The sequence below is a fragment of the Vulpes lagopus genome, chromosome 8, assembly GCF_018345385.1.
Source record: "Vulpes lagopus strain Blue_001 chromosome 8, ASM1834538v1, whole genome shotgun sequence".
Taxonomy (NCBI): Eukaryota; Metazoa; Chordata; class Mammalia; order Carnivora; family Canidae; genus Vulpes; species Vulpes lagopus.
Genome location: NC_054831.1, coordinates 70,607,233 through 70,895,590, shown reverse-complemented (window position 1 = coordinate 70,895,590; position 288,358 = coordinate 70,607,233). Strand labels below are relative to the sequence as shown.

The following is a 288,358-nucleotide window of genomic DNA, read 5'->3' as shown; positions in this document are numbered from 1 at the left end:
CTTTCAGGGAACCTGTGTGTAGCAAGAAAGAGGCCAATGTGATATTCCAGACTCTGCATTTTCACTCTGATAAAACTCAATATAAGAGGCACAGTAGTTGTACATTTTATTATCACTGGACACTATATTTAATTTTGAGGTCTTATTTTTTTTAATTATTTTATTTATTTATGATAGTCACAGAGAGAGAGAGAGGGAGAGAGAGAGAGAGAGGCAGAGACACAGGCAGAGGGAGAAGTGGACTCCATGCACCGGGAGCCCGATGTGGGATTCGATCCCGGGTCTCCAGGATCACGCCCTGGGCCAAAGGCAGGTGCCAAACTGCTGCGCCACCCAGGGATCCCCAATTTTGAGGTCTTAAATAGAAAAATCCAAAGAAAAATAATTGATAGATGGCTTTTTTCTCTCTCTGAATAGTCACTGACTTGTAAGTTTATTTTTTTTTAAATGAAGCTTATTCGTTGTTAGGTTTTATATAATGTGTGCTTTAAATTGAAGGTAGGATAATTAGAGTTACCTCAATGATCAATTCTCAATTATCTCAAGAATCATTCAATTCTTACAACCCTGTGAGACTGATTTTTCCCCCAACTCTAGATGGGGCTTAGCAAGGTTAAATAATTTGTCTGAGGTCACCTAGTAAAGAATTACAGAGTATGGACTGGAACCAGTATGATGATGATTACCAAGTCCCCACATCAGTGAGAATCCCAAAGCTACACCGTGCAACAAAGGAAGAGCCTTGTTATTGGTTCTTAATAAACTGTTTTGATTACATACCAATAATACTAACTCACTGTAGAAAAATAGATAAGCCCCCCAAAATTATTAATGTTTTTGTGGCATTCTACCAGAAGAATACTTTTTTTTTTATTTCTTTTTTTTCAGAAGAATACTTTTTAAATTGTTTTATTTTTAATTTTTTAAAAACATTTTATTTATTTATTTGAGAGAGAGAGAGAGAGAGAGAGAGAGAGAGAGAGAATATGAGCAAGGGTGAGGAACAGATGGAAAGGGAGAAGCAGACTCCCCGCTGAGCAGGGTGCCCCATGCAGGACTTAATCCCAGGACCCTGGGTTCACGACCTGAGCCAAAGGCAGACACTTAACTGACTGAGCCACCCAGGTGCTCTATCAATGTTTTTTTTTTTTTTTTAAAGAACTTTTAAAATTACCTGATTTTAGCAAGTAAAATTCCATTAAATTTATAGTTTCAGCATACCTCTAATTAAGGACTACAATTCATGTTAACAGCAAACATATTCATGATGTGTAAAGAGTTAATGGTGCATTTCTTCCCTAGGTAGGTCATGATACCATTATGAAGGCTTCAAAAGGAAAACTTTCTCATAGCTGAATTTTAAATTCCATATTTTTCTATCAGCTCTTTTGCTTTAGAAATATAGGCACTCATGGCATCTTCCTTCGACAGCCCTAGAAAGACACAAACAGATGATCTCACTGACTGATGTACTGGGAAATTAAGAAAGTTTATTTCACTTATTTAAGAATTAACAACCTTTTTGGAGGTTCCATGCTTCCCATTTAGCTTTGCCTTTTAAATCTAACATTCCTGGACACTCTGCCAAAAGAAGGATAGATATATTTTCAAGTTTACTTTTTACTCAATGCTTCTATAAATGTTGTTCAGATGAAATGTATTATTTTTTAAATATATTATTTTAAAAATAATATTAACATATATTATATAAAATACCAATATTAATGTCTCCAACCACGGATTGTTTGTAGAGCCCATAGAGTTCTTTCAGTTCTTCATCATCTGGTCTTGCTTTCAGCTTCCTCACATCTTCTGCAATTTTGTTAAAATCAGCCTACAACAAAAGGGCAAAAAGGCACATAGTGCATTCACTAACTTTCAGCAGGCCATCTATTTTGAGGGTATTTACCATCAAACAGTGGGAACCCAAAAAAATAATAATAATAAGGTTTCACACAGAACTATTATTGGTCTGATTCCATCATAATTATCCTAATTTATTTAATTTATGGATACTTGTCCTGGTACTTACCTGATATTCAGACAAGATATGGAGAACTACATACAATTGTTATTAGTGACAATTCCTTTTTTTTAAGTAGGCTCCATGCCCAGCATGGAACCTGGTATAGGGCTTGAACCTACAACTCTAAGATCAAGACCTGAAGTTGAAGATCAAGAGTTGGGCGATTAAACAACTGAGCCACCCAGGCTCAGGTGCCCCAATACTGAAGATTCTTGGGCCAGGTGCCCCAATACTGAAGATTCTTAATACTGAAAAATTTTAAAAACTGAAGATACAAATAAATGGAAAGGTAGTCTATGCTAATTGAAAGAAGTAATATTGTTTAAATGTCCATACTACCTAAAGCAATCTACAGATTCATTGCAATCAATCCCTAACAACATTCCAATGGCATATTTTACAGAAATAGAAGAAACAACCTTAAATTTTGTATAGAACCACAAAAGACCCCACAGCCAAAGTGATCTTGGGAAAGAATAACAAAGTTGGAGTCATCATGCAGCCTGATTTCCAACTGTATTACAAATAAAGCTATAGTAATCAAAACAGCATGGTACTGGCCTAAAAACAAACGCATTAATGAAATAGAATAGAGAGCCCAGAAATAAAAGCATGCATATAAACAGAGAGGGTAAACTCCTTGGACACGGGTCTTGCATGTATAAGTTAAAAGCATATAAATTCCAAAAATTAGTATTTTACATATATGCATGCTTTTTATTTCCTTATTACAAAGGAGCCGAGAACGTAGAATGGGGAAAGGTGAGTCTCTTCAACAAATGGTGCTGGGACAACCTGACAGCCATATACAAAAGGCTGAAACTGGACCCTATCTTACACTATGCACAAAAATCAACTCAAAGTGGATTTAATGTAAGGTCAAGTAAGATTTTTTGTTTAGATCTTACATGAATGTAAGACCTAAGACCACAAAGCTCCTCAATAGAAAACAGAGGGGGTAAGCTCCTTGGACACTGGTCTTGGCAATGATTGTTTGGATCTGACACCAAGAGCAAAGGCAACAATGGGGTGCCTGAGTGGCTCAGTCCCTTAAGCCTCTGCCTTCAGCTCAGGTCATGATGATCCTGGGATCCGAGGACTGAGCCCCACAGGCTCCTTGCTCAGACGGAGAGCCTGCTTCTCCCTCTCTCTCTTCCTCTGCTCGTCCTTGCTCTCTCTCTTTCTCTCAAATAAATAAATAAAATCTTGCAAAAGAATAAAGGCAACAAAAACAAAAATAAAAATGTGAGACTCCATGAAACCAGAAAGCTTCTGCACTGTAAAGAAAACCAACAACAAAATGAAAAGGCAACCTATGGAATGGGAGAAAATATTTACAAATCATGTATCTTTAAAAAATGACTAATATCCAAAATATATAAAGAACTTATACCACTCAATAGCAAAAAATCAATTAAAAAATGGGCAAATGAACGTCATTTTCCAACGACATACAAATGGAGATGATCTGATGCTGCATGGGCCATGTGCAGCTCCAGCCTTGTACCTCCCATACTCCTGCATCAGTGATGGTGGAAGAGGGCCAGCATGCCTGTGGGGGTGAAGGGGAGGAGGAGGAGGAGGAGGAGGAGGAGGATGCAGAGCTTGGCCTAGGGAAGGGAGGAGGTGCACCACCTGTGGTGGCAGGAGGTGCAGGAAGCCAGGGGAGGAAGAGGGGAGTGGAGTAGGGGGGTGGGGTGGGGAGGAGGCCTTGCCTGGTGGGGGGCATGTGGGGTTGTGGGGGCAGAGGTTTGTATGGAGAAGCTGGAACACCACCCATTGGTCAAGCAGCCCAACAATGCCTGGCAGGAAGGAGCTGACTGGCCAGCACCCAAGGAGAAGCACAAAGGGGAACAGTAGGTGGGGGATAAAGTGCTACTGAAGAAGATGAGCTGTTCATCCAAAAAAAGAAAACTCCTTCCAGATTACATTCTGGAGAAGTTAACTACAGCTGGACAGACTATAACATAAAGACATCATCAGAAAAGTTGAAAGAAACTGATTTGCAGAAAAAAACCGAAGAATGTGAAAAAGGAAGTGATTCCAAAAAAGCTGAAAAAGAAGTACAGAAAGTACAGTCTATGGGCCAGAATAGAAGCCACTTGGCTCCAAGGCTAGAAGCTCAAAATCTGAGAGATTCGAGGCAATAAACAGAGAAAGGCTTTGGACAGAATTCTTTATATGGTCCTAGAACCACAGAGCTACTGTAAATAAGTTCCTGTGTCTTGAAAATACCCAGAGATCATGACCTGAGCAGAAACTAAGAGTCAGACACTCAAATGACTGAGTCCCCTCAGCACCTCTACACATTTCTTTGTATAAGTTAAAAGCATATAAATTCCACAAATTAGTATTTTATTTTGTTTTATTTTTTATTTCTTTCATTATCTCTCCCTCCAATGTGGGGTTTGAACTCAGGACCCTGAGATCAAGAGTTGTATGCTCCACTGACTAAGCCAGCCAGGTGCCCCCTATGTTCTCCCAGCTTTCTCTGTCCCCTTTTAGCCTCTTTGTTCATCTAAAAAGGGTTTTGGTGATTATTTTCCTTAATAGGATTTTTCTTTTTTAAAAAAAAAAATCCACTGTATTTTACCTTGTGTTATTTAAATCAAGGATAAGCAGGCAATGTCACCAGCCTGGGTATCAAGTAAGAGAGGCTCAAGGAGGCATTCCACCCTCATCCCCATTTTCTCTCTCCAGTGCATAGCTCCCTTTGATCCAAAGATCCCAAGTCCTAGTAGAGAAAGTGGATAGCCCCACTGTAATGTCAGAAACCCGGTGACCTCAGCAGAGTTGCTAGATCAAGTTTCCATCCAGCGCCAAAGGCAAGACGAAGGCAAGACGACAGCACACCGAGGGCAGTTGTTTTGTGATGAACAAAAAGCACTTGTAAATCAGAGACTGGGTTCTGCAATGTAAATAATCTTGAAAATGGCCCAGCCTCCTCATCAATCCCTGCAGGGGTCTTAGAAGCACGGGTACATGTGACAAGGGTCCTTTGCCTCATCTTTTTTTTTTTTTTTTTTTTTTTAAATAGGAGACTTTTCTGAGTTTTTTTTTTTTTTAAGATTTTATTATTTATTCACGAGAGACACACAGAGAGAGAGGCAGAGACATAGGCAGAGGGAGAAGCAGGTTCCCTGCGGGGAGCCCAAGGTGGGACTTGACCTGGGACCTCAGGATCATACCTGAGCTGAGGGTAGATGCTCAACTACTGAGCCATCCAGGTGTGCCTCATCTTTCTGAGTGTCTTTCTAGGAAGTTGTCAACTGCTTTAAACAATGTCAGGGTTAAGAACATAGATTCTGGGGGGGAGGGGGGAGGTGCTCAGTCAGTTAAGCATCCCATTATTAATTTTGGCTCAGGTCACGATCCAGGGGCCATGAGATCAAGGCCTGCACTGGGCTCCAAGTCAGCTTGAGATTCTCTCTCTCTCTCTCCCTCTCCCTCTGCCCCTCCCCTCTCTCTGCACGCACATTCTTTCTAAAAAAAAAAAAAATTTTTTTTTAATTTATGATAGTCACACAGAGAGAGAGAGAGAGGCAGAGACACAGACAGAGAGAGAAGCAGGCTCCATGCACCGGGAGCCCGACGTGGGATTCCGTCCTGGGTCTCCAGGATGGGGCCCTGGGCCAAAGGCAGGCGCTAAACCACTGCACCACCCAGGGATCTCTATGCACATTCTTTCTAGATAAGTATGTAAGTACACAGGCTCTAGAGCCAAACTGCATCACTTAAGAACTGTGTATCCTTGGGCAAGTTATTTAACTTGTACTGTTTTCTGGGCCAGAATATGGGACAAGAATACCACCTATCTGCAAGGTTGTTAGGAAGATTAAATAGGTAAACACATGTAAAATATTTAAAATAGTGCCTGGGACACAGTGTTTAATAAGGTTACCATTATTATTTTAAGTCTCTTTGGGAAAAAAAATAATCCTAGAAAAAACTGGAAAAAAACAGTACTCCTAATAATAAGGACAAAATGAAAATGCTTGGTAAGTGCTCAGGGCTTGCTCAGGGCAGGGCTGTTCAGAGAGGCGTAGGGATCTCCCCCTTCAGATTTACTAGCGTCTCGGGTGTTCCACTTGCTGTGAGGTCTTGGGGCCTTTTCCAGTGACAGCAACTGCATTCCTCTTGGCAAGCCATGCCTTGAGGAGAATTGTAAGGCTTCTCAACAACCATATCAGGTCCTTGCCTTCCAGAACGAACTTCTGGCAAATTGATCCTCATATACAGGGGAACATAGAACCACATGACAACCTAAGGGAAGTCGTGTACCCTCTCCACAAGAGGTCAGGCCTTCACGATGTGGTTCCAACACACCCTCCTCTTTGCGGCTTCTCCCAGTTCAAGCACGATGAGCTTTAGGTAAAAGAACATAGGCCTCACATCAGGATCTTGGATATTTTTTTTTAAGGTTTTATTTATTTATTCATGAGAGGCAGAGAGAGAGAGAGACAGAGAGAGAGAGAGGCAGAGACATAGGCAGAGGGAGAAGCAGGCTCCATGCAGGGAGCTGGATGTGGGACCCGATCCCAGGACTCCAGGATCACACCCTGGGCCGAAGGCAGCGCTAAACCACGGAGCTACCCAGGGATCTCCAGGATCTTGGATTTTAATTCTAGTTTTGAGGGCAGCCCGGGTGGCTCCGCAGTTTAGCGCTGCCTTCAGTCCAGGGTGTGATCCTGGAGACCTGAGATCAAGTCCCACGTCAGGGCTCCCTGCATGGAGCCTACTTCTCCCTCTGCCTGTGTCTCTGCCTCTCTCTCATGGATAAATAAAATCTTAAAAAAAATATAATAATAATTCTAGCCTTGAGACAAAAATGCCATGGGATTTTACGCAAACAACAAAGCTCCTCTGAGACTCAGTTTCAGCCAAAAAAAAAAAAAGATACTATCAATCTCAGTGGGAAGGTGTTAAGATTAAACACCAGGGCACCTGGGTGGCCCAGTGGTTGAGTGTTTGCCTTTGGCTTGGGTCATGATCCCGGGGTCCTGGGATCGAGTCCCACATCAGGTTCCCCACAGGGAGCCTGCTTCTTCTTCTGCCTACATCTCTGCCCCTCTCTCTGTCTCTCTCATGAATAAATAAAAAATACAATCTTTAAAAAAAAAAAAGATGAAATACCAGTAAGAATGGGTATATTCTCCACTTCATTCTGTTGACTCTGCCCACCCAGAGCTCATCGCTTGCATCATACTACTGAACAGATGTACTGAACCCCCACAATGCACCAGGCCTTTGCTAGGCCAACAGGGAGGTACAGGGCATCTGGCGCTCAGGGAGCTCAGGCTCCAGTGGGAGCTGAGCAGGTCAACAATGATCATGTGACTCTCACTCCAGTGGAGGAGCTGTGGGTGCTCTGGGGATGCAGAGGAGGGAGTGTCAGCAGGTGTGGAGGAAGCCCTCGGGAGGAGATGGGAGGAGATGGTGCTTGGCTAAGCCTGAGGGATCCGCTGGCACCTGCTGGATGGACAGGGGCACACAAGGCTGTTCCAGGTGGCCTGGACAGCATGTATCAGGGCTCAGCAGGAAAGCCGCCTGCGACTGGATTTGTTCCCCACATGTGCCTAACAGAGGCCAGGCAGGATTCGTGGTGGTAGCAAGAGGTGCGCCTTGCAGAGAGCACGGGTCGGCAGTCCCAGCCCCTCTGAGCCCTTGGGGAATAAATGAAGGAGGGTCTGAAAACTATCACAGATGAGAAATGGCTTTAAATGTACAGTTTACATTTAATTCCAAAGCATTCTGGGCCAAAGGGCTCACTGCTTTTGGTGAAGAGTTTCAGCATCTGTTGAGCTCATCGTTCTAGCGCCGGGTCCTCGGTGTCCTGCTTGAATGCATGTGTCCATCACTCCCCTCTAACTGTGCTTGAGTCTTCAACACAACCTGCCTGGAGACCTCTTCCCAGACTCTCTCCTGTTCATGTCTTCACACGGCCCTCTGACCACACCCCGGTGGTGCAGCAATGACCCCAGTGTCACTACGAAGACTCAGGGAGAAGGGGGGATGGAGGGGGTGGGGGAGTGCATCCTGCTTTCCTGGGGCTGGAACCCTCTCACCACCTAGCAGCACTGACCACCCCAGCCTCTGTGTAAACTTCCCTTCCAATCACCACAGCTGAAAACAGCCTGTTAGGGTGACTCTCACCTAATCTAGCTTTAGTTTCTGAAGCCCAAGGACACAGTCATCCCACGACACAAGGTTGACAAAGTCTCTCCTTTTTTTTTTTTTTTTTTAGATTTATTCATTTGAGACAGAGAGCATGAGTGGGGTGGAGGAGAGGAGAGGGAATCTATCTCAAGCAGATTCCGTGGTGAGCATGAGATCATGGCTGGAGCCAAACCAAGAGTCAGACATTCAACCGACACGGCCACCCAGGCGCCCCAACAAAGCCATTTTGAGCAATCATCTCCCACTGAGGGGCTGAATTAGGAAGATCATAAATTCTCACACCGCGTGGTTCCTACAAACATGTATGGAGGGAAAGCGGTTAGTTACTTGCCCGTTGGAAAAACCACGAACCCCAAGACTCAAAAAGATGCATCTTCTTGAAGCAGCAGTCTGCCCTCGAGCATCATTTTGACGAGCATCCTCAAAACCTCGAGTTTTGAGATTGACAGATGTGATTACTTTAAGGGAAGCCTGATATGAATTAGGAGTCATACACAAGGGGAAAACCGCTACATGTTCAAGGATGCCCTTATCTTTTCTGGTCGTTTCCCACCTGCCTGGTCCTCCGGGGGCTGCCGGGTGTGCGCCCTCGGGGGCCGGCGCCTGCTCCGCGTGCAAGCGATCCCCGGGCTCGCGGCCGGCAGGCGGCCCCCGGCGGTCCCCACGGCGGCGCGGGCGCTCGCGACCGGGGGCGGCGGGAGCGTCGGCGGGGTCCCCCGGGGAACTCGCGGGGGGCCTGGGGCGCGAGGACTGCGGGCAGCAGCCGTCCCAAGCTCCAGGTCCGAGTCGCCCGCCCCCGGGGGCCTCGCGCAGGCCTCCGCGGCCGCCGACTCACCTGCAGGGACATGGCGACGAGACCATCCGCCGCCGCTCCCCGGACGCGCCCTCCTCCGGCGCCCGCGCCCCGGGGCTTCTTAAAAGGCAGCGCACCTCCGCCCGCCGGCTCCCATTGGCAGCGCTGTGGGCCCGGCCGGCTTCCCATTGGCCGCCGGCACTAGGGGGCGTGGCCAGCGGTGAGTGGCACCTGCCCTGACCCCCCCGCGCCCGCCCGCGTCCCCAGCAGCGCGCCAGGTTAGCAACCCGCGCCGCTGCGACTGGAAAGGCGAGGAGCAGAGAATTTAAATGAGCTCCTCTCCGCTCTTGGCTCGCTCCCCAAATTCTTTCTCAGGAGGTTGTTTGCAGGAAATCCTGAGAGGTCTCCTTAGGGCACGGACGTCAATGGGGATTCCTTTTTGTATATATACCTCCCTCTGCCCTCTCCTAATCCCGAGAAACCTGGATGGCAGTTTTTCGAGACCTCTCACGTCGCCTCTCCCATCTCTAGGACAGACAGTTCACTAGCAATGAGACAGGCGTCTTCTCTTTAAAAAGCAAAAACATTCTGAACACGTGCTGCAACCACCCTAACCGGTTGTTATTGTAAAGGCACAGACGCCGGCGCCTATTCAAGTTGACCCCATTCTCCAGGGGAAACCAACCCAAGGTCACGGCAAGTCTGCAGACACACACAATGGGGTTCTGATTCAGATTTAATTAAGTTTCCAAAGAACTAGAACAGCAGTTCCTGGTCATATGAGGAGTTCATGTCTGACTCTTAAGAAGAAACGTTGGTGGAGTGAAGTGACTGGCAAGAAGGGACAAATTAGGGTTTAGAAAGTTACTCCTCCCAAACGTCTAACAATTCAACAGCCTATAACAATGCAACTGATGGAGAAGAAAAGCCTCAAACTTTTTTTGGCTTGTTTTGGCATAAAATTACATTTAAAAATATTTTTGCTTTACCTTTTCAAGTTTTTAAGTTTTCTCCTCGCAAATATTTTCATGGTGCAATCAATGAATTTCCAAGTAAAAGATAAAAAGTAAACGTTAGCAAAACGTATTGGCCAGAATTTTTTTTTTTTTTTTTTGGTTTTTAGTTTTTAAGTTTGCAGGCGACAGCAAATACATTGCTGGTTGTCAAGGCAAATCGCAGCTTCAGAATGGTGAGTGCTTTCTCCGCTGAGGAAGCCCTAACAGTGCTTCAGTCGGGGAACACTGGGGATGAGCTCCAGGATCGGTGTGTATCTGGAGCTGGGACATTTGGGCATTATAGTCATTGTAAGAAATCAGGAAATGGGGAGAAGGAAGATTCACTGTGCTCTGTCATATTCTCAAAGTCTAGAATGTTCTTCTAAGAACTCTTTTCAAAGCACGTTCTCCTCTTGAGTTGCCCTCCCCTGAACAGAGGCTAGAGCCATGGTGTCTTGTTCCACGGAACAAAAAGAAAGAAAAGACAATGGAAATACTGATGTCTTCTGTCCAGTGATAATAATATACTAGGTATAGTGAAAACTCAGCTTTCTGGAGCGCTTAGGGAGTGAGACAATTTGGACAATCAAGTTCCTTTGTTTTCCTTTTACTATTTTATTAAATACTGACTGCAAACCAACATACATATATCCATTTTTATGTAAAAATTTAAAAATAAAGGGCACATTTATTAACTTACCACCAGTTTAAGGAACAGAAAATTACCTTTGCCTTTATTACACTCCTGATTCCATTCCATCCTATCTTCCTCATTCATTCTTTCATTCATTCAAACAGTTATTGAGTGCCTAATATGAGCAAGGCACTGTTCTAGGTTCTTGAAAAACATTATTCAACAGAACAAACAAGATTCCCATCCTTGCATTACATTCTGGTAGAAGATTATGGACAATAACACATATAATAAGCAAATTATGTAGTCTTTAAAAAAGTGTTACATAGGGGCACCTCGGTGGCTTAGTGGTTGAATGTCTGCCTTTGGCTCAGGGCATGATCCCGGAGTCCTGGGATCAAGTCCCGCATCTGGCTCCCCAAAGGGAGCCTGCGTCTCCCTCTGCCTATGTTATGTCTTTGCCTCTCTCCGTGTCTCTCATGAATAAATAAATAAAATATTTTTATAAAGGTGTTAGGTAATAAGTACTATTTTTAGAAAGGAGCAAAGCAAAAGAGATGGGAAGTCTTGGGTATGTGAGATGGAAGAGGTGACTGGCAGTGGTAAACAGGGTAATCAGGGTAGGTCTCTGAGAAGATGACATTTGAGTAAAAGCTTGAAGGATTGTGAAAGAGCTAATGAGGAAGACCCTTAAGAGATTCCTTTCCACAGGCAGCATCCTCTACAAAGGCCCTAAGGAATGAACTTCCCCAGCAGAAGTGAGGAACATCAAGGAGCCAGCGTGACCAAAGCAGAATAGGAATAAGAGGTCAGAGAATAGAAGGTGGATATCAGATTGTATAGGGTCTTACACAAAGACATTTGGGGTTAAGTGGGAGTGAAACAGAACCATTGAAGAGTTTTGAGCGAGATCTGACTTGATAGGGCTTACTTTTTAAAAAGATCACTCTTGGGGGCCCTGGGTGGCATATTCAGTTAAGTGTCCAACTCTTGGTTTCAGCTCAGGTCGTGGGATTGAGCCCACACCTGTGCTCAGTGTAGAGTCTGTTTAAAACTTTCTCCTTGTCTTGCTCTGCCACATGCTCGCTCACTTGTTTGCTTGCTATCTCTCAAATAAATAAATCTTTTTTTAAAGGTTTTATTTATTTATTCATGAAAGACACACAGAACCCTAGAAACTTAATGTATAAAGAAGAAGAAAGAGAAGAGGGCTGAAGACTAAGCCATGGAAAATTGCAATGTTAAAGAGCTAGGAAAGAAGAGGAAGAATGAGTGAAGACAGAGAAGAAAGAAGTCATTGAGTAAGAGAAAAACCAAGAGAATGTGGGGTCCAGAAAGCATACCAAGTGAGAAAACAGGTCAGGTTAAATGAAGGCTAAGAATTACCGATTGGATCTTGGTCATCCTCAAGATCACCAATGACCTTGGGAGAAGTTTATGTGCAATGGGTGTGTTGGGGAGGGGGGCTGCTGATTAGAATGGGTTTCAGAAAACACGAGGTGCAATTATATAAGTTTTTTTGGGATCTCCCTTTGTTTATCCTTGCACCTATGTCATATTGTCTTAATCGTTAAATCCTATCTATTTTGTTCATCCTCATTAAGGGTTGTTTTGGCACTATGCTCTTCCCTATAAATTTTAACATCCATGAGTCAAGTTCCACACAAAAGAAAATTCTTGAATTTTTCTTGGAATTGCATTGAAAAGCTCTATCAGTCAAGTGAGGGTGGAGAGGGTGATATCTTTGTTTTTCTTTTTTTTTGAGGGTGATATCTTTGTAACGCAGTTTCACTATTCATAACTCATTCTTTTCCAATTAGTTTCCTTATTTAGTGTTTTCAGATAGTTTTCTAATTTTCTCCATTGAAGATCTTGTACATCTTATGTGGATTTCTTTCCTTTTTTTTTTTAAGATTTACTTATCTGAGAGAGTGTGTGCCTGTGGTGGGGGTTCAGGAGAGAGAGAATCTTGAGCAGACACCCCGCTGAGCATGGAGCCAACATGGGGTTCCATCTCATGACCTTGAGATCATGACCTGAACTGAAATCAAAAGAGTTGGATGCTTAACTGGCTGAGCCACCTATGAACCACCTATGTGGATTTATTTCTAAGTAAATTTATAAGTTTTGATTATGTTATAGTTGAAATGTTTTTAAAAATTTCATTGTTGATCCTTTTGTAACTGGTACAGAGAAAGGGAATTGATTTTTGTACATTGACTCTTTATCCAGCAGCTTTGATAAACCTTTTTAAGTTTTAATTATTTTTCAGTAGATTATTTTGGGTTTCTTATTTAGCAAACAATAGTCTGTGAATAATGATAGTTTCATTTTGTCCTTTCCAACCCTCAGATCTTTCTTTTTCTTGCCTTTCTGCACTATCAGGGACCTGAGTATAATAATGAATGAGTAGTAACATATGATTCCTTAAAAGTATTTACTTTCAGAGTTTCCCCGTAAAATGTGACATGTTCACTGCAGCTGGCTTATTTCAGTGGATATATATGATGTTTAGTATGTTAACGAGGTTTCTTCCTATTTGTAGCATGGCAAAATCTGTTTTCATGAATGGATGTAGAATTTCATCAAAAACTTTTTTTTAGGGACGCCTGGGTGGCTCAGTGGTTTAGCGCCTGCTGTCAGCCCAGGGCATGATCCTGGCATCCCAGGATCCCTGCATGGAGCCTGCTTCTCCCTCTGCCTGTGTCTCTGCCTCTCTCTCTCTCTCTCTCTCTCTCTCTCATTCTCTCTCTCTCTGTCTGTCTCTCAAGAACAAATAAAATCTTTTTTTAAAAAAGCTTTTTTAAAAACATATTTATTGGGATGATTGTATGTTTCTCCTTTGATCATTTTTTTAAAAAGGTTTTATACATTTGAGAGAGAGACAGAGATGGTGAGAGAGAACATAAGCAGGGAGGAGTGGAAGAAGCAGACTCCCCAGTGAGCAGGGAGCCTGAGGTGGGACTTGATCTCAGGACGCTGGGATCATAACTTGAGCCAAAGCCAGATGCTTAACCAACTGAGCCACCCAGGGGCCCCTCTCTGGTAATCTTTTAACATTTTTAAAAATTTTTAAAATTTATTTATGATAGTCACACAGAGAGAGAGAGAGAGAGGCAGAGACACAGGCAGAGGGAGAAGCAGGCTCCATGCACCGGGAGCCCGATGTGGGACTCGATCCTGGGTCTCCAGGATCGCGCCCTGGGCCAAAGGCAGGCGCCAACCGCTGTGCCACCCAGGGATCCCTCTGGTAGTCTTTTAAAGAAATGGCTTACATTTATTGATTTTCAATTGTTAAGCCAACCTTGCATTCCTTATTAAGCTCAACCTGACCTTGATAAAATGTTTCTCTCTTTTTAAATGTATGACTGGATTGTGGGCTATATTTTGAGAGGCTTTTCTTTTTTTTTTTTAACCTCTGTTTATTTTGTAACTTTCCTTCCTCAGACTTTTTTTTTTTCTTCTGTATCAGCATCATGGCAGTATGTAAAACAAGCTGGGAAAGCATCCTGCTGTGTCTGTATTCCAGAATAAGTTGTGTAGAATGGAGAAAATCACAAATGAGAGGAGGCCCTGCACAGCAGCCAGTGACACTCAAGCTGATCTTCCTCTTGCTGCCTCCTTCACTTCCAACCCCTGAGTCTTCCAAGGGAAGCCTAACTGCTTACCCCACCCATTCTCCAGCGTGTAGTCAGGATGAGTGGCCTACAACTCAAGCCACACTGAGCGTGCACACATCAGTGGCACCCCGCTTTCTTACCATAAACTCCAAACTATCTTTGGCATTAGAGGTAGCTCCAATGCTAGGGAAGCCCTCAGTGAAAGTCACTCATGAGATTTCCCCCCAAAACCTGTTAAGGGCTCTGATATGCCGCAAAACTGCCTCTGGAAACATCATCTACCCTCCCGCGCGAACATGCCAGAACCTGGGCCAGGTGCTGCAGAACCTTGGTGGCCACAGCACACACCGGGCCGTGGAGCTTCTGCAGTCTTGCCCAGGTTAGGGGGACGGTGGCCTCTTGTCCTCTTGTCTCCCTGGAGGCTCCTGGCAGCCTTTCAGAGGTTAAGCTGCCATGATTTTGGAGGCAATGTTTTTGAATGCCGCAGAGGAATTCATTTCCACTTAAATGGAACTCGGTTGGGAGATGGCTGTGACCATTTGGACCCCTCCATCTGAGGCGCAAAATCCTCTTGGCTCACATGCCCTTGCACACACAGCAGTGCAAATTCCTTGCTCAGCCCGTACTGGCCACTGTTTCCTTGCAGCCCCCGGCAGGTCTCCTGCATCTTCTCACTGGCTCCCTGAAGTTCATGCTTTTAATACTCCTTGTCAAGTGTAAGGACCAGGCTTGGCCTCCCCACATTTTTTCTTTATCGCTGTTTCTGCTCCTCTCTGTGAGGTTTGAGTGTGTCCTATCTGCATCTGCTCTGGAGTTCCTGTGGTGAACCTGAAACACAGATGTTTCAGTATAAACTTGAACCTGAACCTGCTGAGGAAGTTCCCAGTGGGCCCCTGGAGGCCCTGGCTGCTTGTCAGAGGGAGGAGCTGGGGTGGCTTATCTGTGGAACGTTGCCCAGGAAGATGGGAGTTTCCTTTGGGCACAAGCCAAGGTGGTGGAGGGAGGAATTGGTTCCTTCTGTGGCTTTGTCACTGTTCCTGATGTGTGGGTGGAAGAAGCAGCCAGAGGGACATAGTACATAGGAGTCTGTGCTGGGCTAGGGCACCTCACAGGCCCCCTCTAGGGGGCGCAGCCCTGAGGCCTGGTTGGGCAGTGGCACTCAGATCCCTTGTGCAGGTGAGGCCTTGTTAGGGTATTGGGGTGCAGTGGGGGGGTGTGGAAGACAGCACCGGACCCTGGCAGGGTCAGGCTGTCTTTGCCCTTCTGCGTGGAGGCCTGGCCAAGCCTGGGTTACTCCAAGAGCAGGGAATTCATGAGTTGATTTGTGCTGGTGGAGAGGCCACTGCTTCTGAAGGTGAGGTGGTCTCTTCCTCTCCAGGTGGGGTCGAGGACTGGGGGACCTTCTACCCTGACAGCTGGTCATCCTCAGGTGGCGTCTGTTCTGTGTTGCTTCGTAGAGTGCTCTTCCAATAGGAGTTAGAGGTGGGAACAGCCAGCTCCCTGATACTCCCCGCTGTGTTAGCAGAGACTCCACACAGTACCTGGTAAGGTGAGGACAGTGTGCTGCTGTTGGCTACATCAGCTGAAGCCTGGGGTTTCAGGGCCATGATGGCCCTCCAGCCCAGCTCTCTTGTAACTCAGGAGCAGGTAGGTGGCTACGACTCTGCACCTATGCCCCATCGGCGAGTCCTGGATCATTTCCCTGTGTGACACACAGACACTGTCAACTCAGCCAGCCTTCCTTGTAGTCAACGAGTGGTTCCACATAAGGCGTTAGTCACATTCCCTGGACATGTAAGAGAGGACATGGTGTATTTCACAGAGTACCCACCCCTGCAGCTCCTTGAAGGCAGGGGTCCACTGACCAGTGACTGCAGGATGACCCTCAGATTCCACATCTCCACTTTGGGTCCATCTTGGCCTTGGAGGAGTTTCAGGGCAGCATAAGTTGAGGGAAGGGGGGGAGCTGCCAAAGGAGGTACCCAGCTGTTGCCAAAGGTGAATGTTACTGAAGCCAAAGTCTTAAACTTGATTATCATGTCAGTATCTGAGAGCAGGTGTCCTGCCTTTAACTCTATGAACAATGTACTTCTAGGGACTGTACCCACAGATTTTCTGTGACAGAATTTGTCTGCGGCCTTTTTTCTTGCAGAGCTCCATGAGCCACTAGGAATGCAAACACCTCTCTTTCACTAGAGTACTCCATGAAAAGGCAGAGTGTTTGCTCAGTCTGGATCACTTCAAGTGATTGTTTTGGGATGATTGAGGCCTTCCTGATTCTTACTTTACAGGACAGTCTCTGGAGTTTGGAGGAGTTCTGTCTACTAACTTGGTCAACTTACCCTTGGTGACAGTCTTGAGAGCTGGTGGCTTCCCATACAGATCTCCTTAGCAGAGATGGCTGAGAGGCCCAGCAGTATGTTGGACTTACTGCTGACCTTAGAGTCAAGGTAACCCAAGATCAACTTAAAATTGGGAGAAGCTGATGAGAAGGTTGGCTCACATCACCTCAAGAGAAAAATCAATTCCAGAGTTCACCTATGAACTTATTAAAAAAAATTTTTTTTCAAAACACAAGGCCAAACAAGCATACTTATAAAAGCAAAGACTAAGAAACTAAATTTAAAAAGTGAGAAGTTTTGAAAGGAAAATGAGAAAAAAAAAATGAAAATGAGAAGAAAAAAAGGAATAAAGAAAAATGAGTGAAAAATAGTATTTTGAGTGGCATTAAGTACATTCATAATGCTGTGTAACCATCACCACTATTTCCAAAAGTTTTTCATCCTCCTAAATAGAAACCTGGTACCCATTAAAGATCTTCTCTTCTCCCTTCAGCCTTGGTAACCTCTCTTCTACCTTCTGCCTCTATGAATTTACCTAGTCTATGTACTTAATAAAATGTAATTGCATAATATTTGTACTTTTGTGATTGGCTTGTCTCACTTAGCATAATGTTTTTCAAGTTCACCTATGTTGTAGCAGATGTCAGTACTTTATTCCTTTATATGGCTGAATAATATTCCATTGTATGTAAATATGACATCTACTTATTCATTGATGGACACCTAAATTGTTTCTACTTTTTGGCTGTTGTGGATAATGCAGCTAAGAATATTAGCGAATGAGTATCTGTTGAGTCCTTCCATTCAATTCTTTTGGGTAGGAGTGGAATTGCTGGGTTATATCAAACATAATTCTGTTTTAACTTTTACTTTTTTTGTTTTTTATTTAAAAAGAATTTTTTTTTATTATTTATTTATGATAGTCACAGAGAGAGAGAGAGAGGCAGAGACATAGGCAGAGGGAGAAGCAGGCTCCATGCACTGGGAGCCCGATGTGGGATTCAATCCCGGGTCTCCAGGATCACGCCCTGGGCCAAAGGCAGGCGCCAAACCACTGCGCCACCCAGGGATCCCCTGTTTTAACTTTTAGAAGAATTGATAAACTGTTTTCCACAGCAGCTGCACCATTCCACATTCTAACCATCAATGTAGGAGGGTTCTGATTTCTCAGTATCTCTCACTGATACTTGTTATTGTTTTATTTTTTTAAAAGATTTAAAAATTTTGAGAGAGAGAGAGAGCATGTCCACGAGCATGGGGGCTGTGGGAGAGGAAGTGGGAGAGAAGCAAACTCCCTGCTGAGCACACAGCCTGACCTGGGGCTCAATCTCACACCACCTAGGATCACCACATGAGCCAGAATCAAGAGTCGGACACTCAATCAACTGAACCATCTGTTGCTTTCAAAACAACAATCCTCATGGATGTGAAGTGGTATCTCATCATGGTTTTGATTTGCGTTTCCCTAATGATTAAGGATGTGGAGCATCTTTTCATGTGCTTATTGGACATTTGTGTATCTTCTTTGGAGAAATGTCTTTTTGAGTCCTTTGCCCATTTTTGAATTGGTTTTTTGGAGGACTCAAACTCACAATCCTGAGATCAAGAGTTGCATGCTCTATGGACTGATCCAGCTAGGCGCCCATGGTTGTTTTTTTGTTTTTGTATTTTTCAGTTTTTGCTTTTTGTTGTTGAGTTGTAGTTTTTACCCATTCTGAATCTCTTATCAGATATGATTTGCAATCTTCTCCCATTCAGTGGGTTTTCTTTTCACCCTCTTGATAGTGTCCTTCGATGGACAAATAATTTTATTTTATTAATTTTTAAAAGTAGGCTCCATGCCCAACCTGGAGCCCCAACATGAGGCTTGAACTCACCACCCTGAAATCGATCAAGATTTGGGCTGAGATCAAGAGCCAGATGCTTAACTGAGCCATCCAGGCACCCCTAAAAGTTTTAATTTTGATGAAGATCCTATTTATCTATTTTTTCTTTTGCTACCTATGCTTTTGTTGTCATATTCAGGTTATCATTGCCAAATGCAATGTGATGAAGATTTTCCCCTGTTTTAAGAGTTTCATAGTTTTACCTCTTAAGTTTAGATCTTTGATCCACTTTGAGTTAATTTTGTAAAGATTTATTTATTTTGGAGAGAGAGAGCATAAATGGGAGGGGCAGAGGGAGAGGGAGAGAGACTCTCAAGCAGATTCTGCACTGAGCATGGAGCCCAATCTGGGGCTCAATCTCACAATCCTGAGATCATGACTTGAGCTGAAACTAAGAGTTGGACGCTTCACTGACTGCCACCCAGGTGCCCCACTTTGTGTTAATTTTTGTATGGGGCATAGGTAAGCATCCAACTTCACTCACATGCATGTAGATATCCAGTTTTCCCTGCACCATTTGTTGAGAAAAACAGCTCCTTCTCCATTAAATTGTCTTGGCCCCCTTGTCAAAAATTAATTGACTGTTATATATTTGAGAGTTTAATTCCGGACTGTCTATTCCATGGTCTGTCTTTATGCCAATATCACACTGTTTTGATTACTGTAGCTTTGTAGTATGTTTTGAATATCAGAAAGTAGGAGTCCAAAAAAAAATGTGTGAGTCCTCCAATTTTGTTCATTTCCCAGATTGCTTTAGCTATTCAGGGGTTCCCTGAAATCCAATATGAATTTTAGGATAGGTTTTCTAATTCAACAAAAACACCCATTGAGATTTTGATAGGGATTGCACTGAATCTTTTTTTTTTCCACAATGCTTTTTATCAACTAATATATATTTTACTTTCTTTTATTGTCTGTCTCCTCTATTAGAACTTCAGTTCATTGCTTTATCCCTAACACTTAGAATTCAATAAATACTGTTATTTGTTGAAAAAAGGAAGGAAGGAAACATTCTTATGTATTTAGCATCTGGCATATTGCTTGACACATACAAGATGCTCAATAAGAACTAGTAAACAAAGTAAACAAACTGGTAAACAAAGTAAAACGCTATTTATATTTTTCACCTAATACATACTTAGACATATGTACACATTTCTACACTATCTACAAGTGTAGAAGCACTTTCTACAAGTGCTTCTCAATCACTTGTTCTCATATTGCTTCAGAAAGAATTCTGTGATAATTTAGTTGATGTAAATTTCTGTACTTGAAATAATTCTAAAATTGTAGGTTTATGTTTATCTATAGCATGTTTTGAATAGTTACCTGCAGCTGATTTTATATCCTATAAGACACTTCATTTCCAAAATTACTGTTGCTCTTTATGACCTATGGAAAATCTAAAGCCTAGCATCACACTAGGCTTCTGCCTGTAAAAATAAAACAAAACTCTAATAGTCTACCTAAAAAAAAGAAAACATCTCAGACAGCTTTGAGAGCATTTGATGTCAGGAGTTTCAAATATTTTTTAATAGAAGGACAGCTCTCTGTCAAGGCCCCTGACAGCCTTGCTTGTCTCTACCTAGCCATGTAGGCAAGGCTTGACTGCAGTCTGAGTCTTGGCGGAATGCCTGGGAGCAAGGTCTCTATCATTTTTTCTTTTCTTTTTTCTCCTTCCTTCCTTCCTTCCTTCCTTCCTTCCTTCCTTCCTTCCTTCCTTCCTTCCCTCTTTCTTTTCTTCTCTATTTCTTTTTTTGGTGGGAGAGAGAGAATCTGAGAATCTTAAGTAGCCGGGCTCAATCTCACAATCTTGAGATCATGACCTGAGCTGAAATCAAGAGTTGGGTACCTAACCAACTGAGCCACCTAGGTGCCCCTAGGTCCCTATCTTGTGGAAGACACCCCCCCAAAGGTGTTTCTCTTCCATTTCTCTAGTTTTATTTTTATTTTTTTTTAAGATTTCATTTATTTATTTATTTATTTATTTATTTATTTATTTATTTATTTATTTATTTATGGTAGACAGAGAGAGAGAGAGGCAGAGACACAGGAGGAGGGAGAGGCAGGCTCCATGCCAGGAGCCCGACATGGGACTCGATCCCGGGACTCCAGGATCGCGCCCTGGGCCAAAGGCAGGCGCCAAACCGCTGAGCCACCCAGGGATCCCCCCATTTCTCTAGTTTTAGCAGGACTAATGATTTCCATCTTTTCCTCCCCTTCCTGCCGCATCCCTCGCCACCAGAGGCTACAGCTGCAGGCTTCTGTGTAAGTCTATGAAACTACTCAGCTGAAGTATAAAGTTGGTTTGTCAATGCAGAGTGACCCATCACTCATGACACCTATGGCTATTGATCTCTGGGAGTAGGGATGTTATCCTATGGGCCTAGGGATGCAGGGGACTGACATCCTGCTGGTCTTGCTTTTACTGTCTTATAAGTATGATAAGTGGTCTAAATCCAATTAGATTCTTTTTCTCCTTACAGGTTTTATCTACAGACGCGTGGCACTGCCACCATGCTGTTTGCTTAGAGGTCGCTTCACTGCTTGAAAAGCCTCACACGTACATTGCCTCTAATGACGTGACTTATCACCAAGTCCTTTAAACCACTCTTACATCATGACAGGCATATAAACCTAACAGTAGTCCAATTCTAGAATTAATATAAAAAGAATGCTTCATTACTCAAAACCCAAAGTGAGGTTTACAGTAAAATAACTAACAGCTGTCATTAAAAACTATACTTATATGCACATATGTACATACACCACATATATGAGTTATATGTATAACTCTTATATGAGTTATATATATATATATATGAGTTATATATATCTCTTATATATGAGATAACTTGAAGACTATATGAGAAAAATACAAAAATGCTACATGAGAAGGAAATCAGAACACAAAATTTAACTGGTGGTATTATTTCACAATATAAACACATGCATAAATGTGAAACAAATTAGAAGGGAACACTGAAAGAGAATATTTTTGAGTCACTGGGTCATGGGAGGAGTCTTCACATTTTTCTTGTAATGTCTGTGTGATCTAAATGGGAGAAATCACCTTTGACATGTAGTTACTCATTTTAGCAAAATTCTTGTGTAAATTGTATTAGTATTCTCAAAATAAAACACAAGCACTAAAATCACAGAGGCTACTGTTAACTTTTATTAATTTTTTAAAAACGATTTTATTTATTTATTTATGAGAGACACACAGAGAGAGGCAGAGACACAGGCAGAGGGAGAAGCAGGCTTCCTGCAGGGAGCTGGTGGTGGGACTCCATCCCAGGACCTCGGGGTCACGACCTGAGCCCAAGGCAGATGCTCAATCACTGAGCCACCCAGGTGTCCCTAATTTTTATTAACTCTAATTCAGGTTGGAGTTACTAAGCGCTTTCTGCATGCCAGGGACTGCGCTAATCTTCTTAGATAGATGATCTTTCCTAAGAAGCACAACAGGTACTATTTTTATCACTTCACTACACAGTTAATTAGCTTGCTTTAGGGGTGACACCCTAGTCAGGGCTGAAGTTAGGATTTTTTTAAAATTTTTATTTATTTATGATAGTCACACAGAGAGAGAGAGAGAGGCAGAGACATAGGCAGAGGGAGAAGCAGGCTCCATGCACCTGGAGCCCGACGCGGGACACGATCCCAGGTCTCCAGGATCGCGCCCTGGGCCAAAGGCAGGCGCCAAACCGCTGCGCCACCCAGGGATCCCTGAAGTTAGGATTTCAAGTAGGCAAACTGGCTCCACAGCCTGTGGGATGTAGCAGTCATCATAGAGCTACTGTAAGCTGAGGGGATGCTCTACATCTAACTTGGCACTCTGGAACCTTAGGGGAATGAAAACTTAGGCACAGTTCCTTCCCATTCCTCTAGCATTTCAACTAGATATGTGTGTCCCCACTTCCCTGACAGCTTAGATGTTAGACGGAAGACTTTTAAAATTGATGTTTGCAGTTCATCATAAGGAACCAGTAAGGTTCATTTTACAAAACAAAAGCCTGTTGTTACACTCAAATTATAACTTCATTCTTTTTAGTCTTTTTGCTTGTGATTTAAAAAAATTTTTATTTATTTATTTTTACTATTATTTTTTTTATTGGAGTTCAATTTGCCAACATATAGCATAACACCCAGTGGATTTTTTTTTTTTAAAGGTCACACTGGGGGCTCCAGGGTGGCTCAGCTGGTTAAGCATCTGCTTTTGGCTCAGGTCACGATCTCAGGGTCCTGGCATGAAGCCCCATTCAGCTTCGTGGCAGCAGCCGGGGAGTCTACTTCTCCCTCTGCCCTCACCCCCTACCCCCGCTCCTGCTCTCCCTATCTCTCAAATAAATAAATATATTTTTAAAAATCACATGGGTAACCTGCAACAATCTCGGAACCAAAAGGAACACGGGCCTTTTGTTTTGCTTACTTTACGGCCAGTTAGGTGCTACGTCGGTGCTAAAAACCCAGAATGTTAGGAAACAGATTAAGAAATGTAAAATCAAAGGCAGCCTGGGTGGCTCAGCGGTCTAGCACCTGCCTTCAGCTCAGGGCGTGATCCTGGGGACCCAGGATAGAGTCCCACGTAGGGCTCCCTGCATGGGGCCTGCTTCTCCCTCTGTGTGTGTGTCTCATGAATAACTAAATAAAAATAATTTTTAAAAAAGAAATGGAAAATCAAAACGAGCCGAGAAGAGGTTGAGAAAGGACAAGTTTTGAGAAAGACAGGGAGAGGAAAAGTAAGTGGGGGTGGGGGTGGGGAGCTAAGTTAGGCTGGAAAGGGAAAGGAAGGGGTTGGCGAGGGAGGGAGGAGGCTCTTCAGGTCAGAAGCAACCTACTTTCTTCCAAGCGCCCTCCCGGCCCCGGGTGGATCGACACGCTCCGATGCCTGACCTTGCAAACGTCCTCCAGGCGGTCCGCAGTCGTCCAGGACCTCCCAGCGACCCCGTTCCTACCGTCAGTTTTCACTGGCCGGAGCAGCTACAGCAGATACTTGGGGGAGTTTTCGGAGCTGCTGTCGCACACTCCAAAGCCGCCTTCCCGTTCCTGTTTCGGGGGGTGAGGGGGGCAAGATCGCCTACACGGTTGCCTGTAAGCACGTTTTTCTCCCACACCACCCCTCCTCCCCGCTGCATCTTGACTTCCCTGGTGCCGGGGAGTCGACCGAGGCCGGGGACGCTGGGGCACGGCCCGGGGCTTTGCGTTCCCCTTAGGCAAGCCAAATACCGAAAAGCGAGAAGAGGGCGAGCGAGCCAAGGCTACCGGGAGCTGAGAGGTACAGACTGGATTAGAAGCGAGAGGGCGGCAGATGTGACAAACAGCTGCGGGCGACGACCGACGAGCCCTCAGACCCAGCAGACCCAGCGACCGAGACTAAGAGCGACGCGTTACCACGACAACCGTGAAGTCTCGCGAGACTCGCAGTGAAGTCTCCCTGCTTCTGCGCCTGCGCGCTGCCGCGGTAGGGCGCAGCCCTGAGGCTCCCGGCCCGCGATCCCGGACTCTGGGTTTTTGTGGCTCGGACCTTGGGCGCTGTGGGCCGACTCTCCGCATCGTGAGTGACATGGGGGACGATGAGATGCGAAGCGGTCTGAGCATGGGGGGGCGGGGCCAGAGAGGCGGGGGCTCTGCGCACGCGCGGCGCACGTGCAGGCGGCTGGGGTGTGGTCGTGAGCGGGAGCGGGGCGCGCCCCCCGCGGTGGGGTCCGGCTCGGGACGCGGGGTGGGCACGCGAGGTCCCCAGGTCTTCTCCGGGAGACCAGTCCGTCCGGCCAGGCCGCCCCAGCGCGACGGGGCTACGTTCCGCCTCCGGGCCTGGGTTTCCTCTCCTCTCCCTGCCTGGGGTTGAGCATCTTAGGGCACGGGAAACGGCGAGATAAAGCCCCCCTCGCCCCCCGGCCCCTCAGTGCTCCAGGCCTACAGGTGCGGGCGGATCCCTGTAGCACTGCGGTGTGCGGGCTAAATAGTGAAGGATGCGGCGGGACAGGCGGGCGGCAGGCCCGGGGAGGAGCTCGGGGACCGGAACGCAGCCTGCGGGCCCTGGGGCTGCCGCCCGACTCCCTCCGGAAGGCATTTCTTTCTTTTTTTCTTTTTTTTAATTTTGTTTATTTATTCATGACAGACACAGAGAGAAAGAGAGCGGCAGAGACACAGGCAGAGGGAGAAGCAGGCTCCATGCAGGGAGCCCGACGTGGGACTCGATCCCGGGACCCGAGGATCACGCGGTGCTAAACCGCTGAGCCACCCGGGGATCCCCCGGAAGGCATTTCTGAGTCCTTTACTTCCTATTGATAGCTCCAAGCCGGGTAGGTTCCACCAGTTAACTCTTCCAACTGCATGTAATTTTGTCCCGTCCCCTCTGCGGCCACTCTCGTGCAAGCCACCTTCGAGCCTACCCTGGGAACCTCTTTGCTCCTCCTTCCACTTCTGGCAAAGGAGTGGCTCCTGGGAATCCGCAAGGATCGTTTTGCTGGGTCTTTCAAATCACGTTGCAGTTGCTTTCCATTATTATGCAGTTTGCGGGACCTTCACCCTCTGGTCCTCGCCTCCCTTTCCTGATACCTCAGCATCTCTAGCATCTCTGCCCCAGCGGCTTGAACTTCCTTCATTCCGTTAATGTTGTTCCCTGGGGTACTCTTTCTGCTTCATGCTCCCTTTGGCGGGCACCCTTCAGATGCAGGGTTGAAAGGTCGCTTTCTCCAGGACCTCTTTTCTCACCCCTTCAGCTAATTCATGCTTCTGCTGTTTCCTTAGTATCCTTAGAATTGCCAGACTTGAATGTGCACATCTTATACTATTACCTGCTCATTTGTTGTTTTCATGGATTCTAAGCTCTGTTGAGGCCAGTAACTGTTTTTACGCTAACACTTTATGGTTTGGTACATTGTGGATAATCCAGAAATACTTGCTGAAGAAGAAAGGTAGTTGTGGGGCCGAAGGTGGGAACAGTATTCCAGGCAGAGGGAATAATATGTACAAAGATGGGGAGGGGGGCAGCCCTGGTGGCTCAGTGGTTTAGTGCCTGCCTTTAGCCCAGGGCCCGATCCTGGAGACCCGGGATCGAGCCCCACGTCGGGCTTCCTGCATGGGGCCTGCTTCTCCCTCTGCCTGTGTCTCTGCCTCTCTCTCTCCGTCTCTCATGAATATATAAATAAAAATTAAAAAGATGGGGAGGGTAGAAATTGGTGGCCTCAATAAGCAGTAAGTGGGTATAATGGTGGAAGAGGCTAGTGGGAGGTGAAAGCCAGTGCAACGGGGGTTTGTAGGTCACTTTAAAGGGTTTGCACTTGATCCCATAGGTGGTGAGTGCCTCCAATACATAGCCCAAAAGGCACCTCAGCAAGGCCTTCATGTTTTTCTGCTCTAAAACCATCCTTTCTCATCAATCAGTATTTTGCTCTTGGATTATCTGGTGGAAGTTTCAGCTCTATCTGAACTACTTGGCTCACGTCTCTCCCGCTAGATTCTGAGGACAGGAGTTCATGCCTCACTTGCTGTCTCTCCAGAGCACACAAGTATTAAGTATTACTTAAGGATTTCAGCATCATGCTCCTTGGATGCTGAGGCACATGAGCTGACTTGCAGTTTGGCAAGAGCTCTGTTCAGTCGTATTTGTCTTGCTCGTCTTCCTGACCTTCAACCTGATGCCAGCCTCTACCAATCCTGACTGGATTAGCTGGGCTGCTTCCTGACTCCCTCTGTGCTTGGGGGGAACGTGGAGAAAATGAGGGGGCGGGGTGTCAGTGAGGATGGCTGTGCAGAGGGGCTGGTATGAAGGAAGCAGCTTGCACAGCAGGTACTGAGGCTCTGGCATCAAGGTCCTGAACAAGGTCCGACCCTCCCTGGAGGAGCTGAAGTTTGGATTTCTGTTACAAGAGGACTTAGGACGAGCCATGGAGACCAGTGGCAGTCAGGAGGCCATTTTTCATTTCTCAGGAGGCCTGTCCGGTGTCAAGGGGCAGCCTGTCCTTTCCCAGCTATTCTAACCCTGTTCTGGATCAGAGTCATCTGGGCAGCTTTGACAAATACAGGTACCCTGGTCCTATTCCCAGGGATTCCAGTTCAGTACGTCCAGGATAAGGACCAACCACCTGTATGTTTTAAAAGGCAACAGGTTACTTTTGAGGTGCAGCCAGGATGGAAAGAGCATAAACTTTTTTTGTTTGGAAAATCAGTTGTGACTTTGGGCAAAGCATTTAACCCGAGGCTGTTCCTTCACCCACAGGTTGGCTAATTCTATAGGAATTTTGTGAGAATCACAATCATACATGGAAAAAATGCCTTCTAAATTCTTACACACTCCCCCCAAATTCTGACACATTCCCCAAAGACAGCTGCTCTCCACCATCACTAGCCAGCCTGGTGAGTCGAAGTTTAATTGGAGACCTTAATCCTTGATTGTGCATGTGGCATTTTGGGGAAGGTGGGCCCCAGTAGGATAAATGACCCGGGATGAGGGTCAGACCTCCTCCCTGCAGGGAGAAAAGCTGGTTATCTGAAAATAGGCACAGCCCTAGACTTCTAGGGGCCTGGCTTGTGTAACTTCCTTCTCTTTTGCCACAGAGGTGACTGTGGTTCTTAGCTGAGCACCAGGAAGAAGGGAAGAATAAAACTGAGGGAAGAGAAGTGCACTTGCCCTAGGAAGAACAGCCAGGATACGGTCCCTTGATCAGTGGTTTTTACCATTTTCCCAAGATGGATCCTTCTTAGTTTTAATTTTTTTTTTTTAATTTTATTTATTTATGATAGGCACACAGTGAGAGAGAGAGAAGCAGAGACATAGGCAGAGGGAGAAGCAGGCTCCATGCACCGGGAGCCCGACGTGGGATTCGATCCCGGGTCTCCAGGATCGCGCCCCGGGCCAAAGGCAGGCGCCAAACCGCTGCGCCACCCAGGGATCCCTCCTTCTTAGTTTTAACGGACTAATATTAACTTTCATTACAAAGTTTCCCTACTTTTCATCAAGTTGCCAGCTGGAGAAGCAGTCAGCTTGGAGTAACTGTTAAGAAGAGGGAATCTGTGGGGCACCTGAGTGGCTCAGTGGTTGAACATCTATCTGCTTTCAGCTCAGGTGGTGATCCTGGGGTCCTGGGATTGAGTCCTGCATTGGGCTCCTTGCAGGAAGCCTGCTTCTACTTCTGCCTCTGTCTCTGCTTCTCTCTTTGTGTCTCATGAATAAAATGACTAAAATATTTTTAAAAAGGGGGGGGTGGGGATCTACACCTGTGTATGTATGAGATGCTTAAGGAAGAAGCTTAGGGCTCAGGGAGGGAGGGAGACTTGCAAAAAGGCATAGAATTAAAGTATCATTTGGATTTTTAATCATAATGTGATCACTATTTGTTTCTTAAAAGCCACACCTGGTTAATTATGAATGGTAGAGGTTTCCGGGCCCTGGGCCCTTAGATCGTGAGCTCTGTGCAGGTGGACTTGTTCACTGCCAAACCCCAGTGACTAGAATACTGCATGCACACTGGAGGCGCTTGGGGAGTGTTTGTAGGGTGGAAGCCTAACTGGAGAATAACTTAGCAAATGGTAACAAATTTGTAAGATTAATACCACACAGTCATTAAAAACAGAATTGTGAACAAGTAGAAACATGGAACATTTTTAATAAATGAAATAGAATTTCACGGTGACTGCAGTAATGCAAAACACTTATATATTGCCTGTATATGAATAAAGACCAAGTCGTGAAAAAATGGGGAAAATAAATTCCTTAATCTTAAGAGGTTCAGTGTGGTCACATAATTGGTTCTATATAATCAGGCTTGCTATTGTCTACCAAGAATCAGAGAAAGTACAAACAAGATATTCTGACATGCATTGTTAGTAACACAAATTTCACTTTGTCGTTTGCTTCTCTGTGAAAGATTTTCCAAATGGCTGCAGCTCCTCAAGCACCGGGGCGGGGTTCCATCCGGAAGACAAGACCTTTAACTGTAAAGACATCGTTAAACAACCCATATACTATCTGCTGGACTACTCTAGAGAGAGAAGACATGCACTTCATATTACAGACACTTCAAGACAGATTTAAATCTCTTGGGCTTCAGAAGATTGAGGATAAGAAGAGAAAGAAAAAGCAGTTTTTAAAAAAACAAAGCCCAGACAAATGTAGCACAGAAGTTGATATGAGCGAGGATCTGAAAGAGAAACAACCAGAAGATAATGAGCAAGGGTCAGGGTGGACTCCTGTGCTTGTCAGGAGGCAGCTTGCCATCGGTGTTAATGAAGTGACCAGAGCTCTGGAAAAGAATGGGCTGCTGCTGGTCCTCGTGTGTAAGTCAGCCAAGCCTGCCATCATCACCTCCCACCTGATTCAGTTGAGCTCCAGCAGATCAGTGCCTGCTTGTCAGGTTCCCCGTCTCAGTGAGACACTCGCACCTGTCATTGGCTTAAAATGTGTCCTGGCCTTGGGGTTCAGAAAGGACACCACAGCTTTTGTTGAGGAGGTAAAAGCCATAATTCCCCGAGTACCCAGTTTACATGTACCATGGCTGCATGGGCAGCCTAAAGAGGCCTGGGAAAATGTAGACACTGAATCTCCAGAAAGCCAGGACAAGGAGATTTTAGAAACTTCCTTTGAAGACCTCTCTAAACGTAAAAAGAAGCTTGTGGAAGGTCAGCAGGCTGTAGTGTTACAACCCCTGAAAATAAAGAAAGTGATTCCAAACCCCAATAAGATAAGGAAACCACCCAAAAGTAAAAAACCGACTTCAAAGTAATCTCCTATAAACTTGTAGTTTCCTACAGCTGTAAAAAGACACTCTGTAAAGAAGCCTTAAAACGAATAAAATGTGTTATTTTTATATATGTTCTTGGGATACTTTTTGTAATGTTCCTTCCTTAGGTGTAAGACTTTGTATAAATAGGCTGACACTTAAAAACACTAAGTGCAGAAAATATTCAAAAATATGAATATCAAAACAAAAGTTTATTGAAGCTAATGTCCATGCTTGTATAAATTCACTTTTTAAAAGGCTGGTACAGTGCTTGTGAGCAAGAAATTCTGTGTCTTACAACACTTGACATCTATCAAACTTGGAAAATGTGCCACAGTAAACAGGTTCTAGTGAGTAATGCAGATGAAACTGGATTGCAGATTGACCAGTTTTAAAAGAAAGATACTAAACAAGCAATACATTTAGAATTTTTTTTACTGTTGATTTGATTTTCTTTGTTGGTAAGCATATGCATGAGCTTGGGAGAAAAGTGTTTATAGGAAAAACCCTGATACGTTATTGTGAATAGTTGAAATTCACCCCTTTGCATGGTTAACTCATCTCCTTGGAAATCCAGCATGGGTGAAAAGAATGCTGATAATTAGGTCAAATGAGGCAGGAAGAGAATGAAAAAACCGAGGAGCTTGAGGCCTCAGAGATGGGTTTGTGCAATGGCTGGGGTTCTTTATGTTAGGAAATGGAGCATAATCAATGCTCTATGTCTGTTAAAGCATCTGCTATTTACAGTATGTGTTCGGAGAAGTCCTTTAGTAATTTAGAGGGGGAGGTACTGGATTGCTAAAATATATTTTCAGCCTAAATTCTGGCTGACTCTTGGGAATAGGCCACCTCTGTTCATTTAAATGTTACTGAATGCCATCTTGGCTAAAAAAAAAAAAGGTCAGGGAGGGAAAGCCACCTTCTGAAATAGAGCATTTCCACTGTTGACAAGGCAGGACAGTGTTTTTTTTTGAATCTGTAAGACAGTGTATATTGCAGTGGAATTTAGTTCTAATAACTATTTTATAAACACAAGCAATTTTACCAGTCTTCAGTTTTGAAATGTTCATCAGTAATCTGCCTAAATTACAAAGAGGGAAATATGCTATTACTGTATTTAAAAGTGACTGTGGAAAGAATCTGAATTCTCTTACAACTAGAATTATGTAAACAAATGAAAAGTGCCCACAGTCTCATCACAAGGTGAGCTTGTGATAAAACTTCTGACTGGCAATTCGGCAATGATCTAAAAACCCACATCATCTAAGACTGCCGTAAAAATGAATGCAACAGAATTCTCAACTAGACCCCTGACTCCAGATTAAGTTAAAATCCCATTTATTTAATTCTTGGTGTTTTGGTGAATTGGTTCAGTTTTGCTTCCGAGGCCACTCTCCTCCTGTTAAGAAAGAAGGGCACACGGTGGAGTCTGAATGGTCTTATATGAGAAGTCCTCTCTGGGTCCTCAGAAAGGTCAACTGTCCTAATCATGCACTACGGTGGGGTCCCCGCATGCCCTCTAGTGGTGGTCACAGCTGTGGGTTTGTCTTTAGGATGAGGGTAAGGAGGGTGCAGAGTGGCTTTCAGCTCTTTAGTGTAAGTCAGGGTCAACAATTTGTTGTTTTTTTTTCTGTAAAGGGCCAGACAGTAAATATTTGAGGCCTTCTGGGCCACACAGTTCTGTCAGAGTAACTCCGCTCTACCTCTTCCAGTGAAGCAGCCACAGGCAATATGTAAGCAAGTGTGGCTGTGTTCCAATCAAACTATGGATACTGGGCAGCCCGGGGGGGCTCAGTGGTTTAGCGTTGCCTTCAGCCCAGGGCCTGATCCTGGAGACCCAGGATCGAGTCCCACGTCGGGCTCCCTGCATGGAGCCTGCTTCTCCCTCTGCCTGTATCTCTGCCTCTCTCTCTCTCATGAATAAAAAAAAAAAACAAAAACAAAACAAAAAAAAAACCCAAACAAACAAAACTACAGATACTGAGGGATGCCTGGGTGGCTCAGTGGTTGAGCATCTGCCTTCGGCTCAGGGTGTGATCCCCGGATCTGGGGATTGAGTCCTGCATCGGGTTCCCCGCAGGGAGCCTGCTTCTCCTTCTGCTTGTGTCTCTGCCTCTGTGTGTCTGTGACGAAGAAATAAATAAAATCTTAAAAAAACAAAACAAGTTTATGCATACTGAAATCTGAATGTCCTATAATTTTCACATGTCACAAAATGTCATTACTTTGATTCCCCCCCCCACACACACACCCAACAACCATTCAAAAATGTAAAAACTAAGCTTGTGGGCTGTACAAAAACAGGTGACAGGCTGGACTGAGCTCATGGGCCATAGTTTGCTAGCTGCTGCCTGATAGGAGATCTGACTGGTTTCATTTGACCACTTAGAACGTAAAGGAAAGGCCATCATGTTGTCTGAAATTAAGTTTTTCTGGACTGAAGAGCCTAGGCACTGGTATTATAAAGGCAGGGAGAAGTGTCTACTCTGGTTTTTGAGTCAAAGCCAGTTTCATGTGGCCTCGTTCAGCATGTTCTCCCCATTCCTTTGACTACTGGCAATATATACATATATATGTACACTGGGAAACCTGGGTTTTCAAGTTCTAGATAAAAACACCATCAGTAACAAAATTAGGAATACTTATTTACAAATAAGACATTTTCCATTAGCATGACAGCTTTCATGATAACTTAAAGTCAGCATAAAGGAATATGTGCAATTTTGCATAAGTAATAAAAACATTCAAACTATCAATGTCCTGATAGCACTAATAATTCCACTGAGCATTTCTTTTGACCTTAGAGCTTTTATTGTCTTTGCCTCACATCTCTTGCTGCTGCTGAGAAGACACGAATGTGTGCGGCAGCTGCAAAGTTGAGTCGGTCACGGGTGTGGACTCTCTGTACATATCTGCACACAAAATTTGAGTTTTGAACCAATCTACGGACCTGCTGAAGATCAAAGTACAAATCTGTGTGTTTATTTATTTGGCAATTCTGCTTCTGGAGAAAGAAATGTACTTACCAGTCAGCAGTACATTTTTTTTTTTTTTCCAGCAGTACATTTTTATCTCCCCCTAAACTTAAACATCCACCTACTTGTCACTGAGCTACGGAAGTGCTGATTCCGTAAATGCTCCCAGTGACAGCGCGTAAGGTGACGGAAGCACCAATTTTCCAAATGGATCCTTCATTCTGTTACATGGACGAACAGACCAACACTTAATACATAGAAATGCAGCAGTTTATCTCCACACAAAAGCAAAGACTTTCTTACACAATTCTGTGACTTCCGTCCAGTCCGTAGAAAAACAGTCCCTTTTCTATAGAGTGGAAAAATACCTTCTCTTCAGTGAGAGACAGCCAAAAGTCTGGAAATTAGAGGAATGTGTTCTCTCTACCTTTTCATCCCTTCTACAAATGGGTAAACAGTGAAAAAAAAAGACTGTTAACATTCTAGCTAGAAATATGTACTATTGGTCACGTATGGGTGGTTTTTTTTTTTTCATCTTTTCTGATTGTTACCGACTACGCCGATTTCATTAAGTTGTGCTTTTATTCTTCTTTGGAATGGCAGTTCCAGGAATCATTAAATAGAGTATTAACAAGTGATGATGTCCGAGTTCTAGAAATAGAAATAATCCATCTATTGTAACACTAGTCCAACCTAAAGGGAGGGGAGAAACAGAATGGTAAGAACAGGTAAGCAAGAAAAAATAAGTTGTACCACAATGGCTCAGTATTTTTTAAAAGCTACTTAAAAACACCTTAATAGTCCTAAGGGCAGCAAGCATGGGATTTCCTAGGTCTGCTTATTACGTTTATAAAGGGTGTGTATCCACAGCACTTACCTTTTCAGAATCTGTTCCTGGACACCTCCAGTTGTACAGGTAATACTGCAAGTTGCCATCTCCTATACCAAACTTGAGTTTTTCCAAGAAGGTTTTATTTTCCATTAAATCTAGTGCATTGAAAACATCAAATCCTTTCTGCCAGTGGAAAAAGAATTTCAAATTTTAAATGTCAAAGGACTGGAGTGTTTTCTACATTATATATTTCAGTATAGCAATTCCTCTACTAATAGCTTGACTACACGTTAATAAGGTTTAATGTCTACAGTCTATGTACAGGCTAAGAACTCAGTTTAAAACTGTCTTACAGGGGCATCTGGGGCTCAGTTGGTTAAGCATCTGCCTTCAGCTCAGGTCACGATTCCAGGGTCCTGAGATCAAGCCCCACACTGGGCTCCTTGCTTAGAGGGGAGTCTGCTTCTCCCTCTGTCTCTGCCACTCCCATTCTTGTGCTCTTTCTCTCTCTGTCAAATAAATAAGTAAAATCTTTAAAAAAACAAAACTGTCTTATAAAAACAGTGAGTCTGACAGAGTCAGGAAGATCACCCAAAAATTTCAAATCAAAATCTGTACTATGTTGGCTAACACTAATACAAAGTAATCTATTAGGATCTCAGAGAATATTTTATCCCTGTTTTAGAAAGAACATTTGGCCAGAAGTCTCCATCTCCAGAACTGTTCGTTATTGGCTTTTCAAAGTTCTGACTGAGCCACAGCTTTAAAGACTTTAAATGTGTCCTTGTCTTGGGCTGATGCTGGGAAATAAATTAAGGAAATTTTAATAGTAAAAATTGAATTTCTTGAAAATGTCAAGTAAAAATATTATATAAAATGGGGTAATAGATTTCTATTTCTCAGGCGTTTTACCTTAAATAATTTATTACTGGCCTTTTTTGGAGGAAGTAGTTGAAGAAGAGCAATAGGATCAAAGAATCAGAGGATAATGTTGATTTGGAGATCCAAGAATACTATGTTAAAAATTTTTCTTTTCAGTTTTCAAAGAAGATACTTTTGATGTGTTGTTCACAATTTCTCATGAATAATATTTCCTCATGTTCAATAATTACATTGAAATAACAGCTACAACTTCTTAAAGTTTATTTGTAGCAAGAATTTAACAACTACTACACCAAGAGAAAGATATTGCAAATATAGTATGACCCATTTTTTAATTTAATTCCTTTTATTTTAAATATCTTTGTTTTTTTTTTAAAGGAAAATCCACTTTATTTTTTTTTAAATTTTTATTTATTTATGATAGTCACAGAGAGAGAGAGAGGCAGAGACACAGGCGGTGCACCCGGAGCCTGATATGGGATTTGATCCCGGGTCTCCAGGATCGCGCCTTGGGCCAAAGGCAGGCGCCAAACCGCTGCGCCACCCAGGGATCCCAAATAGCTTTGTTTTTAATACTAAACTCTTTAATTTTAAAAATAAAATTCAGAGACTATTTATATTTAGTTGAGTTCAAAAAGGGTTATTGTTGCTGATTATTCACTGCCACCCAAACACGTATGTTCCTTATATCAAGGTACCATGTATTTTCCCTATATTCCTTGTATCACAGGTTTCATGCATTCTTCTATTAGAGCTAAAAGTTTCTACTTTGCACAAAATGTCTTTTTGGTTAAGTTGGAATAGAATCAATGATGTCAACAGTCTCTGAAGTTTTATTTTTTTTTTTATTTTTTTTTTAGTCTCTGAAGTTTTAAAAGAAACTCTTATAATTCTTCCTTTGACTGATGGTCAACAATAAAACATATCTCAAATGAATTGCACCTATGCGGGAGAAGATACAGTAAGAGGTTTTACATACTTTGGCACACATATGTGGAGAAACACACAGGACAAAAAGGATGAGTCGCTTACCAACTTGGCTATGATGAGTGCATCACTCATGAGGTCCAGCAGGGGAGTCTCCGTGTGAATGTTGTAGAAGGAGTAGGCGGCTTTGAGGCTCTTGTGAGCAGGGTGGTGAATGACCGTGGAGGGGAGCGTGTAGAAGCTCAGGAAGTCAGTTAGTTTACCACTGGAGTTCTAAAGGACAAAGGTCAGGTCAGGTCAATACCTTCCGAAACAAACTGCATCCATGCATTTCAGCTCGCTTCTTAATTTTTGACTTGTACCGTAACTTTCTGTTAGAACAAAAAGCAACAGCTCCTACCTCTCTCTTGGCAGTCTGGAGTGGGGGCCCTTGGGATGCATTGGGTAGAGCCTGAGAAGAGCATGGAGTTGTATTTTTCTTAGCCTAGCGCTAGCTGGCAGTTTGCATAACGTTCTTAAGAAGCAGAATGTTCTGAAAGGAAAGTTCTCCCTTAGCCTGACTAATGAGTCTCTCTAGACCTATAGAACAGGGATGAAAGTGGAGTCACTGTTTTTGCAGAAACAAGAGCTCCAGGGATTAGAATGCTGCCATCTCCAACTAAAAGATACTATATCACAATAATATCTTAGCACAAAACCAGAATTCTATCAGCATAAAGTGAAGTTGGATAAAATCTGGAAGCCGTTTCAAGAAACTTGTGAAAGGCATCAGTACTGCCAACATGCACCTGTGAGTCTGAAGCTACCAAAAATCAAAAGAGATGCAAACGAGGTCTTGGTTTCATCATTGCTGGGACACCTTTCAATACAAGAAGTGAGTCAGTATTGTTTGGGTTGCTTCAATTAGCTGTGGTGGCCTATGCAGTCGGCCTACAACTCAAACTATGATCTGCCTGAATTATACAGCTGAAGAGACTATACCCCAAGTATGCTCTTGCTAATATTTCTTTCAGCAGAAGAGAAAATTTTATATGGATGCATTATCCAGTTTTTGAATGCTCCTGATTTACAAAACCTTTTTTCCCCCCCCAGACACTGAGGAATTCACATTTCACTAAAGTGATTTTCTACTGCTCTGTATTAGCAGCTTTAGTATTTGAGATGAATTAAAGACCTAAACATTCAGTATCAATAAGGATGTTCAACTCAAAAAAATTGAAACTGAAAAATAAAACTCACTGGATGGACTCAGGAGTGGAGTGGAGAGGACAGATGACAGAAATCATTGCACTTGAAGAATTCAGTAGAATTTACCCAGTCTGAACAAAAGAGAGAAAAGAAACTGGAAAAAAAAATGAATTAAGTCTCAGGGATCTGTGGGACAGTAACAAAAGATGCAGACACTCCTATCACTGGAGTCCCAGAAGATAAAGAGAAATGTGGGGACTGTGAAAGCAGACGAAATAATGAGTGAAAGACAGATCTGGCAAAACATACACAAGAGAATCAAGAAGCTGAGCGAACCTTAACAGGAAAAACCCAAAGATGTCTACTCCAAGATGCATCCTAATTAAAGTTCTGAAAACTAAAGATGAAAGCCTTCAAAGTAGTCACAGAGAAACAAGGCGCTACCAATAGTAGAATACCAATTCAAATGACAGCGTATTTCTCACCTGAAACCACAGAGGCCAGAAGGAAGTGGCACATTTTTTTTTCAGAAGGAAGTGGCACATTTTTTTTTCTTTTATTTTTATTTTTATTTTTTTAAAATTTTTATTTATTTATTAGTCACACACACACACACACAGAGAGAGAGAGAGAGAGGCAGAGACACAGGCAGAGGGAGAAGCAGGCTCCATGCACTGGGAGCCCGATGTGGGATTCGATCCCGGGTCTCCAGGATCGCGCCCTGGGCCAAAGGCAGGCGCTAAACCGCTGCGCCACCCAGGGATCCCTTTTTTTCTTTTAAAGTAGGCTGCATGCCCAGTGCGGAACCCAATGTGGGGCCTGAACTAAGGATCCAGAGATCAAGACCTCAGCTGAGATCAAGAGTTGGATGGTTAAACTGTCTGACCACTCAGGTGCCCCAGTGGCACATTTTTTAAAATTAATAATTTATTTGAGAGAGAGAGAGAGAGAGCGAGCACAAGCAGACACTCATAAGTGGGGGGAGGAACAGACGGAGAGAATATCAAGCAGACTCTGTGCTGAGTGCAAAGCCCCACATGGGGCTCCATCTCATGACCTGAGAACATGACCTGAACTGAACCTTAACCAATTGTGCCCCCCAGGTGCTGCAGAGAGGCACAATATTTTAAGTGCTGAAGGAAGAGAACAATCAGCCATGAATTCTGCATCTGGTGAAATGGTCCTTCAGGAATGAAGGAGAAATGAGAAATAAGGACATTCTCAAACAAATGGGAACTAAAAGAATCTGTGGCTAGCAAACATACCTTTAAGACTGGCCAAAGGACATTCTCCAAATAGAAATGCAATAATAATACAACGAATCTTAGAGTGTCAGGAAGAAGGAACAATAGAGCAGGAATCTTGATACATGCTCTAAACTATCCTCATAAGTTTTACAAATCTACTTAATGACTGAAACACAAGGTCTAACAGCATCTGATACTCAAGACAATTTTTAAAAGTCAAGAAGATAAAGGGATCTGATGGAAGTAAGGTCACCTGAAGTGGTAAAATGTTGATACTAGTTGGCTGTGATAAGTCACATATTCCTATATATAGGAATACTCGGTGCAACCATCATGCAAACTATACAAATACACTCAAATGCACCATAAATACATCAAGACAGAGAATCCTAAAGAAATAGTCAAGTAGCCCCCAGGAAGGCAAGGAAAAAGAAACAAGAGGACTAAGAACCAGAGGAAACAAAGAGAAAACCAATAATAAAATGGCAGATTTAAGCTCTAGCCTATCAGTAATTATCAAATTAATGGCCTAAATATACACCAATCAAAAGAAAGACTGGTGGAGTGGATAAAGAAACATGGTTCATCTGCAAGCTGTTTATAAGAAACTTTTGGGTTCAATGATGTAGATAAGCTGAAAGTAAAAGGGCTGTGAAAGTAAAATTAATGCAAACATTAATTTTAAAGTAGTAGGAGTGACAGGGCACCTGGGTGGCACAGCTGGTCAAGCATCTCTGACTCTTGGTTTAGGCTCAGGTAGTGATATTGAGCCCCACATGGGGCTCAAGGCACAGTCTGCCTAAGTTTCTCTCTCTTTCTCCCCTACTACATGCACACATGTATTCTTTCTCTCTCTCTCTAAAATAAATAAATAAATCTTTAAAATAGTAGGAGTGACTATATTTATATCCAATAAAGTAGACTTCATAGCAAAGAAATTACTAGAGACAAAGTGGAGTATTACATGCTGGTACAAAGATGGATCCCCTGAGAAGATACAAAGGTCCTAAATGTATAAGTACCAAACAAGACCCTCCAAGTACATCAAAAAAAACCTTAGAGAGGTGGAAGGAGAAATAGACAAGTCCAAAGTCATAGTTGGGGACTCTCATCAACTGACAGAGCTGCTAGAAAGAAAATTATCAAGGAGGCAGAAAATCTGAGTACAATAAGACGTAAATGACATATATTGAATGCTTCACCTGAAAAGAGATTATACATTTCACACACCTTCTCCAAAACAGACCATATGGGCTTAAAATAAATCTCAAGAAGCTTAATAGAGCTGAAATCATACAGTGTCTTCTCCAACCATCATGGAATGAAACTAGAAGTCAACAGGAAATCTCTGGGCAGGTCAAAGTTGACAACAGAATTCTAAGGAATCCAAGGCTCAAAGGAGAAGTTTCAAAACAAATTAAAAAACAAAACAAAACAGGGGCGCCTGGGTGGCTCAGTTAGTTAAACATCCACCTTTGGGTCAGGTCATGATCTCAGGGTCCTGGAATCGAGTCCTACATTAGGCTCTTTGCTCTGCGGGGAGTCTTTCTCCTTCTCCCTCTGCCCCTCTCCTCTGCTCATGTGCACTCTGTCTCTCAAATAAATAAAATCTTTAAAAATAAATAAACACATGCATATATACATACATACATAGAACCAAATGAAAATACGACATACCAAAATCTGTAGGATGAAGCTAGAGCAGTGCAGGGAAGGACCTTTACAGAACTATATGCTTATACCGTAACAGGAAAGTGGGGAGTCTGCTTCTCCCTCTGCTCCTCCCCCTGGCTTATGCTCATTTTCTCTCTCCCAAAAATAAATAAATAAAATCTTAAAAAAAAAAAAGGACTTAGAACTACAGTAACCAAGACAGAGTGGTATTGGTGGAGGAACAGACACCAGAGATCCAGTGGAACAGAAGAGAGAACCCAGAAATAGCGCACAATATAAATATCAGTATTCAACATATGGAAGAACCAATAGAAATCAAGAAGATTACAGTTAAAAAGAAAAAGAGGCAAATATATGATTGGTATAAAATGGCTAACAGATTTATGAGATGATGTTCAAATTCATTACTAATAAGAACATACAAATGAAAAACAATATTATCATTTGATACCCATTAGAGTGGCCTAAATTTAAAGTCTGATGATAACCAAATGTTAGTGAGGACACACTCTGCTAAGAGATACTTTGGTGAGCTCTATGGCCAGCTCTAAGTAACATCAGCGATGCGTCTGATCCTCAGCCTCAGCAGTTCACCCTGAGTATAGACACTAGGGCAGCAGTTCTCAAAATGTGGTCTGTGAACCCCGGGGGGTATCTGAGACCCCTCCAGAAGTCTGAGAAATCAAAATGATTTTCATACCAGCACTACCAAGTTATTTGCCTTGTTCACCACGTGGACATCTGCATGAAGATGGCAGAAGCAATGGTGGTACACCTGGTGGTCTTTTTATTCTTTACCACCACACCCTCATGGATTAAAAAAAAAAAGTTCCACTTAAGCATGTCCTTGATTAAGAATTATTTTTTTCTATTAAGAATTATTAACTGTACTAACTCGACACTCCAGAGCTCATCCTTTTCACATCTTGTGTGATGCCATGGAAGGACACACGCACAGAGCACTTCTTTGCGTACTGAATCATAAAGGTTGTCTCAGAGAAGCCCATCGGTGATGGAGCTGGGAGCTGAACTAGTCACTTTTTTCACAGAACACCACTTCAAAGTAGGACTAGCATACTACGGTCATTCAGACTTGGGTATCTGGCACATCTTGAAAATCAGTGATGTGAGTCTATCACTTCAAGGAAAATATTGGTGGGATTTGTTGCCACTGATAAAATTTGAGCTTTCAGGGTGCAATTTAAAGTATCCTCCACCATGAACTATATTATATACTTTTTTGAGGACAATGGTTGGAATATCAATGAATGAGACTTTTTGATCTTATATATGAACTGTTAATATCTGGAAGATCTTTCTAGCTCAATGAGCCATTATTTTCCAAATGACCGATATATGTTACAGACTCATTCACTGGTAAAGGAATGATGAAAGGACCAGACACACAATGGATTTTAATCTAACAGGGTACGGAAAATTAATTAAATATGCTTTCAGATTGGGAATACTCAAAATGATCTGAATAGCTACTAATATACTTGTTCTTTTCCGTATCTTCAAGACTTCATGTGAAGGATTTTTTTTTTCACATGCTTCAACCAAAATAATATATCACAACAGACAGAATGCAGAGGTAGATATGTGAGCCCAGCTGTCTTCTAGTAAGTCAGACATTAAAGAGATTTGCAAAAATGTAAAACATGCCATACTTAATTTTGTTGCTTTGGAAAAGTTATTTTTCATAAAAAATGTTATTTAGGTAATCTGTTTATTATTGTTATATTGTTATTAAAGGAAATAATACATATATTTTCAATTATTTATTCTTTTTTAAAACTAAAATACAATTGACATATAACATTATATTACTTTCACATGTATAAGTTAATGATTCAATATTTGTATATATTGCAAAATGATCATAATAAGCTTAGTTAAAATCCATTACTGCATGTAGTAACAATTTTTTTCTTGTGTTAAGAACTTTTAAGGTCTGCACTCTTAGCAACTTTCAAATATGCGACAGTCTTAACTATAGTCACCATCTGTACATTGCATCCCCATGACTTTCTTATAACTTGAAACTTATACCTTGTGATTCTCCCTCTTCAATCATTTCTCCCACCCCTACAGCAAAACTGTCAATCTGTTTTCTGTATCTGTTATTTTTGGTTTCTTCTGATTCTACATATAAGTGAGATCATACAGTATTTGGCTTTCCCTACCTGATTTATAAAATAGTAATATTAAAAATTTTTGTTTCAGTTTTCAATGTAATAAGTATCTGTAAATATAATCCAAATAATAAAAGCTCTTTGGGGTCCTTAATAATTCTTAAGAAGGTGAAGGAGTCCTGAGATGAAAAACTGCTGCCCTGGAGAAACTTACCACAAGTGCATAAAGATTTGTGCTTTAAGATGTGCACTCTAGCGCTGTTCTAGTAATAAGAGCTTGAAAACAAAGACTTCCCAGGAACATCCTTGGAATTCACTGTGTCTGTTCTACCATTTCTGCCCTAACTTGGCTGTCATCCTATATCCAGACTGATGCCTGACAATGTTGAAAAGACACTTACAGCTTAGTGCTCACAATGAATGGTGAATGGACTCCTATCGGAACTCCCACACGGCCTCCTCACTCTCTCTCTCCCCAGGTACTTACCAGGTTTAATCTCAACTTTTGAACCCAATCCCACTTCAGTCTAAAGAGCTTCTATGTGTAATACCATTTGAACAACAAATGTCAAGCTTTTTTTCTTTTAAAGGCTTAAGAAGCACTATGCTAAATTCATCCAATCAATAATCAGAAAATCTAGACTGTTATTTCTCCTTCCTTTCCCTGAACTAGGGTTGAGTGGCTGAGTTGTGCCATCTCAACTGAAAGCCGTTCTGTTCAAACCAGCTTCACAAAATACCCAAGGATATTAAGCTCTGGAAAGCATCTGCCTCAGATAAGGCCATCCCAATCCAGCCTTCTCAAAACCGAACCAAGCAATTAATCACCTCGGTACCAACACAAAAGTATCCTGATTTCCCACGAATAACTAGCAAAAACTGTTCTTCTCTGGGGATGGGAACCATAAGAAGAAATTCTGGTTCTATCGGGGCGAGCAGAGAGATCTGGTTTGGAAGTAGCATCCCAGAGACAGAAGAAAAGGCTGGGCCCTCTCTGATTCTTCCAGAAAACAGACTCAACCTCAGGGCAGTCTTGTACTTCTGTGGGGTGTCTTAGCACCTCCTCTTTACCTCCACGACAAACGTGTCAATAATGTGCTCCTGGGGGAGGAACCAGTGAGCTACTTCCTCTTCATCCATCACCGGGGCGAGGTGAAACTGCTTCAGGTAAGTGTTGGTCAGGTCTCGAACTGCTCTGACGTCCCTGGGTTCCATAGGTCTCAGGCCCGACGTCTTGGTAGCCTTGTTGTGGTGAAAACAAAATAAAGTGGGAAGGTGACCTTTGTCATAAGAGGGAAAGGCAGGCCAGCGGTGTGGCCGTCCCCTGGGGGGCGTAGGGGGCTTGTGAGCCCTGCCAAATCCTGGCTTCCCCTCCTCTTCTCCAACCTCCCAGGTCAGGATCTGCAATGTCACAAGAGTCCCCAGGGAGCTGTTGACACATTAAGATGAAAAGCACTGAGGCAGAGTATATTAGACAACGTGTGGAACCTTCTATCTGTGTGCTGGGTCAGTGGTCAGCACTGCCCACAGCGCTGCTGCTCTGACCGAGTCAGGGCGCACACCTATCTATGTACTGAAGCCAAGAATGTTCACAGCCTCCACTGCAGGGCCAAACGATCTTAGCGTGTGTTCTGGAATGATGTGCATTACAAGTGCCCTGACATGTTGAAGATGCAGGTGAAAACGGCTGAGAAGCTTATTTTATTCAATGGCTCATGAAGAGTCTGTGGCTAGGGACGCCTGGGTGGCTCAGTGGTTGAGCATCTGCTTTCAGCTCAGGTTGTGATCCTGGGATCCAGGATCGGGTCCCACACTGGGCTCCTCGCAGGGAGCCTGCTTCTCCCTCTGCCTATGTCTCTGCCTCTTTCTCTCTGTGTCCCTCATGAATAAATAAATAAAATCCTTAAGGAAAAAAAAAGAGGCTATAGCTATGTTGGTCTTGTGAGCAACAAAAATGACATAAAAGTAAATCATGTTGTTCTGAGTGGGGAGGACAAGCATTGTAACAGCCAAGTATTTTCTAAAGGGTAATGGCTAGCTTGCCGAGTACTGGCCCCTGGCTTCTCATGCTATCTTTTGATTTAAAAAGGTGATTGAAACAGACATTCAAATCCGTCATTTCAGAGCATAACAATTTCTATGGTATTCTACGAGGACCAGAATAACCTAAAGGTCAGGACAGGTCCCCATGAGGATTTGTTCAACTGTGTCCTCAAAAGAGTTCCAGATATCACTCAGCTACACAAGAACTGCCCAAAAACCAGGACACTTGAGCCAAGAAGTGAGAAAACCCACCAGAAGTGCTTGTTTGTACAAAATATTAAAAACTTAGCAATACAGTTCCATTTTTTCTAGTTAGCTTGATTTTTTCCATAGAAATAGTGGATACATTTTAAGTGTTAAGTAACTTGTATATAAATACTTCTCCTTTACCTTTTATAAGTTATTTTTAAATACTTTAAAATTAAATACTGCCTCTAAACATAGATCATTACAGTTCCTGCATGCCCCTAGACTAGTAGCATTCCAAGGTGGAAAACAGGTCTCATCCTGAGTGCTGGCTCTGGTCCATCTTAGTGGCTGTGCTGAGGTCCCTAGGGATCCGTGACCAAGAATGCTGATCATTGAGTGGTGGGGGTACTAAGGGAGAGATTTGTTCTTTGTATTTACAGACCCAAATGTCCTTACTATGTGCCTTTCTGTTATGACTTATGTAAGCTATAAAGATGTGGTAATGCAGCTAAAATACAGTTTAGTAGACCACATTGAGAGAAGGTAAGCCCTTAACACACATTTATTTATTTATTAAAGATTTTACTTATTTATTCATGAGACACAAAGAGAGAGAGAAGCACAGATATAGGCAGAGGGAGAAGCAAGCTCCTTGCAGGGAGCCCGATGTGGAACTCGACTCCAGGACCCCAGGATCATGACCTGAACTGAAGGCAGATGCTCAGTCACCCAGGTATCCCAGCTCTTAACATTTAATAGAGAACTTGTACTTTTAGCCTTTATGTGGATCACAAAGCCAAAGGACAAGAAATGTCGAGGTCCTTGCTTCCACCCAAGGCTTAACCTCTCAAGCAAGCATGGCAATAACAGCCCAAATGTGCTAAATGAATGAATGAATGAATGAATGAATGAATGAATGAATTCCTATGTTTTGAGCCACAGTCATTTACTCAGTAAGGATGGTGAAGGCTACAGACAGGAAAAAAGGTCACTGTCAGCTATGCAAAGATGATACTGCTTGGGCCTGGCACTTAGGTGTAAGCCAGGTATAAAATTCTTTTTTTCCATTTCCCCTGAGCCAATTTTAGTATTTGGTAGCATTTCTATACTGCAAATTCATGGCAAGATGGAACCTATGTGATTTCCAAATACAATGTAATAAACATACATCTCCAAATGCTAACAGGAAAACCAGACTATATATACACAAAGAATGTATTGAAAAAGTCATTTACAAAAATGATTTTCTGCCATGAGGATGACCTCAATAAAGTTTTAAGTAGCCATGCCCCAATATTAAACTGCTTTTTCTTTTACTAGCTCAGTAATGACAATATCAAGCAATTAGATTCATTAATGAAAGCTACAGGACATGTGCAACTGTTAAACAGATGTTCAGATATAAAGAACACGCTTGCCAACTTCCTAGACACAGTCCTCTGCAGTACAATTCTCCTTCACTATTTATGCCACAGAATCACTAAAATCAACATCTTTTGTCTGGCAGACACCCTTAATGCAGCAGTTCCCAATAATTTTTGTCTGAGACCCCTTTACCCTCTTTTTTCTTTTTTTAAGATTTTATTTATTTTTGAGAGAGGCAGAGACATAGGCAGAGGGAGAAGCAGGCTCCCTGTGGGGAGCCCGATGTGGGACTTGATCTCAGGACCCGAGGATTATGCCCTGAGCCAGAGGCAGATGCTCAACCACTGAGCTACTCAGGTGCCTCCTTTACCCACTTAAACACTGAGTATTCCAAGAAAGTTTTGCTTATGAGGGTTATATCCACCCACTTCTATTGTATTAGAAATTAAAACTGGGGATCCCTGGGTGGCTCAGTGGTTTAGCACCTGCCTTTGGCCCAGGGCATGATCCTGGAGACCTGGGATCGAGTCCCATGTCGGGCTCCCTGCATGGATCCTGCTTCTCCCTCTGCCTGTGTCTCTGCCTCTCTCTCTCTCTCTCTCTCTGTGTCTCTCATGAATAAATAAATGAAATCTTAAAAAAAAAAAAAAGAAATTAAAACTAACAAAATTTTAAAACAAAAAAAATACAGAAGCACACATTCCGTAAGGCCTCTCTGGTAATCTTCACAGTACATTTGTAGGGTAATTAAAGCAAAAAAATGCATTTTCTGTTTCGCTATTATCATAAAAATCGTGTTGATGTCACAACATCTTGATGCCCCCTGGAGTGGACCTGAGGACCTCCAGGGGTCCCAGGCCCGACTCTGAGATCTGCTGTGCCAGGTCTCCAAAGGTCAGAAGAACGGGTCATAGAAGTGGAATACAAAAAACTCTGAAACAGTATGTTTAGGCCAACAGGCAAAGACAAAGTAAGTGCACCAGGCAATTTATAAGCACTTCAAGTACCTTTTTTTTTTTTTTTTAAAGAGAACATCAGAGTGTATCAGCTATTAAAAAAAAAGAGAGAGAAAAAATAAAAGCAAGATCGCAGAAAACTGGGAGAATATTGAATATTAACTTTTGCTGACTCACAATGGCCATGTGTCTCAGGGCCTTCAACTTGCTACTTTCTAACATCACAAAGTCACACATTCTCCAAGAACATTGATAAGGATGAAATAAAAGTTAAGATGTAAAATAAACCTTCAAATATAAGTTGGGGTCTTCAGAAAGAGGTGGGGAGAAGGTTAAGCCCAGAATTTAAAAAAAAGGGATGTTCTGGCAAAACCCAAATAAGAAAGGTGGTTTCCAGAGAATTCAATAAAAACAAAAAGACATTTCCAGCGATTGAGGCAATCTTACATTTCAGAAGCAAACTCTATCATCTCAGCCAGGCACACTTTCCCAGGGCCCAGCCGGCATGTATTACTCGCTGGACTCTGTACATTGAATTATGTGTAAAATCTGCTTGCGGGGGAAAAAAGGCTCAGAGCTGTATTAAAAAACAGAAGCGGTGTTGTTCTCTGTCAAACTATGTGGTGTAAACTATCCTAGAGCCAAGATTCCAAAGTGGAGATGTAAGCAATGATTATGGGTATTTGATTTAAAAAGGAGTTGACAAAAAAAAATAAATAAATAAATAAAAATAAAAAAAAATAAAAAGGAGTTGACTAAGACGCTAAACACTAAAAAAAGCATCTACTGCAACTAAATGTAGAAAGAACACCATGTGTCTTCACAAGTGTGTCCTTCCTGCAAAGCCGTGGAAAAATAGCAGATTAACCTGAGTCGGGTTTTTTGCCTACTTTAAATTCCTGCACCTTTAAGCCCACTGAGAAAAATAATAAATAAAATAAATAAAAATAAATTTAAAAAAATAATCCAACTTTGTTTGAAAATGCTCAATAGCAAATGAAAAACAAATCGATGCTTACAAGGTAGGGAAAGGCATTACTCTCAGGAAGACCTCCGCACTGCAGGTGGCAGAGGCCAGGGGCCTAGGCCCTGGGTGGTTCTCTCCTAACTAGAAGACGACCTGCCCTCCCGTGACAGTCCTGCCCTCCCTGCATCATAGTTGAGACTGCAGGTGTTCAGTGTTTAGGCCATCATAACGTCAGCTCTTATATTCAGAAGTCCACAAACAAGACATAAAGCAGAAACAGTGAAAAAAAGAAAGAAAGAAAAAAAAAGAAACCGTGATGATAAGAAGAGACTGACCCAAAGAGCAAAAGTTGTGTTCAATAAGGTTCTTCTTACACTTAATGGGACAAAAATGTTCCTAAATCACACAACTGCCAGCAGCGATATCACCCACCTAGGTCCCTATCAGGGAAGCCATGGTCTAGTATATGCTGCATTGTCCAGCTTCTTTTTTTTTTAAGATTTTATTTGTAAGGGGCGCCTGGGTGGCTCAGTCGGTTAAGCATTTGCCTTCGGCTCAGGTCATGATCTCAGGGTCCTGGGATCGAGTCCCGCATCAGGATCCCTGCTCAGCCAGGAGTCTGCTTCTCCCTCTCCTTCTACCCCTCCCTTCTCCACCGTCCCTGCCCCACCCCCTCATGCTCTCTCTCAAATAAATAAAAAATATATTTTTTAAAAAAGGGATTTTATTTCTAAGTAATCTCTACACCTCCATAGAGTCCAAACTCACAACCCCGGTATCAGGAGTCGCATGCCATACCGACTGCGCCAGCCAGGCGCCCCTGCACTGTCTGTCCGGTTTCTAACTCAAGGGGCAGACTCCCAGGTGCCTTCTGATTTTCTAATATCTGTACTCACATCTCTTCTACCCTTTTTCTTCATTATCTTGCTCTTTATTTTTCTCTCCTTCCCCAGGACTTAAAAGCAGGGAGGAAGACTGGAACATACCAGCGAGCACTATTCGGACCCTGATGATCTGCTTTCCTGTGTTCACCTATGCTCTAGTGACCCATGGTGAGACACCCGGGGGGACGAGGCCACACTGCCCCCCCCCCCAACCCAGGGGTGTGTGAGAGGTCATGGCAGGAGCAAAGGGATATAACGGGTAAAACATAGATGTCTGGGGCATGCATCCCAAGTACCCTCTGATTAGTGACAGACCCATGTCTAAGTGTCAACCTGCATGAGTCTTGATCTTTTCATCTGCAAAATGCAGCAAAGGACACACCAGCTTCGAACGGTTGTTGTGGGAATAACATGAATACATATATATATATATATATATATATATATATATATATATAAGCACTTTGTGAACTTCACTTTATTAGGGGAAAAAATCTGGATGCTGGACCAGTGGTTTAGGATCGATTTGTTAATAACACTCTCTTACCTGAGTTGATTTTTTGTATAAAAACATAAAAGATGAGGGACAAAGTCAAAAAATACTCCTAACAGCTTAAATTCTGATCACCCTGACTAAACCAATGACAGGTATTAAAACTCCTCCTTCATCCCATTTTAGGCAATCTACATGGAAGTGGGTGCTTTCCTTACATGCATGCTGCATGGCTTTATAGGCTCGATGAACTGAAATTTGGGGAGACCACAGGAGAACAGCATTAGCCCCTAGTGAAAAAAGTCTGCACGCCTGAAGTTTTTAATTTCCACTCCTGGGTGTGCCTGGGTGGCTCAGTTGGTTGGGCCTCTGCCTCCGACTCAGGTCATGATCTCAGGGTCCAGGGATCGAGTCCCGCATCGGGCTCCCTGTTCAGCGGGGAATCTGCTTCTCCCTCTCCCTCTGCCCTTCCCCTGCTCATGCTCACTTGCTCTCTTTCTCTCAAATAAGTAAAATTTTGAAAAAAAAAAAAAAAAACCCAGTACCCCTCATGCACGTCAAAGTCTTTAACAGTTGGGCCTATTCCGGAGCCTGCAGAGGGGCTGTCTCACTGTCGCTGTGTCTCATGCCCCCTTCTGCTCACTACTGCATATCCCTCTATATGACTGTCCTCCTCAGGTCACTCTGGGTCTTGGCCCCGAGCCTCAGAAGAATCCTGGCCAGTCACTATTAACTCATGTTGACAGTGTGACTCCTCTACACATCTTCCAAGCCTCCCTTTAAGAGCACCCATCTCCACCCGCCTATGTTCACTCCTGTCGCTCCAGCACAACAGGCCGGCTCCCCACCCCCAGGTCGTGTGGACCCTCCTCTGTCATGCTGCCTGCGGTTTGCATTTCCCTCTCTTCTGGTCTCTGTTCCCCTCCCTCCTTGGCCTCAGAGGCAGTGAGTTCATTATTCTGAGCCCCACAGTCTGCAACAACAGTTAAGACCAAAGGGAAGAACAGGCCTCCACCTAGTGATCCTTCCACAAGGTTGCAAAGCTGGTATGATGATGATGCTGGTATCTCATGTCTGGTTTCCTTCGCCTTCACTTTTTTCCTTATGAAATTTTGCCTAAGGTCAGAAATTAGTTGATTCCCGTCTGTCATCAGAAAAAAATACATTGATTCATGTCGCCACCACTGAATTACACGTACCCAGTAAACACACAGCCAGAACTGTGTCTACTACACCTAGAAAGGCCACTACAGGTGAAGCTCACCCCATGTTAGAAAGGAACACGGGCGTCATTCCACTTGAAGCCCTCAATCAAGTTAAAATAGTCACTTCTTTCTGACAACCCAAAAGAAAGAATAGCTCTGGTGAAACAAAAACTTCGAATGAAAGATCCCATCTGTGGCAGACAGATTCTAAGACAGTCCCCAGTGATGCTGCCTCCTGGTTATTAGCCCACCCTCGTGCTCCTCCTGAGTGTGGGTGGAACTTGTGACTTGCTTCTAACCGGTGAAGCTAACACAGCAAGAGTGACTGGATGTCCCTTCAAGCACTGATTACAAGGTTTTAACTTCCACTTTGCTAGCAGATTCTGTCTATAGACTCACTCCCTCACTGGCTTTGATGAAGTAAGCTTCTGCACTGTCAGCTGCTGCCCTGTGGGGAATCTCACCTGGCGAAGAACAGACGGAGGCATCAGGCTGACAGCCAGCAAAGAATGAAAGCTCTCAATGCAACTGTCAGCAAACAAGCCTGCTAATAGCCCTGTGAGTTGGAGAGGACCCATCCCCAGTCAAGTGTTCAGATGAGACCTAGCCCCTGTGGATACTTTGATGGCAACGTCATGAGAGACCCCTGGGGCAGAGGCCCCAGGCAAGCTAGGCTTCGATTCCTGACCCATAGAACTTGAGAGATAACAAACGTGTGTTTTAAACCACTAAATTTGCCGTAATCTGTCACACAGCAATAGATTAACTAATACACCATCTAAGCCTCAAATAAAAGCAACACTGGTAAACACCTTTAGCTATTCCCCTTTAAGAGACAACTTATCATGTTGGGAATCTGCCAGTTTAAAAAGGTAATTTTTTGTAGGGTGCGCCTGGGTGGCTTAGTTGGATAAGCATCTGCCTTTGGCTCAGGTTCTGGGATCCAGCCCTGCATCAGGCTCCCTGCAGAGGGGAGTCTGTTTCTCCCTCTCCCTTTCCCTCTGCCTCTCCCCCTGGCTCATGCTGTCTCTCTAATAAATAAATAAAAACTTTAATGAAAAGATATAGCAGCACCTGGGTGGATCAGCTGACTAAGCATCTGCCTTCAGCCTAGGTCATAATCTCAAGGTCCTGGGATCAAACCCTAGTTCAGGCTCCCTGCTCAGCAGGGAGTCTGCTTCTCCCTTTCCTTCTGCCCCTTCCCTCCATTCATGTTCTCTCTCAAATAAATAAAATCTTTTAAAAAGACATATATTTTAAAAGATTTCTTTATTTACTTAAGAGAGGAGGTAGGAGAGGCAGAAGGAGAATCTTTCAAGCGGACTTCCCACTGAGCATAGCCTGATGCAGAGCTTGATCCCATGACCCTGATATCACGACCTGAGATGAAACCACGGGTTGGATGCTTAACCAACTGAGCCTCTCAGGTCCCTCTGAAAAGATGACAATTTAATGAGACCTTATTTCCCCTCCTGGGTCTCTCCTCTAAGCCTATTCCTTAGTTCCTCTGCGTTAAGATAGCATGTGAAGCCTCAATTCTTTTTCCTTTTTATATAACAAATGGTAAATACTCAAAATTTTAAAACTTCCATGTCTTGAGCTCAATCCCATCCAACCATAAACTGAAGACTTAAAAAACTCTTAAAAAAAAAACAAACAAAACCCAACACCTGGTTGTTAAATGAGCTCCCCTATTTTTCCCAGCCCAGAGCTCTAAAAAGCTACATATTCACCTTCTCAAAATACATGAGCCAGTTTTTAAGACTCTTGCCAATAATTCTTTTCTACATTAAAAGCTTCAGTTAAGGTTATAGCTTCGAAAAGCTGCAGAACATTCTTACTTACATCTGGAAGTCTATAGAGCTTCATGGTTCTCTGTAAAGTCATATTTCTACTCAAGTGAGAAAATTTCACTTCTACCAATTTTCTGGGGTTTAGTGATCGATGCCAGTATCTGGAATACAAAAAAGGTATTAAAATCTGATTGGCTTCTAATCCTATCAGTTTTTAGTCTTTGTCTCAGCTCAGCCGTATAGAGGATTTAATGTACACTCAAGCCACCCCTGGTACTGGACGCTGGCCCACTTCTTGTATAATTATTTTATCAGCTGTTTTTTACATCTAAAATATGTCCTTCTTTCCTGGTTATGTTCCTTTGTAGTCTGTGACCTTTCATCTCTTTCAGTAAAGAGCAATCATAAAATTGCAAAATAAAGTTAAAAATGCCCAGTATGCAAGTATTTAATGACCACTGCTGATTCTATAGAAAGCAAACCAAAAAGTTTAAAAACATGAAACCATCCCCTCCCCACCCCCCAAAATTAGGAGCCATCGGTTTTATATAACGCATACCAGAGAAAACAACTTTTTGAGAAACTACCTTGAATTTCTTAAGCGATTCCAGCTTGGATACTAGGATGATTTGTATTAAAACCCACCTGCAAAGTCTTATTCAAGTTATTTATGAATAATTTAATAGGAGATAGTTGTTTTACAGTTTTACCTCTTATAACTATGTTGGGCGAAAGTTTCATCTTATTTGAGTCCAAAGAATCAAGAGAGACAAACTCTGAGGCTTTACAAACAGGTTAGTCCTGGGACAAATCCGATAAACCATTTTCTCCCTGGATTAACCTTTGAAAGCTTGATAAGAACAGATGAAATCATAAAAACAGAGCTTAAGCCTTTTCTTACACTTAGCAAACAAGCTTGTTTGGGCTTTTCAGCCAGTGTTTATCAAGCATTTGGAATAGCTCCCTGACAGCCCTGCAGAGTGCGGGATATATCCAAGTGCTTGGGAGCAAAGAAAATGCGAGCATGCTGGACGTTTCAAGACCATAGTTCCCTGGGCTCCCCAAGGTACAGGCAACGCTGGTCTTTCCAAGGAAAGAGACACAGAAACACAGAATCAGCATCATTAGCAGGAAGATGTTAGAACACGGGTTGCAGTGGTTCTTGGGTCTGGCCTCCACCTCTGCTACCACACCAACGACATAATAAGGTAAGCCCAAATCCCCGAGTTACACATGAGAATAACACTGGTAGCAACACAGCAGGGAGATAAGATCTGAGGCAAGCATGTGGTGGTGTTACCTGCACGTGGCCACCGGCTTAGGAAGAACCACACCGGCTGTATAAACAGCCTGAAAAATCCCTTCCAGGTTCACTCTTCTGGTTATTTCTCGAATTAACACTGGGGCTACCCGTTTTGACCTCAATTTCTTGTGAACACAAAGAAAGTTGATTTCTACCATCTTCTTTACACTAAGAAAGATGACAAAAATCGGAGTGAATGCAGGATGAAACCATTTTAAAAAATAAGACAACACCCATAAAATTTCAAAGAATAAGAAACTGAGGGACTCCTTTCAACACAATATTTAACAAAAACAGCCCATCATTTAGACATTTCACAAGTTCAGGTAGATATGCTAGTCCCCAAATCCCCTGCCAAAATGATTACAACTCTAGGCCATGGAGACCCAAACCCCTTGTTCTAAAAACATTTAAGACTTTGTTTTGGTACGTTTTCACTTTAGAAAATGGGTAAGATGTGCCTCAAAGTTTCTACATCTGTTTTTTTTCCCTGTAATGTATGCAATTAGAACAATAACTGGGTCAGCCATCTGCACAATCTGGTTAGATGTTTCTTTTGGACTATGATGCAATCTCTAGGATCCCTGAGAGGTGCTTTGACCACAGGAAAGCAGGTGTTTCTCTGAGCTGCGGTAAATGTTCCAGAGCTTCAAAGTCTGTTCCCTGCTCTGGTCTCAGATATGCAAGCATTCCATGTGGCACAGAGATCCCTTGACATCAAATGTTTTTTAGCAGCAAAGAAACTCACTCAATATACAGAAAGGTAAACAGCCCTACTATGCATTAGATCTCTGACTTTCTGGGAGCAAAAATGCAAGAAAGCTGTCCTATGGATCAAAAGATTTTTTTAAAAAAATCTCTCCTAAAATCTTTTAAGGTAATTTTTTTCTATATAAATACATCTGAAATACCTACTACGGCTTTCTTTATCTTGATACATATGTACACACAAGTATGTAAAATTCATCTTGTGTGGGACACCTGGGTGGCTCAATAGGTTAAGCATCTGCCTTCCGTTGGGGTCATGATCCTGCAGTGGGCTCCCTGCTCAGCAGGGAGTCTTTTTCTCCCTCTGCCTCTCCCCTAGCTTACCTGCTTTCTCTCTCAAATAAATAGGTAAAATCTTAAAAAAAAAAACAAGCGTCTGTGTGTGTGTGCATTTATGAGCTACAGCTATCCTCTTTTGTTGTTCACAGTCCAATTTTTAAAAATTAAATCAACCTTATTTTTTAGAGCAATTTTAGATTTAGTAAAACAAAGCAGAAAGGAGAGTTCCCTTAGACCCCTCCCCCCCATACAACCTCCCTCACTATGAACAATCTGAGTAAGTCACTTTAAAAGCCCACTGTAACTGCAATTCTTGGAAAAGCAACACATCGAAACTGACACGGACAAGCTTTAATAGGCACCTGTCATAAATCCGAATGTTGGCGGGGATGGCACTTATGAACCCTACTAGCTTCTTGTTCGAAGACACTCTGACCCCACAGTGCCACTGAAGGAGCCAGCCTGGGGGACGCAGCGCCCTGAGGTCAACGCAGGCAAGGAAGACAGGTGCAGGTTAGTGTCCAGGAACCCAGGGAGAGCCCAAGGCACGCCACCCTGCCACTGCCCGCACCCAGGGCACCCCCTGCCCCCCACTCCCCCCGGCGTCCGGCCAGACTCACCACAGCAGGAACTCGGGTGAGTAGTCAAACCGGAACACGCTCTCCTCGTCTTCCACGTAATTCTCATTTAACAGCGTGTACAACTCCTTGAGCTACAAGACCAAGCAAGTGTCCTGTCTACAGTGCTCGCCACCCACTTGGAAGCAATTTGTGCCATGGCAGGTGTCGAACCGAGGAGCGTTACTCACCACGTCGGCGTTGCCCAAGTCTAGGGTGTCCCACATAAAACCCTGGGGCAGGGAATAGGGCTCCTGGCGCACGTGGTCTTTATCTGCTTCGATCGCCCCGTGGGACGTGATGACTTCGTCTGCGGCGGGGCAGAGGAGAGAACGAACGAACATTCAACTATAGTGTATTCCGATGGCCAAAGTGGTCCGATACAGAGAACGACATCATTTCTAGGGCCCTGGGGTTTCACCACTGTTTCAGCTCCTTCCGGAGTGAGACCGGTAGTGGAGAGGAGCTGCCATCTCACCAATTAGAGGGAGAAATCCTTTCTCCTGCAATGACAGGGTGTGTACTACTACGACATGCCAGGGATAGTCTCAACCCCTAAGTGACAGATCCATGGCGCTGCACCACAGCGGACAGCGTGGGTCTGATGACCGCCTGGAGATGGGCTCTCTTCTTACTCTGCATTTCAAACACCTGGGGGTGGGGGGTGACAAGGTGACCTCTGACCCCACCCTGCAAAACCTAGAACTTATTTCAGGACTGTTGACTTCTCTCCACAGGGGCTGCTGGCAGTCCAGCTGAAAACATCAGCGTCTCGTGGTTTCCACGAGGGTGCCCTTTCCAGATCCTTCCCCACTGCCTCCCAGTGTGACTGGGATAGAACCCAGGCCCTGCCTGGCCTTGTTCTCTGGGTTCATCCACACTGGCCCCAGCTCATGGCATCTGGGGGTTCCCTCTGCTCTTAGAGCGGGGGGCTCCCCCGCTCTCCACGTGGTGGGCCGCTTGAGGGTTTGCAGACAGAAGCTTACACATCACTTTCCCACAGCATCCTTCCCTGACTCAAGCTTTTTCCTACCTGGAGGAGGCCCTCCCTCCATCCCCGCCTGGCCACTGTCTTCATCCTACTTTCCTACTTTCCCATCACTGTTCCCCTGGCACGCTCCCCAGCGCCTGGCATTTAACAACAGATACTCAACACTGATCTGCTATTACTCAGCCATAAAAAAGAATGAAGTCTTGCCATTGGCGACCACATGGATGGACTTTGAAGACAGTACAGGAAGTGAAATAAGTCAGAGAGAGAAAGATAAATACTGTATGAGTTCACTTACATGTGGAATCTAAAAAAACAAAAATTCTGAATTTCTAGACACAGAGAACAGACTGGCAGTTGGCAGGGGGCAGGGGTGGGAGCGTGAAATAAGTCAAGAGGATCAAAAGGCAGAAACTTTCAGTTATAAAGCAAGTAAGTTCAGGGGATGTAAACACAGCATGATGATTATAGTTAATAATACTGCATTGCATATTTGAAAGCTGCTAAGACAGGAGATCTTAAAAGTCCTTATTACAAGAAAAAAAAATCTGTAACTAGGTGTGGTGAGGGATGGTTAGTAGACCTCCCGTGGGGGTCATTTGACAATGTACACAAATGTGGTATCATTCTGTTTGACCCCTGAAGCTAATATGTTGCTAAATGACAATGACACCCCAAAGGATAAATAAACAGAACCAGGAGGAAAAAAGGAACAGGGATCTGCTGAATAAATGACCTTCAGGTACAGGTTCTTGGTGGAAGCCACAAGGTCTGCAACAGCTCCGAGGGGTTTCGTTTTCTCTTTCTTTCTTCCCCCTGACTTTGTCACTTCCACTGAAGCAGAAGTTCACTGCCCCTCCACCAGCTCGCTGGTGAGCCAGATTCTCAGCTGTTCCCTTGGAGTTCCTTTCAGGAGATCCCCTCAGAGCCTGGCTACCCACCGGACACTGGGGACAACAGTGGGGGTGGGGTGGGGGGTGAGGGTGGTGGTGGTGGGGGATGCTGCCTCTGCTGCCACCAACCTTGATGCTGCCTTAACTGAGATGCAAACCAGGTGTTCCCCCTGGAACTAGGGGAATCCCACAGGTATTTAGGGAGGGGGCGCCAAAATGTGACGCATGCCCCCTATCTTCCCAAAGACATGTGCTGGTGCCAGCTGGGCTTTCCTGCCCCTGGGGCAGTGACCTAAAAGCCACCAGCAGCTTGCCAAGCATGTGCAGCTAAACCTAATACATTGGATCAATCAACCCTACATCCCTTTAGCTCACTCAATTCAACAGCATTTTAAACCCTGTAAATTCATACTGGAGTCTCCCTCCACTACCGAACACACGTATTTCTAGAGCCTGAAAGAAGAGACAAGTGAGGATAACTGTTTTCCTCTATCTTTCACATTCCCAAGCCCGTGTTTTTTGAAGTTGCATGGGGTGGACATGGCTGGGAGAGGCCTGGTAACTTCAAAAAGTTTGAAAACCATCATTTGAGGGCGCAGACAAGGATCGTTTCCTGATTTTTATGTGATAAAACTGATAATTTGTACATGGCTGGACTATTATTACAAGATCTGGATGACAATCCTTCATCTTACACGTTCTGGAACCCAAACAATCAAGGAGGAAGAACAGCCAGACAGAGAAATAATTATCATCTATCTTCATATGAGGATAACAGAAAGCAGTAGGTTTTAGCTTTTAATACAGTCATAAACATTTTAGTGCATTTATGGCATCATTTTTTATTGCAACAAGGGAAGAGTTAAATGATGTTTACGGAAACTTATGAGGCAAGAGTCTGAGTGGAAGGTGAGGGACCAGGCCGAGTGCGGAGGGGAGAGGGGAGAGGCCTGATGCCCAGACATCCCTGCACAGAGGAGTCCCCAGGGTGCCCCCAAGGGGCCCCCAAGGTCCCTACTGAACCACAGCTGTTGAGCTGCTAGGAATTAACACCAGCAGTGAGCCTGCAGAATCCTATTGTTAAGCTGCGCCAAAATTTTCCATTTCAATAAGATTTAACAGGGCAAATTTCCTGTATCTTTGAAATAAATCAGATGTGAGACTGCTATAAATTTATGCACAGGAAAAACAATTCTATGAAGCTCAGGACCAAGAGAGGTTCTGAGACTCTGTCTTTTATATATATTTTTAATACAATAATGTTTCAAGAGGGAGAAACTGGATTTTTTTAATAGAAAGAGGAATGAAACTCTAAAGTTGTTTCTACTGAAAGCCAATGTCACTACCCAATATTTATATTTTAAGAAGAAAAACAGGACTTTTGTGTACATTGCTAATCTGCGGTATAAAACAAATTATGTAAGTTAAGTTTCTTTTGTGTTTTTTGTTTGTTTGTTGCTAACCCAGCTGTTTTTGTTGGAGGAGGGGGGAGGCAGAAAAGCTTACTTAATTTGGGTACCGGCTGTGTGTCCCAAAACTGGTATCTGTGTTTGGCAGCCTCATCAATGTTCCTGGCAGGGCCCTGGCATGCGGACAACAGCTCCATTGCTCTCTGGATATCCTGTAACTTCTGCATTGGAATGGTGGGATTCTACAACAGCAAAGACACACAGACACAAAAATGAGGAAGCTGCCACCACTCCCAAACCTGGGGCAGATACACGTGCATCCACCTTGGAGACTACAACACTGAAACACCAACAATCTTCCTCTAAGCCTGGTCAGGACCTCGGGCTCAAGGATGCTAACATAGTAAAACAGAAGCAAACACAGTATGTTAAAGGTAACAACGACTCAGTGGTTTTAATGAGGCTTTGATATAGGTTTTGAGCAATCTGAAGCAAAGCCAACCACCCGGGGCTGCAGGGTCCCACCCATCTGCAGAGGGTCCTCTCCCGCACTAGCCGAGCAACAGAGAGGACTGACATGCATGCATGCATTACTACCAGGTGGCAGCCAGTCAGGCACACCTTTGGTTTCATTGTTGAGATTAATGCCCTGTAGTAGCAATGTGAGGACAGAGGAAAGAACGAGCTAGAATGGAAATAAGGCAGACGAAGGAAATTTTAGTTCATTAAAAAGAAGAAAGAAAAGAAAAGAAAAAAGAAAAGAAAAGGAAAGGAAAAAAGAAAGAAATGTGAATGAGTGCTGAGCTGGGAAGGAAGTTAATCAAGAAAGAAAATCTCTAAGTATGCCTTCCTCCTGGACCACACCCTGCCTCTCCCAGCCCAGATGCTTCTCCAGAGACAAATCTTCCAACTAGAACAAGCAGTTTCTTCCGTTGAGTTTAGATTTTTTGGCAACCACAGCCTGTTTTCCCCACCCTGAGTGTTGGAAACTAACGTTTTTAAGTAAAACATATTCTCAGTCTGGAAAACTGATGATACCTTTCGATTCTCAAGTTCCTTCCTCCAAGCCAATATCCCTCTTATCTCTGCAGATTCTTCAGCTCTTTTTCTTTTCTTTTTTTTTTTGGAAAGTCCCTCAAATGGAAAGTGGGACTACGATACTTGAACCGAGAGAGTAGCACTCAGGGCCGGATTGGAAAATCACAGAGTGTTTTCAGTACACGAAATTATTATTTTAGTATTTTGATGCCACGCAAAGAATGCTCTCCACTGAAGTTCAGAGGTGGTTAACAAGAACTTCAGAGCCCCCCCGTTTTCCTGCATGTCAACATCCCACAGCTACCAAGGAAAGGTATCACTGACCCTGCTGGTTTATTGACAGTAGTTCTGGACTTCTGTTCAACCTTGAATCTGATGTCTGTGGTCTGGAGTCTATCCTTTAACTTGGGAAACTTTACCCATTTGACACAGTACAAAACAGGGCTTATTTCATACAGACCGCCCTGTGTTTGCTCTATTGTTGGGTTTGCTTAGGATCCTTGCCACTAAAATGATTCAAGGATACAAAATGCTGGAGTCTAATCAGAGATGTGTTCATTGTCTTACTGTCTCCATTTATGAGTCTAACAGCATCACCCAGGAGGGTCACAATTTTCTAAGACATTTCTCTTGTATTTCCATAGAGGTCTAAGTCATAGAGGTATGGTTTCAGCTACATATACTGACATAACAAAATACTTTCGCTGTTCCCATTTATTGTATTTTTAGATTTCTCTTGCTCTGGTCTCCTCTGAACCTCCAACATAAGAGTTACTGAATACCAGCAAAATAAAATTTTTTTTTAAATTTTTTTTTTCAAAATAAAATTTATATCCATCTGAACTCTTAACAAGGCAATGCATTAGAAGACCTACAATGTAAAAGGGAACTCTGAATATAGTGTATTTCAGTTAGTAACACTTGAACATGCACCCATTTATCTTTAAAAAGACAAATCTGAACCTACAATGCTTGCACTGAATTTGTTATGGGACAAACAGCATGTTTTCCTTCCTAATGCTGGAGTTAAATTCTTGATCACAAATATACTAAACTCAAGCTATTCTGCGACTACCATGAATCGGCATCTTTATTCCAAAGGAGCCAACTTTATTCCAAAGGATATCCCAACTCCATGAGTGGTATCAGAGTGGTTTCAACTCCACCTAATTAGCCTCACCAGACTGACAAGCAGTCTTTACATAAAATGACCATTCATGATAGATTTGTATCTGAACGCTCACTATTTTAAGTGCTTTCTTGAAGTGGATACAAGTAAGCACAGTTTTCAAATCCATGGTGACAAAGCAGCAAAGGAAAATTCAGCTACGATACGTTCTCAAACCTATCCATTCACCTTCCACAGCAGCACCGCCTGGGGAGAAATGAATTAGTGTTAGGGAAGGTGAGAAGTGTATCAACCCCATGTTAGCTTCCCGCCACTGAATCCCTATATCAGGCACACCTCTTTCCCTCAGTGGAATACTAAACTCCAATTGTACTCTTTACCCTTTATTAACTTTTACATTTAATATCTTGGAAAATGTCCAAGTCCTCCGCCACTAAGAAGTCTAAAAAATCCAGACAAGTATTATCGGACTCCGGTAGTTGAGTGCAGAACAGAGTGTCTTCTAAACACAAACCACTGTGATCTACAGTGTTATCTAGAGCAAGCATCTAGGGAAGGGAAAGAAGCTCCAGTTTTAAAAAATGCAACGGAGGGGCGCCGGGGAGGCTCAGTCGGTTAAGTGTCTGCCTTTGGCTCAGGTCACGATCCTGGGGTCCTGGGATCGAGTCCTGCATTGGGCTCCCTGCTCAGTGGATAGCCTGCTTCTCCCTCTGCCTCCTCCCCTTTGTGATTTTCATGCTGTCTCTCTCCCTCTCTCAAATAAATAAATGAATAAATAAATAATGCACCAGAGAAAGGCCTACGTTAAAACAATTCTGATTTACTGTCAATTAAAAAAGAAAATTTCTCTACCATAGAACGCTAGCAGTTCCTCCTGCCTTGGCTGGCTCTAGTTTCTTGTAAGTACCCAGAAGTAAGGGAAGGGCTCAAAAATCACTAGGGGTGCAGAGTGGGGTACAAGCTGATGGTGATGGTGGAAGCAATAAGGAGGGTCAGAACTACAGAGAAGTGACCCTGCACTTCCCTGATGAAGCGATGCTGAGAAATGGGAAAAATGTCTTGCAAGGTGATGGGTTGCCTTATATGGGTGACCTTGGGAAACAGGTCTGGTGGATAGAGTATTTGTTACCTGAGAGATGAGCTGAAAACCGAGAGGGGAATACCCCGTTTTCTTCTCACTCCCACACAGGTAGTCAGGGAAAATTGGGCAAAGTTAAGTCTCCTCTCAGTGACTCCTGGTCCTTACGTGTAAAACAGTAACAACAGCAAAAACCGCCTGCAAGACTCGCTTCGCGCGAGGCGGTGTACGCTGAGCGTAAGAAACAAATATTTCAACCCCAGGAAACTTGCATAATGGTAACCGCTGCCATAGGTACAAGGGCTTTAGAATAGAAAGATCGTTCAACAGAAAGGATCTAAGTGTCACCTCCCCGTCGCGGATGAGGGCGGCACCCACACAGCTCAGGAGCTGCGGGGCCGTGATGGAGCCCCCGCTCCCCGGGCCACTCTCTGGCCCTCCGGCCACACCACCACCTCCAGGACAAGGGCCGTGGGACTGCAACCAGCAAAATCATCTGTGCTTCCTTTCAACACACTTCTGATTCTGCCCTTTCACCCTCTGAGTTTCCTGCCTCCAGAGGGCTCAAGTGGCCTCCTGCGGCTGGCACTCAAGGCCTGTGTTCCCAGCCAGGGTGGCCGGGGCACCTGCCATCAGCCCCCCGGAGCCCCTGCAGGTTCGGTCCTGGCTGGGGATGTCTCCGGGGGAGGGGGGGGCTGTCGGGAGCCACTTCCCACCCTGGGCAATGGAATTTAAGAATGGCCACTGAGGATTCAAAGTCGGAAGACTTACCCGTGGCTGCTCCCGCTGAAATCTGCTGCCAGATGGTGTTGTGCTATTCAGATAATTAGACAGACACCCAGAAAAATTAAAATGTGAATATCTTCTGAACTAAAAGTAATTACATATTAAGTGTAACTTCAAAAAAAAAAAAAACAACAAAACAAAACACGACAAGACACACCTAACAAACTCACGCTGAGACTTAACTTCTAGCACTACAATCTACATGCTAATTTGCTCTGAGCAAAAGGAAAACTGCAGCCCGCAGCCACACACACACACACACACACACACACACACACACACACACACTAACACAGTCTGTACCTCTTGGTCATTTAGGTACCCACACCAGCGCCAGGAAGGCTGTGAAGCCTCCGGTGACGACTGTCATCTAGCGCGCACTCAGGGCACAACCCTAACGCCCCTCTGGTCCCGCAGGGCGCGGGGTGGCACAGTCCGCCTCTCATGTGCCTGAAACACCGCAGGGGGTAAAATAAAACTGGGGTCTCACTTTTGAAGGCTGCTGGATTTTGATCTCCTGGGAATCAGAAGCCGAGTCGGACTTGGTGCCTCCGGAGTTTGGTTTCTCCTTTTTTCTCTTCTGTTTCTTCTTTTTCTTCTTGGCACCCAAATCCCCTCCAGGACTTCTGTTAGGAGAGTTACAGAGGATCAAACAAGAACGAAAAATCATTATATAAAATTAGTCATTGAGAAGAATGTGAATTATACCCAGGAGGGGGGGAAAAACAAAACAAAACTGTGTTAGGATGCCTGATATTGTGATTTCTAAGAAGCATACATATTTGATCATTCAGATGACCCTCATACATATTTCCTAAGCGACAAGAGCTTAAAAATGTCTTATGTTAATGATGTGACTTTTGGAAAGTGCCTATGGATGGGAGCTGGTTGCTTGTGGTGCCAGCCTTGTGATCAGAGGGTTGGAAATTCCAGTCCCGGCCCCCAACATCCAGGGAGGAGAGGGGAGCAGCAGGATGTCTGATGGTTTAATGAGTCCTGCCTACAGAACGCAGCCTCTATAAAACCCCAAAAAAGACAGGGTTCAGGGAGCTTATGGGTTAGTGAAGCCGTAGAGATTCGGGGGGAGTGGTGCGCCCAGAGAGCATGGAGACTCTGCGTCCTTTCCCCACACCTGGGCCTGAGCATCTCTTCCACTTGGCCGGTCCTGAGACCTCTCCTTTTAGGATAAACCTGTCATCTAGTAAATAAAATGTTTCTATCCCTTCTGTGAGCTGTTCCAGCAAATTAGTGGAATCTGAGCAAGGGGTCTTGGGAACCTCTGATTTATAGCCAGTCGGTCAGAAGTGCAGGGGACTGATTGGGTTTGAGGCTGGCATCTGAAGTGGGGGGCAGTGTGGGGTGTGTACAATCCTGTAGGACTGAACCCCTACCTCAAGGAATCTGATGCTACCTCCAGGATGGAGTTAAATGAGAATTCTGCTAGTGTCATGTAGGAAGCCCCCCCCGCTCCACATGCACATGATGGGATCAGATCCAGAAACTCAAAACAGGATGTAAGGTGGGAAATGAAAGTTAGTCAGATGAGAGTTACCAGGACAAGGAAGTAGGAAGAATTATTAGTCTCCACTCAGCCATACTGCAGCTGCTTACATATCATCCGAGCAGGGAAACTGTAGCTAGAAACCATATTTTATAATGGAAGTCAAAGAGCTTTCACACTTAACCACAGTGCCGCTAACCTACTTTCCAGTCAGCCTTCTAAGGGAGAGCTACGTGTTGTGAAAAACTCCATTATAAACATCTCTTGGGTGCAACAAACCACTCATCTCAACATCACAGAACCGAAGAAACCGCTTCTCCGTAGAAGGGGAAATTTTCCTTGGTAAAGAATTTAGCAAGAGGAATTAATAGTAAGAAATTCCACATGAAGAAAATGTCCACTGGTAAAACATTTCTGTCTGGAACTCTTGTCCTCTTATGACTGTCACCTCCTGAAACAGCGGAAGAGACACAAGGAGATGTACCATTTTCAGTTACTTGGGTCTAGGCTACCACAGGGCTCCCAGCAGGTAAGGTGAGGTTCCGAGCTGGTTACGGCACTACGGCCTGTCTGGAGGGTGAAGTGATGGAAACGATCAGTTCCATTCTGTTGTCCTCAAATGGCTGTATCTGCTGCTACCTACTTTCCCTCTTGACTTTTTTACCTAATTTTCAAATATATCTGCATCATACAAGACACACAAGATATGTATTAATAGCCTTGTGACATTTGTCCCTCAAAGGCAACCAATGGGTTTTCTGGTACATATTCTTCCAAAACTGTCTTTCTTCTCTTAGCACGCCTTCATTTTCACTGTAAGTTTTAAACAAAAACGGAATCTTAAACATACCATTCGCCAACTTGCTTTTTTTTTCACCTTCCACTTAACAAGGCGTCTTAAGACTTCTTCCCATGTCAGGATATATTGAGCTACCTCATTTCTTCTTAGCAGCTAGAGTGCATTCCACTGTGTAAATATAACGTATTTAACCATTCCTATATTAAAAACTGCTGCGGCAGGGGCGCCCAGGTGGCTTAGTTGGTGAAGCATCTGTCTTTGGCTCCGGTCATGATCCCGGGGCTCTGGGATCGAGCCCCACATCAGGCTCCCTGCTCAGCTGGGAGTCTGCTTCTCCCTCTCCCTCTGCAGCTCCCCCACTTGTGCTCGCTCTCATGCTCTCTCCCTCTCAAATAAAGAAATGAAACCTTTTTTTTTTAATGCTGAAAAAAAAAAAGTACAGTACTTATATCTTTAAGCATTCATGCCAGTATGTCCAAAGGTGGAAATGCTAGGTCAAAGGGCACCCATGTTTTTACTTTTAGTAGATAATTAAGATTGTTTTACTAAATACTGTGCCAGTATCCACTCTAGCAACAGTATGTCAGTTTCTGGTTCTGCATGTAAGCAGCTTAGAAATCACCACTCCATCTTAACTGAAAAATCAACAATTCCTCTTGGATCCATGAGAAAGGCAAGGACACAGGACAAACTAAGATTGGACAGATAGGTGAATACAGGGCATTGCTGCTTCCCGGAGCAAAGTCTCAGGAATGCAGAGTGGAACTCAGGTAAGAAAACCAGAGGTGGGGGCGCCTGGGTGGCTCAGTCGCTTAAGCATCTGCCTTTGGCTCAGGTCATGGTCTCAGGGTCCTGGGGTTGAGTCCTGCGTCGTTCGTTGGGCTCACTGCTCTGCGGGGGCGTGTGTGTGTGGGGTGTCTTGCCTCTCCCTCTCTCTCAAATAAATAAAATGTTAAACAAACAAAATCAGATGTGTAACTGCCCAACTGCTGGGGCCTGCATGTGGACCAGAGACCCAGTCACAGGGATCTCCCACACTTTCATGAGTTTTACCTCTAGGAGCTCTCAGGTTCTGAGAACAAACATCAGACAACAATCCCCCCCATGCTTCTGGCAGTGGGAGGGAAAGAGGGGAAGACAGTGGGCTGGGTTTGATATTTTCCCATGTCACTTAGTCTCTGGTTGACTAGTTTCTTCTGGGGGCCAGGCCTTGTTGAGAACACAGTGCTCCCACTGTAGCGTCCTGTGTCACACAAGAGGGTAGGAGAAGATTCAGGAAAACACAAACGAGTTCACAGCCCAGAGGCACAGACTCACTAGGAGCTGGGAGGGGCCCAAAGGCAGGACTGTGGAATCCCCTGGCCCTCACCTCACCTCCATGCTACTGCAGGCCCCCCAGAGCAGTTCTGCTCACCTGGTAGCTGACATCTGGCTACCCAGAAAAAATTACAAGGCATACTGAGAGGCCAAAAACACACTTGGGAAAAAAAAAAAAAAAAAAGACCAAGCACAGGAGTCAGACAGGGCAGGGATACTGGAATTCTCAGACCAGGAATTCAAAACAGCTATGATTAATATGTGGAAGTGTCAAAGGAACAAAGGAGACAGCATGCAAGGGTCAACAACATTAACAAAGAGATAAAAACCTGAGAAAGAACCAGAAAGAAATGATAGAAATAAAAGGCACAGTAAGAGAAATGAAGAGTGCCTCTGATGGGCTTATTAGGGGACTGGGCATGACTGAGGAAAGAATCTCTGAACTCGAAGATACAGCAATAGAAACCTTAACAGGGGGTGCCTGGGTGGCTCAGTGGTTGAGCATCCACCCACGGCTCAGGGTGTGACCCTGGGGTCCTGGGATTGGAGTCCCACATCAGGCTCCCTGCAGGGAGCCTGCTTTTCCCCCTCTGCCTGTGTCTCTGCCTCTCTCTGTGTGTCTTTCATGAATGAATAAATACAATCTTCAAAAAAAAAACCCAAAACAAAACAATACAGAAAAAAAGCTCAACGGAAATTTCCAAAAGCAGGGCACCGGGGGGCTCGGTTGGTGAAGCGCCCATCTCTTGATTTTGGCTCAGGTGACGATCTCAGGGTCATAGGATAGCACCCCATGCTGGGCTTCCCCTACCCCCACTCTCACAGGCAAGTATGCACTCTATCTAAAAAACAAACAAAAACAGGAACAAAAAAAAGGAACCTCAAGAAGTGAAAAGCCATGAGAACAAAGCCTGATGAAGTAGAAAAGAATATCCAAAGGCTGTGGGATAACTAACTACAAAAGGTGTGACACATGCGTGATGGGAATACCAGAAACAGAAGGAAGAAAGAAGGAACATAAAAAAAATATCTGGAAGAGTCACGACTGAGAATTTCCCCCAATTAATGTCAGACACCAAACCACAGATCCAGGAAGCTCAGAAGACACTGGACAGGATATGTGCCAAAACACACTAGCTTCGGCATTGGCACATCCTTTTCAAACTACAGAAAATCAGAGATTTGAAAAAGAAAAAAATCCTGAAAGCCAGAGGCAAAATACACCTTTTTTCCTATCAAGGAACAAAGAACAGTAAATAAATGGGAATGTAATTTCCCAACTTCTCTGCCAATACTGAAATATTAACACTCTTATTCACCTTTGACAGTCTTAAAAAAAAAAAGATTTTATTTGAGAAAGAGAGAAAGAGCAGGAGCAGAGGGAGGGTCGAGGGAGAGTGAGAAGCACACTCCCCTCTGAGCAGGGAGCCTGACCCAGGGCTCCATCCCAGGACCCTGAGATCATGACCTAAGCCTAAGGCAGATGCTTAACTGACTGAGCTCTTTGACAGTCTTGTAAGTAGAAAAGTCTCGTTGCAGATTTAACTTTTCGTTTTTGTTTTTTTTTTTTAATTTTTATTTATTTATGATAGTCACACAGAGAGAGAGAGAGGCAGAGACAAGGCAGAGAGAGAAGCAGGCTCCATGCACCGGGAGCCCGACGTGGGATTCGATCCCGGGACTCCAGGATCGCGCCCTGGGCCAAAGGCAGGTGCCAAACCGCTGCGCCACCCAGGGATCCCCTGATTTAACTTTTCTTTATTTAATCAGGAGTGAGGCTATAAATCTTCCCATATGTTTACTAACTACTTATATTTTTCCATGGATTGCTCATTCATATCCTTTTTCTATTACTCATCTCTTAAAAAAATTGATTTGTCAGTGGCCTTTATAAAAGCATGGATGGAACCTACCAGTTGTGAAGTATTTTTACTTTGTGTGCTTTCATTCAATCCTTGCAACAGCCCTATGAGATACAACTTTATGTCTGTACCACATTGCCTAGACTGCTGTGTATTATTTAGATTGCAAATACTTACCTGGTTTATTTTTGTTTGTTTTTTAAATGTTTTATTTATTTATTCATGAGAGACAGAAAGAGACAGAGACACAGACAGAGGGAGAAGCAGGCTCCCTGCGGGGAGCCCAATGTGAGACTCAATCCCAGGATCACCTCCTGAGCCGAAGACAGATGCACAACCAGTGAGCCACCCAGGCATCCCTACCTGGTTTATTTTTTTATGGTATCTTTTCCTATATAAACATTTAAAATTTTGGTGGAGTCTAATATTTTAAAAAACTTTCCCTTGTAGTTTCTGAGCTTTTAACTATTGCTTAGAAAGACCTTCCCTATTATTGCAAAACTACATAAATATCCTTCTATGTTTCTCCTCTACTAACTTTGTGACTACTGGAAAATCATATTTAGCTTTTAATTCATTTGGGGTAAAAGGTATACAATGCCAAGTGCCATATCTCTACTTTTCAAAAATACATAGTAAATACAAGAAGTAACATAACTTGTTATAACTGATGGGGTCACACTGCACTGCGCAGAGACTGCTAAGCAAATATTGTAAGAGAGGCAGATCTGCCTACTTACTGGATGCCATCACATAGTGAGGTTCTCTTTTTACCAGATGCCGTTCCAGGTGCAAGCAGTTTCGAAACATGTCCGAAAATTCACTGATCCTTCTCTCAGCAAGAGGTGGGGTCTATTCCTCTCCCCTTCAATCTGCGCAGGCTTGTCACCTGTTCTTTATGCAGCAGAAGCGATGCCATGTGATTCTGGAGGCTGGGTCACAAAAGGCCATGCAGTGTCCACCCGGCTCCCTCAGGATGCTCATTCTAGGGGCAGCCTGGAGCCATGGAAGAGGTCTGAGTACTGAGACCACCGGGCCAGCAGACAGTGCACAGAACTCCAGGCAGCAGCGGCACCAACCAGGGCTGCGGGAGGGAGCCTGGTTGGACAATCAGCTCTGAGGATCCATGCCTGCACCAGCGTGAGAGGTGCCAAGGGAGAAATTGCCTTTCCACCTTGGAGAATCTCAAGCATGACAGACTGACCGCTGTTTTATGTCACCAGCTCTGTGGTGACTGTGTCACAGAGCAATACTAACAGGATCAGAAATTTGGTGCCTGAAAGTGGAGGACCACTCTAATAAAACCCTAAAACACAAGGCAACAGCTCCAAGGAGGCCAGGTGAAAAGGAAGGAGAGGAGACTTACTGGTGAGGACTCTAAAAAAATAAACACAGTGTTTTGTGTAATGGTTACTTCAGTGAGTGCTTCATTTTCAAACAGAAACCTGAATCAGGAAAGGAGACCCTCATTACGTACTAGAGGAGCAACATTTAGAAAGCTGCTGCCAGTGATAATGGAGAAAACCAGAAAATGTACCTAATGAGCTGACGATGACCTAACTAGATTTCTGGCCAGAGATTGAAGGTGCCAGCTCTGCTTGGCTGTCTATAATGAGACCAGAGGGGGATCAACTCAAGAATAAACTAGTTAGTTTCTGAGTGGAAGTCAGAGAACATATACACTCAGCCAGTACTTTGCAGGATAAAAAATAAGTGCTTCTCATACCCAGCATCTCCAGAAGGGAAAGGAGATATTTGCCTCCTTGACATATTGACCTATTAAGAAATGGCCTCAAGGGCACCTGGGTGGCTCAGTGGGTTGAGAGTCTAACTCTTGACGTCAGCTTGGGCTCAGGTCATGATCCTGTGGGTTGTGGGATCGAGCCCTCATTGGGCTCCATGCTCAGTGGGGTTGGGGAGTCTGCTTGAGATTCTCTCTCTCCCTCTCCAACTCCCCCTTGCTTACTCATTCTTTCTAAATTATTAAATAAATAAATCTTTTAAAAAATGGCTTCAGAACAGAAAATCGATGAGAGGGTGGAGCCATAGGACCCTCTGTTAGGACCTTAGAAGATTGAAGGTGGTGCCTCTGGACCATTCCAAATGGACAAAAGGCTTGATGGGCCTTGTCTATCCTCTGTAAATATTAGAGCTTCCAAGAATCTTTGAAACACAACATTCTCACCAGGTGCCCCTTAGAAAGAAAGGTTTATCTGAAAGGGATTTTAGGGTAGTTTTGTTTACCAGAGCAGATTGTAAATGGAAATGCAGGAAAGCATTTCTAACAGCATTACACCAGCTTGAAAGAGAGTTGAACAAAGTCAACAGAAGCCTTTGGACCTTCAGTCTTTTCCAGGCAAGAAACAGAAGAAGGTTACTCCCGGAGATGCTAAGTCAGTTTTCTTTTGGAAGGATGCCTGGAAGGCCAGGGCCCAGAGCCCAGAGCCCAAAGGACAGAGCCCAGAGTCACGGAGGACAGCTCCCAGAGAGTAGGGCTGAACCCGAATCCAGGAGCAGCCAACAGGTTCTTGCTTGGATTTCAGAACTGCTATGGGCCAGTGGCTGTGGTTTGCTTTCTATCCCCCCACCCCACGCCCAGGTTCTCCTACATCTGTCCACCATTTCACAAAGGGTGTGTGGGAAGCGGACAAGGTACCTGCTCCATGTATGGTATTCAGATCAACCCCCAGAGCCCTCAGCCATACTTAGACTTAGTTTACATGAGATTGCAGACTTCAAGACTGAGCCTAATATATAAACCAAAACACGACATGACTTTGGGAGAGAGTCTTAGGGACAAGGAGAGCAATTCTGTATGCAGGGAAAGTAAGATGCATTTTGTTTGTTTGTTTTAAGAGAGAGAATGAGAGCCCGTGTCAGAGTGGCAGAGGGAGAGGGAGAAAGAGAGTCTTAAGTAGGCTCTATGCTCAGTGCAGGGCTTGATCCCAGGACCCTGAGATCACAACCTGAGCTGAAATCAAGAGTTGGATGCCTAACTGGCTGAGCCACCCAGGGGCCCCAAGATGTGTTTTTGATAAGACAGATATGAGGAATGGGAATACATTTTTGTTGAAGGAAGAGCTAATAATTTTGTCCTAAAATGAGACTGATTATTTAAAGAAGGAAAACTTAAGACAAAATGTGAATGTAAAAACAAAGTGGTAGAGGTTTATGAAGGGAGTTTTTGAAAAAGAATTTTACGTGTGGTCAGGACTCAGACTGGAATGAATTAATTTTTTAAATTTTTCTTTTTTTAAGGATATTTATTTATTTATTTATTTATTTATTTATTTATTTATTCATGAGAGACACAGAGAGAGGCAGAGACAGGGAGACACAGGAGGCAAAGCCATAGGCAGAGGGAGAAGCAGGCTCCCTGTGGGAAACCTGATGTGGGACTCGATCCCAGAACTCCAGGATCATGCCCTGAGCTGAAGGCAGATGCGCTCAACCACTGAGCCACCCAAGCATCCCTGGAATGAATGAATTTTAGAAGTACACCTATATAAGATTGAAATTTGGCTCATCTTTCTGGTAAAAACACAAAGTCTTCCTGAATTGTTGGTTTGCTCTTGATAAGAAACTGTAAATGAAGCTTGTTTTCCTTTATCTGCCCAGAAAACTAAAGTCTCTATGCTTTGTCTTTAGCAGGTCTTTGGTTAGTTAAGAAAACTGAAACTTCTCAATATTAAAGAACCTAAGTTTTGCCAACAACTACGTACTCTTCTGTAGAATCTACTACTGCCACTTTGGTTAAGTAGATAATTAAATATTAAGTTTTATAATGATCTACAATCCCATTTGTATATGTGCTTTAAAACCTTCTGAGGTTTTTTTTTTTTTAAGATTTTATTTATTAATTCATGAGACACACACACACACACACACACACACACAGAGGCAGAGACACAGGCAGAGGGAGAAGCAGGCTCCATGCTGGGAGCCTGAGTGGGACTTAATCCCGGGTCTCCAGGATCAGGCCCTGGGCCAAAGGTGGCCAAAGGCGGTGCTAAACTGCTGAGACACCCGGGCTGCCCTGAGGGTTTTTTTAAAATCAGAGTTCCCACATATTCAAATCTAGATGAAGTCTTCTTGACTAATTAGGCTTGTTTATTTGGTATGATCAGTTACTTGGGGAACACCGTCAAACAAATAATGATAAACTTCTTGTATTATGTTGTATGGCAAAATGCTATCACTGTTCTAGTAAATAGATGAAATCTCTCAAGTTTTAGTATGTCTTGGTATAAGGTCATCACTTGACATTCTGATTACTGAAATGTGTGTCACAAAATAATTGGATTTCCTTGTTAACTGCATTATAATAAACTCTCACCAGATCTTTAAACATGGCCATTTTTGAGTCATTGATGATTACCCATGCTGGTGATCTTACATAATGTGTTTCATCTTAAGGAGAGTCACTGAATAGACTTTTGACAAATACAGGTTTCCAACATCTTTAAAATCATAAAATTAAACTGGGTAAGAATTTCTGGAACTAGGGATGCCAGGGTGGCTCAGTGGTTGAACATCTGCCTTTGGCTCAGGGCATGATCCTGGGGTCCTAGGAATGAGTCCCACACTGGGCTCCTTGTAGGAAGCCTGCTTCTCCCTCTGCCTGTGTCTCTGCCTCTTTGTGTGTCTCTCATGAATAAATAAATAAAATCTTAAAAAAAAAAAAAAGAATTTCTGGAACTAAAAGAAAAGCTGCATTCAAACAGAACAGGAATTAGTAACATGAGATTGAATGAATTGAGGAAGACAATTATAGTTCTTGTGCCTCTTGTTTGAAGCACTGCTGGTTCTCTAATGTTTGCTCTTCCAGATTTAAGGATATAGTTTCTCTTAGGAAACTATGACTTACATAAATATGATAAAATATTCCTTTGTGAACAAATTGAAACCTGTATCTTTTCTCCCTTTCCAAACCTTCTAGAAATCAAAAACTCTCAGTAAGTTCTCTTTCTTTTGTGGCAATTATAATCATTTGCAGAGGTTCAATAGCAATCTGTTCTTGTAACAGGACACCACTGGAAACACAAGGTATGTTACCAAGGTGTTGACAGAAGTGTCATACTAGAGAGAGACAGGCACAGACTCCGAGGTGACTAGACAGCTTTAAGGGACCTTTAGTGAGGTTGACTTGATGGAGCCAATGAGCCCCTTGGAAATGCTGGCCTGTTACCCTGCTGACAGGTCCCAGCAGCCTCACCAGGTGAGTAAAGAATGTCACTTCCTGGCAGGTACAGGAAATTTCAGGATATTTTGGGGACCTGAAGAAGAGGAATTCGCCCAAACCCATAGGCACTCTGGGCAACTCTGACAGCAAGTATGTGGCTTGGTTTCTGGCCTTAAGAGGATATTAAAAGTTCAATCTGAAACACCTTATAAAAAGTTCCAGCAAAGCAGATTTTTAAGAACTTGTACAGCCAGTGAATATTCTTACTGTGCGTATATAAATAATGAGGCCAAGTTTGTTAAAACTCAACTTGTCTTACAAATTAGTCTTTCATTTGGCTACCTCTGATGGAAATGAGGGTGATTTGAGGGAGAAAAATTATAGTTCAATAACAGACCTTTGGAGATGTTAAATTCTACCTCTGATTGTCTTTAAATGTTTGTTGTTTGCCTAAGCTGGACAGCTTAAAGTATAAACTTCAGAGAAACCACCACAACAGCTCATGTGTGGACTTTCTTCTTGCCTGTTACCCTATGGGAATAATAACAGGACCCATGGGCATATGATTATTTTAATAGCTGGACAATAGGATGGACTCCCCAACAGTTGTATAACTCAGCTGACACCCTGGCTGATTCTATGTGGCTGGGACGGCAAAATTGCTCCTCAACAGCCAGAGCAGACCACAGTCCATGGGTTAACTATGGACAGTGGAGACTGTGGACAGCCCACGTTCCTCATGATTGAACTGGACGATGCACTTGGGGATGCCCACATCTCCCAGGAGGAGCTGTCTCCCACTTGCCAGTGCTTCCTTGTAATTAGGACATTGTTAAAGCTAGACATCAGGCAAAGTGGTTTCCTGATAGATTTCTCCCTTAATCATATTTGTCGCAGGAGCTGCCCCTTATCAATGCAAAATGACAAATAGAGGCCTTAGCTAAGCACGCGGTGGCCATCTTTAATTAAACCTGGCATGGAGTCACCCTCCTACATAAGGAAACCACATGCATTTGAAAAGTAGTCCTTCAAAACTGGATGGCCCTTGATATTTTGACTGCAGCCCAAAGTGGAACCCATGCTCTCATTAAAACAGAATGTTGTGTCTATATTCCAAATTACTCAAAAAATGTAACCAGAGCCACAGAAGATTTAAACAAACACATCACTGCTATAAATGCTCTAGCTCTAGATCCTTTTAGCAGGATCTAAATTTGACTCCTTCCAAATGGAAATACGCCCTGCTAAGCATTGCTCCATTTCTTGTTCTTTTTGGTGGTTGTTTGACTTTTTGTGTTTGTCAGATGGGAGCCTGTGCTATTCACACAAGCCTGGAGAGGCCTTTACTGTGTAGATTTCGGGAGGAACCAGAGACACGAAGACCTGCTGCCCTGTCCGTCTTCCCTGCGTCATCCCTGGTCAGCAGGAAGTAGCTACAGAAGAAATGGCCGCTGTCCCTTCTCCTTCCATAGAAGTGGAATGACATTTTCACGTGGGGACAGGACGCCAATCACCTCCATTTTGACTTCAGTATATAGTTTCTAACTGATCAGGTTCTTCTTTCCAGCTTATCTCTTAACTTGGGCAAAAGACATCCTCAAGCACTAGGGACCACCCAGACCCCCAGGGCAATGACCGACTTGACCTTCACTGCCCCCCTGCAGGTACCACCAACCTTTGTCCCACATCTTCGTTACATAAACCTGCGAGTGTTTTCAGCCCTTAAGAGACAGTCTTTTTGAGACACTAGCCCACTGGGGGCTCCTGGTAAAGTCCTTTCTTGTTTACCACCATTCATCTCTCTACCTTTGGTTTTTTGTCAGCGGTGAGTGGCTGACCCTGGTCTGTTTGGGTCAACCAGAGCAAGGTGCTCCTGCACCCCCGCACCCTAGTTATAATTCCCTTCCCCTGAACATATGGACTTACAGTCTTGTGATTCACTTATAACCCATAATTACAACAAATGTGTCCATATGTGACTTCCAAGTCTAGTAAGAAAAGCAAGCAGCCCCCATCCACTTCTTGTGGAACATTCTCTCCATCAGATGACCCTGAGCCCCGCCCTGCTGGTGAGGTCCCAGGGAGGCACACTGAAGGAGAAACAAGCTGACTCCTACTAACAGCTGGCCACATGAGTGAGCCACCTTGGGTGTCTGTTCAGTCTAGGGGAGCCTTTGGCTTCCTGCAGTCCCAGCTGCAATCTGAATGGGAACCCCATGAGACACACATCCCCCACCCCCCTCACCGGGAGAACCTCTCTAACTGGGCCCTTTCCAAATTACTAACCCACAGATTCTGTGAGCCTAATAAAATGGTTGTCGTTTGTTACAGAGTAACAGTTACTCGAACATAAAGATATAACAAAGTCTTGCTTTATGAGGCATATACTCCTAATGCAATTTAGATAATACACAAATGGAAGACTCATGGGAAATTAAATGAGACAGGTCTGTAAGTGTGTAGCCTGGCGGCTTGTACAAAGAAAGCCAGTCAATAAACACTAGGCACTGTTATTATATAGTTAAGCATGCTGTTCCCCTGCCCAGACACCCTTCCCTCCTTCAATGCCCAGCAAATTGCTTGTCATTCAAGATTCAGGCCAAGAATCACCTCTTCTGAGGTGCTCCTCCCCTAATCTGGATCAGGTGCCCCTAACTCAGAGACAGCCCCCCCCCCCCTGTCATCTGAGCGTTGTTCTATTCAGCACACTCTAACCTGGGGTTCTTATCTGCTGTTCCCCTACGGTGTAAGCTTGAGTAACAGAACGTCTCTCATTTCATTATAAAATGTATGAAATAGAAAAAAATATATCATTCTCTGTTCATCAGAAAGACCAAACCTTGATTAGAAGTTTGGAATTGTCAGCCCCAACCCCTCATTTTCGAGAGTGGGGAGGAGGCTGGAGATGGAGTTAACCACCGACCATGGGTACTCATGAAGCCTTCATAAAAAGCCCAAACGTCCAGGGTTCAGAGAGCTTCCAGGTGGGGGGTACACAGAGGTGCTGGGGGGCCCACCTGGAGAGGGCGGGCATGGAGTTTCCATGCCTCTTCCCATATACCTTGCTCTAGGCCTCTCTTCCATCTGAATGTGCATCCGTAGTCTTCACCACATTTTTAAAAAATAATAAACTGGTAAACACTAAGCCATCTGTTTTCCTGAGCTTTGGGAATTCAAATTAATTGAACCTGAGGAGGCGGTCATGGTAACCTCCCAACTTCTAGCCAGGTGGTCAGACACAGGGGTGACCACATGGGCCTGGGACTGGCATCCCAGGCAGCGGGAGGGCAGCCACGTGGGACTACCTCCAGGAAGACAGTACGGGAGCTGCATCAATGTGCAGGGCACCCAGCTGGTATGGCAACACTGCCTGGTGGGGAAGCCCCCACACCTGTGTCATGGTGACGTGGCAGCAATGTGAAGGTCAAGGAGAAACACAGTGGGAAAGCTGGCTTTTTCCTACTCAGATGTGTGCTAAACAGTATTCCTGCTCACCAATATTTCTGAATCTCCTCTCCTGTGGGCACTAGAAAGTATGATGCATATACATCCCCACCTGCTTGGAAGTGAGGCGCGGGCAGGCAGTTTGCTTAGCTGGTGGGAAATGACAGGTAACAGGTGCCACTCCCAGGTGAAAATTGGGAGCGCCATTATACTTTCTTCTCCGCTGACCAGCCAAGCCCTGCAGCTCTGAATCAAGAAGATGGCCATTACATGGGGATGGAGCCTCCTGCCTCGCTAGGTCCCCAAGTACCTCTGGAGGCCCTTGCCTGCACACACACATACACACACACAGAATGCACGGGAGACAAATCTTTGGTGACTTACACAACAGAATTGCAAGGCTTGGGCACCTGGGTGGCTCAGTGGTTGAGCATCTATCTGCCTTTGCCTCAGGTCATGATCCTGGGGTTCTGGGATCGAGTCCTGTATCAGGCTTCCTGTAGGGAGCCTGCTTCTCCCTCTGCCTGTGTGTCTCTGCCTCTGTCTCTCATGAATAAATAAATAAAATCTTAAAAAAATAAAAGAATTGCGAGGTTTTTTGTTTTAAGCACAGGATGACTTAAAGTCTACTAACTGATACGAAGCATTAGCCTATCACCTAGCAGGTAGGTCATAAAGGGACTCCTCTTTCCATCAGTTACTATGTACTAAAATCATAAACTTTTCTATTTTAAAATGGATAATTCATTCCTCTGTGAAGTCAGAATATGAAAGGTATCTTCCATAGTGAGAAAAACTGTTGAAGAACAGCCCTCGAGATACAGATTCATAGTTCCCTATTCCTAAAGTAGAAAGTAGTGTGTACATTTTTGGAGATGCATGAAGACCCTGCCAAATGGTACCCTAGTGCTCTAAAAACAGTAATGCATTTCCACCCCAAAATGAGTGGTTTATTTTCATCAAATCTGAGTAGGATCAAATTTGTACTATTGTGATGTTTACATTTAAAATCATCTGGTGGCTAAAGGCAACCATAAATATCTGACTAGCAACTGGGCTTAAACAAACACATCAGAACCACATAGCGGAGCTGGAAATCTGCCGTGGATAAGTATGGTGTTGTGAATTCTCTGATTTGGGAGTCTGGGTATTTCAGGCTTTCCGCCCTCAATGCTCCCATGGCTGGCGCCTGGTACAGTATTGAACTTGCTGAACTGTGGCTGTGTGGTTTATGTCTGTGCTGTATCAGTGACGGGGGTGGGCTGGGGGCGGAGTACAGATGAAAGCTATTCACATTTGCATCCCCCAACATCTGTAATGCTTTAATGACTGACACTAGTAAATTTTTATGACAAATGCTTGTTGAATGAATGAGTGAATTCTGGCTCTTGAGAGGACTCCAATCGCCTACTACCAGGTGGTAAAATACCTCTGAAAGCTACAATTCTCCCTACCTGCAGGGTAAACTTACTATATATTACATCTTTTTTATGTATCTACTATGTGCCCAATAGTGTGCTGGGTGCAGGGTAGGGGAATGGGACAGAGTAACTAAAGTTACCACTAAAGCCATCAAGGACATACTGTTGGCTTCATAATCCAGGGAATTATCTCTGTCCTGCTCAATTCTTTTACTGCTGCTGGTTATGGCTTTTCTAGAAACCACTGGGAACCCAGGACCTCACAGCTCTTCCGTCCAATACACCTAGTGTAAAATATCTCCAAATTTCCTAAACAATACACCTAGTGCAAAATATCTCCAAATTTCCAAAATGCTTTCATTCAGAGGGATACAAATTGAGAAGTTATGACTGGCATGGATGCCTACCCAAAGAAAAGAAATGAAGAATCAGGACCAATGAAGAATCCAGAAATTTTGGTCCTATGTATATCAATCAATTTTTTTTTTTCCAAAAAAAGAGAAACAGGGATCCCTGGGTGGCGCAGTGGTTTGGCGCCTGCCTTTGGCCCAGGGCGCGATCTTGGAGATCCGGGATCGAATCCCACGTCGGGCTCCCAGTGCATGGAGCCTGCTTCTCCCTCTGCCTGTGTTTCTTTTTTTTTTTTTTTTTTAAATTTTAATTCATATAAATGTGAATTCTTTTTTTTTTTTTTTTTAATTTTTTTTTTTTAATTTTTTTTTTTATTTATTTATGATAGTCACAGAGAGAGAGAGAGGCAGAGACACAGGCTGAGGGAGAAGCAGGCTCCATGCACCGGGAGCCTGATGTGGGATTCGATCCCGGGTCTCCAGGATCGCGCCCTGAGCCAAAGGCAGGCGCTAAACCGCTGCGCCACCCAGGGATCCCCTCTGCCTGTGTTTCTGCCTCTCTCTCTCTCTCTGTGACTATCATAAATAAAAAAAAAATAAAAAATAAATTTATAAAAGAAAAAAAGATGAATGAAACCAACTCATGGAAACTGGAATTGATACAGAGACAATAAATAAATTAAAAAATCCCAGATCATTTCACCAAAATTTCCTTAAATATGTTTAGCACCGATTCTGTAACTTCTAGGACGCTGGTACAATGGAAGTTTTCTGTTAAGTTGTATTTGGGGTCTGGTATTACACACCACAACTCCCCTCCCCCACCCCAACACTATCTTGTTAAAATGATACTATCTTATATTGGTATAATGGAGAAACTGCACTCATTTTTGTTAACTCTAGTGCACCAAGGTTTTTCTGGGTTTTTCCCCCCTTTCTCTCATGGGCACTAAATGAGCCATTCCCTCCTCCACACTGCCAGACATGTCTGATAGTAGTAACGCAGTGAAAAGAAGCAGAAATCCCCCACCCTTTGAATGAAGGTGAACCACTACTCCATTTTCGAGAAGCATCCAGCAGACTCCAACTTGGAAATGAGAACTGACAGGCAGACCACTTCACACTTGCTGGAATAACTGTAATAACAAAAGGTAATACCAAGCGTTGGCGAGCATGTAGAGAAATCAGACCCCTCACACAGTGTTGGCAGAAATGAAAAATGGTGCAGGTGCTTTGGAAGACAGGCTAACCACAGAGTTATCACATCACTAGCAATTCCACTCTGAGGTATGTGCCCAAGAGAAGCGAACACATCCATCCACCTAGAAACCTGTACACAAAAGTTCACAGAAGCATCATTTACAACAGCCAAAAAGCAAAAGCTACCCAAATGCCCACCAACTGATAAACGAATCAAGAAGATGTGTTATATCCATACAACAGAATAAGACTGGAACAAAAGACGAAGTCCTGACACACGTGACAACATGGATGAACCCTGAAACCATCAGACTAAGTAAAGGGATCCAATCACTAAAGACCACATATTACAGGATTCCATTTACACAAAATGTCCAGAGCAGGCAAATCTATGGAGATAGAAAACAGACTAGTGGTTGTCAGGAGCTGAAGGATGAAGAGTGGGGAGTGACAACTAAGGGACACAGGGTTTCTTTTGGGGGGTGATGAAAATGTCCTGAAATTAATGGTGGGGATGCTTGTACAACTCTGTGAAAATACTAAACACCACTGAACTCTATACTTTAAATGGGTGAACTGTAGGGTATGTGAACTGTATTGTCAACAAAGCTGTTAAAACATTGGCAGATGAGGGACACCTGGGTGGCTCAGCGGTAGAGCATCTGCCTTTGGCTCAGGGCATGATCCTGGAGTCCCAGGATCGAGTCCCGCATAGAACTCCTTGCATGGATCCTGCTTCTCCCTCTGCCTGGGTCTCTGCCTCTCTCTCTGTGTGTCTCTCGTGAATAAACAAATAAAATCTTAAAAAAGACCCTGGCAAGTGAAACTCCTGTTCCTGTAGGTGGTAGGATGATGCCAAAGCCTACGCAGACCAAGAGCTGGCTATGGCGGCCCATCGATGCCTGCCTCCTGCAGACCAGTAGGAGCATGTGACATACAGAGATGTCACGGCCCCAGGGCAGGAGAGAGCTGCTGGGGCCTCGAGATAATAAAGAAAAAAATCCCTGCTCAAGAAGACTCTTCTTGGAAATCCAATGAAGAAAAACTGACTCAGACTCTCAGGGCTCAAAACTGATGGCTAACCACAGTTTAGCCATGGAAATCACTCAGCCCTTTTACAAAGATCTGTTCTTTGAGAACAGAAGTTGTACCTCCCGCTTCCCCAAGAATTCACATGAAAGATTCATAGCATAAAGTCTCTCAGTTTTCTTACCCCAGGGAGGACAGGTCCTTCTGCCTGTGCCAACAAGAGAATCTTTGGCATATTCAGACCACATTTACCACTAAGGGGTAAACCAATAAACTCCCACTCAGCCATGGAAATGGGAAAATATTTAATATGCAAACTGAGCAAATCTCTTCAAAGAAATATTCAAGGATTCCATAGACAGGACTTAATGGAATGGGATGGAATACAGCCACGCAAATATTGTGCAGATGCTCCAGGATAAATAAATGGTGCAGAGATTGCGAGAGGACTCCAAAATCCATCTTCCCCTTCTTCCTGGGCTCACAACTAGACTCCACTTTCCAGCTCGCTCAAGGTCAGGTATGGTCATGTGACTAAGTTCTTGGGAGTGGGAGTGAGGTCTGCTACTTCCTGCTGACTCAGAGACACTCTGGGGTGTTCTCTCCCTTCCCACATGCTGATGGGAGGGACACTGGCGTAGGATGGGACCACAGAGGATGGGAGAGCCACATGATGGGAGAGTGGTAGGCTCTGATTGACAGAATAAAGGAGAGTCTTCTTGCCACCCATCTGAACACCCTGCCTGCAGCTATCATGTGAATAAGAAGGAAACTTTCACTGCAGTGAGCAAATTACACATTAGAGTCTACTCGCCATAGCAGTTTAGCCTATCATAACTAATACATTAATCTTAAGAGTGACATCAAAGGAATTCGATTTAAAGTATGTGAATTCCCAATATAATAATTTTAGATTTCACAGGATTCCACCAGAGATCACTTGTTCCTCCTCACAAAAACGATTAGCCATTTGATATTTTAATTTCCTAATTTTTCCCCACTTCTGCATAGAAAACAATGGAATTATAGATAAGTTTTGTTGTATTTTCATGCATTTTCTGAATTACCTATAATAATTACGATGCCTAAAATGGCCAAGAACAAAGACTGTGGAAGAGGGTTGAAGACGGCAGCATAAAAAGATACTGAGCTCACCTCCTCCTACAGACGCAACACATCTACACCTATATATAGAAGTTTCATCCTAGAAACTGGATGAACAGAGCCACAGCGAAAGGGATGGCACCAAGATGGGGAGAAGAGGTAGAGATAAGGTCTTGCTGAAGAAAGAAAATATCACCCCCCAACCATGGAGTTCCACAGTCAGGAGTGGCCTAAGCTAGAAAAAAATTTTCCCCGAAGAAGCAAGAGATTTGAGCTCCAAACCAGGTGCCAATGCTTAAATCGCGCATAGGACAGATGAGTCCCTAAAATACTTGGCTTTGAAAACCAATGGGGAGTACATTCAGGAAAACTAAAGAGCTGTAGGGAAAGGAAAACCTACTCTGAAAGGGCCAGTGCCCTGACTCACTAGATCTGGAAATGAGTGCAAAAGCTCCAGATAGAAAAGTCATAGACTCCAGGTCAAGAAGACCCATTTACTAATCTTGAGTGCCCTCCAGATAGGCAGGAGGCAGCTGGGCCTCTTCCCAAGGACCGAGACACTGGTGTTAGCCATTTCTGCTGTTTCATTGAGCCATGATGATCCTGGCACTAGCAGGTGCTATTTTGGGACTGTTCCTCTCTAGACTGCTAGAGGCAAGAGGCATGTTCTGCTAAGAGCCCTGCACAACCCTGTGCCTCCCTGAGCCCCGCAGCAGACAGGCTGATAACCCTGCCCACCAGTGCACCCACAGCAGTCCAGGCAGCATCTCAAAGTCAGCCAGGCCGGGGGCCAGGCCTGCCAAGCAGCAAACCCCCATCACTGGAAGCCCAGCCACAACAGAGCAGCACATGCAGCCCACACAGAGGGCACCTGTGGAGCACCTGGCTCTGGTGGCGAGGGGGTTGGAGCTTCTGTGCTCCATAGGACATCTCCTACATAAGGACACCTCTTCAAGACCAGGAGACACAGCTGAACTAACCTCGTACCTAGAAACACACACAGAGAGCTAGGCAAAATTCATACACAAAGGAATATGTTCCAAACAGAAAAACAAGACAAAACCTCAGAAAAAGAACTAAATGAAATGGAGATAAGCATTGTCACTGAAGAGTTCAAAGTAATGGTTATAAAGATGCCCAATGCACTTGAGAGAACAATGGGTGAACACGGTGAGAACTTGAACAAAAAGACAGATAATATCAAAAAACCAGAGCTGAAGAATACAGTTAACTAAATGAAAAATAACCCTAGGGAGAACCAACTGCAGGCGAGAATATGCAGAACAGATCAGAGGACCGGAAGACCGGGTAGTGGAGATCACCCAAACTGAACAGCAAAACGAAAAAAGAATTTTGAAAAATGAAGATAGTTTAAGGGACCTCTAGAACAATATAAAACATACTAATATTTGCATTACAGAGGCCCTAGAAGGAGAAGACAGAAATGGTCAGAATACTTACTTAAAAAGTAACAGCTGAAAGCCTCCCTAACCTGGCAATGGAAACAGATATCCAGGTCCAGGGAACATGGAGAGTTCCAAAAAAGATAATCCCAAGGAGATCCACAATAAGACACATTATAAGTAACATGTCAAAATTACAGAGAGAACCTTAAACGCAGCAGGAGCAAATCAACTAGCTGCATAGAAGGGAGACTCCATAAGACCATAAGCTGATTTTCTGACATAAACTTTGCAGGCCAGAGGGAGTGGCATGATATATCCAAAGTACTGAATGGAAAAAACTTACAACCAAGAATATCTAGAAAGATTATCATTCAGAATTGAAGGGGAGATAAAAGGGTTTCCCAGAGCACAAAAAGCAAAAAGAGTTCATCACCACTGAATAGCTTTATAAGAAAATTAAAGGGATTTCTTTTTTTTTTTAAGATTGATTGATTGATTGATTGATTTATGATAGACACAGAGATTGAGAGAGAGGCAGAGACACAGGAGGAGGGAGAAGCGGGCTCCATGCCGGGAGCCTGACGTGGGACTCGATCCCGGGACTCCAGGATCATGCCCTGGGCCAAAGGCAGGTGCCAAACCGCTGAGCCACCCAGGGATCCCCATTAAAGGGATTTCTTAAAGAAAGAAAAAGCTGTAACTAGAAATAGAAAAATATATGAAAGAAAAAAAATCTCACTGGTAAAGGCACACATATAGTTGTATATACAAAAGGTAGTGGATCAATCACTTACAAATCTAGTCTGAAGATAAAAAGACAAAAGTAGTAAAATCAATTATATCTACAATGGTTAGTTAAGAAATACACAAAAGACGCAAAATATGACATCAAATACATAAAATGTGGGTGACAAAGGAGTTAAACTGTAGAATGCACCTGAACTTAAACACCAACTTAAAACAGACTGCTATGGGGGCCCCTGCAGGGCTCAGTCTGTTAAGCATCTGCCTACAGCTCAGGTCATGATCCCAGGGTCTCAGGATAGAGCTCCACATTGGGCTCCCGGCTCAGTAGGGAGCCTGCTTCTCCCTCTGACCCTCCCCACTCTTTATGCTCTCCGTCACTCAAGTAAATAAATGAAATCTTAAAAAAAAAAAAATCACAACAGGTTACTACGTACATAGGTTATGAACCTTACAGTAACCACAAACCAATCTAATAAAAATGCAAAAAATGCAAGAGTCAAACACTGTAATCAACCAGAAACACCCAGGCGCCCCACAACATCAATTTACTGTAAAAAAATAAAGTGGGAATAGAGAGAATGTACCTTAACATAATAAAGACCATATATGACAAACCCACAGCTAACATCCTACTGAACAGTGAAAAAAGTTGGGAGAAACTTTTCCTTTAAGATCAAGAAAAAGAGAAGGATGCTCACTCTTACCACTTTTATTCAACATAGTATTGGAAGTCCTCGCCACAGCAATTAGATGAGGGAAAAAAGTTAAAAGGCATCCAAATTGGAAAGGAAGAGATAGAATCATCATTATTCACAGATAACATGAAACTATATACAGAAAACCTTAAAGTCTCCAACCCAAAACTATTAGAATAAATGAATTCAGTGAAGTTTCAGGATACAAAATTAACATACAGAAATCCGTTGCATTTCTATATATGAATAACTATAAAAAAAGAAATTAAGGGGAAAATATTTCACTTGGAATTGCACCAGAAAGAATAAAATAGTAATAAATTTAACCAAGGAGGTGAAAGACCTATATTCTGAAAACTGTAAGACATTTAATGAAAAAGATGGAAGAGGACACAAATAGATACATCATGCTGGTGGATTAGAACAATTAATACAGTTAAAATGTCTATACTGCCCAAAGCAATCTACAGATTCAATGTAATCCCTATCAAAACACCAATGGCATTTTTACCCTCTGGTGGCATTTTTCACAGAACTAACAAATAATCCTAAAATTCATAGGGGACTCCAAAAGACCCCAAATATTCAAAGCAATCTCAAACAAGAACAAAGCTGGAAGTTTCATACCCTTGGATTTCAAATTATACTACAAAGCTATAGTAACCAATACAGTGTGGTTCTGGCACAGAAACAGACACACAGATCAAAAGAACAGAACAAAGAGCCCAGAAATAGGCCCAGACTTATATGGGTCCATTAATCCACCACAAAGGAGGCAAAAATATACAATAAGGAAAAGACAGTCTCTTCAATAAATGGTGCCAAAAAGTGGGCAGCTACATGTAAAAGAATGAAACTGGACCACCTTAAACCATATACAAAAATAAACTAAAAATGAATTCAAGACTTCAATATAAGACCAGAAACCATAAAACTCTTAGAAGAAAACATAGGCAGTGAGCTCTTTGACATTGGTCTTAGCAATATTATTTTTTGATCTCTCTCCTCAGGCAAGGGCAACAGAAGCAATGATAAATACATCAAACTAAAAACCTTTTGCCCAGCAAAGGAAGCCAACAACAAAACAAAAAGGCAAGCTACTGAGTGAGAGAAGATATTTACAAATGATATATCTGGGATAAGGGCTTAACACATACAAATATGTTAAATAAAGAACCTCTACAACTCAATAGCAAAAAATTAAATAATCTAATTTAAAAATGGGCAGAAGACCTGAATAGACATTTCTCTAAAGAAGACATTCAAATGGCCAACAGACATAAAAAGATGCTCAACATCACTCATAAAGGAAATGTAAATCAGAAGCACAATGAGGTTATTACCTCACACCTGTCAGAAAGGCTATTATTAAACAGACAAGAAATAACAAGTGCTGGTGAGGATGTGGAGGAAAAGGAACCCTGGCACACTGTTGGTGGGAGTGTAAACTGGTGTAGCCACTGTGGAAAACAGTATGGAGCTTCCTCCAAAGATGAAAAATAGAACTATCATATGATCCACTAACTCCACTTGTAGGTATTTATCCAAAAAAAAACAAAAACACTAATTCAGAAGGACATATGCACCCCTATGTTTACTGCAGCATTACATATCATACATATCATAATACGGAAGCAACCTACATGTTCTCTCTCTCTCTCTCTCTCTCTCTTTCAATGGAGTATTACTCAGCCATAAAAAATAATGCAATCTTGCCATTGGTGACAACACGGATAAACCTAGAGGGTCTTCTGTTAAGTGAAATTAGACAGAGAGAGACAAATACTGTATGCTTTATATGTGGAACCTAAAAACCAAAACAAACGAACAAAACAAAACAGAAACAGGCTCATAGGTACGGAGAACAAACTGACGGCTGCCCGAGAGGAAGTGAGTAGGGAGATGGATAATCTTCCAGTTATAAATAAGGCACAAGGATATAACGTACAGCACAGGGAACACAGTCAATTATATCAAACAATGTTGTGTGATGACCGATGGTAACGATTTATCGTAGTGACCATTTTGTCATGCGTTTAAACATCACATCAGGGTGGCTCAGCGGTTTAGCGCTGCCTTCAGCCCAGGGCCTGATCCTGGAGACCCAGGATCAAGTCCTGCATCGGGCTCCCTGCATGGAGCCTGCTTCTCCCTCTACCTGTGTCTCTACCTCTCTCTCTCTCTCTCTGTCATGAATAAAAAATAAATAAAATCTTTTTTAAAAAAACAAACATCACATCATTATGTATATGAATTATTCTTCAATTAAAAAAGGAATTAATATGAAGACAACCACTGGAAAAAAAATCACAATGCCTTTTCAACGTAAACATTTAAAAAACACAACAGAGTTCACTAATGGACAAATCAATGAAGTAGCATATGCACACCCAGCAACGACGCATGGGGTACAGGAACTTGCTATGCAATAATGATTACATCACAAATGGTGGTGAAAAAATGAACTTTTTAGTAAATAGGAAATAGGTCAGGAAAAGTGACCTCCTATACAGAGAAAAACAAAATTAGTTTGCTGCTTCCCATATTATGAAAATAAATTTTAAATGAGTTAAAGATCCAAACTTAAAAAATATAACTTTGGGATGCTTGGGTGGTTCAGCAGTTGAGCATGTCTGCCTTTGGCTCAGGGTGTGATCCCGAGGTCCTGGGATGGAGTCCTGCATCGGGCTCCCCGCAGGGGGCCTGCTTCTCCCTCTGCCTGTGTCTAGGCCTCCCTCTCGGTGTCTCTCATGAATAAAATAAAATAAAATCTTTAATATATATATACATATATAATATAAATATATATAATATATTTATATATATTTATAAATATATATAAAATATATATTTAAGATTTTATATATATATATATATAAAACCATAAATTTAAGGCAATGAGGGGCACCTGGCTGGCTCAGCAGGTAGAGCATGCAACTCCTGATCTTGGGGTTGTCAAGATGGGGCCCCACATGGGTCCTAGAGATTACTTAAAAAAATAAAATAAAATCTTATGGGCGCCTAAGTGGCTCAGCTGGTTAAGTGTCCAACTCTTCGTCTTAGCTCAGGTCTTAATCTCAGGGTTGTGAGTTCAAGCCCCACATTGGGCTCCACATGTGGAACCTCCTTGAAAAAAATATAAAAATAATCAACAAGTAAATAAATAAAATCTAAAAAGCAAATAAAACAAAACAAAAATACAAACTTAAGGCAGTGATTGTTGTCAGCATAGTTACCATCTATCCAGTGCCTAGAACAGTGCCTGGCACGTAGTAGGTGATCGAGTGCCTATCTGCTGAAAGAATAAGGTAACAGCTTCACGATGTCACTGAAGGAGATTATTCCTTAAATGAGCCCTGAAAAGCACAAACCACAGATAAAAAGCATAACCTGACTATATCTGAGTTAAATATTTTGTGGCAAACTGATCCTAGTAATTTTAAGCTTACAAGGATGAGGCCAGATACTCACAAAACACACCACACAGTGCTGTTAATGGCCAGAATACACCAAAGGCTCTTTCCCCTTCACATCTTCTCTCCAGCACAGGGGGAGGAGGGGCCGCGGGCCAGGGGTGCAGGCACCAGCCAGGGTCACGCCCTCTGGCTTTACTCTGACTCCGCCACTTCTGAGCTGTGTGACGTGGGGCATCTTACTTAACCTCTCTGTGCTTCCGTTTCCACAGCTGTACAAGGACACGCTTTCGGTGGACACCGTGAGGCCGACTGCGAGGACAAAGCCGGCTGGCACAGGGCAGCAGGCCGGCGGCTCACTCAGCGTCACCTAAGAGCATGGCCCCCGCGGCCGTGCAGCTAGGGCTGCGGTAGGCATGTTTCTCCTCCTGCCGCTCGGGCCGCCACCCATAAGACAGCACCTTCCTTTGTAGTCCCGGCTTTTAAAACGGCGCCCGATCCACAAAAGGGCCTCCACAAATATTTGCTGGATGAATGCGAAATCGATGAGACAAAGACCGAAGGCTGACAGGACAGGCCGTGGGCAGGCGCTTCCCGAAAGGAGGATGTGGAACAGCCAAGAGTCTGGGCGGGACGCCCCGCCTCACGGGCAGGAAGGATCCTGGCAGCAACCCCCTCGGCGTCCACGCGGGGCCGCTGACCCTGGGGCGCCTGCGAGTCCGACGGGCCGCAGAACGCGAGGGAAGGGGGCGGCCGCGGCCACGGAGCCGGGCGAAGGTGCAGAGGCGCCCCCGGCCCCGGCCGCGGCCCGCGAGGCACGTGCTGTCGCGAGGAAGCCCGAGAGGCAGGCGGCGGCGGCGGGCGCGGCGGGCTGCAGGCGGCTCCTCCACGCGGCTCCCCCCTCGGCCCGTCCTCACCTACGCGGGCCTCCTGCCTTGCTTGTGGTCTCTAAACACTTTCTATCCGCCTATTTGTTTTTGTTGTTGTTGTTGTTGTTTTTGGTGTTTTTAGATTTTATTTCTTCCTGAGAGACACAGAGAGAGGCAGAGACGCCGGCGGAGGCCCGACGCGGGACTGGATCCCGGGCCGGGGTCATGACCTGAGCGGAAGGCAGGCGCTCAACCGCGGAGCCCCCGGGCGCCCCTCGGCCTGTCTTTCAGCCAATTGTACTGGACGTTCAGGGCGGGCGTGCCCTGGGTAGGGTGCCACATCCTGTCCCCACACGGAAAGGCACTACCAGGATCAAGCAACAGGACGCGGTTGTGATCAGTTGAAGAAAAACAGGGTGACCCAAAGGTGCTTCAGGTGCCCTGTGGACAGAGGACAATTTGCACCCGCAGCTGTGGGCAGGGGCCCGTCGGCCGGCCTGGAGGCCGCAGGCTCTCCTCCTGCCGGTCCGGGCACCCAGAGCGCACAAGCTGATCACGTGCTGGCGGGTCCCTAATGGATCTGACCTACAGCTCCGGTTCTCCAGGCAGCCTGGGCCCAGCAGCTCCTCTGTGCAGTTCCAGGGAGGGCCTCTCCTGACCTCTCCACCCTCTTTCTCCAACCCCAAGTGGGACCCACAGGCCAGAGCAAGAAGCCGCCGTTCCAGGTGTCATCATCTGGCGCGCGATGGCCTGAGCCCATCGGTTGGGTGGCTCCATCCCTCCGCCAGCACCCGGCTCTCCTCTGGGGGCTGACGTGCGGGAAGTCTAGGTCAGAGGTTCCCAAAGCCACGTTATCTCTGATCGCTCCATAAGTGAGCCTTTGAAAGGCTCAGAGCTCAAAGATGCCCACAAGCTCATGGCCAGTGGAGGTCAGAGATCATGATAAAGGTCAGGCCAGTGGCGGCAGCGACTGAGGCAGTGATGTTGGGTGGCGGTCACGGGGAACCAGCCAACAATTTCAATATTTACACAGCTGTTAGAAGCAGAGGGTGGCTAGTTGTGGGCAGTAGCTCCAGCAAGCCCCAGATTCAAGCCAGGCCGAGCTGGAGTAGAAGAACCTGGATGACTCCCGTTGCTACCTTCTGATCGACCAATCGATCGGTTTGCTAACCAATCCTGCTTTTTTAGATATTTGGTTGCTTGCAAGCTTTCAGTTGTTTCAACTCTCACCATAAAGTAAATGTGAGAAAATGTGTCCTACCTCATTAGCCTTCTCTTTCCACGATCATTTCATTATTATCAAACAATTTTGGTGCCTACTTCCCATAAAACCCAATTCTGATAAGAGTTGATGTTAGTTATAATAAAATTGTGTCAATATGCATTGGCTAGAAACTGACCTAGTGTGAATTACAGTTTGGGAAGCTAAGACTTGTCTTTGCAGATAGTCCAAGGTCAGAATAAAGGAGAAAATACATAAATGTAAATAAAAAATTGAGTGTATCTTTAAGTTCATTATATATAATTAAAAGACAAAGTACAAATTGTTCAGCTATTCAACCAACACACTTCTTAAAGGCTTATTTCTTTGCCTCTTAGGCAAAACTGTTTCTGAAGATGAAATGATGAACACAGCAGGTGGAAATATTTTTTTTAAAGGCTTGCGGGAGTTGGCAAAGAATACTCTTCAAGATAGTTCAAATTAGTGAAAAACCATCTATTTGCTATAACCTCTCACCCACACTCACGATGTTTTTCTAATAGAATAACTGATATACACTAGCTCCTCCTTACACAACTTTTCTCATTTCTGGACCTTTCAGAGGCAAATAGTTATTAACAAGTCAAAAATATATCTCTTCCCTGGCTAGGATTCATTTCAATAATGGATTAGCATTGTTATATTTAATAATCATACATCAGCAAAGTTAATACATCAACATGCTTTTCAAATGATATTCCTGTTTCTAAATTCCCTTACACATCAAAGTTTCATTCTCTTTTTTGTAGATCCCAATGCTGATCACCGACCGGGTCAAATCTCTCATTACAGGAACATTCCATACGCATATGAAATCCTTGCGGTTACAGAGTGTGGCAAAATATTATGCTTTCCCTCCCTCAGAAAATTCCCATGAAGAAGTGAGGAACAACATCTGTAACGGGGAGAAGCATTGCCATATAGGAGGAGTGATGAGGCTGCCGTAGCAACAAGGTAATCAATCATCACCTGGAATCACAAAAGTGAACTTAGGAGTTCTCAAACACAGAAGGATGTGACTTCCACAACCCAGAAGGCAGCTAAACACAATCCACTTTGGGGATGGTAGGAGAAATAATTTTTTTTTTTAAGAAATAAATTTTTGGGATCCCTGGGTGGCGCAGCGGTTTGGCGCCTGCCTTTGGCCCAGGGCGCGATCCTGGAGACCCGGGATCGAATCCCACGTCGGGCTCCCGGTGCATGGAGCCTGCTTCTCCCTCTGCCTGTGTCTCTGCCTCTCTCTCTCTTTCTGTGTGACTATCATAAATAAATAAAAATTTAAAAAAAAAGAAAAATTTTTAAAAAGCACAGAGATACTCCCACGCTCAGAGAAATTAAACTGAGGGTTAATGATGGAAGCTTCTTGATCCCTGGTTTAATACTAATTTCAGCATGCCGCACAGCTTCCCTAAAACTTGTTAGCTGAAAAAAATTCAAAGGTATTTGTTAAGAAATATTTTGAAGAGAGACGACTGCCTTTAGCTCAGGTCGTAATCCTGGGGTCCGGAATCAAGTCCTGCATCGGGCCCCTGCAAAAAGCCTGCTTGCTTCTCCCTCTATGTCTCTGCCTCTCTCTCTGTGTGTCCCTCATGAATAAATAAAAAAATCTTAAAAAAAAAGATATTTTGAAGAAATGATATACATACAAGGATATTAATTTCAGCACTGTTTACTAGCACAAAAGATAGGAAACCACCTCACAATCTATTCACAGGAACAAGTTAAAGAAATAACGATATAGCCAGTCAATAATATAATATACAGCCTTTTCAAAAACGAGGTTTGCGGGACACCTGGGTGGCTCAGTGGTTAAGCGCCTGCCTTTGGCTTAGGGCATGGTCCCAGAGTCCCGGGTTCAATTCCCACATCCCTGCATGGAGCCTGCTTCTCCCTCTGCCTGTGTCTCTGCCTCTCTCTCCCTGTATCTCTCATGAATAAATAAATAAAGTCTTTTAAAAAATGTTAATAAATAAGTAAAATAAGAAATAAGGTTGGGGACATCTGGGTGGCTCAGCAGTTGAGCATCTATCTCCCTTTGGCTCAGGGCGTGATCCCGGGGTCCTGGGATCGAGTCCTGCATCAGGCTCCCCATAGGGAGCCTGTTTCTCCCTCTGCCTATGTCTCCTCCTCTCTCTGTATAAATAAATAAATAATAAATAAATAAATAATGAGGTTGGTCTATATGGTCTGATACACCTAATGATTTCAGAGATACACATGTTAAGTGAAACACCAAGGTGCAGCAGTGGTACAGCATGCTGCCCTTTGCACTGAATGCATGTACAAGCACACGCACATGCAAGCACACATGCATGCACACACATGCACACCATACCTTTGTATACGTAGAAGGACGGACACGAACTGGCAATGGCAGCTGCTCCTGAGGAGGGATACTTAGTACTGGGAGAGTAAGATTCCTTTTGCACTGGATACCCTTTTGTGCCTTTCGATTTTGTACTTTGTAACCATGTGCTCATACTGCCTATTCAAAATATTTTTAAAATTCAAAACACGAAGGTACAAAGCCAAAGCGAATACACAGATGTTGTATTAGTTAGCATACAGGTTGGGCTGCCTGGGGTAAGGTCCCACACAACAGAGCATCTGACACAGGAGTTCACTTCTCTGTCATGAATCTCCACGTGCCTAAGTTCTAGAAGATGGGCCAGGCTCCCTCCACTTTGTTTGCTGCTATCCCCAGGATGTCTGCTGGGTTCACCTGGTCCAACGCAATTTCATCCCACATGCACACCCGGGCCAGTGGGAGGCTCCAGGGAAACGCTCCATGTGGCAGGTAAAGACAGTGTTGCCTTGGAAGAAGGGGTCCACTTGTGGCCTTGGCGCATAAGCCCAACAGCATTTACTGAATAAATGGTGAGTATCCCCAGGGCCAGAGGAGGGACTCAGAGAGGGCTATGATGTTCACGGCATGTCAAATGACAGGAATCTCCAGGATGACAGGAAATGTTTGCATTTTTATAAAAAATACGAACAGGAAAATGTATATATGAATACACCAAGGCATGGTCTTTTTGCTTCTTGATACATTCTGACGTTCTACGTGCTTCTGAAAAAATTTTAAAAAAAACTTCATTTGGAAAAACAAAAAACTCTGCCTTTACTAGTTCTTTTTTAAAAGATTTGATTTATTTGAGAGAGAATGAGAGAGAGAGACAGAGAGAATACAAGTGGGGAGGGGGGGAGGGAGAGGAGAAGTAGGGAGCCCGATGTGGGGCTCGATCTCAGTATCCTGGGATCCTGACCTGAGCTGAAGGAGGATGCTTAACTGACTGAGCCACCCAGGTGCCCCTCAACGGTTCTTTCTTCAGTTTCTTTTCTTCTTCTTTTTTAAATTTTTAAAAAGATTTTATTTATTTATTCTTGAGAGACGGGGGGCGGGGGGAGTGGGGGGCAGAGACACAGGCAGAGGGAGAAGCAGGCTCCACGCAGGGAGCCCAACATGGGACTCAATCCCAGGTCTCCCGGATCACACCCTGGGCTGAAGGCGGCGCTAAACCTCTGAGCCACCTGGGCTGCCCTCTTTCTTCAGTTTCTATAAAATGTTAACAAACACCCAAAGGATAGTAAAAAGCAAGTATCCCTCTACCCTCCCCCCCGCCAAAAAAAACAAATGAAAAGACTATGGAAAATGATCATGGTAACTGAATCACTATCTTTCTTAGGAACATACTATATGAACTTGAACACGAAGTGAACACAGCCGCGGGAATGAAGGAGCCCACATTTCCCTCGTGCATACGCAAATGTGTGTGTATGTTTAAGCCAGTAACAGACATGCAACGTGCTAACAAAAGCAAAACTGTAAAGTTAAAATCCCAACTCCCTTTGGGACCCTCACCGGGTGACTTGTGCACTGCCTTGCCTCCTAGCATGGGGAGCCTGAGGGGCCCTAAGTCACTCACAGGAACTCAAAACACCCACAAAAGCACGACGAGCTCAAGTGCCACACAAGCCGGGCCTTGGAGCTGGGGAACCAGTGTGCTCCAGTGGATTCCTCCAGCAGCTCTATCCTTCTGGAACACTCGACACTGGATTCAGAGCCCTGTCGGCTCCCTGCAGGAAAGCTGCCCGCAGGCCTGCTGGGTGGCCGCACTGGCAGGCGGAGGGCACGGAAGGATGCTGGTGTGCAGGAGGCCACGGCGGGGCGGCCACAGAGCCTGCTCTAGAAGGGAGACGAGACAGCCACGAAGCAGGCACAGAAGAAGAAAGATCTCACTGCAAAATGCGGATGCTATAATTAGAATTAGTCCTTGAGCAGACCTGAAGAGAAATTTAAGAGGGCTCTCTGTAATCAAGTTGCAATATTTTTTCTTACACAAGGAAATGGACTCATTTATTTTTAAATTCGTTGACATTTCCTGTACTCATTACGCCGGTGGATTCTGGCTCTCGAGGTGCTCACGTTGGTCATTTCTGACTGAAAGGGAGATAAGCTTGAAACACTATCAAACAAATGACTCCACTGATTTATGGCTCATGCAGGTTAGTGCAGGGGCCGAGAGTTTACATCAGATGGCAAGAGGCCCAAGACCGGAGTCTGCATGTGAGGTGTGGCCTGGATGAGTTCTTCCCATTTGGAAAAGCCCCCGTCTCCCCATCGGTTGTTGCAAAGGTTCAACAAGAAAAATGTATACACAGAGTATGAAGAGCGTTACCAAAAGTTCAAAAAATTTGCAATTATTTTACCATGCTGGGGTCGACGCAGCATAGAACCCCCCTGCAAATCCAGAGTCCACGTCCTTTCAGTTAGAATTAGGGGGAAAAAAATCCTTCACGTCACAAAATTCCTCATGCGTCTGGGGGAAAGTTTCAGATCAGAAATTAACTTGTCAGTGGAGATAAAGAACCACTGGCATCCGGTCAGCAAATCTTTGTTAAGCCACCAAGGTGCTCAATGACCAGAGGTGGCAAGGATCAGAGGCCACAGGCACGGTCCCCGCGCTCCGGGCACCTGGAGGAAGGCAGGTGGCCCCTCATTTGTGCTGGACAGGCCTGTACTGCGGTGCCAGCCTTGTTCGCCACCCCGTCCCCGCAAGCCCTATGGGGCCTCGGACAGGGGTTACCACCTTGGGTGGCGACACCAGCCTTGGTGACAGAAAGGGCACGGGAGCCAGATCTGGGATTTGGAGAAGGGGCAGAGGTGGGAAGATTCAGAGAACACCCCGGGGTGGGGGGGCGGGGAGGACTCCCCAGAACAGGTGGGAAGCGGCGGCTGGTGGACAGGCAAGGCCACTAAGTCAATCCCTCGGGTGAGCAGTGATGTGGGGCGCAGCAGCCTTCGTGAGCAGTGCCTGGGGGGGACCCGGGGTGACAGATGCCTAACCGCCCCCGAGTCCCATGTCAGCAGAGGAGCCAAAAGCATTAGAGCTAGTGACTGGGTAGCTGGAGGGAACCTGGCATGGGGGGGGGGGGGGTGGCCAGGAAGGCCTCCATCCTCAAGAAATCGCCATCAAGGTGGAAAACCCTCGGGTTATAGAACAACAGGGAGAAAAATCCTAGAAACTTCCAGACTCAAAACAAAGAAAGAGTATGGTTTCCTATATAAGAAAGAGAAGCAGATTGGCAGAGAGACAGCATCTGTGCCACTAAATGCTAGATGATAATAAAGCGTTTGTGGAGTTTGGAGGAAAAAAAAAAGATTATTCTAGAATTACACGCATGCCCAGACTATGGTTTATTCATGAAGACAAAAGAAAGGCATCCTCAGACATACAAGAATTCAGAAAATATGTCATCTGCCTATGTTAATAAAAAAATTAAATAAGAAAGTACTCAAAAAAGAAGGAATGGTTTACAAGGAATAGTGACAAGCAACAGAAACAGGGGAGTCTGAGAAGATTTTGACAATATGGCTGTGAATATAATGTAATAGTTAAGAAGAAAGTTTTAACGGGGTATGAGGGCAAAAATAAAAAAAGCCACATGGGATTAAAATTCCAGATTATTCCAACAAAACCCAGGACATGTAAAGGAAGGAAAAGTTAAAACATCCTACACATTTTGTTTTGCTCAATGGTAGACTATTTTGGATCGTGGTTAATTTTAATCACCAATAGAAATACAGATAGAAACATGCTTGTTCAAAATTTAAAGATCACTCCCAGAAGAAAAAAATAATAATAATAGGGTAAAGAATTTCCAAACCGTTAGAGGGGGAAAAAATGAAATCTATCCTCTAAAGACAAGAATAAAGAAGTATTTTGAGCACCACAAAAGCTTATAAAAGTCAAAAGCAGGATATGATCTGAGCTGTCCAATCTCATACACACTACTCAGGAAGGGCTAAATTTAAATTAATTAGGGAATCCCTGGGTGGCGCAGTGGTTTGGCGCCTGCCTTTGGCCCAGGGCTTGATCCTGGAGACCCGGGATCGAATCCCATGTCGGGCTCCCGGTGCATGGAGCCTGCTTCTCTCTCTGCCTTTATCTCTGCCTTGTCTCTGCCTCTCTATATATATATGACTATCATAAATAAATAGTAAAAAAAAAAAATTAAAAAAAATTTAAATTAATTAAAATTAAATAAAATTTAAAATTCAGTTCCTTAGTCACACTAACCACATTTCAAGTGGCTAGTGACCTCTGTATTGGGATATTCCCATCACTGCAGAAAGTTCTAGCAGACAACACTAACAGAGGAAAAGACAAGAAATGAGTCCTTGTAAAGTTTGATCCTCTTAATGTTAAATGTGCACTTTCATGTATATATTAAAATATTAGTTGATTAAACTGTCAATAGTGGTTTCTCTAGCAAATAAGATGACCAGGGGTCTTCTACTCCCTATACACTTTATTGTTTGAATTTGTTTTTTTAAAGATTTTATTTATTTGACAGAGAGAGAGAGAGAGAGAGACAGCACAAGCATGGGGAGAAGCAGAAGGGGAGGCAGAGAGAAAAGCAGACTCCACCGAGCAGAGTGCCCGAAGTGGGGCTTGATCCCAATACCCTGAGATCATGATCTGAGTCAAAGGCAGAAGCTTGCCCTTTTGTCTGAATTTTTAATAAAGCTTATTTTATTCTTAAAATGAGTAAAAGTCAAAATATATTTTCCAATATGGTAAAAAAAAAAACAACAACAACCAGTCAACCAACGTTTTTCTTGAGCTTGATACAGAATTTGGTTCTAATCCCTGAGTTAACTAAGCAACTGACTCTAACTCCTATAAAATTACAGTGACACTCGTGTTAATAAACCATTTCAACACAACAAAGAGTGTGCCCCACACCTAGAAATTTTCCAGAGTTTAGCTCAGTTTCTGGAAAAAGTTCCTTTAGGGCCCATGGGTGATATCACATTTCAGATGCAAGCTGGAACAGGCACTGGACGATTGCAAACTGTATTTCTTGAATTGAGGGGGTTCCTTGGGTGTAGGCTGTTAAGACACCTTTCCATTTAGATTTACACAGTTGATAACAGGTCAAATTTCAGAAAGGGCGGCTCTGAATTATCCTCCCGAGAAATTCCCACAGCCGGTCTCAACAATACACAGATAGAGTCAGAAAGAAGAACATACTGCATGTAGAATAAGGTCAATTCCCGCCCCCCCCCCCCCCCCGGAGCTGGGTGTGGGAGAAGAGAGGTTATATGCTCTTTGTTAAAAGAATTCCAAAATTTTAGTCTTTATCAAATACCAGATCTTTAATTTTTCTAAGAAAAAAAAATTCTCAAAAATGTCTCAGAATAACCCTCCAATACTAAAACTATTTCACATCTACCCTAGGGAATAATTTGATCATTTGTGTGCCAACAACAGCATATTCATATATGCTTATTTTACTCCCTAAGTAAATATTCTTGGTAACTGCCTCCTATTCCACCGCCGTGAATACTGAGGAGAAAGCTCTTAGTGGGAAGGAGATGAAAAACATCAATCTGTCTAGGAAAAAGAATTTTTTCTTTTGTTTTGTTTTGCATTCTGAAAATCAGTGTGGGTAAAGCCAGAAAAGAGATTTGGTTTTGTGCCAGCCTCAACACTCATTTTATTTGGGGCCAATTGTGACAATAACTATGCTTCATCTGCGTGGGAGGAGGGTAGGCCGAATGAGGGGTATTTACCACTACCCCATATACTTTACGAATGGAGAAAAGATATATGAAATGGGGGCAGAATGAGAAGATAGTGAGCTTGGCAGATTCTTGAACAACGTCCTCGATGTTTTCCCAAATCCTTTCCAAAGAAAGGCACAGAAGCCACCTATACATCAAACTGAGATAAGTACTAAAGCTCCTTGAGTATTTACCTAACGTCGAACCCACCTGGGCAAGCCCCACAGAGGTCACCCGATAGGTAACCTCTTCAGTGCATGGCTACCTGCTCCCTCGCACAACAGAAATCTTCAGTAATCTGGACTATTTCTAATAATTCACATAGAAAGCTGGATTGAAGTTCATTTTTATCTACGCAGAAAGTCTTTGCTAAGAAAATAAGAGTATAAATGTGATTACCTCAGAACTTCGAATTTGCGTGAAAGTTTGCAAGTTCCCTCAGAACTCTTTAGGACTCAGTTACTTCCCCTAATTGTAAATCACACGTTAAGGGGAGTTATTTAAACAGTCTTTCTAGGAGAACATCTATTAGTCCTTTCACTGAGCATAGCATATTTCATTCGTGGATTTGAAGTACTATCCACAAAAATGAAGTAGTCTTTCTAGTCCATAAAGAAAATTCTATAAAAACAAGAGAAAAGCATACTATGTAATATGTTTACATTTTGGTGTGAAAGAATCTAATTTGGTATCTTCCTTTTATCTGAGGTTCAGGTTGCAACTTGGGATGTCTAAAATGAGTAGTAAATACATGAGAGTGCACCCTTGAACAGCATGGGTGTTAGGGGCTCTGACAGCCCACGGAGTCTGAAATCTTTGTATAACTTTTGACTTCCCCAAAGCTTAACTCCTGATAGCGCAGTGTTGGCCAGGAGCCTTACCAAAAACAAAAACGGTCGGTTAACACATATTGCGTATGTTATACATATTATATACTATATTCTTACAGTAACGTAAGCTAGAGAAAAGAAAATGTTATTAAGAAAATAATAAGGAAAGTACATTTAAGTACTGCATTCAAAAAAAAAAGTACTGCACCCTATTATTTATGGGAAAAAAAATCACATACAATTGGACCCATGTAGTTCAAACCAGTGTTGTTCAAGGGTCATCTGCATACTCAATTGTGGGGGTAAATTAATTCCTTCAGGCCACAAGGGTTCTACACAGTAATTATTGCTTTGTGCGCTGACCCGTACCTAGTGGCCTCAAAGCGATAATTCATCATTAAAAGGAAAACTGTTTACCTACGTATTCCTCCAAATGCTCTTTATTGGTCACTTAACTTAAACCAGTAAAGAATGAAGAGGCCGACCATAGAAAAGAGGAGTCTTTCAAATGAAGACATTTACAAACCTGAGCTACGCAAGGAAAAAAAAATCCAGGTTTCTCCTGAGCCATGGCATCAGTACACAAGCCAAATGAAACACAATTACCCCCAAACTTGGCACATACCATCTAAATTCAAATCTGAAAAAGCAGTCCAAGTGCAGCAACTCGACTTTTTACCGATCTCCTCCCATGTAACTGCCTATAAAGAAATCCATTCTATCAATCTCTTCCCACTAGAACCTGTTAGATTATCTGCTCTTGGTTGAAACACTTCAGTCCACTGGGCATCTCTAAATTTTGAGTAACCGTGCTAGCCTACAAAATGTGCATGTACAAAACTGAAAATCTCTGAAGAGGACATAGCGATGCCTCTGGGTGCTGATCTGGGAACTTCACGCAGCCTCTACATGGCAAGGCATCTTGGGCCAGGTCCAGATCAATGGGCACACAGATGAGCCCTTCTCCATAGCATGAATGCTCTGCACTGTGTAGGCAAGGAGGTACAAATCAAACCTTCCAAAGTATGAATAATAAATAGAAATCACAGTGGAGAAGACAAAAGTCCAGGGTCTCTCCAGAAAGATAACAGACAGGTGCAGAAGTTACTTGGGTAACCCATATTTCCCCTGGACCATCCTAGCACATTTCACCCTAGCACTAATACTATTGTCTCAAAAGTGTATTTATATTTAGCGAGCTATCACAGGCAAATTTCTATCCCCACATACACAGAACTCAAGCTCAGATTTCTGTTGAATTTCCTTTCCTTTAAAAAAAAAAAAAATTCCAGACTTGAATTGTAACATTCGGTACTTGCAGCTGCCACCGAAGTATTATTCACTGCAAAAAATATAAAAAGCAACTTGCAAATGGGAGAAACATTTAGTCAGCTTTTCCTTTTCTTGATCTCTTTTAATATTTTATAACACATGAAAGCTCAGTAAAAGTTCCTTTCTTAAACAAATCTTCAAGCAGACGTTAAAGAGAATGCAAATGCTTTACACTTTATATCATCAATCATTTAAAGGATCCTCTCCATGAACTGAATAAATAAGCCATCTGTGACGAAGGCCTCCCTATCATGTTTGCAAGCTGACCCACTTCATCAGTCACCATGGTTTGCAAAATCTCACATCTAAGGGGCAGCAGCAGTCAGTGCTCTGTGCCAGCGCACAGTTTGAATCCCAACGGGGTAAAGGGGGGTAACGCAAACACCACCTTCAAGGACCCCAGTCTGGTTTAAAATGACCGCACCCCTCCCAGACTCTAAAAACAGAACTTCAATACCCTTAACCGGAAGCAATCTTTTCTCCAAAGGGAGAGTAAAATCGAGTCTGCGGGGGAGAAAAGGGAGCCAGCGAAGAGGAAGAAGAAATCTGATCAGGTGCTAAAACGTGGGGTGCAGCTGGCTTTGCAGATCAAACACCCGCTTTGCAAGCAGGATCAGCTCAGATCCCCCCGCCCCGCCCCCCGCCAAGCCTGAGCCCGAATCAGCCGGCCGGTCCCGCTTGAGAGAGGGCTCTGCGGGCGCGGGGCGGGGGCGGGGACCGGGACGGGGACGGGGGCGGGGGCAGGTCCGCGCCCCCGCGCCCCCGCGCCCCCGCCCCGCCCCGCGCAGGCCGTGCGGGGCGCACAACTTTCCGCAGTTCCCCGCCGCCGCCCGCGCGCGGACCACCCCGCGCAATCCCAGCACCGCTCCCCACCGGGTCCTCTCCTCCTCCCGAGGCGGCGGCGGCGGCGGCGGCGGCGGCGGCTGGGGGAGGGGCGCGAGGCCCCGGCAGGACCTGGACAGGATGACAAGCAGCGGAGGAGGACGACTCCCCACAAAGGGCCGGGGGCCGCGCCTCCCCCGGTCCCGCCGAGCCGCACGCCGGCCAGGACAGGCGCGTCGCACCCGCGGGCCGGGGCCCGGCCGGGCGCAGGCGGAGGCGGGGACGGGGACCGGGACGGGGCCGAGCCGGGCCGGCGGCCGCGCGGCAGGTGACAGCAGAGGGCCCGCCCCGGGGACCCCCGCGCCCCGCGCCCCCGCGCCCCCGCGGCCTCGCCCCCGGAGTCCGAGCGCAGCCCGCGCCGCCCCGCGCCTACCCTTTGGCGTGCTCCGTCTCCTCCTCATTGTCCCCGTCGATCCCGCACGTGTCCTGGTCGTCCAGCTCCAGGCTCTGCTGGCTGGCCGCAGACTCGCTGTCCTCCGCCATCGCGGCGGCGCGGGCTGGGAGGCGGCGCTCGGGGCCGCGGGCGTGGGGGACCGGCGGCGGCGGCGGCGGCGGCGGCGGCGCGAGCAGCTCCCCCTAGTGCCGCCCGCCGTCCCCTCCGCGCCGGGAGCCCCGGCGCCGCGCCCGCCGGCCCGCCCCGCCCCCGCCCCCGCCCGGCCTGGGCCCGCCCACCGCGGCGGGGGCGACGGGGGCGGAGGGGGCGGGGCCATGCAGGGGAGGGGGCGGGGCGCGAGCCGGCGGACGGAGGGGGCGGGTGGGGGCGGGGCCATGCAGGGGAGGGGGGGCGGTGCCGGGGGGGGGCGCGAGCCGGCGGGTGGAGCGGGGTGGGGGTGGGGGTGGGGGCGTGGGCCCCCGCGCGCTCCCTGCCGCCCGCCGGGGGCTCGGCTCGGAATAGGTCCGCACGCTGCTCCGGATCCCGGAGTCTCCCCGGTGGAGCCCCCGCCGCGACGCTCCCCCTCTACGGGTTAGGGAGCGCTTTTAACCATTGCAGGCATCTTCCACTCAAGAGTAGGCGTGCCAGGGCCATGATTTCTAGAAGCCTCCCGCACAAACACAGACGCTCTTTAGAAATTCCACTTCTTGTGTCTCGGCCCACACCCTGTCAACCCAAAGTCCAAGGCCAAGCAGTGCCTCCCCCCCCCTCCCCCTCCCCTCCCCCTCCCCATGCCGACGGCCTGGCAGCCCCACAACCCTTCACAGAGGAAAACCCTGAGCTGCCCCTGTTTTCCGTGGACATCGCCGCAGCCAGGCCAGAGCACAACCACCGCCCTAGGGGTCCTGGGGCAGTGCTGTCCGTGTCGCTGCGGGATCGGACACTTGGCCTTCGCCACGTGCAGGTGTGAACCCACACGGCCGAGCGAACGGAGGCGGTCCCCGGTGAAACCCTCGGTGGCCCCGTGGACCCGGAGGGAAGGACGTGGGTGGCCAAGGACAGGGCAGGTGAGGTGCAGGCTCGTCTGCGGCCGCGTTCCGTACACAGCAGCCCTTCCTTTGCTTCCCTGGAACGGCTGGTGTTCAACAGTCCTGCCAGACAAAGTCAGTGGAAAGAGAGTTCTCAGAAACTGCTCAGCGAGCAAAATGGAACTTTAAAAAGCCACCTGAGGGGCTCCTGGGTGGCTCAGCCGCTGAGCGTCTGCCTTCGGCTCAGGGCGTGATCCCGGGGTCTTGGGATCCAGTCCTGCGTTGGGCTCCCCGCAGGGAGTCTCCTTCTCCCTCTGCCTGTGTCTCTGCCTCTCTCTCTCTGTGTCTCCCGTGAATAAACAAAATCTTTTAAAAATAATAATAAAATAAAAAGCCACTGAAAGTTTTGGCGTGGGTCCCTTTTTTGCAGAAGCTATTGGGAGCATTGCGTGCCTCTTTTATCCCCCCACGAGGGAGACCATGCCCTTAAAATGTATTGAGGCGGAGAATATCAAGACAAAAATTGCAGAGCGATTTCAAAGCCCATCAGCCTTTTATGATTGACAGTATTGAGCTTGCTAAAGTTCAGGAAGAAGTGCAAAATCGGGCCAAAAACATGAAGGAAATACAATACTATCTTTCACAATTGCACTATTTCTGAGGCAGACAGTCACTTGTGGCCTGTGCCTCCAAACTTGAGAATAAAGGCAAACACAGATCAGAGCGCTTCCCGCGGCTCTTGCCTGGGAACATGAACAGTCGGATAACTGTAACCTGGTTGGGTAACCAGCAGGCTCATGTCCAGGAGCCCGTTTATCTGATCAGTCACTAACCTACTGGAAGGGCTCTTGAAAAGATTTTAAAAATACAAAGCAAAGGAAATTCAGCAGACGTATCTGTTTGAATTTGCAAGAAGCTTCGACTCCACACCTCTCAAAAAAAGGATCAGAACACAAATAATCCTAGAGACATTAGAACGAGGGCATCAAAAATCAGTTTAACGCTGGAAAACAATGACACACAGGGAACATCTGTTCCCCAGAATGGAAAGAAGTTGGCCCGGACGTCTGTTCAGTACAGGATTGAGGTATTATATAATACAGCGTTTGTCATTGTTAATCAGCTGAAGGAGGGCAAAGTTTGCAGATGACCCTGGAGAATCCTAAATCCTATTGCCGTGTATGGAAACTCGCTGTTTCTAACAAGGTTTGCCACTTTGCCTGATTTAATTCTAGAGTTTGGGGGAATTGCAGCCAAGTGGCATCTTCTAGAATCTCAGATCCAAGATTGATGTGGGGAGAGTACTATAAAGTAGCTACCAGTATGTTAGAGAGACCCGGGAGAGAGGTGGCTGGGTGGTACACGGTCTGACTCTTGGTTCTGCTCAGGTCATGGTCTCAGGGTTGTGAGATCGAGCCCCACATCGGCTCCCCTCTCAGCTCAGAGTCTGCTTGGGATTCTCTCTCCTTCTCCCTCTGCCCTTCCTGCTTGTGCTTGCACACTCTCTCTCACTCTCTTTAAAATAAATTTAAAAAAAGAAAAAAAAAAAAGAGGCCCTAGACAGTTTTCCATCCTGCTAACTCATCTCCTATTATAGGTGTAAGACCATAATTGTTATAATTGGTCTCATTTTTATCAAAACTATGATAACTTCTTGGTTTTTAAGAATTGTGGTAAAATACACATAATAAAAAATATACCGTCTTAGCCATTTTCGAAGTGTATAGTTCCATAGTGTTAAGTATAATCATGTTGTTGTGCAGCCAATCTCCAAAACCTGCAAAACTGAAACCGTATCCATTAGATGACTCCCCATTTCTGGGGCGTCTGGGTGGCTCAGTTGGTGGAGCGTCTGAGTCTAGATTTCAGCTCAGGTCATGATCTCAGGGTCATGGGATGGAGCTTCAGTTGGGCTCCACGCTCAGCGGGGACTCTGCTTGAGATTTTCTTCCTCTCACCCTGACCCTTCCCTCCTGTTCTTGCTTGCGTGCTTGTGCACCTGACCTCTCTGTCTCAAATAAATAAATCTTTAGAAAACAAAAAACAAAAAATTCCCCATTTTCCCTTTGGATAGCCAGTATTCAGCTTTGTGTCCCTATGGATTTGACTACTCTAGGTACTTCATACAAATGGAATCATGCTGTATTTGTCTTTTGGGGAGTGGCTTCACTTAGCATAATGTCCTCAGGGTTCACCCATGCTGTAGCATGGGTCAGAATTTCCTTCTTTTTCGGGCTAAGTAATATCCCATTGTATGGATATAAACATTTTGTTTATCCATTTATCCTTCCATAGACACTTGGGTTGGTTCCACTTCTTGCTCTTGTGAATAACGCTGCTATGATGTGGATGAGAAACATCATTTGGAATCCGTGCCTTCAATTCTTTTGGATACATACTCCACTGTAGAATTACTGAATCATATGGTAATTCCATTTTTAATTTTTTTTTGAGGAACTGTCATAGTGTTTTGCACAGAGGCTGTGCCATTTTACACTCCTATCAACAGTGCACAAGGGGTGCGATTTTTCTACGTTCTCATCAACACGCCAACACTTGCTATCTTCTGGTTCTTGTTTTTTTAAAGATTTTACTTATTTATTTGACAGAGAGAGAATGAGAGCAAGAGCGGGGGGAACAGCAGAGGAAGAGGGAGAAGCAGGTGCCCTGCTCAGCAGGGAGCTTGATACCAGGACATTGGGATCATGACCTGAGCTGAAGGCGGACGCTTAACTGACTGAGCCACCCAGGTGTTTGACGCAAGACATCCTATGGGTGTGAGGTGCTATAACTTCTTGATATAACCAGAGATTTATATATAATCCTTGTTTCTGCTTACAAAGTATGTTTTTTAAGAACAGTAATAAAACATTTTAGAACCACATCTAATGGCTCTAATGGACCCAAGGGTGCCTGGGTGGCTCAGTCAGTTAAGCATCTGATTCTTGGTTTGGGCTCAGGTTATGATCTCAGGGTCATGGGATTGAGCCCCGAGGTGGGTTCCATGCTCGGCAGAGTCTGCATGGATTTCTCTCTCCCTCTCCCTCTGACCCTCTCCCTGTGCACTCTTTCGCTCTCTGTCTCTCCCTTTCAAATAAATAAGTCTTAAAAAAAAAAGAAAATGGACCCAACTCTTAACCTCTCCCCGTATTCATGTCCTTTGCAGTATGGCTTTGCATCTCTTTCCAGGAAAGCCCTTGAGTGTAGATTGGCTTGTTGACCTGCTTTGGCCATTTGAATGTGATGGAAGCGATGCGTGTCAGATCCAACCCTAGCCTCAAAAGACTTTGTGTGATTCCTCTCTCTCTCCATCTTTCCCCCAGAATCCTGCCACTGCAACAAATACAAGCCTAGAGAGCCTCCTAGAAGGAGGAGAGACTCCACCAATTAGGGGGTCTTCCAGACAAGGCCATCCTAGGGACCAGTCAGCCTTCAGCTCACCTGCCCTCTGACTGTAGATACACTCATGATCCCAGCAAAATCACCCAGCAGACCTGTAGATTTGTGTGAAATAAGTGACATTGACTCAAGATGCTGAATTTTGTGGTATTTTATTATGTGACCATTGGTAACTGATACAGAAATTGGAATGTAACATGGGATGGTGCCACACTAAACATGCGCTATTATTGGCTTTGCAATTAGCAGGCGGAGATTGGAAAAGTGGTAATGAAACCATAAAAGGCTAAAAAAAAATATATGGTGTCCCATGTTATGTAGCGTCACAACATTTGGGTAGGGGTGCCTGGGTGGCCCAGTGGGTTAAGCGTCTGCCTTCGGCTCAGGTCCTGATCCCGGGATCCTGGGATCAAGCCCCGCGTCGGGCTCCCTGCTCAGCACAAGGACCTGCTTCTCCCTCTGCCTGCTGCTCTGCCTACTTGTGCTCTCTCTCTCTCTCTCTCATAAATAAAAATAAATAAATAAATAAATAAATAAATAAATAAATAAATAAATAAAAATTTGGGTAAAATTCTTGTTGTTAACAACTCACAAGAGAAAATATATCTAATATAACTTAGATTCAAGAAAGGTCATTTCAATGCTGACTATTTAAACTGTCAGTTGAGGGATCCCTGGGTGGCGCAGCGGTTTGGCGCCTGCCTTTGGCCCAGGGCGCGATCCTGGAGACCCGGGATCGAATCCCACGTCGGGCTCCCGGTGCATGGAGCCTGCTTCTCCCTCTGCCTGTGCTTCTGCCTTTCTCTCTCTCTCTCTCTCTCTCTCTCTCTCTCTCTGTGCGACTATCATAAATAAATAAATTAATTAATTAATTAAAAAAAAAAATAAACTGTCAGTTGATTACTCCCAACTGCACGTGATGGGGATCCGCAAGAAAGAGATGAGCTAAGGAAAGAAGTGGCCCGTTTGCAAGCAGAATTGGAAGGAATACACAACGATCAGAACTTGCGATCTTAAAGACGGACTCCTTCCTCCTCATCAGTGTGGTTACTGTCTGTACGTCAGGGTCTGTTTGAGGGACTCTTGCCAGATCAGTAGCTTACACGTTCCACTCTATGCACCCCAAGCCCTGCCCATTGGACTCTGTTCCTCAGAGCTAGTCAGCTTCAGACTCCTGTTCATGATTTGTTTTTTGTTTTGTTTTGTTTTGTTTTTTTCAAATGACTCCATTTCTAACTGTGTAGGAACCTAGGAATATGCTGTACCTTTGGAAATTGCATTTGAGAAGCGCTTCTGAGGGGCACTCTGAGTGTGAAAATCGCACACTCCAGCTGCTTGGTGTCCTGCTGAAAAGTTTTCACACGCAATCAAACCAGTAGTGTGGGACCACAGAGAACACTGCAGACTGTGGAATATTGTGGAACCTTAGGTGGGGGAGTCCTTCCTACCCCTGGAGGACGGGATGGGACTTGAGGGCAACGAGCGTGCTGGAGGATGCCAAGATGATACCATAGCCTGAGCTACAGGGTGCCTTCACTCTCTTGAAACCATACTGCTCCCAAATTCCTTGAATATATCCCAGATTTTGTCCACCAGGGCTTTGCTGGATAGCGTATGGCCAAAGTTCATTTTCCTTTTATGAATAAAGATGACACATTTTTGTGTTCATGTTTTAGCAATCATATGTCAAAATAAACAATACCTTTCTCAGGGAACTTCCATATGGTAATAATTGAGAGCGTGAGTCTGCCTTTGATGCTGGCCCAGAGCTGTCACTCTCTACCCTGCTGCCTCTGGACGTGGTATACGTGGTGATCAATCACACTTTATTATTGTCCCGAGTCTGCATCTCCCCTGGACAATGGGCTCCGTGAGAATGAGGTCCATTGTCAGTCATCTTTAGGGTCTTATAGGGGGCCTGGGAGACCCTTATAATGAAATTTTGTTGAGTTGAATTTAACTTTAGCTTCTTTCCACCACTGTGGTCTTCCCCAGGAATCATGGGCACAATTTTCTGAGTGCTGTATGCAAGGACTAGGGAGCAGAATGTTCTAGGGCTGGAGCATGGGCTCTGGCTCAGCACACACCGTGGTTATACGTCCACCTGATGACAGTGTGTGTCTAGAATTGTGAGCAATCTGAGATGTTACCTGGCTTGCAAGCTAACACGTATGCTTGTTACAGCTTTACTGCTACTAGAAGACATGAGCTTCCTGGTTCACAGACAAATGATTTTGTCTCATGGCACAGTAAGAAACAGGAGAGGAGTGTATTTGTGTCAGTCCCCCTTGAGCCCAAGTCCCACAGGGGTGATGCAAGTGAACGGCTATACTCTCAGGAGTATACTTCTCAGGAGAAGAAGCTCGACCTTGGGGAACCGGTCGTTTTTCTCTTTTTTTAATTAAGAAATTGTAATTGCAGTAAACTATACGTAACATAAAATTTACCCCTGAACTGTGACTGTACCCTTATTTGAGAAAAAGGGTCTTTGCAGATGTAATTAACTGAGGGATCTCAAGATGAGATCATCCTGGATTACCCAGGTGGACCTTAAGTCCAGTGACAAGTCCTCCTGAGGGTGAAGCAGCGGGAGATTACACAGAAGAGGAGGAGACAGGCACACAGGAGGGAAGGCCATGGGAAGCCGAAGGCAGACACTGGAGTTATAGGGTCCCCTGCCTGCAGATGCCATGGCATGGAAACACCAGAAGCTGAAAGAGGCTACGAAGTATACCCCTTGAGCCTTCAGGAGTGTGGCTCTGATGACACCTTGATTTCAGATTTCTGCCCCCTAGAACCATGAGAGAATAAACCTGTGTTTTAAGCCACCAAGTAAGTCTGTAGTCATTTATTTGTATGGCACCCCTAGGACACAAATACAGCATCACACTTAGCAAGTATCAGTTTCCTGGAGGTGATGGGGTTTAAGATGATTTGGGGGGCGGGGAGGGACCGAGGGAGTGGGGAGGGGAAGCAGACTCCCCACTGAGGGTGAGGGCCAAGGGGCTCCACCCCAAGATCCTGAAACCATGACCTGAGCGGGAATCAAGAGTCAGACACTTAACCTGCTGTGCCACCCAGGTGCCCCCGGGGATGAATTTTGAATAAAAGGAAGAATGCTTGAATCTTGGGCAGACAGCAGGAGCCTCTGATGACATGTTGAAAGGGAAAGAAGGAAACCACATGCCTTTTGCATAATTGGCAGGGGAAGGATCTGGGAAGTGATATAATTAGGATAATTTGATAAGAGTCTTGAAATCAAATGTGAATAAATTGAATCCACTGCAGAAGCATCCACCGGTTATGTTGTCCAAGATACAGGTGGGAGAAATGGATTTAAACATAGTGTCTGGAACCTCTTGTAAGGAAGAGCATCTAGAGGCAAGACTGCCAGTTACTCTGACTTATTTCTTTTTTTTAAATAAATTTATTTTTTATTGGTGTTCAATTTGCCAACATATAGAATAACACCCAGTGCTCATCCCATCAAGTGTCCCCCTCAATGCCCGTCACCCAGTCACCCCCACCCCCTGCCCACCTCCCCTTCCACCATCCCTGGTTCGTTTCCCAGAGTTAGGAGTCTGACTTATTTCAGATGAGAAACAACCCCAGTCTGTCCCAGAGACTCTACAGTAGATTAAAAAAAAACAAAAAACAAAAAACACACACAACCCCCCCCCCCAAACCACACTAAACATACACCACGTTTTAAAACAACAACAAAAATCCCCAACACCTCAGCCACAAGCCTGGGGAGGAAGGAATGGAAGATTATTCAGAGGTTCCGTGCCTGAGGGAGGGTGACAATGGATAATCAGATGATCTAGGGGAAATGTGTTAGATGCTTAAATGTAGTTATGAGCTTTCTGGTAAATACAATGAGGCGTGATTGCATTTTAAATTAATTCCTAGCTTGCCAACCTTTGCCTTTTTTTATAATGTTTACTTTTACTGTGCATGTCAAATTGATTTTTTTTTTTTTTTTTTTTACTACAAACATCCAACAAACTTCAGGTGGATAATGTTCCAGGTAAGTGGTGTTTCATCTGGTTAGCAAGTGTTTCCGGGGTCTTTCCACTGTAGGTGATGGGGAAGGTGAAGCAAGTGTGGATTTGCTGCATGCCCGCGAGAGAAGCAGGGGCTCTCTCACACACGACGGTGATGTGAACGGCTTCCCATTAATCTCCACAACAGCTCTGTACTGTAGATATTATTCTTGTTCTCCATTTGGGAATGTGAGCCTCAAAGAGGTTATGTAACTTATCCAAAATAGTGTCTTAGCAAAGTCTTCTAGCACTTACAGCGCTGTGGCAGTCGCGTGTTTCCTGGGGAGAGCAGACACCTGCCTAAGCAACGTGCCACCCTCTGAGACCTGTCACCAGCACCCACTGGCCCCTGTCCGGGCAGCAACTGACAGCTGCTCTCTCTCACTGCTCTCACTGCCTCTCTCGAAGCTAGAGGTGATCCTGTGTCTCCTGTGCTCAGTGAGACATAAAGATGTCCCTTGGGGGCCCCAGGGGATCTTGTATTTTAAGATTTTATTAATTTATTCATGAGAGAGAGGCAGAGACACAGACAGAGGGAGAAGCAGGCTCCCTGCGGAGAGCCCAGTGCGGAACTCGATCCCGGGACCCTGGGATCATGACCTGAACCCAAGGCAGACGCTCAACTACTCAGCCACCCAGGCGGCCCAACCCCTGGGAGATCCTAACGTGTCATGTATTCCTTGAACTGATTCAACTGCAGTCCAGCCACTTGACAGAGGGGACAGACGTGAAGAGCCTGGTTCTCCATGGGGTCACCAAGCCTCTGAGCTCCAGCTCCTGCAGGCTTCCTGCTAGGGGAGCAAAATAATCTCTTAGTGTTTAGGTTCCCTTGTACCCTTGTACTTGGAGATTCTGGAACTGGCAGCTGAGAGCATTCCACTCCCAATGGGCAGCGCAGGCTGGCCCCCCATAGGCCTGGATGCTCACCCCTCACTTCGAGGGAGAGGGTCCTGCCCACAGGTCTTGGCCAGGGGGACGAGGGCAGCCTGCCTACGGATGGACGGAGGGACATCAGGACACCCTGCATGAGCGTGGCCTTCCAAAGGGAGTCTGAAAATCAAATGGGAATTTGAACTGGAGGTTGAGGAAGACGGTTTTTCATTTAGCAGGGGGTGGAAAATTGAAAAGACAAGACAAGACAAGTCCAAACCCCTGGAGGCTAAGAGGAAAGCTGAGTCACGTCAAGGCAGGGGGTGTGCTCCGGTGAACCCCCCCATGAATTCCCGGTGCCCAGAGGAGGGTAGGATGACCAGAGGCAGGGGGTCATGGCAGGCCCATTGCTTCTGGTTTGCTCCACGTTCTACAGAATAAGCTTGAGGCCTCAGGCCTGCCGCAGCTGAATGCTACTGTTTAATCATCCCCTGTTCTCAATTTCATTTTTAGTTTCTGGGGAAAAGTGTTGAGGGGGGAGGAGGCTAAGTGAGCCTCTGCTGAGAGTGTTGTCTACGCAGGTTAGCTCTGCTGTTTGCTCCCGAAGCATTGGAGAGCTTAGGAAGACAGATGCGGGGGTTCTAGGAAAACCCCTGAGATGTGCTTGATGCTGAGATCCCTACATCCCATGCCAGGGGCTCTGGGAACTCAGAGCAGCCTTGGCCTTCCTCTCTAGCAACAGGACCACTCCCTTGCCTTGGCCCAACCTTAAGACTGCACGTAACCTTGATTACCTCCCTAGGGCCCCCATCTCCATCTGCAACCCTATGGGACATTAAGGCTTCAGTGTATGTATCTGGTGGTGGGGGATGGAGAGGATGCACCTCGGTCCAGAGCACCTAGAAAGTGGTCCCCGTGCCTGATTCAGCCTTAATTCCCCCACGGAACACAGGCTGACATAGCACAGTGGCGTAATTGCTAGTTCAGGGGAGTCATGAAGGAGATGACGGGGAGGGCTGGGATTTTAATGCAGGACTTCTAAGCACCAAATCGAATTCTGGGCTTCCTAGCTGGACACCTGGGGGGCGTTGAAGGAAAAATAAGACTTGGCTGGCCCTCTAGGAGCTTCATCCTAGAAACGCAACCGAAATAAATGATACCGTGAGGCTGCACACCGTGGTGGGTGGGCTGGTTGGGAGGTACAGGAGGGGTTCCAGAAGGGGAAGTGCATGAGTTGTCTGAGAGGCTGGTTTGCTTCGGGACTTTAGGGAGTAGAGGGCAGGGAAAAGAAGGGATCTCCAGCCAGAAAATCTTGGTGTCTGAGACCTGAGATTGGGGTCTGGGAGTCGGCTTGATGGTCTGGGATGCAGTCAGGAGACCAGTTGGGCTTGAAGAGAAGTGTGGGAGAGACTGGACAGCTGGATGAAACCTGGAGAGCTCTGGAACATTCTTAATGAGAAGATGACATCTCAAAGTCTAAAGTAAACTCTCCACTTAGAGCATTAGTTCTGACATTTTAACCAATCATTTGAAAGTTACTAGAAAGGGGTGCCTGACTGACGCCATTGGTAGAGCATGTGACTCTTGATTTTGGGGTTGTGAGTTTGAGTCCCACGTGAGGTGTAGAGATTACTTAAAAATGAAATCTTTAGGGATCCCTGGGTGGCGCAGCGGTTTAGCACCTGCCTTTGGCCCAGGGCGCGATCCTGGAGACCCAGGATCGAATCCCACGTCGGGCTCCCGGTGCATGGAGCCTGCTTCTCCCTCTGCCTATGTCTCTGCCTCTCTCTCTCTCTCTCTCTCTGTGTGTGTGTGTGTGTGTGTGTGACTATCATAAATAAAAAAATTTTAAAAAATGAAATCTTTAAAAAAAAAGTTACTAGAAAGTGTAATCGTTTCCTCAGTAAAAGGAATTATCTCATGGCCATGATAATTAATGGTGAACAGTTTAGGAAATAACATTTTTTTTGCTATGGATTATTGATGTGGTTGTGCAGAAGCTACCATTTTACAGTCATCTAATATTCATGATGAAATTTTAAGTGAATTCTTTATACGACTAAGTATGGCATTTCATATATTTTTTCAACCAGTATATCAGATCGTATAATACCCACAGTCATGCTTCATGCTTTAACTTCTACTTTGTTTTTCAAAAATTATTTATTGTCTGGTACAAGCGAACTCACGGAAATCTTTTGGAAAGAAGCCCAACTTGAGAATTTTCTTATATTTATTTTTCAGAGTTTTGGGGAGAAAATGCTAAAAATACCGTATTTTTCAAAACAGAATAACACACCAGGTTGCACGATCAACCACGTGCAATTCCATAGCAATTGAAAACCAGGCCAACTCTTGGGAAAATATTCAGATAGTGTGATAAAATGAACTGCTCTCTAAATGTTAAGAAATTCAAAGCTTGAAGGCCACTACACTCCCATCCTCCACTATCTACAATGTGTCGTCCTATCTGTCCCCAGACAGCCCTCCTAGGGTTGGCCTATGAAGACAGTGAAGGTTTGAAAATTATTGTGGAGACATTTAGAGTCTTCCATACAAATTTCAGTAAGCTGGAAGCTTTGGGGGAAGTGTGGTCATTTGAGAAAGCTCCTTCCTATATGGGTGTGTGTGTGTGTGTGACTCTTTTCAGTAGTATGACATTAAGAGAAGTCAGCGTTTTAATTCTACATTGCTTTAAGATCATCCCTCTAAATGATGTCACACAATTTTCCATATTTAGTGGATTGGTTGGTACATTTGTTCTTCTATATATTTTCTCAATGGTTAAATGGTCACCATCACCTCAACTTTGTTAGAGTATATTTGGGGCTTAGGAGAATAACTATTGAGACCGTGAGAGTCAAGCTACATCCCTCTCAAGTTTAAGTTTAACAGTCAATTTTGGATCGAATGTTCCATATCCCACTATTTCACATTACACTCTCTCTGGCTTTCACTCTTCTGCAAATCAGCCCATAGATGCTCTGCCAGTCTCTGCTCTTAGCTTCCTCCTTGGGTTATGTAAAAAAGAAATGATGACAGGTGTCATTCTACGTTTTGGAGATTTTTCAGGAATCAGATGTCCCTGAAGAGCAAACATAGTATAACAGAAAGTGAAGGTCAAGTTGACTATGGTGACGCTCAGCCTTTTGTTTGGCTCTCCTGTGGGTTCTTCAATTGTGGCCTAGAAGGACTTTGATTGCTCTGGCTTTGAGCAGAGGAAGAACAGGCTGGTGCTTCCAAGTCCTGCTACTGCTGTTGGCACAGACTAGCCCGATGGCAGGGACGAAGAAGGGCACGTGTGGGTTTCAGGAAAGCTTGAGTTTCTAGCTCCCTTTCAAACTTCTGGTTAAGCCATCTTTCATTCTTGGAAGGAAAGAGTAAAGATCCTGAGCAGATGAGGGGAGATGAAAGTACTGGCTCCCATTGACCGTCCCCCTCCCCCCCCACCACCTGCTGCCTCTTGCCTCTTGCCTGAGCACTCACACTTCCTCACCAGGGCCTGCCTCTGACCTGACACCTTGAATCTGGACTGTGAAGTCAGGTCCATTTAATTCCTGGCTCTGAACAGCTGGCTTCTTGCATCTGGTTTCGCTCCAGGATTTCAGAACCTGACACTGCTTCCTTGCTTCTGCTCTTCTAGCCTAGATTTGTCCCCCGCTGCTGTCCTGTGTTTTCTGCCTTGGTTTCTGACAGGCTGGGGATGGGGAACATTGCTGGGCCTCAGCTTGTTGTGCAACCAGCTATAGGACACACCCAAGCAAATGCAGTTAGGCTCTTAGATGCCAGTCTCCTTGGGGGAATCACCCCAAGAGTGGCTGGACTTGGTCACAGGCTGGATGTATAAGGTCTCAAACGAGCCCTTGGTGGAGACTGATTTTATTTTATTTATTTTTACATTTTAAAGATTTTAAGTAATCTCTACGTGCAATGGGGGGCTGGAACTTACAACCCTGAGATCAAGAGACGCATGCTCCACTGACTGGGCCAGCCAGGTGCCCCACTTTGGTGGGGACTTAAAGGTCCAGCACAATATGCAGAAGCCTGGGCAGAGAGCAAGTGTCAAGGGCGTGATTAATGTCCACAGCCTGCCTAGTGGCATCTGCTGTGAAGGTCACCTTCCTGCTTCCGGGTTGGCATCAAGCATTGTAAACGATTGGCTCTCCTTCTTGTGCCCCCTGGGCTTACACTCATGTACAGGGACCCACTTGAGCCTGCCTTGACCTCTTCCCTTGGCATCCTACATTTCCATCTTTGTGTTCCATCAGAGACAGTATACCACTGCCCCTCAAATCTCAAGAGTCCCAGAATCTGTTTATTTCAGCTCAGATTTACAAAATAGTGGCCTCCACCTGCTTGGGGTCCCCACGGTCCGTATCTACCCCCACATGACATGATAAGCAAGACAAGGTCTAACCCGGCCTGCCCTCCAAGGCCTCGTATGACTCACTGTAGCTGGGGATGTCAGGGCCTGACTTTGGCTGCCCCACCCCTCACGCCCTAAGGGATGTTCAAACAGGGAGCTGGACAATGTTTCAAGCCTCCCAGAAGCTGGATCCCTTGGATCGCTCCTCCCTGCTCCCACAGCTCCCTGAGGGGATTCTGTTCCCCAGGTCTGTGTGGACAGGAATGGTCTACACCTGGGATTCTCTCGGTCAACCCCTCCCCTGGGATGTCAGCCTGCCCCCAGAAGAGGCTCTGCTTCCTCATGGACAGAACCACTCCTACCTTGATTTCTCCCTCCTGACTCAGAGCAGTGTCCTATTCACTGGTCTTGTTTCTTTCAGTCTTTATGGTCATTTTATTTCAAGGATCTTCTAGACCTTTATCGCTCTGTGTGTGTGTGTGTGTGTGTGTGTGTGTGTGTGTGTGTGTGTTTTCCTTAGCTAACAGACCCCTCTGCCGGTTTCCCTAACTTCAGATACTGCAGAGAAGGGATTGAGGTGCGAGTCTTCACTCTCAAATGGCCTTAGTACGTGAAGAAGATGGGGCCATTCCCCAGGGAGACAATGTTGCCAAGCCAGAGATGCAAGGTCCTACTAGACCTTATCCCAAGTCAGTGGATGCTGCTTACCTTCCCTTGATGCAAATTAAATGATTCTTCTAAGAATTAAAAACATCTAGCGGGGTCTCTACCTTTACTCCCTATAAGCAGGGCATGTAAATGGCAGGTTCAGCCTCCAGAACATTTGGCCATGATGCCTTTGGTTGTGTCGATGACCAGGCCAGGGCTGTCCATCTCCTCTCCAGCACCCACGAGCTTTATATTCCTACCTCTTCTTTTCAATGCCTCTCCCTTTTACGAGCTAGAGAGTCATCTTCATGTCTGCCTGTGAGAATAAATCCTTTGTGCAGTGGGTAGAGATGAGGGAAGGAGATTTACTTTCATCACAATTTTCTGAATGACCTATTGGGCTGATAGCTTTAATCACAGCTCAGCTTCTTGTTCAGCACAGCACATTCTGCACGCCTCTCTGGTGGCGCCTCTCAGCCTTGCAATGCACCGGGGGTGTCTTCTGGGGGCTCACGTGTGAAAACAGCCGATCTCAGTTCTCCCTCATACACCAGGCCCCTGAATCAAAAGAAATGTCCTGCAGCACCGGGCTTTAGAAGCCGAGAAACCCTATTTATGCACACATGAACAAAAGGACAAGATAAAAATTGCAAATGAAAACATCGGTCCCATTCTAATGTTATAACCCTTGGTCCCACAGTAGGATCTCTTCAAAGGCTGGACAGTTTTCCTCAGGAGAGATTTGGCGAGAAGGGGAAGCAAATGCACCAATGATTCTTAAGCCAGGACTTGGCTGGCCCTGGGCCCCCACGCAGTGACATTTTTTGTTCTTATGGAAGGTCAAGATTTCATGTGAGTAAGCCAGTCATTGCTGCGGCAAACCCTGCGTGGGCTCAGCCCTTTTACAGGACTCTTCTCTCAGCCCAGATCCCTCAGAGCATCTCTTTGGTCCTCTATCCCCAAGGCTTGTCCAACCCCAGCCCCAGAACTGGCTTGTCTTTTATTGCCACGATGATTTTTACATAGGAGCACAATACCGATGGATACCAGACCCCAATCCATTTCTCTGTATGTCTTGGGCGGATCAATCTGTGCCATGGAATGCCTTGAAACGTCTCTCTGAGCCCTGAACAGCCATGTCACATGTACAACAGGGAAAGCCCCAACCCACGGGAAAACCGCTCACCTCTTATGGTTCTAACAAGGTGAGATGATCACCAACAGAACTTAAAAACAACCCTTTAGGCTTTGACAACTATGATTGAGCAAGCTTTGTGGACAGAACCCACTGCGACCATTCTGTTCCCATAGGATTTTGTTTAGTGCTCATTGCATAGTTGGTACTTGAGAAACGACGCTAAACATTGAGGGATATTGTGTAAACTAAAGCACAATACACAATTATTAGAGAATCTCTCCCCCATTGCTCCAGCCTTCAGGGATGTAGACATATGCGAGAAGAATCATTAGAAAAACTGGAAAGATATAGATGGGCTCTATCTAACTCTCACTCAACAGGAAAGTATTGCTTAATGGAATTCACCCACATTCTCCAATGAAGAAGGGAACGTGGAATAGTTAATGCAAATTCACTTTAAAAATAGCAATGGGTAATGTATGCATAGGTATTTTTCAGCCATCACTCCCTCAAATAACTTTGCTGCTGGATGCTTCAGCGAGGTGGCCCAGGGAACCCACATAGTGCAGAGAGCATGGGAAGAAATTCACCAGTTATATCAGGTTCCCTATGTGCTATCTTTGAAGGTCCTCAAATAATTTTCTATCTTTAGAGTAGGACAGCCATTTGTAAAGGGCTGACTGGCACCACAGCCTTTTTTTTTTTTTAATAAAGATTTTATTTATTTATTCATGAGAGACACAGAGAGAGGCAAAGGCACAGGCAGAGGGAGAAGCAGGCTCCTTGATGGGAGCCCGATGTGGGACTCGATCCCAGGACCCCAGGATCACGCCCTGAGCCAAAGGCAGATACTCAACCACTGAGCCACCCAGGTGCCCCTCACCTTTTATAGCTGCAGGTCGCCTACGCATGGACATTGAAACCTCCCTCAGTCCAGCCTTTCATTAAATCTGCAAATGAGGAGACTGGACCAGGTGACCACTGAGGGAATTTTGCAACTTGTTCTGTGATGACATCAAACCATCCAATGAGCTCTGGAAGCAGCGACCCTCTCTGCATGTTTTTCTGCTCTTCCTCTGACTTACAGCGTTGAGGTCAGTTGTGGGGTTAATTTTTTAAATCCCTTAAATGGCTCAGTTTTAGCATGATGTGGAGTCCATGAGGGCTAATTTTCTTCTGGGTGTGAGCCCCTCCTGCAGGGATACAGCCTTCTCTGTTTTGATGCCCCCACTTCTTCCTTCCACCCATTTCTTTCCCTGTTTACTTATATATTTACTTATTTTATTTATTTTAAAGCATAACAACACAACAACTAGCAAAGACCAGACCCTTGTGGCCAGTGCCCAGGACAATAGTCCTCATATATTACTATTGTTTTTGTTTTTAAGAAATCACCTTAGAAAATTACATCAGTTCTTGGCCTTTTGGCTAAGATCAAGTGTAGAAAAAGTAATTACACTAGACCCATAATATATAAATTAACTAAGATTGAAAGAGCCTCTCTTGGCTTCCTACTGCATGGATCCCCAGTACACTTGAGAATAATCTAAAAACCAGGGATGTAGATACATGCTTGGGATACTGAAGAGCCTGAGATTATGGGGGGAAAAAAATAAGCCTCAGTGAAAACACTCTACTTGCTTCCTTCGCTGTTACAAATGTACGGCAAAAAGAAAGAATACCAAATTAGGCCAACTTTTAAGAGAATCTTTTTTGGGGGATCTTTCATTTTTCCATTTGTATTAGTTGGCATTATGACCCGGGTCAACCAAATAAAGAAAAAATATATTGGGAGCAAGAAGTCAAAGACTGTGAGTCACACAGAACTCTCTTTAGCAGAAGTAGATCCAATTAAAAGAACGGTGAACAGGAAATGTTCAACATCATAGCATGAGGTTGCGTTTAGAGAAACTCTATTTAAGTATAAGAAGAACATAGTCAATGTCATGGTCTTGTACCCAAAGCCAGATAGCCTTTAGATCTGGAACTGTCTTTCTGCTAGCCCTACTTCACCCATTCTTAGCCTTTGGTTAATGACCATTCTCTGTTTAGGCTTCTTTCTGCCCCCAGGAAAATTCAGAATAACGAGTTAGGATGGGAGGGACACTTACTCTGTCCCCTGCTGCTCTGCTGCAACCCATCTGTGCAACTAGAGTCACTGTCTCTGTGTTTGGCAGAGAGAATCATGCCTCCCTTGGTTCCTGCTCATCTCTCCTGCAAGATTTTCCTTTGCTGACTTGGAGTAAAGAGTTTGGCTGTTTTAAACCATATCAGACTCCAGATTTTGACAGAGATGGCTGGTGGTACCTGGAAGGATGCTGGGCCCAGGCACCAAGTAGCCAGTCTTGCCCAAGATGCTCCTACCCTAACAAGATTTAAGGGTTAGAGTGGAGCCGCTGGATGGAGAGGAGCCATATAGACCTGGTTCACAATTGTCCAGCAGAAGCCCCAAGGAAAGACACTCTCAAGTGCACTTTAAGGGCCATTTAAGACCAGTGGGCATCTTCGTACAATTTTGAGGGAGGGGAAGTGGTCCAACTATGCCTCAGATTGAATTTCCTAATAATCCATGTGCCTCAGATTCAGATCTCAAAAATAAGGAAATGGATGTTCCTCTTTTAGTCTCTAAATATATAATCCTTCTTCCTCACAACTGACAAAAGCACTTTTTTTTTATTTTTTAAATTAAAAAAAATTTTTATTGGAGTTCAGTTTGCCAACATATAGCAGCATAACACCCAGTGCTCATCCCACCAAGTGCCCCCCTCAGTGCCCATCACCCAGTCACCCCAACCCCCCACCCACTTCCCCCTTCACTACTCCTTGTTCATTTCCTAGAGTTAGGGGTCTCATGTTTTGTCACCCTCACTGATATTTTCACTCATCTTCTCTCCTTTCCCTTTATTCCCTTTCACTCATTTTTATATTCCCCAAATGAATGAGACCACATAATGTTTGTCCTTTTCCGACTGACTTACTTCACTCAGCATAATACCCTCCAGTTCCATCCACGTTGAAGCAAATGGTGGGTATTTGTTATTTCTAATGGCTGAGGAATATTCCATTGTACACACAGACCACATCTTCTTTATCCATTCATCTTTCGATGGACACCGAGGCTCCTTCCGCAGTTTGGCTATTGTGGACATTGTTGCTATAAACATTGGGGTGCAGGTATCTCAGTCTTTCACTGCATCTGTATCTTTGAGGTAAATCCCCAGTAGTTCAATTTCTGGGTTAGGATAGCTCTATTTTTAACTCTTTGAGGAACCTCCACAGTTTTCCAGAGGGGCTGCACCAGTTCACATTCCCACCAACAGTGCAAGAGGGTCCCCCTTTCTCCGCATCCTTTCCAACATTTGTGGTTTCCTGCCTTGTTAATTTTCCCCATTCTCACTGGTTTGAGGTGGTATCTCATTGTGGTTTTGATTTGTATTTCCCTGATGGCAAGTGAGGCGGAGCATTTTCTCATGTGCATGTTGGCCATGTCTATGTCTTCCTCTGTGAGATTTCTGTTCATGTCTTTTGCCCATTTCATGATTGGATTGTTTGTTTCTTTGGTGTTGAGCTTAATAAGTTCTTTATAGATCTTGGAAACTAGCCCTTTATCTGATACGTCGTTTGCAAATATCTTCTCCCATTCTGTAGGTTGTCTTTTAGTTTTGTTGACTGTTTCTTTTGCTGTGCAGAAGTTTTTTATCTTGATGAAGTCCCAATAATTTATTTGCCAAAAGCACTCTTAACACAATCTCCTTAAATATTTATTTATTTATTTTATGGGGTAGAGGACAGAGGAAGAGGGGGAGAAAAGGAGAGAGAGAGAGAGAGAGAGAGAACCCTCAAGTGGACTCAGTTCTGAGTATAGAACCCAATGCAGGGCTTGATCCCACGACCCTGAGAACACGATCTGAACTGAAATCAAGGGTCGGCTGCCCAACTGACTGAGCCACCCAGGAGCCCCTTAACACAATTTCTTTAAATTACCTGAATCTTTTACACGAGCTGTGAAGCCGGGTGCTCTAAAGAAATGGAACAGCTTCTGCTACATGCTTGGAAGAGAATGGAGGAGAAAATAGAGAACACCAGGCTTAAGTTACTTAAACTTGTTACATAACTGAACACAACTTAAACCTGGTTTTCTCTCCGACTGGCCTTTGCTGGGGGCAGGGGGACGTTTCCTCTGTCCATCCACTAAAAACTGTCAAGTTGGGTGTCATTTCTGGTCACTCTCTAGAGGAACAACAGTCTTACAGACCACTGGATGCCAAAGTGTGCCTCAATCTATTAATCAGAATGCACAGTCCTGTAAATAAGCAGAACCTCTGCTTGTTTTGGCATTCAGTCTTTTCTTCCCCATGGGGCTGGCCATACCGCAGAGCACGTGGCCAGGGAGCCAGAGGAGGCTGTGGTCAGCGCCCCTCCTGTGACCCTAGCCTCTCTGCCCAGAGGTTTCGGCTCCCTCTCCAGGGTCTGGCCCTGTGCCTGGAGTTCACAGCATTGTTTATCTGAAGGCATCTTCCCAAATGCTCCCACTCTCTCTCTGACCCTTTTGGAAATGGGCTAAGTGTTGTGGGACCAGTTTCTGGACATTTCCTTTGAAAGTTCGGCACATGATGCTCTGCACCCCCAGCATCAACTTGGGGTGAAGTCCCTCTTCTTACTGATTCACTCAACGGGTCCTTCGCAAGAGGAATTCATTCTTGAGAGTGAAGGCAGGCCACCTGGGTGGCTCAGTGGTTGAGCAGCTGCCTTTGGCTCAGGTCGTGATCCCGGGGTCTTGGGACCTAGTTCCACATCGGGCTCCCTGCATGGAGCCTGCTTCTCCCTCTGCCTGTGTCTCTGCCTCTCTCTCCGTGTGTCTCTCATGAATAAATAAATAAGATATTTAAAAAAAAAAAAAGCGAAGGTTGAACTTTGTGGAGTAATTGTGCCTGGCCTTCCTGAAGTCTCCTCCCTCTGCCATGTGTGGCTGTGACACCATTTAGCAAAAGGGGGTCCCTACTCTGTGCTGTGTGGTCACTTCCACATAGAGGCAGTTGATGTTCACCTTCAGGTAATTCCACGGCCTCTCTCTGGCCTCCTTTTCTCTGTCAGAGTTTGTCTTTCAAAGATGCTGGCTCTGATCACGACTTTAAGATCCTGACGGTTTTCAGAAAGAGACACCTGACTGGTGACTATACCTATTAATCTACAAACTATTCCCACAGTCTTCTGGGGCTCCTGGGCCTCAGTCCTGCCTGGAAACTGTGCGACTCTTTCCCTTCATTTTTCTGGGTGAATTAGCCTGTCTCAGCCATTCTCCAGGTGGGAGAGTTAATAGTGAAAGGGAATATAAGGGAAGGGAGAAGTGTGTGGGAAATCTCAGAAAGGGAGACAGAACATAAAGACTCCTAACTCTGGGAAACGAACTAGGGGTGGTGGAAGGGGAGGAGGGCGGGGGGTGGGGGTGGCTGGGTGGTGGGCACTGAGGGGGGCACTTGACGGGATGAGCACTGGGTGTTATTCTGTATGTTGGCAAATTGAACACCGATACAAAATAAATTTATTATTAAAAAAAGTCTTAAATCCTGTCTATTCACACTGTTAATTTCTCCAGCATGTGTATTTGTTTCCTCAGCAAAATTGCAAGTTTATTATTAGGAGAAGCAAGGGGGACAGCCCCGCATTCCACAGGGAAGGAGCCTTCTCCTTGTGGGTCACAGCAGTGTCACAGATAAAAGGGTTTGGAGCACCTTCCATGGAAGCAAACATTGAGGCTCCAGGGCTTGGAGTCCTTGGATTGCTCAAGAGTTCCACAACCTGAAGCAAAAATGTGAACTTCCTGTTCATACCCATTTTAAACAATTTAAGAACGTTTATCCTCGGGCTGCTTACTCTTAGGAGTGAGTCAGATAGAGCCGCCACTCTTGTCATCCCAGTGAGCAGCAGACTAGGGTATGAATATAGATGACAGAGTGTAATGGCTTTATTTATTTTTTTTTTTTAATTTTTATTTATTTATGATAGTCACAGAGAGATAGAGAGAGAGGCAGAGACACAGGCAGAGGGAGAAGCAGGCTCCATGCACCGGGAGCCCGATGTGGGATTCGATCCCGGGTCTCCAGGATCGCGCCCTGAGCCAAAGGCAGGCGCCAAACCGCTGCGCCACCCAGGGATCCCCTGTAATGGCTTTATCAGTAGATCCACACTCTGCAACAATTGGGAGTGACTTTCTTAAAGGAAACAGATAACAGATAATCACACTGGTGAGTAATCTCATCGACAATGTGTTGACTTCACCCACCGAGGGTTTCTGGAATCCAGAATTCCTAGGGCAGGTCAATGTTACAGGCCTCAGAGGACAGAGGGAGAAAAAATATTGAGTCATACGAAGGCAATTTTCTCATTATTCCAAAGGTTATTCTCCGATGGCAAAAAAAAAAATTGTTACTATGGTATTCCAGAAAACCAAGAGATTTTGACTCATAATAGATGCCATCATCTGACAGCTAACGTCCCCAAGGATAAAGTTAAAGAAATCTTTTTGTGAAAGGATTCCTACCATTTACTTAATTAACACATCCATCACCTCACATGTTTATCTCTTTGTGTGTGGATGAGAACATTTAGGCTCTACTCTGTTAGCAAATTTCAATTATGTAACACAGTGATATCAATTATAGTCGCCCTGCGTTACATAAGATCCTCAGACCTTATTCATCTTGTAGCTGACGGCTTGTACCCTTTTACCACCATTTCCCTATATCCCTCCAGGCCTCTAACCCCGGGGTTCCAACCACTTTTTTACTGTCTGTTTTTATTAGACTTTATTTTTTTAATTTGAATTTTATTTTAGTTAAATTCAATTAGCATAGAGTGTAGATGAGTTTCAGAGGTGGAGTTCAGTGATTCATCCGTTGCATGGAACACCCAGTTGCTCATTCTATCACGTGCCCTCCTTAATGCCCATCACCCAGTTACCTTATTCACCCACTTTCTCCCCTCCAGCAATCCTGTTTGTTTTCTAGAATTAGAGTGTTTTATGGTTTGTCTCCCTCTCTGATTTCGAGTATGACTTTTTAAAAAACTAGATTCACATATAAGTGATGCCATTCGGCATTTGTCTTGGGAACTTCACTTAGCATAATGCCCTCAAAGTCGGCCTGTATGGCTGCAAATGGCAGGATTAAAAACTTTTTTTATTCAATTAAAATAAATAATTGAGCTACAGTTGAAAAATTCAAGATGTTACGGGGGTAGTCTGTTCAGTTCTACATCTTCTGGGTACCTCGATTCAGCACAAAGAATAAACATGCAGAGAAATGCAACTTGGGAGCTGGATAGCTCAGTCCTGGTAAATAGGATTGCAAGCCGACCTCAGCCTTCCTTTGGTTCTTGTTGCCTCCTCTCCTCCTTTCTTCGAAAACTCTCTTGACTCTCTAAACTCAGTACAAGCTTCATCTCCGTCTTGGACCTTGCCAGCCTAGCCCTCCAGACTCTCTGTATCATCTTAATCCTTACCTATTTTATCTATGATTTTTGGTTGTCATTCTGGGCTTGTCTCAGCAGAAGAGGCGTCTATTTCTAAATCGACATTTGACATAGGGGCCTCAGTCACGTGAGTTGGTCATATGTTTGTTTTATGTGCTCTGGGCTTATAGTATGGATGTATGTTATGGCAACGTGCAATCATAAAGTCAATCACAAGTGGATTTGTCCTTATCTGCCAAGGTTGGAAGGTTTGATGCTGAGTTAGTCAAGAAAAAAAAGGAAGTAGAGAAGATTTTTTAAATGAATTAAAAGGTTGTATCAACACAAAAAGGGGATATAAAAGACAAGTAGGTTAACTTAAAAATCCATTCTGCCAATTTCTGAGTCTCAGCTCTGATGACAATCTTTGTTCTCACTCTCTCCTTAATATCAAAGGCAGAGATCGTGTCAACAGAAGGGTTTTGATTCTCATTCACAAAATTCAGGATTCTTAGGTACCTTCATATCTCTAATGGGAAAATTCTATGACACAGAGGCAGGAAGAGTTAAGAATGTTGTAGTTCTCATCGAAAGAATGAAGAGCACCTAAAATGCACCAAAATGAGAATTTGTTTTGTCATGGTGACTTATTATTGCTATTATGGTGACTTATGAGTCTAATAATTGGGTAGTATGAGTTGTCTAGGAGTTTCTGATGAGAATTTCCATATACAGTTGCCTCTTGGGCAACATGGTCTGAATGGCAGGGGTCCACTTATATGTGGATTTTTTTTTTAATAAATCCAGGACTTTATATTTATTTTCTCTTCATTATTATTTTTTCTCTAGCTTACTTTATTGTAAGAATATAGTATATAACATATGTGACCTATGAAATATGTGATAATCAAATGTTTATGTTATTGGTAAGGCTTTCGGTCAATGGTAGGCTATTTTTTAAAAATTTATTTATTCATGAGAGACACATAGAGAGAGGTAGAGACACAGACAGAGGGAGAAGCAGGCTCTCTGTGGGGAGCCTGATTCAGGACTCAATCCCAGGACCCTGGGATCACAACCTGAGCTAAAAGCAGATGCTCAACCACTGAGCCACCCAGGTGCCCAACGATAGGCTACTAGTAGCCAAGTTGCTGGGAAGTCAAAAGTTATATGTGGATTTTCCACTGTCTGGGGGTGGGTGTCCGTAACCCATGTTGTTCAAGGGTCAGCTGTACTTTCATAAAAGTCAGGTTAAAAAATTCCAGAAGTATGTATTCTAGCTTATTGATCTTTTCAAGCACAAGCATGTTTTCTAATATCTAAGTTGCAATGTGTTTACATAACTTAATGCAAACAGATACCCCATTTTCCCTGACTGGTTTATCTCAAAGGCTGAGAGCCAGGTGTGGAGGTGCTCAATTAAGACAAGATGTCAAAGTGAAAGACAGGAAAAAGTGGCTCACCCAGTGTTCCTCTCCCCAAGGCAGAGTGCCAGCTGAGGGTCAGGGGATCAGCAGGAGAGGGGGTCATCTCACTGCTGAGGAGGCCTGAACAATAGGTTCCTGCCATTTCATGGGACCAGGGGCAGGTGGCGCCCGAGTCCTTGGCTCAAGGCCCCTCAGAGATTGTCTTGTGCCCTGGGCCCACAGCAAGTCTTTTGTGGGAAGGCAGCTTCCCCGCAAACCCCCGTCAGGCAAAACATTGTAAATGCCTTCTGTTGGACCTGAAAAAAAATCACACATAGGACTCCTCAGTTTATTCGACTAGGTCTGGCCAGTAGGATGTTTTATTTCTGGGCTCTGTTAGGTACAAGTGACAAACAAACTTGAGCTAGCTGAAAACAAAGGGGAATTGATCTCAAGGGTATTGGAATATTTTACTTTTTATTATTTTTATTTTTCTTCTTTAAAGATTTTATTTATTTATTCATGAGTGACACACACAGAGAGAGAGAGGCAGAGACACAGGCAGAGGGAGAAGCAGGTTTCATGCAGGGACCCCGACGTGGGTGGGACTTTATCCTGGATCCTGGGACTCCAGGAACACACCCTGAGCCAAAGGCAGACGCTCAACCACTGAGCCACCCAGGCGTCCCTATACTTTACTTTTTTAAAAAAAGATTTTACTGGGCAGCCCCGGTGGTGCAGTGGTTTAGCGTCGCTTGCAGCCTGGGGTGCGATCCTGGAGACCCGGGATCAAGTCCCACCCACGGGATCCCTGCATGGAGCCTGCTTCTCCCTCTGCCTGTGTCTCTGCCTCTCTCTCTCTCTCTCTCTGAATAAATAAATAAAATCTTTAAAAAAGTCAAAAAAGATTTTACTTATTTGAGAGAGAGAGATAGGGAGAGATAGAGTGGGGGAGGAGACAGAGAAGCAGACTCCCCGCTGAGCAGGGAGCCCCACGTGAGACTTGATCCCAGGACCCCAGGATCATGACCTGAGCCAAAGGCAGATGCTCAACCCACTGAGCCACCCAGGCACCCCTGGAATATTTTAAATAACGGAAAGCAGGGAATGAATAATAAAATTAAAGGAATGGAAGTGATTCCCGTTGAGTCTTGGAAGCAACTAGAACTGGAGTCTTGAAAGTTGCCACGACTCTTCTCTCAGCCTTTCCCTCTGTGTCCAGTTCCTGTGATCTTACTGTGGCCTGATTGCCTTGGGCCAAACGAGGACTTTAATGGAAAGTTAGTGAGGTGGCTCAAATAGTTAAAGGAACATGACTATAAACAACTTCAGGGATTCACATATGTAGCTCTACCACTAGCCCCACCTCTCCTAGCTCTGGTTGAAAAGGGGCAGAGAAGAATTCTGATTGCCCCTATCTGGACCAATCACTGTGGATGTGGACGATTCACTATATTTCCACAGTAGAGGAAGAGCATTCAGTTCCAGGCTGTCCACAGGGCATCATGTCCAGAGAAGAAGGAATCATTAGTCAGAAAGAGGCATAGAAAATATCTCTCAACACATGAGAAGAAATGCCCTTTTGGTACTCTAAGAACATAGAGGAAAAAGGATATTGTGAAAACTTGGCAAATAGCTTTCCATCCACCAAATAACCTTTTTAAAAAATATTTTATTTATTTATTCATGAGAGACAGAGAGAGAGGCAGAGACACAGGCAGAGGGAGAAGCAGACTCCCCACTGAGCAGGGAGCACAATGTGGGACTCGATCCTAGGACCCTGGGATCATGCCCTGAGCTGAAGGCAGACGCTCAACTGCTGAGCCACCCAGATGCCCCAAATAACTTGTTTTATAAAGAGAGGAAACACCAAAAGTCACTATAGGGTTCAGAAACATTGTTTTTATAATTTTTAAATAAATTCATCTGTTGGCTAGTGTTTCTTTTCAGCTCTTACATACACTCTCTTTTCCTTTACACACACACACACACACTCTCTCTCTCTCTCTTAACACACCATTGTGCAAGTCTCAGGATACAAAATAAAAGATGAGGTTCCTGTTCTGAGCAGCAATTATGTGTCCTCTTTCCCTCTTGATGTTCACCTCTGCTGCACGAAAATTCTAGTTGAATAGCTCATCATGTTAATGTGATACATGTGTCGCTGCAAGTACACTTGCTTTTTCCAACCATAAGGTCTTCCTGAAGGTCCAAGTGTTATTCCTTCGGCCCAGTGTGTTGTATTCTTAATAGAGCGGAAGGAACCACAATATCTTGCCACATTAAGGAATAGTAGATACAGAAAACATTTCACTGCAGGGGCGCCAGAGTGGCTCAGATGGTTAAGTATCCGGCTCTTGCTTGTAGCTCAGGTCATGATTTCAGAGTCATGAGATCGAGGCCCACGTGCTGGGCTCAATGCTGGGTGTGGAGACTGTTTGGGATTCTCTCTCTCTCTCTGCCTCTGCCCCTCCACTGCATGTTCTCTCTCCCCGCCTCTTTCTCTTGCTCTTAAAAACAACAAAAAATGTTTTGTTGTAGTTCATGATGACACCCTTACCTATTTATTGGTTGATACCAATGCTGATTGGAAAGGAGCTAGCTTCAAAATTATAGACTAACAACCTCTTAAAGGACAACCATCTTTCACATGACGCTCTGCAAGTCTTGCAAGTCTTTGCAAGACTCTGGCCAACAATCCTCTCTGCTCTGTGCTGCTTCTCTGAAGATGCCCCTCTCTGGCTTTCTTTCACCCTCCAACCCAGAAAAAGGCCAACCTCCTCCTCTAGAAACAGCTTACATTCCTCCTCTCTCACTCAAGAAAAGGAAAATCTATCTTTCTGGCCTTTTTAAGGAAAAATGTAGCTGAAGCCCAGTGCAATTTGACCCATTATCTAATTCCAAGTGGTTTCTTTTTTTTTTTTTTTTTAAACACTTGTCATCCTTCCGCCCCTTTTATGTGTCTCCCAATATCAAATGTGAAATTTTTCACCGCAGGGCACTTGATCTCGCCTACCCGACTTTCCTACCTTGTGTGGCTGTTAAGGAGTGACTCAGGTCACAGGACTCCAAAAGTTCTCACCTCGGCGTGTAAGGATCAAGTTGTCTTTGTAAGGCGTTCGTGGGATCACTTAGGACCTCAGTAACCACCACCACACTCCCGAGAGAATTGATAGCTGTTTTAACTCTTTATCAGAGTGTTAGCGTGCTGGGAAACATCATGTTTAGCTTTCTGTAAGAAAGGAACATTTTTTCAGGAGCACTGCAGAACGGCAGCGAGCACGGGTCCATAAGGCCAGTCACTTTGCTTCTCTAGTCTCCTTGTCTGTGAAATAACAGAAGAACTGATCTCACAGGCTATGCTGGTGAGGATCCAGTGAGCTGATCCACGGAAGGGGCGTGGAACCTGTTGGAAACGTAGGAAGTGCTCGGTGTTAGTGCTGTGACTATGCCTAGAGTTCATCTCTGTGGAGTAGCTGGGTGCCCCCAGGAGAATACTGAGCCTCTGGGCAAAGCATCTGGGCTTCCATTCAAATCTTGGGGCTTTACCACTGTTTGGGCAACACACTTAATTTCAGTGTCTTTGGATATAAACGTGGCAATAACATCACCTGCTCTAGCAATAGGACAGGGGAGTTGTGAGAGTCAAAAAAAAGATAATGGCCTATGAAAGTAGTCTATAAACACGAAACCCTTATTATTACTCCTTGTCATCTGTGATTTGGTTTCCTCGTACAACTCTGACACCAATTCTGGCTTTTCCAATGCCACCAAGAAATTCTCCGACACCAGCTGGGTGTCCCACAGTTTAACTCAATTCTACACTCTCTGAAGGCAGCATCAGATCCCACGAGTGAAGGGCTCATGAGTGCCCGCCCCCTATCCCCACTTCAGATGCCAATCACAACTCCAGGTTCTCACCTGCTCTTCTGACCAAGTAACCTAGAAATCAGAGGTTCCTATGACCACCCCCACCCCCAACATTCCATTAATTTGCTAGTGTGGCTCTTGGATCCCAGAGAAACGTTTTACTTACTGGTTGCTTATAAAAGAATAGAATTCAGAAGAGCCAGATGGAAGAGATGCGTAGGGCAAGGAACGGGGGAGGCAGAGGGTGTGGAGCTTCCATGCTCTCTGAGTGTGCCATTCTCCCCAAATCTCCACGTTCGCCTACCCAGAAGTTCTCTGAACCCCATCTTTTGGGTTTTTATGGAGGCTTCATTACATAGGCATGATTGATTAAATCACTGACTACTGGCAAATGAATTAACTTCCAGCCCCTTTTCCTTCTCCCCAGGTCACATGGTTGGTTTTCCTGGCAACCAGGTCCTGTGCTTTTTTTTTTTTTTTTAATTTGACAGAGAGAGAGAGAGAGAGAGAGAGAGAGAGAGTGCATGCACAAGCAGGGAAGATAGACAGGCAGAGGGAGAGGGAGAAGCAGGCTCCCTGATGAGCAAGATGCTCCATCCCAGGACTCCAGGATCACAACCTTAGCTGAAGGTAGGCCCATAACCGACTGAGCCACCCAGGTGCCCCTACCAGGCCCCATCCTTAGATACAGCCTAAAAGTCACCTCATGAACACGCTCAGGAGTGGTCGAAAGGATTTGTTATGAATAACAAGATGTCCTTATTGCTCTTATCACTTAAGAAATAATAAGGGTTTCAGGAGCTCTGCCAGGAAGAAGGACAAAGACCAAATATTTATTTCTTGCTTTAAATCATAATATTATACCTTGTCATTGGCTCCCAAATCTCCCTTAATGATGAAGTCCCTCATTTAACTTATGCTAGTTTGAGTTTGGTTTCTATCATTTGCAACCCCAAGAACAGGTCTGGGAGATACTCAGCATCTGTTAAGTCTTTATCATATTTATTTTATCCTGACAGCAGAAACAGGGTTTCTGGATCAGAGGCAGACTGACTATTTACTTAAAAAAAAAAAGAAAACAAAAAAACATCTTTACCCTCTGTCCCATTTTACCCCAATGCAGTAAGGTGAGTGTCACATTGCAAACATAAAGGGGACCTGGGGGTGTCTGGGTGGCTCAGTGGGTTGGGAGTCTGACTCTTGATTTCAGCTCAGGTCATGATCTTAGGGTTATGAGATCGAGCCCCGCTTCAGGCTCCACACTCAGTGGGGAGTTTGCTTGAGATTCTCTCTCTCCCTCTCCCTCGGCTCCTCCCCCCACTCGTGCACGCAATCTTTTTCTCTCTCTCAAAATAAATAAATCTTTAAAGGGGATCTACACTATAGGAGAGGAATCCCCAAATTATAAATTTTGGTGCTTTATAGGATCTACTGCATACCTACCCCTTCCTCTTCAGGGAGGGAGAGAAACTAACTTAACAGAAACAAATCTTCTCTGGGGAGAGAAGGGGCAGATGGTCCCTATGTATTACAACAGACATACATGAAAATAAATGAATGGCAAACAAATGGCTTGAGGGAAGATGAGCCTGTATCTCTCTCTGAAATAATTCACTATCTCTGTCTTCCAAGGAATGGTGACACTCCTTAAACCTAGGATACCAGTAAAGTTTGCTCAGAAAGCCCTGGCCAGTCAGAAACATGAAGTATTCACATTGTTTCCTGATAGCAGGTGGAATTTTTAAAAAAGATTTTATTTATTTATTCATGAGAGACACAGAGAGAGGCAGAGACATAGGGAAAGAGAGAAGCAGGCTCCTCATGGGGAGCCGGATATGAGACTTGATCCCAGGAACCCCCTCCCTTCATGCCATGAGCTGAAGGCAGATGCTTAACCCTGAGCCACCCAGGCATCCCAAGCAGGTGGAACTGATAGAACTTGGTGCCTGAATTTGGGTGGTGAGGTTGACCCTAAGATTTCTGGCTAGGGAGTTTCTATATGGTGAAGCTCTCTACTGGGGTAATAGATACGGAGGAAAGCTAGGAGAAGAGGGCTGTTTTGAGGGGGTAAGCAGGGAGGTTCACGGAGTGGTGTATGATGACTTCATCATGGGACAAGTTGAGTCTGAGATGTTAGAGGGTCATCCAGATGGAGATGCCTGGCCAGCAGTTGGGCTGAATTTCAACAGCAGATCTGGGCTGTGGATATGGCAGTGGGAGTCCTTCATAGGCACTGCTGTGAGACGGCCATGGGTATGACTGCAAGGGCAATGTGTAGTATGCATAAAGGACAGAGGACAGAACCCAGAGTTGGTCGACATCCGGGTTTCAACAAGCAGTGTGCACAGTGCAGAGCAGGGACCTTCAAGTGCTGGGCACATGCCACTCAGCATGCGGACTGTTATCGAACAGGTCTGCCCACCCAGCTGTGAATCTAGGGCGAGAAATGAAGCAGAAATCCATTATTCCCTGAGGCTGATGGAAACTGCTAGCAAACTGTTATATATCTTCAGAATTCCCCAAAGCAGGGCTACCTGGGTGGCTCAGTCGGTGAAGCATCTGCCTTCAGCTCAGGTCATGATCCCGGGGTACAGGGGGCCCCATGTCAGGCCCCCTGCTGGGTGAGTCTGCTTTTCCCTCTGCCCCTCCTCTGCTCATGCTCACTCTCTCTAATTAAAAAAATTTTTTTTTCCAAAGCAGTGGTTTACAAGCCTATGTTTTCAGCAACAGCGGGGGAAGTGAGTTTAAAGAAACACCAGCACTAGGTTTTATTTACCTGGAGAGGTTCTGAGTCTGATTTTGCTCTATGGTGGGGCCTGAATGCGTCAGCTTTTCCTGCCTGTAGGTGATACTGATGCGCGTCGGGATTCGAGTTCTGAAGTTACAAGCACAGGATCTTCCTACAAGAGCCACTTAATTATGGTATGGAGAGGGTGCTGCCATGTATTACAAAGGAATTAGTCTTTGTAGCCAGTAGCAAATAAATTATGAGTACTGGGCATCTGTCTCAAACTTACTGCCGTGGAAGCAGTGCGCTCATACGTATTTCTAGACTGATTTGTAAGGAGTTAGCACCTTTGCTGAGCCCCCTGGTTAACAACAAACACTGAGAAAATCATTGTACTTGCACAAAGGGAGAGGTTGCTCAGCTGAAGCATGCAGAGAGTGAAGCATGGGAAAGGAGAGAGATCTTGCTGTTTGGTCTACCATTTTTCTAAAAAGCAGCTGGGAAGCAGCTGGTATAACCAAAAAATGATCATTGTTACATGGTAGCAACAGGATTAGGGAACTAGAAGATTCAAAGAATGATTAAGAGGAATAAGAACTTCTGGGGCACCTGGGGACTCAGTCAATTAAGTGGCCAATGCTTGATCTCAGCTCAGGTCTTGGTCTCAGGGTTGTGAGTTCAAGCCCCCATTCTACTTAAAAAAAAAAGTGGGACGCGTGGGTAGCTCAGTGGTTGAGCGTCTGCCTTCACCCCAGGGCATGATCCTGGAGACCCGGAATTGAGTCCCACGTCGGGCTCCCTGCATGGAGCCTGTTTTCCCTCTGCTTGCGTCTCTGCCTGTGTCTCTGCCTCTCTCTCTGTGTCTCTTATGCAAAAATAAATAAAATCTTAAAAAAAAAGGAAGAGTAACAACTTCCATTTTACTGCAATTTTCAGTTTACAAGGAACTTTAATATTTATCGTCTCACTTGAACACAACTCACTCAGCTCTGCTGCTTACGTAACAGGTACACTGTCCCCCTTCTACAGCCGCAGAGGTCAGTCACTTGTCTGATCCCAGAGCCAGGTTTGATGCCCATATGCCCTGAGTCCAAGTCAGGGTTTTTCCCACAGCCTTAAAATATTAATTGGCACGGCTTACAATGCCTTCTGCTCCGATAATGAAATAATGTATTGTAACAGGATGGCCAGAGAGGGCAGGGGATGGAGAAGTGGCCCGAGGAGGTGGATGCACACAGGGCCCGGTATCAGGATGGGACCCTGTCCTGTGCTTGGGCCTGAATGTCTGTATCCTCCTCAAATTGCTACGTTGGAATCCTAATGCCCAAGGTAGTGGCGTCAGGAGGTGGAGCCTTGGGAGGTGCTTAGGTCATGACAGTAGAGTCCTCATGAATGGGGTTCGTGCCTTTATAAGAGAGGCCCCACAGAGCTCCCTACCCCTCCTGCCATGTGAGCACCAGAGAAGATGCCAGCTGTGAGCCAGGAAAAGGGTGTCCAGATTGGTGTCCTGATCTCAGGCCTTTTGGCCTCCACACTGAGAGAAATAAATGTTTGCTGTTCATAAGCCACCTAGTCAATGTGTGTTTCTTATAGGGACCCCGGAATGGACCGAGACGCCCCGTGTGGTCACTCACTGCGTGGAGCGGTCATCTCAACGCTTTCGGCTTCAAATCCTCCCACGTGAGATCATCCAGGCTCTTGCATGGTCCACAGCCTCCGGTGCTCTCACTTCTGTTCATCGTGCTCTCACTTCTGTTCATCGTGCTGAAGTGTTAAAGGTCTTACGGGAATTCTTAGCCAGCTAGCAGGTACGAGAACACTTACACCAAACAAGTCACAATCACTGTACAGAATGACAAAAATATTAACCAGGGATTTGGGTATTTATGTCAACAGTTTTGAAAATACAGTTTTCGGGGAGAGGGGGAGGCTTGTGATGTCTACTTCACCTAAAGAGCTTCGCTGGATCTCTCCCACAGCTGTTACGTCAACTGCTCCTCCACTGCCCACCTTCCTATTCCCTGGATCCTGAAAACCAACCTGCTTCAACAGGTTCTCCATGATGTCAAGGGTTGTCATAAAAGTCCTCAAACATACTTGCAACTTGCTTTAATTATTATGTCAAAATAGTCAACAAGAAGTCACGGCAAAGGCACAAACTTCCAGTTAAAAATTAAGTCAGTCCTGGGGATGTAAGGTATAGCCCAGTGACTACAGTTAATACTGAATAGTGTTTCTGAAAGTTGCCAAGAGAGTAGATCTTAAAAGTTCTCTGCCACAAGAAAAAGTACTCAGTAACTATGTGCGGTGATGGGTGTTAACGAGATTAACGTCCTTATTACTTCACAATAGGCACAAATACGGAAATCATGCTGTGCAACTAATATAATGTTCTAAGTCAGTTACACCTCAAAAAAAAAAAAAATCTAAAGACAAAAGAAATTATGCAATTGCAAAATAGTTGAAAACTCATCAGGGATCCCTGGGTGGCTCAGTTGGTTTAGTGCCGCCTTCAGCCCAGGGCCTGATCCTGGAGTCCCAGGATCGAGTCCCACATCAGCTTCCCTGCATGGGGCCTGCTTCTCCCTCTGCCTGTGTCTCTGCCTCTCTCTCTGTGTCTCTCAGGAATAAATAAATCAAAGTCTTAAAAAAAAAAAAAGAAAACTCATCACACATTTCTATTTGTAGCTATACTCATTTTTAATCCGCTCATCCTCCAAATACAGAAGTCAGGAAGAACAAAATTTAAAAGAGGATGGGGCACCTGGGTGGCTCAGTCGGTTAAGTGTCTGACTCTTGATTTCAGCTCAGGTCATGATCTCAGGGTCCTGGGATCAAGCCCCACATTGGGTTTTGCACTGATCATGGTGCCTGCTTAAGATTCTTTTTCCCCCTCCCCCTACTTTCCCTCTCTTCCCAAATATATAAATAAATCTTAAAAAAAAATAAGAGGATAAACACATCACATAAAGTTTATCAGACTTGTTGGCCTGTTTATTTTTAGGTTTGTGGGCTATTTCCTTTCTGGTTCTGGTCTATTTTCTGGGTGCTTTGCTTCACTATTTTAGCATTTATCTGTGCTAGTTTATACTAAATAAGGTTCGAAAGGCACAGGGTCTCTGTTATTTAAATAGTGTTGTGTATCTCCTAGTGTGGTTTAGGACACACTCTTTCATTAAGTCTTCCCAAGTCCTGCAGTGACCTGCACCAGGACAAGGAATGTGGTTTTTTTTTTTCTAGTGAACACTACCAACTCACACTAAAGTCAGACTAGAGCCTGGAAAGCAATTGCACCTAGTTTTTTATTTTTTATTTTTTGTCCCAAGTAGAGGCTTTCATGTGAGCTTTGAAAAGCAAGAGACCAGGTGATGGAGTCAGGCAGACCTTTGCTCATAGGCTGCCACCTTCTAGCTAGTGGCATGCTAGGGCACATTTTCTTTCTTTTCCTTTTTAAAAAAGGTTTTATTTATTTATTTTTAAATTTTTATTTATTTATGATAGTCACACAGACAGAGAGAGAGAGAGGCAGAGACATAGGCAGAGGGAGAAGCAGGCCCCATGCACCGGGAGCCCGACGTGGGATTCGATCCCAGGTCTCCAGGATCGCGCCCTGGGCCAAAGGCAGGTGCCAAACCGCTGTGCCACCCAGGGATCCCGGTTTTATTTATTTATTTGAGAAGCAGAGAGACAGAGAAAAAAAGCAGTGGGGAGAGGCAGAGGGAGTGAGCAAGAAGCAGACTCCCTGCTGAGCAAGGAGTCCGACGTGGGGCTTGATGCCAGGACCCAGAGATCATAACCCGAGCCAAAGACAAAGGTTGACTGAGCCGCCCAGGCAACCCTGGGGCACACTTTCGAGAGAGGACTCGAAATGTCAGGAATTTTGCAAGTCAGTGTTAGATAAAACCATTCTTAAAAATTATATTCAGGTTTACAAATAATTTAATTTAAAAATATAATACACGAATAATTTAATTAAACATGACATAAAAAACAAAGGTACTAATTACTTAAAGCACATCCTGTCCTAACTATTTACAGTCCATTCCTGTTATCAGTGGTAGTCATGTTCTGTAAAACTGCCCTGAACACTGAATTTGAGTACAATATTAGAACCACTGTAATCAGGGGAATTACAGGGTTAGGATCCTGGGAGTCTCTGGTCACATTTTCACTAATGATCAAAACACCACCTTGCTTGTGGTGTTTCTGTTCAAAGACGTCTTATTTAATAAATATTGTTGATACATTAACGTTGAACTCACAGCCAACGTCCCTATGACTCATGCGTGAACAACGCTAATCTCAAATTTCTCGTATTCTCAAATTTCTCATCACTCTGCGTGTCTGCGAATGACTGTGAGAGCACAGTGAGGATTGATTTCGGGGTTACAAGTAAGTTTTAGCAAGTGGGCAGATTTGCAACTATGGAATCCCCAGATGAGGCTCCACTGTACATCTGACCATGCTCTTGGGGTTGTTTCCCTTTACTGTGTCTTTTTGGTGGAAATATAACCCTGGCTACTGTGCATCTCTTTCCACCTCTTGTGTGCGGTGATATCACCCTATTGTTTGAAATTGGCCACATGGGAGCATTTACACCATGGAAACTGGTAAATGCTCCAAGTAGAAGCTTCACCTGCTGATTGTCTAAATTTAAGAAAGAGATGGAGAAAATGTTAATAATGCAGATTAAACTTGTAATGTACCATGTCTGGAACCATTACATTGAGAATAGCCCAAAAACAGGAAATACTATTCCAGCGGTCACTTTTGGCTGCTTCAGCAAAGAAGTCACTCAGTGATCGATGAACAAGTGAAGTTCTGACATGTTTCTCTTCCTTGTTTCAGTTCCATATTAATCATTAATATAAAAACACACATAAATAGATGTTCATGTCAGAAGTACATCCTCCTAACAACTGCAACAGGTTGGCTGTGACAAAAATCAATGAAAGCATACTGTGGGAATCACGTGTGAGATGCAACTTACAGTTATGTATTTGATTATGATTTGCAAGTCGTGTCCCTTACATCCTTTATGAGGAACATTTATGACTTTAAATGCATTTATTCCCAGAGGGCTGGTTGCTTAAGCAACGTCCCACTGCTTCTAGCCAAGTGGCCTCAACTACTTAACTCCCAAGCCCCAATCTATTGGGTAGTGGGGGTAAAACAGAGGACGAACATAAATTCCTCACAAAGTTTTGAGAAATGATTGCATGGTTGTCTCTGACATACGGTTTCTAGTGTGGGGACTCCACACACGTCCGCCCCACCTCCTGGCTCACCTTGTCGGGAGAACAGAGCCAGTGTCCGAGCCATCGCTGTGCACACCTGCACCACGTTCCGGGGCTGCCCTGGACAGCCAGCTGTCTGTCTGTGTCTGTACCAAGGAGGTGAAAGCTCACCACTAGGTGGCATAGCAAGACATCCTTGAGGGCTTTTCGTTCTTCTGGCATTATAATTGATTCGTAATAATGAGACGTATTTTACCCTTACCAGGCTAGAAAGAAAATAAGTGAAATGTTTAAAGTGCACAGCCCCAGTGCTCTGTCTAGACAGCTCTAGTCTGCCGATCGGTGTTGGCACCCCGAGCAAAAACGTTATTCCCTGAGCCTGTTTTGGACAAGCATAAAATGAATTAAGCTTCACTTTTGGCATAGCCAATTTTCTTTCAACGAACGCACTGCCTCGTCTTCCTAGGCACACAGTGTCTCGTGACCACGGCTGGCGGGACCAGGTATGTCCAGCCTAATGAGGAGGAGTCAGAAAAGCCCTCTCCCTCCAACCTTCCCACCGAAGCTCCCATACTCTGTTCTGGCGGTAACCTGTTACCTGCTTTTCACAGGTAACATTCATTGTAAATCAGGCCTTTCTGGAAACTGATGCTTTAATAAGGAGGTGACTGCATTGGCAGCAACGTTTAGCAGGGTTGGAAAGGGCTCAGAGTCTTCCAGTATTTTCTCCATCATCTATGTCTGGCCCTGGGTATTCTTGGAGAGGCCACTTCTTTGGAAAGCAATTGACAAATGGCTTTTAGGAGTGAAGTCTGCATGGGCTCACCTGCCACCTACTGGTGAGAATGTTCACCCCCAAACAGTTCCTCACATGTTAAACCACAGACTCCCATCTCTTTAGATGCCCCAGCACTTTCAGGAAATCTCAAATGTTCCCCCCGCCCTGACCCCTACGAAAAGCAAAATACATCAACCTTTGAGAATTAAAGTGATAAAAATCAGCTTGATTAGTTTTCTGTCCATGCGGATTCAGGAATAAAGATTTTGTAATGAAGCTGTTACTGTAAACATAGCTAGCTTAATGTGTTCTATGCTCTGATGTCTCCATTAATGGTTTTTACCAATAGTTCCACCCATCTGGGATGGTTGTGGTCATTTTAATGAAACCTTTCGAAGCTATTCCAAGTGGATCAATATTGAACATGATAGAAAACGCCAGTTTGTTTGTTTTTGTAGAGTGTAGACATTTCTCCCTGACTGAAACACAACAAAATGTTACCTTGTGTTCTTGAATAAAACTAAATAAACACAAGGTGGATTTTAACCGCAGTGTAAATTCCTAGGTGTCTACTCTGGAGTCTTTGATTAGAAGTTCAACAACCAGCATTTCAGACTACCAGGGAATGAAGAGCAAATTCTTCATAGCAATTCTGAAACAACAAATAATGGCTCAGAATGAATGAAAAGGACCACAAGATAGTTTTTTTTTCTTCAGCATTTATTTTGAATTTTCATTTTTTGGATAACCAAGCAGCTCTGTAAGGAGAATGCACAGAAGAGTCATTCTGGCACTTTTGGATAGTACATACGATTTCTGTAATAGTCACATTCACTTGCTCAGTCCATACTCCACGTCTGGTGAGCAAGATCAGCCCATAGGATTCCCGAGTTAATACATAACCGTATATACAAACAGCCAATGAAACCATAATGGTGGCTAGTGGCCGAAGGGATGGAGGAAGGAAGGGGGAATCTCTAAAGTGTCCTCTAGTCTATCTTAGCTCAACAGAATCCACACCACACATGGGAACTAGAGAGAACACTGCGGTGAAATGAGAATTCGGAGCACAAACGGGCACTTGGCAGCATGCAGAAAAGAAAAGGGGTATCATTTAATAACTTTATAAAATCCAGGCAGTTCAATTAAAGGAGTTGAGAAAGAAAAAGAAGAAGAAGAAGAAGAAGAAGAAGAAGAAGAAGAAGAGGAGGAGGAGGAGGAGGAGGAGGAGGAGGAGGAGGAGGAGGAGGAGAAGAAAGGTGAGGGACTGTTGTTGTCACTGTAAAAAAGGCACTTGGAGTTAATGGGACCAGAATTTGAAGGACTCTCAGCTGATAAAAACTTCAGTACGATTTCATTTAAAAGGCTTGGATGTTAAGAGATGACACTCAGGAGTTCCCGAAAGGAGACGCCGAAATAAACCACCGAGAAGCAGAACAGATGAAAACGAATAAAATCTTTACAACCAAGTCGTGTGGTTTTTTTTTTTTTGTTGTTGTTGTTGTTAAAAAAAAAAAAAAGCAAACCCGAAACAAAACCTAACCAACGCAAGACACCTAAGCAAAATAAGAGCACGAAGCAGCGATGCATAGCTTTCCTTTGAGATAATGCATACCTCGAGACACTAAGTGCTAAGCTAATTTCTCAATAATAACTTCACAGGAGCCTTATCGTGATAAAATGGGATTCAAGCAATGTGAAGAGTTTCATCTGCTCCCAGGATCTGAGGGAGAGCCGAGGTTATCAGCAGAACCTAGCAACATCACCTGTGGTTTCTCCGCGGGGGTGGACGCGTCCGAGACGCCGAGCAACACTCGGCCGCCGCGGTCAGCCATCTCCCTGGAGGCGAGGCGCCCGTTAGCATCATCCCTTATTCTGAGTAACAACTTGAATTCCTTTCTCTCGTGGGCACGGTGGACCGTGATGCAGTGAAAGTCCACGTCCCCGGATGCCGCCGTCTGACGCCTTCCACAATCAGGTCAACGCTTGGGTAAGAAAGAATTTTTTGGCAACTGTATCCTATTCCGCCGTCGGGTGGCTCTGCGGTGGCTCATTTAATGTTGAACGCCATCAGGGGCCTCTCCTCCCGTTTCTGCCACGGGCTCTTCTTGTCTTCTCCTTGGTCCTCCTCGTCCTCCTCTTCGTCGTCCTCCTGAGCAGATCTCCTCTGTTCGGGACTGGCTAGTGGCTCCGGGGGTACGTCCGAAGTTCGTTTTGTCGTCTCCTCCTGCAGGCTGGGCAGCTGGCCGCCGCTCCGCCGGCCAGAGCCTTCCAGCAAGCAGCGCAGGGCACTGTCCTCCGGGGTACAGACGGTGGTGCCACACTCACTGCCGCTTTGGTCCATGTCGTCTAGGTACACGAGCTGAGTGTAGGAGGCGCTGTCCGCAGCCCTCGGCTCCTTCTGCGGGTGCTCCTGGACAGCTGGGTGGTTCTGCGCAAGAGACAAGGGGTCTCCTCTTCCCTTCCGGGCAGATTTTGGTTCATTCATATCCACGCCAGAATCCAAGCTGGCATCATTGCTTCCATTCCTCCCAGCTCTTTGGAGATCAATGTACGAATGTCTGACGTGCGCGTTGGACCTGCCGTCCAGGGAGACGAACCAGGCCCGGGGGTGTGGGAGTGGCTTCCCGCCCCCAAGTTCCATCAGAGCCTTCTCGGTCAGGAGCTGGACCTCGCTGTTCATCTGAGCCAAGGCCGCATCGTTCAGGGATGCTGGGATGGAGAGAGACTCTGACATGGACGCACCTTGCGGCGTCCACTCCCGGGCGCCTGCGTCCTGCAAGTGCTGCTGGGAGATCGCCTGGCAGGACAGGGGCTGCGCCTGGATCTGAGAGGAGGGGTGCGGGAAGATCCCTGCGTGGGGACTGGAGAGCTCAGCCTGCAGTCTTTCAATCTCCAGCTGCTGGTCAGCCGGAACGACCAGGGGCTGGCCCACATAGGAATGGTCCCCCGGGAGTTTCATGTAGTGAGCGGGGATGACCAAGGCAGGTAATACCTTTCTGTAAACGCTGTCATTGACCTGGTCAACCGAACTACAGCAGATTAACTGGCCGGGCCTGGGGAAGGACGTGGGTCTCTCCAGGTGGTCTACTGATCGCGACATCATGCACTCTGTGGGCCTGCGGTCCAGCAGCTGCTCCTTTTCGGGAGATGAAGGCGCAGGGTACATATGTTCCTGAATGGTGAGCTTGCTGCCGGTTGGAATATGGTTCACAGAGGCCTGAGCGTCTCTGTCCTGCTTTTCAAACAAAGGCTGGGAAAGCATGGCGTTGTAGCTCCTCCTGTATTCGCTGTTGCCGGGGGACTCACAGCCCTCTCTTTCCATAGATTTCCTGGGCTTCAAGGGGAAAATCTCCACAGACTTATGGTACTCTTTTCCCAACGTCCCACTTGGTGTCAGGTTATCAAAGGAGATTTGGCTTTTGTCCTCTTCCTTGTGAGAGAGAAGCTCCTCCCGAGAGCTGAATTCTTGCGAGGTGCTGTAGGAAAGCTTCAGCATGGGGGTGTGCATGTCCACTTCTCCGTTGGAAGACATCATCTCTAAGTGGACCCCGCTCATCAGCTCCTTGGGCCCTGGGGCATCCGGGCGGCCGTGGCTGGTGACCGCCAGCGGGCCAGGGAACTCGGACTCCCGACGAGAAAACAGCAAGTTGATGTGAGACATGGAAGTCGACTGATCCCTTTTGGAACTCTCCAGGGCTGCCGGAAGCTGTAGTTTTCTGTGGTGCTGACGAGGTTTCAAGCACTTCCGCCTGCGACCAGAGATAAAATCCAAATGCAAAGATTAAAGCATCTCATAGCAGTAGAGTTCCATGCAAAATCCCAATTCTCAGCTCCCACAGGAAGAAACAAAACAACTAACCAGCAGCCAGAGGCCTTCTCCCCCCACACCCTCTGCCTTATTTTGATTCAGAACAGCATCACCTGCAGGCTGTTATACATTCAACCAAGTTACGCATTCACAAGCAGTCACCCAACAGTCGACAACAAACATGCTCAGAAATGGAACAGCCAGAAGCATCAAAATAAGATTTTTAGCTCTACTTTGTCCTTGAGAATATCATCTCTTAATCAGGGTTCAGGAATATTCTGAATGAATCGTGACACTGTCAAACTTAAAAAAAAAAGTAAAAAAACAAACAAAACCACCCTTCTGAGTAACCTTATAAAACAGCATGCCCCCCACATCATGTTCACTTGTTCACACTTTAAGGACAAATGTTCAGTTCTTAGGTATTTTTTCCATGAGGAAAAAAAGGACCTTGATTCAGAGAGAGAAAGGAAAAAAAAAAAAAAAGGCCTTCATATCAATGCTTGCCCAAGAAATTCCAAATTAAAAAAGATATTGCCCAAAAGGTAAAACTTTACCTGCAATAATATAAAAGGAGACACAGCAAAACCAAAAGTATGAAAGCCATTCCTCCTAAAATGGCCAAAAGAAACACCGTGTGATACGTGGTAATGTCCTGTGTGACAACGGGACCTAGAAGGTCAGAAAAGGGTATTTTAGATTGGAGAACACCTTTTTAGGATAAGAGGGACACTAATCTGAGAGCATGTTTTCCCTACTCTTCCTGGGTGGGGCGGGGAGTGGGGACCAGATGCAAACACCCTTTAGATGACGTGCTTACAGATCACCATAATTTCACTCGATGAAAAGGGATTACCAGGATGATCCCTGGAGCAGCTGTGGCCAGGAGAGCCGGAATACTCAAATCCTAAATGCAGTGTCAAGGGTCTCCCCTTACCCCGGAAGAGAGCTGCATTCGGTAGCATGCTCAGCATTCTAAAGACGTGATCTTTTAATAAAAGTAAAAGGATGCATGATAAGATAATGAGTGGGACGCTTAGAGAGACGGCCTGAATATCTGGGGATTTTGTACTGCAGGAGAAAAAAAAAAATCACAAGATTTTATTCTCATTCTCCTTGGATAATTATTCCTGCGTAGAGGGCCCTTTGCCTAAAGGAATCAGTTGAAATGTATGAAACAAATCGGCTGTGACTTAAAAAAAAAGAAAATCTACAGCTTATTATGGGTTGTCAAGTGTTTCTTTTTTTTTTTTTTTTTTTTTTTTTTCAAGTGTTTCTAAAATGCCTTCCATTTTTAAAAATAAAATTTTCCCCTACAGTGCCTTTTCAAAATGGCTAACCTGACGTGGCCACTGAGCTCTTCGGAATTTACAGACGAGGAACCAGAGATAACATATTTTCTTCTTAACTGACGTTGTAAAGAATCCCAAAAGGGAGTTTAACTTACTCTTTATGTTCAATAAATAACAGTAAGAATCTATCTTAATGGCACTGACAACAGATCGACAGCAACAATGAAAACCTTCCCAAGTTCTAATATTTGAGAGACATATTGGTGTCCAGGCACTCAGGCAGTTCACCCATAGATGGGAAGGAAGGAATGTGGTTTTTTATTATGTGGTTTTTCAATATATTTTTCATTATATTTTCCAGATCAGTATGGTTATGCTCACTGTGCACCATAAACACCCATTTACTTACTGATTCTTGATATCTTAAGTGATAGATTCCTTCAAAAATCTTTGGAAGGAGACCACTGCAGAGCTAGATAAACCCAAGGAGGTGTACAAGTTTTTGAAAATAGTGACATTACTTAAGTTCAAAAGGTACCACTATTCTCTCCCAAACATAATTCACTTCAATGGGGTGAGTGGAGTTAATATGATGAACACAAGTCGGAAAAATAATTTACAACTATATACTGTCTTAATCGTTCAGAGAAACATTTTTTCCTCCTGGAGATGACCCCCAGAGACACGGCAATGCCCTGGCAGAAGCCACCAAGAAATCCAAGGTACACATAAAAATCATTCCCAAAGAACTCAAGCTCAATCCTTTAAGTATTTAAAACATGTTATTATCTTAACTTCTGCCAATGGAAGTCTCTAGAAAATTCACAGCCGTACTTAATTTCCTTCTTAACTGGAGAATGAAAGAAAAAGCCCTAATTATTTTCCTGTTGGTTTTGGGCTCATGAAGGCACAGCCTCACTGTAATTTGTTTTAATAAGAGGGATGGCTGTGAGGTTACTAATATATGTGTTTTTACATTAAATGCCACCAGGGGCTGTGTTATGTATGCTTTTTATAGACTTTTGTCTCTTCCTTCATTTCTAGGAAGCGTTGGTGGACCTACAGCAAGCAGTTCTTTCTCCCCTCTTTCCAAAGTATCTATTAATCGGTGGTGTGATGGACAAACTGAACACCACAGTTGTCTGAAATAGATCTCAAATGAAAGTTAACTGTAATGTATGGGCTTTGTGGCCTCTTCTTGGGTAATTTAGGAATTTATTTTCTTTCCTTCCTTCCTCTTAGTCATATCCTAGATATTTCATATTTGGAGACTGGAGCATTTCTGTGCCTGGTTCACACCTCTCCTGCTACAAGAATACTATCACAAAGGGAAATGCAGATGCTTAAAACACAGAAATGAAATGGACATTTTCTCAGTACAGGAACATAAAGTAAATGGGACAGATTTTTCAACACCTCCAACAAATCAGTTACTTTGGGAGTCTGAGTGTTCATTCCAGCAATAATTCCACGGCTAAGATATTTTGGACTGCTTCATCATGGGAGACACTTCATCATTGCACATTTTGACCTAGCCCGATTACCTACTTTATTCACCAGTCTTGGCTGTGCATGACTTTTAGATATGTCTAAAGAAAAATCAAAGGGACCCTCTGAGCATAAAGATTTGCCACCAATGAAATGTTTCACTAGGGAAGGCAGTCCAAGTGATACAGACTCTAAAGTCATTCTGAGCAACAGAAGCCATCACTGGAAAGAATTCTCCAAAGATGACTATTTTAAGAAACAATTCTAGAATATTCATTGGGATAACTGTGGGCATATAGGTCAAAAAATTGTTTTTTTTTTTTAGTCACACTTTAAAAAATATGAGTTAATGCACATACCCTAAATGGAAATGAATACTATTCTAGGACACAAAGCAACTGGATTATTTTCAACTGGATTGTTTCTAGGCCTTTAGGAAATGCCAAATCAAGCTTTTTGCCCCAAGAAGGCTCCAACGGTGACTGTCCGCTGGCCATTCTGAGGAGTGCCCTTCCCCACATGTTCTTACAACAGGCCACAGCTGTTTCTGGAATTAGGGAGGAGGTCTAAACCGCCTCTGTGGGCTTCAGATGAGGAATTCCCTATGGCAGCTGTCTGAGCAAAACAGAGACTAGACAGGAGTATGTTCTGTGCATTATGCTTATTCTAGATGGGAGAGTTGCAACCAGAAGTCCCCCACCCCCACAAAATACCTTAGTTCTGTCATTTGATTTTCAGACTTTCAACTTTTTAAAAAGTAATCGCTCTGCCCAATGTGTGGGGCTTGAATTCGTGATCCAGAGATCAAGGGTCACATGCTCCACCGACTGGGACAGCCAAGTGCCTTTTTCAACCATTTCTGAGTAAGATGTGATCTCCCTCCTGATGTAATTTTCAAAAGCATACTTAGCTGGAACCCTCAAAAAACAAAACAAAACAAAACACAACAAAAAAAAAACCCAATGCCCACCACCACGGGTATTGGCTTCATGTTACCTGGGTTGGGAGGAGACATGGCTGCCACCCAGTACCCCAACTGGGGGGCAATGTATGTCCACGTCCGCTGACTACCTTCCTGGTGCACAAGGCCTAGACCGCTCTTCAGCCACGTTCCTGTGGGATGCAGAGAAAACTTCAGCTGTACACACACTAAACTCCTATTTTAGGCTTACACATATTGTACCAACAACCTTAGACGTCATGTTTGTAACCCATCAGGTAGCCAAAACAGTCCAAATGTCATCAAGGGATGGCATAAGCTTTCTGTAGATTCTTATCAAACTTTTTAAGATTTTATTTATTTACTTGAGACAGACGGGGAGAGCAAAGTGGGGGGAGGGACAGAGGGAGAGGCAGACTCCTTGCTGAGCTGGGAGGCCATGCGGGACTCGATCCCAGAATCCTGGGATCATGACCTGAGCTGAAGGCAGATGCCTAACAGACTGAGCCACCCAGGTGCCCTTCTTTTCAACTATTTTCAGGGAAGATGGAAACTTTAGTTTTTCCTTCGCCATTCTGATTAAATTACTTTCAACCACTTTCTCAGACATCCCTGCTTCCAAACACAGATAATTCTAACAGAAAGCTTTGGAGTTTAGAAGTAGAATGAAGGTGGCAAGACAAGGGCTGGTGGGAGTAGAAAAAAGGAGGAGGGGGGAATCTAGCACTGTTTATATTCTTCAATCTCAAGAAAATAAGCAAATTTCCTATCCAAAATTACACACTGGTTACATCAGAATTACTTAGGGAAGTTTAAAAAAATACATATAGATTTCTTGGTCTCATTTTTGCAAATTCTAACCCAGTAAACCTGGTTTAGGTGAGTATTTTATTTTTTGAAAGATCTTATTTATTTTGAGAGAGACAGAGCGAGCATGTGCGGGGGGAGGGGTGGGGAGCAGGTCAGAATCCCAGCAGACTTCCTGCTGCGTGCAGAGCCCGACCTGGGGCTTGATCTCACCACCCTGAGATCATGACCTGAGCCAAAATGAAGAGTTGGACACTCAACTGACCAAGCCACCCTGGCGCCCCTTAGGCTTTTTTTTTTTTTTAAGATTTTATTTATTTATTCATGAGAGAGAGAGAAAGAGAGACAGAGACAGACACAGGCAGAGGGAGAAGCAGGCTCCATGCAGGGAGCCTGATGTGGGACTTGATTCTGGACCCCAGGATCATGCCCTGAGCTAAAAGCAGACGCTCAACCGCTGAGCCACCCAGGTGTTCCCTCTTAGATGAGCATTTTAAAAAGCTTCCAGTTGATTCCAGTGCTGGGAAACACCGGTATGTCCTGTGCTGTGCTGTAATGCTGTGCTTTCAATTATTAATAAGTATTTAACATTAATGTGCACCTACTACATACAGGCCGATCATAACAGATGTGTTTTATATGCATTGTCTATAACCCCACAGCAACTCTATACAGAATAGGACTTATTTTCTCCTTTCGGATGAGGACACTGGAGACTGGGGTGGCATGGAACTCTTCTAAGGCCCCTCCGGGGTACAGAACAGACTGTCTGTCTGTCCTCAGGGCCAGTGCTATTTCTTCTCATCTACCCTGCTGAATCTCCTATAAACCTTCCCAACGTTTGGTGACTTTCTCCCTTCTTAAGTTTTCTAGACACAGACCCGATGTCCAAGGTCGTTTGGCTGATACCTGTCTCACCGGCAGAGAATGTTGCTTGGAAGCCCGTGATGGTGGCTAGCGGCACCAGGGAAGGGAGAGGGCTGGTAGGGCCCTGCAGCAGGGCCCCCCACCCCAGCCCACCAGGCTCCCACCTCAATGCCCAGGCAGCCTGCTCCGATAATCTCCCACTACCTGAAATGGCCACAGGTGCAACCGTGTCCCTTCCAGGCCTAAATGCACCAAACCTGCCCCAACCACTTCTCCTCTCTGGTCTCCAGATCCTTGCCTTTCCTAGGAGATGGCAACACTGGACTCTTCTCCCCACCCAAGAGACAGTACTTGGTGCTGTGGCTAGGGCCTATCAGTTGCCATAGCAACATTCAAATGCGGTGGGTGGGTGGAAAGGTGCCTGTGGCAAAGCCTCCAATCTCGCTCACCACCTCCTCAGTTCAGAACGCAGTCAAACAAAGGAGGAAGGCGGGAGAGGCTAGGTGTCAGCCGGCACCTTGCAGGGTCAGACCTTCCCGTGCAACAGGCTGAATCGTGGCTGGAGAGGATTGCCATTCACATTAGGCGAGAACACAAACTAGGAAGTCTCTCAAATGAGTATGAGAACAAGGAGGCCTGATTCAGATTAATTTGCTGAAAAACACCAACCCGGAGATGATTGAGCTACTCGGAGCATCACTCAGTCCTGTGGAGCGTTAGAAACACAACGCAGGCCGACAATGGCTTCACTTAAGATAGGGCCCCAAGCCCATAAACCAAGGCTTCATACCTAACCTAACTGTATTGCAACTCTGCAGGTATGTAACCTTGAATCAGTCAACCCAGAATTTCCTGGTCAATATCAGGGAAGCTCCTGATAGACCCCTGCTGCTCCCCTTAGGGGGGCAACCTTGCCTCAACAGTGCATTTCTTGCTAATAAAGTCCTTCTTCTTTTTTTAAGTCCTTCCTTCGATTGATGCCCTCTCTCTGTCTTTAAAAGCCTTTCTCCTGTTCAGCTCAGCAGGGCTCCTCCCCTCTCCTTGCTAGATGGGATGCTGCCCAATTCATGAATCATTTAATAAAGCCAATTAGATCTTCAAGTTTGCGCCACTGAATTTGGTTTTTTAACGAGAGCTCCCCGAGGAAATGGAAACACGGGACCTTTGGCGTTGGCTAAGGCTTTCCAGGCTTGGGAAGAAAGCTTCCCTGAAGGTAGAGGGCTGAGTGTTGGCGGCCGTTTCTGGTTTTCTGCTTGGGGATCCCATGCTGGAGGTCCCCGACTTCCACACCCCACCCCACGCCCCCTGGAGCTCTCCCCCAACGCAGCCCTGCCAGGGTCTCTACCTCGGCCAGGAGGGTGGTGTGCTCTCTTTGGTTTGCAGTTTTTTCCAGGGTGGATTCTTGAGTCAACGCTCTGCAAACTGAGTGGATACAAGGTTAGGCTGAAGGGACCCAGACTGAAAGACCTGGAGCTCATGGGTCCTAATTGCTGTTCATTCAAACCTAACTTGCTAAGTTGCCTCTGCCTTCTACAACACAAGCACATCGACTGGAAAAACACTTACTTTTTTGTTTTGTTTTGTTTTTTAAGATTTTATTTATTTATTCACAAGAGACACACAGAGAGAGGCAGAGACACAGGCAGAGGGAGAAGCAGGCTCCATGCAGGGAGCCCGATGCGGGACTCGATCCTGGGACTCCAGGATCATGCCCTGAGCCAAAGGCAGATGTTCAACTGCTGAGCCACCCAGGTGTCCCTAGAAAAACACTTCTAAAATATCTCCCAGCCAAACAGTGGGGGCCTGGTGAATGGAGCCCCCCACTCTCACTCCCCAGCTAATACGTCCTCCCCAGCCAGCCTGGAGGGTCCCAGCTCGGCAGCGGTGGCAGTGGTGCCAGCAGGAGCCAGAAAGGCCAGTGGCTGGCGAATGGGCCCCTGCTTTGCACGCCTGCTTTGGGAGGACAGGGAGGGTGGAGGAGGCTTCTGGATGAGTCAGGTTTTGAAGAACCAGCAGCACTGTCAGCTGGGGCCGGGGGAGGAGAGGACACCAGGAGGAAGAGGAGGAGGAAGAGGTGTGCAGGAAGGCAAGGGAAGCACAGCTTGTAAGATGCCTGGGGATGCGATGGAGGCGGGGTGGGGCCGGAGGGACCGGAAGGACAGGCTGGAAAGGAGTCTACTGTCTGCCTGGGAAGGGCTGGGAAGGGCTTTGGATGCCATTACAAATGGTATGAAGGTTCCTTAAAAAGTCAAAAATAGAACTACTCTGTGATCCAGTAATTGCACTACTGGGTATTTACCCCCTAAAAAACACTAATTCAAAGGGATACATTCACCCCCATGTTTATTGCAGCATTATTTACAGTGGCCAAATCATGGAAACAGCCCAAGTGTTTATTGATAGATGAGTGGATAAAGCAGATGGTGTAAATCTATCTACAATGGAATATTAATCACAAAAAGAATGAAACCTTGCCATTTGCACTGACATGGATGGAGCTAGAGCGTATAATGGGAAGTGAAATAAACCAGAGAAAGACAAATACCATATGATTTCACTCATACGTGGAATTTAAGAAACCAAACAAATGAGCAAAGGAAAAAAAGAAGAAAGAGAGACACAAATCAAGAAACAGACTCTTAATTATAGTGAACAAACTGCCGGTCACCAGAGGGGTGGTGGGTGGGGGCGATGGGTAAAACAGATAAAGGGGATTAAAAGTACACTTATCAGGATGACCACTGGGTAACATAGAGAATTGTTGAGTCACTACGTTGCATACTTGAAACTAAGATAACACTGGATGTTAACCAGCTGGAATTAAAATAATAAGCTTAATTTAAAAAAAGAAAAAAAAATGGGCCCTGGAAGCGGAGGCACGGTGCTGTCAGAGCTCCTGTGCCCACCTGCGCCCTCTAGCACCTCCCTCAGACCCTCAGCTTCTCGAACATCAGCTCACACAGTGTACATTTGACCTAAGTCTGTGGCTTTGCAGGGCCACTGGTGCTCTCGTCTCCCATGCTGCTTCTCTCTTCCAGAAACCTACTTCTTTTAAGAATCTTTCAAGATTCAAGTCCCGTCATGTGCTCATCTTGATGCCTCCAGAACTCCAGGATCTCCCCATGCTTCAGCACTCCTAGGGCATGTGTCACTGTGTTACTTTTCCAGAAAAGACATTGCTTCAGTGGCTAACGTGTTGGCGGACCTCTTGCCTTCTCTCCTTTCTCTCCTGCCTGTAGGCTCCAGGAGTTGGGGCCCGGGTCCTATCTTCCTTTTGTCTTCTTCCCAGCACCAAGAAATATCCTTGGCATAGGAGCTCAATAGTATTTGAGAATGACTGAAGGTTCGACATGCAACCCCAAAACTAGCAGATGACCTTCTGTGAAAAGCTGGGTGTGGTTGTCAGGAAAGAGCTCCTTACAGAAGTGTGGGTAAAATTCAGACTGAAGGGAACAAAGCCAGCTGGGAAAGAGGCATTTATTTTGGCCTAAGTTTTCTGCAAAATGCACACATCTTCAGTGAATCAAGGGTGACACTATCTCAGGATTCAAACAGTCATGCTGTTATTGGCAAAAGCCATTTCCAAGCTTTCCGCGTTCTGTGGGAGGAAAGAGGCTACGGGGAATAGGAGAATTAATGAATTGTGTGCGAGGACATATGCTTCTCATTAGGGAGAGCCTGGTGCGGCGGGATGAGGGCGACTTCCCCACCTGAGGAGCCAGCGCACACCAAGAGAATCAATCCTGTGCTCCCCATTAGGGAGCCGGAGCTGGGGGGCATCACTGGGGGGGCCGGCCCGCAGGACAAACACACCTCTGTGAAGTCTCTTCTGCTGGGTAAGGCTCCCTGGGCACAGCACGCAGCCAGGGGGCCAGGGCTGGGGGTCCCTCTCCTCTAGGCCGGGCTCGCACCTGCCCGTGGACAGATGCAAGCTCCGGCCCGTTACCTCCACGCTGCCTGGGTAGGCTGGGTCTCTTCTGTGGCCCAGACGTGGCGAAGGCCCCAGCGTCCTCCGGGCAGCCCGGCGCGGCTACATCCTTAGGCCCGCTGCAGGCCTGCGATTCTCCTTCTCCTTGGCCCAGCCGACTCCTTCTATCCTCCTCCCATCCCTTCCCGTGGAGGCCTTGCCAGACTCTCTCGGGGTCCTCCTCACCAGTGGGTGGTCGAGGCAGCTGCTGGGATGCACGGAGTGTCACGGTGGGTCACCTAGCGGAGGGGTGCAGGCAGGCCCCATGTCCTTCCAGCCCAGCGGCTACTGTGCCCAGCAGCTGGCCAGCTGCTGAGGGGTCTGCAGGGGGCAGGCCGGTGGCTCCTGTGCTCTGACCAAGGTCTGTGGCACGCCTGTTACCTGGCACTGTGTGTGTGTGAAGGTCATGCAGGACCCCTCTGGCATCACCAAGGAAAGAAATTCTGCATTACTGAAATTTCTAGATCAGGACTTTTCAAATCATTTTCTTTTTTATTTCTTTTTTCCTTTTTAAAAGATTTTATTTATTTATTTATTCATGAGAGACATACAGAGAGAGAGGCAGAGGGAGAAGTAGGCTCCCTGCAAGGAGCCCGATGCAGGACTTGATCCCGGGACCCCGGGATCATGCCCTGAGCCAAAGGCAGATGCTCAACTAATGCCCCCCCAATGCCCCAAGATTTAAAGTTTCTGATGTGGGGCTTCCCCAAGGAAACCTCCCAGCCAGATCTCCTTAGATGTGCTCAGCTTCTAACACCCTGTAATCCTGCTAAACCTGATCAAACAGCCAAGACTGCCAGACATTTAAGGAAAATCTTAATATGAAACAGAGAAAAGTAACTGTCCTATTGGGACAGGGTGGTAATGTAAACTTTGTCAGCTGCATATGTGTGTTTTTCTTCTTTTTTAAATTTATCCATGAGAAAAAAAAAATAAATTTATCCATGAGAGACACAGAGAGAGAGGCAGAGACATAAGGCAGGAGAAGCAGGCTCCCTGCAGGGAGCCTGATGTGGGACACGATTCCAGGACCCCAGGTTCACGACCTGAGCCAAAGGCAGATGCTCGACCACTGAGGCCCCTCAAATCATTTCCTAAAGCATTTGAACGCTCTCCCTTTAATGAAATCTTAAGCAGAAATTAATATATAAAAAAGATGAAAGATCAGCTTCTCTGCATGAAGTTGAAGAGAACACCTCCCCATGCCCAAACCTGGCCGCCACAGCGACCCCAAGGACATCTCCGGAACATGATTTGGAAGCTCTTCTATACAGCTCGGGTTTTCTTCGCCAAAACTCGAAATGGAAGATTTAACAAATATCCTAAAAAGTATCATTTACTCCTGCCTTATGAAATTGAATATAATTTTGATTTTTCAGGATAACTCGGGGCCATGATCATGATCCACTACAATGCTGGCTTCAAAAATATAGATGCCCTTAGGTCCCTACTGAGGAAAGTAGTTGTTTCCTCCTCCATTAGACACTGCTTCCCACACCATGCTTGTTCCCCCTCCTTCCCTCCCCCTCCCTCCCTCTCTCCCCTGCTTCCTCCTTCCCTTCCTTCCTCCCTCCTTCCTTTCCTATATGCTGTCATCAATGTTGCTGTTATCAACTCTGCTCCCTCCCTACCAACACCCCCTACTCTCATGCCCAGGGCAGCCTGCCACTGGCAACTAGATGACCCACCTTCTTAAAATCGTGTCAGTGTCGTGTCCTCAGGCAGTGTGAGGGAATGGGTAACAAAACCAGTTATCTAACCGTGATGTTCTGAATCCAAGCTCAGTGTTTCTTTCCTTCCACACTACACCCTCACATCAGTTTTTGTCTGGATTATCATTTTCTGGAGTTAAACCTTATCCAACAGAAAGATTTAGGGCTTTTTTTTCAAGAATACATACTTTGTTGAGAAGTCGTCCTAATCTTTGGAAAATGAATCAGTTCTGTATTCAGCTGGCAAGGTTCGTGGTGCATAAAGCACCAGGAGTTCTCAATTTGGAAGCTACGCTTAACCACAAAGATTATTATACACAGTAATTGACAGGCAGAAAAAGACATGCCTTCTGCTTGCCTGTAAGATCTGATGGACTCTCCTAGCAATCTCCAAGAGTGCCACCTTCTTGCTGTGTCACCAAGCAGTAATGAAACCAGCCTTTATTTGCAAAATATAAAGAAAAGTGCATTAAATAAAAACCTAACAAATGGCTATCAAAACTTTCAAATACAAAAAATCCTCATAACACAAGTCTAACTTGAATACGCCCTGTAGGGCACCTTGCTGGTTCTTGGCTGCCACATTTATTCTGCCGGTTAAGTCCCTATTCTAGCGGCCCTGCTAACTCATCTCGGCATTTGATAACAAGCAGAAAACCCCAGTATCAGGAGCACTACTGATTTTGAAAAGGAAACTGTAAGTGACAACCCACACTTTAATTACAAGCTGAAGCTGACACCTTGGGTCTTAGGCAATGCACAGAGGCACAAGCCACTGCACTGCAGTGAGAGATGTCACCACATCAGGCATCGCAACTCGGCCCAGCATTATAAAGGGCCAACTGACTGCATGGACGGCTTCCCCCAGCATAAGATAAGCCTGAATGTGAATTCCAGCTCTGTCACTTTCTAGCTGTGTGAACGCTGGGGACCCTGAGGATGGCACAGGAGAGGACCTCTGGGCCGATGTCCCGGACCCCTGGGAGCAATCTTGGAGCTGGTTCATGTGGCTTTTGTCATGTAACCAATAAATACCTCAGCAGTTAGGTATTTGCAGTTGGGTGTCCTACTTCGTGCAGCTAACATATTCGAATTGATGCATTTCTCTTGTGAGAGAAGTGGAGTGAATTCTACTAGGTCTAGACGCTGGGACTCATGAAGAAATTCCACGGCCACTCAGAAAACCCACCTCCAAGAAGTTCTATCAGTTAAAGGGTGAGTACTGAAGAGCCACACTGTGAAATATAGCTATTTCTACTCCTACACCTACATTTTTACTGCGAGATACTTGGGAACATGGATTGTGAGAGGTGGGACACACACATGTGTGATCTAGACATGAACTTGCTGGTAGGAACACACGGCTGGCTTGCCTCTCAGCTCTGGCCACAGCCAGTAACCATCTCCTCACTCTAGCTCTAGCAACTCTTGCTCAGTAATTAGCACAGTGTGGGCACTGGCTCTTCTGAGAACAATCTTTTTTTTTTTTTCTTGAGAACCAATTTCTTAAGAAGTAGACAAGTGTTGCTACTGCTTATCACTATTTTTTTTTTTAGATTTTATTTATTTATTTTAGAAAGAGAGAGAGAGAGAGTCCATGCACGAGTAGAGGGAAGGGCAGAGGGAGAGGAAGAAGCAGATTCCCCGCTGAACACAGAGCCTGAAGTGATGCACAATGTGGGGCTCCATCCTAGGACCATAAGATAACGACCCGAGTCATGCAGATGCTTAACCTACTGAGGCACCCAGGCGCCCCTCTCATCGCTAGTTTTAATCACAGAGTCTCTCTTACTTCCTGAATATGCTGGATTTCTCTAGAATCTAGATGACTTACTTTTCAGGGCTTTCATTTGCATTATCAAAGGGTATAACTTCTTCTATACTTTTCTGTCAGCTGTGCATACACAAGTATCAAGGCCAAAGTCTATTTTACTGCGTTCTCTAACAAATCTGTGCCAGGATCCCTCACTAAAATCAGAACATAGGACTCCATCAGCCCTAAGTCACATTTATCACCCTAAGCCCTAGCAGAAACAGTGACAATTTCTACTTTGATGCCATTGTGGGGTAGCCTTCATGTTTTCCCCCAAATTCAAGTCCATGCCTTTGAGTAGCTGTGTTTCCTTCTTTGGAATTATTTTTCCATGAAATCTGTGAGGGGGAAACATTTCTTGTTAATTACATAGCAAAGTATTTACCTGATGTCAATTATTCAACCATTCTTGTTGAAAGCAATTCAACGGAAGAGCAAAAGTTTAGTACAGATGGTTGGATTCTTATGGCTTCGGGCAAGTACAATTCAGGGATGGTTTAAATAATAAAATTAAGGGCAACTCATTACAACCAATGACCTTTTGTTTGAAGCATAAAATCAGAGATATGCTGAATTATTAGAAATTGAAACAAGAAATGAATCTGTATGCAGCTACAACATGTTCCCTGGGTATTTTTAGGCAAATTTTTGAGAAGTAGGTTCTTAAAAATAACTTTAATCTAAGTAAGTGACTCTTCTTTTTTTTTTTTTCCTTTAAGCTGTAGATGAGCCATCAGAAACCTTATTGTACCAAGGTTTAGAAAGAGTAATGGGAAACCATAAAGATTCTGGCAAAGTCAGAGAAAGCATAGGACTTAAATAGGTAGTCAGAAGTATTAGGATACATCATAGCATTAATAAAATTTAATGAGAGAATTTTGGATTTATAATAGGTATATAAAATTTCTAGAAAGTCGCTATTTCTATTCTGATACTGTATGTCAATAGAGTACAGGCTAATTAGGCCCATATGGAGAGAAATTTTGTTCATTACCCACGAAGTCCAATATCCCTCTTGCAATTATAAGTCCGAAGGGACTGGGTGGAGAGAGCTGACCAGGACTGTGGGAGGCACAGCCACTAATTCTCAGCATTAGAAAACTTCTGCACAGTGAGGGGAGCACAACAGAGAAGTTGACAACATCTGTACGGAATACGGAAAGATGTTCCAAACCAGTGCTTGCTGAAGAGCCTATTACAATGGAGATCTTGTCAAAATGCAGATTCTGATTTAGTGGGTCTGAGGTTCCAAGAAGCTCCCCATCTCTGGACCACATTTTGAGTAGCAAAGCTCTAACTTACTGGCACCTTTGTGGGGATGGCGATTCTTTCACAAAATCCTGATGCCATTTCCCACCATGTTGCCAGGGCTCATCACCTGGGAAGCCAGTGCTTGAAACAACTTTAGAAATATTTCAACTAATACTTAAAAAATAACCCAGTCACTTGTCAGACTACCAGGCAGGAGTTGGCAAACTCAAATGCCTACAGATGCTGTCGTGCCCTTGCTTGAAGGGGCAGTGCTGCTCATGCAACTGGCTGCTGCAAATGTGGCCAAATCGATCCCAACCTTAAGACCTCTGCATTGACTATTGAGTGTTTTCTGTCTGGAATGTTCAGTCCCCAAGATATTCCCATGAGGCTCTTAGGGGTCTAGAGGGTCTCAGCTCTAATGTCACTTCTCCAAAGGCTCTGGTCAGCCAATCATTCTCTCTGACATCACTCTACCCAACAGTCTTACGGTACTTAGGCTTTATGAAGCAAACTGGCTCACTTTCTGTCTCCTTCATTTAGAACAAAAGCTTCATAACCATAGGGTCCTTCCTGGACTTGTTTTGTCATTGCTTTATCCCAAGAGCCAACAGCAGAGTAAGAAGTATGGCGCAAAGAAGCTGTTCGATAAATATATGCTGGAATGAATGAACTGTTTAATTCTAAGAAAAGAGAAGCCAAGAAAAGAACTCCAATGGCAATCTTTCATTTTTAAATGTTGGCAGTAAATTAAAACAGTAAACAAACAACTGCCCCCAAACCAACTGTATGGGCCAAATCAAACACACCTGGGACTGGGCTGTTTTGCATTCCCAGATTTAGCCCATTATACTATTAAGCCACATCAAGTCTTGGCATAGGGGCAGGAATGCGCAAAAATCTGATGCACTAAAAAAGGAAGGGACCTGAAGTCTGAGGGAAAGCATGTTTTTGTGTGTCTCCTGCATTCCCTGGGATGCTGTGCATGTACCAAGTTTTGCCGTCTTTCTAAGAAAGATGGTAGCTCTCAATCTCCACGGCTGCTTTGAGAACAGTGATGAAAAATGTTGGTTTATAGCAATGCCTGCTTTGCGAATGGATAAGCTCAGCTGAGAATGAGTAGGGGGAAGAGAGTGTTCCCCACATGATCCTATTTTTTCTTTCCCTACAATTTAGGCACAACTTCGAATTGCACATTGGAGATGCCTGGGCTGCCAGGTACGACTGCGTCCACTTGTCATGCTGCAGAACAAGCAAGGGTGCTTCTGTGGATACCTTGAATGGAGTGCATTCTGCGTAGGCTGGGTTTGCTGTGTGTGTGTGTTCCATATAGGCATGTGTACGTGTGTAAACAAAGAATCTGAATGGAGTGACTCCAGACACGGGCCAAAAAGAATCAACATAGGAAGATGTCCTACCCTCTCAGCCATCATTTTATAGAACTTAAAGTCTAGGATTCAACGTGGAATTCTTACATGCTTCAGAGTACATGCTGGGACAAATGGGAGGAGGAGAGTTGGTCTAAGACCTATATCCCTTCTCAACTCACTCCCCCACCCTCGTGCACATGGATGTGGATCCCTACTCCATGTCCAAGTTCATGACCCAAACAGCAGTCACTCCTTGGCCACCCTTCTGGCCTAAGGGTATGCACATGGCACATGTATATGGGTGGAGAGGTCTGCCCTTGGGAAAAGGCCTTGGGGGTAGAGCACCTGGAAACCACTTTAGGCCTGTGTGGGCAGGGGACCCTGGAGTCTAGAGTATCAGGAGGGTGTTCTAGAAAGGAGTCTCAGATTCTAGTTGGCCACATCTCTTTGGGTCAGTGGATGCTTATCCCATGAGGAGAGGGCACAGCTGGATGAGGATCAGAGTGAGGTCCTCTAAAGTGGGGTGGGGGCGGTTAGAGCAGCCGTCATTCTTGCTCAGTTTAAGGTTGGTACTGCTCGAAGGGCAGAGTGACTAAGAGGTAGGATTTCATTCCAAAACATAAAATGGGGGGCGCCTGAGTGGCACAGTAGGTGAAGTGTCTGACTCTCAGTTTCAGCTCAGGGCCACGGGATCGAGCCCTGAGTTGGGCTCTGCACTCAGCTCGGTGTCTGTTTGGGATTCTCTCTGCCTCTCTCTCTCTCTGCCCCTCCTGCTCGTGCTCTCTCCCTCTCTCTCAAATAAAAAATCTTAAAAAAAATGTCAAGAGATAAAATGACCTATTTAAAAGGTTTTCTCAGTAATGCACATATTTCCAAGATTAAATCTGGAGTGTTGATGAAGCTTTGCCTAAAATAGACACCAGGCCAGGACTATCTTTCCTTCTGATGATTTCCAGACCTGATTAATGCACAAAATTAATTTAGAATGGAAACAAAATCCTTGTGCAATGTGTTCAACTTATTTAAAAAGTCATTATGTGTTAAAAATATCTTAATATAAAAGAGTGTAGCTCGTACAAAAGTTTGAAACCAAAACAATTTTAAAGAAGAAACAGAAAAAAGACTATCCAATTTCAAAATAAAATTAAAATAAAACCCAGCAACGTAATGTAGTATCTGATGACTCTAGGGCACTCATCACTTGCAACATAAACATGATAGAGACATAGGGTGAGGCTTCTTTTGAGCCTGGTGTGCCTAAGATTTGGTTCTCTTGTTACCTTCTTTCTGGCTGAACTTGCCAAGAAATTTTCCTCTTTAAATACACTTTGATCATACTTTTGCTTAACACAGTGGGGATCCTTGACAAACGACAGCGACCCACCCCAGTTCAGTTCTCTCTCTGAGATTCTATTCTATCCAATAATAGTCTATTCCTAAGTGTATATTCAGGCAATGAGAGTATCTGATGACTTTAAATTCTGTATCAAATCTTGATGCTGCTGAATATTTTCATGTTAAGTTTTCTAAGATTTTTTAAAAAGATTTTATTTATTTACTTGAGAAAGGGAGGGAGAGAGAGAGAGAGAGAGAGAGAGCACAAGTCGCGGGAGGTGCACAAGGCAGAGGGAGAAGCAGACTCCCCCCGACTAAGCAGGGAGCCCGATGTGGGGCTTGATCCCAGGACCCCGAGATCATGACCTGAGCCGAAGGCAGATGCTTAACTGACTGAGCCACTCAGGCATCCCAAGTTTTATAAGATTATTATCAAACCCCAAACCTCAGATTTTAAAATCCTTCTGGATAATTCCCATACACCAAAGAAGCTCTTTGGGCCAACAGGTTCCAGTTTGAAAAACTTGCAGTCTGACTCTGGAAAGCCTGGACATTGGGATCTTCATCCACCCCAAGTTCTCCTCCTCAGCATTGTGAGGACAACATGGGATGCTGTAAAGATCAAGGGTGTGGAGTTGTGGGAAGGCAGAGCAGGGCTGGTCTGGAGTTCAGACACCGGGCAAACACTTGCTCAGCCCACCAGGGGACTTATGTGCCTGCTTTGCTCAGATTAAAACCTACTCCGAACTTTAACAGCTATTTGAAAAGGGAAACAGCAATGACAGTCAAAACATGGAGCAACCAGTACAAATATGAAACAAGGGAACCAACCAATCAAACCGGATACCTGGGGCCTAAGAGCCACTCAGCAGCCTTGGCTGAGAATGGATATTAAATTTAAAGATGCCAGGACTTCACCATACCTGTCCTTTTTTACATCATGCTTCACCAAAAATTCACAAACTAAATATGGGCTGCATCCTAGCAGTGATGATTATAATAATGATAGCTAACATGCACAGAGCTCTCTACCGAGTGCCAGGTGCTGTTCCCATTTTATGGCCCAGGGAGGTTAAGGGATTTGCTCAAAATACAAAACTAAATAGCCTAGTTGGTTACTAGGATGAGCCAGTATCCAAGTCTAAGCTGTCTCAATTTCTGGGCTTCATGCTGCCTATATTCTAGGGACTCCTGCTATAATGGTACTACCAGGGCAATATTCTATCAAAAATACTTTTCCCTTTAATTGTCCATTTCAGTGGAGAGAACTGAAAACAGAATACATTTTAAGATTATTTGGTTTTAAAGAAAATTATGGCAGCTTCAACCTTCTTATTTATCACCCAGGCTGCTATTAGAACGAGCAATGTTAGACACATTGCTTAAAATGCAGGCCAAGGGGCAGCAGCAAAGCAAGGGGCTTGGAGGCGCCCAGGTGATGGGGAGGCCGGCTGGGGGATACATATTTGCCATGGAAAGTTCACAATGTGAATATTCCATCAGTGGGAATTAAGAGTTGTCAGTAAAATACATTTCCTTTCACGAGAATCATACTGATCTCTACACACTCTAAGACCACAAAGTGGGCAACAGTCATTTGCAAAGCTTGCCAAAAACTGTTTAGGTCATACTCAAGCATGGGGAGTTCTAGTTCTGTATAAAATGACACTTTAGGAAAGATTAAGTCTGTAACAATAAGGTCTCAAAACAAAACTGGCCTTGAACCACAACTACAATGTGGCTAATGTGATGGCATTCATTATTCTCTGAAAATTCTCATTTTAGGGTTAGGGGGTGGCTACAAACACAAACGGCTTAATGACTCCTAGGAATGGACTGATAGCACAAGAATGTTTTTTTTTTTTTTGAGTTGCTAGGCAACAACTGAAAAACAAATGTCCATGTTCTGAGATCACTGTGCCTCCGTTCTCCCCGTGGGCAGCCTGAGCGCACTCCCCTCGGACCATGCAGCTGTGATGCTCATGGTGGGTAGTGGCCAAAAGATGGCAATCTGTGTCTCAAAACCACACCAGTTTGTTGGCCATGTGGCAGCCAAGATTTCTGGTCAACTAAAGTTCTACGGGATTGCCACCATTTTACCTAAATGAAGTCCTGTATCTCCCTCCAAGTGTTCCTTTCTGTCCTTTAATACATCATTTCAATCGACTTCCTTTACCTTGGCTTCTTCTACGTACCTAGCAGAAGCCTGAATTCACTTTTATGGGCAATTTTAAAATCTGGGAAAGTGGAGACTCCTTTCCTGAGAGTTATTTCTTTGTTTCTGAGAAACAGCCTGCACTGGGAGAAGGCCTACTTCATGTCACCTTTCTTAAGGACAAAGTGGCATCACACTTAAATAGTAAGTCAGCTTTCTTTGCAATACTCTTAACTATGGAGTCTGTTCTTTTTGAAAAAATAAACGACGGCATGTATGGTTCTAAAATTAACATCACACATGTAAGTACACACTTACTTGCTAGAAACCTGAACTCCCTTCTTTTGTTCTTTTTGCCCACCCCATCCTTAATTCCATCTCTGCATCTCAGTATTCCATCTGTCACCTTCCCTTCTGACGTGTGCTCAGGGCATAGAGAGAAAAACGATAAGGCAGTGATATTATGTTCATTTCTGGAAAGTTCCAAGCATAATTTAGTGCTTTAAGAACTCCCATCCCTTCCTCCCCTCCAGAAAACAATGAAATGGAAAAAACATCCAGATCTATAATTTGAATCAGGCCCCACCTTCATGGGCAGGCTGGCCAAGACTTACCTAAATGCACTAGTTCAAAGAGCACGGCCTGAGCAGTACTGTTCACCATCTGAAGCGGAGACCAATCCACTCCAGGCCAGTTGAGAGTGGGGATCCCGAGTGCCTGGTACATATGCACCATACGTGCATGACAAGAGGTGGTTTAGTAACTGCCATTTCTATAGCAACCCACACACACTCCGCAGGCTGTGTTTTGGGAATGCAGTTAAAACTGGATTCTACAATGTAGCTTCACTTAGAAGATGCTTTTATTTCTGTCATCTCGTTAGGATGAGAGTATTCAAATCCAGTAATAACCCAAGTCATCTTCAAACAGCAGAAACTTATCACGTCCAGGAACCGAAATGTTGATTTCTTTGCCAGTTAGTTGGTCACTTTAAATCCAAACCACTGACCTGGTTTGCATGCTCAGAAGTGACCATTCCCCAGGGCAACGAGTCAGATCACAGTCTGACAACCCAAAACATTGGACAACCATCTGCTGCCCCAGTTCTAGGCGAGAGGGCAAATGCCTGTAAAAGCAAGCTGACATAATCATCTCCTACTGCCCAGAAAGCCTCATCTAAGATGCATTCACCATGACCAGTGAAACTTCGTGTGCCAGAGGGGGGAAGGAAAACTGCTTCCTTCAAACTGCACCCCTGCACATGAGTGATGAGAACGTGTCTGTCCACATTAGCCTATCCCCTGCCCCCGGCCTCCACCCATGATCCAGGCACTGGCATGCTTCTACTTTACAAAAGAGCACAGTTGGAAGACTGCAAGTTCAAGAAATCTGCTCATTCCTCAAAAGTAAAGACTTGTGGCTCACTAAACAGAGTCCTCCCTTGCAAATCAAGGGCACAAATCAAGTGGCACTTTAACATGGTACTGACATGCAGCAGAGGTTTGAATTCTAGGATATGCAAGCTGCACTTCTTAAAAAAAATTCTTTTTATGGAGAGTGCACATAACAATGAGTCAGTTCAAACTGCTGTAACACACTAAACGAAATCCAACTTTCTTTACTTATGTTCTAAGGGAGTGCTAATCTATTAGGTCATCATCTGACGAACATGTGGGTTGAAGTATAGAGATGCTAATTTTCATAATGGAAAATTTTTGGCTTGTTCCAAAAGGAAAGAAAAAAAAAAAGATAACTGTAGCCATTAAAAAAAGAATAAGAAAAAGGAAAAGAAGACAATGGTGATAAATGGCAGCATCAAATATTGATTCCATTCTGATGGTGTTTAAAAGGGAGCATCTCTAGGTCCCTCTCATCAGAATAAACTTTCAGTCATCTGGCAGTCATGGATTGAAGTATTTGAGATAGTGTTAAAATGTGGATTTATTTTTCAAATAAAAGTCTCATGGAACTAAAAGCAATTTCATCTTTCTTTACAGAGTTTGAAGTCTTGCCCTATAACAAAGGTGTTACCCGTCTGAGCATCAATACTCACTCCTAGCAAAATGCTGAGGGCTACCCAGGTGGCAGGAAGTAGCACACTGTGGCTGTGCCAGGCACCCCCCCTTCAGCCTTGCAGAGCATGAGCGCAGAATCTACGTTCTAGTACTAGAATGGCAAGACCTTCCCTGTTGAATGTCTTCTAGATCAAGGATCACAGAATTCTTCTGTATGAGGTGAGACAGCAAGTATTTTCAGTTTGTGGGGACACCCGGTCTCTGTCTCAGCCACTCAACCTCGCCAATGTAATGAGATAGCACTCATGGAGACCATACACAAATGGGTATGGTTGTGTTCGTGTCTTAGTCTCTTTGGGTTGCTATAAAAATAGTAACGTACTAGGTGGTTTATGAATTACAGATATTCATTGCTCACAGCTCCGGAGGCTGGAAGTGCCATCAGAATCAATGTCTCATGAAATCCCACTTTTTGGTTCTCAGATGGCATCTTCTCTCTGTCCTCACATGGGTGGGAGCTCTCTGGGGTCTCTTTTACATGGGTGCTAATCCCATTCATAAGGGCTCCACCTTCGTCACCTAAACATCCCCCAAAGGCCCTACCTCCAAACACAATGGGGTTAGGATTTCAAACATATGAATTTTGAAGGGGGGGGAGGATGTAAACATTCAGTCCATAGCACCCAATACAATTTTATTTGGGGGTGTTTACATTTGAATTTCATTTAATTTTCATTTCCCATGAGATATTCTTCTTTTGATTCTTTCTTCAATCATTTAAAAATGTAAACACCATTCTTAGCTTTGCTGTAGTTTGCCAACCCCGATTTAGGTGAACAATTCTTAATGGATTCACACAGATTGCTGTATCTGGCTGTTAAACAGTTTGGAACTACCATTACTTTGATTTGCCTCAAAAGCAGATAATTTAAAGTGTTAAAATGGTTTGAAGTGATTATTGTGTTTGAGTTAATCATAAAGAGCTGCTAATTAGTAAGCAGTGTTTTAAGCTTAAGATGTGTTCCTACTCTTCTCCTGATCTGATAATACTGCCTTGGGAACTTTTTATTTAACCAAGATAACTTAGTTTCTACTGAAATAATGGTATTATATTGATTAACTATAACAAAATAAGAACCTTAGTAATAAAAAAAATAGTAAAAAAACCCCTTATGAAATATGTAGGCTTCTATTGAGTTTAGGAAGTTCAAGAACATACAGTTTCTTTGACATATCCATCAATCTTAAAGTTCTCACAAAACATACTTTAAGTCATTTGATTATTTTTGAATGACTATCCAAATGTTGGCTTTTCTGTGTTCACATACAAGTTGTTATAGCCAGGAGTTTGGCAGCTACATTTCTCACAGTTGATGCTAGGTTAAAGAGACCATTTAAGTGAAAATAGATCATGGACAAGGTTCCTGATGACAAAAGGCTCGATGCCGTGGGGATTATTTCCAGGGAAGAGATGGAGAATCGGATAACTTACATTTCAGAGGCTTCACCGCAATGCACATTTCTTTGTTTTCACGGACTTCTGTATCCTTTTAATTTCTTGTTGCTTCTGTCATAAATGACCATGGACTTAGAAGGCTTAAATCAATCCACCTGTATTCTCTTATAGTTCTGGAAGTCAGAGTTCTGAAGTCAGTTCCACCGAGCTGAAGTCAAGGTGTCAGCAGGATTGGTTCCTTCTGGAGGCTCCGGGGAGCCTCTGTTGCTTTGCCTTTTTCAGCTTCTCGTGGCTGCCTCTTTTCCTTGGTTGTGGCTCCTTCCTCCATATATTCAAAGTACACGGCTCTAGTCTCTGCCTCCACCTCCCTGTTGCATCTCCTCTGGTTCTGATTCCTCCCGTCTCCTTCACAAGGGCCCTCGTGATCACAGTTTGTGCCCCTCTCTCTGTACGTATGTATATGATTGTCTTCTGCATATATAATCATTTTTTTTTCTTTTTTTTTAATTTTTTTTTTAATTTATTTATGATAGTCACAGAGAGAGAGAGAGAGAGAGGCAGAGACACAGGCTGAGGAAGAAGCAGGCTCCATGCACCGGGAGCCTGATGTGGGATTCGATCCCGGGTCTCCAGGATCGCGCCCTGGGCCAAAGGCAGGCGCCAAACCGTTGCGCCACCCAGGGATCCCAATCATTTTTAAGTACAAATGTTACTTCACAATAAACTGTCCAGGTAACTAAGAAACTGCAAGGTCCATTTATATTTCTGGTATCACTGCAATATGTACAATGTAAGTGAGAGGGGTTACATTATGGTTTCGTGGATGGAGAAAGGGATTTGAAAAGAGAGATCCTACTCACATAATGGGACAAGCTTCAGGGACACCTTAGCATAGACGGGGAAAGGGATGGGTAGGCAGTTTGGTGTGGGAGCAATGGTGGTGGTGCAGAAGACAAGTGGCTGGATATGAGGCAGAGTGACAGGCAGTGGCTGGCTCTGAAGACATCTGTGTGCCTGAGGAGTGTGGACTGCTGGAACTGGCCAGAAAAGAGGGAAGCGTCTGAACCAAGGCAAGAGGTAACATAGAGAAGGAGGGGAGAGGGGACATCTGAGAAATCCTGCTCTGACAGCAACATGTCTTTGCAGGGAACCAGATGTGGCTGCAGGCAGGAAGGTGAAGCAAAAGAATAAAGTGGGGAGAACTCTGAGGTTTCTACTTGGATGGTCTGATAGGGGACACCCCTTAACTTTTCTGAAGAGTGGGTGGCAGGAAGCAAGATCGTAGCAGGCTAAGAAATGGAAGCAGCACATGGAGAACAATCTTTCAAGAGATCTGGCTGAGGGGAATCTGGGAAGTGGTTTGGAGGGCACGGTCTGTGAAAGCCTTCTACAGGACGGGGAGACTTCTGTTTACTTTTTTTTTCTCTGTTTATATACTCTTAGGGTGTACTTGCTCTGTGCTAGGTGCTACACTTAGCCTCTTATAAGCACTAACTCATTTTCCCTTGGCATGGTTCATTTTTTGTCTCAATTGAGCTAGGTCATGGTTCCCAGATATTTGGTCAAACACGTGCAGATGTTGCTGTGAAGGTATTTTTAAAATGAGATTAACATATAAATCAGTAGGCTGAGTAAAGTAGATTTCTCTTCATAATGTGGGTGGGCCTCATCTAGTCAGTTGAAGGCACCAAGAAAAAGACTGCCTGCCCCCAAGGAAGAGAAAATTCTGCTAACAGCCTACCTTTGAGCCCAAGCTGAAACATCAACTCCTCTTTGGGTCTCCAGGCTGCTGGCTGACCTTGCAGATTTTGGATTTGCCAGCTTCCACACATGTATAAGCCAATTCCTTAAAATAAAATACACCCCCGCCTCCCCCAAAACACACACCCTATTGGTTCTGTGGTTCTGTTTCTCTGGAGAACTTCGTTTAGTATCTTCTTTGTAACAATATTACATATTATTATTATTATCACCCCCATTTCATAGTTGAGAAAACTGGCACAAATTTGCCCAGGGCCACATAGCCAGTGTGTAGCAGAGCTGGAATTCCAATCCAGTGTGCCCCCAGACCCCTTGCTCTTAACCACATGCCATGCTGCTGCTCCAGAGCACAGACCTGGGCACATTTGGGGCCAACTGGGAGGGTGAAGGGAGAGAAGCAGAATATAAAAGGAATAAGAGCCTCAACAAATGCACGTCTTATATGAATGAGAAAACAGGCACGGTGATTTGCCCAAGGTGGGACTTACAGCTTTACAAGGAGCAGACCCAGGTTTTCAAGATACAGAATGCAAGCTGTCTCCCTTCTTCCTACTTTCTCCCGTGTTCTTCTGCGATTCTCCCAGTCACGCCCCTCTCAATCTATCTTCTCCTGGGAAGTGTAGGGCTCCTCATGTCCTGACTAGGTTGTAGAGGGCACACGTCAGTGATAGCCTGTCTATCTTAGTGCGGGGTATGTTAATACAGTGACACTGTCCATCCATCAATATCAAGTTTAGTACGTCTAGTAAAATCAGTGAATTCCACACAAAGAATTATGGCTTCTACTAGTAATTATTTGAAAAGCAAAATGAACCAAAGCAAAACAAAAGAAAATCCCACCAAACCCCAGACACCCAACAACAGTCATTTATTTTCAAATATAAATTCCCAGAACTATGATTTGACTACTCAAGGAATATAGGTATCTTTGAAAATACATTTGACACTACACATCTCCCAATAATCTTTATGCACGGTCTAATACTTTAAAATTCTGGGCTAGGGGATCTGAAAGCCAGTATATTCTTTTTTTTTTCTCTTTTAAGTTTTTATTTATTTATTGAGAGAGAAAGATATATATAGAGAGAGCACGAGCAGGGCAGAGAGGGAGAAGCAAGCTCTTCACTGAGCCAGGAGCCCAGCGTGGGCTTGACGTGGGGCTCGATCCCAGGACCCTAAGATCATGACCTGAGCTGAAGGCAGATGCTTAACCAATTGGGCCACCCTGAACCCTTGAAAACAGAATTTTTAAGCTTGACTTTCAAGGTTATGGAATACGGAAGGGGGAATGAAGGTGGTATGAAAATCTAAGCACACAAGCATGTGCGCCATATTGTTGTGATGAACATCAACAATAAAACTTCCTAGAGAATAATTTAGAAAGATGTATTAAAAGCTTCAGAATTTCATATTTTTTAATCCAGCAGGTCCACTTCATATAAAATTTTATCCTAAGTAAATAAGTATGGCTGCACCTAAAGATTTAGCTGCAAAGATATTTATCACAGCACTGGTAAGAAGAGTAATGTTTTGCTCTAATTATAGGGAACAGAGCAACCAAATTATGACACTTCCACATAATGAAATACTATGCAATCATTAATTTTGATATTGCAGACTCACAGTTGATGCTATGTAAGGACGTTTATGATATGCAAGTGATTTTTAAAACAAGGAACAGCACATGGCATATAATCCCATTCCTGTTAAAAATATATTTTTTGGAAGGCAGCCTTTCTAAGAGGGCCCCAGGGATCCCCATGTGCTGGTGGTCACACTTGTGTGCAGTCCACCCCACCCTGTACCTGTGTTGGGCCCTGTGACCAAGAGCATATGGAAAGAAGCGATGGTCTGTCACTCTGACATTAGATTATAAAGGACTGTGACTTCCATTTTGCCCACTTGTGCTTCTGTATTTTATTTTATTTTATTATTTTTCTCTTTGCTTCGGTGAAAGCTGCCATGATGTGAGCAGCCCCATGGAGAGACCCCTAATGGCAAGGAAGGGAAACCTCCCACCAACAGCTAGTAAGGAGCTGAGGCCTGCAATAGCTTTGTAGGATTGGAAGTGTGGTCACCAACCCCCTTTGGACCTTAAGATGAACACAGCCCTGGCTGGCAGCCCAACTGCAACCTTGCTGGAGGACCTGACCCAGAAATCACCCAGGTAGATGGTGTCCTGACCTTCCAGAAAATATTAGATAAGAGATGCTCACTGTTGTTTAAAGCTGCTGAGTTTCGGGGAAATTTGTTACGCAGAAATAGATAACTAATGCATATGTGCATAGCGAAATGACTGGAAGGATATAGTACAAAATACTATAAACGGTTTCCTCTAGTCGGGGGGGATTATGGGTAATTTTTGTTTCTCTTTTGGCTCCTAGGGGAGCCGATTGTAGCTCTCATAACCTTTAAAGATTCAAGTAAATGAGTTTAAAGGTACAACAAAACAAAACAAAACAAAAACAAAAACCAAAACAAAAACAAAAACAAAACCCTCCAGAGAGCCTGCCTGCTTGGCACAGTGGCCTGAGCTTCACCTGCCAGAAACCATGCAATGTGCTGTGTGCAGCAGCATTCAGGATCTTTCCAGGAAGGGAGACTTGCATGGGCTTCTTCAAAGGAAAATCAAACAGTAATGAAGTCTTCTGCTAGCCAATCACAGGAGTCTTGCTTACCCAGCTTCTGGTCAAATCGCCACGCCGCGACATAGGCATTGTGCCTCAGACTGCTCTGTGTGGCCAGGGGCACGGTGACATAAATGGGACCATCCACCAGCACTGGCGTTCCATCGCTGCTGAGCAAGTGGACGCTGACAGCTGTGACTGGGGTCAGGTCATACCTGGTGCCGTTTCCTGGAAGCAAGAGGGATTCTCCATCACACGCGCAAAAGGGACCCGCGTGGGGCTCCTGCCACCGTCTGCAGCTACCATCCACTGAGTACGGTACCTCCATGCTGGGCACTGTAGTCAGCACTTTACATATATAAAATCCTCACCATGCCCTTTGTAAGGTAGGTAAAATCCACATCTTACACGTAAAAGAAAAAGGCTCAGAGAGGGTGGTAATGGGAGCTGGCCCCAAGGGCATGGTGGTCTGTCTGGGATCCAAGCTCAGGTTTGCCAACTCCAGCTACACAACGGTGCTTTGCTTTCATAAAGGGGCTCAAAAGGAAAAGACTCATCTATAACGTGAGAGGAGGGTATGTGTAGAAATCCCTGCAATCAACTCCGAGACACAGTGAACCCCATGCACATATTAATAACTTGGTAGATCCCCATCATGAAACCAAATGTTTTATATTAGAGGCTGCTTTAAAAGAAAAAGAATTTTTTTCAAGGAGTGCTTCACAATCCTAGCTTACTTCTACTAAAAGTACACTACTGAAAATTTGGACTTGAAATATTTATGAGTTATTTTAGTTGCCATTGTTATTTTGATCTGTTTAAAAGGAATTTAATACATCAATTATTCTACATTAGAGGCCTTTTATCCAAGTTGATGCTTTAATGACTGCCTACTTTATAGATAGATGAGGGAATGCTTATGACAGCGATATTATATTTATATACTTAAGTAATCCATTTTAGAACAATTTTTCTCCAGTGAAATATAATATCACACAAAATGTCATCTGTTATAATTTTAAAACTTGAGCACAACGACAAAAGCAGAGTGATAAAAAAATTTAAGCTCCATTAGAACATAATCTATAGGATTTCTTATTAAGCTACTTATATACTTACCTACCCATCAACTACCTGAGCTAACAGTGAACCTCCACTTAGGGCTAGATGTAAACATTTAAAGAAAATCCAGGGAATTTTAGAGTTTCAACACGAGTTATAGCTAAACCCTTCGTAGAGCAATTTACACATAGGTCATGACAACACTACCTTTTACAATTCATACTCATCTTTGAATACTCATCATCTGTCATTGCAGGAAAACACATGGTAATGGGAATTCCACCAAAAGGTCCACGTCAGAATCACAGGCTCAAGTTCTGAAATCTTTTAGTCTGGTCATTTCACTTTAGGATAAAGAAAACCCAAACCCAGTATTTACCATATTTCTGGCCAAACCATCTTCTGGATTGAGAGCTGAACCTGCCAACTACCCAAAGGGCACACAGAAGTAAAGCCAGGTCTATCATCTACCTCTCTAGGTTCTTCCGTCAGACTCTCTGGATGATACAGAACTGAAAACCAAGAGAAATTAAGCAACTCACTAGACTTTGTATAAAGAACTCAGAGATAACATTCTCAGCCGCGGAGGGTGCTGCAGATTTCAGCAAACCCAGGACAGGATGTCTGCAGAGGGAAGCAGCAGGTAGACTAGGAAAGCATTCCAGACTCATCATCCATCCTTGCCTCCCACTTAGCTCTGTCTCCAGATTTCCACTCATCAATTGTCCCTTGCTATTTTTTTTCTTTTTTCTTGCACATTCCTGGCCCTGGCAGCCCGGGTTCCAGTACCAGCTAGATGCACCGCTAGCTGCATACATGGCCTCAGGCAAGTTACTTTGCCCCTCCGGGATTTGTTTTTCTTATCTGCATTATCTGGACTAGATGCTTTCCTATGAGCCTATGGAAAGAAACAGACTCAGCTATAAACATTCAGAAGTAAGTCACAGCCTTGCAGAAAAGGACTTATTAATTTAACACAATATACATTAGTTTCACCTGGTTTAATGTTCTTTGAAAAGCTCTCCGTTGGAAGACACAGCAGGCAGTGATACCTCCTTTCTTGAGGCTTCTTTTCTCTTTCTCAGGGCCCACTCCTACTCTATGCCTTCCAAAACACTCTCGCTCTACCCTCCCACTTTCATTATTCTGCAACGAGTCATACTTTGAAGGGCTCAATTGTTTCCCCTCCAGCCCTGGTTAGAAGACTGCAACTCTACACAAAGCACTGAGTTCTGTATATAATGAGGTCTTTTCCTCCGTTCCCTCTCGATGTTACCAGGCTCCTGTCATGACCGGATGAAGACAGGTGTCAAGGCAAAGGTAGCTGGGTGAGGGGGGAGCGCCCCTGGACCAAGCTTAGGAGGCCTCTGAGTGCCCTTGTAACATGAGGGGTTTTGCTCACGTAGCATCTAGGCTTCCACTTGGCTTTGCATTCTGTTACCGACGTCGCTGGACGTTACTCATTTTGCAGACTCATCTCTGTCTTCCTGGAGTTACCAGCAGAAGTCCTTTCTTGTAAACCCCTTGGGAATGCCAGAGGATGGTTGTATGCTTTCTGAGCAACTAGAGTGGGGAGTGTGATGCTGTGATGTCTGTGTGTGTATGAGGAGGTGGACCCGTGTGACACCAGGAAACTATGGAGCAGGTTGGACGCAGGTGAACAAATGAGAAAGTGGCCCAAATCTCCAGCTGGCTGAATTGCTCTATTTACAACTCTGGAAACTCCTCTGAACTGGACATAACCAAGAACACTCCAAGGAAACCGGCCTTCACAGCCCTTTCCAATTCCATCTGTGGTCTCCATTCATTTTCGCTGGGCTCTAGTTACGGCCTGCCATCTCACACTGGTATGTGTGGGCCAGGCCATCATGCAAAGCTGAAATCTCTTAGATGCATTTTATAAAATGAGAGGCAAGCAAGTGGGTGTGGGGCAGGAGGGAGGTTGTGCACCGTGTGAAACTGGGTGAGATGTCGGGGTGTAAGTGGAGCCCATGGTCCCAGAGCCCTCATGGGTGTGAGCCAACACGCCGCAGGGTGGCCACCTCTCCTGGCAGCACTCAAGGAGAGGCCTGAGTCTTCTTCCCACATCAGCTGTCAGTTATTTCAGTGGGCAAGAAGCTGCATGTAACCTTCTAAAGACCTTCCTTCTTCCCTCTGAAATAACAGAGTGATTTTAAAATAAAACAAACTCCTCTAAAATCAATAGTTCTAGGTCTTTGGTTCTCTCTTCTCCATCATCTCGGATGTCATAATTTATTCAAGAGCTCTTGGAAGTGGGGCACACAAAAATTAATGAGCCCTGAGGAATAAGATTGTCCCTCCCAGTTAGGGTTTTAGGGTTGTGTACCATTTGCTGGGGAGACTGGGTAGCAGTTGCATGATGGTCTCAAAATGTACTTTTTCCTATTCCCTGAAATAGAACTTTTCTCCTAGGCCTGTAATTTTAAAGTAAAAGTCAATATTTTCCCCCAATCATGTTTACTTAAAGTGACTACCAAGCATTTTTTTTCTCTGATGGCCCATTACCGATGTATTAACTGCATCTTCATCACACAAAAACTGAAGTAAGAAGAAACATTTCTGAAAGCAGGTGCTACAGATGGATGAAAAGTGAGTAACTAAATCACCAGGTCACCTTGATCAGTCACCAGAAATTCATCAGCATTCTACAAAATGGATCAGGTGCTGCAGGTGTAAAAGTTTTTCCAGAAGGATCCAAGGTCCGTTTATGCAAAGCTCCGGACAAGTCAGGGAAATGCAATAAAAGCGTTTCTGGGGAGATGCAGTCACCTCCTCATCGAGCAGGATTTAGCCCAGAACAGCTTCTGGTTTTCCAGCTTATGTTGTGACTAGTCAGAAGTGTTGGAAAAAGAAGAGGGGAGACAAGAAATGACTCAGGGCTTCAGCATCTGCCACTTTCCAGTCCCTAGGACCAGGGACCACCGGTAGTGCCAACTGCACTGTTGGCTGCAAACCAGTTTTTACTGATAAGGGATTGTATGTATTTTCTGGCTGCTGGCTTTTAGTTTCTCTGATTTTTAAGCTCTATGTGTCATGCCAGGATAGGGTGACACCGACTGAGCTGAATAGAGGTCCGTCAGGAGAGGATTCAAATCAACATCGAAGCCTGACCACTGTTTGCCAAGTCGAGGCAGAGAGAACAGCACAGAGAATGGGAAGATGTGGGAACACGCTGGATGGGCGCAGATGATCGAGAGCAGAGGCTCCCACTCCTAATTGCTCTGATTCCTAGAAATGACATCCCCGACGTCCCCACCCAGCTGTTGACACGTGGGTGGGGCTGTGCAGGCTGTGAGGGCAGCCACACAGCAGCTCCATCAAACCCACTTCAGGGCAAAGTGGGGCGAAGGGCAGAGAGCCTTATGCTTGGGGGAAAAAAATCCATCCCAACTTCAATTAGAAGCATTTCTCTGAATTAAATATATTTAGTCTACCAAAGGGGATCTCAGATGGTACATAAGGCAGAAGGGCTGAAGGAGACGAATGCACTCAGATGCCCCTCCGTGGTGGTGGAGACCGGAATCCTTCGTGAACACAGTTCCAACGCACTTGCACTTCACAACTCCGGTTCTTCCAAGGAGGACTCACGCTTCCAGCCACGAACAAAGATCCACACACCGAAGCCCCAGCTGAGAAGAAAACACACTCCAATTACCTGTTCCATTTCCATCCAATCCTCGCAAATAAGGAAAACTGTCCACCTCGGACGGGGAGCTGGCGGCGGTGAGGAAAGCCGTCAGGTCACTGTAGCTGGTGTTCTCAGGCAGCCGCAGAGCTCGTCTCTGGAAGTGGACCCGAGGCTGTGGCCGGGCACCTGCAGAGATTAACTTCTGAGTTACCTCCCGAAGGAGCAGTAAATCTAAGGCAACCAGGAAGCGAGTCTCCCTGGTTCAGCATGCCTCCCCACCCCCTCCCCCTGGCCCCCCCATCTCCGCCCGTCCCCCAGTCACGCAGGGCACAAAGATGTGACAACATGCTATTATGGGGATAGAAATAATAGCCCATTGTCACATTTGTTTTGACACAGGATGTTATTTAGGTTTTTAACAAAACGCTTTCCGAGCCCTAGTTGTGAGCAAGCTTTTCACTGCCCAGCATTTGCCCATGGGGGGGGGGTAGTACCCATTTTAGGAAAGGGCGTCCGCATAAGCTAACGGAGCCGATGACAATTCATCTCTTTACAAAAACAAAGCAAGAGATACCCTTTGAGACTGTTACAAACACCTCTTTCATCTTCTGGCAAAATCTGGTTTAACTCCACAGACCATAGTGAAGCCAAGCATGGGAAATAAATGTGCGGCCTGGACAAGAATTGTAAGTAAGTGCCCTAACAGTAACGAACACTCTTCCCTCGGAAGAACCTGCCACGTGGCATCCAGGCTCTCTGGTGGGGTGCACGCTATTCGTCCCAGATTATGTTGCGCATTTTAAGATGAGACTCCTGAAATGACGCAGAAATGTTCCCTTCACCGCACGCTGCGTGCAGAAGGACAGGTTGGGCCCATTCAGGCAGTCATCCCGTGCCTGCAGTTTGAGTTTGTGTTCTACATTGTTGTTTTGACTGCAAAACCCGGACCTGTTTGTACCGAATGCTATGGCGACAGTCGCAAGGCGTAACGGTGCTAAGTCACTTTGCACAAACCCAGCAAAAACATCCTTTGGACAAAAATTAGTAGACGTGGAAGTCGTAGCACTCACACACTTCTGTGAATGAAACCTGTGGTTCCTGAAAAGCAAGGATCCGCCCTGGTGCTCTGGTCACTGCATATCCTGCCCCAGGGGGTTGTGGTTTCCCCTGTGGTCAGCTGGAGGCTCCCTGCCCCCAGGCTGTGGCTGTCTGGGCGCAACGGGCAGCCCAGAGCTGCTGGTCTTTATGCCTGCCATGGGGTTCCTTTTAACCCGGGATCAGAAACTTTTTAGAGGGGAATAAGCTCATCCATAAGCATAAGGGAGTTTAAGGGCTCATAGGATTTCTCTTCCTACAAGTGAGGCCACAGACACCCAACAGACATGAAGTTTGGGGGAGGCTGGCTGGACTGTGTACAATTGAGGTGGCAGAGAGTCAGACGTTCCCCCTACACCTGAAAATCTCCTGGTTAGAGTTCCCAGATGACACAGGCTCCACTTTCGGGCCCCGGGGAGCCAGATGCCCAAAGTCATGTCTTCTGTTGCCTCCACTGAGATTAACTGGAGGAACACGTGGTCCTGTCTCAAACCAATGCTAATCTGTACCCCAAAACAACACCTTGGGTGCACTAGAACCCAAGGATCTGTCTCGGTTCACTCCCAGCTCTGCTCAGTCTGGTCTTTTCCTTTGATTTCACAAAAGACTGATGTCTTCCTCCTGTCACCTCCTTGGTCTGCACAGAATCTGGACACCTCGTGCCCCGCCCCCCAGGAGCGCCCCATGCGAGGAGTAGTCTCCTCCCTACTGTGCTCGGAGATGGAGAGTCAAAGCCAACCTTTTCTTTTCCACCCCTGTGAGATGGGAAGGCTGAGATCTTTGCCAAGGCTCCTGTGGCTGGAAGGAACAGACCAGAGGGCTGATAGGTGAAGGGGGAATCACACTGACCCCCTCACCGAGTCGGGCCTGGAACGTGGAGACCCCAGACCCAGCTGCTCCTCAGCTCTCAGGGGCCACTGGGTATCCCTCCTTCCCCTCTCCCTCACCCCTCTCTCTAAGAGGCATGCAGCCTTCTCTTGTTCTCCAGCATATCATGCATTGCAGTGAGAGATGCATCTCTCTCCTCTCCCCACCCCAACTCCCCACCCCTGCTCCCCACCCTCCCTCTGCTGCCTCCCCTTCCGTTTTTTGTGGAGAACTTGGTCACGAGCCAGACATCTGGGGTCTATCTGCTGTGGCTGGTGGGCGGGGGGCACAGAGGGGCTATGCCTGGGGCAGGTTCGCTAGCAGGGGATGTGGCCTGTCCAGCCCATTGGACACATGCTGGGACCAGCAGCACATGGATCCCTGTCTGGTATGGGGCCAAACACACTCCCAGACACAGAACAAAGGCAAGGCCTCTCTGCCTGCTAAAATGACCAAAGAAATCTCTGAGGAGTTATGTAAGGGTCGAAGCTACGCCAAGCCTCGGTGTGAATGAAATCCAAAGTGCCCGAGTGGGGCTGGGGAGCGGTTATGTCCTCAGGCCTAGCTTCCTAGATCATCCTCAATTGCGGGACGGGGTGTGATTGGCCCCTGGGGATGGGGGGACTGAGAGGACAGGCCTAGCTAGATCTTCTCTGGATGCCTGTCCCACATTCCCCACCACAGTGGGTTTTCAAACTTTTTCTGTTCTTCTCAGACTCGGCTCCATCTCCATGCCTAGATGTTCAGGTTCTCCGTTCCTGAAATCAGCGGTTTACCACGTCCTGCCTCCGTACTTCAAAATCTCTGTCTTCCCTCTTCTCTTGTCCCTTCTGTCCCTGCTGTCATCCAGGGTCAACCCAAACCTCTATCCTAAACATCTGCTAGTCATACTGCAAGACTCGGCCCCACCAACTACTCTTGCCTTTGTCAATCATCTTTCTCTACAAGGCTTTTCCTACACAACCAACAAATATACCCATTTCTTCCTCATCTAGAAAAACATGACTTTCATGCTGTTATCCCCATAAGTGAATGCCTCCTCTCCTTTCCCCCAAGCCCCAGCGATCTGGCTTTTACCCACAACACACACCGCCCTCGGAAATGTCAATGGATGACTGTATAATCTGCAAACCCGTGACTATTTCTTGACCTTCCTCCTCACTGACCTCTTCACAATGGTCAACACTGTTCACCGCCCCCGCCCAGGAACCCCTCCTGCTTGGCATTCACAGTCCTGCACTCTGGTCTCTCGAGTTGGCTGGCTTTTTCCTCTGCAAGTATGTTTTTTCTCCTCCCACCTCCGGATGAAACAGTTCCTAAGGGGCTGCCTTGAGCTGCCTCCACGGTTTCTGGCTCTTACCTTACTGACCTCCCACCATGGTGGCCTTCCTGTTCACCCCAGTGCTCTTCAGAGCCTCATGCCTGCATTTCCTCTGCCTTCCAGACATCACCACCTGGATGCCTCACAGGTACTCCAACACCATCCTCTACTTTCTCCCCACTTAACCACACCCCCATTCTGCCCAATGCCCACTCAGCTTTGGTTCCAGGCCACCATCATTTTCCCTTTCTATTATTCTGAGCATCTACTCACTGCCAGGACTGGCCAATCTCCTCTCATCAACGTTTCCTTTTCTGGAATCATCTTCTTCTTTTCTGCCTCCACCCTACGTTACCCTGTGTTACCCCTTGCCTTAACTGTGTCCCCAGCCTCTCTCCCTTTGCCACTTCACCTGCTGACACACTGACTTTTCCAAAGTCATTCTGGTCACATCCCTTCTTTGCTCAGAGACCTTCAATGGATCGCCACCACTTAGCAAATTAATGATGGCAGTGACAATTACAGACCAGTACAAACCCCAACTACTACAATCCCCATCCTGTGAGAGGTGCAGTTCAGTGCTTTAGAATTTACAGTTCTTTTTAGGATATTATTTATTTATTTGAGAGAGAGTGTGAGTGGCAGGAGGAGAGGAGGGGGAGGGACAAGCAGACTGCACTGAGCACCGAGCCCAATGTGGGGCTCGATCCCATAACCCTGAGATCACAACCTGAGCTGAAACCAAGAATCAGGTGCTTAGCCAACTGAGTCACACAGGTGCCCCTACAACGTTCTTATATACATGTCATTTCACTTAATATTCACAACAATCTTGTGAAGAAACAACTCTCCTCTTTACAAGTGAGGAAGTGGAAGCCCAGAGAGGTTAAGGGACCTGTCCATAGTCATCCTGTTACTGAGGCAGAAAGGAGTTCTTTCACTCCTAAGTTGTTTCCTCTCCTAGTACATCATACCTACCTCAGAAGACATGCTCTGCTCACTGCCAACTGGCTCTCACCCTCTGGCCAAGCAGGACTGCACAGCTCTGTACCTCCAACACATATTTTCATGCCTTTTCCCCAGTCTCTATCTGCACACCCTACACATCATCCCAGATGTGCCTTAAGTGTTACTTCCTCTACGGAGATGTCCTTGATCCCACCCCAACCTCTAAATGCTATTTGTATCTTTCTCCTGCACTGACTTTTTTAAAAAAAGTATTTTATTTATTTATTTGAGCAAGAGAAAGCACGAGCAGTGGGGAGGAGCAGAGGGAGCAGGCGACGCAGACACAGGGCTTGATCTTAGTACCCTGGGATCATGACCTCAGCCTCTTAACCGACTGAGCCACCCAGATGTCCCTCCAGCAGGGATTTTACTGTGCCTTCTATTATGTTATTTGGAAATGTGCATCTCCCTAATCTGAGGCACCATGGGAAGAGAACACGGAGTAGGGGAATCACTTAGTTCTACATTTAAATCTTTTTTTTTAACAATCTTCTTTTTGAGTGACTTTGGGCTTCAGGTTCTTTATCTTTAAAACAGGTAGGAATCACACCTGTCTCATAATGTGGTTGCTGTGATACTAGCTCAGAGCACACATGTCTGATGCCTAGCAGTGCCTCCCGGGACATCATAGGTGCAGGGTAAACATTAATTTCCCATCTCCTCTCCCCTTTTAGATGGAAGCAGGTGTTCTGTAGAACACATCGTACCGTGTCCTGTACACGGCTGGTGCTCCACAATATTTACAGAACTACATGTAAAAATGAGCTGTACTGGGCAGCTCACTAGGTCCAAAGAGTGATCTGTCTTAATTCTGACTGGGTCAGGATTCCTCAATCTTGGCGCTATTGAACATCTCAGGCCAGGTAATTCTTTGTTGGGGGAGGGGAGCTGTCTGTGTACTGGGGCATGTCTGACAACATCCTTGGCTTCCATCCGCCAGATGCCAGTAGCAGCTCCCAAGTTGTGGCCGCCAGAGAAGTCACCAGACATTGCCCAATGTCCCTGGGGAACAAAAGTTGCCGCAGACTGGGAACCACTGAACAAGACACTCTGAGCATCCTCACCATGATCCAGACACCAACAGAGAGTCTCCTCCGCAAGGGGCACTGGGCATGTGAAGAATACAGGGACCAAGGCTCCACGGACCCGGGGGCTCAGGGGTTAGGGAAGGCATCATGGGAATGGCTTAGTTACCACAGTGCTTGGAGGGCCAAAACCTCAGATCTATGCGGAAAAGCCCAGAGGGAGCTTCAGGAGAGGGCCCAGTGGGTGGCATCCGCGACCCCCGCTGGAGGCAGGGCAGGGGTCAGCCAGCCGGGAGGGCCCGGAGCCAGGCGCTGCAGGGATGGGCCCGAAAGGGTGGCTTTGTCTGTCACCCAGCTCTCACGGTGGGTGCAGGGGTGTGGGTGAAGGGGTGGGTGGGTTGAAGGGGTGAGAGGTGCACCGGGAGGCTGTCATGGGAAACGAGGGGACAGTGGCCTCGGGATGGAGCCCGGAGGTGGCTGGGCAGCAAGGGCGGGAAGAGGCCTGAGGGGCAGGGAGCTGATGAGCCAGGAGCCCCCCACCCCCCAGGACGCCTGGGTCTGCGCAGCACCGGGCCCTCCATCCCCACCCCCGAGGACCAGGCCCCAGGCCCCGGGAGGGCCCTGCAGCGGCCCCTCGCGGCCACAAGTGCTCCGTGGGGGAAATTTCCAGAACGGCGTGAGTCAAAGGAAAACAGAGGCGTGCTAGCGGCGAGGGCGGACGCCTGCGGTTTGGGAGAGGATGGAAATGCGTGTGGAATTGCGTGGAATCTTTGGGAGGAAGGAGGGCTCTGAAGGGCTTCTGGAACGGCAGGCTGCCCTTTGGCGAGCTGAGGGAGCTGCGGGAGGCGTGCGGAGGCGATACGGGGTGAGAAGAGGGGCGCAAGGTGGAGGAGGGACCCCGGCAGGGCCCTCGCAAGGCCAGGGAGAAGCCGCCAAGCCATCCTCCCCGCTGGGTGAAAGGCAGAGAGGTCATTGCTAAGAGGGACACGGAGGTGGGCGTGGCTTCGGGCGTGGTGGGCGTGGCACGGTGCAAGGTGGGCGTGGCACGGTGCAAGGTGGGTGGGCTTACAGCGGCGCCCTGGGGACCAGAAGGGAGTGGGCGCTGACAGTAGGGCATCTTCATGGTACTTTCTTCTTTTTCAGTTTTTAAAAATTTAACTTCAATTTAGTTAACATATAGTGTATTATTAGTTTCAGGGGTAGAATTCAGTGATTCATCAGTCGCCGTACAACACCCAGTGGTCCTTACCTCAAGTGCCCTCCTTCATGCCCATTCCCCAGTTACCCCATTCCTCCAACTCCCTCCCCTGCAGCGACTCTCAGTTCATTTCCTAGAGTTAAGAGTCTCTTATGGTTTGCCTCCCTCTTTGTTTTTATCTTATTTTATTTTTTCTTCCCTTCCCCTATGTTCATCTGTTTTGTTTCTTAAATTGCACATATGAGTGAAATCATATGGTATTTGTTTTCCTCTTATGGACTTATTTTACTTAGCATAATATCCTCTAGTTCTATCCACATCATTGCAAATGGCAAGATTTCATTCTTTTCGATGGCTAAGTAATATTCTAGTGTGTGTGTATGTCTGTCTGTGTGTGTGTGTGTGTATCACATGGTACCTTCTTATTTATGTCCTCACTTCCGGAGTCAACAAGATGCACCACTTCTGAGACCCATGAAGGTTTGTTGGACTCTCTGGGAGCTAGAGCTGCAGGCCAACTGCCAGTCTTGTCCCTAAATTCCAACAACCCCAGCATCACCACCTATACCTTATAATTAATAATCTTGAGACTTAAGTTGACCACGAAGGCCAGTTCCATTGGAAAAATGTGTGTATCATGCACCCGCTGTGTCTGAAAGGATTCTACATTATTCCACTTAGATGAGAGAATAGGTTTTGGGTGTGTATAATCAAAATTTAAATACCATATCTACAGAGAAGAAAACAAGTGGGCAATCTTTTGATTTTCCTAGGAAAACTCTCATTTTCCATGAGTTTATTCTATTTCACTTGGTTGAAAACATTTCAAAAGAAAAATGACCACTGAAGCATGAAGCATCAAACTAATGAGAACAATGGGCTCCTTCCCCTCTTCATCCAGTGGCCTTCAGTCTTTGAAAGCTTTTACTTGAATGTCACATAAAACCGAACAATGGGGCGTTATCACCTAAGACTATGCACGTAACGTGTGAAGCTTCATCACTGAACTGTCATCATACTACCTACCTTTCCTCAGGAGCGTTTGACACATTATAACATCTGAGCAACAGCTAAAATTCAAAGACTTATAGTACTTACATTTCTGATCAAGTAAGAATTGATTTTTCTCCTCTAAATCCACTAAAAAAAATATAAATTCACCTACACTTGACCAATCTGAGAACAAAACTTTAATATAGCCTTTATAAACTCAGTTTTATATTAATTTTATAGAACAGAACTGCAAAGACCAAAAATTATCTACATATGGCTTTCCTTCCAACTGGTAAGAAAACATGAAACATCATGCAGTATTATTACTGTCATGTCTACAAGGAAAAGCACAAGTAGCGATTATTACGCTCATGAATGAGGAAACGCTCAGTTGGTTAAGCATCAGACTCTTCATCTCAGCTCAGGTCTTGATCTCAGGTTTGTGAGTGAGTTTAAGCCTGGCATTGAGCTCCATGTTGGATGTGAAGCCTACTTAAAAAAAATGAGCAAAATTTTGTAATTTTAAAAAGCTGGAATGCAAATGAGATTTTAGGAAAGGAGCAATGGTTCTCAGTTTTTGGTTATATACATACAGGAGGGAGTGAGACTGAATAGATTAACTATAACAAAAACTGATTGAATGGGATGCCTGTGTGGCTCAGTGACTGAACATATGCCTTTGGCTCAGGTCATGATCCCGGGATCCTGGGATCGAGTCCCACATCGGGTTCCCCATAGGGAGTCTGCTTCTTTCCCTCTGCCTGTGTCTCTGCTTCTCTCTGTGTTTCTCATGAATAAATAAATAAAATCTTTTTAAAAAAACCTGAATGATTTATGCCCCTATAATAGGACCATGCCTCTTGCTCCTTAGAGAGAAAGAGCTCTTCAAGTACTCTTATGGCACGTGTGTGTGTGTGTGTGTGTGTGTGTGTGTGTGTGTTTGAACTACATTTTTCTTAAAGCCACGACAAAGGAAATAATTGATCAGGGTGTGGGCAATCTATATAGAAAGTTGCAAAGTGCACTTGTTATTTACACTTTAAAATTTTTTATGTATTCAATCATTCAATGAATTGCTCATTGAACCTATCATAAGGGAGGCGTAGGGCCAGGCCGTGGAAAGTTTTAAGATGAAGAGGACATGCTTCTTACTTACAGATTTTAAAATTTTAGTTGGGGAAATAAGGTATACTACCAAATATGGGAAAGGGCGTTATCATAAAAAGATACACAACCCCCAGCTGGAGGGTTGTTTTAATCCACTCTTGTGGTTACTGATAAGGTCATGAAGGGCAATGTGGGAGATAGGGATGTATCAGAATGCAAGGATGGGAGCCAGAGGGCATGGAGGCTGCAGCAGTGCCTGGTTCTGGGCTCAGGGCAGCTCTGGGCAACACGGCAGGGGTCTGTAGATTTCACTCAAATGCAGTGTCATCAACATGACTCCACTAATCCCCGATCTGCTTCTCTCTGACCTGCTACCAACTGGTCACACTTTCTCTTCTCTTCTAACCTGGGCTCGCAGGGTGCCTGGCATGATCACAGACCCTCTGCACCTCATAAGCACTCAGCTGAGATTCTTACTTCTTCTGCGTTCTTAGCTCGATCCCAGTAAAAGGAGATAACTGATGGCTTCAGACTTTCCCTTCCAGCTGGGTCCCAGCCCCTGGCCACACTGTGAACTGGTTACCCCTGCATTGGGGGTTACATGATTGGGGGCAGCTGAGCTTGAAGGGCAAGGCACTCACATGAATCGTACCTCTAGGGAAGATGTAGAAAAGACCTCTTGGAGGATGTGGCCTCAGCTGGCCTTGAAGTCCAAGGAGGGTGTGAAGACAGATTGGAAGGAACACCCCAGATGGAAAACAGAAAAGGAAATTCAATTAGGCTAGAATACAATACCTGGAAGAGAAGAATCCATTGAAGGGAGGCTAAGGCTAGACCACAAGGCTGGTATGTGCTCTGCAAGGAGACCAGATATTATTCTAGGGCAAGGTAGGGTGGGAAGCACTGGAGGAGTGAAAGAACTGGAGCTCTCCTCCCAGGAGATGCCTCTGGCAGTTTAGTGTAAGGTGTACTGGAAAGGAGACACACGAGGTGGGAAGTCTGGTTAATCTCAGGCCCAGCCCCAATCCTAAGTCAAAGGCTAGATAGAAGTACACCAGTTGGGTGGCTAGTGCATGGTCCAAGTAGATTGACCAGGGCCTAGATCAGGGCAAAGGCTGTGGCAAAGCAAGTGGCTGATTACATTAGCAGCAGAAACAATGCAGGTGCGTGCAAGCACAGGAGCATCACGTGAAATCATTCAGGGTATAAGGCCCACTGTAATAGTATTTGACTCATGGGGTCTAAGAAGGTAAGATGGAGGTCACACACAGCTGGTACATGGGAAGAAGGTGGCTGCATACAAAAGGCATATGACAGGAATTGGAGATCTTTTGAGAAGCCCCTCAGCATTTGGGATTTTATTCCAAGTACAACAGGAAAACCACTGAAGAGTGGAAGCAAGGGGTCTTGATCGCTTTAACTATGTGAAGACTAGATTATGGGTTGGTGAGGGTAGGAATGAGATGGCCAATTAAAAACCTACTGTAGCTCTCCAGGGGGAAAATGGTGCCTTGGATTCATATGGCGGTAACACAGATGGGCAGAAGCAGCTCAGCCAGGAAACCACCTAGCTGTGAGGACAGATGAGTCAGGGATAGTTCCGAGGGTTTGGCCTGACCACTTAGGTATGTTCGAACCATCTACTGAGATGGAAAGTAAAACAGCCAGAGTTCCGGGTGCATAGGTCAAGTCTGAGATGCCTAGTGGACAGCCAGGTGGAGGTGTCAAATAAGCAGCCAGCTCTGGACCTCCATCACAGGGAGTCTGGGCTGGAGGTGAGACACTGAGAGTTTGTTATGTCTAGGGACCATTAAAGTAAAGTATGGGCCCATGAGATCTTCCAGGGAGAGTACTGGAAAGGAGAATGTAGGCCCAGGACGGTCACTGGAGCGTCCACAGAAGTGACTAAGAGGAGAAAGAAAATCAAGGCATGATGTTATGGAAGCGAAGAGAGAAAAGTCTCAAGAAAAAGTGGCCAGTCATCTCTGTGGGATGCTGTGGGGACATCCAGGGAGATGCAGAGAAAAATGTCCTTGGGTTTGGCCACACAGGGCTTGTAAGAGACTCTGACAAAGCAATTGGTATGAAGTGATGAGGCAGGGGAGTGGTTGGCAGTGTGGTGAACAGGGAAAGATGGATATGCCGAGACACAGGGCAGTGGCTAATGCCAGGCATGGTTGTGGGAGCATTGTACAGAGGTGCACAACTTTAATATTTGTCCACTACAGAGTGGGAAAAAATGGTGGGGCGGGAGTGAGAAGGAACACTTATGGAATCCCTGCAGAAGAGACGAGACAGGTTGCAGAGCCCAAACAGAAGGACCAGTATGCACTTGAACAAGGACACTCCTTCCAGCGCAGGAGGGAGCAGTGGGCAGCTCTGTGGGTTTGCTGGTGGGCAGGTGAGTGATTTCAGTTTCTCGGTGAAGTCATGAGCTGAGAGTGCAGATGTGAATGTTAGTGTGCACAGAGGAAGCCAGGGGACAGAGAAGAGGGTGTGACAGTCATCTTGGAGATTCAGGAAACAAATGACTGGGAAGTGAGTGGCCCCTGTCTTGCAGGGCTGATGCCTATTTGAGGCCTGTGGGCATCAGTGTGCAACCAGTGGGGGCAACCAGTGTGCCACCAGATGAACCAGATGTGCAACCAGTGGGGGCAACTATGAGGGCAACTATGAGGTTCTGTCCAGTCATGTGCGGCTGTGCTGGGGTGGCCATAAGCGGCCCAGGTCAACAAGGGTCGGAAGTTATATAGTCAGGCCCACACGGACATGGGTGATTGAGGTGGGGTGGAGGGGAAGCACCCTGGGTGGAACAGCAGCTCGGACACCAGGTGGGCATCATCCATATGTATGCTAACGTTCCCAGGAAACAATTATAAGAGCATCATGAACCTGAGAACTAGGAGCTAATGTCACCGTCCAGGAGGAAAGTTGACCAAGACACTGGTGGCGAGGGGTCTAGCCAGCCTCCAAGCTGCTGCAGTGATGGAAGGAGGAAAGAGGTAAGTAATGTAAGCTCAGCCTCCACCTGAGAAGGCTGCAGGGAAGGCTGTGAACTCAGGGACATTTCAGACCAGGAAGGGGAGTGGTACTCCAAGAAGGGCTGCAAATATGCTGCAGCCATATTTGTGCCGAGGACACAGGGTGAGGGCTGGAGAAGGTGGGGTGGGGTGGGCTGGGCTCTATGAGCCAATGTCCTTTTCTGGTCTGTATCCTACAGCCTGGCTCCTCTCCATTTATAAAGGCCCACTGGCCGGTCCACACTGCCAGAAGCCCAGCTGCCTGGCTACTTGAGACCTTTCTACCAGACGGTATGCCAGTGGACCAACATCTCAGAGAAAGAATGGGCAGTTCAGAGAAAGCAGAAGAAAACTGTAACAAAGAATGAGAACAGCTGGTAAGAGAGGAGATGAAGACCTACTCTGGAAAAAAGGTGGGGGATGGGCCAGTTAAGAGGAAGTGCAGGTGATGAAAATTATGGTGCCTGGTGCCCTAAGAACACTGTGTAACATATGGTAGGTGGTTAGTTTTTAATTTTTATTTATTTTTTTTAGGGTTAATTTTATTTATTTATTTGAGAGAGAGAGAGAGAGAGAGAGAGAGAGTGTGCAGGAGCATGAGCAGGGGGAGAGGCCGAGGGGGAGGGAGAAGCAAGCTCCCTACTGAGCAGGGAGCCCAATGAGAGACTGGATCCCAGGACCCCGAGTTCATGACCTGAGCCCAAGGCAGATGTCTAACCGACTGAGCCACCCAGGCGCCCCATGGTCAGTTTTTTAAATTAAAAAATCAGAGCATTCAAGGCTACAAAAGAACACAATGGGTCTAAAGGCCTATCTACAAAGAAAATCCACAGCTTCTGTGACGTGTTGGTCGCACTCCCTGTTCAACTGCTTTGTGCCAGGCTCCTGCCACGTGGGCACACGGCACAGCAACGACAGCCCCGATCAGAATCAGCAGAGTCCCAACCAGGCTGGGTCTCAGTAGCTGGAAGGCTGCATGTGCTCCTATTCTCAGGAAATGCAAAGTAGGTGTCAAACTCCAAAGCTCAAGGAGTCTGGTCTAGGGGATTCCTAGTTTCCATTTGGTATTTGAAGAGCTGCACTCAGATCTAAATTATACTCTGACAATCCTAACCTGTGCCATGATGCAACGGGTGAGCACAGCCTTGTTCATTACAACCATTCGACTCTTGCTATCATTTTCCACTGGGCTAAATTCTGATATAGACCCATATTCCTATAACAATCATTTTGGTCTTCATCAGAATTTAGTCCAGTTGAAATGAGAGCAAGGTGCTAAGGATGCTCCCATTTGTGACAACTTGGCTGAACCTGGAGGATATTACGCTAAGTGAAATAAGCCAGACAAAGACAAATACTGCGTGATCTCACTTATACGTGGAATCTAAAGCAAAACAAAACAAAATGAATTCACTGTAAGAGAACCCACTGGTGGTTGCCAGAGGTGGGGGGTAGAGGACATGGGTGAATGGCCTCAAAAGGCACAAAATTCCAGTTACTAAGTCCTGGGGATGGAATGTACAACCTGGTGACTACAGTTAATACTATATTGTATATTTGAAAGTTGCTAGGTGGGCAGCCCTGGTGGCCCAGTGGTTTAGCGCCGCCTTCAGTCCAGGGCCTGATCCTGGAGACCAGGGATCAAGTCTCATGTCGGGCTTCCTGCTTGGAACCTGCTTCTCTCTCTGCCTGTGTCTCTGCCTCTCTCTCTCTCTCCCTGTCTCTCATGAATAAATAAAATAAATAAATAAAATCTTTGAAAGCTGCTAGGAGAGTAGGTCTTTTATTTTTAATTTTTATTTATGAAAGTCACAGAGAGAGAGAGAGAGAGAGAGAGAGAGAGAGGCAGAGACATAGGCAGAGGGAGAAGCAGGCTCCATGCACCGGGAGCCCGACATGGGATTCGATCCCGGGTCTCCAGGATCGCGCCCTGGACCAAAGGCAGGCGCTAAACCGCTGCGCCACCCAGGGATCCCCAAGAGTAGGTCTTAAAAGTTCTCATCTCAAGAAGAAAAATTTGTAGCTACGTGGAGTGATGGATGCTAACAAGCCTTACTGTGGTGATCATTTTGCAATATACACATATCAAATCATATGTTGCATGCCTCAAAGGAATATCATGTTTTATGTTTTAATTAGAGTGAGTGTACGTTCACCTCTGCGTGTTCCCCACGGCCGCTCAACAAAAAAGGAATGAATGAGTTCACCGCATTTGCAAATGGCGTGTGAATGTGGTTAGGTAGAGAATGATTCGTATCAAATGGTATTAAAATGAAGTAAATAAAAAATTAATCTGAAGGAACATTTAAAGGCAGGAAACATCACTCTCTGGCCCATGATTTAGATGAAAGAAACTCATCTCGGCATAAATACATTTGACATAAGCGTTATTCTCAATTTAACCCCACTACTGCCTCAGGGAAATCCCGAAGCTTTCTGTACTAGTGTCTCTCCAAGAGAAGCTAGAAGGTGCGAGGTCACATTTACACACCTCACTGCATGTCAGATGGGTTAAGAAAATGAGGGAAAAGAGAGAGAAAAAGACCACACTTGAAAGCTTGTGAACTTTCTTTTTTTTTTTTTTAAGGGGGGATTTTGTTTTATTGTGTTAAAAAACATAAACCATTAAATTTATCACCTTAATCATTTTTAAATGTACAGTATAGTCGTATTACATACATTATATTGTGCAACAGATCTCTAGAGCCTATTTGTTGTGCAAAAAACCGGCACTCTACCCCCTCGAATACTTATGAGCCTTTGCTCACAAGGCTCTGGTCGGGTCCTGGGCTTGGAACCTACAAGGTGAATATTCTCAACTCTGGAGAAGAGAGAGATGCATTATGGACAGAGTGGTGGGGTCCCTTCTATTCTCTCACACAGTTAAAGGCTGGCCCTAAACAAACAAGATTGCAGCCAGCGGATAATTTAATAAAAAATCAGGTGTGTTTGTGCACTCACATGGATAGCACACACTGTGTCCAGCTCTGGATAAATTCATTGCCATCACCATCTGACAAGAAGCTGTCTCTCATGAGATCTTAGTAGTTGGCCCAAAAGTTATTGTCACTTCTCTTTTTCAATATGCAACATACCTTGGAATCCTGAGACTATTTGGACAACATCTTCATAAACCATTAGAGTAGCAGATCGTTCTGGAAGCAGGCCCAGGCTCAGTGAAGAAAATACTGCAAAACCAAAAACAGACATAAGGGAATTCTGACATTTAAATCAAGACATCCACTCTAATTTTGGGGGTACTCTGACTTCTTTGTATTGTCTGATTTCAAGTCAATCCACAATATTGACTTTTAGTACTGTGATATGATGAGATATATATTATCTGGTGTCCGCCCCTGGTTCCTGACACAGAGCTCCTAAATCCCTTATTATTTCCTGGGTGGTAGGAGGATCTTTTGTTCTAATGAGGTGATGCTGGGTGGGCTCCTGGATTGGGGGGGGGGGTCGTCACCAGAAAGCTGTAACTAGAAGCTTGGAACTTTCAGCCTCACCCTTCCACCTCCAGGGAGGCAAGAGGGTTTGAGATTAAACTCATAATCTATTATGCCTACATGATAAAACCTGCATGAAAATTCCAAAAGTATAGGGTTTGGGGAGTTTTCCAGATTGGTGAGTGCATCTATGTGCCAGGAGGGTGGCATAACCTCAACTCCATAGAGACAGAAGCTGCCACATTCAGGACTCTTCCAGACTCGTCTGTGTACCTCTTCATCTGGCTGTTCATCTGTATCCTTTACCATATCCCTTATAATAAGTTGGCAAATGTAAATAAATGTTTCCCTGAGTTCTGTGAGCCATGATAGCAAATATTGAACATGAGAAGGAATTACGAGCACTCCTGACTTATAGCCAGTTGCCAGAAGCATGCCAGGGGACATGCTGGAAGATGTGTGTGAAGTAGGGGGTCGGTCTTGTGGGACTGAGCCCTTAGCCTGTGGCGTTTGCACTAACTGGGTAATGTTAGACTTGAACTGAACTGTAGGACACCCAGGTGGTATCCAGAGAGTTGGAGAATTGGTTGGTTTGAGAAAGAACTCCATTCATTTGGTGTCAGAAGTGTTGTAAGTGGAGAGAAAGGAAACATATTTTTTCATTTAAGTCTGAATAGCAAGACTTTCAAAATGCCACAAGAGTACTGCAATCTCTCATATAACAACTGCTTCCTCTACAACAGTCAACGAGTTTTTATTTTCTAGAACTTCTTAGTAAAGTATGCGAGTCTCTTCACATTAGGAATCTATTACACTACGCATTATACGAATGTAAAATATATAAAGTTAGATGTTAACATTAAAAAAAGACTTTAAAAATATGTGCTTAGGTTAACATATGCCACCTGATAGAAGAACATGCCCCCGTATTCTGGAAACTTATATGATAACAGCACTCGTGCTATTTTTAAAATTCTTAAGTATCTAGACTTCCAACTAAAAAATTCAAAAAGCCTACATGTTCCTGGATGGAATATGAATCTAAGAGAAAACAAATGGAAAAATAATACTCACTAAGGTCACTGAACCCTTAGTAACATGTCAGACATTATTCTAAGTAATACATAAATAAATTTTGGTAATTTATTTAAAGCTCACAACAACTCTATGGGGTGCCTGGGTAGTGCAGTTGGTTAAGTCTCCAACTCTTGGTTTTGGATCAGGTCATGATTTCAGGGTCATGCAATTGAGCCCCCACTTGGGCTCCATGCTCAGCATGGAGTCTGCTTGAGAGTCTCTCTCCCTCTCCCTCTCCGTCCCTCCCCTGGCTTGTGCATGTGCCTACACACACACACTGTCTGTCTGTCTGTCTCAAATAAATACGTGAATCTTAAAAAAAAAACAACAACCCAGCTCTATGAAATTGATATTATTAACTTGTCCATTTGACAGGTGAGGAAACAGGCTTATAGATAAAGAATTAACTTTTCCAAGATCCCACAGCTGGTAAATACTGGAGTCCGGACTTAGCTCTGGAGTCTGTCTTTAACTGCTATGCTGCCCAGATTCAAGTTCAGAGATGCCCTGCACTTTATCCAGTTCAAGTTTAAAGATGAGGAAAGCAAGGTCTAGAGAAGTATAAAGTGACTTTCTGGGAAAATATCAGGGACCAGAAATATCAACCATTAAGAATATCCATTACTTAGCACTACTGTCTCTTAATAGTGCCAGGAGGGGACCAGTGAGTTGGCCTTGGACATGACCTCTCTTTTCATATCCCCTCCACAGTCAAGTTATTGAGCTGCCATTATACAAGGCCCAGTGCTTGATGCATGGGACAGATTAATGCTAGAGGCAATCTGTGACTGCGAGGTTCTCCATTTGAAGGGGTCTAGGGCACACCATAAGTGAAAGGTGGTCATTGCCATGAGGAACACAAGAATGTACCTTGGTGCTATGGAAATAATCTGGTGGGTCCTCAAAATATCACACACAGAGTTACCATATGGTCCAGCAATTCCACTTCTAGGGATAGACCCAAGAGAAGTGAGAATGTAAGTTCACACAATAACTTACATGTCAATATTCATGGCAGCATGAATCATATTAGCCAAAAAGTGTAAACAACCCAATATCTACCAACCAATGAGCAGATAAACAAAATGGGGTCCATCGATAAAATGAACATCATTCATCCATAAAAAGGAAAAACATACTGATTTAAGCTACAACATGGTTGGACCGTGAAAATGCTGTTTGAGGCGAACAATGCCAGACACAAAAGGTTACATATTATAGAATTCCATTTATCTGCAATGTTCAGAATGGGCCAACCACAGAGACAGAAAGGAGATCAGTGGTTGCCAGGGCCTGGGGGCAGTGGGCAACAATGGGTCATTACTAATGGGTATGGGTTTTTTTTGGGGGGGGTACAGAAAATACTCTGGGATTAGTCAGTGGTGATGGTTGTATAATCTTGTGAAATGCACACTTTAAAATGGTGAATTTGATGGTACATGAATTATCATCTAAAATACAAAAACAAAACAAAAGAAGAAATCAGAAAAAAAGAATTCATCTTGACGGTTGAAAGTTGGGAGAAAAGCCCATATCAGGTTGGGGGAGCGAGGATTGGGGAATGCGTGTGAACCAGGAGCCCTAACTTGGAAAAATCCTTCATAACCACTTTAAAGGTACATTTAGCCTTCCTTAGCAATGACCCCTTCACCCAATGGTACTGGGTACCTAATGGCCCAGAAGAAAGGATCATTGTAGTGATGCTGCCTGTCTGGACACCCTGCCCCATCAGAGAGCTCACACACATCCTGAGTGGCACTTCCAGGGCCTTGAGAAGCCCTGTGCTGACTGGCGTGGGAACTGTGAGCTCTGAAGCCACCTGTGATCAGTCTCTCGAGATGTGTGTGACCATCACAGGGTGTTCTGTAAGCATTTCTAACCTAAAACATTTGGTACTTCTATACATAAGGTGTCTGCTCTAGGAAACTGTCTCAAACCTTATTTCCAGGAGAGAAGAGTGACCTCTTGTAATGAGTGGGTTGCGTGGCAGCAGAGGCAGCCCTGGCTCTTCCTGGAGCAGGAGGGAAGGGACTGCCCACCCCAAATGGGACAGGCTGCCCCAAGATCAGATGCTGATCATAGAGCTGATGCTGACTGATGTCTGGAGGTTCTTGTCATACCACGCAGATGGGCAGATGTTTGTGTTTTGGTAAGCAGAGAGAAAGGAATGTCTAACTCTACCTGGGAGAGTCAGGAAGCAGAAAACAGTCAGGGTGAAGATGTAAGACGAGCTTGAGAGCATGGGTAAAGGAATAACAGTGCGGACAAAACATCAGATACATAAAGAGAATAAGAAATTGTCCAGGCATCTAGACCATAAGATATGTAAGGGAGAAGTGGCTAGGGGAGAAGTGTCTAGTTCATCCTCAGGACACTGAAGCCCTTTAGGCAGACATGTAGTGTGTGTGTGTGTGTGTGTGTGTGTGTGTGTGTGTATAAAATATATATAATACACTTATATATTTTATATACATATAAAATATATAATAAACTTATATTTTTAATATATAATACACAATGTACTTATATATTTTATATATAATATATATATTTTAAAGATTATTTATTTGAGGAAGAGAGAGTAGAACAAAAGCAGGGGGAGAGCCCCCCAACCCCCAATGTGGGGCTTGATCCCACGCCCCTGAGATCATGACCTGAGCTGAAGGCAGAAGCTTAACCGACTGAGCCATATATAATACATGTTGTGTGTCTGCCTATATATACACATATATATGTTATGTATGTATTTTAAGACATGATTGCTGACTTGATATAGGTGGTTGAAGGGGCAGATGGATCAGGTGTGAAGCTCCTGCAACAGGCCTGGTAGAGAGACAACTATAAAGATGGGGATAATGAAGATGTTGACTTAGAGTCTTTTGTGGATGGATGGCATTTTGTATAACTGAATTTGTTTTACCTGTTCGCCAAGTGTAAGGGGTACTTTCCTTAAGGGTGCTAGAATTCCCCCTCTCCAATCTACATCTCCTTCCTTGAAAGGGTAAAACCAACACACTCTCCAGGAATGACTGTCAAGGATTTGAAATTCATTCCAAAGTCTCTGAAGAATGCACATGCAAATGAAACCATGTGTGCACGCGTAGTGAAGAAAGCATTTTCTAGTTTTGAATTTTTGCCACGTTTTAGGAGAGCCTCCCAACTTTTCTCTACTCCTTGCCCACTTGTCAGCAGTACCAACAGTATTATCCTGACTTCCAAAGGCATGCATGGAAATAAGCGTTTACTCAGCCTTTTGCAATAGACAAGACCAAGGTTTGGTCAACCTGTTCTGTCAGATTCTAGTTAAGAGTATCTTTATGATGGGGGCACCTGGGGCTTAGTCGGCTAAGTGTCTGCCTTCAGCTCAGGTCATGATCCTGGGGTTCTCGGACTGAGCCCTACATTGGGCTCCCTGCTCAGCGGGCAGTCGGCTTCCCCCTCTCCCTCTGCTGCTCCTCCTGCTTGTGCTCTCTCTCTCCGTCAAATAGATAAATGAAATCTTAAAAAAAAAAAAGTATATTATGCTAACAAGGCAAGCAAAGAAAAATAATCAAAGACACAGGTGGATCCTTGAAAATTATTCAGTCTAATTAATTTAGTTTTAGAAATGAGAAACGTTGGTTCTGAAAGCCGTGTGGGCCCCCATGTGTGAAGAGTAGCCAGGGGCTGGAGGGGTGAGAACCCAGGTGTCTTCATGCCTCATCCCAAACCCTTCCAATTAAACCACATCCTTCCCATTTTTTGACTCATTTAAGAAAATGGATGTTATGGAAATGGTTGCTTTTCTCAAATGATCATGTTAACAAAGTCAAAACAAGTGTAATTACAGTACACTGAATCCTCATGATTCGTGGATTCAGGGTTCGCAAATGTGCCTACTCGCTAAAATTCATTTCTGACACCACAATCAATCCTCATGATGCTTTATGTGTCAAGTACTGAGTAGTCAAGACTCTAAGTCTTGGACACAAATGTTCCCAGCTGAGGTCAACCAAGGGGACGCTCAGCCTTCTCCTTTCAGCTCACAAACTCAAAGTGTCCTCTGGCGATCTATCTAGTGCCAAGTTTTTCACATTCTTGTGCTTCCTTTGGGGATTTCACTGTTTAAAATGACTCCGAGGCACAGTGCTTCCTGTTCCTAACTGCAGGAAGGCGGGGAGGTGCTTCTGGGAAAGACACATTATTAGATAAGCTTTGTTGAAGCATGAGTTATGGAGCTGTTGGCTGTGAGTTCCATATTTATGAAGCAACATTATAGATTAAATCATGTGTCTTTTTTTTTTAAAGTTTATTAATTTATTTGAGAGAGGGTGCATAAGCAGGGGGTGAGGGGCAGAGGGAGAAGGAAAAGCAGACTCCTCTGTCGGCAGGGAGCCTGACCCAGGGCTGGATTCCAGGACCCCGAGATCATGACCTGAGCCAAAGGCAGATACTTCACCAACTGAGCAACCCAGGTGCTCCTAAGTCATATGTCTTTAAACACCCTAAAACATAATCCAAAACATACCTAAACATACATAATCCAAGGTGATGTATTGCTTGGCTGATGAAAATGTTATGAGAGGAGGATTGTAGGATCCTAATCCTGAATTTCTCTATAAGCCATGGCTCAGTATTGACTACCCCAGGGTCCAAGGTGACTTTATAGAATATACTACTGTTTCTTGGTGGAGTTGTGGTGTCCAGATAACATTTAAACTTCCCTGGGTTGGGGGATCCCTGGGTGGATCAGCAGTTTAGCACCTGCCTTTGGTCCGGGGCGTGATCTTGGAGTCCTGGGATCGAGTCCCTGCATGGAGCCTGCTTCTCCCTCTGCCTGTGTCTCTGACTCTCTCTCTCTCTCTCTCTCTCTCTCTCTGTGTCTCTCATGAATAAATAAAATCTTGGGGGAAAAAAAAAACCTTCCCTGGGTTGTTTCCAGTAATTTTTTTCCTGTGAAAAATGGAGACAATCAGACAATTTTCTTCATATATAAGCTAATGAAGATCACCTCCCTATTTTGTGGGACCTCTCAGGGTTCTGTCCCCGGTCTTCCCCCAACACTTTGGTGAGTTCATGGTTTTGACTCTTTATCTCAACAATGCTAATGACCCCCAAACTACACTATCTCCAAACCCCTTGAGCCCTCAAATCATTTCAAACTACAGGCTGAACACACTTGTGTCCGAGAGGTAGTTCAAAAGCAATATCCCCTCCACTAAACTTATCAGCTCTGACTCCCAACACTCATTCCTGCCCTCCCATCTCCACTAGCACCTGTAAGCATCTCTGCCTGAGCCCAGCCTGGGGAGAGGATGCATAGGGCAATGGGGAAGAAGGAGACTTCTTTTAACCCACTGTATCAACTCAGTCAACTTTAGGGAACCATGGAGTGGTGGGTCTCCCAACCCCATTGTCCACCTGTTCTATACACTTTATCATCAGCTAGAAATCCAAGATTCAACTTACATATCTTCTGTTTTATCCTTTCCCTTAAGTCTCCCCTGTTCCCAGAGATATTCTGCATTTGTCTGCTAAATATTTCTCAGGTTTATCCCCTTTATCAAATATTTCTCAGGTTATCCCTTATATCAAATCCACTTTCCAAGGCTCACAAAGCAGTGGTCTCCAACTTCAGTGAGTGCTTTTATCCAGAAGTGGAGTTGGGGGGTGGGGAGTTACTTATTCAATTGCAGACTTCTGGTTCAATGTCTCAAGACTGAATGGATGAGCCCTGGAATCTGTGTTTTTTACAAGCACCTTCTTTTTTTTTTTTAAGATTTATTTATTTATTTGCGAGAGAGAGAACATGCATATACAAAGGGGTGGGGGGAGCAGGGAGTAGGGACAGAGAGAGAAACTTCAGCAGACTTCACGGTCAGCATGGGGCCTAATGCAGGGCTCTATCCCATGACCCTGAGATCACGACCTGGGCTGAAATCAAGATTTGGATGCTTAACCAACTGTGCCACCCAGGTGCCTCCGACAAGCACCTTCTAATGCTAATATCTATTCATCCTCCAGGCTCAGCTCCCCTCCTACCACCTCCAGGAAGCATTTATTCCCTCACCTAGGCTGAATTTTCCTCCTCCAGCATCCCCTACGCATATATAGGCATGAACATACCCATTAGATGGAAGTGGCTTTGGTGGTGGCTGACTATATAACTCCCAAACTAAGTATCAAACTCCCGAGGAGCAAGTTCTGTGTCTCTAGATATGTCTTCCCAGTGGCCAGGGCAGTGCCTGGCACATAATAGGTACTTAATAAATGTAAAGAGAATTTTGTGCATGAGGGTAGATGCCAGGGCTTTAGGAGGCAGATATATCCACATTTGGCTCCCTTGTGTCCCCAGAGGCAACGAGGACCCTGGTGGAGTGTGTCCAGTGGTGCAGTGGCACAGAGATGAACAGTGACATTGGTATTTTGCCAGCTGCTGTGCCATTTACTGAGCCCCTACTGTGTTTTAGGCACTGTAAGGGTGTTTATGAATGTTAACTGCTTTTTAATCAGAACAACCCTACCAGGTGGTATTAGGTCCACTTTGCAGAGATTGGCAAGGAAGCTAGTGGGGCTCAAGCTCAGATTGAGCACCAGAATCAGGTCAGCCAGTTTCAAACGCTACCCTGGCAACATCTCCCTGCAGCCCTCAGTCCCTCCTCATCCCTCATCTCATCTTGATGCCAACAGATAATGTGGTCCAGGTGCTAACGGGAGCCTGAGGTGAGGGAACAGAAGGCAGGTCATGTCCAACTCCCCACCTACCCCATCCCAAGCTGAATCTGTGTCAGGCACCATCCTGACCCCTGTGGGAGACCACCATTGCCAAGTGGTGAATGGTGACATAATACTGTGATTTGTAAGAAGAAATATGTATCCAGTCTTGGTCTGGTTTCTGGACCAGAGTTCCTAAACCCATGGAATTTCCTAAGTGGTAAGAGCCATAAAGGTGATGTGTTATTCGTAACATGTCTCTTTCAGTGCAGGGTTAGCTAATGAGGTGACTTTTAGAAAGCCTCTAGAACCTAAGGATGGGGGCTGGTTGTCAGAAGAACCAACCAAGTTGGAACTTTCAGCCCCAGCCCCTTGACCATGGGAGGGAAGAGGGGCTGGAGGTGTAGTCGATCACCAATGGCCAATGAATTCATCAGTCCTAATGATGTAATGACCCCTCTATACAAACCCAACAGGATGGAGGTTAGAGGGCCTCTGGGCAGGTGTACAGGTGTACACAGGGAGGTGCCAGGAGGGTGGTATGCCCAGAGGAGGCATGGAAGCTCTGCACACCATCCTCCATACCTTGCCCATATGATCTCCTCCACCTGGATGTCCCTTTATTAGCCTTCATAAGAAGCCAGTGATCTAGTAAGTAAACTGTGTTCAAAATAAAAAACAAAAAAACCCCAGGGCCCCAACTGGTGTCACTTAGGCCAAGTCACCAGACTGGAACTTCATACGCTAACCTCATCTAACCTAAATGCAGTTTCAACCTTCCCCAGAAATACAGTTTTAATTGGGTCAGTCAAGAATTTTTGGATCAGCATCAGTGAGGTAATCCAATACACGGGCCTTCTCCATTGCCCCTCAAGAGAAGATGAGGTGATCCACCTAAGATCCCCTGCCTGCCCTCTAAGGAATAGTAACTTTGCCGGAAATAGTCCTTTTGCTAGTAACTCGTCACCCCACCCTCCTTTCTGTAAAAACCTTCCCTTTTGGGGATCCCTGGATGGCTCAGTGGTTTGGCGCCTGCCTTCGGCCCAGGGCGCGATCCTGGAGTCCCGGGATCGAGTCCCGCGTCAGGCTCCCTGCATGGAGCCTGCTTCTCCCTCCTCCTGTGTCTCTGCCTCCCTCTCTCTATCATAAATAAATAAATAAATAAATAACTCTTTAAAAAAAAAAAAAAAACCCTTCCCTTTTGTGCAACTCCTTGAAGCTCACCTCTACTTGTGAGATGGATGCTGCCCAATTCATGGATCACTTTTAATAAAGCCAAACAGACCTTCAGATTTAATTGAATGACATCTGTTCTTTAACAACCATTTCTCTGAGTTCCGTGAGCCACTGTGGCTAATGAGTTGAACCCCAGGAGGGGGCTGGGAACCCCTGATTTATTATAGCCAGTGGGTCAACAGCCCCAGGGGACAGCCTGGACTTGCGACTTGTGTCTGAGGCTGGGGGAGAGGCCAGGCATGTGGGACTGGGCACTTCACCCATGGGATCGGGTGCTGCCTCCAGGTGGAGAGTGTCAGAAGTGAGTTAAACTGTAGGACACCCAGCTGGTGTCTGAGAATCTGAGAACTGCGTGATGTATGGAAAAAAGCTCCACACATTTGGTGATCAGAAGCGTAGGGACTGAGAAGAGTCCCGAGAAAACACAGAGGAGTGGGTTTTCCCATAGCAGGTGAGAAGGGGGGAAAGAGAAAGACCATGTCCCATCACCCCCTGCCTCTCTGGCCAGCGCTCTTCTCTCTGGCTCCGTGAGGCAGAACGAAGAAGCTCCGTCCCAGAGCACTGCCCCAGTGCCATCCTGCCAGCCATAACCAACAAGGTACAAAAGAGGACACTGGGGAAATGGGCAGAGACTCTAAGGCTTTTCAATTCCCTCATGTATGTCAACTGAGGGAGAGCCCCCACCTGCTTCATACAGGACCCCACCTTTCCTTCCCATAAGAAGCCCCCAAAAGTAAAGCAGAGATGAAACCCTTATTTTTCTGATCATCTGCCTTCCACTCTCAAAATCGCTTCTGTCCCATGTGCTCTGCTTTAGGGAAGGGTGAGGATGGCCTTACCAGGTAATCGGATTGGCTTCCAGGGGGCAGAGTTTGGCACGTAGGCATGCTTTGTGGCAGTGACGATCAGCTGACTGCCCAGCTTATACTGGAACTTGATGAAGGCGACGCCATCTGTCCCCGAGGTGCCAGAAGCAACAGACACCTGGTTGGTGAAAATCTCGATGAGCGCATCTGGGACGGGCTGGTGGGTGCTGGCGTCGCTGATGTGGACCTTCAGGGTCACCTCTGGAGCAAAGACAAAGCAACAAAGAACAACTGCTAGTACCTGGCCCACCTCAACAACAATTCTGCTGTAGCTGATAGGAGTGGAGAGTGGGCTGCATGAAGCAAATCTAGATCTACATCCAAAATATTAATTGTTGCAACCAGGAAACATTTTCTTGTTAGAGAGATTCCTTTTTGACTTTACACGATTTCCTTTTTTTCTCCCCCCCAAACCACTGCCCATCATAAACTGCCTTCCTCTTTGCTCCTGGCTGCTCACCCCAACAGGTAAGTGAGGGAAGAATTCTATCCCTTTAAGAGGTTGTGTGACAAACACAATACTGTTTTATCCTTCCCAGGGTAGCTGGCAGTTGGGGCCCAACTAGGGCCTGCGATACTACAGAAGGAGCAGGCTCAAAGAAGTGCATCCAGAGTCTCCGATAGACCTGCTGAGTATGGACGAGAGCTACCCAGGATAGCCATGCTGGTTATCACGAAGACCAGCCCAAAAAGCAGTCCAAAATGTCTTTAAAAATGAGGACCTGAAGAGTGGGAAGAGAGAAGCTTACAAGAAGGAAAAAAAATAAAAAGTAAACATTTGAAAAGAGAGATGAAGTAGAGTAATATTGGCAAACCCAGATTACGAATCGAGGAGACATACAGATCAAAAGTCACGTTAAAAACCTAAGATGCAATGGATAGTTTTCATCTATTCATGCTGGAGATATTTTACTGAGCTGCTACTTTGTGGCTGGGACCGTAGTTGTGTGAACCACAGCGGTGAAGGAAATCTGCTGGGGGATGTGCGGTGCAGGCACGAAGCGGGCACTGATGGAACAGCATATGCAAAGGCTCAGAGGCAAGGAAAAAACATGCTTCTTGGAGAAAAACAAACAGATTCTGAAGGAGAACAGACAGTGTGAGGGGCATGAGGTCCAGTGCGAGACGAGTCTGCAGAGGTGAGTAGGGGCCAGACCACTCAGGGCTTTAGAAGGGACCTAAAAGGATCATTCTTGATCCCAAGAGCAATGGAGAGGCACAAAGATTTTAAACAAGGGAATGGCAGTCAAACGTGTTATAGAAACACCTGGCTGTGGGGAAGAGGCAAGACAGGAGACTTGAGCATCCAGTTAAGAAGCTTCAGTAATCACCCAGGAAGAGATGAGGGGGACCAGACTCTAGCACCATGGTGGATGTCGATTACAAGATGCCAGCATGGCACTCCAGAACAATCAGAAGTGTTCCCTGCTCCGATAAACCCGTTTTTGTTCAGGTGTCATAGGTCCACTGGTCCACTCCTAAGGCATTCCTTGCCATACATTCTGAGTGTCAGATCTGAAAGCCCTATTGATGCCTTTGGATAAAGATGAGGGGGTGAGGACAAGCAAAGACTCTCCAGGTGACCAAGGAGGGAGGCTCATGTTTGCAGAACCACTGCAGTCTGGCCCAGGGGAGTGCCGGACACGGAGGGGGAGGGAGGCTCGGCAGAGCTGGTCCCCTGGGAACTGGCCTGGGGCACAAGCTCCAGAGCTCTGTGGAAGATCCCACTGGGTTTGAATCTGAGCTCCACCCAGTTCTAGCCATGGAGCTTGGGGCAAGGCACTTACCCTTACCAGGTCTGTTTCCTCCTCTATAAAGTGGAGGGGACACCACCACCTAGCTCAGCAGAGGATGGAAACATTCAGCGTCATGCCTCACAGGTGAGCATAAACACAGCGGTTACCATTACGTTAGTCCAATCACTGTGCCTGAAAGCACTCAGGCATAGCATCCGGGGTGGGGGAGCCTGGACGGGGTGCAGAGAAGGGTGCCGGAGGGGAGAGAGGGATAAAGCAAAGTGCAGGGATGGAGGCATCCCTCTTCAGTAATAACTGAAGTAAGTAATGACTTTATACCCCAGGCCCTTTGCAATCACAGTGAGAAGATTGTCTTTTGGTTCAAGGACTGTTGCCTTGGTCACTGACCTTATGATACTAAACCTTCTAAATATTGCAAATTTCACTTAGTCATTCACCCTTTTTTTTTTTTCACTGACTTAATTTAGTTCTTGACTAGAAAACCATAAAGAGCAGCTGAAGAATCCTAGACCTAGGTGTTAAAGATGTGCACCAAACAAATCTCTCCAAACCTCCTAGAGAAACCCATGCTAGAGAAGCTGAACATGGCTACTTGATTCAGAGAGAAAACTAATGTCCAGAGAGAGATAAAACCAGCATCATGAAAAGCAAGGATATGACGTTACAAAACACACTGAGTTAATCTCGAATCTCATCAGTTACCTTGACGCAGATTCTCAGGATGTACGCCACACACGAGTTTTCTTATTTAACTTTGTGTCTTTGTGCTCCCAGGTGGCAGGTGAAATTACAACGTAAATTAACTCTGCTTTCATTAATACTCACACAGCAGAAATCCCCCAGAACAGGGCAAGTGGGAAGGTAGCTTTGTGGGGCTGCAGTGATAATTTATGTAATTTTATGATGATGAAACATTTATTAATAATTGGGATTACAAGGTTCCTGCTCTCTCTTGTTTGCTGCTTCGCAAGAGCAGCTAAGATTTCGAAAAAGCTAAAGCTTTCCTGAACCAACAGCGAAAGGAGTTTTTACTATAATCAACGTCCTAGATTCTACTATTGGGATTTCTTCTAACACCAGAAACCGACTTGACGTTCTGCAATTACATACTTTGAAAGAGATCGTTTAGCTACTTCTTTCGGTATGATAGGATGGGGGGAAATGTCAGCACGGTTAGGTGATTATCACAGCCTGCTGGGATATCATTTTCCTAGAGTAACATCTAGAACTAGGTTATCCATTCAACAGCAAACAAAATTGGTCTCCCCAGGAGAGTAATCCTAGGACTAGGTGAGGCTCTATTTACTGAAACTACTCTGAATTTTGCAGTTTAAAGGAAGACCCTATAGGGCAGCCCGGGTAGCTCAGCGGTTTAGCGCTGCCTTCAGCCCAGGGAGTGATCCCGGGGATCCAGGATCGAGTCCCACATCAGGCTCCCTGCTGGAGCTTGATTCTCCCTCCACCCATGTTTCTGCTTCTCTCTCTCTCTGTGTCTCTCTTTCTCTCTCTGTCTTTCATAAATAAATAAAATCTTTAAAAAATAAAGGAAGACCCTATAAATGGTCCAAACCTAAACACGCATTAAGATGCACTCCGTATTGCCGTTGGTCAGTGAGAGCTGGTGGGTTCTGCTCAGCTGGGGCACCGTTCTTGACTCCTTACCCTGCACACCCATCACCGAGTCCTACTGATTTTGACTGCAGGATATATGTCACAAGGCAGGTCCTTCTTTCCCATCCTTGTTAACGCCGTCCTGTTTCAGACCTTGCCATCACTCGCCAAGCCTGCTGCCTGGCCTCTTCACAGAAACCACCACTGCCTTCACACCTGCCTCTGAGATCACACTGAAGCCAGAGGGAGCTAGCTGACCTCCCCCAAACATGGCCAGGTGACAAATGGGGCCAGCGGCTTGTTTTTGAATGGTCCATGAGCTAAGAATGGTTTCTACCCTTTCAAATGGTTGGGGGAAAAAAATCAAAAGGATAGTTCATGTCATACCAAGATTATCTAGAATGTGAATCTGTGTCCATAAATAAAGTTTTATTGGAACACAGCCATGGCCATTTGCATATTGTCTAAGGCTGTTCTTGTGTTTCAGTGGCAGAGCTCAGAAGTTTTGACCTCATGGTTTGCAAAGCCTGAGCTATTATTTACTTCTGGCTCTTAAAATGAATCTGCCAGCCCCCGACCTACAGGATACATTTCAAGGCACCTGAGGGCCTCCACGGTCAGGACCCCTGATTCCCACATATTGTCCACAGGCCCGCAGACGCCATCCCCCGTGCTCTCCTTCCTGCTGCTTCTCATCTTTGTAGGAAAGGCCTTTCTACAATGTTACTTTCATGTTCCTCATTCCTACTCATTCTTTAAAAGTTCTACTTAAGGTTTGAGAAGCTGCTCCTGACTCACCAACCCCTCCCCAAACTGGGTTAAAGGCCCCTTATGTCCATCCCCAAAGCTGTACACAACACTGAAACTGCTTCTGTTTTCACTTCAGTGTTTACAGCAGGCCCACCATGCGGGTAGACAAGATGATCAAACCCCTGACCTTGAGGAACTTTTGGCTTTAGACATTAAATAAATACCAAGTGTAATTATGAACTGGGAACCAGAGGATGCCATGATGAGGGGGAGCCTACCCCCAACAGGGCGGTCAGGGAAGGCAGGTGTTGTGTAAGCTCAGGCCTGAAGGACACCCAGGAACCAACCAGGCAGAGGTGCAAATGTCCTGAGGTGAGAATCACTGGGATGCTGGAAATAAATAAAAGTCAGCATGGAGAGAAATGCACGAGTGCAACCAACCATCCTAATACTGCACTTTCCAATTCAGGGGCTACCAGCCACATGTGGGCATTGAACTTTAAGTTTAAATTAATCAAAATAAAATTAAATCAGAAATTGAGCTCCTGGATCTAGCTAGGCACATTTCAAGTACTCCATGGGCATCTGTGGCTAGGGGTGTAGTTCCCACATTGGACACCAGCATTGCAGAAAATTCTATTGGATAGCACTGATCACTAACTACAAACTCCATCTCAGGATCTGAGCAAAGAAACGCAGGTGCCCAAATGGTTCGATGAAGAAAATACATCTGAGCACGACTCTGAAGCAGCTCCTTAGCAGCCCTCATGGGTTTGACCTGCACTTGAAATCCTGACAGTGACTTACAAGGCTCTGTGTTCTCTATTCCACCCCCCAAGTATCTGCCAGCCCTCGTCCCCCACACCATCCCCCAATCGAGGAGTAAGAAGGAGGCCAGGGTTCTAGGAACATGCTTTGTGCCGAACTTTCTTTGCATGGCACGTTTTTCCCTAACATTCTTCCATGCATCTTTCTCCTCCTCATCTGCTTAAATGTCACCTCCTGGGGCACCTGGATGGCTGAGTTGGTTAAGCATCTGATTCTTGGTTTGGGCTCAGGTCATGATCTCAAGCCCTCTGTGCTCAGCAGAGATTCTCTCTCTCTTTTTCTCTCTCCTTCCCTGCCCCTCCCTCTACTCCCTCACTCTTTTTCTAAATAAAAAGGTCACCTCCTGAATGCCCACCAGTTCTTTTTTCTGTTTAAAAATTTTTTTTAACTTTTTTTTTTTTTAAGATTTTATGTACTTATTCATGAGACACACACACACACACACACACACACACACACACACACACAGAGGCAGGCACAGAGACACAGGCAGAGGGAGAAGCAGTCTCCAAGCAGGGAGCCCGACACGGGACTTGATCCCTGGTCTCCAGGATCATGCCCTGGGATGAAGGCGATGCTAAACCGCTGAGCCACCTGGGCTGCCCTAAAATTTTTTAAATTTTATTTTTAAAATTTAAATTCAATTAACATCAACTATTAGTTTCAGAGGTAGAGTTCAATGATTTATCAGTCTTATATAGCTTTTATCTTGGAAATTTTAAAACGTCTATACAAATAGGAAGAATAGTATGAGGAAACCCTCTGTACGACTCAAGTTTCAAATACCAACTTTCTACCATTCTTCTTTCATCTATTCTCCCCTGATTCAACTTTTCCTTCCTTTTCACTTTTTTGCTGGAACATTCTGAGGCAAATCCCAGACAATGATATTAGGTCACATTACTTCCCCATTAATATTTCCGTTTACAACAGATAAAGACTTGGGGCTCTTGGGTAGCTTAGTTGGTTAAGTATCTGGCTCTTGATTTTGGCTGAGGTCACGATCTCAGGGTGGTGGGATCGAGCCCCAAGTTGGGGGATAAGCATGGAGCCTCCTTAAGATTCTTTCCCCCTCTGCCCCTTCCCTGTTCCCTCTCTAAGAAAACCCCAAAACAAAAGATTAAAACTAAAAATAACCAAAATGGGACACCTGGGTGGCTCAGTGATTAAGCATCTGCCTTCGGCCCAGGGCGTTATCCTGGAGTCCCAGGATCGAGTCCCACATCAGGCTGCCTGCATGAAGCCTGCCTCTCTCTCTCCCTGTGTGTCTGCCTCTCTGTGTGTGTGTGTCTCTCGTGAATGAATAAATAAAATCTTTAAAAATAAAATAAAAATAATCAAAATGCCATTATCATACCCAATTCATGGAAACCTCTTTATATTATCTCATATCCAGCAAAAATTCAGTTTTCTCTGCTTATCTAAAAGCAAATTTTTTTTCACAATTTTGACTGTCCTAAAATGCCAATCCCAACTCCACCCTGTGCATCTGATACTATTCTGCTCTGCTTCTTCTTTTATGCATAACACTTGTCAATTCTCTTTTTTTTTTTTTAAGGGTTTATTTATTTGACACAGAGAGAGAGTGCAAACGCATGCAAGTGCACAAGCAAGGGGAGGGGCAGACAGAGAGGGAGAAGCTCCCCGCTGAGCAGGGCTCCATCCCAGGACCCTGAAGTCATGACCCGAACCAAAGGCAGGTGTTTAACTGACCGAACCACCTGAGTGTCTCCACTTATCAATTCTAACATGTTTATAACTTACATGTTTATTAACTGTCTGGTTCTTCCGGAATGTAAGCTTCGAGAGAGCTATTATGTGTTTCTTTTTTTTTTTTCTTCTTCATTCATATATTCTAAGCTCACAGAATAACGTCTGGTACATAGTAGGCACTCAATATGTATGCTGAATGAGTCACTAAAACTAACAGGCATTTCTAGATATCATCTGGTACATAGCCTAAATATCCTTGGTGCGGTTTTTTTTGTTGTTGTTGTTCCATTAATTTCCTATTCATTATGATTTTCAATAGACACTACTGAAATTCATTTGAAAAGCACTGATTCAGATAGCTAATGAACTGTAATAATCAGAAAATATTTACTGTATGCTTAGCATGACATTAGGTTCTGTGGGAAATAAAAAAGAAGAAAAAGGATACAGCCCCTGTTTTTGAGAAGTTTAGGGGTTTTCGCTACAGAGAACAAAAAGGATTAAACCAGGTAAGACAGAGAAGAAATATGGCAAAGATGAGACTAATGAGGTCTGGAGGTTACAAACAAAAACCAAGGAAAAATACCTCAAAGCTCTGTAGATTGTAGAGGTGATGTAGGGGTGACAGGAGAAGACTTACAAAGGGGGTGGCCAGGGTGCCTGGGTGGCTCAGTGGATTAAGCACCTGCCTTCGGCTAAGGTCATGATCCCAGGGTCCTGGGATCGAGCCCTGCTCAGCAGAGAGCCTGCTTCTTCCTCTCCCCCTGCCTGCCACTCCCCTTGCTTGTGTGCTCTGTCAAATAAATAAATAAACAAACTAACTAACTAACTAACTAACTAAAACAAATAAATAAACTAAGACAAATGGGGTGCCCTTGAGCATACTGTGACCTGGACCAGGCACTGGTTTTACAGGCAAATCCTGCATGAATACTGGCCCAATGATTATGGTTTATGGAGTTCAGTGTGGGATGCTTCCGGAAGAGCTAAGAGTTGAAGGGAGGCTGGAAGGAAGATAAGTGTGGGAAGGTGACCCGCATCTCCTGAACAGCCTTCCCTTCTTGACTCTGTTCCCACATTATGCATTCGGCCTCAGGCAGATGCCAGAAACATCCGTTTGCCAGCCTCCATGGTAGCTAAGGAGGAGGGATGGACGATGGACTTGGACTCTGCTAATCTGAAGTCCTCATGCTGGGTTTTGATTTAGAAAGCAGCAACATAAAAAAGCAGGTGCTTTTTCTGACCAAAGCAGGATGGACCTGGTTTGGGGCCAGCAGCGCAAGCCGCTGCCCTGCCTCAGTGCAGGAGGGAGACGAGACGGCCCTGGCTCAGTCTTGCCATATGAGCAAGTTCTGGGCACGGTTCTGGCTGTGAGCCTCATCCTCCCCAAACTTCTGTGAGCTACCTAAAAGCTTTATTTTATTTTATTTTTATTTATTTGACGGAGAGAGAGAGAGAGAAAGCACAAGCAGGGGGAGTGGCAGGCAGAGGGAGAAGCAGACTACCCACAGAGTGGGGAGCCCAATGTGAGACTCAATCCCAGGACCGTGGGATCATGACCTGAGCTGAAGGCAGATGCTTAACTGACTGAGCCACCCAGGTAGCCTACCTAAAAGCTTTAATGATATACGTCTAGTTAAACTAGCCAGAGCGGGTAGTGGTGTCTGCACACCTCAGCTTCTGTACTATCCTAGCAGGACACCATATGGCTGAGGACCATCTCCTTGGAGCTGCACCCACCAGGGTCTCCTCCCAAGCTCTGGCCTAACTTCTCAGTATGCATGATAGTTAATTTTATGTGTCTACATCACTGGGCCACAGGGTGCCCCGATATGTGGTCATTGTTATTCTAGGGTGCTTCTGGATGAGATTAACATTTAAATAAGACTGAATAGGGCAGCCCCCGGTGGCGCAGTGGTTTAGCTCCACCTGCAGCCCAGGGTGTGATCCTGGAGACCCGGATTGAGTCCCACGTCAGGCTCTCTGCATGGAGCCTGCTTCTCCCTCTGCCTGTGTCTCTGCCTCTCTCACTCTCTCTCTGTCTCTCATGAATAAATAAATAAAATCTTTAAAAAAAAATAAATGAGACTGAGTAAAACAGATTGTTTTCCTTAATGTGAGTGGGCCTCACCCAATCAGTTGAAGGCCTGGATAGAACAAAAAGGCTGACCCTCCCTGAAATTCCTCCTGCCTGACAGCCTTTGAACTGGCACATTGGCTTTTCCTGCTTTCTGACTTGAGCTGAAATACGGGCTCTGTCGCGGTCTCAGGTCTGCCAGGCCTTGGATGGAAACCACACCATCGGGTCTTCTGGGTCTCCAGCTTGATGAATCATGCTGCAGATCTTGGGACCTGTCGGCCTCCATAATCACATGAGTCAATTCTGAATGATAAATCTCGTTCTACACAAACATACATCCTATTGCTTCTGTCTCCCTGGAGAACCCTGACTAACATAATATCCATCCTGTGTTCCAATCCTGTCTGCTCGGGTGGGTGGACCCCTGGAATGTGTGCTTAGGTCTCTTCTTGCTACACACTCTAAGAGAATTATTCAGGATCAGGAATTTAGCCACTGCCTCTGGAGCATTCTTCTCAAAGTTTCATCAGCCAGTGAGAGAATCAAGAAGGAAGCAACAACTACTCAGGAATCCTCCTTCCACCATGATTCAGGGTTCCTTTGCTCTTGGCAAACAGAGAGTTTGGCTCTGTGGGCACCAGTGAGTCCATTTGAAGTAGTACAAAGAACATCTGCTTTGTGGGTAGAAAATGAAACATTATCTTTTAGTCATTTCCTTTCTTCTGCCACAGATTTAGAACTCAATGCAACCAGGCTGTTTCAAATTGTTGGCTTCAGAGAAGCTACCAGTTAAGCAGCAAGTTGAGCAAAGATAATGGTAGGGGCAAGAGGCAGGGAAGATGGTACACACTTTTCAGATACACGGAAGGGAATCCAATCAGTTTTTTTCTTCCCAAAGATTTTATTTATTTATTTGAGATAGAGAAAGTGAGCGAGAGAGAGCTAGGGGGGTGTGTGCACGGCAAAGGGATAGGCAGGCTCCTTACTGAGCAGGGAGCCCGGCAGGGGGCTCGATCCCAGGACCCTGGCATCATGACCTGAGCTGAAGGCAGACACCCAACCGACTGAGCCACCCAGGCGCCCTCAGTGCAATTTTAACACACTGCCCGCAAACACTGAGGGGTCTTGTTTTTCCTTCTCCCCCTTCTTCTTCAAACACTTCATACCCTATTATTTTCCAACAAGTGATGGGATGCATCATTTTATAATCTCTCATCCAAACTCCAAGACCAACACCTCAAGCTCTCTGTTCCGTTGACCTGTTAACACGCAAGACTCCAGGCTCCAGATCGGATGGTGAAGTCCTTTGCTGTTTTCGCTGGGGATGGAGCTAGGCGACAACTTTCAGCTGCTCTTGGAACAGCCGAGGTTTCTCGCCTTTCAGATCAAGGTAGCCTTACAAACTCCAGATTCGTCTGGAAGGGAAAATGAAGTTCGTGCACTCCCATCTTTTTTTGTTTGGTTTTGTTTTTGTTTCTGTGAAGTTTCTGGCTCCCTCTGGCTGTTTTTCATTGCCCTTTTATATCCTCTGAAATTAGCCTTTATTTTGGGATTTTCATTTTTTCTTTCCTTTTGCTTTTTAGGGCTGGGCTGGTCTCCACAGCAACCCACCGGAGTGGGAATGCCGCACTTGCCAGGTTGGCCACAGTGGCCTTGCAGAGAGGAGGTCCTTTTCCACCAGCAGACTCAGCAAAGGCTTCTGTCCCAAGTTGCCTGGAACCCTTGTGGTTGCCTCACCCCAGGCCAACTGGTGGAAAAGGACCTCTGTCTTTAGCTGCCAGCACTATGATTAGTTAGATTTAACCCAAATTCAGGGCAGTTGTGCCGGCTTTTCATGTCTTACCTAAAACAATAAAAAATTACACAATCATTTAAAAAAACATTTTCCAAATGGGAACTTATCTTTAAAACGTTACCAGACCTTTGCTCTAAGAGACTTTGCCCCGTGTGACTTGGTGCTGGCGTTTTTACAGTGTCGGGAGACTCACAGGACTTCCCTGTGAGCAATTATGCAGCAATTATAGGCACATCCTAGGATGCCCGATATGCGAAGAGGAAACTTTCCATCTACTTTATTTCTTTTATAAATAGGAAAAGGTTTATTTTACTTTGCAATCTGGCAAAATTAGAATGCACTTTGTACTAGAGTTTTCTTGTATTTTCTCCAGTTTTGCATAGCACATATGCACCTGATCATTCAATTTTATTTGCTCTCAAAATTTAATGAATCATGTCTTTCAAGCAAATTATCTATACATGTATCTTTTGAGACCTATATATAATATATATTGTATAAAATATCTTGTATAATCTATTATATTAACATATACTATATTAGTGATATATAATTGTTAAAATATATATTACAGATAAATAACATGCTATATATTAAGATGTATGTTACATAATATATAGCATATAATACATATATACACGTACATATAATATACAAGTCAATAAAAATCTGCTGTAATTGTATATACTAGGATTCCCTTATTCCAATTTTAGCTGCACTTAAAGCATTTGGCAAACCTTGTGAGTGTTTGATTATAAAAGTAATATTCAGGGGATCCCTGGGTGGCTCAGCGGTTTAGAGCCTGCCTTCAGCCCAGGGCGTGATCCTGGAGTCCCGGGATCGAGTCCCGCGTCGGGCTCCCGGCATGGAGCCTGCTTCTCCCTCTGCCTGTGTCTCTACCTCTCTCTCTCTACCTCTCTCTCTATATCTATCATGAATAAATAAATAAAATCTTTTTTTTTTAAAGTAATATTCAGTATGGCATTCTTCTGCAAAGGCCAACACTTCCAATCTGTCCTCAGAAGAGAAGGACAATGCAGGCGTGCTTCAGAGGGACAAATCTGCTGGTCCCTCCTGATCCCTCCCTCCCTCTTGGTCTTGGCAGTGTCATTCTGTACTTAAGACACCTTTTACTCTCGATTGAATCAGGAGCTGCCCTGACACCTCTCTATTAAACTGTGCTCATAATATCTGCTGCAGAATTCCTCCCTCATTTTGGGAGGAAAATCCCTGCAAATTATCAGCAGAGGAGTATGATTTGTGTATTTCCGTTTGAATTTCTATTTACTTAAAAAAGTATGTAAGAGATAAATTTCCTGCTGCAGCCCCCCCCCCTTGGGAAGTTAGAATCCCATTTTGTGCCTTTTTGTGTTTTACAATATCTGGCAAGTAACTCGTGCTTGGAACTTCATGAAAAGGCTGCTCCACGGTAGACTCACAGTTACAGCTTTTGTTGGGATTATGAGAGATCTGTGCAGGCATCCACTGAGTGCGGTTTACATGAGTGGCTTCTGCTGGCTACTCACCTCTGCACGGTATGTGTTTTGAGCTTATTTCTCTTCACAGGCTCAACAGACTCTGTCTACATACAACACATTCTCTCACCCACCCACCTCCGTTCCCATGCCCCATCTAACTGTCCCTCTCTCTATATTACTTCCATCTTGGCAACGCTGCCAGGGTATCTCTGGGCCATAAATCAGTGGGATCCCCCCCTCCCATAAGAAATACGCATGAGAGTCAAACCAATGATTATCCCATTAACAACTTTCTACCCAACATCACCAAGTTGCCAAGAATGTTGAAATACACAATAAACATTCACAAAAACACAGCAATTAAAAAAGCTGATATATAGAGAGAATACATGAGCTATACGTGTATAACATGTATGATACTGACTTTCTATTTTTTACAGCAACAGGATGGCTTCTTCCCTCCTACCCGAAACACTCTATAATGGAAATAGAAAAATGTAATACTCGAATACCAACCATCTACTGAAGCGTACTAGATAAGGATCCTGTTAAGTCTCGCCATTTACAAATAAGTTAAACGGCAGAAGTCATTCTCTGTTACTGCACCTGGTACAAAATGAAGCTTTCTGGGGCTGGTCCCATATGGGTTTTATGCTATAAAAGCAACTATAAAGTGACTACATTCTTGAAACTGATCAAGGGGTTATTTCGGTAAATATCCCAGGGTAATCTTGAAACTATTACTGGATTGATCTGATTCAACTCAACAACTTACAGAAATAACCAAGTATTCTCAAGCAAAATGATTTCAGAATGTTCCTATGATCAATCCCACCATAAAAGTGATCTGACAATAAAGTGAACTGACATAATCCCAATCCTTTTACATGGTAACAGGAATCACTCAGATGTAGCTTTATTTTTATTTTATTTTTTTTCAGATGTAGCTTTAAAGTACTATGTGAAGGTACGATTAGTTACCTTGGGGAAAATTTCTCCAAAAAGTTCAAACCAGTTTAAAGTGAAAGATGCTCCAGCTGTTCAGAAGACAGAAGAACTGAAATAGTTACTGGACATCAAGATGGTGTTAAATACAGCTTTTTAAAAAGCCGTGTCTCCAACTCTAGAGACCTTTTCCATAGAAATCAATGTGTATATAAAAACCCAACAACATACTCATTTTAGTCAGATATGGCAAAGTACATGATGACTCTAACATGGCAATGTCAATATGGTAAATACGTGTATGAGCTCACAGAGCATCCTTCCACACTGAACGAGAGAATTATGACAATGTAACACTACAGTGGCCAGAGAATCCAACGTTTGTAAGGAAATCACCGGAAGGAACCACTTTAAAAGGCTTCTGTTCTATTGGTGTTTTAAAATTTTCACCAAGGCACAAGGTTCCCTCAGGAGAGTTTGGAAGAATCTGGGAACTGTGAAGGTAATGAGCAATATTAAGCATGTCAATAAAATTAACACACACACCTTCGCCAAGCTTTAAAGATCTGCTGGAAGATGCTAGTGGATGGTTGCCAAGGGAACTTGGTGGAGGAAAAACTGTGTTTGTGGGGGGGGAGGGGGGCATGCACGTGTGTTTCCAGATCTCCTTATATCTATGGATACACAGTTTTCATAGTTTTTGTCTAGGTCGAGAGCAACATGACATGATTTTATTTTGAATAAAGAAGCCTACAGATGTTTATTATTAAGAAGTGTAGGTTTTCTTTTTCGTTTTTTCTTTTCTTTTTCTTTTTTTTTTTTTTAGCAAGTCATTTCTCTCTCTAGGAAGAAAACAGAAAGTGCTAAGTGGGAGCTAGTAGTGAAGAAGCGGATTCATTAATTACTTTTAGAATTGACAGAAGGGGCAAAAAACACGAGCTGAAGTGGCCTGCTGGAAGGCTGTGAATAACCCAAGTGTGCGAGGCTCTCTGGCACTTGGACTTCTATGAAAGAAAGATAAAGGTCCTAGGAGCAGCTGGTTTAGTCAATGCAGTGATTAAATCACCCATATGTGCTTATCTTTCCAAGGGAATGGAGATAGTGAAAAGCTACAGTGAGTGTATTATTAAAATGTTCTTTTCTGTTTCAGAAAGCTAAGAAGCTTAGCTATCTTAGGGCACTTTGAGGTCCTTGACGTGAACGTCCACGAATACTTCCAAGTGTATACAGAAGGCGTGTTTCATGGCCGCAGCGTGCACAGTTGGCTTCAGGCTCCTCCTCACTCAGGAGCTGTGTGGTCCCGGTCAAGCTCACAGCCTCCTTGAGCTTCCATGTCTTCATCCACAAAACACGGATACCGACTGCCTTGAAGACCTCCTAGGATTTGCTGAAGGACCAGCGACGATGTTCTGGAAGTGTCTGCCAGCGCGAGCTAATTCCTCACCTCCTCACCTGCATTCCTCTAACTTCCCCCGTGAAACAAGATCTCAGGGCTTCCTCTCCCTCCACCTCCAAAAGCTTCTCAATGAAAGAGAAATCAGAAAGGAAGATAGTGTGCTTTTCTGAGCATGGGGCTGGAGAACTCTGACAACCTGTATTTGAGTCTCATCTCCCCACTGATTCCTTAATGCTCTTAGTTTTCTACTCTGTAAAAAAGGAGGTAACACTGCACCCCATGATCATCTCATAGAGCTACAGTGATGTAGTAAAAGTGCTTAGTATATATAATATAGCAGCACCTGATGAGGGTTTAATAACTGTTAGCCATTTCTCTTTTTAAAAGATTTTTTTTTTTTTATTTTATTTATGATAGTCATACAGAGAGAGAGAGAGAGGCAGAGACACAGGCAGAGGGAGAAGCAGGCTCCATGCATCGGGAGCCCGACGTGGGATTCGATCCCGGGTCTCCAGGATCGCGCCCTGGGCCAAAGGCAGGCGCCAAACCGCTGCGCCACCCAGGGATCCCTCTTTTTAAAAGATTTTTAAAAATTTTATTTATTCATGAGAGACACAGAAAGAGAGGCCGAGACACAGGCAGAGAGAGAAGCAGGCTCCCTGTGGGGAGCCTGATGTGGGACTCGATCCCAGGATCACGACTTGAGCCAAAGGCAGACGCTTGGGCAGCCCGGGTGGCGCAGCAGTTTGGCGCCTGCCTTTGGCCCAGGGCACAATCCTGGAGACCCGGGATCGAATCCCACGTCGGGCTCCCGGGTGCATGGAGCCTGTTTCTCCCTCTGCCTGTGTCTCTGCCTCTCTCTCTGTGTGTCTCTCATGAATAAATAAATAAAATCTTTTTTTTTTTTTAAAGGCAGACGCTCAACCACTGAGCCACCCAGCCTAGCCATTTCTATAATTGTTTTCCAACATCTGACTCTTACATGAGGATCACCAAGGACCTTTAGAAAGTTTATGAAATACTTCCTGAAAAGGTTAATGGAAGATTCTTCCTTCATTTCACACTCACCCCGACAAGTCCCAAGGACACAAGGAGCTGCCTCTGCTAGGAGAGAGCTCCACCTGGGTCTCTCATATTTCTGAACATTTTGTAAGGCACAGATTACTCTTCATCCTAGACTATGTCTTCAAGGATGTTTAGAGAACAGCCATGCAAGATAGATGTGTCTCCCTGTCCACGAAGGACAGGCATGGCCTTTGCGGTTCCCTTAGCTTCTGTAATGCAACCCACTGAGCGTGCAGGTATCTTCCAGCTCTTTGGGAAAGGGGGTTCAGGAAATCGGGGCAAGACATCAATATTCTAGCTGTTGCTACTGCTGTGAGGGATAACTAGTCCTTCATCTCTGACCCACAAGTGTTGTGTCTTATGCCTGAGTCTATCAGGCCACGGGAGGCTGCTTCTTACAACACGTAGGGTGAAATACAGACCCTTCATGGTTCTGGACAGCCTGTTAGGAACCCAGGGGAGTCCTGCATTTATGAAGGCACTGAGGCAGGAAAGGAGTGGGTGAGAGTCCTGTGAGACTCAGGAAAAAACAAGAGATAAGACAGTCCCAAGTTTGGGGGAATGAACACCTTTTGGCTTATGAAGGTTCTTTTTCACCAGTGAAGTTTCACATTCTTTTTTTTCTTTCTTTTTTTTTTTTTTAAGATTTATTCATTTATTTTTAAAGAGAGAGAGAGAGAGAAAGAGAGCACATGCATGTGAGCAGAGGGAGGGGCAGAGGGAGTAGGAGAGAAAGAGTTTCAAGCCAACTTTCCACTGAGCAAGGAGTCTGACTCGGGGCCCCATCCCATGACCCTAAGATCATGACCTGAGCTGAAACCAAGAGTGGGACACCTAACTGACTGAGCCACCCAGGCGACCCTCAAATTCTTAAATAATTCTCTATCAGGGATGACCCAGCTTACCCTGTTCTCTTGGCAAATTCTAACCTCTCCCACTCCTCCTATCACACCTAGCCCCCTGCTAGCCACCCTGCTCCACTGGTTTAATGTGGCCTTTCAACTCCAGGATGTTCCACATGGGCCCCGCCTCCCCCACAGGAACACAGGGAGAAGCAGCAGAATCCGTGGGTTTTCCACTCCAAGCATTAGTGTGTGTTCTGTTTGTTTTTAAGGCACTGATCATGGGGATCCCTGGGTGGCTCAGTGGTTTAGCACCACCTTCGGCCCAGGGCGTGATCCTGGAGTCCCGGGATCTAGTCCCACATCAGGCTCCCTGTGTGGAGCCTGCTTCTCCCTCTGCCTGTGTCTCTGCCTCTCTCTCTCTGTGTCTCTCATGAATAAATAAATAAAATCTTGAAAAAAATAAAAATAAAGCATTGATCATTTTAGTTCCCTTTTCAACTTTAAGAGTTGAAAAGCCCCAGTTAGGACATCACAAGCAATAATGATAAATGGGATTAAAAACCTATGCTCATTAGTTGCTATGCATTTAACATTTGAAAACGTACATTTGCTTAGTGAAATACCATCTCCGCTTTTCAAACGTCTGAATAAATCCTGTATTAATGAGACAGCACTGTAAACTGTGTTCACTTCTACATGTTTTAGAACCGTATTAATGTTCTGGTTAACACCAATATTTATGAAATTCAATTTATTGGGGTCATATGAGAAATTTAAAACGTTTCACAACCAACTTAAATTTCTTGCTCCATCTGAGGGGAAAAAACGTGCCTATTCTGAACAACAAAGTACTGGTCTTTGTGATCTTTTTTCCGTGGTGAGCAGCACCAATATACAATATTTTCCACACGGTTTAAGGTTTATAGAATGGTTCTTACTTTGTGCCAAATGGATTAACATCTCACTTTCTAGCCTTTATAGCTCATATACTGGCATCAGTGTCAATAAAGGGATTTTATTTTCCGCTCTTGCCTTGAAAAATAAGAGTTCCACACTCCTCTTCACTGCCAACTCGATTAATAATTCTGCAACATAAAATGGGAGATTTATTTTTCCAAGCTTCAGTACAGAAGGTCTGCCATATTTTGTCTTATACTTGGAAGTTGATGCTATTATTAGCTCTTCTTCACAAAGGCAATATTAAATGTCACCTGTCAAATGGGTCACACGTGTATATTCACTGAAAAAACACTTGGCTCAGATGAAGAATTCAAAAGTTATTGGAGAGGCAGGGCCAATGATCACATCCCCCAAGAGCGCCTGTTTGGCCAAAGGAGTTAGGAACACAATTGTAGGCAGGAAAGTCCACCTACGAAAGAGGTTAGAGTGAAGTTTCAAGGTGGCCAACTGCTAACTGGCCTTTCCTGCCCACTAGCCAGGGAGAGAGTGCTAGCTGGTGCACCCTCCCACTGGGAATCTGAAGCAAACCACCTGGAATGGGGGAGAAGTGGTGGGGAGTGTCAGAGGCTTCATCCCCACAAAGAAGAAACAGAGGGCTCTTGGCTGTGTTAGAACTTTTAACCCTTCACTTTACGGATGAAGATTGAGCTTCTCAGTCCAGGTTACACGGCTATCCTATAACTGAGATGGGGCTGTAAGGGTGAGGAGGTGCCTTGAACTCTGACATCTTAAATGAGGTTTTGCTGTCCTCCTGTGGGGACTACCTACCTGTCCCAGGGCTAGCTAATTCCTATAGAGAGCAAACTACATTTGTGAGCATGCCTGCATACGCAAACAAACCCATCTAGAATCCACACCCTCAGCCACCTCCTTTATGGGCCTCTCACATTTCAGGCCACTATCCCCACCCCTACTGCCCCCAGGACCAGATATCAGGCAATGAGGGACAGCCCCTGTACCAGAGTCTGCTGAAATTATTCAAACTAGCCTATCCTAGCCCTGCCTTTTCTTTCTTTCTTTGTTTCTTTCTTTCAAAAGATTTTATTTATTTGAGAGAGATAAAGTGAGAAAGAGCTCATGAGCAGGGGGGAAGATCAGAGGGAGAAGCAGATTTCCAGATGAGCAGGGAGTCGGATGTGGGACTTGATCCCAGGACTCCGAGATCATGACCTGAGCCAAAGGCAGACACTTAACTGACTGAGCCACCGTGCCCCTGGCCCTGCCTTTTCTGCTTACTCTGCTCCACTCATTCCTTCCCAAGAGAACCACAAGAAGGCTCTTGCCCACATTTCCCCTCACTCTCTTTGACTCCTGACCAACCTGCTGCTTCCCCATGTGAACTCCAACAATGTCATGCCACGCCCCTTCCTCTTTGGCAATCATCTCCTGATCGCACAATATCTGAAGAATAATACAATCTATGGGTCTTAAAATTTATTTATTTATTTGAGAGAGAGAGAGAAAGAGAGAATGAATGTGTGCATGCAAGTGGGAGGAGGGGCAGAGGGAGAGGGAGAAATCTTCAAGCAGACCCACAAGATCATGACCCGAGCTGAAACCAAGAGTCAGATGCATAACCAGCTGAGCCACCTTGGCACCCCTACCTACTACTATCTATGTTTTAAAACAGGAGATGACTCAAGATTGTTCTGGCGGAAGCTAAGCCAGAGCAGAGGGTACAGAACTAGTTACAGTTAGCACTTGCCATGAGGAAGAACTTTGTGAAAGTCTCAGCTGCATGAATAAACAGTGCATTCCTAATCACAGTACTTACTGAAGCAGCGAGAGGAGCCGCTGACTCGTCAGGGAGGTGTGAGAGAGGACTCCGCACTGGCCCCAGATGAAGCTCTAGGTTACCTTCCACACCCTGACAGCTGTCAGCTGAACCAGGGCGGTGAGTGAGAAATTACAGACTTTCAACAGCAGAGGTTCACTGAAGACTTCAGTAGAAGGGTGGCTCTTAACACAACATGCAAAGGGACTGCCACGAAAGGGGGGCCAGAGGTGGAAGGGACAATGAGGAGCCTCCAGTGGAAGGCGGGTCCCCAAGATCACAGAGAGAGGCTTGCTGGTGCACCTGTGTGTGTGTGGCAGGACGGTGCGGAACAGAAACAGAAAGGAGAGTGAACTTGAATGTGAACCAACCCCGTCAGACAGGAGAGGAGAGGCCTGGGCAGCAGTTCTCAGTGGAAAATGTACCAAAATATCAGGAGGGAAGAGTCTGACAGCATGGACATGAGCCTGCAAAGGAACTTGTAGGGACAGAGCACGGTCCTGTGGCAAACAGACAGATGCATCACGGGTGTCACATTAATGTGCACTATGACCGCACGTTTCTTGCTGGGGCTGGCCCCTACCAACACACACTGATGCAAGTCATTTGACTCAAAAAGATTTTAAGTTATGGATTTCAATTTAGGTGTTTCACAGAGGCTATGACACGTAAAACGTTTCTGGCTCTCCTTTGCAAAAGTCATACTAAGGTACTACAAGCATGCAGAGGAAAAAAAAAAGTTTAAATCATCCTGTCATCAAGATCAGTAAATTCAGAGTAATTCATTTAGCTTTTTTAGAACGAGATGTTCTTTGGAAGTTGACTGTCAAGACCATCCAATTTAGGGTGCAGACTCTCAAGGGTGACCCCTGCAAATGGAAAGGAGGGCAGTGGCAGAAACCGCATCCTAAACACGACAGTCTGCACACATGGAACCGGCAATTACTTCTGGATCCCATTCTTCTGCTCAATTAGGTCAGAGCCACTTTCTCATCCGATCTAAATTCAGCAAACATCCATCATGGCCAACACTTCTGCCAAGCCAAGCTTCCCAGAACAAAGCTTTTCATCACGCCACAGTAGCTCTGGCGTGAACTTCGGGATCCTTCTGGGGCTTTGGGTTGTGACATTTTCTGGGTACAGATTTTTCCTTGGATCCAGGGCACTGTGGAGATGGTCTCTGTTGAGTGGCCTTATTTCCTGTTTCCACGTGCTGACCTGGCAGCGTAAGGAGGACACCACCCGCACATCCGCAACAGGGCAAATACCCTAACTTGTTTTTCAGGAAGTTGTGAATCAACACAAATCCAACAACATCCCACTCAGTTGTCTGCTGCAATTGGATGCCATATCCCTGGGCCACGAGGGCTGAACCCACCACGCCTTGGCAGAGCACAGACCAGATTCTAAAAAGCTTGAGCCAAGAGGCCATACAGAGGTTTACAGAGTTAGGATTTCATCTTAAAGCAGACATGACTGAGGAAGAACTCCAAACATGAACATTTGCCACCAAAAAGACATGAATATATCTTCCACAACTGATGTCTCCTTTCCAAAACCAACCAGTATTTAGAGTTTCTTTATTTATTTGAGAGAGAGAGAGAGAGCATGTGAGCAATAGAGGGAGAGGCAGAGGGAGAGAGAAAGAGAGAATCCCAAGCAGACTCAATGCTCAGCACACAGCCCGAGGTGGGGCTTGATCTCATGACCCTGAGATCATGACCTGAGCTGAAGTCAAGAGTTGGATGCTTCACCGACTGAGCCACCGAGGCGCCGCTAGAGCTTATTTAGGAGCATGGAGGCAACAGGAGGAAAGGAAAACTTTTAATGATTAGAAAGGATTAAACGTTTGTATCTTTCTCATGCTGTCCATATTCTGGCATTAATCTTTCAAAATCACTGGTTGTTAGGCAGACAACTCAAATGCCAATCATTGTCCTCCATGTCCAAATATACAATCAGAGTACACATGATTTACTCGGGAAGGGCGTGTACTGTAATTAGACAGAAGGGAAAACTGTTACCTCATTGTGAAAGTTCATAAATGCTGGGGCCAAGGTCCTAAAGAGACAGTCTGGTAAATAGACAAACATCTGCTAACATTTAGTTTTTAAAAGTTTGTGACAAAGTTAGCTGTTAAAGATACGGAATAGCTTAGGCATGTTATCTTGACACAGTCTATGTTGATCATTATTTCCATAAAGAACTCCTCCAGTTGTTTGTGGGGTTTTTTTTTAAGATTTTATTTATTTATTTATTTATTTATTTATTTATTTATTTATTTATTTATGAGAGAGACAGAGAGAGGCAGAGACGTAGGCAGAGGGAGAAGCAGGCTCCCTGTGGGGAGCCCGATGCAGGACTTGATCCCAGGACCCTGGGATCATGACCTGAGCCAAAGGCAGACACTCAACCACTGAGCCACCCAGGTGCCCCCTCCAGTTTTTCAACTTAAAAAAAACAAAGTAATCTTAACACGAACAACTATTCCTTATCCCAAACCAAGTCCTGCTTACTTTGTCATCTTCTTGCCCATCTCTTATTATGATGTAATTTGTAAGTAATAAATTAATGAATGCAGATAACTTAAACATGAATGTAATACAAACTAAGAGCAAGCAGAAACCAAGTTTATCTCTTTTTCTAATGCACATATTGACCAAAATAACTGATATTCAAGTAAGCGAACATGTGCTTACAACTCACTATGTAAAAGCCCCCGAAGCAAACCACCATATTCATAGTCTTGTCTGCCAACTGCCGAAGTTTAAAATGAGATACTCAAGAGCATGTAATTTAAATCCACAAAGTAAACAAAATATTTGGAGGTGAAGAATCTAGCTTCTAAAGACTTACTGTAGGACTTGAAGAAAATCTGCATTTTCTATGCCTTTATTAATTAAAAACACAGGAAAATGCTGCTAATGTTTTAATGTAAAAAAATGTTCAATAAACAGTAAGTTATATTTGCTTAATGACGCAGTAAATCTTCATTTACGAGGAAAGAATGTTAAAGGTATGTTTAATTTCTAAGCCCTGATCTCTAACTTTGGCAGGTGTCTGTGATTTGTCCTTAAGCAACACACAAAAGTTGTCTTTTGGGTCTAGGACCCTCCAGCAATAAAGGATAGATGAGCTTCACTAGCCAATTGTACTTGATGTTAAATTTTTTTTCTGATCGGGAACCATGAAATATATGTAAGAGAACGATCAGTTTCCAATTTCTGTCGCCATGCCTGCATGGGGGCAGGTGTGGCTGGATAGAGAGAGTTTGGTGAGGGGGGAATTTGATGGGAAAGTGTAATACAAAATTCATTAATAAAAAAAAAACAACTTGTAGGGGGGCCTGGGTGGCTCAGATGATATAACGTCCGACCCTTAGTTTTGGCTCAGGGAAAAGGGGCCCATGCTCAGCAGGGAGTCTGCTTGAGATTCTTTCTCTCCTTCTCCTCCTGCTCTTTCTCTCTCAAACAAATAAGATCTTTAAAAAACCCCAAAACCTTGTATATGTATAGGATATAAGTTTCCAAACAGCTACCATACTTGATCTTAGAAGTAATCCCATCATATAGAACAGGTAATGTCCACCTTTTATAGTAAAGGGAAGTACGACCTAAAATGTTCAAAAATACCCTAAAAATGGCAGTCAAGAGGCAAATGGGTCTGGTCTTTGTGCAGCAGGGCAGAGCACTGTAACCAGCTCTGGCTCGCTCTGCAGAGAAGCAGCCCCTCTCAGCTACAGCTCTAGGCTAAAAACTCTCCCCAACTGGCCTGTCTCTAAAATAAAACTTTCTTCTTGTATAAGATCTGTAGGGTTTAAGCACCACATCAGTCCTCCAGAGATATACCCCCTCCCTCTCCACCTCCCTGTGCCTGGAAAGCAGGATGCACCTTTACCACTGGGACAAGGGTGGGGGGACGGGTCCCAAAGGAAGAGCAGAGACGGGTTGCACTGGGCCTGGGGACCTGAGGGATGCAGGAAGGAAGCACCGGTGGGAGGGCTGCCCTGACATACTTCTGTTGGAAGCCTTGCTCTGCTTCTCACGTAGTTATAGCCCACTTGGTTCTTTCCTATTCCCTCCAACAATACAGGTTTACGACGATTGCCTTCCTTTCCAAAAATGGGTCACTGTGTCTAAGTATTTCTGTTGCAAAAGTCTAATAAGCAGGCTTTTGCATTTTCATAAGCACGTTATGGGACAATGAGCAAGCTTTCTCCAACACGGGTATAACCTCAATGTATCATTTCAAAATTTCCATTTGCATTTAACATTTGGATAAACTAGAATGGAGGGAGAAGGTAAAGAGAAAACTATTAAGCCATATTCCCTCCTAATAATTTTTTACTCTGGTGAAGTACAAGCAGGTGACGCGTATAAAGGCTCCAGGCTACTTGAAGCAACCTTTGCCTTTGATGTGCAAATGCGTTTGTTTCCTCCTTTACACAGATGTGATCTCCTTCCTGCCATTGAAAATGAGTAGTAAATATGGCTTAATCTCCATTCATCCTGGGACTCCCCTTAAATAAATTTGAAAACACTTTTGTGGCAGCAGCAGTGGCGGGGTGTGTGGTGTGCAGACTGAAATCTAGGCTTGCATCTGCTAAGCCTGGTGCATTTTCTGTTATACCAAAGCTGCTGGCGATCTAAGCTCTAGACACACTGCCTTTCAGATCTGAGGGGGGGGGGGAGGATGAGGAGGAGGTTGAGGAGGAGGATGGTTTGGATGTCATCATCTCTTAAATTCTTGCTAGGCGGGGTATTCAGGAGGGAGGCTAAATAATCATCTTTGACTCCCCGAGGCTCCCATTTGGGATAGTGAAGAGCAAGAAGTTATAGACTTCTTAGTCTTAGTCTTAGTCTTAGTCTTAGTCTTAGGAGGAGGAGGAGGAGGTTTTTTTTTTCCAATGATTTTGGTCCTTAGAGCCCATTCCTCAAAATGCTCTGCTGAAGTGAGGTACACCTGGAGTCCACTGTGGTTGGAGCCAGCACGGGGAGGCTGGGAGGGCCACTGGCCTGGAGCTCTACCTTCTCCAAGGTGCCACCCGGCCCTCCACACCTGGATGCTGTGCCACTTGGGCAGAGGTCCACAGAACAGCCCTCTGCAAACTGGAAAGTTACTTAAAAAAAACAAACAAACAAACAAACAAACAAAAACCTGGCATCAGAATGTAACTCAACTATGGTTCTGAGTTTAGCACTTTTTTATTTTCGAGGGAGAGGCTGTCGATGAAGCAGCAGAGCACGGAGTTCATTCTGGTGTGGGCTCTGCGGGTGCCTGCATGCCAGTAACCGAGTGCGGCTCTAGGCAACTGGCCCCAGAGAGTCCCGGACTTGATTAGAATGTGGTTCTTCCTCTGTGAACATGCGTTTGGTGTTCGTCCTACCGTGAACAGTGGGGGGATCTCCTGGCCTGCTGCTGTGCAGCAGAACCTTCTTTCCGTCCCAGATCTCAACAGCTAGAGAAAGGCCATCGGGAGATCCCAGTAGTGTCAGGAGGGAGAACTCCAGCATCTGTGGCTGAAATGCCCCTAGAGATTCCCTGCCCTGGGCAGCAGCCCATCCCATGACTGCACAGCCCTTAAGATGAGAAAATTCTTCCTTGTCTTGACCTAACTTTTTCCTTTCTGTAACTTCTTGCTCTTCACTATCCCAAATAGAAGCCTCACGGAGTCAAAGATGATTATTTAGCCTCCCTCCTGAAGACCCGCCAGCAAGAATTTAGAGATGACAACATCCAAATCATAGACTGCCCCCAAATCATTTAGATAGACTTCCACAAACTTTTATTATAATAAAGGAATTGACCATTTTTAAAGCACAGGACCTGGACACTTGCAGATACAGCTTTTGTGTTTCTTCATTTTTCCAAGTCTGTTAAAGTAAACCACATCCAACCCAAAAGAAAAATTAAGGTGCTTAGATAAACATTCCAAGAGTAAAGAAAAATATAGCCCTCCTCGGTGGAGGACTCCATATACTATTCACACTGTCCATCCTTTGTTTGGAAAAAAAAATAAAATCATTACTTATTATGGAAGCCACCTGAGGATTTGCTGGAGCGTGCAATCTGAAAAAAGCAAGCCTCCACTTTCTTCAAAAAGGCGATTCATTTCCTGCTAGAACAGATCAGAACTTAATTGAGTCCACTCTCTGAACGAGTAGGAACTACTCCTGTCCCATATCCTTGGTCCCCAGAGCTGAATGCAACCAACACACAGGGATCTGGCTCCTCTTCTCATTATCTTTCCTGAAGTCTTCTGTCTTGCTGACAGATATTTCCTGTTGACAATGTGCTTCCCTGATCAGACCCAGAGAAGCCAACTTCTAGTGCCAAAGCTGATGATGTGGAGGGGTGGTATGCCAAGAATCTGATCATACAGTATATGGTAGGGCAAACCGCCACCCTTTATTGGAAAGGATTTCAAAACAGGAGGCCACATACAATGGTATAAAAACATAGGCCTGAATGCCTGCCATCATCTTCACTCAGATTTTGACATTATCGGCAAAGACAGAGAGAGATAGAAAAAGAGGAAGAGAAGAGAAGAGAAGAGAAGAGAAGAGAAGAGAAGAGAAGAGAAGAGAAGAGAAGAGAAGAGAAGAGAAATCCACTGGACATGTTTTAGAATTCTTTAATTTAGCTGATTCCCCAAATATTCAGTTTTAAAAACACAGCAGACCTGGGCATTTGAAGATTTTAACTTTTATAGTTTTGCCTATCTGGAAGTCTTTTTATAAGGCTGGCAATGTGGGGGAAAACCATAATTCATCTGGGGTGTGAACAGTACTCACTGTATAAGGAAGATGGTTATTGGGTCCGTCTGGCCAACTACCCAACACCACAGGCTAAACGTGGCAGGGAATTCTCTGTGATTATCAAGTGATTTCTGGGAAAGGAGTTCAAGGAACCCTGGCACTCCTCCTCATCCCTGAGGCAGATCAAGGCATTTCAGCCCAACTCTACAGAGAGGAAGCGTGGCCCCTAACGGCCTGCCTTTCCATGTGCCTGGAGAGCACCTGGTACAGTGATTCTCTCTCCTCCCTAAGGATCCCAGGTTAAGACAGGACAGAAGCAACCTGCCAAGGCTGCCTCGCTGCCCAAGCCTGCATGGCTGCAGCAGTGGGAAACAGGCCTAACCAGCTCTATCTGGGCCCATGTCGTTAGCTCTTCTCTTCTTCTGGAGTTTGGGGGCTGTCATATGGATTGGCCTTGCTTTTCCTCATATCCCAGTGGTAAATTCTCAGACTCTAGTTTGGCATGAGAGAAAGAGCTAACCCTCAGGCCTTTCTCTTCTAAAAATCAACTTTATTGAGGTGTAATTTAGAAATAAAAAGTCCACCCATCTTTAGTGTGCAGCTGGATGAGTTTTGACAAATGTGTATACCCATGTGTAATCACCACAACCACCACTACCATATAGATCTAGAACATTTCTATTGCCTGTCAAAGCATCCTTGTCCTCTGGCCTGTTCTGATCATTGGATCCATCTAATAAACGAAGGCAGGGGATGCCTGGTGGCTTGCTTGTTGAACAACCAACTCTTGGTTTCCACTCAGGTCATGCTCTCAGGGCCCTGGGATAGAGCCCTGTGTCAGGTGTGGTTCTTGGCGCAGAATCTGCTTGTCCCTCTCCCCCTGCTCCCTTTCTCACCCCCTGCGCGTGCACACATACACACACACACTCTCTCTCTCCAATAAATAAATAAAATCTTTGAAAAAGAGAGAAAGGCAGAATGACTTCTACTCTGTAGCTATTAGTGTGCCTGGGCAAGTCATCTCATCGTTCTTTCTCTCACTTTATCCATCTGCAAAGTGGGGACAGTAGTAGTTTTTCAGTGTCCTCTGTGTGTGAATTCCATGGTGTGGCTAGTCTTCCACACGTGTTGGCTGGTATTCTGCAATCATCATCGTTGTAAGAAATAGCTGAGCTTCCTTCTCTGTGACTGAACTTACCTGCCACAGATAAATTCTGGACAGAGCCTGGGGGAAATCACCTTTTGATAGCACATTATCCCATTATTCTAATAGACTAAGTACATCAGTAAATATGGATTTATTCACAAGGGTCTCAGGAAACACTCTTCTCAACTGAAAGGGTTTACTTACATTCTAATGAATCAGGTTTACTGAGACCTTGATCACACTGGTTAACCATTCCTACTTCCCTGAAACTGACCTGGTGCCCTCCTCAGTCTCAAGCTCAGGCCTCAAGGAGGTCTGACGTCCTTTTCATTGGGGAAGAGTAGGGGCTGGAGGGGACTGTGGTTTAGTGTTAGGTAGGAAATTATTATAGAAAAAATATAAAGAAGCACAAAGGGGAAAGAAATGCACACATACAACTCCATCTCCCAGAGGCAACTCAATCTGACACTCTGGCATACTTCCTCTCAGGTTTTTATTTTGGTTTGGATTTTTTGCCATTTTTCTTTACATAGCAGGAAGGTTATATTACATGAACAGTTTTTACATTTTTGACTTAAATTTAGCATATAAATATTTTCCCTTGTCACCAAAAACTTATGTTAAAGATTACAGATCATTCCATTATATGGGTATGCCGTACAATTATTCCCTATTTTGGAGTTGTAGGTTGCCTCCAGTTTTTCATTACCATAAATAATGCTCTGAGAACTCTTGTGCATTATCTACTTGTTTTGAATAATAGCATTTCATGGTTTATTGAGAAGCTATGTTTTCTGTTTAGACCATCTGGGCTGCGTCTCAAACACGTGCATCATCTCAGAGGATGGCTTCCTTTCTCACTGTCCATGCACTGGAAGGACACGCTTGGGTGCAAAGTTACTTTGTGCTAAGCAAAAGGCTTCCTGTGGCCCTGTTCTTACAATGAGAGCATCTTTATCAGTGATCCCTGCATTTGGCTCCTTTAATTCTAAGAAGGTATCCCAGCTTTTGGGATCAGCCTTTTAGATGCTGACTTAGTGATTGAGGCAGGAGGGACAACTCCACCCAAAGGGGGCCTTTTTAGCTCTAAAGACACTGTAACTCTCTTCCAATCTTCAACAAGGGCAGAGGTTTAAGCAGAATCACAGAAGGAGCTACATCTGTCTGACACCACTTTTTACCTAACTGGCAAAAATGGCAGTTTGATGATACATTGTGTTGGCATAACTGCGTCAAAATGGGGACTCAATGTTCATTCCTGGTGGACACATGAATTAGCATAACCCTTCCAAGGGCAATTTGGCAATACCCATCAAAGTCACAAGGGCATATACGTTTTGGCAAGTGATTCCACTTTCTTTCTTTTTTTTTTTTTTAATTAATTAATTTATTTATGATAGACATAGAGAGAGAGAGAGAAAGAGAGAGAGAGAGAGAGAGAGAGGCAGAGACACAGGAGGAGGGAGAAGCAGGCTCCATACTGGGAGCCCGACGTGGGACTCGATCCTGGGACTCCAGGATCGCGACCTGGGCCAAAGGCAGGCGCTAAACCGCTGACCCACCCAGGGATCCCCTGATTCTACTTTCAAGGGATTTATTCCATACACAGACTCGTGCATTCTCTGACACGATGTAAAAGAAGAGATGCTCTGTCCATCTGGGTCCTGCAGCAGGTTTGGGTGACACAAGGAGGGCATGTCCAACCAACATTTGAAAATCCTAGGGGTCTAGCAGGAACATTGTCTAAACAGCTATCTTCTGGAGAAGCTGACAGAAGAATCAAAAGGTGTCAATAGCTGGATAAGGGAGAAAAACCTGTCTTTAAAGTTCAAGGAAGCAGGAAAAGAGGAAAATGATGCCAGACAAGAGAGAGAAGCATGCGTGAAGCGGGATGTCTGACAGTGCCAGGAAAGCCTGAGCAGAGGCTGCAGGGACTATCTGGAGACAGAGAACAAAGCAAAACCATATGGTCAGAGGGGTGGAGGCAGCAGTCAGCAGTAGGGGATCCCTATGCCTTTGATAAGGAAACATGAAAACTAAACGGAAACATGAAAACCATGTATATACATTTCAGTCTAAAAAAGAAACTTGGTGGCATTGACAGTTTATACAGATACATGTGACATGTTATAAATGAATATTACACATATTAGAGGCACACACTTCATTTTATGGCTAGAGGTATACAATCAAAGAAGTGCAGAGACAGATGATGTCAGTGACAGGACGCTGGAACTTTCTTAGCAGGAAGTGACATGATTACACTGGTTGGTTGGTAGGTAGGATGGTCGGAGCTCAGGATTCTGCCTCCTTACTGCCTGGAGATAATGAGTCTGGAAGAGGAAAGGGATCTGAAGAAGCTGAGGTCCAGCTCAGCCCTTCTGGGATGAGAGCAGCTATTCTAAGATCAGTGACCAAATCCCACTGCCACCCAGAAACTGGGTGCCTATCTACATGGGTAGCAGGATGAAGCAGAAATAAGGCAGTTAACTCCAGCCTCTTGCAGAGAAATCCATTCACCTGCTTCCATGCAGTCCGTGTCACCCAACATGCTCCCCCCTTTAGACCGTAAGAGGTGGGAATCTCTGGCCAAATCCCCTAGTAGGTGCTAAAATCGATTCCTCTCCGAGGTTTCAGATTATCAACTTGGTCAGTTATGTTTATGAGTTCTGAGGCATACATAATCTTATTTTTCCTGTGAAAGAGTATGCTTAATTTTATTTCCTTCAGGTCCTTTAAGGGTGCTTAATATTTTAATCTTCTTCCCATCCCTTTAAGACTTTCTAGAAGCCAAAAAAAAAAAAAAGACTTTCTAGAAGCCTCTCAGTGGTTCAGGGGGCGGGGGGTAAAAGTCTTCAGAGGAGACTAAAGGAAAAGAAGAACAAAAAGAAACACAAAGTCATTAGTGGGACATCCACTCCTACCCCCACTTCGGTGTCAAGGAGACCATCACGGTGTTCAGGGAACAACCAGGGAGGTTGATGTGTAGTAATATGTCGGGAGGGATATAGCTAGACTTAGGAAGATAGAAGACCCAGAAGAGACTTCTGGAAGCACAGCACATGTGCCCATTTCTATATTCAAGCCTGTGGATAGCAGGTATGAGGAACTGAGCCCCAGAATGTTCACCTAAAAGAAAAACACACAGCTCCACCATTAACAACTAAGACATGGCCAGGGATATTGGACTCATAGGAATAACTCTTTCTAAAAAGTAGAGTGGGAGTGGGGAAACCAACAAAAGCAAAAACAATCCCTTAATCCAAGAACTCAAGGAAGGCACAGGACAACAAATTTTAATAACGTTCTTCACCATCTGTAGCCTTTTCATGAAAGAAATGAAAACAGCAGGTGATCAGATTTTTGTGTTGATCTTGGCATTCAAAGTCACATCACTGTCAGAATCACATTGATTTATTTTATATTTAAGCATTTTGTGGCCACCATACAAAAGAATTTTCTTGCTTGTTTGCTTCCTAGGAAAGGTAATCCAGATAATGCATACATACTCTTTCAAATATTCAAAATACAATACTAGATGCTTTCAAGAAGTGAGAAGGTAGCTCATACGATTTTCCTGAGATTCTGCTTAGGAAAATGAGTGTGATCCGGAGCTCCAGCAGAACCCCAGCTCTGCTTTAATGAAAATAAACACACACCTGTCTCCAGGCATCTCAAGAGACAAGCTTTTCTTTTCAGGTAGGCTGTCTGTCTTCTCACTCACATTTCTAAAAGGACACTCAGAGTCACCTCTTGCCAATGCTGAGAAAGCCACAGTTTCAGCTCTGAGTCTTTAAAAGCTGCCTACTAGGTTTGTTTTACTTTTTTCCCCCACTAAAACTATAACTCATTTGCACAAATAGTTGTATAATTCTGTACAACTTTCACTTAAAGTAAAGATGTTTGGGGGGGGGGGCAAACAGTAAACCACAAAGGAAAACCCAAACCCAAACATTTTGCATTTTTCTCAGTTGAAAATTTCAACATACTCAAATACTAGCATTCCCAGTTAGAAACCTAAACCCTTATAATGAAAACTAAGTGGAAACAATTGATGCTTCAAAATCGGAACTGTTTGTGCCTCAAGTCAAAAAGACAGACCATTTTGACTGTATATTGTGTCACTGTGAGCTCATAAAACTACTTAGACACAGCCCCATTACAAGCTAAAATGTCTGAAAAGAAATTGACTCGGTAGTTGTTTCCAGATCCATAGCTATGAAAGGAATATATACAGCCCTAATTTTTAATCTTACATTATTCATCATATAGTTGAGAAACAAACAGTAGATATTGTTGTTGACCATGAGCCAAGACAGCTATCTACGATTATGGGCCATGGCACAACATTTTGCAGGAAATAAAACTCTAGTGGTTATAATTCCGTTCACACGAACACTAGCTGTTTCTCTTTATGCTCCAGTGGTAACCTCAGGACTGATACAAGCATGGGTTGTTAGATCTTTTAAAACCTTTGCAGAGATTAGAAGGCTGCAGAAAAATACCACTGGGGGTTAAAAAGAGCTTTCTGAAATTGTTCTAAATGGACAAATAATGCTTTGCTTTCTTTGACAGCTGTTCAATAACTGAATACATCTGGAGAGAGAGTCAGCTGCCAAGAGATTTCTATTTGGTTCGCTACCAGGTTTTCTTTTCCAGAATGCTTTCCAACACTCAAACTAGTCTTATTTATCTTAAGTCCATTTAAAAAAGATGATTCTTATTTTAATTTCTTCCATCACATTCCACCCACGTTAGATAAAACTGGATTTAAAGGAGATGGCCTTAAGGTTAAGGCTACGCCACGCATCTGAACTCTCACTGGACACAGGTGGAGATATGGCTGATTAAGTTATCTCCAACAGGATACAGCACTCATTCAAATGCACTGATCCTTACTTGACAGTATTCGCCACTATTACCAAAACTGTTTAATAGTAACTATTAATGTTTCAAAGAAAAGCATGAGGATGGCAGAGCTCTTCCAGGAGTAGCAAGTAAGTTGTCCACCAAGTGGACTCATGGAGTGGGGCTGTTCTGGAAAATTCATCTGTGTCCAGGTCTGGTCTTCAACCCTGGTGGAGACCTTGCATCCCCCAGATGGACTCACCTTTACCAGGTTAACAGAGACTGATATATGAAAACAAAACCCCAAGGTCTTTTTTTTTTTTTTTTCCCCAAGGTCTTAATTTGCAATGAAAAACACACCTCTCTATAAGATGACAATACTCTCTTTGGGTAACTGGTACCTTCTCTCCCCTGAAAGCTAGGCCAATCAAAGAAGCCAACTTACAATCATAACGTTATTTGGCAGGCCACAGAGAATTAGAAAAATGAGAGCGAACCATAGTGTTCAAATGTATAACAGCATCGGGCCAAAATAACCCAATGCACACAACTCCACAACCAAGAGGGTCTTGTGAAAGGGACCACAGTATTTTCCACCCTATGTGTTGTGATTTTACTTAAAGTTAAGTGGGGAATAATACAGATGGGAGAAAAGAACATGGTATTAGGATTCCAATGTGATATGACACCTTGTCTAGTTCCAACAAGTAAAAAAAATAAAAAAAAATTCCTTAAACACACTGCAAATACTTTAAAACCAATAGCTCTCTACTTGTCAGGAAAAGCTTCTACTCTCAGTACTACTAAGAATATATCGTGGTGAAAAAATCCACACAGAGCATAAACCATTTCGAAGTGGGGCTTTGAAAATGGGAAGGCTGGTGGTTAATCAATTTTCCAAGAGTGCTATGATGTAACTTTTAGTTAGAATTCTCGAAACTCTTAGCTAGGTGGCAAGTGAAACGAATGACTGCAAGACAAATCTGAGTCCCAATCACCACCCCCAAGTGCGCAAGATTTGAGCTGGAAACTGGTATGCATCATACCAGTCTGATTCGACGAACAGGGAATCTAACACCTAGGCATCTACTTGTCACAGGCCCAACTGAGACCACACTTCCTACTCTTCTCCATCTTTTCCTCAGAGAAGATGAAGTTATTTACATAGAGAAGCAGTCCACGCAAGCAGACATGGCAGGTCATGCCAGTACGGCCCAGATCCTCCCCCAGTCTTCCAAGGATGCATTCTCCAAGAGTTCCATCCTCTTCCCTCCTTGGGGGAAACATTCCCTATACACTGTAATCTCTTTTATTCCCAGAACGTAATAGATTGCTAACATTCCACATTTTAATCCTACCTCCTGGCAGTCACTGTCTCTGATGGCACTAAAGCACTTCTGGTGGCGGGAACCCCAGACACCCTGTGGCCTCATGCACTCTCCGTCCATCATGCACACTCTGTTGGGATTCACCGTGTGTCTTCAGGGGTGGCTGCACCAGCATTGCACCCATCTGCCCCAGGGATGGTGAAGGGGTCCCCTAATGACAGTCTTACCACCTATTCAACCACCCGTGTCTGACTATTCTAGCCTCAGATGCAAGGCTGAGGGGAAAGAGCCCACAAATAAGAACTAAACACCCAAGTGGCCCGTCAGTATCCTTGCTGTCATGATGGGAAGCCCAACTCAGTCACAGATTTAATAACAAATCGCAGGCAGAGCAACCCGGACTAAAGAAAGGCCTTTACACTTGTAATCACTCTCTGAGTAAAAACATCTGGACCGACGCCTTCCCTCCAGCACTTGTTCCCCGCATCCAGGGACTCAGAAGAAAGTGGAAAGGCAAGGAAAGGGCTGAGACTGGAGAAACGTTAGCAGCACAGCACGCACATCTGTCTGGTGACCAACAACCGAGAGGAGTGAGCCGGGTGGAGCTGAGCAACACGGACCTCCTCTCCTCCTTCCCTGACAAATCTATACACCGTCTGCCACTTCCAGATTCGTCTTGGAGAGAGCACTTTCCAAGTCGACCCTTGAAAAGCAATCCCACACAGAATCCTTCCAGCTTTCAAGGACCGCCCTCTCCAATCTTAGGGTTGCTATTACATCCAGACCTTTCTTCAGTGGCTGGCCTTAACCACATCTTTCCAAAAGCTTTAATTTATCTCACGAAAAGATGACTTTCCTCCTGCACTGACGTGGTTTATGGAATATTTAATTCAAGCCAGCTAATGACAGACAAGACCTGGTGATGCCAGCATGTGAACTAAGACTCCAAACCCGCCCTCGGCATCCAGGGCAGCGCAGGGCCCCAGACTCGGGGGTCCGCTGGCCAAGCATCAGCTCGCCATGGGCACCAAGCCCACGTTCTGTATGTGGGCTCTGGTGAACCAGCAAGCTTGGGGTGCTCATGACACCCGGCTCTGCCACCAGTTAAGTGAAGGATCACTGCCTGCTTTTGTGTTTTTTTTTTTTTTTTTAAGATTTTATTTATCTATTCATGAGAGACAGAGAGAAAGAGGCAGAGACAGAGGCAGAAGGAGAAGCAGGCTCCCCTCCGGAGCCCAATGTGGGACTTGATCCTAGGACTCCAGGATCACGCCCTAAGCCGAAGGCAGACACTCAACTGCAGAGCCAGGCGTCCCTGACTGCCTGCTTTGTAAGGTAAAAGGCCTCATTCTTAAGAGATCTTGCCAGTTCTGCTCTAGACTTTTCTGCAGGGGCAGCAGATGGTCTTGTGCACCTAAACTGCCTCCTTTGCCTCACAGACCCAGCTAGACCCAAATTCTCTTGGGCACCCCGTCCCTCCACCTCCAGGTCGGATCCTTCAACTGTCCCTGGTATGGCTGCGCCTTTGCTCCAGCCTTACCTCCTGGCCTTTCTTCTCAGCTCTGTCCACCCAAACTCCACCACCTGTCCACGCCTGGCCCAGTTCCATCTTCTCTGCCCCCTTTCCAGACCCTTCTGCCCCCCTTTCTTTAAACAGGTTTTACATTTACATTTTATTAGCTAATCAACATCAACATGCAAAAATTAGTGCTAAATACAAACCTCTGTGGTATGGTTTTGTGTAAACTACAATGGTTCATTGGGTTTGAAAAGTCATCGGTGGTTACTTGGACTGAACTACTCGTTCCTATAACGAACAGCATTCGCTCTAGAGTTACAGAGCCATCGGCAGGATCTCTGCAGAACTCGGTCCAGTGGATTTCCACGTGAATACATTCTCAGGCAGGAAATAAGGTAGCACAAATGACATGACATTGAGCCTAGCACATCATAAGACCGCCCAGCAGCAGTGCAGGTGCAGCCCCGGGGGCCCAGCCGAGACGGGGTCATGGGTGCGGGAAATCACCAAAATCAAACCACTGCGTACCTCAGACACTCCGATCCACATCAGGGTTCCACCCAGTTTACTCCTGTTAGTTATGGACCATTAGACAGATGTGTTACGTGCTGTGCCTCTAACTTCCCTCCAGTCTGCTTACGTTCTGCTGGAACTCAGGGTTTCCAAAAGCTCGCTGTGCTCTGTGGCATCGGGATCAAGCTTTAAGTCTGGCTGAACCTCAGAACATGCAGCCCATTTCTACACGCTCGTCTTCCTCCTGGCAGGGCTGGGCTCCCACCTCCAGTGGAATGACAGAGGCAGAGGCAGAGTGTGAATGCTGTAGGTCGCTGCTGTTTTACTCCGACCAGGTGAAGAGGAGTCATAAACCGTGCAGAGAAATTGCTCTGACAACCCCACCACTCCAACTTCTCCTACTCTGTTTTAAACCGTTATTACTGCAGACTCCTGCTTGTTAGCTACATTTCTGTCTTCAACGTCGTCCAGATGAAGCATATCTACATCAAATCCCCCTTGTAAATAGTCTGAGGACGCCCAGGATTAGGAAATGTATGATGAACTGTCCAGTAAAAGAATCATTTTCCACTCTAGCTAATTATACTCTACTTTATCTGTTGGGAAAGTTTGGATTCTTCTATCTTATGGTCTATTAATAACTTGTACAAGTCAACTGGACTCAACATATCTTCTCCCTGCCTCTCATGTAACCCACTAATTTCATGCATAGTTGGTTTGTGAAGTAGGCTCAGTGAGTAATTAAAAATAAGTCTCAAATGGCTGCCTCTGGTGGGAGTAACAGCTTCCTACTATTCTTGGTTTTTTGGTCAGGAGGACACAGCCACATGTGGTGGTTTTTCACCACTAAAATGTGGCAACAATGTATCTGAAATGATTAACCATCAAGTACTAATCAAAAATCAATATAAACTCTAAATTTCAGATGAAGCATTCCCTCAAAATAAATTGACTGAGATCAAATCACTAGGAAGTGGTGTAGTGTGGTGGTCAAAAATCTCTGGAAATCCCAGCTCTACCCCTCGCCAGCTGAGTAACCTGGAGCAAGCTACCTATCCTTCTCAGACCACTTCTCAGCAGACCACAGGGTGTTAGGGGAAGAGCAGGTCAGTATACAGGCAATGCTTAGAACAGGGCCTGCTAGGTGCTAAGTGCTCACCAGCTCTTAACTACTATTATTATTTCGATGAGGATAACAAAGATTACCAAACTGGCCATTCTCTCTTTCTAGGGAAGGAAACTGTGCCTCACAATATCCTTGACAGGGATATAACCACGCATCCAATGCTTAAATCTACCAGTACTTTTGTATCCTTTAAGGAAAAAATGTTTTTAAAAGATAAATGTTAAATTACTGGTTTTCATTAGAAACTGGGCTATTCTGAACAGGAATAGGCAGGTACCCTGAAGTTTAACCATTACATAAAGGAACACTGGTACCCCGTAAGAACCCACTGGAGCTACTTGCTCTTTATGTGCCCCACCCCCTCCTGGAACAGCCTTAGCCTAACTTTGGGGCTTCTAGTGCTGCAGCAGGATAGGGGTCTGGCTGCTTCTGGTTGGCTGAGGTCATATTCGTCCTTCACCCGCTTCCTTGATTTCCTCACTGATTTTTGCTCCAATCTCTACCTAGCCCCAGGGATTTGGCAAACTGGTGTTCAAACAGCTCAGGCCCTGGCAAGCATCTCCACCCCAGGTTCTAGCATCTAGCAAAGCAGGGCTCCCCAGGGCACCCGCAGACTTGGCTTCTGACTATCGGCGTGGAGATGAGAAACCACAAGTCCATCACCGAGCTGCTCCTGTGACAGATACATCATCTCAGAAAATACTCAAAACAACCCCGTAAAGTGGGCAAATTTCATAAAGAACCTGTGGCTCAGCAGTTAAGTAATTCGCTCTTGGTCATACAATAAACAGGGAGCACTGGCAAGACCCCACTGCAGCCGTGAGTCACTGCGACCAAGAGATTCTGATGCGGTTTTGGGAGAAAGGAAGCCCCCGAGCACGGTAATAAGGGAAGAAGGGCTGAGAATCAACAGTACAGAGGGATGTGAAAAACCAAGTGCCACATGCTTTTTTTTTTTTTAACAGATATTTATTTCTGAGTTTAAAATATGTATACTAACTCGATCTAGTAACTACAAATTCATCAATGGGAATCCTGACCAACCATCCATAATGAATGAACGGGTAAGGACTTTGGGGAGACCTGTCTTGACTGGGAGTCCCCAGTATCCTGTGGAGACTCTGTATGGCCCCAGGGGTGATAGCCATGATCGGGATGTTGGCAACAGGCACAGCGCATTCCCCTGTATCCCATGATCTCTGTCCTGGGCACAGACCTGAGCAGATCCAGTAAGAATGCATAGCAGGGCTTCTTCTGCAGATGCTGGAAACAGTGGTACATAATGGTACTACACAACCCACCAGAAGCCACTTCTAGAATCACAAGGGGAGACCCTTAGAATAAGGTTGACACCATGGAAAGCAAAGCTGATGGAGAAAAGAAACGAGGACATTTAGTGGCAGGTCAATATTTGCCTGCCCCAGCACCGTGCCTTTTGGCTTTTTAGTCTCATAAACCAAACTTTATTAAACTCCCTGCCTTGAGTTGCATTTCTTTCTACTTGCAACCTAAAGAGTCCTGGTTGCAGGAGGCATTTAAGAAAAGCATTTTCTTTATTGCATAGAATCGCACTGCAAATGACAGAACATTGTCTAGAGGTTTAATTTGCTTGGTAAATATATTCCTCCTCAAAGATGGTCGGTATAAAACAATAAGCCTCAGCCTGTTCCGGAAAATCACTTTACTCTAGATTCTCTGATATTTTTACAGTGACACAAAACCATTTCTTTGGGAGCCAGGGAATGGGCAAACAAATGAGAGCAGAAGAGCTTCTATGTGATAGTACAGGGGAGAGCACTGACACATACTCAGATTCCACCGATTAGCACAAAAACTTCTTCCAGTCATTATTAGTAAGATCACCCTAATAAAACAAAGGCAGTAGACCAATCAAAGCTTCTCAGTTAATTCCTTCTGGCATAGATGTAATGCCACCCACAGGCAGTCTTTTATTAACCTTCTTCCCCGTTGCCCATTATGAAGTGCTCATTAAGAAGACCCGTGCTGACACGCAGAGCCTCTGCAGCATGCTTCCACATGCGTGATCTCACTGGAACTTAACGACATTCCTTGGGGCCCTGGGAGGTGTTATCAGTTCTGTACTGCAAACGAAGGAACTGAGGTCTCTAGAAGTTGAGCATTTCCCTTAAGTTCATTGGAATAAAAGAGCTGAAAGAGCCAGGAGATGCAACTACCTCAAATCCAAAGGACCCTTCTACTGGATCTGTTGCCCTGTCCCCCCACCCAGTTTAGGAAGTATCCTCTGCCTATCAGAGTGGGCAGACACCAAAGAAATCTCCTTCTTGCATCATGAAAGAGAAAAAGATTAAGAAACAATCTTAAAATGGAATGGTCAACAACTACAACTACATATTTAAAATTAGCATGAGAAACACACTCCTTGGGCGCCCGGGTGGCTCAGTTGGTTGTGTCTGCCTTCAGCTCAAGCCATGAGCTCAGGGTCCTGGGGTCAAACCCAGCATTGGGCTCCTTGCTCGGTGGGGAGCCTGCTTCTCCCTCTCTCTCTGCCTCTGCCTGCTGCTCCCCCTGCTTCTGCCCTCTGTCAAATAAATAAACAAAATCTTAAAAAAAAGAAAAAAAAAGAAAAACACACTTCATCATGCTCCCAGTTCCATCAGCCATGTCTTAGCTCCACTGGGCACAAGGCTTTGGTTGATATTACTTGGAATACCCCACACTCAAAAATCAAATACATGTTCCTATATGGTGATAGCAGCACTTATTTTATATTCAAAAAAACAAAAATCAGATTTAAGAACTCAAGGATAATTATCTAGAACTTGTACTAGCATTTGGAGGCATTTGTATTTTAAGCTCAACCTTTTAGAGATACAACCAAGCATCGATCTGATGTTTTCCTTTCTAGGACATGAGAAACAAAATTTAGTTTACTTGGAATTTCCTCAGTTTCAGTGATGCCCCATGACTCCCTTTTATTCTTTTTAAGCCAGAGAGCTTTTCTACTTCTCAGTGCTGGTTGGATTCCAGTAGAGATAGGGCTACATTCTTCTACAGGCCAGATTCTGATATGGGGGCTGCTTGCGCAAAACTTTTGTATGATAAAGACATTAATGCTTTTCTAATCTTATCCTGTGGAAGTGAGGGTTCAAATATAAAGTCTTCATATGCAAGACTGAACCTACCAACTCATCAATGTAGCCTTTCTAACACAAATCGAGTCCCAGGGACTCACAGCCCAGGCTTACAGTGGGTCCTGAGCATCCCAGCTGCTCCTTTGTTCCCTTACCCTCTGTGATTTGACTTGTCTGTTCCCTACTTCTGATCGCTTGCTTTCAAAGTTCATCTGAGGAACAGGCTGGCTGGGAGCAATGAATTTCAGCTAATTTCTCTGGGTCTGGGTCTGGGTCTGGGTCCAGGTAGGAAGGAACAGTTTGGAATCACTGTGCAATCTTATGGTATTGATGGTAAGAAAAAGTGACCAGAATCTATTAAGGGATGTTCCAAGCAAGATGATCAATGCCCCCCACACCCCACCCCTGCTCAACATCCCCAATGCAGAGCTGAGCACGGAGCTGGAGCACATACAACAGCTTTCACTTTATCATCAACCACACCATGAGATGAACTGCCCGTCACCATCTAACGCTGCTCCCGGCAGCCCCAGCTACTTTCTTACAGCCCCTAAACCTGATCCTGGGGAAGTCTGTCCATTCTTTGCATCACATTCCTTTTGGGGTTCGGCCCTCCTGGGGGCTGGGATTGGGGGCCACTCATGGCCTTAAAATTCCCTTACCCTCCTCCCCGCTCCCCATATAGCTTCTCAGTCTCCTGGTCACTGTCTTCCTGCTCTCTGGAGATCTATTTCAAAGCTCAGGATCTCATCAGGAGCCTTCCTACCAGAATCACTAGCCCAGTTTTCTTTTTTTAAATTTATTTATGATACTCACAGAGAGAGAGAGAGAGAGGCAGAGACATAGGCAGAGGGAGAAGCAGGCTCCATGCACCGGGAACCCGACGTGGGATTCGATCCCGGGTCTCCAGGATCGTGCCCTGGGCCAAAGGCAGGCGCTAAACTGCTGCGCCACCCAGGGATCCCTAGCCCAGTTTTCAAATCTGCCTCCTGAAATTCCAAAGCCTCTTCTCCCAGGAAATTCCTCCTCCCAGACCTACAGCTCCTGATCTTCCTGTGTGTTCCCAATCCTAAATGCAGCAATACAAATGAACTCACCCAGATGTTACAGCTCTGTTATTCTGATTTCAATAAGACTAAGGTTTCTCTTTACAGACCCTTTTGAGGAGTGGTTTAATGGCAGTAAGGTTTTTCTACAGTCCTCCCCTTTTTAATGAGAAACAGAGCTCTGGAAAAATGGAATATATCCTCTGACCTTGGATTTTAGAATCTGGCTCTGCGATCAAAGAGGAGACAGGATCATCCCCTTGCATGCCACTTACTGGCTGGTAAATACTCCCAGCATCAGCGCTGTTCTAGGAATCAGGAGAGGAGGATGGCTTCTCTTAAACTTTAAATAACTGATTTACAAAAACCTTAATGAATGAAACATTTGCTGGTTAACATTTGCTGGTTAACATTACTTTTGTCTATAATCTGTTGGAATGGTTCACTAAAAGTAACAAAATATAACAATGCTTTTATAGGATGTTCAACACACACACACACACACACACACACACACAGAAGAATATTATTCAGCCAGGAAAAAGAATGGAATCTTGCTATTTGCAACATGGATGGACCTCGAGGGTATTATGCCAAAGGAAGTAAGTCAGACAGAGAATGACAAATACCATATAATCTAAATAACCAAAAACACCTCCAAACAAAAACAAGCTCATACATACTGAGAGAAGATTGGTAGTTGACAGAGGCAGCAGGGGTGGGGTGGAGAAATGAGTGATGGGGGTCAAAAGGTAAAAGAAAAAAAATTTTAAAGAAAAAACTTACATCAAAAAAATACTGCTATAAAAAACCTATTTTCTTTATGGAGAGGTTTTTTTGTTGTTGTTTTTTCTAAAACACAAATAAAAAATCATCCTAAAGTACCTCATCAGGATTTTCAAACAGAAGGAAAACAAAACACAGGCCAAATGAGATTATTACATTTTAAAAGCAATTACACATTTACAAGATGTGTACTTCCATATAGCAATGACGTTGAGATTTAAAAAATAAAATGCTGGGGCACCTGGGTGGCTCTGTGGTTGAGCATCTGCTTTCAGCTCAGGTCGTGATCCCAGGGTCCTGAGATCGAGTCCCACATTGGGCTCCCTGCCTGGAGCCTGCTTCTCCCTCTGCCTGTGTCTCTGCCTCTCTCTCTGTGTCTCTCATGAATAAATAAGTAAAATCTTAAAAAAAAAAAAAAAAGCTAAACATGAGACATAGCCTGAAAGTGTACAACTATATCTTTGTTTCCATCAGAGTGGAATAAAAGTATGTATATAGAGATATATTGCTTTTTTCCTCTAATATAGATTAAAAAGTAAAGGCGAAGTAGGGATAAATTCTGAAGCTTGATAATACAAGTTAGGTTCATTTTTATCTTCTACTACATTTGATATTCTACTAGAGTCAAGTTTCTGACTCATTTAAGCTTTCGTTATTTACCTTGACTCATAATACAGAGAAATCTTTTGATCTTTGCAATTGCCCTCAGATTCTTACTCAAGAATTGGGAACTTAATACAGCATCTGGTGTCAGAGGTTCCTTCTGAGTGACCACTGTGAAATCCTTAATTTATACCTGAGTCAACAATGCAGTATTTTGAGAGAGGAGGGAACAGTAATGAAAAGATGTTATTCAGAGCCACAGTACCCTCAAAAACAGAGCTGGGAGAGACGGAAGCCTACAGACATAAACCAGGACTCAAGGCCACCATCTGGGGGGCATCTGTAACCCCGGGTTGACTGGGGTCACTGTGGTGTTTTCTCTATGTCTCTCCTGAGGCAAGGATGTGCTGAGGAACACCCAGACACAGACAGACAGACACATACAGGTACACATGAAATTAAAGGAAAAGGAGGACCACATAGGGCAGTTTAATCAGTAAATTTGCCTTCCACATGCAAGAGGGCAAAGCCTGTTTGTTTATTTATTTATTTGAGGGAGAGAATGTGCATGCTCAAGCAGGGGGAGGGGCACAGGGACAGAGTGAGAGAGAGAGAGAGAGAGAGAGAGAGAGTCTCAAGCAGACTCCCCACTGACCGCAGAGCCAGATGCAGGGCTCGATCTCACAACCCAGACCACGACCTGAGCTGAAATCAAGAGTCGGACACTCAACCAATGGAGTCACTCAGGTGCCCTGGGGGCAAAGTTTCTGATCCAACACTTGAAGCCCAGCAGTCACCAGCACTGGGGGGCTGTGGAGTTTGCAGGAGTTCAAAGCCACCTGCAGAAACATTTTCTGTGGACTGAAAAAACTTGCACCATCTGTATTCTTTGATGTTAAGATGTCACTTTACTATTCCATCTTAATATTTCTGAAATGGGGATGTGTTTTATAACCAATGTGGGCCTATGATGTGGTGCTATCTAGGCAGAATGAGGGGAATCCTGCACATTGCCTGCCGTTATTTTCAGCTCTGTAGAAGGGTTTCAGGTACTGAAATGAAATTGAATGCAAGTGATGAGAACACTCAAATGACCAACATATCTTCCCTGCCCAATGATACTGTGTATGCAACGGTTATGGAGGGGGAACTACAAACTGTTTTGATAGGTAATAGACTCTCAAATTCAAGGATTTAGGGATCACTGTCTGGCACTCAATTTTCTAAACACCGTGGAGATTGACTGAACCACATCTACTTTCCCACTATTACAACGCACAAGAGCTCGGGTCGTGGTCCTGTCTGAAGCGAACATGTCGTCTTCCCCAGGGACAAGCTCAAACTGCTCTAAAGGTCTATGCCCAACACCCACAGGCAAGGAAGGAAATGTGCTGGAAATAAAACCTCCCCCTGACTTTTCTTTAAGAAGATAACATTTTTAAAAATGTCTTATTATTTATTTATTTATTTATTTATTTATTTATTTATTTAAGAGAGAGAGCATGAGCCAGGAGGAGGGGGAAAAGCAGGCTCCATGCTGGGTAGGAGCTCGACAGGGGGCTTGATCCCGGGACCCCAGGATCATGATCTGAGTAAAAGGCAAACATTTAACTGACTGAGCCACCCAAGCACCCCATTAAGATAACATTTTTAAAACCCCTCATATCCAGCTACCCTGAGAGCTGAAATCCTGAAATCCTGGGGTTCTCAATTTGGCGCTGCGCAATTGGAGGAGTGGTGATCCAGAGGGGTGGCCAGGTTGGTTAGTATAGGTCTGAGTCTGGGTGCCAGGACCACAGCTGGGTTTCGAAGTGTTAAGTTCAGAGACAACCTGCCAGCACAGGGCTGGGCGAGACTCCGTGCAGCTTGTTTCTCCAGCGTCACCATATGGGTGTGTGCTTCGGACTGATCTGCGTTGCCCTCAAATTCTTATGTTGAAGCCCCAACTTCCAACGTGACTGTATTTTGAGATGAGGATTTTAAAAGGTGATGAAAGTTAACTGAAGTCTTCAGGGTGGGGTCCTAGTCCAATAGGATTGGTGGCAGACAGCTACCACAAACACTTCAGAAACAGCTTCACTGGTATGGCTGGGTGGCTTAGTCGGATAAGCGTCTGCCTTCGGCTCAGGTCATGATCTCAGGGTCCTGGGATCGAGTCCCACATTGGGCTCCCTGCTCCTTGGGGAGTCTGCTTCTCTCTGCCCCTCTCCCCACTCATGCTAATAAATGAGTAAAAGTATGAGGGCTTGGGGACTGCATCTGTGTTCGAGTCCCAGCTCTGCCACTTGGGAGTCACGTGATCCCAGGAAAGGGGTTCACCTGGAGAAGTCTTCCTTTTCTCACATGTAGACCTGGGATAAGAGGGCAGCTTTGGTTAAGGATGCTTTTGGCTGCAAGCAGTAGAAAACCCAGCTAGCAGGTGCTTAAATGAATAGGGGTTTACATTCCTCAAAGAACAGAGAAGTCTGGAGGCAGTAGTTGCGGGTCCAGCTTGGCTGCTCGGTGGTGTTGCCAAAAACATAGGTTCTTTCCGGGGGTCCAGTGAACCACCCTCAGCAGATTGGCGTTTTGTTACTTCTTAGTCAAAAGCGTCATCACTAGAGCATGAGTCATCACAACAGTGTCCAGCAGAAAGGAAGGGAAAGGGTGCTCCCTGCCCCCACGCACCTGCCACTTGTCAGGAAGCAAAAGTGGACTGGGACACGCTGTCACACCCCAGAACTGGGTCCTGTGCCAGGGTGCAGCCCTGAGGATGAGCCCACCTACTCTGACACCTGAACAAACTGGGGTTCTGTTAGCAAAAAGAGGGGCAGCGCAGACTTTTATTTGTATTTAAAGAGAAAGGTTATGTGCAACATGCTTAGCGCAATATATTTTGGCTATTAATAAATTACCAATAAACATCAATTTATTCATAAACTAGTACATTCTCAGCTTTTACCAGAACCCAAAGTTACCTGATATACTGTATTTCCCTCAGTGAGATTACGTGATGAAGTCTCTTTACCAAAAAAATTCAAGTCAAAAAGTCACAGCAGAAATGAGTGGAGGATGTATTCTTAAAGGAAGAGATGTAAGCAAATGAGATGTTACCTGTAGCTTCAGACCAGAACCTGAAATTTTTCTGGTGTGGGCTACAGTTCATATCGCTGGATCCTTTTGGCAACTTCAATTGAACAGAGGATCCATGAAGTACCTTTAGTGTAAATGCATAGAAGGCCTTTGGGAAAGGCGGAGGAAAACCCTCTTTCAAGATTGTTATGGCTCACTTATCATGGTTTTCAATAAACTTCTACTTAAAAGACAACATGCCCTTTTTAGCCAGTGTACTATAGGAAGAGGCCAATTAAACATCTTCACTGGAACACTCGCTTTGGAATTTACTCTGAGGTCTGATCAGTGTGACCTGATCATGAAAGCTTCAGAGCTGCGGAAACTAAGCGTTTGCCTGGATCTCTCATATACAAACAAGAGATTTTGTGCAGGGGAAATGCTAACAGCTCTGCAGTCCTAAAGCTCATCCCTCTCCCAACACTAGCCAAATTCAGCTTGTTCCTATTCAGGCCTGGAACAGCTGAGGAGAAAAGTCACTATTTTGCATGCTCCTTCCCAAGAGGTATAAAAATAAATAATACTTGTGATGTAATGTCAGACTACAAAACGAATGTCAGCTAATAAAGGAAAGAGTAATTAGCAAAGTCATTAATTATGGTTCCGCTTCTGTTGTCATTGCACATGATCTGAGTTGACATTTTCAGCCTTTATTATACTTGTTAATGCCCATAAGTAAATAAATTCACAACAGAGACTTCATATTTTATATACATTTACCTGAAATCAAAGTCGACAAGGCTGATGACATCTGTGAGGAATATATTCTGCTAACATTGAGTCCCTAAAATCAATTATGGTATATATTTTCTCCCATAAAATGAGTATTTTTAGCTAATAAGCATCACCTGCTAAAACTGCTTCACTTTCATCTTTAGTACCTACAGTTACCTTCTTCCTTGGGGATTATTTTTTTAAGACACTTTTGATTTTATTTATAAATACTTTCTTTATTTACTTATGAGAGACACAGAGAGAGAGAGGCAGACACAGACAGAGGAAGAAGTAGGCTCCCTCCGGGGAGCCTGATGCGGGACTCGATCCCTAGACCCAGGATCATGACCTGACCTGACCTGAAGGCAGACACTCAACCACTGAGCTATCCAGGTGTCCCAAGACACTTTTGATTTTAGAACAGTTTTAGGTTTATAGAAAAATCTGTAAAGACAGTACAGTTCCTATATACCTCTTATCCAGTTTCCCTGATTATTAACATCTTGTATTAGCATGATATACTTGTTACAATTCATAAACCAAAGCCCATACTGCATTCAGATTCCTGAGTTCCTCCCTAATGTCCATTTCCTGATCCAGGCTTGTATCCAGGGTACCACATGACATTTGGTTGTCGGATCTCCTTCAGCTCCTCTTGGCTGTGACTTCTAGTTCTTGATGACCTGGACAGTTTTGAGGACTACTGGTAGGTATTTTGTAAAATCTCTCTCCATTTGGGTTTGCCAGATGTTTTTCTCACGGTTTGATGGGGGCTAAGAGTCTGGGGAGGAAGACCCCAGAAGTGAAGTGTCATTCTTGTCACATCAGGGCAAGGGTACTTATCATCAACTTATGACTACTGATGTTGACCTTTATTTATTTTTTTAAAGATTTTATTTATTTATTCATGAGAGACACAGAGAGGCAGGGGGAGAAGCAGGCTCCCTGCAGGGAGTCCGATGTGGGGCTCGAGCCCAGAACCCCGGGATCACAACCTAAGCCAAAGGCAGATGCTCAACCACTGAGGAGCCCCTGATGTTAGCCTTCATTGCTGCCTGTTTTTCGAGTCTCTCCACTGTAGAGTTATGTTCTCCTTTCCCACACTACCCTCTTTGAAAGGAAGTTCACTATGCACGATCCACACTGAGGGGCCCACACTGAGAGGCTGGAGGTTTTATTACCCTTCCTCAATGGCAGAGCATTGACATCAGTAATCTGAGATTCTTCTATAGAGGGGATCTGTCTTTTATCCACTCACTCACTCATTCAATCATTCTTTCATTTGTTTATTTTAGTATGGACTCTCAGCTACTCAGAGTTAATTTTTAGGCAGAGCAGGAAGGGATCTTGTTATTTGTGCATATGCAAAGGCCAGGAAGGGGAAAGATCATGGATGCACACAGGTGAACTGCTCCAGGACACCCCCCCGCCCCACACACACACACCGGTCTCAGGGCCGAAAGGAGTGAGCTTCCTGCCTCAAGAATATCACAACATCCCATGTGTTGCAGAACTTTGGGCTCAGTCTGAGTAACCCAACTGCAAATGCCCAATCCACCGTGCTGAATACCTCCCTGCCCATGTCGGCCCCCAGCCTTGCCTTCATCCTCACCCCACACAACAAATTCAGGCAACAGCAAATCCCACACGTGATGCTTGCAAACACCCCAAGTCGGAATACCATCCAGAGAATGGCTACGACCTACTGCTCATATGACAGCCTCTTGCACAGACTTGCATACATGGTGGTGCATGCAGTAAACAGGACAGTGAATTCACAAATATTTCCACAGCCCTGAGAGTGGGTGTATCCGGGGAGTGGGAACGGAGCAGTGAGGGGGACCTACATAGGAAACATGGCAGGTGATGCGATAGAGGCTGTACAAGGTGCTTAGTGACCCTACAGTAAAGTCATTCGAGGAGATGACAGCTGATAATGGGGCCAGAACAAGCAAGAGGGTGAGATGGGGAAGGGACAGGGGTGGATCTACTTTACAACCATTTATCAGCATTTTCAATATAAGTGAAGTCACTCTAAGATAGAGTCTCATGCTTTTACACTTGCCATCTTCCTTGTGCCAGTGGATGACAAACTCTGCAGGTAGCAGAACGCCTGGATGTGCTAGCAGAATCTGCACAGGTTTCCAGGTGCATCACACCTGAAGTAAGTTTACAATTTAGGGTAAGAGAGAATTCGTCTTATAAAAGGTTCTAATTGATGTAAGCAGCATCTTAAAATTCAAAAAAAAAAAAAAGTAAACTGTGATATTTCCTAGTACAACCTGGAAAAAAGTCCCAAATATTCCATTTTCGGTATCAAAACACCTCTGCTTAGCTCACAAAAAGTCCTATTTGAGAACTGCTGGTTTATGCAACTAATTCGTGTAATGCCTTGTCTTTGGCTCACTGAAGGGCATACTTTGAAGCCATTCTCCAAGTCACTACAAAATCTGAATCAGCAGAAAGAGGCTTCCCAGGACACCTGGGAGGCTCATGGGACAGCTCAGTGGCTCAGCGGTTAGGCGTGTGCCTTCAGCTCAGGGTGTGATCCTAGAGACCCGGGATCGAGTCCCACATCAGGCTCTCTGCAGGGAGCCTACTTCTCCCGTCGCCTGTGTCTCTGCCTCTCTGTGTGTCTCATGAACTTAAAAAAAAAAAAAAAAAAGAAATCTTGGGACACCTGGTTTGCTCAGGGGTTAAGTGTGTGCCTTTGGCTCAGGGTGGGATCCTGGAGTCCCAGGATCAAGTCCCACATCGGGCTCCTGGCAGGAAGCGTGCTTCTCCCTCAGCCTGTCTCTGCTTCTCTCTCTCTCTGTCTCTAATGAATAAATAAATAAATAAAATCTTAAAAAAAAAAAAGAGGCTTCCCAAGATACATTTAAAAAATTTTATTTAATAGTTCAATAGTTTCCTTATTTTTTTTTGATTGCTGGTAAGAGTCACTATCCTATTTTTAGCTCTACCATGCATTAATGAAGATCTATGGTAAGATACATGGAATTACTTGTGAGCTAAATGTGGAAGACTCTGCTATCTAGTAAAAAAAAAAAAAATCAATCTGCCTTCAAAGTAACAGGAAGAAAGAATCAAAGGGGAACAAGTGATACTACCATGGCCACATGGCAGAAAGACAAGCTGTTGTCAGCTACTCCACAGAGCTGGGGACGGCCCCCGATACACCTGTACTCCTGAGGACGCCCGTGAGATCCTCAGGCACAGCACAGTGGCAAAGGGACCCTTCTGCAAAGGCAAAGAGAGAGTCAGACACGACTGCTCCAAACAGAGGGAGGTGCACATCACTAATAGTAATAATAACAATAAATTAAAAAATAATGTCCAGCTTCTCTGTCCGTCTGACTGCAGAGTCTGCATGGGCAAAATGCTGCTGGGGCTAACCCCATGACATCAGCATCAGAACCATAGGGCCTGTTTTCTGGATCTGCAGACCCACTCCCGGAGCTCCTGTTTCCCCAGCTGTGAGGCCCAGGCTCTGCATATTTAATGAGCATCCCAGGATTCAGATGCAGAAGGTCCTCAAGGAGGCTCAGAGGCACACTGACCAGGGGTGCAAGCCGCAGGCGATCTGCTGACCAAACCAGCCCACTTCTTCCTGGGAGCTGCCCCTCAAGACTTTTATAGCAACGGGATAAGTTTGTTAACCTGATTACGAGGCACCCTGATAGGAAAAAGGACTGATCGGCAGCCTGACTCTGCCATTCGTTGTGCACCTTTAGCAAAGGTCCCTGTGACGAGCTGGTCTCTGTCAGTGTTGGCATCGATTACATTCGGCTTCACACTCAGCACCTTACCCATCCCAGCAGCAAACCCTCCAATCACAGCAGCAAACTGCACAGAATGAAGGGTGAACAATGAATGGAAAATAAGCATGAATATGGCTCCCATAAAATTTTAACTCCGGGGCACCTGGGTGGCTCAGTCGGTGAAGCATCTGACTCTGGGTTTCGGCTCAGGTTGTGATCTCAGGGCCATGGCATGGAACCCAGAGTTGGACTCTGTGCTCAGTGGGGAGTCTACTGCAGATTCTCTTCCCCTGCCCCTCCCAACCACTCACAAACCAGTTGTCTCACTCTTTCTCTCAAATAAATCTTCAAAAAAAATTTTAACTCCAATTTGAGACACGCCAGTATGCCAAGTCTGACCCTCTCCAGACCCATTTATACACGATCTTTAAAACGGAGTTGATACGCACATGGGTTTCTCATCATTTGGGCCTCTTGAAAGCCTCGCCGTAGAGTCATGGCCCAGAATTAAACCTCCCCTGTGTTGATTCCATAAGTAAAGAGGTTCTGTGGCTTATCTCCACACTGGCCCTCAGAGAATATTCCAAGCCAACACACAATGTGGAAAACTCAGCATGTCTCAAATCCGGCTGATACTAGAATCAGAGAGAGGGCTTTTGGAAAACTTCTCATATTCAGGCCCCACTAGACCTCGGACTTAGAATCTCTCCCATGAGTCCTGGTAATGCTCCTAGGTAATTATAATGTCCACCCTGGGTTGAGCCCCACTGGGAGTGCTTTTGTGCCTTTCAAGACTGTGAGCATCTTGAAGGTAGACACGGGTTCTCCAACTCTGCCTTTCAAATGAATACTTAATAAGTTACTGCTGAACTAAACTGAATATATTGACATATCAGACAATTTCTACTTTTGCAACAGGGAAGCAGCCTAAAGGATGGAAAGCTGGGTTGACATTGGTGATCTCACCTTTCCAACCAAACAACATTTTAACGCCCGGTGTCCCACCTCTGGGCTGAAGGAGGCGTGATGAAGGAGTAAGGCTTCTTCTCACTGTTCCAGCTTAATTAGGGTTGAGAAGTGTTCCAGAAGTGGGGCTGAGAATAAATTGGCAAAGGCTGCAGTCTTCACCAAATACTGAGACAGTCCCCTGAAAATCGCCATGAGAGCTCAAAATGGTTAATCCTAACAACTGCCTTCTGCCAGCAATAAGGGTTTCCAGATTTAGTGAATAAAAATGCAAGATGTCCAGTTACGCTTGAATTTCAGATGAGCAACAAATAATTTCTAGTGTAATTATGTCCCGTGCAGTATTTGGGTGTACCGATGCTAAAAGTTTTTGTCTAACATGCCACTTAACAAGTGTCTTTTTCACTTTGTGTTACTTTGTTTTGGGAAAAAGGGATGATGGTTACTACACGGTAAAAAAATATTTGAAAACCCTGTGTTTCTTCCCCCAGCCAAATGCTTGGGTAGTTGTAGGCATAGGGACTATCTAGAATAAGATATAAGCAGAATATGCCTCTCTCGCAGTGGCTTTCCAAAGAATGGAGTTCTTCAGCTCTGAACAAAGGACACAGCAGAAGAGAAACTTTTGTTGTTGGCTGCAGCTGAGCAAATTTATCAAACAAAGGAAGTATTCAACTCACACTCTGTACCACACTCACACACGAAAGTTCAACAAACTGTATATAGAAACCAGAAACAGTGATGAAATTTTATCTGGCTAATCTTGTAATTATGAAGTTCTATTTCCTGTTTTTGCTCCTGAGAGAGATGGAGGAAAGACACACTAGAAAGAGGAGAGAAGAAAATCGGTGTAACCGGATTTGCTCTTTCAGCAAACCCAGACTGAGGACCAGATGAGGAGAGGCAGTTCTGGCCTCCAGGAAGAGGCAGACGGATGACTGAGGTGTACACACAACTGCTCCATGCAGGGCAGGAAGAGTTTGCTGCTGTGCCCTCAGCACCTAGAACAGTGTCCCGAATACTGAAGCTTTCAGTAAATATTTGTTGAATACACAGCAAAGGTAGGCACACAGACCCAGGGAGGGACAGGGGGAACCAGAGATGGCTCCTGAAGGGGATGACGCTGATGCTCAAGGAGGCATGAAGATGAGTCAGGCCAAAGCACTCAGGCAAGAGTGGCTCGTACGAAGGCTCAGCAAAGCGAGCATGTTGGACTCCCACAAATGAAGACATCCCAAGACTAAAACCCTAAAACCCACGTGGTGCTCAGGGGAGGGGACTGCTCTGGGGCTGGACGACCTCTCCCAGAGTAGATCTGGGGGTGCATCAGATGACAGCTGGACATTGAGGCCCCAGTGCAGAGCGGTTGCTTGGAGGGGTTCAGGGATGGAATCCTAGGTCACAGCTTTTTCTTAAAGGAGGTAGATGAAAGGAGGGACCCAGAAGGGGTGGAGAAAGAGCCGCTCTAGCAGGAGACAAGCCAGGAGACACTACTGGCATGGGAGCTGGGACAGCATGTCACGGAGATGGACGTGCTGCTGTCAAAGGAGAGCGGACTGGGAAATGAGCACGGCCTTTGGCAAAAGAGGTTACTGTTGAGCAGTGGAGATGGGACGGACAGCAGAGGGTTGCGGGGTGAGTTTGGAGGAGAGCAAGTGGAGAGACTGAGTGTAGACAGCAGCTTTTCTGGCAGTGGGATGGAAGAAATGAACAGCTTGAGGGAGCTCTGGAGCCCAGAGTAGGGGGCTGCTATCACAGGTTATGTCTCGAGGAGAAGCCTCGAGATCTGCAGAAGAGACAGAGAGGGAGCCACAGGCTGGGGCATGCTGACTACAGCACTTCAGACTGTGATGGGCCAGGGCTAGGGGGTGCCTTTAACCCTTTCGACCTCCCTCCATGCATCTGATTCCCTGTGGTATAAGCAAGCTGGGCCCAGCTGGGTGTCAGGCTCACTCCTGAGCCCCTGGCTCTAATCTGCCAAGTAGTCCTTCTTCTGGAGGCGAGGAAGTGAACATTTCAAGACGAAATGGGCTCGGGCACTCAAGTCTACCTCATTCATTTCAAAACACAAGACAAAAGTAAAAACCCCGTGATCTGGAAAGACAAGTGCTCACACAGATCATCATTTTGCTGGCCTCCTCTAAGGTCTTCTGGGACTCTGCAGGCCTTCCACACAGGGACGAGGGAGCCGGTGTGGCCGGGGTGGCTGGCACAGCCTGCTGCTGGTATCTGAGTGTCAGGCAAAAGCCGTATCTTGAATAGAGTGACTCACAGGTCTAGTCATTTATTAGTCCTTAAAAAAAAAAAATCATGGGGAAGAAAATCAGGGACTCAATATCTGAGTAATGATAGTCAACTCTTATTTAGTTAAACAAGCCCAAACAGCAGGCAATAAATGACTTATTCAAGATGCCATCTGCGCAAAACTAAAGATCATATGAACATAAAACGATAAAAGCGTGTAAGCTTTACAGTTTATAACAGCCGTGCTCCATTTAAAAAGAAAGTCTAAAAAGGTAGCTCAATATCGAGTACAACCTAGAACCAAGACACTATGAAGACACTATATTTCTGTTGCTCCCTGAAATAGTTTTCTATTGGGCCAAAAATACATGGAGCATGAGTAGAGGTGGGCTACAGGCAGATCACAGAAACCCAAACCGAAAGTCACTAAGAGCTATGCAGGGTTTTTATCATGTACCTAGGAAGTACATAATAAATGAATATTTTAATTATATGAATTAAGTACCCAAGTGGGAATTCTTAACTCGAAAAAGACGTGCAATCCCTCCCAAGTCATTTGGGTTCCACCCCAACAGTTGAATATACTAAATTAGTTTCCTCTCTTGAAGCTAGGCTTTAGATAAGGTGAGAATAAATCTTCTAGGTAGCTTTCTGAAACTGCAAAGTTAAAAATCTAAGGAAAAAGTAGCCAGATTCAATGGGTCTGCCTCTGTGTCTAAACATTAGGACAGGATATGCAGTGAACAGCCTCACTAGCTCGTGTGGTCCAGTGACCAGGAACATGGTAAGAGTTCCAGCATCTTGGTGGCCATACCAGACCCACTGACCCAGAATCTGCATTTAACAAGACCAGTGAGTGATTCATATCTGCTTTGAAGTTTGGGAAGCAGTGGTTAGAAGAGCAAGATCATTTGGCGCTCTGTATTGTCACCCCATACCCAAAGGGGACATGGTGACCAAGCAAGTAGCTCAGAAAGTTATCAAGTACAACTTTCATTAATATATTTCACTTTATAATGTTTTCCAGTTTTATTTAAACTTTGCTTTAAGCAACAGAGTTGTTTTCCTTTTCTTTGTCCATTACCCTTCATTTTTTTCTTTTTTTTAAAAGATTTTATTTATTTATTCATTAGAGACAGAGAGAGAAAGAGGCAGAGAGAGAAGCAGGCTTCATGCGGGGAGCCCAATGTGGAACTTGATCCCGGGACTCCAGGATCATGCCCTGAACTGGAAGGCAGACACTCAACCACTGAGCCACCCGGGCGTCCCAGACCCTTCATTTTTCAAAGTAGTTTGGCTTCATGATATGATCTAAAGTAATGTTAACTTGAAATTATGTACAGTAATAGGTTAGAAGGAAAAGGAAAATATTTCTCAAGTTCAAATTTAGGTATGATTATATAATTTTTTTCTTTTCTCTTCTCTTTGGTGACAACTGCAACTGGCTTAGCAGATCAGTGTTTCACAGTCAGCTAAGGAGTCACTCAGAGCATTACCTAGAATAATGATACCTAATTAGAACCACAGAGAAGGAGCCAGGGCTGCTGCAGTATAGAGCATAGAACAAGCACACAGTCCACGCCAAAGGGGGTTTTGCAACAGGCCTAAGTACAAATGGCAGTCCCACTAACTAACTGAAGAGTTCACTGTATCCACTAAGTTGAAAACTGGAAGGGGGGGATCATGAGTCTATTTTATATTGCCTGACAAATAACAGGACAGATTTAATAAATATCCATGAATGAGAGAGTGAATAAATGAATAGCACTTAAACCATCGGTTCTCCCTATCACACTCTGACCCTTCCATTTCAATTCCTGCAAAAGCAAGAGAATTCAATGAATCTCTCAATGGTTCCTGATTGCCAAGAAGCCTCTCCCCACACTGAGATGCCTTTACCAGGGCTTCCATGAGGGCCACGAGGGGTCATCTCTGGGCACTAGATCACTCCCACCTCATCACTACAATAATTATCATCAGCTTTCTTATCTCGCACATTTTTACTACCTGGAAAGATAAACAGGGCACAGTCAATAACCCCAGATAAACTAAGGAAAGTCTGAGTATAAGTAGTGATTTTCAATACTTTCCAGTCCAGTCTCTTCTGCTGCTGAAGTTGACTTTAAAGAGGCTAAGCTTTCCATACCCTTCTGGCTGCTGTAGTGTGGATACTTTTTATTAACTCCACCAAAAGAGAAGGACCAGACTGAAGAAAGTGAAGGAATTCAGTAACAAAGACAACTAACTATGTCCTCAATAAATTCCTTGAGATTAGCAGAGGCCAGAGCTGAGGCAAGCAATGCTGGGAAAACCAGACCCTTTGATGCTGGAATATCTGGTTAAAGATTAACCAATCTACCAGGATCAATGGGAAAAGGGGATGTGTGATAATTTGGGCGAGGAAGATAGATGAGACATAGCAACTGGTTCACAGCCTTAGAATAATAACCCACTACTCATTATTGTCCCTGCAGTAAGTATGAGATGTGAGCTTATTAGCAAGCTCAGCCACTCCACTGATTATTTGGCAGGGAGGGGGGAGGACATGGACTCTTTTTCAAATGATTTATAACCTACAAAAAAAGCTACAATTCACATGAATGGTGGTATGGCCCTAGGACTGCATTCCTCCCCTTCTCCACATGATTCTTAGCCTTCAAGCCCTAGCTCCCAAGCCACCTCCCTGTCTACCCAGGTAGTTAAACCCTCCTCTGAACCTCTATGTGCTTTGCTTTTACCTATAGTGCTTTTGTTTATCTGTGCTTCTCCCATAGGAGCTTGAGTTCCTGAAAAGCAGGGGTTGGGTCTTAATTACTTCTGGATCCCCAGAGCTTGGAGCAAGAAGAAGTGACTTATAATGCCTACTTTGAATAGAAACATGTGAGCTATGCTTGGTGGGTAGCATGACTGCTGCCCAGGAAGTGGGTGGCTCAAACTGTCCAGAGATCATGACTGAAACAGTGAGGGTGAGTATCTAAAGCAACCAAGAGACATACTCTAAGAGGATAGGGGAGGAGCATGTATGTAGGACTACCATCTCCATGCTGTACCACAAGCCACACACCCCCACCACGTAGAAAAAGGAATAATCTCTTTCCTAAATACCTCTCAGGATTATGAGGAATAAAACAATAATAGACTTGAAAGCACTTGAAAATCTATCATTTAAGAAATTAATATTATCAAAATTTCAGTGGTGAAAGGTAAGGAAAGCTGAGACTTTATTGTGTGCATGGATGTGTGGATAGGTAGATGGATGGATGAGTGGCTGGAGGGTGGATGGGTAGATGGATGGATGGATGGGTTGCTGGAGGGAGGATGAGTAGATGAGTAGATGGATGGATGAATAGTAGGTCATTAGTCATGAAAAGAGCTAAAAGGAAAAGAAGTACCCAATTTCAAATCTTGCTAGGCCATTGTCTCATGTAAATGTCTCCTTAAGGATTCTGAATTTAGAAATGGAAAGATATGAGTAGGGAATAGTCCCACCTAATTAGCAAAATGTTATCTAATTAGTGCGCATAAAATATATCCCCGGTCCGAAAGCTAGTAACTCTTCTCCTGTTTACTTAGCATTTATGTAGTATTTTAACATGTATTGATTTAGAAGGCCTATGTTTAATATTTAATGCAACATCTAATAGATTTCCATCAAGCCACTGAAAGAAACATCATTATAAGCCAAGATTTTATTTTTACATTTGAAAAGGCAGATGAGGTTCAAGATGGTAAAACAAAACAAGACAAAACTATTTCAAACAGTAGTGGGGAAAGTGCACAACAGGAACCTTTTATCATTTTTATCTTTAACTAAAAACCTAAGTTACAGCATAAGAATCAAAACACAAGGTGTGCATTAAAAGCCATTTTAACAGTTTGTGCTGCCAAGAGGTGAGTGAGCTAAATAAATAAAAGGATCACTTTCTAAGTTCAATTTCACTAGGCAGTCTCTAAGTTTATGGTAAAGGGAAAAAATGTACCCACAAAACTGTGCACGGAGTATATGCCCTATGCACCAAGTGAAATAGTTTAGGAAGGAGAGACTTAATTTTGCGGCAGCCAAACTGGTAACATTTGGACAAGCTGTGGACTGAGGGGGCTCCACACATAGAGCCTAGAGAGCAAAGCTGCATTTTAAAAGGGCTCCCTGTGCTCCAGCAGATGGGCTGTAAACTTGACCAGACTGCAGACACTGTGTCCTCCACCCTCCACCAGTTGAATGCATTAACTTTTCTATTCCTTTCCCATATGCTTTATCACACATTCAAAAACATGCACAGCAGATGATAGGTAACAAAGGAAGAGATCAACCAGCCGAGCAAGAATGGAAAAATCTTGTTCTAAAGGAGACCTCTAAAAGCCACTTACCTCCAACCTCCCATTAGAGGGGGATATTTTAATAATCAAATGACATTAAACACAAGCAACTTCTTTTGTGCCATCCTTAGGAAGCAGCTACTGCTCTTCTGTATTGGGATATTTGCCATAATAGCCTTGCATTTATCTAATGCTATCTGCTTTCCTAACTTGGAATAACCACAGATTTCCTTAATATAAAAAAACAGACACAATAATAGAAGGGCTAGCAGTTTCCAGAGAATGATTTTCTATCACGTTAAACACCGAATAATCGTAGGGCTCTGAGGTTCCACATTCAGGAATCAGATGGAACAAATGAATCTCATGAGCACAGAAGCAAGAAAATATTCTAAGTTCGGCAAACAAAATTTCTCCTCTTATGAAATCTTTATTTTAATTTAAACAACAGAAGGGTGATTTATGCCACTAATTCTATCTGGGTAGAAATCCAAAGAAACAAGACAAAGGGCTTGGGGAAAGTACCCCCACTAACAGGGCAACAGTATATACAGCAGGGACACTGCTGCAGGTGTCACTGTTCCTGGCATGGATACAGTTTCTAAAAGGCAGGTCTGAAATAGAATAAAAGTTAGGAGAGGCCACATGGGAGGAGGAAATAGAACTGAAAAATAGAGGACTTGATTTAAACACCACTTCTTCCCTAATCCCAGACACGGATCTCTGGAACAGCCCAGTCCCACAGAATCTGCACATGGACATGGCAAGAGCATTTGGAATGTCAAATGTATATTTGTGTATAGGTTAATGGCACAAGCAAAAGAAATAAGGAAACAACCATATCTTGTCTAGATTTCTAACGGATATACCCAATTGTTAAGGGAGGGTTTTTTTAATCACAAGGAATTTCATTTTTCTCCAGTAGATCTCTTGGTATGCCCAACTCGGATTCAAAGTTTCTGACTTCTGTGAATCGATGTTAGAGCTTTATTATTTTAACTTTTTAAAAGAGGCTATTAGAATACTTTGAGGAATTGACTCAATATACACTCTTGACTCAAAAGGATTAATGAAGGGTCCTGAGTAATTTCTAGAAGCTGCCTGGTTATGAAGAGATCCTGGCACTTGTTTGAGTGTATTGATTCTTACACTGTGCAACTGGCATATACCTGGAGGTCTCCCTTAAAGAGAACAAACATCACCAACAGTGACACCTGGCTCAGTTGGTTAAGCATCTGACTCTTGATTTTGCCTCAGGTCATCTCTGCACTTGTTCTGAGTCTTGAGTCTGCTTCTCCTGCTCCCTCTGCCCCTCTCCCTGTATGTGTGGATTCTCTCTTCCATAAGTGAATGAATGAATGAATGAATGAATGAATGAATGAAATCTTCCAAAAAAAGAGAACAAGCATTGAAACAGTCCTATCTAATCTCAAGTCATATATAACCTACATAACCTCACAGTATGCAAATGTTACATTCTGGATGGGTTACATTTATTTTTTCTTATTCCCTCTCTACCCTGACACACACACTTACTCATGCACATGGATGCACATGCATGTACCATGGCTTATCTGGCAGGTATGTGATAAAGTAGTTCTTTTTTTTTAAGATTTTATTTATTTATTCATGAGACACACACACATACACACACACACACACACACACAGAGAGAGAGAGAGAGAGAGGCAGAGACACAGGCAGAGGGAGAAGTAGACTCCATGCAGGGAGCCCGATGCGAAACTCGATCCCGGGACTCCAGGATAACGCCCTGGGCCAAAGGCAGACGCTCAACCACTGAAGCCACCCAGGCGTCCCATGATAAAGTAGTTCTACATGATCAGATGGGATATTCAGTAAGGAGATAATTTGGTTATGTGATAAATTTTGATAAATTATCAAAAAAAATCTGCATAGAAACATGGTTAAAAATAAACATAATGGTGAAACCTCAACTTTGATTTCTAAAAGTACTCTAACATTCTTCAAAAACTAAAGCCAATTATAGCTGGAAAATGAAATGTATACAATGGATTGTAAACCTGCCCACAAAAATGGTTAAAATTAAACAAACAACACCAAATGATGGTGTGCAAGGGGAGCAACAGAAATTCTCACAGGTTTTTGGTGGGAGTATAGAAAGATACAACCAATTTGGAAAAAGGTGTGGCAGTGTCTTGTAAAGTTGTTATGTTTTAGCTTTGAAACTAAACATTCGCCTACCCTATAACCCAGCAATTCATTTTTTTGCAAGAGCAACAAAAACATGTCCAAAGAACAACTGTATAAAAATGTTCATAGAAACTATATTTACAATGCCCCAAAACCGGAAATAACTTGTATATCTATTAATAGGAGAATGGATATACTGTAGGATATTCACCCAGTGGAATACTATTCAGCAATGTATTGATACAAGCAACAGGTGGATGTATCTCAAAAAAAAAAAAAAAACAGTTATGGCAAACAAAGAAGCCAGTGTACATACTGTATGATTCCACTTAGTTCTACGATAGGCAAGAAAGTATCCATAGTGGAAAAAATCTGAACAGTGGTTGCCCCTAAGGCATAGAGGCAGAGATTTATTGGAGGCGGCATGAAGGAACTCTCTGAAATGATGGTAATATTCTGTATCATGATGGGACTTGCACAGGTATAAGCATATGTCAACACAAGATCGGTATATTTCCTTATATGTAAATTTTCCTTTGGGAGAAAAATCTAATGTTAAATACTAATTAATGACACGAATGCTGCTGTATTTGGAGGAAAGGGCACTGATATTTGAAACGTACTTTAAAATGCATCAAAAAATAAGATGGATTAATCAACGGACTGATAGGTAATAAAACAAGTACAGTAAAATGGTAATTGTAGAATCTAAGTGGTGAGTATGAGTAAAATTCTTTCCATTTTTTTTTTGTATGGCTAAATATTTTCATGAAATAAACTAGAAAAAAATCTGTTATACTTCCATAATAGCATCATTTAAAAATGTATTTTCAGGATCATTGTGTAAGCAAAAAGGAACGAAGAAAGTTTTTTTTTTTCAAAGAGTGAAAAAGATTAAACTTGTGCAAGTAAATTCAAATGCCAAATAAATACTGGTATTTCACACTTACTTCAGAGTGAATGAATAAAGCCCTCACTTGATGCCATAAGAACAAGGGCCTCTCATTATGCTCTATGGATCTAAATATACCTGAACAATGTTTTACAAATAACCACATCCTTCCACCTCCATCTCTCCAGTTGTTAGGCCCTAACAAGTTTCTCTTGTTATATAAACTGTCTGCCAAATACTAACGGGCCTGAACACAAGCCAGAAGATTCCCCCAAGCTCAGCTGGGTGTAACACCAAATCCCACCCTGCTCGACAGGACCTCCCTCAAAAACTCAGGAGTTACTTGTATGAGATCCTTATCACTTCTACACATCTGGACCCCACACAACACCAAGCACAGAGCTTGGCTCTTAGGAGCTGCTCAGTAAATAACCATTCAAGGTTGGTTTCCATGGTTCAAAGGCAAACAGGGACCACACAAGGGAGTAGATTCGTCTTTCTTTGTAAAAATGACCAGGCCCATGAAGAACCCTTTATTTGTATTGGAAAAATGCAATAGGATCAAAATTGTGTGAAATTATGATCTAATCCTCCAAATCTTATGATGGCAGCACAATCTGAGGATACAGACAGTCGGCTGAGTGTCACAGAGTGGACTCCGCCACTTACTGTAGGACTTTGGGCCAACGGTTTAATTTTGCATCTTACTATCTCACTTTTCTATAAAATGAGGTTGATATTTACACTTCACGGGAGTGATGTGAAGACTAAAGAAGATAATCCACCGAGGATGTACCCTCACGTCTGGCAGGTAATAAGCACCCAGTGCATGTTAGCTATTCATTATTAGTATTTTTCACATCTCTGTGAATGAAGCAGAGCGTGCCTGCCACGATCACACTGATTTAACATTTAATATAATACAGGTATGATAAATATATACCATTTGCTGAATTCAGTAAATCACAGTTACAGAAATAAATTTCATTTTCAGGTTCTCAGCATCAAAATGCAAAAACTAGGGACTACATTAAGCATCATGGTTGGTATCCCATAAGCTGTCCTAGGATCTCCTTGTACACGAGTCTGTCTGACTTAGAAGGTCTCAGGGCAGCAAAGGATGGAGAAGTTACTTGTCCAGAGTCCTTTCTGGAACTTGCCAAGGGAAGATGTTCTGCTATCCACCTTCCCATTTTCGTCGACCTCTACGGCAGGGAAACCTGCCTTCCTATCCTCTGTGGCCATTGTCCCATCATCCACATTACGGCTGTGGCAGGCAGAAGGAGGCCCCAGAGGAAGTCTACACCCGTACCCCTTGAACTTGTGAATATGTTATGTTAAATGGCAAAAGGACTGCAGAGGTGATCAAGGTTACAGACTTTATGATAGAGAAATTTTCCTGGATTATCTGGAGGGCTCAATCTAATCACATGAGCCCCTTTTATTTATTTATTTAATTAATTTTTTATATGAGCCCCTTTTAAAAGCAGAGAAGTCTCTGGCTGTGGTTGGAAAGATGAAGCAGGAGGAGAAGCCTGAGAGAGGTGAGGTATGAAAAGGTCTCTGGGTGCTACTGCTGGTTTAGCCATGGAAGGGGCAGGTGACCGACTGCAGGTGGACTTAAGGAGCAAAGAAAGGCTCCAGCCTGACAGCTGGCAAAGAAAGAGGAACCCTGCCCTGAAATCTATCTGCAAGGGACTAAATTTGGACTAGAATTTGAATCAGTTTGGAGGCAAATTCTTCCCCAGAGATTCCAAAATGGACTGGGGTGCAAAGGACACACACCACCACTACACCCAGGAACTACCAGGGTAAAGAGGAGGAGCAAGCACCTCATCCACTGAGGCTATGCTACCGATTATTGTTTTAAAATCAGAATCTTGGGATCCCTGGGTGGCGCAGCGGTTTGGCGCCTGCCTTTGGCCCAGGGCGCGATCCTGGAGACCCGGGATCGAATCCCACGTCGGGCTCCCAGTGCATGGAGCCTGCTTCTCCCTCTGCCTGTGTCTCTGCCTCTCTCTCTATCTCTCTGTGACTATCATAGATAAATAAAAATTAAAAAATAAAATAAAATAAAATAAAATAAAAAAAATAAAATCAGAATCTTGGGGTGCCTGGATGGCTTAATCAGTGAAGTGTCTGCCTTCAGCTCAGGTCATGATCCTGGGGTCCTGGGATTGAGCCCAGCAAGGGGCTCCCTGCTCAGCAGGGAGTCTGCTTCTCCCTCTCCCTCTATCTGCTGCTCTCCCTGCTTATGCTCTTTTTTCCCTGTCAAATAGATAAATGAAATCTTTTTAAAAGTTATATCAGAGGGGTCCCTGGATAGCTCAGTCAATTGAGTGTCCAACTCTTGATTTCAGATCAGGTCATGATCTTGGGGTCATGAGTTTGAGCCCTGCATCTGGCTCTGTGCTGAATGTGGAGCCTACTTGGGATTTTCTCTCTTCCTCTGCCCCTCCCTGCTTGTGCACACTTTCTCTCTTTAAAAATAAAGTAAAACAAAAATCTTCACAAAAATTTTACATTAGAAAGCTTTCCCTCAATACAAATTCAGTAATTCTTCCATTTAAATTCTGAGCTCAAAAAAAGTACAGTGAGGCAAAGGAAATACTCATCTGACTTGGAAATAATTAACTTTTCTCATTAAACTCACATTTCCTTGTCCCTATGAGGTGCAGTTAAAGCAAAACAAATAAAATGATAAAATCATCTTTTATAAACTCAACACTCACTTCAAAGGTATCTTTCGCTATGGCAGTTTTCCCTGTACCACTTGCTCCTTCCCACAAATCCAAAAGACCTTGCCAGTGTTCACATTTGAGTATGTGTTTATGTGTTTTACATAAAATGAAGGGTTCAAAACAGTTGAACATATTAGATCTATATTTAATCATCTTATCTCCCGATTCAACTTATTCCCCTTCTCTTTTCTCCCAGCCCCTGAGGTCTGAATCCTATACCCTTGCTTGAGGTCAATGTCCAGAGAACCCATCAGCTGCTATTCTGGGACCTGTCCAAATGTCATGGAACTTCCCTGTCTCAGCTACACTGAACCTCTTTGTTCCCAGTGAGATCGAAACTGCAGGAGGTCAAGCGGTTTTTGCTCTTGCTGTGTTGCCCCACAGGTGCACGGTCCAGGTGTTTCACTCCACTCTCCCTCTGCACCAGGGCCCAGGGCCGAGAGCGGGTGGGGTCATCTGCCTAAGACAGGCACAGATATTATAGGTGGTGTGCTGAGCCCGAGACAGCGTCTGCTGAGCCCCTGAGACAGTGCCTGGGAGGCCAGTCCAATTTTGGGGGGAAAGATTCATCTTTTCATCATATAAAGGCATTGGGAGGCCTTCAGTGACATTTGATTACAAGGTTCTTTTACCTCATTTAGTGGCCAAGAGATATGTTTTAATAAAAATCAGGCCAAAATTTAAAAGCAACCAACATTTCTGGGGTACCTGGATGGCTCAGGTGGTTAAGAGTCTGACTCTATCTTCTTTTTTTAAAGATTTATTTGAGAGAGAGGGAGAGAGAGAGTACCCGCTCATGAATGTGCAAGTGGAGAGAGGGGCAGACAGGGAGGGAAAGGAAGAGGGAAAGAATTCAAAGCAGATTCCCTGGCTTGGATCTCACAACCCTGAGATCAAGCCCCAAGTTAGGCTCGGCACTAAGTATGGAGCCTGCTTGAGATTCTCTCTCCCTCACCCTCTGCCCATCCCCTGCTCACTCATGTGTACAAGTGCTCTCTAAATAAATAAACAAACAAACAGGTAGGAGTTGGGGGGTTTCCATATTCTCCCTATAGGTATGGCTAATCCCAACTCTAGAAGGTTGGATGCACTCTGTTTACAAACAAATCACAGCCTCCTGAGTTCATCTGGAAAAAAAAGTCATTTGGTAATAGTGATGGGGGAGGTCCTTAATGCACTCCCCAAGGATTCTCTCAACATGGCTCCCATTTGGCAGGATTTTGTTAAAAAGATGCAAAAATTCCATGCACTTCTCCAAATGTTATCTTCAGCAGTTCTGGTGCCCCAGAATGGTCCATTGCCACTGTACCATTACCCTATCTGGGTGCCCATTTCTTTTTGTAGTTCTTGGGGGTCAGTATCTGTATCAGTTTCCTATTGCTACCATAACAAATTACCACAACTCAGTGGCTTAAAACAACATAATTTTACTGTCTTACAGTTCTATAGGTTGGAAGCCCAAACAGTATCGGCTGGGCTACAATGAAGATTGCCAGCAAGATAGCATTTCTTCTGGCCATTGTGGGGGAGAATCCATTTCCTTGTCTTTTCCAGCTTCCAGAGGCTGCCTGTATTGCACGGCACATGGTGCTTCATCCATCCTCACAGCCAGCAGTAAAAATATCTTGTCTCTCTGACACTGACCCTCTGCTTCTATGGTCACATCTCCATCTCTATGATCTCCCCATCTCGCTCTTGTTAGAATCCTTGTGATTATATTGGGCCTACCTGGAAAATCCAGGATAATCTTCCCATCAGAAGATCCTTAACGAGCTCTACAGTGTCTCTTGCCATGTAACTAATATATCCACAGGTTCCAGGGTTTAGGACGTGGACATCTCTAGGGATCATTCTTCTGCCTTCCAAAGGGTCCGTGTAATGAGAAAGTGCCATGAGCTCAGGTCACCTTAATTCTCTTGGCCTGAGTTTGACCTCAAGGTTCCTTCTGTACTTCATAAATGCATCTATCCTGATCTAAAGATATTTACATACATAAAAATAAATAAATAAAAAATAATGATATCTACATAAATGTGCCATATAAATATGCCTGTAATGCTACTGACTGTGTGGACTACAAGGTGGATAAGTGATCTTAGGAGATACCCAGATTTTGAGTCTGGTTAATAGACAACTTTGGGTATGCTAGGTTGCATGTTGAAAGATGAGGAGTTGGGGGCAGACTCGGTGCACTGCAAGGGAGAGGTTTAGTAGCATGTTGGAAAAAAAGAAATAGAGCTAAGACATCATGTCAAGGCAAGAAAGAGAAAAAATGCAATCATCCACATAAAAGGACTTCATTACTGGAATCTGTGTGGATTAATAAATTCTGTAAAGAGTAACTGAAAGAAAAAAAAAAAAAGAGCAAAAGTTTGCAGCCTGACTTGAATCCAGGAGGAAGAGGAGCTGGCGAAGAAATCATTTCAAATGGAGGCTTGACCAGAGGAAGGGAGAATCACCCGAAACATGCTGACATAACTGCTTTTAGGGAACTTATTATGAAGTCTTTCTAAAGTTGTGAATTGCCTCAAATTCTGCCTATTTGCAAGTTTGACTTTACGAAAACAATAGCTTTTTTAATGTAGGGCATAGTATTGGGTCACACTGTAGAATTTCTTTAAAAACAATTATTTCATACAATTAACTGGTCTACTTACAGGGCTAAAGCTTAATTTTAAAAATCCATTTCTGGGTGCCTACTTGGAGGAGTGAGCAACTCCTGAGCTTGGGGTTGTGGGTTCAAGCTCCACACTGGGTGTAGAAATTAAGAAAAATAAAGAAACTTAAAAAAAAACATTTAAAATACACTAAGTTCCATGTTTGGTGGAAATGAATGATTTAGCCAGGGCTGAGGTCTTTAAAAAGTCCTTAAATTAAATCAAATGTGAAATCAAATGAAAATGACTTATTCACAATTACTTCTTTGTAACTTTATCAAACTGTAATAGCATTATTCGGGTACGTGATAATTTCCATTAGACAGGTTGCACAAAAAAGTACAGGAGGTATTCTTCCATTTAGATTTCTGAGAAATTTTTATACAGTTTTTCTTTCAATAGTATTATACATACCTATGTTTCGTCTAACTTATTTCCATGTGACTTCTTAGTGTGTAGTATTCATTAAATTATTAAATGCGTATTTCCCAACTACAATAAAAATGTGCAGTTAGATTTACAGAGGTATCAGTAATTTTTTTTAGAATGAAGAGTTAACTAAAACTTAACAGGTACTTTCACTTGCAAGCTCAGTTTAGAAATCTATACAGTATTTTCCCTTTTTTGGTTAGAGTGTTAAGCAAATAAGCTGTAAGTTACAAAATGTTATAGGAAAAGTACAAACAGGATACAAAAATAACTCATAAAGTCATTTCCACGCCTTTGCCAGAAATCACCTAGATTTTTCTGTTGCTTTTGCAAAGTTCCCACACCTGGTGTGCAATAAAGCCCAGTGGCCTCTGCAAGTCCAAGTACTATACTATAGTTTCCCAGGATGCGAGCCCATGAATTTTATTTAGATGTTATGTTCTTAACATAATAGCAGCATAAGTCATGTTTGCCGGATGATCCTCCTGATGTCTTACATTGCTTCGTGGTCTTTCTTGGTGTTCTAATAACTGAAATTTGAATTTGGCAAAGAATAGACCTCTCAGAGAGAAGAAAGACAGCCAACCATTCACCTCAAATGTTATGACAGATTGTAGCTTTTCTGAGATGAACATAAAGTTAGCACATCATTGCAAAATACCTTACTATTAGATACTGAGCAGCAAACTAAAGATCATACAATTTAAGTCTGAGCATGAAGTCCTTAACCTAGCTCTGACCTTTCTTTTTGGCAAGCAAAAACAGTGCTGGGCTTCGAAACTACGTCTCTATGGAGTGCATCTGCACAGCTTACTGCGCTTCAAGGCGTGCTCCCTCTAGTAAGCCAGCCGCAATGCACAGTTGTCCAAGAGGTGAAAAAAATAAACAATAGCCAGTACTTCTGAATAAGCCTCTTTTTTTCCTCAGAAAAAAAGTAGATGCCATAAACACTATGGAGAAACTTAGATGAAAACAATAAAAGCATGCAATCATATTCTAGAGCTAGTTCAAATTCATGATTAGCAAAGCAAAACTTCACTTTAGCAACTGCTGCCAATGAAATCCCTTTGCTGGGTCAAAGCAGCTACGGTGAGAAGAATCTGAAGCCAAACTTTAAATTCTATCTTGAATATATGGAGAACAAAGCAATGCCAAGAAATTTTGCAGATGTTCATTTCCTTAGATGAAGTAATAAAGACTCATTTAATAAAGAAGGTGTCATTTATTCCCACGGATGTTACTGCAACAGTATACAGTATATATCTGTGTGTTCCAGGTTTTTAAGATAGTTTTGCCTAAGCCATTTCTAAACTCTGTTGGTATATGAGGTATGTGTACAATACATGTTCAAAGCATGATTCAAGTAACCATTTCTACAATAAATGCAAAACTCTTATAAGTTAGGTTTTGGAGAAGGTAAACAGTGAAGTTTTCCTCTAAAAAAATGCATCATGTTGCACTATAATTTATGTATTAGTGGTCTTCAATCCTTCACTCGTTCAGCCCTACCTAAACACCAACTATGCACAAAACAATCTACAACCTGCTGTGGAATCGCAGAGTGAAATCAGATGTAGCATTTTCATTCCTTGTGTATGTGATCTAGAAGAGAAGAGGTGAATTTAAAAACTACATTACAAGTTGGGTGTCAAGATGGCTTGAAGAAATCAGTTGGGGGAAGGGGACCTGCCAATGTCAAAGGAGCAATTGTCCGTTTTCTTAAAAATGGCCCTCACTGAAGGGCACTTGGGTGGCACAGTCAGTTAAGTGACTGACTCTTGGTTTCAGCTCAGGTCCTGATCCGGGTCATGGGATAGAGCCCCTCCTTGGGGTCTGTGACACCTGGCTTGGGCCGCTGTGCTCAGTGTATAGTCTGCCTTTCCCCCTAGCCCTGCGCATCCTCTCTCTCTAAAATAAATAAATCTTTTTTAAGAAAGAAAGAAAAAAAAAAGGTCCTAGTGCAAAAGGATAGTGAGACCATGACTTCTGGGGGAGCTCCTGGGCTCAACACTTTAATAAGCCATCCTACTCTATCAAGGTAGTAATCCTGGGGGAAAAACATTCCAAGACACTTGGTCTTCCACTCAAGCCATACCATGTACTAAGACACTCCAAAACATGGTATAAATATCCCCACTAGTTGGCTATTTCTCACGCACCTCATAGAAAATTCCATTTCTGAGAGTTTAGTTACCCAATCTGATTTTTAGCAGTAATATTTCTGTAAAGTGCGGTCTTCAACCTAAACCTAGCAGGTTTTGTTCATGACTTTTTTTTTCCCCAATGGAGGCCATGCCTTCCTCTATTCTATAAGGGCATGAACTTAATGTTTCTATATATTCATATTTCAAGTGCAAAACACTCAATCTGTTCTTTGGAATTAATGGCCTCGTTGAAACACAAATATCATATTCATTAAAATAGCTGATTCAAAGAGCAGTAGGGTATTAATGAAAGAGGCTACAATTCTACACCGATGATCTAATCTTCTAAACATTCATTTCCTACCGAAGAGACATATGGGTCTTTTCTGTACCTTGTCCATGCCCCCTTTTCCACAATATACATTACTAAATTTATACACAGTTCCTAACAGCCCTTCTCTATCACAGCTATAGAAAAAGCAACGCATGAAGGAGATGCCAGCAAATGGTAACAGCAAGTGACGACGAGGAAAACCTTTAATTCAACATGTAGGTAACAAGCTAAACCCAGGCGTCTATGGGTAGAAGCCTCCTTGCCTGTCACAACATCGCGGGTGGAAGTCCACCCAGGGCTCTCTGCTCCCAGGCGGTCTAGGCTCTGGATATTTCTAACACAGGGGGAGGACGTTAGCATGAAGAAAAGGGGGGAAGTCAGGGTCTGTGCAAGGCGATGGTGCGCTCCTCCTTCGTACCATCCTCACGGCCGACCCTACAGGGCATGCAAGCATCCTTGGGGTGGGGGGGCGGAGGTCTACAGTGCAGCAGGGGAGTCTCGGGGAGCCCCGGGGAGCCCCGGGGGGGGCGAGGGAGGCCCGACTGCGATGTCCAGGGGGGCTGCGGATGCTCGGCCGCCGCGGCCTCATTCACCCTTTTGCAAAGGCCGGCAGGCAGCGGAGGAGCACTCGGTTCCGTCCCCACACGCCTGCAAAGGCAGCTCCTGGGTACCCCCCTCAAGAAATCCTTATTTTAAAAACAAAAGACAGGCTCGTGGCCATTCTCAGAGGCGGCCCCACGACACCCAGGTCTGGAAAGCAGATTTGCAGAGGCCAAAGATTAGACAAAAGGCATGAGCTGGCGACAGACAGACCCGGTGATGATTTTTTTTTTTTAAAGTCCTCAAGGCCTCCCAGTTCTAATTCCGTCTCCCCCTTCTCGGGGACGACTCCGGGGGGCGCCGAGCAAATCCCTCGAGGCCTGGAGGGGACGTCGGACGGGGAGGGAGAGGAGACCCCGAAACTTTCCCGAACTGCGGCGGGCTGGCGGCGGGCAGCGGCCGCGGACCTCGGGCTCCGGGGGGCACCCGGGAGGCGGCGGACACCCCCCACCCCCCACCCCCCCCCCCCGGCGCCGCCGCCAAACGGCCGCATTCGGCCCCCGCCCTGCCCGGTCTCCAGGACCGCGGCCCCGAGCGCGCAGCGGGCGGCGGCGGCGGCGACCCGGGGCAGCCCCGTCGCCCCAGGGCGAGGGCGAGGGCGAGGGCGAGGGCGAGGACGGAGCCTCGCGCCCGGGTCGCGGCCGAAGGGCAAGGCCCCCGGGGCGGCTGCAGGCGGGGCCGCGCGCTCCCCTCGGCCGCCGCCCCCGCGGGAGCCCCCGCGCCCCGCGCCCCGCGCCCCCCGGCGGCGCCGCCCCCTCGGGAGCGCGGCGCGGGGGCTGCAGGCCGGCGGCCCCGCTGCGGCTCGGGCCGGGGCCGGGGCCGGGGCCGGGGCCGGGCCGGGCGGCCGCGACACAATGCGGCCCGGGAGGCCCGTCGCCGCCGCCGAGGCCCGCGGCCGACACAAAGCCCCGCGGCCGCCGCCGCCGCCGCCGCCGCCGCCGCCGCGCACCCACCTTGGGCTCCGGCGCCGGGCTCCCGCGGCGCCTTGGTCCCCGCCGTCCAGACGCTGCAGCCCAGCAGGCAGAGCAGCAGCGCCGCCGACCCGCTCATCTCCGCGCCGCGGGCCCCGGGCGGCTCGGCTCGCCCACACCGGGACGGAGCGGCGCGTCAGGGGCTGCCGGGCGCCGCGCCTCCCTCCATGGCGCTGGCCCCGCGCGCGCCGGCCGCCGCCCGATTGGCCCGGCCCCGCCGCCGCCGCCGCCGCCGCCGCCGCCCCCGCCGCTCCCGCCTCCGCGCCCCGGCGGGCTTCCCCGGAGAGCCGCGGCCGCCGCTCCGCCGACGCCTTAACCCCTTCGTGCCCCCCGCCCCGCCCGCGGGCCGCGCCCGGGCCCCGCCGTGGTGCCACCTGGCGGCCGCCGGGCCGCGCCCACGAGCCCCCCGCCCCGCGCCCACGAGCCCCCCGCCCACCCCCCCGCCCACGAGCCCGCGCCCACGAGCCCCCCGCCCCGCGCCCACCCCCCCCCACCCCGCGCCCACGACCCCCCCCCGCCCCGCGCCCACCCCACCCCCCACCCCGCGCCCACGACCCCCCCCCCACCCCGCGCCCACGGCCCCCGCGGCGACGCCCCTCCGCTCCGCCCACGCGCCCCCCACCCCGCGCCCACCCCACCCCCCACCCCGCGCCCACGACCCCCCCCCCGCCCCGCGCCCACCCCACCCCCCACCCCGCGCCCACGACCCCCCCCCCCCGCCCCGCGCCCACCCCACCCCCCACCCCGCGCCCACGACCCCCCCCCCGCCCCGCGCCCACCCCACCCCCCACCCCGCGCCCACGGCCCCCGCGGCGACGCCCCTCCGCTCCGCCCACGCGCCCCCCACCCCGCGCCCACCCCACCCCCCACCCCGCGCCCACGACCCCCCCCCGCCCCGCGCCCACCCCACCCCCCACCCCGCGCCCACGAGCCCCCCGCCCACCCCACCGCCCACGAGCCCGCGCCCACGAGCGCCCCCGCACCGCGCCCACGAGCCCCCCGCCCCGCGCCCACCCCACCCCCCACCCCGCGCCCACGGCCCCCGCGGCGACGCCCCTCCGCTCCGCCCACGCGCCCCCCACCCCGCGCCCCGAGGCTTTGGACAGAAGAAAAAAAAACACCTGCATTTCGGGGCTGAGGCCCTCGCACCTGTGAACAGAGCGGCCTCAGGACGCATTCGTGTCTCGGGGCGTGGCCTGCCTCAGTTTCCTCGGCATAACGTCACCTGCGGCGACTCAGCTCCCCAAGATGGACAGACACCCGGTGTTGAGGGTCAGCGGAGTCAGTCTCTGGCCCCTGTGAACTGTGGGAGGCCCCCTGAGCCTCAGTGTGCCCCGACGGACGGCCCCACGGGCGTTTGCTAGGCTGTTTCCAGAAGGTCAGGGTGGGGAAGAAATGTACGTGTGTCCAGGGCCTAGATGATGACCCCCCACCTTTTGTCCTCGCAATATATGATCTAAGAGATCTGCGGTGTTGTCCCCATTTACAGATTAGAAAATAGAGGCTAAGGAAGGGTAAGAATCTGTCCAAAGCCCATACTGGTCAGTGGCAGAGCCAAGGCTGAAATAAAATAATCAGTCTGGCCCTCAGGTTAAAGCTCCTCGCAAGGGGATCCTTGGGTGGCTCAGCCTTTCAGGGCCTGCTTTGCCCAGGATGGGGTCCTGGGGACCCAGTATCGAGTCCTGCATCAGGCTCTCTGCATGGAGCCTGCTTCTCCCTCTGCCTCTTCCCCACCCGTGTCTCTCATGAATAAATTTTAAAAAAAAATTTTTTTTTTCTTTAAAAAGCTCCTTGCAAGATCCTGGGTACACCCACCCCATCCCCACCCCAATTTCCCTGTTTCAGGTGGCGCCTATCTATATGCCTTCCTCCTTGCAGCCTTCCTGTTCTCCTGACTGTCCACCCCCCATCTCCCAACCAGCACTGCAGTGACCTTCAGACCTCTGTGGGGCACCAGGCTCTAAGGAGATCCACACGAGTCTCGCTGTCTGCCCAGTGCTGCCTCCAGAACACCAGGCCAGAGGAGGGTTATTTCTGTAATTTTATTAATTGGGCATTAAGGCATGGCAGGCAGTGTACCAAAAAGAGAATGAAGGATGGCACTTGCCCAGTTGGCTTGTGATAGACAAATCATTGTGAGACACAATGAAAACGAGGAGGTGGAGAAGCCCACATGGGTTTTATTGTCACCCTTAGGACCAATGCTACAATTAGTGCAAATTGCACACCTGCACAGGGTGGCAGGTAGTCAGGAAGGCAGAAAGAAAACCTGCAATTAAGGATGGCCTGATCCCTCCTCCTTCTGACTCCCAGAGTCAAAGCCTTAGGGTTGTTCCAGGGTCCACCTCAGAGCCGGAGCAGGGAAGCGACTGGAATGACAGTTCAGCTCAGCCTTCAAGTGCAGCTTAGTCACCAGCCTGCGGGAGCCCAGAGCCCAAGCCCATTAGATTGCTGGGTAGAGCATGGCTTCATGCAGCAGGGCAGTTCTGAAGCTGTCCGGTCACTGTCTTGGGTAGGGGGATCCTTCTAAGAGATGTAACACCAAGCCCCATCCTGGTTGAAACTTCCCACTTCAAGTATTTTGAGGATATGCCTTGACCAGCCTGAGCCAAAACTAAACAAACGAGGCACATTACCCAGGCAGATCACCTGGGACTTCTAAAAAAAATCACAGGAGCTGAAGTCTGATGAGGGAATGAAGGAAAGTATTATGGGGGGAGGAGGGGAGGTTTCCTCATATATGCCGCTCTCTCTTATAACAACTTACTTGGGTAGTATTAGGATTCCCAGATTATAGATGAACAAATTGAAGCTCAGTGACAAATAATTTGCTCAAAGTATCCAGCTCTGATGATAGCAAACTCAAATTCCCTATAGGAATGTTACCTCCAAGAATGAGTTTCATGCAAATGATTCAAATTACCTCCTGCTGTGTCCAAATGGATTTTGTTTGTTTTTTTTTTTTTTTAAGATTTTTTATTTATTTGAGAGAGAGAGAGAAAGAGAGCATGAGCATGGGCAGGGAGAAGAGCAGAGGAAGAAGGAGAAGCCGACTCTCTGCTGAGCAGGGTGCCCCATGTGGGGCTGGATCCTAGGACTCCAGGATCCTGACCTGAGCCGAAGGCAGATGCTTAACGGATTGAGCCACCCGGGCGACCCCCAAATGGTTTTAAAACCTGCTGTAATCCCAGTAATGTCTGAATCTAGTTAATGGTATCCAGGGAATAATACGGTGCCAGTGTCAATCTCCCGGTTTGATAATGAACTATAGTTATATAAGATGTTACATTCAGATTGCTGGGGGACGCTGGGTGCAGGCTGCAACTAGACCTGTCTGTAGTATTTTTATATTTTCTTGTGAGTTATAATTATCCCAAAATTAAAAGTTAAAAAAAAAATCTGTACTATGCCATCTTTTCCTGAGCTTTATTATCCCCTTAAAACATTGGTGTTTCTGATCCTAGTATAGACTAGATCTTTGAAGAGTGGGGCAAGTCTTGGGGCACCTGGGTGGCTCGATGGTTAAGCGTGTGCCTTGTGCTCAGGTCATGATCTCCAGATCCTGGGATCAAGTCCCATGTCTGGCCCCCAGTTCAAGGGGAAGTCTGCTTCTCCCTCTTCCTCTGCCTCTCCCCTTGCTCGTGCTCTCTCTGTCTCGGTCTCTCTCTCTCAAATGAATAAGTAAAAAATCTTTTAAAAATAAAAAAAAAAGTGGGAGAAGTTTTAGTAAACACTAAGTGGTTTGTCAAGTCACGTTTGAGTCACATTCATGAGTGTGGATGCTCGGGTATAATGGTTGGTGTTATTGTGCAAGAAAATTTCTGTGGATGACATAGCACTTTAGAAGTTTATGCACCTTTACAGGAACACTGAGGCTTGAATAAACAGTTTCAGAAATACCACCCCCGATTTTCTGAAGCATGAAGAAGATGTTTTGCACAGTGTACCCTGCAAGCCCGTCTCAAACCCAAGAAGAGAACTGGGACCCCCAAGAGCATTCCCCTATTACTTGGATGTTTTACTTGGGTGGGAGGCTAAGGAGCACAGATTCTGCTAAATCACATAATCACATTCACATATCAACTGCCCGGAATTATGTAAGAGTTAAATAATCACACTTTTTCCTCTACTGGAATAAAAGAATATGGTTTACCTTGCCTCGTTTTCTAATGATCAGATTCCCACTTAGTAACTATGGGGAAGAAAATCACTGCTTGAGAGGGAGTGTTTGCAGAACAATGGAAATTAGGAGTGTTCTTTCCTTCTAGAACTTTTCCTGTTGCTCTTATTAAAATCTCACATTGTTTGACTAGAGATGAATTATGACTGTACTTATTTGAAATTGCTCAGAAGTTGCCTGACTGCAGCATTTGATTCCAATTTTCCAGTCCTCTGCCAAAAGCAGTGATGCTATATGCAGAACTTTTCCTGTCTGAATTTTCCAGAGACCTTGATTTCAGAGGCTCTGTGTCAAGGTTTCTTAGCCCCAGATTATTTATTCTATTGAAATCTTTCCTGATGTTGGTGCCCATGCGGTGGAATTTTAATTGTCTGGGTTTGCTTCAAGAGGCGTTGTCCTACCTTCTCTCCTTTCTCCTCCCGTGCCACCCCTTGCCCCACATCGGCCCCGAGTAAGAAACTGCCTGTGAACAAACACTGATTATGAGGTTTGTACAGATCAGGAAGTGTGTCATGGACATTCTGACTTCTGTTTGGTGATGCTTTTATTAAAGTTAGATAAAATGTAGCCATGGGTGGAAATTGCAAGGGCTCAGCATTTTTTTTCAGGGCACATTTGCCATCCATTTGAAAAAGGTGTAAAAATTACTGACTTAACCCCAGCACTCCCCCTTTGCCCTCTTTTTGTGGCTTAGCACCCGTGTATCAAATCCATGTGACTTTCCAACAAGATCTTTCTTTCCGACATCTTTTCTCTCCTACAGCCTCTGTTCTCTCCATGCAGGTTCTCAGCCAGGAGAGGTATCTTATTAAAGAACTAATTCAGTGGATACATATCTGATGTCAGCTTCCTATGAGAAGTTGCAAATGTGCCTTAGCCTACAAGAGAGACTTGTAGATCCCCTGTTCCACTTGGCATGCCCCAGTGGTGACCAAAGGAGTCCAGGACACAGCAATAGGTCCTGACTGTTGGAAAGAATATTTGGAGGCTAGAGGCTGAGAATTCAGTTGCTCAGCAATACATTTGAGGTGAATGCTCTGTTTTGATGAGCCTGCTCCATCAAGGGGAAGGGGAAGTTTCTAGTTCAAGTCTTTGCTGGCCCCCTGAAATACTGTCAGAGACAAGGAGAGCTCAAGGTGACTAGGAAAGAGAGCTTCCACGTTCTCACTGAAAGACACGTAACTGTGACTATTGGATCTGCCCTCACAGACTTAGAAGGGACATGAAGGAAGGCAGAAAATTTAACAAAATTTTTTTCAGAGAGGGGCACCTGGGTGGCTCAGTGGTTGAGCATGTGCCTTTGGCTCAGGTTGTGATCCCAGGGTCCTGGATCAAGTCCTGCATCTGGCTCCCCACAGGGAACTTGCTTCTCCCTCTGCATGTGTCTCTGCCTCTCCCTGTGTGTCTCTCATAAATAAATAAATAAAATCTTTAAAAAAAAATTTTTTTTTTCAAAGAAAAAGAGTTTGGGAAAAGATGGGAAGATAATGGAGGAAATGGAGAAGATAATTAGCACTAATTGATTTTTGTTTTGTGGCTCATTCTGTGCCTAAAACAGGGAGGAAGGCATCACTGGGCTTAAGGACCTAAATTCCCCTCCTGTGGGTCAGTGTTCAGGCCAACGATGTGGGGGGGCACGTTTCCTGTCCTTCCCCATCCTCTTCACTTCCCTCTGTTTAATTTTGAAGCTTTTGATCCAAAGCTACCTTCAGGGGGACATTTCTCACAATGCCCTAATCCTGGCCAATTATTAAGCAAAAGGTTTCTCCCTCCAGCAGTTCCCTTTCTTACAGGCCCCATGGTTGTGGATATGGGGGTGAGGATGGGATTTGTCTGGGCAAATAATACAACAGTTAACACAATGTGTTAACTTTGAAAGCATATGGCCTTAGGAGATCATTCTCTGTACAAAACAAAAGGATTTGGACGGTTGTACTGGCCTGTAACACCTCTTGAAAGAGGACTTTGTCTGCCTCCATTTTGACCTCAAACTTTCTAGTTGGGTTCTTCTTTCCAGCTTGTCTCTTGGCTCAGCGGGGAGACCCTGAGAGCAAAGCATCCCTGTAGGAACTGAAACTACCCCCTCAAGCAACACCCTCCTTGCATCCCTGTAGGAACTGAAACTACCCCCTCAAGCAACAACCTCCGTGTGATGACTCTCAGGCAGTGATCCATTCGACCTTTACCGCCCACCTGCAGGCACCCACCCACCTCTGCCCCACATTTTCCTTATATGGACCTAGAGGTATTCTCGGCACTTTGGAGACAGCCCCCCCCCCTTTTTTTTTAAGATTTTTATTGGGATCCCTGGGTGGCGCAGCGGTTTGGCGCCTGCCTTTGGCCCAGGGCACGATCCTGGAGACCCGGGATCGAATCCCACATCGGGCTCCCGGTGCATGGAGCCTGCTTCTCCCTCTGCCTTTGTCTCTGCCTCTCTCTCTCTCTGTGACTATCCTAAATAAATAAATAAAAATTAAAAAAAAATTTAAAAATAAAAAAAAAATTAAAAAAAATAAAGATTTTTATTTATTTATTCATAGACACACACACACACACACACACACGGAGAGAGAGAGAGGCAGAGACACAGGCAGAGGGAGAAGCAGGCTCCATGTAGGGAGCCCAACGTGGGACTCGATCCGGGGTCTCCAGGATAACACCCCAGGCTGCAGGCGGCACTAAACCACTGCGCCACAGGGGCTGCCACCCCCTTTTTAAAAGATTTTATTTATTTATCCATGAGAGACACACAGAGAGAGGCAGAGACACAGGCAGAGGGAGAAGCAGGCTCCTCACAGGGAGCCTGAAGTGGGATTCAATCTCGGGACTCTGGGATCACGAGCTGAGCCAAAGGCAGATCCTCAACCACTGAGCCATCCAGGTGCCCCTGGAGATACTCGTGGAACTGCTAATGTCTTCCTGGTGCTGACTGCAGTTTAGTTATATTCTTCTGAAATCATTTTAAGAAAGTAAACAAACAAACAAACAAGAACAAATAATCAGCTTAACCTCCTAACTTTTCTATTTGGGAAGTACTGGGTGAAAACCAATGGTTTTCTTTTAAAAAAAGAAGAGGCAGGGGGAATCCCTGAGTGGCTCAGCAGTTTAGCGCCTGCCTTTGTTCAGCCCAGGGTGTGATCCTGGGGTCCTGGGGTCGAGTCCCACATTGGGCTCCCTGAATGGATCCTGCTTCTCTCTCTGCCTCTCTCTCTGTGTGTCTCTCGTGAATAAATAAATAAAATACTTTTTTTAAAAAAAGGAAGAGGAAGGAAAAAATTATTCCTCCATAGTTCCTGAAAGGTCTGGTTTTATGTCCAAATATGAGTCCTTGGTTTCAAAAATGGATATTGTGTCTCAAGTGGCTATTTGTAAGTCAGTGGCATTTCTCACTCGGTGTTAAAAATTCCAGTTGTTAAGCCCTCTACCCAGTAATGTGTATGAACACAGGGCAAATAGTTCATTCTAAATATACCTGAACCCTATTTCTACTTTTGCTAAAGGAGTATTTATTCCTGAGAGAAGGGAGTAGACAGAGAGAGGTTTTCTATGTGGGGGCTGTAGTTCTCAGTGCAATGGTTTACTTTTACATGTCAACCTGGTGGGACGAAGGGGTGCCCAGAAAGTGTGACCTACACTGATTCTATCTTGAACAAATCTGCCGGGAGGACAGCCCTGTGCCCTGAAACCTTCTTGAGCAAGCATTGCGGCAACCACCCCCCTGCCCACTATTCTTAATTCTTTCATTTGATTAAGCACATCCTCGGGGAACAATGTTCTTGAACTGACCAGAAGATATGACAATGACACACACCTACTACACATTCTCCTCTTAGGTGGGCTCCCAGTAGGTATTCCCTAGGGCTATGAAAACAGGTCTAAAAGGGATGTGAGATTGGGGCACCTGGGTGGCTCAGGTTAAGCGTCTGCCTTAGGCTCAGGTCATGATTCCCAGGTCCTGGATTGAGCTATGTGTCTGGGCTCCCTGTTCAGTGGGGAGTCTGCTTCTCTCTTTCCCTCTGCCACTCCTCACACTTGTGCTCTCTTTCTCAAATAAATAACTAAAATCTTTTTTTTAAAAGGGGTGGGAGAAGTGAGGTTGCTGAGATCTCATCTTGTGGCTGCCCAAGACAGGCTATAAGTCTGTAAGTTCCCTTAATTAAGTCATTTCTTGTCAAGCTGGACATGTTGGTCCTTTTTTTCTTTAGTTTTGTGGCTTCTTTGGCAGGAGGCCCTTTGCCCTTGCGTTCCTGTTCAGGGAACACTGATAAACATTATTTCTGGGTGTGTCTGTGAAGGTGTCTCCTAAGAGATTAGCTCCACTGAACTGGTGAACTGACTAAAGCAGATGATGGCCTTCTCCAGTGTGGGCAGACATCACGAATCCTTTGAGGGCTGGAGGAGAGCAAAAACGTAGAGGAAGGCTGACTATGCTCTCTCTGAGCTGGGATGTCCATCTTCTCCTGTCCTCGGACATTGGCACTCCTGATTCTTGGGCCTTTGGGTTTGGACTGGAATCCTACCTCCAGCTTTCTTGGATAACCAGCTTGTAGCCGGCAGATTGAGGGACTTCTCAGCCTTCATAATTGTGTGAGCCAGTCCCTCACGATAAATGTCTCTACTTCTACCATCTCTAGCTGCTTCTATTTCTTGGAGAACCTTGACTCATGCACTTGGGAACGATGGGTCTCCTACTGATTGGGAAATAAAGAGGTAATAAATTTAAAACTTTGATAACTGTGGTCTGAAATCCAGAGCTTTTCCTTTTTCTGAACAAAGGTTACGGGCTTCATAAGTAAGGCTCAATCGATAAGAAGAGAAATCTGTTTCACAGATAAAAAAGGGGAAATTTATAGCAGGAAGCAGGGCCAACCTGAGGTCACCAAACTAGGCTGGGCAAGGCAGGCTACCTTCGCAGAGGTGAGGAAGGTCCAAGGGAAGAGTTACCTCTAGGTCTAGCATTGAAAGTTTGGTTGGACAGATCCTCAAAGAGGAGGAAAGGAACCCTGTCGACTCTTATGTGAAGAAACAATTCTGTGTTTAATGTTCCTTCCAAGCACCAGCTTGGTCATATTATCTCCTCAAAGATCATCTAACCACGTTATCCAAAGTATCCTTGTTCCCTCAAGTTATTGACCATCATTTTATTGTCTTTCCAACACCTATCACTTTCTAACATGATCTTTATATTAATGTAGTTACTCAGCTTACTGGCTGTTACCCTCCTCTCGCTAACATATAAGCTCCATTAGAACAGGGCTTTTGTCCAGCTTGCTGCCATATTCCTGGCATCTGGAAAATATGTTTGGCACAGAGTAGGTGCTCCATCATTATTGGCCAAAGTGAAAAATCATGTCTTACCTTGAAGAAATGATTTCTTCCGATTAGTCTAAATAAGTCTCTGCTACATCAGATTGCTTGATGAATTAGCAAGGATTTATTGAATCCTTTCCATGAGCCCAAAGTTTAAGAAGGTAACTCAAACCCCTCTCTTGTCTTCCCCTCTCCCACTTTTCTGAACTTCTCTTTCTGACTACTCTTTAGAGATCCCACTTCAGATCCCAGACCCTGAGCTGAACCTGAGCCTTTCCACATGGGACATTTGCCCATCAAGTTCACATTTTCTCTGTGATCCCTCCACAGCCCTCAGAGCTCTCTGGCAGGTCAGGTTGACTCCATTCAATAGCTGCTTCGTGGAGTCATTATAATTATAAGTTACCACGTGCTGGAAACAACTGCTTTATACATATAAGTTAGAACATGGATAAAAAAGATGTATGGCCAGATTCTAAAGTGAGTTGGGTCTGCATTGCCCAGTGTGTCTGCAACAGTCAAAACTGTAACATCTGGCATGGCTATCTGGGAATGTTTGTGTAAACTTTTGACCTCTGAAAGTACACAAGTGGTGAGTTGTGACATCAGCATTTAGGGTAAAGGTGTATGTATGCAATAAACTCCAGAATTTTCTCCTCAAAAAAGATAGCATCCTCAATCACTTAAAATAAACTCAGAATAGTACACCTCAAGATCTGTGATATCTTTTCCACAGCAATACCTTTTCTTCCCCATGTACAAGTTCTTTGAAGAAACCTCCTTGTCTACATATTAATGGTTCCTCAAGATACCAACGATGCCTTACTCAGAGTTCACTTTCAACAATGCCATCGACTTACCTACTGGCAGGTGTATATATAGATTTGATTGATGGGAAATAATTCAGAAGAATGTAAGCTGTTACAAGGAGTACTAGATTTTGGTGCACATATGATTCAAAAATTATTCTTTCACCTATTTCTAAAGAAAGATGTAGCATAACAGTGACATCACATTTTTGTCTAAATAAAAATATTTATTTTCAAATATGTATTTTTTGAAGCACTATTTCATGAGATTTAGGCTTCGTCCTCCTCCCAAGAATCCACCCTTACTTTGGATGAAGGTGTTAGTGGATCTATGAATAGTGATCCTGGGTATATTCCCGAGAAGGATGGTATGTTGTGGCAAGGGATGATGGAAAACAGGAACCTAGAGAAATTTAATCAGAAGACAGCAGTCCTTGAAAGTGGAAAGGAATGGAGAACAAGCCACATAGAAGAGCCCAGAGACATTTGACTCTCAGGAGTCCCTGAGGGAAATCATCCAATAATAGTGGCATAAAAGGTAAGATTCCTAAGCATACAAAAGCATCAAACAAACAGTAAAAAAATCCCACAACCCAGAGACTTTTCTTTCAACTGCTCTGAAATCAATGTTTCACTAAAAATATGATTCATCAGCTGTGAGCCTTACTCAGAAGCACTTCCATATCCTCCTATAGTAACAAACCTTCTATACGTTCAGGAAGATGGGACAGTGGTTAAATGCCCGGGCACTGACTCCAGGCTGACTGGGTTTGGACCCCAGCTGTGTGGCCTGTGGTGAGTTAGTTCATCATACCTTGCCTTGGTTTGCTCCTTTGTAAAATGGGGATGAAAAGAGCACTTCTCTTAGGGTGTGGATCCAATGAGAGAAAGGACAGGGCCTGGCTTGCATTAGCAGCTGACTTTGTATGGCCTTTACTCCACCGCAGAAGTAGGCTTAGTCTGAAGATCACAAGGTTCTTGGCCAGAGGTGGGTGGCTGACTTCACCTCACATCCACCCTGGAAGGTGCTGTTGGGGTCTCCCTCGGGTGCTACTGGCTTCAAGTCTTCAGATGAAGTGGAGACAACTCTAACAGCTGTTCCTTCTCTAACAAGCACTCATGGGCCTCAGCATCTTGGTCACAATCCCTTCTGCTGGACTGTGGACTCTGCAAGACTCTTGGATGCCAGGAATGAAGGAAGCTGATGCCTCCCCAACCAAGACCGTTGCCTCCTTGAGGAAGGCAGCAATTGGAAGTCCCTGGGCCTGTCATGTGGTCAGGAGAGCCCCAGGTGAGGACAAGGAGCTTAGGACAAGGGGCCTGAGCACCAGCCAAGAAAGTCATAAGGTGGAGAGGACATTTGCCCCCAATCTGGAGTCTTTAATGTTAATTTACTTACCAGTTCACAGTTTTAAAAATAACTGAGTTGTCAAAACATGAGGATTACTTCCCTCCTAACAAGGCCACAAAGAGTGAAACATAATCTGGAATTGGTTCTTTCATAAATATCATTACACAATGTGTTTTGCCACTTAACACGGGAATACAAGGGAGAGAATAGAGCATTGCATTTTCTCAGTGTCCTTGAAACCGTATGAAGTCCAAGCAGGTACTTGCGGCGGACAGAATCTTGAATGTGACTCCTACCGTGTATCTAATCAGGAACCTCAAAGTCATTTCTATCGATCTTTGTCCCCAAACACTCACATGCGCACACCAAATAAAATTATGGTCCAGCTTTTTAAAAAGCTTGTATACGTATAAAAAGCCTTTAAAGCCTGGGAGAGGTGGTGATCCACTTCCCACTCAGCATTAGATATATTTGACGGAAACAATTTGGAGGAGATGTAAGTTGTCAGGAGAATGCCAGATTTCCCTGCACATGTGATTTGGTACACAAGTACCAGAAATAACACTTGCAGGTGAGAAGTTACACACAAGTTACAAAGAAGCAAAAGTAGGTGTTCCCACCCAGGAGAGTGAGTGGGAGACATCTCACCTGGGGGAGTTTCAAATCTGTCTCCCAAGTTCAAGAATAAAGCTGTGTTAGAGCAAACTATTGGACATCCTGGTCCACTGAGGCAGCCGAGGATGTGATTTGGGAAGAGTGAACATTCATTGTTTTGACTGTGTGGAGCCCCCAGCTCCCTTTATTTGGTAATGGAACCAATTACCAAATGGTAATGGAACCAATACTTTCCTACAGGATCTACTCTTCCTCTCTGTTCAGTCCAGGTGGTTCAGGGCCTGCTTCATGGGTGGACACATGATCCAGGCCTAGTCAGTGAGCATAGAAGCCCCCCTGGCTAGCCACAGTTCTGAGGTGCAAGCATGGTCCTGTCAGAATCTAAATCAGACCCCATTCCAGAACTTTAAGCATATTTGAAACTCTAGAGAGAGAGCGAGAGAGAGGTAGGCAGGCTTTTCCAACTGGAATTAATAAGAGGAAAGGATAAAAGCCAGCAACCTCTGGCAGCCATCTTGCCACCATGAGGTAAGAACCTAAGAACAGTGTCAAAGGAGCAAAGCAGAACTGAGATGGAGAGAGTGAGATGAGCTCCTGAATCCAGCCAGTATCTGAAGCTAGCCTCCCCGCGACTTTCCTTTTTCAAGCAAATAAACTTTTCTTTATCCTTTAGCCATCTTGAATTGGGCTTTCTGTACCTACAACCAAAAGAATCTGGCCACTGTAGATGAAGATCAGAGATGGTGGGTGCCCATGGTTTGCTGGTTCCAAATGCCACCTGCAAGATGAAGTGGCATTTACCTAATCTCCCAACGTCCACCAACTGTGGTTGTTATCACAGTGAAGAAAAACTTCCTGGAAGACTAGACTCTTTAGGGAAGGTACTTTGAGGGCATTTCCTACATAGATGAGCATATGACATAAAGCAGCGAAACTAGAAACTCTGGACGTGCTGAAACTCTTACTTCATGCCAAGTGAAGAAAGTCCCGAAAAGCATGATGATTCTTTGTGTATTACTGGATCCCACATTCTTGTCATTTTGAAACTTTACCTGCTTGCTCTCTTTTTGTTTGTCATACCTGCGTATGCATCACAGCTGTAACCAGTGACAGATCTGCCTTTTCACTTCCATGGTGGGAACTGAAATGGCTTTTATGCCCAAGTATTCACGATCCACCACCACCCATGAGTGCCTTCTGAGTAACCCAAAGGTAGTAGCAGTCTTTTTTGTGGGTAAGTCACGAAAGCCAGACTTGGTAAACTTGGTAAATAGAGGTCAGCCACTGCTGAAAACTTAAGTTTTCAAATATGAATGTTATCCTGGCCAATAAAAATAGAAATCACCATGGAGGAGCTAATTAAACATAATAAACAGTTCAGGCGGAACAGGAAACAGCTATTTTTCCTGTCTCCAAAGCTTCTATTACAGGGGAAGGAAGAGCTAATGAGGAATAGGAGAAGAATGGGGAGTTCATACCAGCGACTGAGTGTTTGGCATCAGAGAAAAGCAAAGTCACAAATGTAATCACAAACGTGGGGTTTCAGTTCATGCATGCGGGAAGGGGCAGGGGATTTTTAACTGTGCAGATCAGTTATGCATAGTTTATCACACAAAATGGTGAAGTTTATGGTTACCTGGGATTTGCAGGTGGGTGTGCCAAAATACTTTTTGGTGACAAGATAACACACACCAGAGAGCTTCGAGGACTACAAAGAAGTGAAGAAGAAGGTCATGCGGAGGGAGCACGGGATGAGTAGACAAAGAGGAGAAGGTGGAGGGGGAGACTGAGGAAGAGAAGCCTTCCTCCTCTGGAATTAGGGTTGAAGACAACTCATCAAGAAACCAAAAGCAATTGGATGCCAGTCCAAAGACTTCAACAGTACGGAGATGTAGTAACTTACGAAGACTTAGTATAAAGTGGAAGAAGATTTCTGTGTGATTTTACAAAGACCCAAGGCCATTCTCTCTGATACAGACTCATAAAGTTACTGATGGATGAGACAAGCGTGAAACCAGGAGGGAACCACCCTCTCCATGGCTCTCTAGGATTCCACGCATCCCAGGACTTTTGAAATGTGGCCCCTGGTCCCATGTACGGAGGCTGCGATTTGCAAATGGATGGTTTTCTGCTTTCCTGGAGCGCAGGCCTTGTGCCTCTCCCCCACAACCTGAAGATAGCTGCTCACATCTGCTCGGTTCCTCCCCCACCGAGCATACCATCTGTCCCTGGGAAAGACAAGGGAGGCCTCGTGGCTGAGGAACTGCGGCAGACAGAGCCCCACAACACACTCAAGGCCCCGGCTTAGGCCGAGCCAACCCTGCAAAACCTCCCCACGCCCTGTCGGTCAATGTCAAAAGTAGGGGTAAGTCAGGAGGAGCGATAAAAACCAAAATTTTCCTATGATTTTGACTTGTCCCTAAGGTAATGATTTGTGCTGAGGTCCTGAGAGCTGAAAGCAGACCAGTTATAAAGAGAAAAGAAAAGGGCTGAAGGAAAATCTGCAGAGAAAAAAGTTCAGAATGAGATTTTAATTCAATCTTTGATGATGGTACTTCAATACACTCTACCATGCGATACATTTATTTATTGCTGTGCCAGAAATGCAGAAAGATGCAGGTTGGCTGGAGAGGACCTAAAGGAGCCAGGGCCATTTAAGAGGAAAAAGAATATCGAGTTTTCTAAGGCTGGGCCACAAGCAGCTGAATTTAGGCACAGGAATAAAGACGAAGATACATATTGAGTTATGTTAGCATAATGAAAACAACGTAGGAGAATGTTTAAGCAAGTTTTCAAGATTGCAGGAATTCAAATAACCAAGGTAATAAAACGAACACAGGAAGTGTAGGTTTAAATCTCCCATAACCAAATCAAAAGAGTAGCCAAAGCTCATCTAATTAGTACAACGGGATTTTTTTTTTTCCCCAAGGAAGCAATTACAACAGTTAGGATTTTCTACAACTTCAAGAATTTCTCCCTTCTAGGAGAGCTGGAGACAGAGACCCTGACTATTTGCATGACTTTTGCCAAGTTGCTTTCTCCTTCAGACTCGACTTTCTCATCTCCGAAAAATGGGATGGTAACTCCAGCTACTTTACGGGATGGTCCAAAATGCTGAACAACGTGACCATGTGTGAAAACAAAGCGGGGCATCTGGGTGGCTCAGTGATTATCTACCTTTGGCTCAGGTCGTGATCCCGGGGGTCCTGCCTCTCTCTCTGTGTCTCTCATGAATGAATAAATAAAATATTAAAAAAAGAAAACAAAAAGCTTTTCTACCTGAAAGCTCTCAACAAATGCAGTTATTGATGGCAAACGCCTTAATGTTTTGAATTTCCTTGTTCTTCCATTGGGTTGTGATGTTTCCAGTGAATTCGGGTGCTCACTTAGATGACCCTAAACACTGGCCACCTGAGGGATTAGAAACCCTGGCACCCCAAAGTTAGACATGGAGAAAACCCTGGAACTAAGTAAATCACCATGGGCTGTCTTTAGGTGGTCAGCACTGGAAGACCTCTCTATAATATGAGGTCAAAGTAGGCACTGAAGGTCAATGTGGGCAAGCCAAAGGGGATGTCATCCATAGATGAGTGGCAGTGGTGGGCACCATCATCCCCCTAGCTGCTCACGCCAAACACCCATGAGCCACAGGGAGGGCAATGGGAGTTTTTTGTTTCAGGGATATAGAGTTTCAGTTATGCAAGAGGGAGGAAATTCTGTGGATGAGTGGTGGCAGCGGTAGGGCAACAATGTGCCTGTACTTCACGACAGTGACCTGTATACTTAAAAATGCTTAAGATGGTAAATTTTATGTGAGGTGTACTTTGACACAATTTTAAAAGTATGAATCCCACCCTCTCCCCTGGTATCACCTTGGATTCCTACATTCATTTATTAATAAGATGGGATAACACAAAGAAAGAGTTTGAGAAGATGGGAGACGAGGTCCTGAAATCAAATGATCTGCCAGTGACCGGGATGCAGACATGTTTCTGGGTTTTTCTCCCCCCACCCACCCCCAATTGATCTCTGCAACACAGCTTCTGTGACCAGATCCTCTGTAGCAAGGCCATCCACTCAGACCTCTGGTCCAGGGCTAGTAGCCTCAGGTTAGCTCTGTGTGAAGGTGGGAAATAGAAAGAAAAGGCATTTAGAAATCTAAAAAAAGAAATCTAGATAAAAGATAACCTAGCATTAGTTCCCACAGCAGAATGATGTGACTTGCAGTGGTTTCCACACATCTCTGGGTTAACAGGAAGACTTATTATGATTTTACAAAGACTCCGGGGGCTCATTTGTTGGATATCTTGCCACTGATGGTTTCACTGTTAAAAAGCAACAAAAATAAGCAAGTGAGTACTCTGGGAGCAGGATTAAGGACCCTGGCCAGAAATAATTTCCCAAATCCTGTGTCAATAGGCAATGTATAACACGAGATTGTCATCCTGGCAGGTCCAAAGCTAAAAAATGAAAACAAAATAAACCAAAGGTAACAGCAGACCAGGAAGCCAGGATGAAAACTTCCCTGTACTTCTTTTGAAAGTAACTTTTTAGAGCTGAACTACATACAGGCTTCCACTGTGATACCTGTTGCAGGGACCTCTGGCACGGGCAGGGGGAGACACCTTTGCCTTCCCGTATGATCTACAAGAAAACAGAACATGAAGGCTTTGGGGTCCTTCGGATACATCCAGAGGCTGATCCCAGAAGATGTAGGGTCACAAGCCATGAGGCCAGAAATGCTGTGATTTGCAAACGGTTCATTGCCTTCAAAGGGAGGGTAAATTGGAACAGCATTTCAAAGGCATTAAAAAGTTGTGCCTGTGTGTTTTTAAATTGTTTACTCTTGGTCCAGTAATTCTACCCAGGAGTTTTGCTTGAGAAAATAATCAGTCAAGCCCAGGATGTTTTTGCAGCATTGCTTATAATGGCAAAGGATTGCTCATCCCTTAAATATTGTATTGATTTAAAAAATTATGATATCCTCTACGATGGAATACTATGAGGGCATTAATATGATGGTGGAAATCTATTTATTGAACAGATAGCTTGGCAACATGTCTCCTTGCTTCAAAGAAAGTACAGAGACTTTACCTCTTCCTCTCTCAGGAATATTATCGTCAAAAGATAATAAAACTACTCCAGGATGTTCAGCACAGTAATGTTTACTGTCCAGTGTCAAGCGTTACACACACCGCTGTAATGCGAAGCTCTATTAATTGAGATTGGATAAATCCATTATAAAGCGGCATACCATGCAGGTATTACAACGACGCTCTCCGTTGATCTTTGCCGCATAGGGAGCTAATTATTAAGCGGAATATTAAGCAGAAAAATTTTTACAAAATAGTAGTTATTGTGTAATTTCATCTTAGTAGAAGTAAAAATAACTATAGAAAAAAAAGCGTGTGTGCCTGCACACACCCACCCACAGGCAACCCTAAATGTGCAACGGTAGTTATTTCCAGGTGGGATGTTTAACAAGCTTTTATCTTTTTTATGTTTATTTTTATAATGGGAATGTATTTTTTCTGTAGAATGAAAATGCAACAATGCTATTTCCATGATTTTTTAAAAAAGCACACAATGGCGTTATTTAAGAAGTCCTTCTAAGGCAGTGTTTCTCAACCTTGTTTTCATTACCACCCCCTGAAGAGCCTTTTCAGACATTTTTTTCCCTAAGCACCCCTGCCATGAAATTTTAATACCACACTATATTGTATATGTTTATGTACTTTACATACATCCGCTTTATATATAAAAAGTATGTGATTTTTTTGATCCTCAAGAACCAATCCCACTCCCCCCATTGAAAATTATGTTCTTTTTTTTTTTAAAGATTAATTTATTTGAGAGAGAGAGAGAGATATATATAGAGAGAGACCCAGTGGGCAGGGGGAGGTGCAGAGGGAGAAGGAGAGGGGAAGCATGCTGCCTGCTGAGCACAGAGCCCGAGGTGGGGCTCTATCTCACCACCCCGAGATCGTGACCTGAGCTAAGACCAAGAGTCAGACGCTTAGCCAACTGTGCCACCCAGATGACCCGAAAATTATGTTCTAAAGGAGAATAGGAGCTAGTGTGCAGAAACTTGCTTAATTATCCTAAACTAACTTTTCTACTTTACGTCTTCTTTTGCATGGTTTATTTTAATCTTTTGCATAAACTCAGCAGCCGGCAGCTCAAAGTATTCTACTGTCCAAATTCGCTTCACTGACCGACTTTTCTGAGAGGTGGAGGGGTAGGGCGTAGGCTGGTGGGCCCATCCATTCCACTTATTGTTGCTCCCTGTCCTTCCTAGCAGGTGTGGTACCCAGGAGCACCCCCAATGTCTCATCCTCTACTCCATGGGATTCTGCCTTCCAGGGAGATCTGAAATCCACAGGGCAGGCTGTCAGAAGCCCGCTGAAGTCTTGGGCGACAGCTGAAGCTCTGTCCACAGGCAGACTTTCTTCTTCCTCAGAAAAGCTTTAGCTCTGATCTGAGGGCCTTTTGGCTGAGCATGTCACACACACCTAAACTATCAAACATACTCTTCCTTACTTAGAGTCAACTGATTATGGACTTGAATTATATCCACAAAATACCTTCACAGCAACATCTGGATTAGTGTTTGGGTAACTGGGATGGTAGCACAGCCAAGCTGACTGCCCATTACAGTCTATCCTTTGTCAACCTGGCACCCACGCACGTCTCCTTAAGCCATACTTAATCGCCAAATAAAGACGATGACAGGGTCACACGTGTTCACTCCTCTGCTTTGATGCCCTTTAACTTAAATACTGTGATTTATAAAGTTAACTGCTATTGATACATCTCATGTGAGATGATAAAGGGAAAAGGGGAAAGGAAAGAAAAGAAAAAGAGTATTTGGTAATATATATGCAAACACATCCATATCAAAATAAGGAAGAAATGCAATAATCACTGTCACTGTTTCTGTGACTGGTCATGTGGTCAAGCACTTGAGTGGGTCACGGTCTGGTGGAGTGACTGAATTGTTCATTCCTAAAATCTCTGGACCATTAGCAATACTCCCTAAATTGGGTGGTTGTTGTAATTTTCTTTCTTTTTTCGCATTTAAAAGCAACTCTTAAATGGTTAATCAATGTGTAGTTGATAAATAATACTAAATTTCTCTCAAGATGCCTGGGTGGCTCAGTTGGTTAAGCATCTGCTTTTGGTTCAGGTCTTGATCTCGGGGTCCTGGGATGGAACCCCCGCATCAGGCTCCCTGCTCAACAGGGAGTCTGATGCTCCCTCTCCTTCTGCTCCTCCCTGCCACTCAGGTGTGCGCATGGGCTCTCTCTCTCTTTCAAATAAATAAAATGTTTAAAAAGAATAAATTACTTTCAGGCATGTAACAGAGTGGTTCAACAATTATACACATTATTAAATGCTCACCACAGTAAGCATATCATAATATTGACTATATTGCCTATGCTGTACTTGTCATTCCCATGACTAACTTCGTAACTGTAAATTTGTACCTCTTAGTCCCCTTCACCCATTTTGCCCATCCCTCTGCTCCCTTCCCCTTAGGCAAACTCTAGTTTGTTCCTTATATTTATGAACGTTTCTTTCTTCTTGTTTGTTCATCTGTTATGTTTTTTAGATTTCACATGTAAGTGGAACCATATGGTATTGGCCTTTCTCTGCCTGGCTTATTTCCCTTAGCATAATACCCACTAGGTCCATCCCTATTGTTGCAAATGGCAAGATTTCATTCTTTTTTATGGCTGAACAATATTCCAGTGTGTAATACACACACACACACACACACACACACACACACATATGCACACAAACCACATCTTCTTTATTAATTCATCTAGCAATAGGTTGCTTCCATATCTTGGCTATTGTAAATAGTGCTGCAATAAACATAGGGATGCATATCTTTCTAAATTAGCATTTTTGTTTTTGCCTAAGTATCCAGAAGTGGAATTACTGGATTGTATAATATGTCTATTTCTAATTTTAAAAAATTTAATTGTATTTTTTAAAATTTATCTTTAAAAAATTTTTTTATTTTTAATTCCAGTATAGTTGACATAGTGTTATATTAGTTTCAGGTGTGCAATATAGGGATTCAACACTTCCATACATCAACCAGGGCTCATGACAATTGCACTCCTTCATCCTCATCATCTATTTTACCCATCCCCCCACTCACCTCCCCTCTGGTAACCATCAGTTTGTTCTCTATAGTTGAGAGTCTGTTTATTGGTTTGTCTTTCTCTTTTTTTCCCTTTGCTTATTTGTTGTTTCTTAAATCCCACATATGGGTGAAATCGTATGGTATTTATCTTTCTCTGACTGACTTATTTCGCTCCACCCATGTTGTTGTGAACAGCAAGATTTCATTCTTTTTATGGCTGAATAACATTTCATTGAATGTGTATATATATATATATATATATATATATATATATATATCACATCATCTTTTTAAAATATATATATGTTCATTGAATATATATATTTCATTTAATATATATATATATATATCTATATCACATCATCTTTATCCATTCACCTATCCATGGACACTTGGATTGCTTCCATAATTTCGCTATTGTAAATAATGCTGCTATAAACATAGGGGTGCATGTATCCCTTT

The 288,358-nt window shown here is 44.8% G+C and overlaps 4 protein-coding genes across 14 annotated transcripts; 1 reads left to right on the top strand and 3 right to left on the bottom strand.

Moving 5' to 3' along the window:
• Positions 1-1,067: 1,067 nt before the first annotated feature.
• ACBD7 (acyl-CoA binding domain containing 7) lies at positions 1,068-9,223 on the bottom strand. Its single transcript, XM_041767381.1, has 4 exons — positions 9,039-9,223; positions 1,717-1,834; positions 1,519-1,581; positions 1,068-1,433 (listed from the first exon to the last, which is right to left on the bottom strand). The coding sequence occupies exons 1-4, from the start codon at positions 9,183-9,185 to the stop codon at positions 1,360-1,362; spliced, it is 402 nt and encodes a 133-aa protein (XP_041623315.1). The 5' UTR covers positions 9,186-9,223; the 3' UTR covers positions 1,068-1,359.
• A 14,689-nt stretch (positions 9,224-23,912) lies between these two features.
• Positions 23,913-29,290, top strand: RPP38 (ribonuclease P/MRP subunit p38). Of its 3 annotated transcripts, XM_041767886.1 has the most exons (4): positions 24,086-24,401; positions 24,601-24,784; positions 26,704-26,840; positions 28,352-29,290. In XM_041767886.1, the coding sequence occupies exon 4, from the start codon at positions 28,361-28,363 to the stop codon at positions 29,204-29,206; it is 846 nt and encodes a 281-aa protein (XP_041623820.1). In that variant the 5' UTR covers positions 24,086-24,401; positions 24,601-24,784; positions 26,704-26,840; positions 28,352-28,360; the 3' UTR covers positions 29,207-29,290. The 3 variants fall into 3 exon arrangements, with proteins under 3 accessions (XP_041623819.1, XP_041623820.1, XP_041623818.1); XM_041767885.1 differs by lacking the exons at positions 24,086-24,401; positions 26,704-26,840 and adding an exon at positions 23,913-24,033; XM_041767884.1 differs by lacking the exon at positions 26,704-26,840 and having other exon boundaries at positions 24,087-24,401.
• Positions 29,291-31,995: 2,705 nt separating this feature from the next.
• On the bottom strand, positions 31,996-100,565 carry NMT2 (N-myristoyltransferase 2). Of its 7 annotated transcripts, none has more exons than XM_041766624.1 (13): positions 100,338-100,517; positions 61,740-61,875; positions 61,235-61,277; positions 57,316-57,460; positions 54,117-54,235; positions 53,929-54,020; positions 53,671-53,787; positions 52,259-52,429; positions 51,011-51,119; positions 42,135-42,305; positions 34,925-35,092; positions 33,056-33,193; positions 31,996-32,871 (listed from the first exon to the last, which is right to left on the bottom strand). In XM_041766624.1, exons 1-13 carry the CDS (start codon positions 100,363-100,365, stop codon positions 32,851-32,853), a joined length of 1,458 nt encoding a protein of 485 aa, XP_041622558.1. In that variant the 5' UTR covers positions 100,366-100,517; the 3' UTR covers positions 31,996-32,850. The 7 variants fall into 7 exon arrangements, with proteins under 7 accessions (XP_041622558.1, XP_041622562.1, XP_041622556.1 ...); XM_041766628.1 differs by lacking the exons at positions 61,235-61,277; positions 100,338-100,517 and adding exons at positions 86,543-86,662; positions 86,778-87,287; XM_041766622.1 differs by lacking the exon at positions 100,338-100,517 and adding an exon at positions 67,469-67,682.
• A 38,178-nt stretch (positions 100,566-138,743) lies between these two features.
• Positions 138,744-267,728, bottom strand: FAM171A1 (family with sequence similarity 171 member A1). Of its 3 annotated transcripts, XM_041766148.1 has the most exons (9): positions 267,456-267,728; positions 197,610-197,837; positions 187,408-187,500; positions 181,945-181,995; positions 172,706-172,864; positions 168,019-168,195; positions 144,888-145,004; positions 141,669-141,783; positions 138,744-141,052 (listed from the first exon to the last, which is right to left on the bottom strand). In XM_041766148.1, the coding sequence occupies exons 1-9, from the start codon at positions 267,550-267,552 to the stop codon at positions 139,351-139,353; spliced, it is 2,739 nt and encodes a 912-aa protein (XP_041622082.1). In that variant the 5' UTR covers positions 267,553-267,728; the 3' UTR covers positions 138,744-139,350. The 3 variants fall into 3 exon arrangements, with proteins under 3 accessions (XP_041622082.1, XP_041622084.1, XP_041622083.1); XM_041766150.1 differs by lacking the exon at positions 168,019-168,195; XM_041766149.1 differs by lacking the exon at positions 181,945-181,995.
• Positions 267,729-288,358: the final 20,630 nt, after the last annotated feature.

Excerpts from the sequence above, each read along its gene's own strand:
- ACBD7 (XM_041767381.1), bottom strand. The coding sequence starts at position 9,185 with ATGGGAAGCCGGCCGGGCCCACAGCGCTGCCAATGGGAGCCGGCGGGC. Across the intron at positions 1,835-9,038 it reads TCGTCGCCATGTCCCTGCAG|GCTGATTTTAACAAAATTGC; the intron begins GTGAGTCGGCGG and ends CTTTTGTTGTAG. Across the intron at positions 1,582-1,716 it reads GGTTGGAGACATTAATATTG|AGTGTCCAGGAATGTTAGAT; the intron begins GTATTTTATATA and ends TTCTTTTGGCAG.
- RPP38 (XM_041767885.1), top strand. The coding sequence starts at position 28,361 with ATGGCTGCAGCTCCTCAAGCACCGGGGCGGGGTTCCATCCGGAAGACA.
- NMT2 (XM_041766622.1), bottom strand. The coding sequence starts at position 67,538 with ATGTTTCGAAACTGCTTGCACCTGGAACGGCATCTGGTAAAAAGAGAA. Across the intron at positions 52,430-53,670 it reads AACATTCGGATTTATGACAG|TGTAAAGAAGATGGTAGAAA; the intron begins GTGCCTATTAAA and ends CATCTTTCTTAG. Across the intron at positions 33,194-34,924 it reads CACTCATCATAGCCAAGTTG|AAAGGATTTGATGTTTTCAA; the intron begins GTAAGCGACTCA and ends TTCCACTGGCAG.
- FAM171A1 (XM_041766148.1), bottom strand. The coding sequence starts at position 267,552 with ATGAGCGGGTCGGCGGCGCTGCTGCTCTGCCTGCTGGGCTGCAGCGTC. Across the intron at positions 141,784-144,887 it reads CATGTCTCCTCCCAACCCAG|GTCCCGTTGTCACACAGGAC; the intron begins GTAACATGAAGC and ends CTGACCTTCTAG. Across the intron at positions 141,053-141,668 it reads CTCCTTTTATATTATTGCAG|GCGGAAGTGCTTGAAACCTC; the intron begins GTAAAGTTTTAC and ends CTCTGGTCGCAG.